Genomic DNA, 288,358 nt, shown 5'->3' on the forward strand with positions numbered 1-288,358 from the left:
GCCCAGGTTCTGGTCCCCGAGCAGGTGCCCTTCTACCCCAACCGGGAAGGATCCCCTTCTCCAAGACCCCTGGCAGACCCTGCAGTCTCCACGCCCTGCCCCCACGCCCATCTGCCTGAGCCCCAAGCCTCTTCCTGAGACTTAGAGGCCAGCCCCCAGCTCCCATCTTCCCCCGGACTTCCCTTCTGAAGCACAGGTGAGTGCCCTAGCTTGCCCCCGACCCCATCCCTGGGCACCAGCCACTCCGGGGAAGACCTGCCCAACTTGGGCCCAGGTTCTGGTCCCCGAGCAGGTGCCCTTCTACCCCAACCGGGAAGGATCCCCTTCTCCAAGACCCCTGGCAGACCCTGCAGTCTCCACGCCCTGCCCCCACGCCCATCTGCCTGAGCCCCAAGCCTCTTCCTGAGACTTAGAGGCCGGCCCCCAGCTCCCATCTTCCCCCGGACTTCCCTTCTGAAGCACAGGTGAGTGCCCTAGCTTGCCCCCGACCCCATCCCTGGGCACCAGCCACTCCGGGGAAGACCTGCCCAACTTGGCCCCAGGTTCTGGTCCCCGGGCAGGTGCCCTTCTACCCCAACCGGGAAGGATCCCCTTCTCCAAGACCCTTGGCAGACCCTGCAGTCTCCACGCCCTGCCCCCACGCCCATCTGCCTGAGCCCCAAGCCTCTTCCTGAGACTTAGAGGCCGGCCCCCAGCTCCCATCTTGCCCAGGACTTCCCTTCTGAAGCACAGGTGAGTGCCCTAGCTTGCCCCCGACCCCATCCCTGGGCACCAGCCACTCTAGGGAAGACCTGCCCAACTTGGGCCCAGGTTCTGGTCCCCGGGCAGGTGCCCTTCTAGCCCCACTGGGAAGGATCCCCTTCTCCAAGACCCCTGGCAGACCCTGCAGTCTCCACGCCCTGCCCCCACGCCCATCTGCCTGAGCCCCAAGCCTCTTCCTGAGACTTAGAGGCCAGGCCCCCCAGCTCCCATCTTGCCCAGGACTTCCCTTCTGAAGCACAGGTGAGTGCCCTAGCTTGCCCCGGACCCCATCCCTGGGCACCAGCCACTCCGGGGAAGACCTGCCCAACTTGGCCCCAGGTTCTGGTCCCCGGGCAGGTGCCCTTCTAGCCCCACCGGGAAGGATCTCCTTCTCCAAGACCCCTGGCAGACCCTGCAGTCTCCATGCCCTGCCCCCACGCCCATCCGCCTGAGCCCCAAGCCTCTTCTTGAGACTTAGAGGCTGGCCCCCAGCTCCCATCTTGCCATGGATTTCCCATCTGGAGGAGAGAGAGAGAGAGAGAGAGAGAGAGAGAGAGAGAGAGAGAGAGAGAGAGAGAGAGAGCACCCATCCTCCCCCGGACTTCCCTTCTGAACAAGAGCTTCCATCCTGCCCCGGACTTCCAATTTGGACAAGAGAGCTCCCATCTGGACAAGAGAGAGAGACCTCCTGAATCTGTCAGCTCTGAACCAAGTGTGCGGATAAGGCCAGGAACGAACCACAAGGAGATGGGCAGACGTCAAGGCAGAAACACATACAACAAAATGAATAGTAATACACCATCACCAGGCCCTAGCCCTCCTCCAACACCTAGACCTGAACATCAGAAATTGGAAGAAGCAGAAGAAAATAGCCTTATGAATGTCATCATGAAGAAGCTAGAGGCTCGTGTAGAGGAAAAGACAAAAAAATGTGAAGAACGCTGTAAACAACTAGAGGAAAGGGCAAACAAATTAGAAGAAATCAATAAAGTCCTGGAAGAAAACAATAAAATACTGAAAGAAAATCAAGAAAAATCAATGAAACAAATGAAGGAAACAGTCCAAGACCTGAAAAGGGAAATAGAAAAAATGAAGAAGACACAAACAGAGGGAATGCTGGAAATAGAAAATCTGAGAAAACGATTGGGAACTTCAGATGCAAGTATAATCAACAGAATGCAAGAGATGGAAGAGAGGATCTCTAGCGTTGAAGATACAATAGAAGAAATAGATTCATCAGTCAAAGAAAACACTAAAGTCAACAAAGTCATGAACCAAAATGTCCAAGAAATTTGGGACACCATGAAAAGACCAAACCTACGAATAATAGGGGTAGAAGAAGGAGAAGAATACCAACTCAAGGGCACAGAAAATATATTCAACAAGATCATAGAAGAAAACTTTCCCAACTTAAAGAAGGAAATGCCTATGAAGATACAGGAAGCCTATAGAACACCAAACAGACTAGACCCCCAAAAAAGTCCCCTCGCCACATAATAATTAAACAATTAAACGTACAGAATAAAGAAAGAATATTAAGAGCAGCAAAGGAAAAAGGCCAAGTGACATATAAAGGCAAACCTATCAGAATAACACCCGATTTCTCAATGGAGACTTTGAAAGCCAGAAGGTCCTGGACAGATGTAATGCAGACATTAAGAGACCATGGATGTCAGCCTAGACTAATATACCCAGCAAAACTTTCAATCGTCATAGATGGAGTGAACAAGACATTCCATGACAAAGCCAGATTTAAACAATATTTATCCACAAACCCAGCCCTACAGAAAGCACTAGAAGGAAAATTCCAACCTAAGGAAGTCAGATACAACCTCGAAAACACAGGCAATAGATAAAGCCACAGCAGTAGACCCCAACGAAGAAAAGTACACACACATCACCACCAAAAAATAACAGGAATGAACAATCACTGGACATTAATATCCCTCAATATCAATGGACTTAATTCACCTATAAAAAGACATAGGCTTACAGAATGGATATGAAAGCAGGACCCATCTTTCTGCTGCATACAAGAAACACATCTCAAATTCAAAGATAGACACTACCTAAAAATAAAAGGCTGGGAAAAGACTTTCCAATCAAACGGTCTTAAGAAACAAGCGGGTGTAGCCATCCTGATATCCAGCAAAATAGACTTCAAACTAAAATCAATCAAAAGAGATCAAGAAGGGCATTACATACTCATCACAGGAAAGATCCACCAAGATGAAGTCTCAATTCTGAACATTTATGCCCCAAACACAAGGGCACCCACATATGTAAAAGAAACATTATTAAAGCTTAAATCACATATAAAACCCCACACATTAATAGTGGGAGACCTCAACACCCCACTTTCACCACTGGACAGATCCCCCAAATCGAAACTTAACAGAGAAATAAAGGACTTAATTGATGTCATGACTCAAATGGACTTAATCGACATCTACAGAACATTCCATCCTAACAAAAAAGAATATACCTTCTTCTCAGCACCCCATGGAACCTTCTCTAAAATCGACCACATACTTGGTCACAAAGCAAATCTAAACAGATACAAAACAATTAGAATAACCTCCTGTGTTCTATCAGACCACCATGGTCTAAAGTTGGATTTCAACAACAACAAAAACTACAGAAAACCTACAATCTCATGGAAACTGAACAATACCCACCTGAATCACCAATGGGTTAAGGAAGAAATAAAGAAAGAAATTAAAGACTTCCTAGAGATCAACGAAAATGAAGACACCACATATCCAAACCTATGGGACACTATGAAAGCAGTACTAAGAGGGAAATTCATAGCACTAAACGCCCACATAAATAAGCTGGAGAAATCTCACACTAGTGACTTAACAGCACACCTGAAAGTTCTAGAACAGGAAGAAGCAAAGTCTCCCAGGAAAAATAGATGCCAGGAAATTATCAAAGTGAGAGCTGAAATCAATAAAATAGAAACAAAGAGAACAATACAAAAAATTAATGAAACAAAGAGTTGGTTCTTTGAGAAAATCAACAAGATAGACAAGCCCTTATCCAAACTAACCAAAAGACAGAGAGAGAGCATCCAAATCAACAAAATCAGAAATGAAAAGGGGGACATAACAACAGACATTGAGGAAATCCAGAGAATCATCAGGTCATACTTCAAAAACCTCTATTCCACAAAACTGGAAAACCTAAAAGAAATGGATAATTTTCTGGATAGGTACCACATACCTAAATTAAATCAAGACCAGATAAACTATTTAAATAGTCCAATAACCCCTAACAAAATAGAAACAGTCATTAAAAGTCTCCCAACCAAAAAAAGCCCAGGACCAGATGGTTTCAGTGCAGAATTCTACCAGATCTTCAAAGAAGAGTTAATACCAATACTCTCTAAATTGTTCCATACAATAGAAACAGAAGGAACATTACCAAACTCCTTCTATGAGGCTACAATTACCCTGATTCCCAAACCAAACAAGGATACAACAAAGAAAGAGAACTACAGACTGATCTCCCTCATGAACATTGATGCAAAAATACTCAATAAAATACTGGCAAACAGACTCCAAGACCACATCAAAACAATTATCCACCATGATCAAGTAGGATTCATTCCAGGGATGCAAGGATGGTTCAACATACGAAAGTCTGTCAATGTGATACACCATATAAACAAACTCAAAGAAAAAAAACCACATGATCATCTCACTAGATGCTGAAAAGGCATTTGACAAAATCCAACACCCCTTCATGATAAAGGTCTTGGAGCGATCAGGAATACAGGGAACATACCTAAACATAATAAAGGCAATTTACAGCAAGCCAACAGCCAACATCAAATTAAATGGAGAGAAACTCAAAGCAATTCCACTAAAATCAGGAACGAGGCAAGGCTGTCCGCTCTCCCCATACTTATTCAATATAGTACTTGAAGTTCTAGCCAGAGCAATAAGACAACATAAGGAGATTAAGGGGATACAAATTGGAAAGGAAGAAGTCAAGCTTTCCCTATTTGCAGATGACATGATAGTATACTTGAGCAACCCCAAAGATTCCACCAAGGAACTGATACAGCTTATAAACACCTTCAGCAACATAGCAGGATACAAGATCAACTCCAAAAAATCAGTAGCCCTCCTATATACAATGGACAAAAAAGCGGAGAAGGAAATCAGAGATACATCACCCTTTACTATAGCCACAAATGACATAAAATACCTTGGGGTAATACTAACCAAGCAAGTGAAGGACCTATATGACAAGAACTTTAAGTCCCTGAAAAAAGAAATTGAAGAAGATGTCAGAAAATGGAAAGATCTCCCATGCTCATGGATAGGCAGAACTAACATAGTAAAAATGGCAATCTTACCAAAAGCAATCTACAGATTCAATGCAATCCCCATCAAAATACCAACACAATTCTTCACAGACCTGGAAAGAATAATACTCAACTTCATATGGAAAAACAAAAAACCCAGGATAGCCAAAAGAATCCTGTACAATAAAACAACCTCTGGAGGCATCACGATCCCTGACTTCAAGCTGTACTATAGAGCTACAGTAATAAAAACAGCTTGGTACTGGCATAAAAACCGACATGTGGACCAATGGAATCGAATTGAAGACCCTGATATTAATCCGCACACCTATGAACAAATAATTTTTGACAAAGAAGCCAAAAGTGCACAATGGAAAAAAGAAAGCATCTTCAACAAATGGTGCTGGCAAAACTGGATATCAACATGTAGAAGGCTGCAAATAGATCCATATCTATCACCGTGCACAAAACTTAAGTCGAAGTGGATCAAGGACCTCAACATAAATCCAGCTACTCTGAACCTGCTAGAAGAGAAAGTAGGAAGTAGTCTTGAACACATTGGCATAGGAGACCACTTTCTAAATAGAACACCAGTAGCACAGACACTGAGAGAAACAATCAATCAATGGGACCTCTTGAAACTGAGAAGCTTTTGTAGGGCAAAGGATACGGTCAACAAAGCAAAGCGACAGCCTACAGAATGGGAAAAGATCTTCACCAATCCCACATCTGACAGAGGACTGATATCCAGAATATATAAGGAACTCAAGAAATTAGACATCAAAATGCCCAACAGTCCAATTAAGAAATGGGCTATAGAACTAAACAGAGAATTCTCAACAGAGGAAACTCAAATGGCTGAAAGACATTTAAGGAATTGCTCAACATCCCTAATCATCAGGGAAATGCAAATCAAAACAACTCTGAGATACCACCTTACGCCTGTCAGAATGGCTAAGATCAAAAACACTGAAGACACCTTATGCTGGAGAGGATGTGGAGCTAGGGGAACTCTCCTCCACTGCTGGTGGGAATGCAAGCTTGTACAACCACTTTGGAAATCAATATGGCGATTTCTTAGAAAATTGGGAATCCATCTCCCCCAAGATCCAGCTATACCACTCTTGGGCATATACCCAAGGAATGCTCAACCACACCACAAGAGCACTTGTTCAGCTATGTTCATATCAGCGTTGTTTGTAATAGCCAGAACATGGAAACAACCTAGATGCCCTTCAACTGAAGAATGGATAAACAAAATGTGGTACATATACACAATGGAATACTACTCAGCAGAGAAAAACAATGACATCATGAGGTTTGCAGACAAATGGATGGATCTAGAAAAAATCATCCTGAGTGAGGTATCCCAGACTCAGAAAGACAAACATGGTATGTACTCACTCATAACAGGATACTAGATGTGGAACAAGGATGACTGGACTGCTACTCACATCACCAGGCAGGCTACCTGGAAAACAGGACCCCAAGAAAGACACAGGGATCGCCCAACGACAGAGAAATGGAATGAGATCTACATGAACAGCCTGGACAGGAGTGGGGGTAGTGAAGGGCGAGGGTCGAGGGAAAGAGAGCTTGGGTGAGTGGGAGATCCCAGCTGGATCAAAAACAGAGAGGGAGAACAAGGAATAGGAGACCATGGTAAATGAAGACCACATGAGAATAGGAAGAAACAAAGTGCTAGAGAGGCCCACAGAAATCCACAAAGATACCCCCACAACAGACTGCTGGCAATGGTCGAGAGACAATCCGAACTGACCTACTCTGGTGATGGGATGGCCAAACACCCTAATTGTCGTGCTAGAAACCTCATCCAACTACTGATGGATCTGGAGGCAGAGATCCATGACTAGGCCCCAGGTGGATCTCTGGGAGTCCAATTAGCGAGAATGAGGAGGGTTTATATGAGAGAGAATTGTTGAGACCAAGGTCGGATAAAGCACAGAGACAAATAGCCAAACAAACGGAAACACATGAAATATGAACCAATGGCTGAGGGGTCACCAACTGGATCAGGCCCTCTGAGTGGGTGAGACAGTTGATTGGCCTGATCTGTTTGGGAGGCATCCAGGCAGTGGGACCGGGTCCTGTGCTCATTGCATGAGTTGGCTGTTTGAAACCTGGGGCCTATGCAGGGTCCCTTGGCTCAGCATGGGAGGAGGGGACTGGACCTACCTGGACTGAGTCCACCAGGTTGATCTCAGTCTGTGGGGAAGGCTTTGCCCTGGAGGAGATTGGAATGGGGGGCGGGCTGGGGGGAAGGTGAGGGGGGCGGGAGGGGGGAGAACAAGGGAATCTGTGGCTGATATGTAGAACTGAATTGTATTGCAAAATAAAAATTAAAAAAAAAAAAAAAAAGAATCTCAAAACTGATTGCCTAGTGTGTGCAAGGTTATTGGTTCATCCCCAGCACCACACAATTAAGTAAGTAGATAGATAGAAGTATAAATGATAGATGATAGATTAAAAACTAAATGGCTTCATGATCATTAATATCGAATAACTGATAATTTTTTAATGTGTCTGTGATTTGTCACTAATTGTTAATCTTTTTGATGAAGACAAAGGTAAATGAATGTATATACAAGATCTTGTATTAATCATTTGCCAGAAATTGCTTTAACTGAAAACACGGGACTAATATAAAGTATCGGATGCACCATGGCACCTTCATACAAGCATGTCACTTTTTTCTTGCTCGTTCTACTCCCCTGCAGGCCTCTGCAGCACCCCAGCTCTTCTCCCTTCTCCAGGTGATGCCTTTCCACTCTGTCCCAGTGAGCCCCTCCCTTGTGCTTCTATATTATACACGCTGAAACTTTTCGTTATGTCTGCCTGGCTCTGAGCTTTTATGATTCTGTAGCTATAAACTTGTTACCATTATTATCAGTCTAGCATTACACTGTGTGGATGCTTTACACCAGCCATTCACTTACCTATTATCTCTTTCACACATGTACACACATACACACATACACACACACACACACACACACACACAAACACATAATGTACAAACAAATACAGTGTATGTTATCCTGCTAACATCTTTTCTTCTCTCTCATACATATATATATATATACATATATATATATATATCATATATTTCTATGTATTAGAATAAATTCTGAGAAGTTGAATTACTGGGTCAAAGACTATTTTTTCAGTTAACATAGTACTGATATTGTTTCTTTTTGACTTAAATTAGTTAATACTTCCCGTGTCAATTAAAAGTGAAACTTTAAAATACTTTTTTTTTTTTTATATATCTTTGAGAGGTAATAGATTGTTGAAATTTGTTTTCTAATCTATTGGGTTATCTCCTCAGTACATCAATTGGGTTTGTTTCCTTTTCTTACTGGAATTGGTAAGACATGAAGCTTCCAGTGCTCTCAGAAGCAGGTATTGCTCTTATTACTTTCATATCAATGGGTTTCCTCATCACACGGCATTGCAATCAAAGATAGACATTGCATCAAGCTGTTGCTACATCTGCTTTGAATGTGAGTTCCAAAACTGCATGTAACTGTTTCTGGCTAGGAATTCTTTTTGAAAGCCACATGATACCGAGATTGAAGGGCATTGCACCAAAGGCTTCTTTAGTTTTTATTGCTGAACAAATATTTTCATAATTGTTTTGCAACATGCATTTCTGTCAGGATCAGTTTCAGATTTGGTCTCAGTCCCTCCTTTTTATATATTGTTATGGGGAATTTTTAAATTTTATTTCCTGTGATCCCTCAGCCTGTCCAAATGCACATTGAAGAGTCTTTTATAGGAGTTTCAGACGTCATTTGTGCCTACTCTGCCTCCTTCTCCACATGGGATGCCTCCTTGTTGATCTATTTCTTCAAGCCACACTCCACAGAAGCAAGGCAGTGTCATCAGAAGGGGCCGGAACCCTTTGGTGAAGAAACAGTGCAATGTGATAAATATTGGGAAGAAGAACCCCGTGCGTAATTATGAACACGGGGCCCTTTCACAAAGATAAATGGTGAAGTGAACAGTGACCCCCTCAGCTGTCAGCAGAGCAGCTGAGGGGGTCACTGGGGATGTGGTTGACAGGGTTCTCTGTCAACTCACTGTGTTTACAAAAACAGATGTGGTCCCTCACTCTTCCTTAACACACGCTTTGTCTTCCACACCAGCCTCTGGACTGACCAGCTGACTCTCATTCTGAAATTCATTTTGCTTCTCCGGGACTATTCCTTGGCTTATTAGAGTGCCTCATGGTTGCTGAATGTCCCTTTCTACACGTACAAGCAATATTTAAGGGTCTGGGAACCGCTTTGATTGGCCTAGTGTTTTGTTTTGTTGTTTTTCTACTGTCTTTTGCACTGAAATGAATAGCACATAATTTAACTATTACTGACATAAAAAAATTAGTTTAAGACTGAATAGTATAATCAGACTTCTTTTATAGTCTGGAATACAGGCTTTTTTTTTTTTTTTTTAATTTTCAATTGCCCTTCATTTTCCGGTATTCTGAGCTCTCTGACTCAGCCACAGTGGGATTACAAGTGCATTTGAGTTAAACCCCAGGGGAAAGCGCAATAGAACTCTCCTTACAGCCCTTGTTTTCGCCGTGGTTTTGAGATCAAGGACACTGCCCATATTATTGGAATAGTCTTAGCCCTTCATTGCTCTGCTGTGCCAGCCTCAGCCATGCCAGCTTCCACTGATCTGCCTCTGTTCTGTTTATACCACGTCATGCTCAGGCAACACACCGAAGGCAAATGGAAATACGAAACAAAGAGTGTTCTCGACAGTAGAGTATCACAAACTTGGAATTCTCTGGTCTCTCAACCACTGCCACCTCTTCATATGGAGCACTGATACCTTGCAGTTTTGGATAAATTCTTCAGTCTCCTATTCCTAGGGTCCTCTTTGTGTCTTACTCAGTTATTTGTGCTCAGTCACATGCTGTCCATTGGCTTTGTAGCTCACTAGTTAATTTCATTACTTAGCCATTCACTAGTTTATTATTCTTACTATGTGTTGAGCATCATTTCAAGCAAGGAATAAAACAGATAAGTAACTGGCTTCTCTTGTGTGTAGAAGTGGAGGTGGAGGCATCAGCAAGAAAAAAAAAAAGTAAATAATAGAAATTAGGAAAACAATGACTTGTGGACGAATTTCTAAATGGTCTTATAAAATATAAAACATGGAGCCAAATATAGGGGTGAAAGCCTTAGAGATCAGGGAAATAGGAATAGCCACCAGCCAACCTTACCTCACCAGCTCTGCAGCTTCCAAATGTGAGCTACTTCCTGTCTTACCCTCACCTTTATTGCCTTGCTGTTCTGCCCTCTCATTGGCTATCTTAACCCAGCTACCTCACTTCCTTGTCACTGCCTGTCTGTACAGACCTCCAGGTCTCTATGGTTGGTACTGGGATTAAAGGCATGTGTCACCACACTTAGCTCTGTTCCCTAGTGTGGCCTTGAACACACAGAGACCCTGCCTGCTAAGTGATCTGATTAAGGGCGTGTGCTACCACTGCCTGACTTCTATGTTTACTTAAAATGGCTTGCTATTTCCTCTGATCTCCAGGAAAAACTTTATTTATTAACATACAAATACAAATAGGATATCACCACATTTCCACACAAATAAAATATCACCACAATGATGAAAGGAAAGGAAAGAAAGTATGAAGGCAGAGTGATTATGGTCATCATGGCAAGCTTCCCAGAAGAGGGGGCATGTGACTGGAGTCCTTCAGGAAGCAGGGAGCTGCTGTATAAAGTGAAGAATTCTAGGTGGAGGTGGTAATGGGTGTGACATTCTGAAAACCATGGTTTTAAAAGCAGACTGTGACCCAGCCTCATCAGGACGGTGTAGTACTGTGCTCCGAGGTGAGCACAACAGAGAGGTGAGTGCGCTAAACAGGAACTACACAGAAAATCTAGCCTTTTAGGTTTGGCTTTTTATGGGTAGACACAGCCTTGAAGCAAGAAGAGATCCCATTTGTGCTGCGGTGTTCACCCATCCTCTGACAATGTCCTGTTAAATGACCAAATATCAAGAGGTCTTGGGACTATGGCAACTCATTGGGTAGTCTCATCAACTGACTTTTTAAAAACTATTAATTAATTTATTTTACATCCCAACTGTATTTTTGCTTCCCTCCCCTCTTCTCATTCCCTCCCTCCAGCTCCCCTCTCCTCACCTCACAATCTACTCATCCTCTGTTTCTGTTCAGAAAAGGGCAGACCTCCCATGAGTATCAACAAAGCATGGCATATCAAGTTGCAGCAAGACTAAGCATCTCCCCTGTATTTAAGCTGGGCAAGGCAATCCAGTTCAAGCATCAAGGACGGCCCCTGCTCCCATTTTTAGGAGCCCCACATGTAAACCAAGCTATACAACTGTTGCATGAATGTAGAGGCTCTAGGTCGGTTGCATGCAGGCTCCTTGGTTGTTGGTTCAGACTTTGTGAGTTCCTATGAGCTCAAGTTAGTTGTTTCTGTGGGTTTTCCTGGGATGTCCTTGACATCTCTGTCTCCTATAATCCATGCTCCCTCTCTTCAGCAGGATTCTCCAGGCTTGGGCTAATGTTTGACTGTGGGTCACTGCATCTGTTTCCATCAGTTACTAGATGAAGACTCTCTAATAACAACAGGGGTAGTCACCCATCTGATCATAGGAGATGGCCAGTTCAGACTAAGTATCCACTATTGTTAGGAGTCTTAGCTGGGGTCATCCTTATAGATTCATGGGGGTTTCCCTTGTATCAGGTTTCTACCTGACCCTGGAATGCCCCCTCCTTTCCATTCATCTCTTTCAGTACTCTTCCCCTCCATCAATCTCTTTACCAGACTCCTCTAGTTCCCATGTCCACCTGTCCCTAGTTCACCCAGGAAATCTCTTCTATTTTCCCTTCCCAGGGAGATCCACATGTTCCCCACTTGGGTTCTCCTTATTACCTAGCCTCTTTGGGTCTGTGGATTGTCACATGGTTATTCTTTACTTTACAGTTAGTATCCTTTTATGAGTGACTACATACCATGTTTGTTTTTTCTGGGTCTAAGTTACCTCATTCCAAATGATTTTTTTTTTTTTAGTTCCATCAGTATGCCTTCAGATTTCCGGATGTCATTCTTTTTAACAGCTAAGTAATACTCCATTGTGTAAATGTACTACATTTTCTTTATCCATTCTTTGGTTGACTTTTAAAGCGAAATCTTAATTTCCCAAGCTTTATATATTGGAATTGCAAAAGGTGACAAAATAAAACAAAGAAAGGTAAAAAACTTGATGTTCTCTAAATAAATGTTTTTATCCACACATCAGAAGCAGATGAAGCAAATAAAAGCACAGACCCACACAGTTAGAATGAAAATGACTTCCGATTTATGTCTGTCAGCAATATAGATATTTACAAATAACCCATATGAAAATGTAGAAAAGCACATTCCATCTCCACACGCCACCCACATTAGCTGCACAAAGCCCAGTGACAGTATTTGCCAGTCTGCAGTTACTTGTACATAGATATCTTGTGCATTAAAAATAAGTATACATAATTTAAAATAAATTACATTACACAATTTACAAAGAAATATTAACAAAAGATTCACAGACAGTTGCCTCCTTACTCTAGCAAAATAAATATTCAGGTAGTTAAATTAACAAAAGTATACCCACTTAGAGCAATATAATTTAAAGAAAGATTGATTACAAATTTAATAAAATTATACTTTACAGTAATGGCTACTGGCATCGTCAAAAATTCTGTGACAAAAAGGGACAGGAAAATGTACTAAAAGAGAGTCTAAATGTTTGCTTAAAAAAAACAAAAACAAAAACCAAATTATCCAGGGGGGAGCTTATTGAAGCCCCAAATTAGGTAATAAATAAATTATTACTTAAACAAAGAAAAGAAACCCAAACAACTACAAAACAGAACAATAAAACTTATAATCAGTTATGTTCTAAGTAAAGTAGGTTTTGGCCCACTGACAAGGTGGCTTGCTTCAGATGTTTCCAGGTTTCTGGTCTGGCTTGACAGAACAGAATAAAAATGCAAATTTAACTCTATTTGTTCAACATTTTTTTATTTAATATTGCAGACATAAGCACTTTCCACTGTCTTTGTTACACAAGAATGATTTTTATCATTGCAAATAGCTTATTGATAAAAAAAAACCCAAAAAGAAATATAAAAACGAAGAAAAAGCCACTTGTAGGGTCCACACCTCAGTGTTAGGAGCCCGAATCCCTGACCTGCGCCAGGACATCTGAAGGCAGGAAGGCTGGCGGGGTGGGTGGGTACTATCACAAGGGGAGCAGGGAGATTCTGTTCTCACACCCAGACTGGACCCCAAGTGCTCAAGCATGCTCTGCAAGAGCTCTTAGAGACTTGTTCAGGGGCTGCTGGCTGCCTCCTCCCTCAGTCTTAAAGGGGAAACTTGACAAAACACATTTGAACTGAACTCGGGAACGTTACAAATAACGAGATTTCAGGACATCTGGCAAGCGTGATTTCTGCAAATCTATTCAGACTTTGACTCTCCATAGAAAGAGGCTCTCTTTTCTGTTCATTACGGATACATTCAGACTTTTTCACTGTTGTGTGAAGTAGAAAGTGAACAAAGATTTAGATGAAAATAGGAGGAATAAGAGGATACTGTCTAGTAACAATGTAAGTACAGAAATTGACATCTTCACCCTGAAGACTTTCTTTTTATTCTTCTCTTGGCATGCCACCTACATGGCTCTTCTTTACTCTTTATTCATTGTTTAGATAAGTGCAGTCTACTGAAATAAAAATGTTTACAATCTCATTGACATTTGTGTTTTAATAGGAAGAGCTAATAAATATGCTTCACTTTTCCTTATCAAATTTTGGGCATATTTAGTGAAGCGTGGTTTGGAGAAAAGTAGACAAGGTTATAACAACCAGTAGGAGGGTAGAATTAGAGGGACTAGGCAGAGAAAAGCATCACACAGAACCAGGGATACAGTAAGTCAGAGGAGGTAAACTTATGCGTGGGAAGTGATGCTCTCTTCCTACAGAAGCAATGACTTTATCTTGAAATATTCAGGGACTTAACAGTTCTGATTAAGCCACTGTGACCATTGCTACCCCCTGTGGAAAAAGACTAAGCACACTTAGAATCTATAGTAATGTGTTCCAATGCAAGTGCCTCTCATGAAGCATGGTTTTCTTCTGCATGTCTTAGCAACCTATGTATACAAATGTCACTACTAATATTAAGTGCTCAGCTGAGTGTCTTACATGTGATAACTCAATAGATATTTCTTCTTATAAATAATTTGTGCTTTATTATATAAATAAAGACATGCTTTAATGTACTCCTTTTCAATTAGCTTAAGCTACACTCAAAAACAGCTTTGAAATAGAGCTTATTTATAGTCAGTATATTGGATGGGCACTGACGAATAGGCAAATCAGTCCCTTTCATGGAATATCAGCCATGCCACACTTCCTGGGGCAGTCCAGCAAAATTCTATAGATGTCTGCATTTGTCCTTTCTTTTTAAAATCCAGGAGAAAATCTCCTCTTTTCCCTCCCTCCCTCCCTCCCTTCCTTCCTTCCTTCCTTCCTTCCTTCCTTCCTTCCTCTCTTCTTCCCTCCCTCCTTCCTTCCCTCCCTCCTTCCCTCCCTCTTTACCTCCCTCTATGTCTCCCTCTCCTTTTATTCCTGCCCACAGACTGTTTTGGAAAGGCAAAGGGGGTCAACAGACAAGTTTTTATTGTGTACCTCCTGAATTATTGGATGAACCAAGAGAATAAAGTTCTGGTGAAATTCCAGTATTTATTTCCCTATAAACTCAATAAAGCCATCTATACATGATTATAATAACCTACTCTTTGTCCAAACTATTCAAATGGATACATTTTATTTTCCACATTTCTAACAAGAATCCATGTAGTATTGATTTATCTTGATACTGAATACCCAATATGTCTCTAACATTAATGTAGTGTTTTAAATATAATTATTTATTCATAAACATCTTCCATCTTCACAATATTTTATAACTTTTGATGTCTTAACTTATTTTATTATTATGTCCCAGGTAGGAGAACACTGATTTGTCTTTATAATTAATTGTATTTTATAAAATACCTTAAGTGTTGCTTGTGTAAGAAAAAAAATTTATTCCCCATCTCAAGATTGCTAGGTGTTGTCCACATTTCATCAGATTGTTAAAATTTTTCACCTAATCACAATGGATTATGTTTCAAATATTTTGGACAGACAGAGCTTATTTTATCCAAAGAGATAAACTTGAGGATTATTTGGAAGACCTCTGATTTTGTGTGTGTGTGTGTGTGTGTGTGTGTGTGTGTGTGTGTGTGTGTGAGAGAGAGAGAGAGAGAGAGAGAGAGAGAGAGAGAGAGCAATCACAGTTTTAGAATAACAATATTATTTTTCTTCCTCTTCATGTTTTACCTCAACTAAATCCTTGGCTTAAAGTGAAACTCACCCTCCCATCTGCTCTCTTTGAAATGACATTTATTATCTAAAGCCTTACATTTGGAATAAATAAGAAACATTATCACATTTTTTCATATTGAATTATATATAAAGATTTTCATTTGGGAGATGACAACATCCTCTTACTCAGAATTCTTTTGTAATATTTGCAGAAAAGGCTGTTCTAATGGACAGCAGAGGGAGCTCGTACTCAGTCTATGAAGGCAAATACCTCACCACCCAAACCACAGTTCCAGCAATACAGACACGTTTAAGATTAAAAACAAAACAAAACAAAACAAATCAACACAACACAAAACAAAACAAAACCCAAAAGGTGTTTACTGTGTTTTAAAGACTGGAAAGCATAATGGTCCCTACCAGAGGCTAGTTGTAGTAGTTACTGCCAGAAATATGTGACTGTTTTTTTTTCATGTTATAGTTTAACTTCCTTTATAGAAGAAAGGAGATATATCCCATAGTGGCATTTCCTGGGCTATACCAGTGAACAAAGAGCCATGTCTGAAGCAATCATAAATAATGACTATAAATTGTGACCTGTGAGATTAAATCTGGTAGACAGAGAGTAAACAACCTAAAACTAGCAACTATATAATGTAGAGCTGCTCTAAAAAAGCTCCTAGGGCAGAGGCAGGTGGATCTCTGTGAGTTCGAGGCCAGCCTGGGCTACAGAGTGAGTTCCAGGAAAAGGCACAAAGCTACACAGAGAAACTCTGTCTTGAAAAACCAAACCAAACCAAACCAAACCAAAACAAAACAAAAAACTCCTAGAGTGTAAGGTGGGTCCACAAACTAAAACATGTAAATATAGCCTGCTGGTTTTTGTGGAAAGGAAGCTGTACTGGAAAACAGTGATGTCACTGTTTTTCCCGCTGAGTGTCTTCTCTGGCAACATTGCACAGTCACAGTGTTGTGAGCTCAACTACAGACCTGACTGAGAACATGTCCTGTTTGATCTTCTGCTTAAAAAGCTTGGATCCCTTTCTCTAGATATTTAAGCAAGCTCTGGATGAGATCCTTCACTCTTCTCTTTTTAAATTTTAGGTTTTAACATCATGCTACTTCAGCTTTCAGCCATGAGAAGGGCAAAAGGCCATGACTAGGAAATACGGCCTACCTGGCAGAATGCCAACCTCACACCGAAAAAGCAAATTAGGAAGAAAGAAAAGCTCACACATAACTTTGATTTGTTTTTTTTAGAAAAAATCATTGATACATCATTTTCTCCATCTGCTCAAAATTATGACGACAACCAGTCCTTTTTTCTTTTCTTTTCTTCTTCTTTTTTTTTTTAAAACAAAGGTAACAAATATATAAATCTCATCAGAAACAGCCTTCCAAGAGCAACTGCAACCCAACCAGGGGGTTCCACCTTTGAGAGGTTGATGGTTAGGGATTTCAACACTTGAACTCTTGCCATGTTGTCAATATCATAGTGGCTGTAGTGAGAAGGGAGAGTGTAGACAGCAGATTCGATCCTGTTACCATCAAGACTGAACTAACTCTCTTCAGAGAACAAAAGCTTGCAAATGTCTCCACAGCACTCTTGGCACAGATGTCTTCATCCCATATGAAAAGAGGCAGTTTCTATGGCAACACTGGTTAAGTGCCTATCATGCTGCACTAATATAGTGCAAAATGTGCCTTCCATATAGCAAAAAAGATGTAGGCAACCAGTGTGAAATTAGGGAAAGTAGAAATGTATTGACACAAGCATATTTGTTTTCTAGACAATAACTGCTATAAAATACCGAACTTGAGGATTCTGTCTTCTAAGGTCCTAAGTACATGTCCCGCATTCATACATTGGAGAGAGACAAGAATAGTCTTATAAAAAGAGTTTGTCTCTGAAATGCAGGCCAATAAAAGCTACCATCAACCATGAAGATGCTAAATTTTTCAATGGGTTCTTCATCTAGCATAGGGCTTATGTCTTCTTCACTGTTAAAAGTTGATTATTAACAAGTATATAAGATGACATCATATTGTAAGTCATTTGATTGAGTATACATGTTGTTATACTTAAGTGTAGAATTGAAAAGCCTTCATTATGAACTCTTCATGCTAGAAAGTTCTGTGGGTTAGTGCTGCAAGCAGTCTTGCATCTGGCTTCCAAATTGGCCAATTTCCTCACTGCTTTTTAGAAATCAAAAGTGTTTTTTTTTTTCAATTGGTGGATTTCTGAAAAGATGATACAAAACTCTCAAGACACAACATGCATTCCACTTCATCTCCTAGAATTCTCAAGGTTGACTCTCTATATGTCAGTGGCACTGTCTTGAATATTCCCAGTGGGAGTAGGGTTTTCTCCATTTTTTCTTAATGATAGTGTTCATAACAGTTAAAGTGGATTATAATTTGTAATTTGAATACTGGCACTGTGGCCCCTGGATGTCTACTCAAAGGCAAAAGGCCAAGCTTGGTTGTTTCCAGGAATATTCAATGTTACATATCGGCATCTCCATCATATGCTAAGGTTAAAGGTTTGAGGCGGTTGTTTTGTCGTCTTTGGGGTTTCTTTGGCTTTTTGCTGTAGGAAATTCAGGAAACATTGAAGAAAAAAAGTCAGCCTTTCATGTTAAGTATTATTGTTTTAAATTAAAAAGCAGAACAAAATGGTAAATCTAAGTTGCCTATTTTCCACACTGCCTTTTAGAATATGACTTTGTGGTCTTTTTGAGTTTCACAGTTCCAAGAGGCTGTGTTAGGGTATTTAACTATTTTGTAAAAGCCAAATTAATCAGTTTCTTAGTTGATAACAATAGAAGTGATGATATAGTATATTTTGAGTTTGTTCAGGAACTTTTATAAATAATGTACATTTGTTCAGGAACTTTTATAAATAATGTACATTTACAAATACAGTTAATTAAGATTAAGAATTATCATAATGTTTTCCTCTAGGGAAAAATTCAATATAAAAATATATATTACATACCATTCATGAAAAGCAACATTTTATGTCATTTATTCATGAGAAATATTGTTAAAAAAATGACCTAGAACAGTCCTGACTCATTTCCGCAATCTGAATGACTCAGTCATGGAAGGCAGATTTCAGGCTCTCTAATCTTAAAGTTTATGTTTGAAATTCAGAACTTTGTGTGAACATGGAGTGAGTACATCATATGCATTCCACACACACTAGTCTGTTCCTGTGTCTGGCAACTGAAAGGGTTTTCTTTGAAATAACAATCTTATATATCCTTCTAGATTCTGAAATATTTAAAAAACTCACCAAGCTAGATAAATCATGGAGACAATGAAGACTAACAGCACAATTGCCCCTGCTGCGACACCATAAACCCAGGTCTTTAGTCTCCCATCTAAGAAGAACAGATATTAGTTATTAGTTTACATTAATCTAGAACATATATGACAGGTTTGAGCTGTGACCCATGATCAGTCATATATGACTAGCTCTGTTCAAGACTCAATTTGAATTATTTCCTAGTACCATTACCACTAATGTAGAGCAGTTACTAAGAGTCAGGCAGCAAGACACTCAAGGGGAATTAGCAATGAAAACAGTTGAAAAGCAAACAAATTGTGTTTACGCTCAGATGCTGAGTTCAAGTTTAAACTCTTTATATGAAATCTTATCTCAAATTAATTATGTGCATTGTTCTATTCACATATGCTTTGACTTTTCCACCTATTTCAGGAATGGTATATTAAAAAGATAAAAAATAATGCAGCTTTTGAGAAATTCATAAACCCTGGAGTGGATGTCAATGGATATTTGACAATTTACTGTGATTTCAACAGTTTTGTACCAGATGAAACTAACATACTTACTTATTTGTTTAGCAAATAAATCTTTTATCTAGTCTATACTTATACTGTGCTTTGACAATTAATAGAATTTGCAGAGATAATCACATAAAATAACATAGGAAAGGATTTTTAAATTTCCCTTTGCAAACTTTTCTGATATGTGCAATCACAGGTGACAGACATTATTCTAGTTCAGTTTTGGGGCTTCTTCATCCTTGAAGTGTTAGGCTCTGAGTAAAGTTCAAACATGCGTTGCTAGGGATGATATTGCCTAACTTAATCTGATGCTAACATTAGCATACATTGTCTGTTCTCTACATCTAAACATGTAGGCAATATGTACATACAAATATGCAAACAATACTCATATAACAATATGATATGAGTATGAAAATTAGATGTTGACAAAAATGACCCTATGGAGACTTAACAAATATTTGAAAAGTATCAAATGTTGATTAGTACTAGGTATGTTGTTCATTAGAGGTCCAGTTGTTGGAAATAAATTCAGCTAATACTCTAAATATCACTTCCTTTTAAACTTGGAGATTTAAAAAGTGTTTTTTCCTTGTTTCTATTCTCTCTCTCTTTCTTTCTTTTCTTTCTTTCTTTCTTTCTTGAGTTTAAAATCAAAAGGTCTCTTCTACTACTAGGCTTCTTTGCTGTGAATATTACTTAACAAATATTCAAAAACAAAGAATGTCTTTAGTCAGAATATGCACGTCTTTACTATTTTAATATGTTCATTTTGGGGGAAATTATTAAACAAAGTGGAAGGAATACTTTTATTTAAATTGAGAAAAGTTGTTCTCATTTGTGGAGATCTGCTTAAGGTCAAAATTGCTAAATGATAATTTGTTCTCCTGACTTGGAGAGGAGAGTTTCTAACATTTTTACAGACAAAACAGCTTTTCAAAATTCAATTGTATTTTCAGCTAATAATCCAATAAAAGCAGTGATTATATGAATAAAGGTAATCACCCAGATATTTAAAACACCTTAAAAATTCAATGTTGGTTCTTTCATAAGGGAAATACTTTTACTTAATGGATCGTAAACAGAGGAATGCTAGATATGCAAATTTCTTCTTTCATTTCTCATGTTTCTAATGGAATTATGTAGTTAATTATGTCTAGCTTGGCACGGATCTTCTCCATGGTGAGAAAGAAAGAGGCAGAATCCATGTTGCGTGTGGAGCACTAGTGGGGCACTTAATGTACCTGGAGACAGGTGTGTACTATCTATTCCAGTTAGAGAGAGAAAGTGTGCTAAGTAGAGAGTAGCACTTCTTCAAGCCTGCAGGCTTATTCCTGTGTTGGATTCAAGTCCTTTCCTGGATATACTAAGAGTGTCTATTGTAACATGACAATGGTCTGGTCAGCATCCAAGTTTGGATTATTCCATCAAGAAAGGAAGGCTCTATTACTACCTCTGTGTATTTGCACTACTATGGATTCTGAGGCATCTGTGAACATCAACTTTGGGGATATTACTTATTGTTCTACCATCCAAGTGCCCTTGGCATGGAACTGCAATTGTCATGCTCTTCGTGAATGTTTACACCACAGACTCTGTATATTAAGCTGAAAACTCCAAATGTCTTTATAGTCTTATTTGTCCTTGTTGGAAGTGAAAACACATTTTTCCTAATTATTTTCATTATTACATAGCTTTATTCAATGTTTACTTATTATACTTACAACTTTAGGTCTAGATTTTAGATAAGTGATATCAATATTAATTTTTTTCTGAAGAAAGTAATTTTATTTCTGTGTATTTGGGGCATGGGTATTTCTTTCAACAAGGAAAGTAAAATGACATAAAGACAGCTGCAATGTTAAAATGAGTAAATGGGTTAAGAAATAATCATTAATTTGAAAATGCTTCGCTATTAAAAAAAATCTTGTGGCATTGTTATTGATGGAATGTCTAAGTAAAGAATTTTGTGTTCAGCGTCTGGTTGCTTCACCTGGCCCAAAGGGCTGTAGAAACCAGGTCCTGCCCCGTCCTGCTGGGTTAGTGGAGGGTTGGGTTGGGTGAACGGCCCGACTGGTTTTCACGTCTCCTCTTTTGTCCTCCACAGTGGGAATCACCACCACTGGGATAAGTGTACATTGCTCAAGGGTGCTGTTGGAGGACATGACTTCAGTGTACCCTTCTTCACAACGACATGCCTTCATCTGCAGGAGAACAGGGAGGTTTATATTCCATCCAAGATGAGATGCAATCTTGGAAACTATAACTAAGCTTATTCAGAAAAGGAGCACTAGGAAACTTTTTTTTTTTTTTTTTTGGTTTTTTGAGACAGGGTTTCTCTGTGTAGCTTTGCGCCTTTCCTGGAACTCGAACTCACAGAGATCCGCCTGGCTCTGCCTCCTGAGTGCTGGGATTAAAGGCGTGCGCCACCACCGCCCGGCTAGGAAACATTTTTAAGAGAATTTACAACATGCAATTTTGATCTTAGCTACATTAACTCCGCCTCCCCATGCTACCGTGCAAAGTCATTCTAGAGGTAAATAAATGAAGTACATCGAGAGTTGTCCACATAGTTAAAAAGAAATGCTTAGAAGTGGATCATTCCTGCCTCCAATCATGGCTTTTTTAGGACTGCACCAGAGACAGCAGGGTGATAAATGATGGAGGTTGCTTGTCCATCTTAATGAATGTGCACATACCTCACTACAGTATGAGTGGGGTTGGCTACAGGGTGGGTTACAAGACCTGTCAGCATCAGGCTGGCTCACCACCAAGCAGCCACCTGCAGAACAGAAAATCATATTTTAACAAATGGTTCCTCTTGGTGTGATAAACATATATATTGTTATAGCCTTGTCTTGGAAGTTTGAACCACTTTGGAAGTTCCAAGAAGTTCTGGACTTTCAAAATGGCTGGCTAACCTCCATCACTTTCATTAGTAACTTGGGACCTTTGTACCCAGATGACAGCATTATGGCTTGTGCTTCTTAAGTATCCAAGACACACTGCCAAGGGCCTGATTTTGTAGCTGCTATTTTTGAAACACTAGTTTCATATAACCTCTTTCCGATAATGGCCAGAAAAAAAAAATAGGTCATATAACCTATTTCCTCAAGCCAAGCCCAGCAATTGAAAAACAAAACCAAAAGAGATTTCATTTTATTTTATAGTTAAATACTTTTCTTGGCTACTCAAAATGGTAGCTTTCACATCCCTCAAAGCAACTTTTCAATTTTTTTGACCATAACACAAAAGTGTTTATTATAATGCATATTTATTTTTAAGGAAAATCACTATTCTTGTTGTTAATTCCAGATATTTATGGTTGCTGGGAAGAAGACCAATGTAACTAGCAAGTCTTTTGCTTGAGCTATTTTCCAACTTGCCATTGAAATGAATTCTTCTAATTTATTTCTCTCGTGCAATACATACTGTGCATTGCCTGGTGTTGCACTTTAAAGATGGAAGCAGTTGCCCTAAAGAAACAATATTGGTGATATAGGTGTGACTCACAGTTTCAAACTATACATACTCAGCTTAACAAAACTTTAGCCAAACAAATGATTTTCCTTATTGAGCTCCTAGTCTTTGGGATTCAATCCAGGTTCCCATCATCAATTCTTTTTTTTTCTTTTAATCTTATAAATGCCTTTTAAAAAAGGTTTTTATTCATTCATTCTTTCATATTTAAAAATACAACAGCATAAATAAAATAAGATAAAACAAAAACTATCACATCACAAAACAGTTAGTCATTGCAAGGTAATTGCAGTTTAGTGAGCATACTATCTATTACTAAACATGTGAAGAGAAAAGAAAGCAGTCCCATGGCTTTCTTACAGAGGCGATCTATCAATTAAAGCAATTGATCCACATAGGTAATGTACTTTACATTTGTTTTCATAGAGAAAACCATCTAAACGGTGGGAGAAGAATGCATCTAGAGTCTATCGTAAGTCATTTCACATTGACTTCTGGGCAACAGACAAAAAGAATTGTATATACACTTGATTGTACTGAAAATAAATTTAAAATGTGATTTATACTGATGACTTTAAATTTCAGCTTAACGTTGATTTGGGGAATAGTCTCAGTTGCAGTAGGAAAACAATAGTGTTAGAAGTAAAAGCAGACAAATACTATTTGCCTCTATATTTGCAAAAAACCTTCCATCAAGTAGAACCTTTTAGAAAACTATTAATTTCCTTCAGAATCACTTCAAGAATGACACAATCCTTCCCCGGATCTGAGCTAAGTGAATGACACCGGAAGCACCTGGTTTGGAATGGCTGTACTTCCTTGTCTGTGCTTTTTATCACCCATTCCTCTTAGAAGGGAATTTAGGTTGATTGCTTTCCTTCACCAAATACTACTGGAGAGACTGCAAAGAGCTTCCTGGCAGGAGGGTTTTCTAGTATCTATTACATGTCCACTGGGAGGTGCTATTATCAAAAGTTTCTTGGTATAGCTTTTATTCATGAAAAATCCTGTCTTCATAAGAACATAATTTGACATTCTGTTCTGGCTTTCATAGGGAAGAAATAAGTAATTAGGTTTCAATAAACCTGGGTCACTTGAAATTCAATATAAAAATTGATGTTTTCCAAGAAGCACATTGATCCTGGCTGGGTCCTATGATCTCACTGTATATATGAAAGTTAAATCACAAATGATTTACTCAGGGGCACCCCGATGCATACCATTTGGTTTTGTTTGCAGAAGAGGTGAAACAAGAGGCCCAAGTCACAGGTACCTGGGCAGCTGACAGTCAACAGCCATCCTGCCTCTGATATGGAGATTCCTAACAACTAAATTATTTTAAAATGATAATTAAGGAAAAACATTTTAAATTTGTGTTTATATGTCTGAAGTTGAGGTTCTGTCTCTGACCTTGATTTTTTTCCCTATGAAATTTGCAGGCTATTCAATACATATTCAGCCTGAATTTTTCCCTTTAATAGGTGTTTGGAATGAGCTCTTGACTTCACTGAGCTCATACAAAGAACTTGTAAATTAAAGGATTCTACTGGAGCTATCCTTGAAAAATCTTCTTTTGATTTTCTTCTTTGTAAGTATAATAGTTGTTTGTGATGGGGACATAGCAAATGTCCCTCTCAGATGCCCTGGGTTTGAATTTACTGATAAATCTTTCTTATTAATCAACAAAATGTCTTAATAGTTTTGATAATTCAGGTAGATTGTGTTTTTATATATGCATACTACCTTGATCTGTATCATTTTCAAAGCATACAAGCAGAAATGGTGAAAAGCTTAATTCTGATTTTCTTTGTATATAGTAATTTGTTAATGTACAAAATTTCTAGGGAAAATTAGGAAATCACTTATATTCATTTATTAATGTTGAGCAGTATTTCAAATAAATATATTCTAATGTTCAAAGGTAATAGGTAAGAGAGAACTTGACATATTTTAAAATAAAATAATTTGTCACTGGTCACCACACATGTGTACAACACAAATTTCTTGATTCCAACAATGTGTTAACAATTGAACATCCTCCAGAATTCAACTACATATGTGTTACAGGAATAAATTCAGAAAAACAAGATGTTGGTGGTTTACCTGTTACATTTACACCATCTGACCTTTGACACCAGACTGTTCGAGAGGAGCCCTTCCAAGCACTCGCCATCCACTTATACTCGTAGCACTGTCCATCTGCAGGCACAGAGTAAGCACTGATGTTTCATTACTCAGGATCATCATGAGAGAGTATTACCAATGAATGCATGAACAAGTGAAAGGGACATGAAGTCTATTGCTGAGGATGACAATGTCAATGATCTGTCTAGAAGTTGCAAAAAAAATTTGATAAAACTGCAGTTGTTAACATAGGTCCCTACTAATGTCCCCACTAATCTGCCCTGCTATTGTGACAGATGCTGGACATGTAATTTAATTTATGGTTTACTGTGGTGATATATTATGTACCCTAATAAAATTTGTCTGAAGATAGGAGAACAGAACAAGCCACTAGATTAAACACAGATGTCAGGCAGTGGTGGCACACACCTTTAATCCTACTACTCATGAGGCAGAGATCCATCAGGATCTCTGCGAGTTCAAAGCCACCCTGGACTACACGAGATTGACTCAGTCTAGGAGAGAAAACAGAGCTAGGCAGTGGTGGCACACACCTCTAATCCTAGTACTGGGAATCACACGTGTCTTTTATCCCAGGAAGTGATGCCTGGTCAGAAAAAGGTATATAAGACATGAGGAGACAGGAACTAAAGGCTTTTCAGCAGAAGCATCCCTTTCAGCTAGAAGCTTTTTCAGGCTAAGGAGTCCTAGAGGTAAGATGAGGAGTCCTAGAGGTAAGATGGGGCTTTTTCCTTTGTATCTCTGATCTTTCAGCATCTACCCCAATATCTGGCACCAGGATTTTATTAAAAGACTGTTTAGAATTCATGTTACAGTTTACTTCCAAAGTTTTAAACTTTTTTTATACACTGGAATATGGAACATATAGATAAATTCAGGAAGTAACTAACTGTAAAATATATTCAATTATTTATCATTGATAATAATTGAATTCTAACAAAGATTACCATTTAGCCATACTTGCTTTAGTTTTCATTTGCTTGATCATCAATAAAATGAGTTAAGAACTTGTTACTGTATAACATCATTTTGTGATCCTATCCAGTCAATATCATTCTGAGGCAAATATACTACTTTTTACATTGTTTTTAGTTTTTACTATATACATATGCATATCTTATTTAATATTAATGAATAAGATTAATACTTTATTCAAATTAACATTTTATTCAGTATTACGGTTTCACAGTCCATTGTGTTTTATATATAATTCAGGACTTTATTTGTCATTGTTACCAATAAACTATCTGAATGTGATTTTTAATGTAGATCTAGTCAATTAATTTTAACTGACACATAGAATTGCATTGTATCAGGTATTACAATTTATTCAGTGTTTTCTTTGGTCATGTTATTTTAAATTATTGCCATTAAAAATGCCTTGTTGGTCATCCCAGAGGCAAGTATATTGGTGCTTTTTTCACCTATAACTATCTAGAAGAGAAATACCTGGTATAACTGTAGACAGCTGAGTCTTTGCTAAATACTGTCCATCTTTGTGCACTACAAGGCAAACATTTGAACATCCAACTGTAGTAGTGGTTCTATTGCTCTGTCTCTCTTTACACACAGGAAGACTTAGAATAATACATTTATTTTTAACCAGTCTTGGGTGTATTAAAGTCTGTCTTATCATAGTAAAATAAATTCTTGATAACTAAAGTTATCAAACAGTTTAAAGAATGTTTTGGATGTCCTCTAATCAAAGTGACTTCTTTCTGTTTTATTTCTTATTGACACCCATGTCTTTACTCACTAAAATGAAGGAGTTATTAATTTTAAGTAGTGAGCATCAAGGTATGCACCAGGAAGCCCAGCTGTCTTGATGTTCCAGCAGAGAGTGCACCTCTGTTCCATGTTCAACTATATATCTGGTTGTAAGGCTGGGTTTGCTCTATGATTCTCCATCCTTTCCTACTAGAGTGATTGCTTTATTGTTGGCAAGTAATTCTACCAGTGCTTAGATAGTGTGAGTCATAAGAAAAGGCCGTTGAAATCTCCTGGCCTCTTCTCATAATTTTTGTTTTCAAAAACTTTCTTGGCTCTTTTTGTTCTTAATACCTGCAAATGAACCACTTTTCAGTTGCCTTAAAAACCTGTTGAAATCATATGGAATTTGTAGGTAAATGAATGTTAAATTTCTGGGTGTCACTGCAGACAGTCATTTCTGAAATGGTTCACTGCATCAATGTTTCAGTCTTTTAGTCACTTCCGTTGGGATTTTATGGTTTTTCAACACATATCTTGCTCCACTTTTGTTAGATGTAGGTAAAGCTTAAGTATAGTTTTTTTTTTCTAGTAAAGATTTTATTATTGAATTTTCCTGGAAAATAAAGACTAATTATTTTAATGTTAGTTTAAAAAAATTATGTTTCTAAACTTTCTTCTTACTTCCAAATACTTATATATTTGAGTGAATTAATATGCACATTTTCTCCCAAGTTTGGCTTACAGATTTTTGTTGTACATGGGCACCCAGTCACATTTCATGCTGTATTAAATGTGAATATAAATTAAATACGTTTGAATTTGTAGTAGTTAAAGAATCAATGGCACAGCTTTTCTGTTATTGTTAATAAATTAATAATACCCTGTTATCTTCATTTACATTTTTATGTTTATTAGTAAACTTCTTCATAGAATTTTTTTCCAAACATTTTTCTATTTGTAGTAATGCAAATATGCTCTTTTTTTTCTTTACCTCTTTGCTATGAAGTGGCCATTTTCTTCCTTTGTCATAGTGCGGGGTGTTTACCCACCAACCCCACAGTTCCCCAGAGTTTTCTTGAGTTCGAGGGGCAGGAAATATTAGATAGAAGGATTTAGATTGTGGAGATAAACAGAAAATAAAGGAGAGCCTCAAGAAGGCCTGGAACCTGTTCCAAGGAGCCCTGACTGTCTTTGCCCCAGGGAATTTATAGAGACACCAAGGGGTGGAGCAAAAGACCTCCCCCCAGCACAGCCAAGTGCAGACCATCTCAGACACCTGCACTCAGGCCCGTGGTCCTAATCATCCTCTCTATGTGGACCTGCTAGGTAAAGGCATGAGGAACCTGAAAATGGGCTCCCACATCATAGAAGATACACAGTTATTTCTGTTGACTGTCTATTTTCTCTGTTTAATTCAATTTGTATTTATCTATATAGGATGCATACTACTTCTTTTTTCCTGATTTTTAAAATTTAATTAAAATATAATTGTTGCATTTTTACTATTCATCTTTTCTATTGAAAACCTCCCATTTCCCCATTCTCCCACTCGCCAAATTCATGGTCTCTTTTTTTTCCTTGAGTTTTTATCCTCACATATCTACTTCCTCTTAAAAAATAAAATTTCTTGATTTAAATATGCAGCTTATTTTTGCTCTTCCCCACATATGTGACCATGCAAGGTCTTTAAGTCTCCTCCAAGCACGTCTTTCTCTCCTAATAGCTTACAGGTGGCAATCTTTGTGGCTTCCAGGTTTTGCTCGTGTGTGTAGGAGAGGATTTCTTCTTCAGTTGTATTATTGATTTCTAGTTTTACTTCACTGTCATTTAAGAATAACAGTTCTTTCCTGTGACCTGGGAGTTATTTAATTAGTTGTAAACCACAAGCTTCTGTACTTCTTTGCTGTCCTAGGAATCAGGGATATTTTATGTAGTTGGTAAATTTGGTAAGGTTATATTGACATATATATGACAAGGTAGGTAATTTTACCTAATTCTTAGGTTAAGTAATCTACTTCATTAGTTTTCATTCTATATGGTCTCAGCATCTTAGGTTTCATCCTCTAGTTTTCTGACATAAGGTGATTTCTTTTTCTGTCTAACTTGTTATTTGTTTTATGTCACATTTCTCTCTCTCTCTCTCTCTCTCTCTCTCTCTCTCTCTCTCTTTATTTTATAATTTAATTTAATTCTACATATCAGCCACGGATTCCCTTGTTCTCTCCTCTCCTGCCACCACCACTCCCTCCCCCCTCCTCGCCTTTCCCCCAGCCCACCCTCCATTCCCATCTCCTTGAGGGCAAAGAGGATTGAGTTCAACCTGGTAGACTTAGTCCAGGCAGGTCCAGTCCCCTCCTCCCAGGCTGAGCCAAGTGTCCCTGTATAAGCCCCAGGTTTCAAACAGCCAACTCATGCAATGAGTACAGGACCCGGTTCCACTGCCTGGGTGCCTCCCAAACAGATCAAGCTAATCAACTGTCTCACTTATCCAGAGGGCTCCTCAGCTATTGGTTCATAGTTCATGTGTTTCCATTTGTTTGGCTATTTGTCCTTGTGCTTTATCCAACCTTGGTCTCAACAATTCTCGATCATACAAACCCTCCTCTTTCTTGCCAATTGGACTCCTGGAGCTCCACCTGGGGCCTGGCCGTGGATCTCTGCACCCAGTTCCCTCAGTCATTGGATGGGGTTTCTAGCACAACAATTAGGGTGTTTGGCCATCCTATCACCAGAGTAGATCAGTTTGGGCTGTCTCTCGACCATTGCCAGTAGTCTATTGTGGGGTATCTTTGTGGATTTCTGTGGGCCTCTCTAGCACTTTGCTTCTCATGTGGTCTTCATTTATCATGGTCTTTTATTCCTTGTTCTCCCTCTCTGTTCTTGATCCAGTTGGGATCTCCCGCTCCCCCAAGCTCTCTTTCCCTCGACCCTTGCCCTTCATTACCCCCACTCATGTCCATGTTGTTCATGTAGATCTCATCCATTTCTCTGTCATTGGGCGATCCCTGTGTCTTTCTTGGGGTCCTGTTTTCTAGGTTTATGTCACATTTCTTAACCATTTCAGGACAAAGCTAAGAATTTGTACCTTATATTCTTCACTAGATACCAAGTGTTTTGTTGTTATCAAGGTGCCACCATGGTCCAAACTGTGACATTATAATGCACTGAGGTTTTGGATGTGGAGTGTGCGGCAAATACTGAAGGACTGCTTCTATATGCATATACATGCATAGACACATGACCATGTATTCACATGAGGCTCTAGTCCAATTATTGTGAAATTAAAATTGCTAATTCTTACCAATTAATTGATTAATCATCTTCTTAAACTCTGCTAAAGAGTCTAATTTTACTGTGGTTTTGAAATGTTTAATTTTGTTATTTGTTTCCACTTGGTAGACAAATGGAAAATATTAGACTTGTGTTTGATCATAGGTGTTATAAATATACAATCAATGACCCTAATTATCTTAGGCTTCTACAATTGTTAAAGCTAGGAAATATTTTTACAACATTCTACATTTTAAAACCAGAAGCTCTCTCCCTCCCTCCCTCCTCCTCCCTCTCTCCTCGTCTCTCTCTCTCTCTCTCTCTCTCTCTCTCTCTCTCTCTCTATATATATATATATATATATATATATATATATATATAGTCTAGAGGCATATATCTGAAGGCTACAGGACAGGCTTGGTTGTTGGTCATCTACATTGTTTGGGATAGAATCCGTCTTTTGTTGTTGAGTACACTGGGCTAGCCTGCTCTCAAGCTACTGGAGATTCTTCTGTCTCTGTTTTCAGTCTTTGAGGATTCAAACTCAGGTCTTCATACTTGCATGGCCAGCACTTTACCTACTGAAGCACATCCTTGAGCCCTCAGAATATTACTTTTAATTTAATTCTGAAGTGTAAATATAAATCTAACAAATTCAGTCATTCAACAGAAAATTGAACACAACCAAATGAATAGAATCAGGAGCTGAAGCACTCACCATCACATGGCTTTGTTTCTAACATCTGCTCTGGGCACAGATGTTGATTCTCCAGTTCCTGTATAATCACTGCTCTGGATCGGACCTGTATTCCACCAAAGCCAAGATCCTCACCATTCACACAGGTCAGCTGACACAGGCTCCATGAAGACCAGTCATTCAAATAGCAGTCACCTGTAAGAAACAGGTTGGTAATTTATACCCATAGGGAACAGTGATGCAGATACTCATTTTGATTCCAACTGTGCTAGGCCATGTTTGTAAGTATGCTAGTTATACATGATATTTATGATATTTGGATAAGCAATAACTATCATTTATATGTAGTAAATGTGTTATTTGGAGTGACTGTGTGGTCTCTGTGTATCTTAATGCTATAAAACATAAGCTATGGCCTGAAGGAGTTTGCCCATCGTGATCATTTCCCAAGAATTAGATTGTATTTGGCTAAAATCTAACATGACATTTGTTGCTATTGTAAAGGGGGCTAGTAAAACCTAACAATACATAGAACTTGTCTCTAGGTATTCATAAATTTAAGTGAGCTTAAAGTTCAAGATGAGAAAGCCAGTGATTATATGTTATTTCTTTCTTCCTAGAGGAGTCAGGCTGAGGCAGGCTATTGAGAAGTTGACACAGTAGAAATGATACTGGCTACTTCTTCACGTCTACATTTCCAATCAACCACATCCCCTTAGAGGAAAACACATAGTACCTGCAAAATGTCAAAAATCCACAACAAGTGTCTATAGTCTGATTATACATCTATGCAATCAACATTTAATTAAGAACAGACGATTCCCAGAACCTCAGAAATTCTCCATCATGTTATTCCTGGAATCATATTATATACTATATATAACTTTTTGCATTTACCACTTTTCACTCACTCATGTTTGTAAGATCCATTACATGTTTAAATAGTTCTAATTTAAGACTCTTGTGACTATTGAAGTATAAGCTTGTGCTGAACATATATGTTACATGTGTGATTTTGTTGAGTATATGTATAGGAATAGAATTGCATGATCAATCCATGTATCCAGCATCTTTCACCATTTTGAGAACAGGGAAGGACAGAGGGAGAGAAGGAAGGAGTTAGAGATACAAATAGAGGCAGGATAGGGAGAGAGAGAAGAGGAGAGAGTGAGAGTGAGAACATGAGAGGAAAAGGGAGAGGGAGAGAGAGATGATAGCTAGCTAGCTAGCTAGATGATGGATGATAGATTGATAGATAGATAGATGATATATATATATATATATATATGATAGATAGATAATAGGTGATAGATGATGGATGATAGATAGATTATAGATCATAGATAATGATAAATAGATTGATTGATAGATGATAGATGATAGATAGATAGATAGATAGATAGATAGATAGATAGAGAATAGAAGTCAGTTGATCCAGGGGTGGTGGTGGTGGTAGATCTGGGAGCAGTTGGGGAGCAGAGGAGTAAATATTATTAAATTACATTGTATGGAATTCTCAAGGAATCAAGAAAATATTATTTAAAAATTATAGTACAGTTTGAAAATGCCAGGAAAAAAGCAACAATCAAAATTATTTAAGAAAATTGTAGAAATGCTTGTATCTCTGAGATGTCACATTTTGGGTTACCCAGTGTTTACCAGGAAAACCTGGTACAGGTAAAAATATATAAAAAAATACAAAAAAAATAATACTGCCAAATTTATAATGTATAAGTGACTACAAACTGAATGGAAATTTAATCTATCTCCCTTTTGTGTAAGTAGGCTTAATCTCTATATGTATCTTTATTTGATATCAGCATGCATTTGCAGAGAAATCCAATAATTATATTTTGCTGTAGTCTCTTCATTACATGCTGTAGATATCATTCTGTATAAATAAAACACTGATTGGCCAGTGGCCAGGCAGGAAGTATAGGCGGGACAAGGAGAGAGGAGAATTCTGGGAAGTAGAAGGCTGAGTGAGACAGACACTGCTAGCCATCGCCATGACAAGCAGCATGTGAAGATGCCGGTAAGCCACGAGCCATGTGGCAAGGTATAGATTTATAGAAATGGGTTAATTTAAGTTATAAGAACAGTTAGCAAGAAGCCTGCCACAGCCATACAGTTTGTAAGCAATATAAGTCTCTGTGTTTACTTGGTTGGGTCTGAGCGGCTGTGGGACTGGCAGTTGACAGAGATTTGTCCTGATTGTGGGCCAGGCAGGAAAACTCTAGCTACAATTACATAATCATCATCTTGAAATATCCATGTCAAGATTTAATAACAATATGAGAGTGAAGCCTTCCTGGTATTAAACACACTTTTATATTTTGACCAGATCCATTGAGGTAATAAATTTACACCATACCTTTCAAAGAGGAAAAATATTTTGCCTAATTCATAGTCTACTCTTTAAAGCTTACTGTGTCAAATTCGTCTACCTTTCAAGACATATAGTGGAGGGCTGGGGATGTGGCTCAGGGTATTAGAGATCTTATTCTCTGCAATAATGCAGTGGTTCTCTGACCCACAGGTATGGTATTATGCTGTTATTACAAGTTAGTACTGAATAAGATTGTTGACACCCTTCACTTGGACTATATACATAACCAACCTCTCCTTGACTCTGTGTGGTGATATTGTGTTCCCCAAAATATTGTACATCCTAATAAACTTATCTTGGGTCAGAGGACAGAACAGCCACTAGATAGACATAGAGGCCAGAAAATGGTGGCACACACACCTTTAATCCTATCACTTGGAACTCTGTGAGTTTAAAGCCACACTGGAAACAGCTAGGCATGGTGACTTAAGCCTTTAATCCCAGGAAGTGATAGCAGAAAGCAGAAAGGTATATAAGGTGTGAAAACCAGGAACTAGAGCTGGTTAAGCTTTTAGGCTTTTGAGCAGCACAGTTCAGCTGAGATTCATTTGGATGAGGACTCAGAAGCTTCCAGTCTGAGGAAACAGGATCAGCTGAGGAATTGGTGAGGTGAGGTAGCTGTGGCTTATTCTGCTTCTCTGATCTTCCAGCATTCACCCCAATACCTAGCTTCAGGTTTGATTTTATTAATAAGAACTTTTAAGATTCGTGCTACCACTCTGTTTCTAGGAAGATATCTAAAAATATGAATTGTGTTCTGTTGTTACCTGGGCAAGGCTGGGTGCAGGTTTCCTCCAGAACTACCTGTTTATTACCATCTACGATGAGCTCAATGTCAGTGCAGAATTCTTCATCAACAACTTTGCTGAAATCATCAGCTGAGCCATCACTCACTACACAAGAAATATTCCGTGTCCTGGTTCCTTCTCCACACTGGGCCTCCTGGAATGGAGGGAGAAACAGCTAATTAGAAAAAGAAAAATAATTAATTAGAGAGCTCATGGCTCACAGTCATCTCTGCATCACTGATTTTGATTTATGTGTAGCTAGAGAAGCATTGGAAACCCTAGGGAAGGAGCCTTATAGGGCACAAGCTATAAAGCATACAACCAACAATTTATTTGCTTCCTAGACAAAGACAGGCAAATAAATTTTCATTAAAATGAATAAGTCTCCAAATGATTTTAAAAGTACAGGACAGGGGGTGCTTGCTATCAAAACTGATGAAAGGATTGGGAAGCAGCAAAGTCACTAAAATGTTTATGAGGAAACCAACCATCTCTAACTCAAAAATATTTCTAGAACCAAGTCTTAGCAGATGAAGAATGCCCACATCAACATAGCTTCCTGAGGTCTGATACCTGAACTTGGCATGGAGACCACTGGCCATACTGCCAACGATAGCATGGCTTCACTGGGCAAGGCTTGGACTGTTCCATCAGCGAAGGGCAAGGTCTCCCATCACCTTGAAAGGGCTGGGTCACTGTTCGTCTTCGAATCATTTTTCCTTTAGAGATATAAAATGATACAACTTCAGTGTGATGTCATAGTTGTACAAATAGATGGATTTATTATTGAAAGTATCATAGATGTCTCCCTTGAGGAGTCCCTGGAGCAAGAGAGTCTCACATTTTCACAAGGAAGACAGCTTTCCATAGCTCACTTGATATCATTTAGAGCAAGAGAGTTGTTTGGTTTGGTGTGCTTTGACCGCTAGCCTACTGTTAATTGTAACACAAACCAACCTGTGAGTCCACATGTTTGAGAACATTCTGACCAAGGAGACCAGTCTGCAAGCTGACAGTTCAAAGGGCATTCCACCATGCAGGATGTGTTCATTTGCCAGTTCTTCTCTAGGCCAAGCTGGAAGAGGAGAGACAGGTATGTTTGTACTGGCAGGGAGACAGGGCCACGAGAATTGTCAGTGGAAAAAGAAATGAGAAGGGAGAAGAGAAGTGGAAGAGAAAAGGGTAGAAATGAGTGTAGAGAGCAGTGGAGATGTGGAGACTAGAGGGGAGAAGAGGAGGCTGGAGGGAGGCGGGGGGATGAGAAGAAAGGAGCAAGGCTAGCTGTATGATGTAGCAGAAAGCTAGTGGAAAGACACAACTATCCAAACTACTAAGAACATAAAATGGTTCAACCCAACAAAGTAGGAGCCAAGGGCAGAAAGTGAATTCAGGGCTATACTGACTGTATTCAGCTATGTACTGTGTTAACATTTTCCATAAATAATGAAAAAATACATTGATCTACAAATTAGTTGAATGTCCCTATATGAAGAATAAAGAAGTAGAGATGGAACTGTCTTGTAATATTTCAAAATTCAAAATGTCATCAATGTATAGACCTATAATTTTATCTTCCTGATATTATTTGTTTTTATGTAAACATGTTAAACTGAATAGCCAAATGGTTTTAAAGACTAACTACCACTTAAAACCGAAGATAGAGTGTACTGGAAAAAAAAAAAAAAAAAAAAAAAAGCTTGGGAGCTGGGATGTAGCTCAGTGATAGAGTGCATGGTTACTATCTTGAGGCTCTGAATTTAGTCTCTCACACTGAAAATAAATGAGTCGAATTTTTTTTGTTTGCTAGTGATGGAGTTTTTCTATGTAGACTAGAATGTCCTAAAATGCTCTTTGTAGCCAATGCTGGCCTTGAACTTTTGATCCTCCTGCCTAAGCTTGAATTACAGATGTTGTACCACCAGGCCTGGATAGAAATGTAAGTGAAGTAAGCCATTTTTCTCAAAAGAAATGTGGGTCCTCAGAAATGTGTTGACTATAAATGTTTTATATAAATTTCTTACAAAGAATTTCTGTAGTATAACTCAAGTTTTTTGTTTTGTTGTTGCTTTATGTATGTGTGTGTGCTTGGTGTCTCATAATGTACCATTTTATTTACATTTTGGTCCTGTCATTGTGACTCCCATATTATAGTTTAAAAGTATAAGAAAAAGTTTCGAATTCTTATGCCATATATTCCAATCTTTGAAGTGAAGTCCAGGGTACAATTTAGAATTAAAGTATAATTAATATTATAGCAGGAAAATACATTTTTTATTGGTAATTCTCAGAATTGTCAAACCTTTTTTGTTTTACATGAAAAAGAAATTTAAAATTTAATATTGTACATATGTAAGTATGTGGTTGTGAGAGTGAATATTGACTATGAAATTAGACAAGAGACTATGAGAAGAGAACAGGAAATGTTAAGGAAGGAGACGGAGGGCAAAGATAGACGGGTATCTGGGATTTAAAGCTATTCCAGGCCACTAAGTTAAAGCCTCATAAAGATTTTTAAGAAACACAGGAGGGTAGAGAGATACATCTTGGGGTGATATAGTGAATGTAATATGAAACATTTATGATCTGCCATAGCTTCAGGGGAAGCATTTAACACAGAATAAATTTGTACTGACTTACTTCATTAGAATATTTTGGCTATCCACTTATTAGACTTTTAAACTCTGTTTCTCCTGACATTTATTCATTTATTTCATCTTTTCACTCTATCTGTTCCTCCATCCATCCATCCATCCATCCATATCTATCTATAAATCTATCTATCTATCTATCTATGCATATTGTCTGCCCAAATTAATTCATTTATTCATGTAAATATGTTTCTAAGTAAATCTTAATAATCCATTTAGATTTTAAAAATAGAAAAGGAGACACAATGACTAGGTATCAAATGAGTTAAAAACAAAACAAAACTAAAAAACACCGAAGGGGAGAATACACTACACAAATGCAAGTGAATTTAACCCTAATTTTCCTCTTTGTTGGGCAGTAATGACACATTTCTTTGCTGCTATTAAGGAAACAGCAAGAGCTACCTACTGCTGCTGAACTGAATGCAGGGTTTGCACAGGGGTTGGCAGGTAGGTGGTCTGACCATTGTTTACACAGACAGCCCAGTTGTTTGTGGAGCCAGCTGGAGTCACAGAGATGTATAAAATGCTATGTGTGCTGTTTAATTCCCACAGAGAGTAGCTTAGTTTTCCCTAAAGACAGCATTTGCCAGGATGTTTGGATTTGAACCTGCAGTTGTCCCTGCAGAATTCACATAATATGAAGTACTTTAAAATAGTCTTGAATGCTTTGGGCTCCTCTTTCACAGAGTTCTCATTTCATGATCTTGTAAAGAGGGAACTTGGCCAGGCATTTACAAAAGAGACTACACTCACCATCAGCTTGTGCTGAATCACAGGCCACTCTCTGGGAAGTTTGTGATTGTTGCAATAATCTTCACTCACAAAAGTGCTATTTAATGTTGGTTATATTGTTTAAATAGTATTAGTTTAAAAACTTGAGTTTAACTTACTTTCACATAACATATGAATATGTCGGTTCATGTCACAAGATTTTAGTGGCTGGCATTTATTAACTAAACAACTTGCTGTTTTTAGAGCATCTGAAAATATATAGACAGAGATGCCAGGAAGTTAAAGTTATGTGCACCTGACAGTGGCATTAAGTGCATGCAAGTAGTTCCATTTATGGCTTTTCCTCAAGAGTTAAGACAGTTTTGTTTCAGAGCTATTTGAAGCCCTTGCTTATTTGGTCTGAAAATGACCCCTGTGGATCTCAGAAGCACAGGGAGCCAAATGACAGAAATACCATATCCTTTTAGGTTTGGAAATCAGACAAAAATCCCTAAGAGGTGCAGCTCTATGAAAAGGTCAATGAAATGTTTCTCCACTGCTCAGAAGGTCACAGCTAAGAATGATGGTATTGCTTTCATTCAATGATTAACTATAAACTACAGTTTTTCTGCGCCTTGAAGATAATGGTGACAGACTTCATTTCTTTGCTTGAACATTCAGCTTTCTTATCCAGACATGAGACCTAAGTACTTAGATCCTCGCAGCTGGGTATCGGATCTTAATATCAAAATCTGCTATGAAACTGCATGTGATCAATGTTTAGCAACAGAAAGAATAAATGATGGATCTTGGCAGGTGTCCAAGCTCTGCACCTAATTCACATCAAATTACAAAAGATGATGAGTGGTCTGATTAAGATTTATTGCCTTTATTCACCTTGATTGCTTATTGTTTCCTAAGCATTTCTTCTAGAATGGGCTAATTAGCATACCTTTGGGCTCCAAGCAGAACAAAATACAGGAAATTATCTGTGGAAATCAGTAGTGTGGATGCTGTCTCTTTTCAGGAGGGCACTAGTCAGCCTGTGAAAACATCTGTTGGCCATGCACTGTGTGGAGCACACGTCACTTGGCTTCATGTGCATTTAAATTATTAGGGAAGAATTTCCTACAAACATTTAACACAGCACTCACTCACCTCTTCACAATATTTCAGGTCAACGGACTTGCCATCACTTCGAACACAGTCCAACATCCTTGTTTTTATGCCATTTCCACAAACTGCCTTTTCGCTCAGCTGACATGTACTCCAGTCTGAACAGAGCAAGACCCATCAGAACAGAAGGCGATGCACAAACAGATTTCAGCTGAAACTCTGATGACCTGAATCCCATACCTAATTCACAACTGCTTCTTAAGCCCCACAATCAATCATGCCACATGCAGAGCATATGGGTCCCAGCCTTGAACGTATTAGGAGTCAAATGGAATTGCTGCGGTTGCACTGAGCGGTGGGGATTATTCTTTAAGGCAGATGTCTACTTGACAATCTTGACAGCTAGCTATTTAGTGATATTGTAAAAATGGCTTTGCTCTGTAGATCAATACCATTTCTAAACTTTTTTCTTAAGAAGGGTAGAATTTAAAAATTTAGCGTTATGTTTCTTTTAACAAAGTAGGCATAATTTTAATGGATGGTACTCTGTAGTTATAGTAACACCATGTACTTCATTTGTTTCCATAAGTAGGATTTTTTTAAAAAATGCAAACTCATTTATTTCATAAATAACTTCAGCATATTTATTAAATTTCCCTTATTTTGTATTTTTTGCAAAAATCATTCTTTCATCTTTCTCTAGGCTAGGACAACATACCCTAGAGAACTTTAATTTCCTTTGTGTCATCAAAACAAACTGTAGAGAAAACTAAGAAACAGAAGCCAATGTGACTATTACATTTCTGTTTTCAATTTCTTGAGCTTATTTCAATGTGGAAATTACTTGGGAAAAATTCAAGTTGGCTTTGATGTTGTACCAAACCAAAGGAACCAATGAAATGTTTTTGATATGTATGCTTTGACAGTATTAAATGAAATTAATGAAACAAATGCAATTTATCACAAGTCTACTTATTTGAATACTCATCTTTAAGATTACAGGATTTTATGTCATGCTAATGTTGTTCATAAATGTTCCTGCACCCCAGGAATTATTGACGTAGATGTTATAACAATCAAACAGCTGCCAAAAAAGAAAATATATTTGTACCGTTCTAAAGTGGGAGGTTTTAAATAGGATTATCTGGAATATTTACCACATACTTCAAACATTTAGTCTTTGTGATACTTTTATTTTCTATATTTTGATGTTTAATAAAAAATAAAACAGATAACTACTTCATGTCATTATTGCTCAGAGTGTAAGCTATGTCTCCAAATGGCACACAGCACAGCTGGCCTAGGCAGATGAGAGTGTCTAGAGCTGATTTATATGTGACAAAATCCCAGAGTCTATGAAGACATGATAAAGTGCTCACCTGTGACGTTGTAGTCATAGTGGTAGCAGTTTTTGTTCAGATTACAGGGCTCTTTCTCCAGGGCATTGGGGCAGATTCTTCCTTCATCAGCAGGCTGTCTGATGGGCTCAGCCGACCTTTGCCGGGAACCACCTGGATTGCAAGGCTTACAAAGAACAATAGCATTTTTCAGAAAGGTAAACTCCACTGTCCGACAGCTAGCACGGTACTGGAGCTGGCATTAGAGCACGCAATTCATTGGCTAATTGGAACAAGTCAGTTAACCTCATCATCTTTCAGAGTTCCCATATGTGGAATGCAGACATTGACGAAGAATCCGATGTCCCATCCTAAGTCATTACCTCACACCTATATAAACACATTCACATGGCCATAATCAGTAACAAAGAATGTTAATCCCATAAGCTGTAATGATTTAATGTATATGTATAAAAGTATATACGTGTATATGCATGTTTCCCCTTGTGTGTGTGAATGTATTAATTGACTTAAACAGTTTAAATGGTGACTTGAAACAATTATCTAGGTATCAATGACTTTTATTTTCCTAATGCACACGCTCATATAAACAATTTAGCATCTATAGAGTGGCTGCCTATTTTCTTACTGGTGCATCTTTCTGAAAACACTTGGCTTCTAAGAACAGAAAGGGACAAACAATTTTGGATTTCTTAGGCCTAAAGTAGTTATTGCCTTGTCTTTTGCTCTCCCTGTATTTTAATCATATCATGGAAGCAATACTTTCTGTATTTAGAGAATGCAAATTACATAAAACTGTACTCAAAGTGTGAGTACACTGAACAATTTCTGTCTTCTAAATCTATATATTCTTTAAACCTAACAGTTTTTTTGCACACAGTAAATGCTTTGTGTTTGTTTATGGATGTCTTGGGCGATGAAACAAGATAACTTATAAAGTCCAAAAGGTACACCTATTCAACTAGTTGAATTTTAATCTCATTCTAAAATTTCTATTGGCAAATGCTCAAGAAAACAAAATATGTTTCACAAACTTTTCCTTGTTACACATGGTAGAACCCAATATTTTTTTTAAGACAGTTACTTACGGATATTTAAAACAGAACCCAGATGGGCTGAGTTCCTGTTCACCGGTACCTGTTACTGGAATCCCTGTTAAGGGATTTAAGGAGTGAGCTGCCCAAGTTCAACAGTCTCTGTTTTGTAGAACCTGAAGATTCTTTTAATGGAATCTCTGATGATGAGAATTCCATTATTGTAAGCAGAAATAGATACTGTAGAATGGAGTTCAACTGGAGAATTAAAACAGAAATTCATTTGCAGACTCTCAAGAAGGGTGGAGTCTTTACCCTTCTTTCCGTATCTGTTCAAGTGATAGATTGGGCCTGTTCTTCTGAACAGTCCATTGGTTTCCAGTTCTCACGTTAACAGTGTTAACAGAGACACCAAAAGGCAAATCTCCTTGGAAAACACAGACTATAAACTTGCCTGAAGGTGTCCTTTACTGTAATTCAAGCAATTTGACATTAGATGTATCTTTCCAATATTTTTTTCACATTGCTTTTAGAAGCTGTGCAGGGCAAAGCTAATTGTGCTGGGTAGTTTTATATCAACTTGACACAGGCTAGTGTCATTTGAAAGAAGGGAACTCCAATTAAGAAAATGTTTCCACAAGATTGGACTGTAGGCAAGCTGGTAGAGTTTTTTTGTTTGTTTGTTTTTGTTTTTTTGTTTTGTTTTTTAATTAATGATCAATGTGGTCCGGACAGCCCATTGTCAATGGTGTCATCCTATCTCTGGGCTTTCACTCCTGGGTTCAATAAGAAAGCAGGATGAGCTAGTTAGAAGGAGCAAGCCAGAAAGAAGCACCCCGCCATGGCTTCTGCATTAGCTTCTGCCTCCAGGTTCCTGTCCGTCATGAGTTCTTGCCCTCACTGCTTTTGATGATAAACTGACATGTGGAATTGTGAGTAAAATAAATCCTTTTTTTCCCCAAGCAGCTTTTGGTCATGATGATGTTTCATCACAGCAACAGTAACTCTAACTAAGACACTAAATTTCCTGCATATTGTTTCAAGAAATTCCCTTCCTCTGGATGGATGGTAGGGCCCCCACTACTACTGAAATCCAGAGTTCTGTCTGAGTTTGAAGTCATTTGGCTTTCTAGGAAAGTGAAGAAGCTCAGACTATGTGTGACAGTCAAGCTGTTCTTGGTGTCAATTTGAATACATGTGGAATTAACTAAAACCCAATTCCCTGTGAGGGATTTTTTCTTGATTAAATCATTTGCAGTGGGAAGATCCATCTTTAATCCAGATCTTGGAAGTGGGAAGATATACCTTTAACACTTATTTTTTGAGGAGGAAAGATATACTTTTAATATGGGCCACACCTTCTGTAGGCAGCCTATATAAAGGACCTGGAAGAAGGATGCTCTCTGCCTGATTGCCCTTACTCTCACTAGCAAGTCCACTCATTCACTGGCACTAGAGTCTACTACTTTGGGATTCTGGCATATACTGAAGACCAGCTGAGACAATCAGCCTCTTGGATTGAGCAGTTACTGAATTCTTGGACCTTTAGTTGATGACAGCCATTGTTGGACTAGCTGGACCACAGCCTGTAAGCCACTCTGATAAATCTCCCCCTGCTAAAATATAAGCTCTATAACTTCTGTTCCTCTAGAGAACCCTCTCTAATATGCAGTGAACTTTCTTTATAAGGGAAATAACATTCCCCGCCCCCACTGTGAGACAGGCACTAAGTAAGAAGTGTTTTGAAGAAGAGATGTTCAGGGAGGGTGCAGTTTTGGCACGTGATCCTTTTCTTCTTATGAAAATAGTGGATCCCACAGCTGAAATTCAGATTGTCACAGATTCTATTACAAAGTTGCTCTTATAAAAGAGAGGCTGTTGAACTCACCAGGCTGCTTTTATACTCATCAACAGGATTCTAATAGCAGGCTCACTGAAGAGACACTGTGATCATTTTGTTTCTGTTTTGAATGTCTACAATCATCTTGGAAGAACATTTGAGGTCTCACCATGAGTAACCTTCTTTCCCCTCAGTTTCTTACTCAGGATCTTTTACTTTCTAATGTCAATACTCCTGCTGAAGCATTATCCTGTGTGAAAGAGTCTTCCTACTGTTGAAATTAAACAAATTTGAAGCAAGGGATACCAAACTAACACCGTTAGAGGAACTCCACTAGAGTTTCGTTTTTTCCTCACTTTCACTAAAGGGAACCATGGTGACCAGAGCAGTTGCTAAGATTCTGTGTACTCTGCAAGGCCAGCTGAAGGCATCATGTGCTGGTTTAGGAGTGTAGTTGAAAAGGAGCAAAGGGCTTGTAAGAGGTCATGCTGTTGGAGAAACATTGCTGAATTTACATGGCTCACCCACACAAGGAAGTAGCCAAGAAAGCACACCTTGCTTTTTAAACATGGCTCACAGAGATTTTTTTTTTCAATGAAATTATTATTTTTTAAACCTTCAAAAATTAAGCAAGCTCCATTTTACCCAAATGGCTAATAATCTCACCAAAGCACACTGGGTCCATGGCCCCCACTCAGATATCACACAGTCCTCAGGGCATGGTAGTTTACACTCTCTAGAGCCCAGGGGCATATCTTCTGGGTCGCATAGGTAATCCTCCACATGTTCAGAAGGGCCATCTGCTGTATTCTGCATGCATCTAAAAGAAAGCATGCACATCAACAAAGGAACCAGGACAATTAGAATGACAGCCAACACACAGGATGTGTAGGTCTCATTAAGACATCATCTGATAAATAACATTCTCCCAAAGCAGAAAGTTAAAAGTAATCATGCCCCCCTAAATATAGCTAGTACTTCTTTAAGAAAAAAATGCTCACATGCACACTTATAATATTTTAATAAGATAGCTTCAGTGAATTGGTAAGTGCTATCATGTTTCTTTTCAAGGGAAGTAATTTTTACATCCATATGTGAGACAGGAACTAATGAAAAATGATCCAAAGAGATTCTCAGAGATGATGCAGTTGACTCATAGGTGATGGAGGCTTAGATACACTGCAATATTCACACAAAGTGCTTCATTAAGTGATTTCAAAGATAAGGCATTTATCAGTTTGTTTTGTCATTTTAAAAAGTAATTTTAGCTGCCAGCAAGATGACTCGGTGGGTAAAGGCATTTGCAACCAAACCTGATGACCTGATTTCAGTCCCTAGAACTCACATGGCAGAAAAGAAAGAACTGATCCCAGCAAATTATCCTCCACATGGGCCCTGTGACGTGTGTGTGTGTGTGTGTGTGTGTGTGTGTGTGTGTGTGTGTACAAATAAATAAAATGAAATAGTTTTAAAAGCCATTTAAAAGGCAATTTTAGTTTCCCATCTGCTAACTTGAAAAGAAAGCCAGAAACCAAAAGAAAATTATAATTAGAACAGCACAACTTCTCTAAGTATGGTTATTTGGATCTTCTATCTTGATTTTTTTCTTAATTGTTAGTTTTCCTTTTATTGGAACAAATTTAAACCTTAGTTCATACTGTTCTATTATGAACAGTCAAGAATTACTCTTTACTGATCTCTTGAGAAGCTAATTAATTTGGCTTCCCTTTACCTTAGTTAATAATCTCTCTGTGAACTTCAACAGTGGGAGAGAAAAACTTGATCCTTAATCTATAATGTAGAAAAGGTCAACCAAATTAATAGGTTCGGGACGGGAGGTACCTATGGGAAGATGAGAAGGAAGATGGGCTCTTAAACCTCCTGGGCCGTGTTTTAGCAGTTGGCTGAGTCATGCCACAGTTATATGCCTGACATCCCATCTTTGCTCAGAGATTTCCAGCAGGAAGGACATTGTGTCTTTAAAAATATCCTCTAAAGGATCACTATTTACAGTGATAACAATTTTAAGAAGAGTAATTCTATTAAATGAGACTCATTGAAAGCTTGGAAGACTATCAATACTTGTATTTTGATTGGCCATGCAATCTGAAAAAAAAAAACTACATAAATACTGATATCTGTGATTTTTTAAAAAATCATTCACAAAAAAATGAATCAGCAGATATTTGGTGATTTAATTGTTGAAAAATTAAATTACAGATTTATTTAAAGGAGGTTTTAGTTATGTAGGAAAAAGTCCTATCTTCAGTAACATTCTAAAAATGTTCTTTTACCAGTGACCTGGCAAAGACAGGTCAAGCATTACCACGCTCAAAAGGTGGAATTGATGCTAAGATCGCATTCTTAGCAGATACTGATGCAGCACACAGGATTAACTTGTAAAATTGCCTATTGATCCAAGTTAAGAGCAGGTGTTCAATACCCTAGTAGGTGGCTATATATATATATATATATATATATATATATATATATATATATACACACACAACTTTATTGGTAAAGGCTTTTATGTTTCTTAATTTTGTATTGTATAAATAACTCAAAAACAAGAATAAAAAATTAACTACAAATCTACCACTCAGAGGTAACTTCTCTTAACAGATTTGATTTATTTTAAAACGAATTATTATTTTTAAACATATTTCCAGTTCATAAAAGAGGAACACATTCTAACTACCAAGATGTACATTTGTTTTATTTGGCATTAATATTTCTTTCAACCTAGAATTCAGAATAAATACTTGGATCAACTTAATCCCAAAGAAATACACTTTTAATTTGTTTCCTTCTTAGCCTTGGCCTTTCTAAAGAGCCATGACAGTTCTTTGAGAAGAGTGAAGTATATTGTAAGTGGAGACTGCAGGACCGCTTTGGAGGTGGCCGACTCCTAACAGGTAGGGGAATACAGGGTGCATTGTCTGCATGGCTGGAACACAGCAGCTGCACTAACAGCAACTCTAACTTCCTCTTTTTATTTGTGTTGTCACTATGTGCATAAAACTGTAGAAGCAAAGATGTCATTGACAGCATGCCCTTTTCTTTGCCTGGCCTCCTTGAGATCGTGGCTTGATTCCTAGCTCTAGGGGAAGGGAAGAAAAGAAAGAAGAGAGGAAGGAAAAAAAGGAAGGAAGGAGGGGGAGGAAGGAGGGAGGAAGATGTGGAAGGAAGGAAGCAGAGGAGGAAGGAAGGAAGGAAGAACCACATCTACTATCCACTTCCTTAGAGGTCCTTCCTTCCTCACTGAGAAAGATTGAAAATAGCTAAACACAAGCCTGCTCTTCTATAGACCCATCTATCCTGAAATGTCAGCTCACATTTGTATGTAGGCAGGACATCCTGACCCTAATTAGCAGAGGATAGAGTTTGAGTCCTGTACCACTCAATCAGGAACAAGCAGGCACATTATTACATGATCAGAGATCACGATCAATAGTGACCTCTCTCTCTATTGCATCAACCTCAATACATAAGTTGATCTGAAAAGTTACTTTGTTTCAAATGTGTTTGGGAACTTTAACAGTGACTACAAAGCAAAAAGAAGCATGTACGCAACAGTTGAAGAAAAAGTGCAATACACTTTCTTTCATTACAATTTTTCACTAACAGAACAAGCAACTGACTCAAATTCCTCACATAAGGAAATGATTTTTAAATTTGGAGGGAAAAATTTTAATTTGAAAGCAGAAGTGTAGAGGACAGGAACTCTGTTTTTACCTTTTCATTTCTTATCTACTTATCACCTTCCTTCCTGTCTTCATTTTTAGTCTGCCTTCATTATGGCCAATAGAAATTGTAAATGAAGCACTCGCATGGGTTTTGGAGACAAACATAATTTTTTTAAATAAGAAACAAGGTTATACATATTTTATATGCAAATGTTTTATGATATCAACATTAAATAAAAACTTTCTACTGAAATAGATTGTGAAACTTGTGATAAATTAAAGTTATAGATGAGAGTGAACTGATGTCAAGCTCTGGATTTATTATTATTATTATCATATTTTATGATGAAAAAATATTCTACATCTGTGCTGAAATGTGTGATGAATAGAATAGTCTACGACTGTGTTGTCCAACAGAACAGCCACATGTGGCAATCGAGAATTTGAAATTATGAGTAGTGTCAATGAAGTAATGCATTCAAAACTTTATTTAATTAGTTTAAGGTGAAATTGAAATAGCCACACATGACTATTTGAATAAGTGAGAGGCAACAGCTAGCCACAGGTTCAGAGATGTCTTCTTGAAGGAGATGAGAGTGTTCAAATGCCAGGCAGGTTGACAGAAAGGAGCAGGAAGTCAAGGTAGGGTATTTGAAAATATGTGTTTACAAATATAGTTGGCTTTTGTGGTAGGGAAGATGTCTTTGTAAGTAAAGTGTTTGCAACATAAGTACGAGGACCTGGGTTCAATTTCCAGCACTCATATGACAAAATTATTAAACCCGACAGCACACATCTGCGATCCTAGTACTGAGGAGCCAAAGACAAGAGTATCCCTGGGGCTTGTTGGACAGCACATGTTCAGTGAGAGGCCCTAGCTCAAAAAGTAAGGCAGGCAGTGAATGAGATAAACATCCAATGTAGATCTCTGGCCTCCATACATACATGAACGTATAAAAAAAAAGACATATGCTTAAAAGAAACATTTTGGCTCTTAAGAAGCCACTGAAGTTTAACATCCACACTCATAAAGCTTGCTTTCAACGTGTATTTCCAATGGTCAGCCCTGCTAACATACATACAAGTAACATACAGACCTAGCAGGTTGTGTTTATATATTTAGGGATCTATGTTTCTATTTTTATCTGTATATACACATATACATAAATGTACGTAACAGCATTAATGAAAATATAGGCCATGAATTTTGAGATTATATTATAATCTCAAGAATAAAAATGAATGTAATTTTGAAAAAGTATTATAAAGTGAAGCTTTTAAAGTTAGGAACTGTGATTATAATATTATATCTTCTTTTCTCCTTCCAGAAGGCCCCCATACCCCTCCTTGCATTTTTGAAAATTCATGGCCTATTTTTTCATTAATTGCTGCTACATACATTTATGTATATGTGTAAGTACAGATAAATATAGAGATATAGATTCCTAAATATATATATATAACCTACTAGGTCTGTATATTATGCATATGTATATTATCAAGGCAGACCACTGGAAATACACGTGAAAGCAAGCTTTATGGGTGTCAGGAACACAAACTGCTGCTTGAAACAGAGGGTCTTCATTTCCAGGTACCCAGATTCCCTAAAATCAAAACTAATGATCATTCTCAGGACAGTGGAGAAGAGGGAAGCCCCATGTTGCTGCCTGTGGAATCGGGAGGTGATTGCCATGTTGCCTCTCTGTCATTCTGCTTAGTCTTACCTCACTTTTCGGGTCTGCACACCCTCTCCACAGTTCTCTTGCATGTCCACAAAGGTCACCTTGCAGACACTCCATGGCTCTGTGACCCATATGTACTGGTTGCAGTCACTGTGGCACGGGACGACCTCATACACCTGAAACACACATCTGGTGATCTCAGGCAGTGCAGTGAGAGTGGGGGGGTGGGTGGGTGGATGGAAGACGCCTAAATAATCACGGTCATTATTTCATCCATTTTCATTCCTCCCCATGATTGTTCGAACTCTCAAGTAGTAAGAAAGATCTAGTCTAGTCAAGAGGGGGAGCTTGGGCTGAGCTGCATTCTCTGTCTGCTTTTACCCAGTGAGTGTAGATCTAACCCACTAGGCCAGATTCAAAACATATTTTCATAAACTGACACTTAGCATATTATATTATAGTCTTCTGGACTATCTGCTTTGTTAAAGGTTTTGTGTGTCTAGTCCTTAGCCTCAGGCACTCTTATGCTAGACGCTCAGTGGAGATTTGCCAAATGAATGAATGAATGAATGAATATTGCAAACATTTGTTCTTCAAATAAATATAATCTAGCCATCTTTACATATAAGTGTGTATAGTTGTAAGAATTAACATTTTTTCATATAAGAAACTGAAATGATAAATAAATGGAAATAAATCCATTCTTAAAAGTAATCCTCAATCACTTAAAGTATAGAAACAAGGTCCTAAATAATTTTTATATGACATATAGCTACAGATACAACTGTCAGCAGCAAGGACCTCACAGAGCACAGCCAACTATTTGTGGTTATTGTCCACAAAGCTTTCAGTCTCAAATACAGTATGTTATGTTTGTTCAGGAATTCTAGAACAATAAAGCAATTGTGCTGTTTTCCAATGAGGAAAATAAGTAGAAGAAATAAATGGACCAACCAAGAATACAACCATTAAAGAAAAATATTTTAAAACATTTTCATAATATATAAAATTCAATTTTGTTTCCTATTTTACACACACTCTCTCTCACACACTATGGTATATGAATGATTTATGTAATCACTTCCAGGAAACAGATTTAAACAGTCCTTTGGAGCTATTTTGCACATTTGGAGGATTGAAAACCAAAATAAAGCAGAACTACCCCAGATAAGAAGTAAAACATATGCACTGTTGGAATAAGACTCTAGCTAATGGCACAGCCAGCACAGTCCCATTTGGTGTGTTAAAACAGGACCATTATCACATGGCTAAACATCCCCCACCACTCTGAGGTAATGGAAGAGTTGAAATGAAGGGGACCTGCTGCTATTCCTAATCCTCTGATAAATGGATCATTATTCCTCTTTGTTGGGGTAAATGCAAATTATTTCATAGACATCTCCAAATAACCATTTACAGCCCACCATGCCTCTCTTCTTTAAGCATAAATAAGAGGTTCTGTTGCATCATCAACATGGGATAGGTGAAACCTACTCACTCCACCCCATCTTCTCAGGCCCTCTAAATAAGGAAATTCTGGTAACTAAATAAAATAAATAGGGATAGGCAGAGGCAAATCTAGTGGAGAAAGTAATGATTTTTTAAGAACTCTGAAGAATCAGAAGATAAGGGTGCTTACCTGTGCCTGGGGTAGTGTTTGGCAGGAATGAAAAAAAGGACAAGAAAAAAGAAAGGTTAAAATGTCAGTTTTGATAAGAACTCACAATCTACATTTCAGTTATAAAGACTTTTATATAAAACATTATTTTTGTAAAAGACTAGGATGTCTTTCTTAGACTTTAGGAGATATAAACCAACCATTTAAGAGGACTTAAATTTAAGATGTATAGACAAGGACTGCACAACCAAGGAAAAGATTGTGGATGACCAAGCTTCAAAAACTGAGTGGATCTCCCAGCCCCTGTCATGGTAAACTGAACTATGACTTCAAATAAGTGATGAGTCAATTGATAAATGTACTGTTATGTATATATGGACCCACCTACAGATCCATCTATTCCTCATTTCACTTTAATCCATCCATTCATTTTTATTGAAATAAGAACCTTAGGACTTAACTTCAGCTAGGAAACAACTTCAGAGACCACTTTCAAGTCAAGGGACTGCTATATTTTTACTGAGGAATTAATTATACTAAAATCTTCATGCCTTATATTTTTAAACATTACCACACATTTTGTATATTTTATTTTCTTGACTATTTTACTAATACTTAAATCCCTGTTTATTTTGGAAAGTAACAATGGAAGTGTCTTAGTCTAGCAATTTGTACAGTACAGACAACTTAGGACATGGTCATGAAACTTTGGAAACAGAAGGGTTCAGGCAAACATGGCATATTTGCATTGCATACTGACTCATTGGACACATACACTCATGAGGTATTGCGTATATGTGCACTTCCTCTTTGTTAGACCACAATTTATTAATATTTAAATTTGTCATTAGAAATTCAAGATTTCCTAAGTTGTAGACAAGCATTCTTCTGGATCATATATATGTCACCTCTGCTATTCTGTTTTACATTCACACAATTATAGCGCTGCAGATGAATTTCAGCTTAGGAAATGAACACTTGCAGTGTAGGAATATAAAATATTCCGTGACAAGGCAGCTCAACTGCCAGTAGATGGCAATAGTAGAGTGTATCATTCTCTCTCCATTGCCTAAATTCATCAACTTTGGAAAACTTCAGACTAATTGAGAATACTTTTCATGAATTTAATTCTTCAATGTTTCCATTTTTATTTACTTAAAATACTTATTAACTTATTTATTATTTAATTAATATATAATTATAATTAAAATTATAATAATATAACTTAATACTTATTTACTTAAAATACTTATTTACTCTTTATGTGGTATAGTTCTATTGTTATCAACAGTCTTAGGTTAATCAGAAGGAAACAGAAGATAACAATGCAGTTAGAGATTAAAATGAGATAGGCTATGTCCCCATGAAACAGCTTTACATATTTAAATACTTGGTTCATTTGATCATGGCTCAAATTCAAGACACAACATCTGCACACACTCTATAAAATCCATTCTGTGCTAATTTACATGCCGATAAACTGTGATAACAATTGTCTGTTCTGTTACACTTAAATTAATCACAACTCTGTCATTAGCCGCTTTACTCTTTATCTGCAATAGAATACAAATAACAATCACTTGCAGCAGCTAATGAAGTGTGCCTGCAAGCCCTAACACAGCTCCAATGGTAGAAAAGGCTGAGACTAAATTGCTAGCATATATATATGTAAGCTTTGACGTTCTTCATATTTATTTTCTTGAATTTATTTTTACGCAGAGTAGACTGAAAGAAATAAATAATATTTCCCCTAATTTTAGAGATCACTCAAGTCCTTTCTTCGCTTTTATGTTTAGTACTTGGTAACTGAGAACTCTCTCTGGGAGTCTAGGGAAACAGTAAGAATTATGTGACCTCATCACAGCAGTGAGGCACAATTGTATGTCAGATTAAATACCTTGCCGTTATTCACAAGATAGGTGTCTTTTCACCTCTCTGGAATTCTGTTCCTATCTAGCTCCTTGCAGGATTCTGAATCCCCAGAGAGTTCAGAGATTATATATAATTTGATATTTTAGATTTTAGTAAGTTACATGTAATTTACTCGGACCTTAGAAGAATAGAAATCGATCATATTTCTTATTCAGGAGCAATTATTTAATTTTGTACATTTTGGAGAGATAATTGATCCTTGGGAATCTCAGAAATATCTTAATACACTTGGTGTTAGGGAAATACCTGGTTGACATGGTCCAGTTTGGGGCAAGGCCTTCCTCCATTATAAGGCTTTTCTCGAAGCCACTTGGACCTGACCTTCACGCCGCTGCCACAGGACTTACTGCAGCGAGACCAGTTGGACCACTCACTGAGCTTGCAGTCTGAGGGGCAGGGGATGATGCATGCTTCTTCTATGTAACCTGAGCAGAGGAAAATGGAACAAGAAGTTGCCACGTGTCATTCTCCGCCTCACACCCACCATTCCAGCTCATTAGAAGGTCCACTTTGGACTTGACAGCAGCATGCAAATGAAGAGTTGTCTGTGTTCTTGGGGACTCAAATTAAAATCTGCAGGGAAATGACACATCTATATCACGACTGTGTTAAAGTAACAGCTGAGTAGCTGCCATATGATCTGCTTAGGATTCATGCCCACCGTGTTTCAATATTTCTGACTTTGTGACAGCTCTCGTTTAATTGACAGTAACCTGTCGGCTAACCATCTCACTCTCAATGCTGCCAGAACGCTATTAAAAATCTCCTAACACAGATTTCTGTGACACCTTATGTGTTAATGCCACACACTGGCAGGGCTCTGAGTCCTCACAGCATTCTTCCTCAAGAAAAGCCAGTCTGTCTCAATAACCATCCGAAAGAATCCATTTAAGTTAGTGCCTTGTGTTTCCCCTTCCTTGAAAATCAATTCTGAGGAGGGAAATTGAAGGATGTTATGCAAACAACGCCTCATATCTCCACAGCACTGTTACTATTAAAGTCACACCTCATCTTGGGTCCATTTGACTCTCTTGGAATTTTAACTGTATTAGGCAGAAACAAGAAAACAAACACAGAGAGATGATTGACAAGGCTAAGAGCTCAGGGAAAGGAATGGTGTAGACTCATTCCATCAACTGACTAGCTAAAAGAATAGTGTATAGATTGGATTCAGGAAGCAGGCTGCTTTCTTTGATTAGTTCTTTACTTCCAACTTGACATTTCATGATATCAAATATCATGAAATATCAAATAGATGGAAAAGCAAAATTCCTCTGATCAAAAATCAAATGCCTGTTCTTCCTCTTTCTGTATATTGACTTTAGAAAGAAGTCAAAAATCAGTCTGCTCCATCGTTTTACATCAATGGCACAGACTTGATCATGCAAGTGACTACCATATTCACAGTCTACTAGGGGACAGGTAGATTGAAAACATTTTGAGCTAAAAAATCATATAACATAAAAAAATCAGCTTATGGTTTGAAGTTTTGTATATTTGCTGACTTGTATAGTTAACATCTAAATTTTAGGGTTTTAGATCATCTTTAGGCTCCTTTTCTGAAATTCTGCCCTTACTTTTACCACTCAATATCCACTTCTCATCTTCCTCTTCCTATGCCAACAATCATTTCCTATGGGGCTTTACAAAATTGCATTTTAATTCACATTTCATAAAAATTAGACCAAATGAAACAATATCCGTTTTTGTTTTTATTTAGTTAAATGGTTTCCCCATATCGAGGCTGGATAAGGCAACCCAACAGGAGGAAAAGAGTTCCAAGAGCAGATAAAAGGAGGTTCTCTAACAAACAAACAAACAAATAAATAAAAGATTTAAATGTTGATAAAATACACCTTTTTTTGTCTCTCTGTTTCCTTGTGCTTAGGTTTTATGTCTAGGAAATTGTTTCCTAATTCAAATTCACAAAGGTTTATATTCTTCTTTTCTCTGAGAGTTCTATAAATTTTAATTTTTCTTTGGTTTACATTTTCCGTATGAGTAAAGGGCTCATCCTTTTGCAAGTAGTCACTGACATCACCTATAGCCATGGAATGACTTGGCATCAGTCATCAGCTTTCCGAGTCGTCCCGACCCCATTGCTTGAAAGCTTTTGCTCTCCACATCGAAGGAAGGGTTGACTTCTGGACCTGAGGTTTCATTCATTCGTATCTGTCTCTAGTCTTAGTTTCACTCTGATTGGACAAGTCTAACTTCGGAGAGAGCTTTGAAGTCAGGAAGTGTGAATATTTCAATTTTATTCTTTCTCAATATAGATTTGGCTATTTTTGAATCATATGAATTTTAGAACAGCTCTTCAATTTCTGCAATTAAAGATATTTGGGGCTTCCAATGGGAATCACTTAAAGTCTACTTAACTTGAGCATCTTGCCATGGTAACAATCCAGGTAGTTGAGAAGCTGGGATTTCTTTCCATTTATTTGGGTCTTTTTCTTCTCTCTCTCTCTCTCTCTCTCTCTCTCTCTCTCTCTCTCTCTCTCTCTCTCCCTCCCTCCCTCTCCCTCTCTCTCCCTCCTTCCCTCCATCACTTCCTTCCTTCCTTCCCTTCTTCTTCTTCTTCTTCTTCTTCTTCTTCTTCTTCTTCTTCTTCTTCTTCTTCTTCTTCTTCTTTTCTTCTTCTTCTTTTCTTCTTCTTCTTTTCTTCTTCTTTTCTTCTTCTTCTTCTTCTTCTTCTTCTTCTTCTTCTTCTTCTTCTTCTTCTTCTTCTTCTTCTTCTTTTCTTCTTCTTCTTTTCTTCTTCTTTTCTTCTTCTTCTTCTTCTTCTTCTTCTTCTTCTTCTTCTTCTTCTTCTTCTTCTTCTTCTTCTTCTTCTTCTCTTCTTCTTCTTCTTCTCTCTCTCTCTTCCTTTTTTGTTTGTTTTGCTTCCTTCCTTCCTTCCTTCCTTCCTTCCTTCCTTCCTTTCTTTCTTTCTTTTTTTAGACAGTTTTTTTTCTGTGTAATTGTCCTGGAACCCTCTGTAGACCAGGCTGGCTTTGAACTCAGAAATCAGCCTATCTCTGCTTTCTGAGTGCTGTCGTTAAAGACATGTGTTACCACTGCTTGGCTCTTTAATTTCTTTTAATGATGCTGCTTGATGTTTTTGTGGTACTCAGGTCTTAAATTAATTTTATTAATTTATTTTATATTTTACTTTTATAATTTATATTTTAAAAGTAAGCAATAAATATTCATATCTTCAAATACAGAGAAATCAGAACATCTTTAAATTAAAATGACAGGTTTAATATATAACCTTGTTTCCAAATTGTATTGGAAATTTTTTCTTAAATAATTATTGAAGCATATGTAATTTTAAGAAGTAATATGAAGAATTCCTTTGTATTCTTTCTCCAGTTGCTTTAATACAATTAGAATGTACTTTCGACTGAGGTATTGACACTGATACATTCCACCGAGCCCTCTCAGGTATCATCAGTTTTACTTGCACTTATTTGCATGTATAGGACTGACACAAGGGACACTGCAGTAAGACGCTGGTGAAACCCATGAAATCTGGAGGAGGTACAGATTTATGGCACATCTTTCTGTATATTAGCTCCTATATTCTGTTAGAGATATTCATGTGTTTAAGACTTTTTATCAAATACCCTCTACACAACAATATTTTTGTATTTGTGCAAGTTCATCAAAGACATTCATGAAACTAAGACTCTAGAGTCTTCTTTTGATTGTCTTCCTTAATTATAGTGTCTTATTGCTAAATAAAAAATTAATATTTTATTTATTAATTTATTGTTAGTAACAAATACATAATATTTTATTTAGCAAAAATATTGCTAATAGTGTTTGCTATCGACTTCTTACAGTATAGAATAGTTTTATTTTTAAAACTGCATGTAATTTGACTCATATAGTGTGTGGTTTAGACGTTAAGTGTCCTCAGAATGTCCTTAAGTGTTGAGTATTGGTCCCAGCTAGTGGAGTCAACCATTCAGAAGTGATTGTAACAGGTGGGCTCTAACTTCATCAGTGAAACAGTCTAGTAATTGATTCACAATTTTATAATGTTACTGGGAAGTGATGAAAAGTAGGATGAGATCTAGGTGTGGTGTTGAAAGGTGTATTCGGTGTATCGGCCTCTCTTCCACCCCCTGTGGGTGCAAACTTTCCACCACATTCTGCATATCCTCAGACAGAAACTACAAAGCTAGTTAAAGAGGCACAGTCAACTCTAAAATGGAGCCAAAATAAACCCCTCCTCCTTCATTTTTAGGCATACTTTTCCCTAGCAGCAAAAAGCTATCTAACCCATAATGTATGTTGATCTGTGGTCTTTTTTACTCTATATTACACTGTGAGATTCTCCCATATTCTGTATGCTGTTGGAGACTGTGTTTTATTGTGTGAATGGGTTATGTCTTATTTATTCATTGTGTTGGTTGGTGAGCCTTGAGGTAGTTTTAAATATGAAGTTAATATTAATACATCTGCTATGAATATTTCAGAACATGTATTTTGGTAAGTTAAGTATACACTTTGATGTATGTGTTCCTAGGAGAGAAACATGAATTGGGGGCATGCACCTTGTATCACTTCACTGTTAGCCAAGGGTGAGACAATTTTAAAAATGCAATCACAAATCTGATATAAAGAGTAAAGTACAGTGACAATTGCAAAGACGAGTTGCCAGATATTCTTCTGGAGAGCAAAGGTTATAATCTGGTTAGGTTATAACAGCCATAGAATGTTACAGACAGACAGAAGGTGACAGTGCTGTTTGGAACATACTTTTGATTCTGAAGCAGGCAGATGATGTGTTCATAAAGATCTAGAAGAAAGTCTAACAAAGAACAAAAGGGAACTTCAAAGTACTGTTTGCTAAACATTTTCAAAGTGTAGTTATTCCTTTAATAAATTGCAGCGATTGACTTTCTGTTGCTTTTAATTGTTGTTTGAGGTGGGGAAATGAGCCACCTTCAGTGTTTTGGGTGGAAACCTTTTAAAGCTTAGATCCTTTGTTCTAGAAAGATTTAACATGTTTGACTTCAGACTAATTCATCACATATCAGTGTGGAAGAAAGCATAACAGTTTTATATCTGATTTTTCAATAGTTTATTCCAGAGAACATTTCAAAAAAACACCTATCCCCTAAACTTTTAAAAGGTACAAATTAGGAAATAAGATAAAGATGAAACAGCAGAAGACTGTATTTTCAGTCTCTTGGTTTTATTTCCCAACATGTAGCCACATTCAATAATGCCTGTCATGTCTATCTAGCACTATTAAAACCTTTAATGCCACCAGTGAACTGCCAGACAAGCATTCCCTTGCCTGCTCGGCTAAGATCATTTTTGAGGGCAATTAACATCAAACAATCACAGGAGATGGAACATTTCAAGCATTTTAAGACCAAATAAATTGCTGGCAACTTATAGCAATTTATAGTTTCTGAGGAATGCTAAAACACAATAAAGGACTTCATGTTTAGGATGTTAAAACTTTCAGCAATTCAAAACCAACCCTGATACTCAAGAAAATCAAGCTGAGAATTCTGATCATATGTTCTTTGAAGGCTTTTTATGGTCTGACTACTGTTTCAGTTAGAAAAAAGACAAAATCCTATCAAGCTTCAAGGGGCAACCGCAGGACATACTGCCTCTGAGACATGTGAAATCACCTCATTCATTTGAATTATGAACATGCAGATAAAGAAGCTGTCAACAATCTTCACAATTAGTAAATTATGCTCCCGAAAGGTGCACTGTAGATGATTAAATAATTCATTCTGAAAGCACATGGTATATATTGGTTAGTGTGATTTACAGCTTTGTGAATACGTAACTCCAGTGCAGTCTCTGAAACATCAGGATTAGTCTAAAAAGAAACCTCAAAAATATCTTCTATCTAATATATATAAATTATCTGTATATAACTATAATCAGGAACAGGGTAATTTAAGTAGACTTTTATCAGAGACTGGAAAAATTGAAAACATTATTTTATAAGTTACATATTCAAAACTGGTAATTTGAAAACTTACAGAAAACCAAACTATAACATATGTATCTAAACTCCAATATTTAAATGTTCTCCTCCAGCTCATATGTTTGATGAAAAATTGTGAATCAACATTGGACAATTAATTATCATGGTGAAGTGCCCAGGTAGATATGACAAAACACCATTTTGATTTTATTTGTTTGCTTCAGATACACACGAAGGCACAGCTCTTCATATTTACTATGTACTTATGCACATTCTCAGCATCATTAGAACAGCTGAAGGGTTTATTATGTTACTTCTGTACCATGTCTACTCAATGGCTAAGTACGTCCAGATTCCTTTAGGTGTATCCATGCACTAACAGAGTAGAGTTCTCTATATAAACTCACATAGACAGTTCTACATATTTCACAATTGTGATGCAACAAAATAAGTACCAAAGAATTCTCTGGTACTTATTTACACTGCAAAGCTACCATGGGGTCAGGAAGATGGCTCAGCACGAGGGAGTACTTGCCTCTAGGCCTGAAACTCCAAGTTCTGTCCATGGAGCCCACATGATGTAGAAAGAGAATCCACTCCTACAAGCCACCCTCTGACTTCTGTGAATGTTCTGGCACATGCTGCCCCCACAATCAATCAATCAATCAATCAATCAATCAATCAATCAATTAATCAAAAAGCTACTTGGATGTCACTTATATTATCACTTCATATAGTTTATATAAGGTCCCCTTGTTCCCTTTCACTGACATTAGAAGCTATGAGAGTTCAAAGATTAACAGAAAGAGGATTAAAATACAGTGGCAGAAACCACCAGTAGAAAGTTTTTCTACTCTTGTTTATTATTGAACATAGTAATTGTTCTCAGCTGTTAAATTTATTCTAAGCAGTACAACATATGCTGTTAAAACCAGAAACCAAATCCAAACAAACACTGACAATATTAAAGACTACACTGCATAGTAGCCCCTGGGGAGCTCTGTGGAACTGTTAAGCAGGGAGATAAGTTGAGGTGTGAAGATGTGGCTGATAGTTTTATGTCAACTTGACACAAGCTAGAGTCATCAAAGAGAAGAGCACCTCAGTTGAGAAAATGTCTCCATATGATTGGGCAGTCCTGACTTCCTCTTCCTTCCTTTCTTTTCCTTCCTTCCTTCCTTCCTTCCTTCCTTCCTTCCTTCCTTTTCTCTCTTTCTCTTTCTTTCTTTCTTTCTGTCTTTCTTTCTTTCTTTCTTTCTTTCTTTCTTTCTTTCTTTCTTTCTTTCTTTCTTTCTTTCTTTCTTTCTTTCTTTCTTTCTTTCTTTTTCTTTTGTTTGTTTCGAGACAGGGTTTCTCTGTGTAACCACTCTGGCTGTACTGGAACTTGCTTCGTTGACCAGGCTGTCAAACTCACCTGCCTCTGCCTCCTGAGTGCTGGGATTAAAGGCCTGCACCACCACCACCTGGCCCTGACTTCCTTTCATGATGAACTATGTTGTAGAGGTGTAAGCTGAATAAACCCTTTCCTACCCAAGTTGCTTTGGTCATGGTGTTTTGTCACAGCAATAGAAACCTTAACTAAGACAGAGGAACAAGCATACTCAACTAAACTGCAGAGACAGTTCTTTCCTGTCACATGTGCCGTGAACTGTAGCTGTGGGGCATTTCTCAAGTCTATCCCTCTCCACCTCTGCACCTGCACCACTGCTTTCCTTGTGTGCTAGATGTCTCCAGCGATTCCCTATTTCTCTGGCTCTTCAACTTTGAATCCAGTTATCTCAGGAAAAGTCAGATGCATACACGTGGCCTTCTTTTCACATTTGAAAAGGGGAAAAAAAGATCCAGTTTTTGGATAACTGCAAAAAGCAACACTACCTTTATGTGTGCTCTCAAATGAGAAATTAAAAATTCTGAAATGGATTAGACATTAAATGAATTCTAGCAACTGAAAAGGCTTTTTGGAAATACTAGAATTCCATTCCAGTTTGCTTATAAAACTCTCTTCATTGTCTCTTCTGCTTGATATAATGAAATACACTCTTCCCGGGGTACAAGTATCCACCAGGACAGGAAACAGTTTCTTAATTAATTTTGTTTCTAATCAACTTCTAATATTAAACCTATGCCCCCCCCCGAATCCCATCACAAAAAAAATTTATTTCAGTTACATCGTGCTGAGTGGTCACATGTGCTATCTGAAAAATCCATTCTACTCACACTCACAAGGATTTTTTATCAGACTTGTTTGTTTTGAGTTTCAGATACAACTTAAAGCACAAACTCAAAGACTAGAATCTATGCAAATTGGGTATCAAAGTCACATTTTGTTCATCTGAGATGCTTTTCCTTTCTAAGTTTTGCTGAGGAAGTCTTTCTGTTCCCACATATTTTAATAGTAAATAACCTCACACTTGGTGAGCCTTCTCTGGAGATTCTGACCAAGGAGATGCTGTCTGGTGTTCTCATTCCTTTGCTCTAACCATTGAAATGTACATCTGGTTTGAAATCATTTCAGTATTAGAACTGTGGGAGGTTGGTGAGATGAGGATTTGTAGGCTGGTAGATAATAATGACAAATGCTGCCACACAAGGGTATAATATAACTATAAGATGAAAACATTTATTAACGTATTAAAACTCTATTTATCCAAATTTTGAGATTTGTGCATTATAAAACACCTTATATTAAAATTAAATTTGTTTCAATTATAAGTTTTAAGGATTTCTTTTTCTTTTAATTAACAGTGTTGTACCGCAAACTATGATTATATTCTGTACGACAGCTTTGGTTGCTAGGGACAGCTTTTACAAAATATCGAACTTGAATGGGTATGCTGTGAATCCTATAAGTGCTTGCAAAATCAACTGTTAAAGTCACTCAATGCTTAGCAACACTTTTTACACTGTTATCATTGGTTAGCATAATAGGCAAAGAGAGAAAGCCAGAATGATTGAATATAAATTGCCCTTTCTCAAAATTAATGTTAAGAGGAAATAAATGTCACACTAGTTGGCATTAGAGAAACTATTCATAACCTCAGCTTTGAGGTGACAGAAAGCAAATCTAAAATAAAAAAATGAAAGTATGCTATGTGATCTATAAAACATGCAGGCTCTCTGAGTGCCAGTGTGGCATCACATGCCAATGGACGAGTAGAGAGCTGCCGGGTCATGACTATTGAATTCTCTAAGTAACATGTGGCTAATACCTTTAAGGCAATTTGTGTTCTGTTTACAAACAGAGCAGCGTATAACTTGGAGTGCTCTCTTCTCCGCCAGAGCTGAAAACACTTTCCCCTTCCAGTGCTTTGACAGATATATTGTGAGTTTTGACGGATATACAGACTTAGGTTATTTTTATGATTTTTAAGAGTTCACTTCTTTATATATAAAAAATGCCATAGTAAAATGCTAAAGGTGTATTGGGCCATAAAACTTGGTTATCTTCCAGAATGGGTCAAAGAGCTTGTCTTTAACAAGACTGGCTATCATAAACATCAAAACTTTCCATGGGTGATTATCAATGTATGGACATATGGAGGTGTGGATTGTGCTGCCTGTAACAGAGCATCCAACTAAAGTTCTGGAGGGCAGTTTCTCTCTGACAGCTCTTAATTCCTCCCTGTCTTCAGGACTCTGAGACAGGCTTGATTCAGGTTGGTGCTCCTCAAGCTGACTGTGTAGCAGAGGCCACCTATGATCCTGGTGAGATAGAGATTCTGACGCTACCTTTTGCAGGGAAGGATATTTCTTTATTTATAACTGTTTCTCAGTGGTCCCTGAACCACATCTTGTACAGTTAAAAGTTAGATCAACATTCAAATAACAGGGCATCTAACACCTCTTTTCTCCCTCCCTCCTTCCTTCCCTCTTCCTTCCTTCCTTCCTTCCTTCCTTCCTTCCTTCCTTCCTTCCTTCCTTCCTTCCTTCCTTCTTTCTTTCTTTCTTTCTTTCTTTCTTTCTTTCTTTCTTTCTTTCTTTCTTTCTTTCTTTCTTTCTTTCTTTCTTTCCTTCTTTCTTTCTTTCATTCTTAACAAATAAAGTATTCCTGGAACACAACTGTGCCCATTGCCATATTTCCTTCACAGCCCGTTTCATTCTACAACTGTACAAGTTGTAACAATGACTATGAATCACAAACCTAAAATATCTGTTATCTTACCCTTTAGGAAGATATTTAGTTGCAAGTAATCTAACATAATGCCCTATTTGAGTTCCCCCCTGGTCTGTCTGTGTTGCAACTCTGATATTTTCAATGGTTGTATTTTATGTTCAGGCCACAGGAGAGTTCCACACACTAAGTGCCGAGATTCATGAAAAAAATTCCATTGAACTTTTCCCTTTACTTGGTATTAACAGATTATTTGTCATTACATGTATAATTAATTTCAACCTTAGACTACTTACTGATATTGCATTATGGCCTAAACTGCCTATTCAAAATAACAAGTAAAATTTTTTGATGGTAAATTGTCTAGAAGGAATGATGTGACTTGAAGACTTAAAGACTGGGGTATCTGGCATTTTTTTGTACTTTATCATTCCACATATAAAACATATATTTCAAAGAAAACAGTTGGAATAATTATTCCTTATTTTCACAGGAAATGTGAATGAAAATGAAGAGAGTCCAGTACCTCAAACTCCCAATTAAATTTGTAAACAATGCTTAGAAAATTCAAGACATCATGATTCATCAATTAGAACCAAGAATTAAGTTATTATACCACCAGACCATTTTGAACAGGAAACTTTAACAATGAAAGAACTTTTTATTATAGGGGTATTATTGATCTAATTGAGCAGGATGGCTGTGTGGCTGTTATTTTTTTCTCCCATTTAATGGGCAGATTGGAACCTGGATAATTGATCAGAATCATATAGGCATTTTGTAGCACGTGTAGCTCTTACTTGTTCTAAAGATCACACCTATTTTCAACAATCCATTTGGTTATCTCCCAGAAATGTGCTTCAGAGGGAGGGTCTCGAGAAAACAGAAAGTGCTATAGTGGTTCTGATAAACTGTAAGCACACCAGGGACCAACTCTTTTCATGTTGAAACATTCTCTCTAGAATTTCATTCATTCATACATTCTGCAAATATTTATTGTGCATCAACTCTTACAGAGCTAAGAATATATCCGTGAGTACAATTCTTTCAACTGTCCTAGCAAATCTGTATTCATGCATGGCAGATGAAAACATAATGAGTATAACAGGTAAAGTATATGGCATGTTTATAAGGTATGCATGCCTGATAAGTACCAAATGGTGAACAAAATTGGGATTTTAGGGTGCTAGGTCAGTTTAGAAGTTGCATAATAAAGTTTTATCACTTATACTTCAATGAAAATGCAATGTACACATTGCATAAGCCGAGGTACCTTTGAGATTCTTTAAAATATGAAGACTAACTGTTTTAAATTTCATAATGAAAATAATAGAAATTTATGTAACCCTACACTATACATTGAAGTCTGATCTTATTAAAAGACAAAGGTTTATATGGACTGAACAGAAACCATTATATAAGATCTAATTGTAGGGATATAATTGTAGCATTTCTCAGACCAGAGTCTATCATTATAAAAAAGCTTAATCTGTGGTAATAAAACCATACCCCAATTTTAAGAAATTAAAAAGGGTGGTCACATGGGAAATAGTCTAAAATAACATACAATTAAACTGGGGAAAGTTGAATTGCATAACCCTGTAATTACTGATAACATAAGTCACAGATGATGGACAGCAGTGATTAAACAGAATTGCCCCAAGGCAAGCGAGAATTGAGTAAAAGACTAATATTATTGCACTTCATACACATAGGGGTCAACTTTATGCTTAAATTGAAGTAGGAAGATTGTTTTTCTCCAAGGTATATAAACTTTCCATCTGTCATCCATCTAGGATGTTGACTTGACTGTGAGGAGGTATGGAGTAATGCAGAGCATGACTAGAACAGGGTGAGCAACTTTGGCTTTTCACACACTATTGGAACTGACAGAACATGCCACAGACAAGTAACTGTAAAATAGAGATCTGTCAATAGAAATGAAATTTCCTTAGAATCAGTGTTAGTAAATGTTCAGATACTTCATTGATGCCCCATTATAAATAAAAACATACTAAAGAAGATGAAGATGTTGAGAGGGACACCATCACCATTAAAGATGACAGGGATGCTGCAGAACTCAGATGGAACGGTTTTCTTGGTGAAGGGTTTTTCTTAGCTTCTTTCACATTCCTCGTGGTATTCTTTTGCTGTCTCTACCTTCCTTGGAGTGGAGAGCTGCACTCTCCATGCCTCGACTTGATCACACTAAGGTAAGAAGTTTGCCTTTGGCTAATTTCAATGACATTTCTGTTTTTAATCTTTTGATTATGCGGCTTAGTTACATTTATTAGCTAGCAAATTGTGATAGTCATATAATTTGCTAAAAATTGTTTTCTAAGCACTGGAAATGTATGTAGCTCTGGTGAAATGCCTATCTAGTATGCCCAACATCTTGTTTTTGATCTCCCAGCACCTTGAATAAAAATAAAGTTTTTCCCTTCCAACCCCAAAATATGATTATTAAAGTTCTCATGCATCTAATTAGTAGACCAGAATAGAAGCAGAGCTGTGTCAAAGCCATGCCGGAAGCTCAAGGTAGTGTTCAAAACAAATTATTATCTCAGTAATCAGTTCACTGAAGAAATTGAATTTGAGCAAATACTTACACCCTGCACCTCAAAAGAAATTCAATTGAAATGATTTTCAGTTTCACATTGAATCACTATTTAAAATTTTATATATTATCATCTCAAAATAGAAAATGTACCTATACTTTTGGAATCTAATTGATAACACTTTTGCTATTTGATGCAAAGAGTAAATTTGTGTTACTTAAATAGGTATTTTCAGAGTTTAAAAACCCTATTTGCTTACAGCTATTGCTCAAATGCAAAGAGATCTTCAGTTTAGCAGTGCACACTTACTAACCTGAAAATACTTTATATCTACAGCTTCAGCTTTGAGGACTCTTCAGGGTTTAAAAAACAGGAATTATGAGACAAAGTGAAAATAAAGGGCAAGATTTTTAGAAGCTCCTTTGTTGGGAAAAGCTTAAAGGGACTCCAAGAAATATGTCAGCATGAAACTTTGAAGGTTTGTAAATGTGAAAAGGTCCTATTAGCTTGCATTGTTTTCTAGACCTTATAATAAAACTGGACCAGCCTTGTTTCAATCACAGAAGTTATTGCAGCAAAGTTGGAGGGTAACTGCTGCGTATTTGCTCCTAGCAATTTATTTCATCTTTTCCAGTCATTTCTGTAAGAAGGTAGGACACCACTGCCTAACTTTTGCCAATACATTCTGTCTCTGACTCAGGCTAATACACTGTAAAATGACTTCATTCCATTAAAAAGCAGATTTATTATTATTAAAGAATAGTGGTGATACGTTGCTACTGCTACATTCATATCAAAACTTAAGGATTCTTTGTATTCACTGGCTCCAAGTAGCCACTATTCATAAATTTTTGGCATCTTAATTATTATCTGTGCAGTTTACAGATAATATTACAAAATAGAAGTGGGCATAGTTTTCTAAAAGTATTCTACACGCCCCCCTAGTCTCAACTCAGTGGATGATGAACAGATCTCTGAGAGTTTTGCCCTTACTCTCTGTTACTTGAATGACATTCTGGGTATATTGCATAGTTTGCCAACTTGGTTGTCAAAACTCATTTGATGGCGCACGCCTTTAATCCCAGCACTCGGGAGGCAGAGCCAGGCGGATCTTTGTGAGTTCGAGGCCAGCCTGGTCTACAGAGCGAGATCCAGGAAAAGGCGCAAAGCTACACAGAGAAACCCTGTCTCGAAAAACCAAAACCAAACCAAAACAAAACAAAAAACCAAAAAACACAAAACAACAAAACAAAACAAACAAACAAAAAACTCGTTTAAAACTTCAATCTCTTTGTGTTCGGATCTTTTCTCCTTTCTGTTCACATGCCAGTTAGGGATTGCTGGGTCTGTTGAACGAACAGAGAATACATCCCAAGGGAATTTTCTATGACTATTCTTGCCTTCCCGTTTATGAATATGAGCTCCATAATGCTGCTTCTAACCGATCTGGGACTCATCTACCAACTCTGAGTCAGTAGACTGTGCGGCTTTATGTCTTGTTAAACACTCAAGGCGGACCGTGGGGTGCCCAGCCTTCCCTTCAGAGCACACTGCTGCAAACGTTTCCTTTCCTCTCTACGATACCCCGAGTACCAAAGAGCAACCTGAGCACTGCAGTGATGTTGGGTTACCATGGCTGTTGCATCGCGATGTTTCCACGAGTCTGCCATTTTGATCGTAGCATGCCATCGCTTGGTAACGGTATCCTTGTCCACACTCCTTGTTGTCTCCTGGTACCTTCATCCCCAACAGCACTTCGGCCTTCCCTTCCGGTAAAATACAGTCTGACCAGTTTCCCACAGGCTGCGCATTGTATTTGTCACAAGGACAATACTGAGTCTCAATCAGAGGGTACAAATGGGAGTTTTTACATTTCTCCTTCTTTTTGCTTTTTCCTGTAGATGGAAAATAGCATTATTAATTTCTAGCATCCTTAGATTTTTTTCACATTCTTATACTTCCGTTCTCTGCTTTTGATTCTATTCAATAGTAGCCTATAAATAAATGATATTTTTTCAATTCTAAGTGCTTTCTAAATAAATTTTCGCTGATATTCAGTGCTTTGGGCTTTGCACAGTGGAACTTTCTTACTTTTTCATTTAAAAATAGTCCACTTTGCATAAAGGATTGTAGTTGATTTTTACACTCTTTGAAATGACTGAAATTCTCGTGTTTGTACTGACTCAGGAGTTTGTGGCAATTGCACAAACCTCTTCTTTTAAATATATGCAAAAATACAAGAGGCAGAGGGAGAGCTCACCGGGCTGCACTCTCTTTGCTGATTGCAGATAGGTAGCAGAGTTACAAGGGGTTATAATCTGGAAATGGAGATTTAAGGCTTATTTCTTCGCCTATTATTTTGTATCTTTCAAAATTTCTGATTAGTACTCATTTTAACATACTTGATGACTAATACAGGCTCAAAGAGAAGATTTGATTGGGTATCAGAATAAAACGTTTTAAATGTTTGAATCAAAAGAAACTCCTCTTTCTTAAAAATTCTTATATATGTTATATGTGTACTTAAAATTATATGTTTAATTATGCTAGTCATATCATATGAAATATCCATGATATGTAATTCTGTCACATATAATATAGTAAGTATATTATCAGATTTAAGAACATTTATTTCTAATTTTCACACAGTGATATATATATATATATATATCGTATATGTATATGGTTTATATATGATATATAAATATATATCATATATGTATATGGTTTATATATGCAGCTTCCCAGAGTCTTCAGTCTTCATTTTACTTTGGTTCATCTTATAATTTGACAACTCTTAACAGTCAACATTTTTGGTTTCCTTTTTTGCCCCTGACTATGTTCAAATACTTCCAGCTTCAGTGTAGTGCCATGCCTTCTAAACTTAGCTACGTCATTGCTTTTTTCACCTTTTAAAGTAATTGTGACTGTATTTAATGCAACTTTCAGATATAGAATTAATGCTTCATTTCTCACTGTAGGAGATAAGCTACAGGCTGAGGCTGTGGTCCTGAGAACAGGCTGAGATGGTAAAGGGGTGGTCGCTACTCCTTGCACCAGGCACTTCAAACTTTCTGGACAATGCACTAAAGGTGCATGTTTAAACAACAACAATGTTTCATTGTTTGTTGCATAGGAAATTAGGCTGCCTTTTCTTTCTTCTAAAATGATATGCTTCTATCATTGTTACTTTGCATTAAAAACACACCTCAGTGTACTGAAATATTCAGTGTAACTACAGCAGCAATAAGGATTTTCAAGCATACTGCCAGAATGCTCTTAGTTTGAGTTTTATTGTATTTTTTTTGTCATGCTAAGAGTTGCCTTTAGCATCCCAATTATTCTTACCAACAATAGCACGCTTTCTGGTCCTAACTGCACCGCAGTCTCCATTGCATGAAGAAAACTTGGACCAGCTGGTAAATTGACAGTCATCTTGGCAGGGGATCTGGCAAGCCTGAGTCAGGGCTGGCACAGGGCCTGCATACTGGAGGCACTCCTGGATGCTAGCCTGCCCTCCATCTTGCTTTCGACAAGTAATGGCTAAAAGAAAAGCATGTGTCTAATTACTCTATAATTTAAAAATTAAAAGCATTTTCACAGAGTGAGGAATCCTCATCTAATTCCCAGTTTACAGTAGAAATGTAGTTAGAGTATTTGCAAGAATCACTGTAGATGTAAAAGTGTGTGTGTGTGTGTGTGTGTGTGTGTGTGTGTGTGTGTGTGTGTGTTTATACTGTGAGTGCACATTTGGAAATCAGAGTTTGACACTTAGTGCCTTCTTCTATCTCTTTCTACTTTGTTTTGAGACAGGGTCTCTCACAGAACCTAGAGGTCAACCATTGTTGAGACTGGCTGGCCTATAAACTCTGAGCATCCTCTGGCATTTTTCTCCTAGTGCTGGATTTTAGTCATGCTCTACTGCATCCTGCTTTTATTGGGTGCTGGGAATCACACTAAGATCCTCACGCTTGTACAATATGCACTTTACTCACTGAGGCATCCCCCAAACCTTGTATATTTAAAGAACACATAGCCTTCATTGGCTATTGTGGCACAGGAAAACATACCATAAAACACACACACACACACACACACACACACACACACACACACACACACACAGTGACAGATTCTATGAATGATTTAAAATCATTTTACATGTGGGTTAGACTTAGAAATGAATTTTAGCAGATAAATCATGGATGGATTCTAGTTTGTGTTGAACATGGAATATTTGCTACAGTGCTAGAAACAAATCAGATATCTCCAATGTTGTTTTAGGACATCAAGCAATCTAAAATTCTTATACACAAAGGTCGCAGTAAATGTCCATTTGTTAGTAAATTGTGGTAGGACAGCATGCTTGTGCATCTTGCCTTACAGTCACCTTAGCATAGAAAGCACCATTTTCTTCCATATTGAGAGTGTACTGGGGTATCTTTTGAATGGCTAATAAGAGGCAGTATCAAAGCCCTCCATCACTTCTGATCTCAAGTTCTTCACATAGCAGAAATATTAACTCTGAATTTAAAAGTAAATTAGGAAACTTTTAACAAGCTTAATGTAGCATATCACTAGTAGAATTCTCATGATTATATATGGACTTTAATTACGATCAAACAATTTTAATTCTTATGATTCCTTCCAAGATATTGTTCCAGTGATTTATTTAAAGCAAGAAACAGTTTTATTAGATACAAAATATAGATAGATAACATTGCTTTTTATGTAACAGATCTTAAAGGAAAAGGTCACATGATATTTACAGTCTCCCTTCTCTCTCTCTATTTACTGTATAGATTGTAAAACTCATTCATTCATTTATCAAGGAAGCCAAAGAAACTTTTAAACTTTGGTCCTGAATTGAAATCTTCATTAAATTTCCCGAGATGGCCTCATTCACACTGATTTATATGACATTTTCGGGTATGTGGTGGAGGCTGAAAATGCCCCTGCTCTCTAGCTTTCTCAAAATCCCATCATCATTAAATGAAAGGAAGAGGATAACATGTTGACCTGAGTTATAGCTGGGACACAGGTGTCCCCTGATTAGGTCATATCCTCTGCACCCGTGAGCTGAGACCTAACTGAACAGTACAGGTTGTGTAATGGGTGTGCAAAGGGAAGGAGCCGACAACTGGAGACAAAATGAGCACAATGTGGAACAAATCCATGCAAGATCATTTTGCACTGCAAGAACAGTTCCAGGACTTCTGTGTTTTGAATGGAGTCTCCTTCATACACCCTGGTTTTGTAGAGCCGATTTGTATAAAAATAACTGAGGTTCTTGAATTGGGAAGTCATAATGCTTGCAACGGCGGGCATTGTGAAAACCAGGTGACGACAAATGGTCTCTCTCACCACTTTGGGGGAGGCTAGCATGCTCCTGTGTTTATCACAGAAATCTAAAGTAGTGGTTGTGTCAGGCTGCAAAGTGGTTAGCTTTGCAAATATAGCTTTCTTACTCAACTCAAATGTTTCTATTTCATTGGCTAAGGACCACATCCTGAGTTTTCAATTCTCTTGCAGCCCTGATGATATTAATTTGCTGGCTGGATATAAAGCTACTGCTCTAGGAGGTAATGTAGTATAGCCTGTAGCAGGAGCACCTGGAATGCTAGTCAACACTTCCATCCTTGGGTTCATCTAAGAGGCAGCTACTGAGGTCAAGAAATAAGCACTTTTCAAAGCTGCTGGGTATTCAAGGCACAAGAGTTCTGACTAAGACTTGTGGGTAAGATAGAAGCTTCTCTGGTAACTCAGTCACCTTTGCAGTATGTCAGGTTTTGGAAAACATTGGTATGTGGGTCTGGGGCTCTAAACGAGTTGTTGTTCTCTTGAGAAAGTATTATGGGGACTTGTATAGGGATGGATCAAAATGAGCATTCATTTATTTTGAAGGTAAGCTATTTGTAACACAGTAGAGGTGGATGTTTCTGATGGTATTTCACACTTCTCTTTATTACACCACTTGCAAATAGGACCAACCACTTATACACAATAAACTCAGGAAGTTCCTGTAGTTTATTGACAAAGTTGCACCAAAGATACTCAAAAGAAAGACTTGAGAAATGAAAAATATTTGACATTTTACTAGTTACGATATACAGAACCTCCAACAGTGATTAATTTGGAATAGAAGATGTATGACTGTATTAGAATTCTTAGCTCTGAAGATGGATGTAGTATTTTTAACTAAAATTGAGGATTATAAAAGTAAAGTTGGGGTCTTTGAAATGAAATGAAATTTGCTTACTTATCTAACATGCCTCTCTGAAATGGAGACTCAAATATAAAGTTAATAAAGTTGCCTTGGGCTCTCCATGAGGGTCTCAGTCTCTCTCTCTCTCTTTCTCTCTCTCAAATCTCATTTCAGAATTATTCCATGTATCATCACATTGTGATGTGAGAAAAAAAATCAAAATAACTCCACTACCAACATAATTATATAAATAAATGAACAGTGTTGGTATACTACTCACAAAAATCAAATGGTCTTTCCCCATACTCAGGCATAGCATAAAATCTTGTTAGTGCTTCAGTTAGTTGAAATGGAAAACAAATGTGTTAAATTCCCATATCTGGTCTCAGAAATCCGCTCAGCACTCCACTTCCCTTATCTGAGATTTTTCAACAGTGTACTTTTGGAATGAGTCACACGATGTTATCCAAACAAGAGCAAGAGCACCGTTTGTACAATATATTGAAAATTTATCAAACATCTTAGCCTGTTTGTATTCTAACTTAGAGGAAACACAGCAATTCAAACATAGAAATGCAATCTAAAATGACTTCCTGCTACTGGGTGAGGAAAATATAAATGTTTGGAGAGAGAACCATCTGGTCTCTCAACTTTGTAAACCTTAAAAATCAGTTGTGATTTTTAATTGTAGCGTAAATGGATCAGATCCACTTGGTTTCCTGGCATTTCAGAAAGCTACACATAACCAAGCAGTTGTGATTGTATTTGCATCTGTCTTCATATATAATGATTATGCAAATTCTCCTTTGTGTTGAGGTCTTATTAGCAAAATGGGTCAAAATAATGCTATCCTATGAAGAGTGGTTCACAAAAGCTTCTTGGAGATTAGCTACTAGCAAAATAGTTATTTTAAAGGGAAATAACACAGATAACAGTATGTTGACTATACACATTCATTTCATTTATGAAATATAAAGATATAGATATCACAGCAAGTTGTATGTGTTATAGAATTAAACGACTCTGGCTAAAAGCATCAGAGACAGAAGTTTGAATAACTATGGACTAAAGATGAATCACCTTAGGCAAGCATAGCCCATCAAGATTCAGGAAATAGTATAAAAGTAAGTAAGAAGTTCAATTTCTTCAGAAAATAAATGCTATAAAGAAAAAAAAAACGATGTGGGATTAGATCAAAGTAATTCATTAAGATACACTAATCAAAGAAAATTTGTAGACCTTAGAGGGGACTAATTTGAAAAAACAGTGTGTAAATGTTTTTATGAGTGTTTATGATGTGTGTGTACATGTACATGTCTTTCTCTGTGTGTTCCTGTGAGAATGCTTACGTATGTGAATATAGGCGTGCACATGTCACGGTGCATGTGTAGAGTAGAGAAAACACCCTCAGATTGATCCTTACATTCCATCTTGCTCGAAGCCAAGCCAGGTTTATGTTCTACACAGATGTGTGTACTTGGCCCATAAACTTCCAGAGATTCTCCCCTTTCTGCCTCCCCTCTCGATGCTGCTGCCTTGGAATTACAGAGTGTCCTATTGTGTTCAGCTTTACATGGGTTGTGAGTATAAACATTCTGGCCCTGTGCTTGTGTGGCAAGTGACTTATGTACTAAGCCATCTCCCCTGCCTGTGTGTGCAGACATTTTTGAGACAATAGGGGAAAATTCGATATGGCCTAAAGATTAGCCATCATTAAATTATTATTAATTATGTTTGAAATGATAGTATCATTTTCATGTTAGAAAAGAATGAAGTGTCTATAGGAAATAAATATCTTATCTAGGTGTTGCTTGAAAATACTCCAGGAAAATTATTTTGCAGTGTGCAGGGAGTGACAGATGACCAAGATTGCAAGATATCAAAAACAACATTTAATGGTAAGTAAATAATAACCACACTGTGAATACTCATTCTAGTCTTCCCATTTTTGTGTATTTTTTAAAACATCTCCCAAATTTAAGTATCAAAGCCCAATAAATCGAATAATCAATTTCAGAATATTTTTTGTGTAAATCTATTTGTAAATTATGTTTTAGATTTATTTTATTTTTAAAGTATATGATGTGTGTGTGTCTATGTAGGAGTATGTAAATATCAGAGCAGCTGCCCACAGAGGCCATAAGAGGGTGCTGGATCTCTTGCAGCTAGAGTTGGCCTGATACAGATGTTGGGAACTTAATCAAGGTCTTCTACAAAAGTGGTAGATGATGCTAGGAAGGCATGGTAGGACACAATTTTAATCACAGTACTCAGAAGACAGAGGCAGGCATATTTTTGTGAATTCAAGGTCAGTTTGGTCTACACAGTGAGTTCCTGGCTAGCCAGGGCTCCGCAGGAAGATTCCATCTCCAAAACATAAACAAAACAACAAAACAACAAACAAACAATCCTGCAGCAGCCCATGCTCTTAACTGATGAGCCATCAGCCCTAGGAACTGTGTTTTAAATAGAAAAAATATTAAAGATTCAAGGAATAAGAGGAAACAGCGATAGCACCCTTGAGTTAACAGCAGATGGAGATGCGTATAAGTTAACATGAGTATCAGTTTGAAGATACTGACAGAACTTGGAGTCAGTAAGTCTAACAACATAACACCTTGATTTTCTTGAAGAGGTAGAAACTCCCCTGTTATTCAGGTTGCACTAAAGTGGGGAATTCAAGTAGACTGTGCATTACTCTGCAGTGTGTGAGTAAGCCCTTGCTGTCATTTTGCTTAACTAATCAAAGTGAAATAAGCTGCTAAATCTAAAATGTGCACACAGTTCATTACAGGAAGCAGAATCTGTATCTTGATGTAATGAAAGCTGTTGAATTATGTGTAACAAAGAGGTCAAGGGGCTCTGAACCCTTACTTATTAAATCGAGTGGTACAAACATGTGGTATCCTACCACAGTAGTGTCTGGGTGACATTCCAGACATACTATTCTAGCTGGTAAGTTGATTAGATGAGTTATTTTCCCATAGTTTTATGAATAAATGGCAAGAGTGAGAATGAAATCATATAAAAATGAAACAGAAAAGGCTTAGCATGAATAGGAGCTTGTTACCAAGAGACCTAATTGTGCTTAGATTCAGCATATAAATAATGCAAGAGCACCCCAGTTGTTTCCTAGGTAGATATAATGATCCTGGTCTTTCTTTGTAGCAAAGAGATTTTCACTGACATAGTTGCTAACTTACACTTCCTAATTATAATTTGTGAACACAACCCTGTCAGAATGGAAAAAAAGCCATATTTCTTTTTAAATTACTCTTAGTTTCCAATGATCCCAGTGCCATTGATGCACACAATATGTGTGAAAATATTCACACCTCTTACTAGGAAAAAAATGTCAGCTCCCAGAAGAGTAGCTCAGATCACGGTCAGCTAGACTGGAGTGGAGATGTTGGAAGGTTTAGCTAACTGCACGGCCACATGTGGAACATCCAAGAGCAATCATAGCCACAGGATGGTGCCACGTGTATTTTATGGGCTGCTATTTGAAAAATGGCAAATGCTGGCAAACAGTTGATAACAAAGGTCTTGGAGGAATATAAGACTGAATCAAAATGTTCAAATCAACTAAGATGCTGAGATATACAGAAAATCAGGAGATAGCACTTTTAAATGGAAAAATAATAAAAGCTTTGAATAATAGTTATAAAAGGGAAAAGTACAAAACTTAGGAACCAATTAATAAGTACAATCAGTCCAAAGAAGGTTTTAAAACTATAACACATAAGTTTCCTTAAAGTAACATTCTCTCTTTTTTATTTAGTTATTTTCTACTTGTATTTTCTTGTTTTTAATTGAATTCTGTCTGTAAATGAACAGAATAGTATGTATTGCTAAAATAAACTGACTCAGATATTTGGTATTATCTAAACTTTAATAATGTCTCAAATACAATTTTTTAAAGAATAAAATGGACAAGAGTTGTAGGCAAAAGATAAGGCTCAACACATTGAAATCCAAGATTTAGACACATTTGTTCATAAAAGCAATATATTGTGCAGTTAACTATTACTATCTCACATTCCACAAATTATTTAGATTTAATTTTGATTACATAAGATATCCCTGACAGGAGATAACATAGGGAACAACATGGATATTGAACTAAAACAATCTTGAAATTATTTATTTATTTATTTATTTATTTATTTATTTATTTATTTATTTATTTTTTTGGTTTTTCGAGACAGGGTTTCTCTGTGTAGCTTTGCGCCTTTCCTGGAACTCACTTGGTAGTCCAGTCTGGCCTCGAACTCACAGAGATCCGCCTGGCTCTGCCTCCCGAGTGCTGGGATTAAAGGCGTGCGCCACCACCGCCCGGCTTTGAAATTATTTATATGAAAGCTTTACATTTAATTTTTATAACTTTTGTACCATGCTCTTCCACTAATGTATAACAAATAATAAAGCCCAGAATTACATACTCATATTTAAATAGCAGAAGCTGCTATTTTTCTTTAGAATAATTGTTGAGAAAAAATAAGGAAATCATCTGAAATATGCCATTGCTAGTATTATTTTTTATGTTCATTGACCTTTGAATTTTTGCTGGCTCCCTCTTCTCCAGAGGGTACCCTACTTCTGCTGACTTTGTACTCTAATCTGTGGTTTCACTGACTCAGACATCGTGTCGCCATCCATGACCCTACAGGAGGTCATATTTTAGATGTTTGCAAAGAGCTGCTGCTGTCCAGGCCATTGTGAAATCCTTTCAGCCCAGGTAGGGGTAGGAGGGCTCAGCATTCAGCTTCCTTTTCATGTTTAGACTCTGAATCCCCAGCCTGGCGTGTGTCAGCTCTGGCTCCAGGTATATCAGTACTCCACTGAGATGGTCCAACCATACATAATAGTAATCTTGAATGTCCCTCAGACTTTCTGGTTTTCTACAATCCATTGGTCTTCAAAGACTAATCTCTCTGATGGTTTTGAAGCCTGACCTGGGCCTTCAGTTATTTCTAGTATTCAATAATATTGTTTTCTAGCCACTGACTATTTCTTATAGGCCCTTGCCAATCAGCATTTCTGTGGTCTTCTAATTTTGAATACCACCAAATCTCACTTTAGCCTGGGCCACCACCTCTGCTCTGGTGGCTGGTGAAATAAGACGTGAAGAGCTAGAAGCGGAAGCCTTTGGTGCCTGCATAGACATTGGTTACATGCTGGCTAAGGGCTAGTGCCTGGTTGATTTGAGGGATCCGAGGAACTGGGAATTAATTGGTGTAGAAATCTGAGGAATTGTTATGCTCATGCAGTTAGGAGAAAAAGGCATGAGATCTAAAGTCAGGTGTGGGCTGCCCAAAATTATCATTGGTATGAGCCATGTATTTTATTCCTAATGCAAACCCAGTGCTAACTTTATACATGAATATGGCTAGGATTCAACAATCTATTCATCTGGTAAAGCAGTGACTTAGTCTTCTAAATACCATCTGAAGAGCAGAAAGGTGACCAGAGAGAACAGACAGTAGAGGCTGCTGTTCTATGACATGTTTACATACAAATAACTTGAGTGACATGAAGCAAGCTTTTAAAATCACCAAATCCTGTTAATTTTTAAACACCTCTTTTATTTCTCTATTTTTTGTTCTTAAGCCATTAGACAATTCGCTGCTTCTGTTTTTTGTTTGTTTGTTTTTGTTTTTAATTGAAACAATAATCTGTTATTTTCCTCTTGGTATTTCAGTCCCTGAGGGATATCTGTCTGTCTCAAGTGCATTCAGAGAAGCCCCGGAGAAACCAGCCAATACACTGCCCTTAAGTGTATAGATTTCACATCATGCTCTTTTCCTCCAGTCACCTTGTATTTAAATGTAATTTCCTCTTTCACTAGGTGTATGGCAGTAGTTACCTCTAATTTTTTCCTCCAAATTTTTTATTGTTGTTGTGCTTATACAGTACTAACAATATATACATTATTAATTTGCCTCGAAACTCAAATCATGTATGCTTTAGAATACTTCATACCATATGAAATTATCTATATATTTTCATTCTCTCAACTGGCAAATAGCATGAGGCAACATGAATTGTGTAGCATTTAAGAAATATTTGTTTACGCTACCATTAATCATATTGAATACTATTCAGGAAATTTGCATTAGCTTTAGGGACTGGTGTTAACCTGTTTATATAGTTTTTTGAGAAAGTTCAATATAACAGATTTATAGACCTGTCCATCATGACAGAAAGTTTAAGACGTTGATGATATGGCCTGAGTTGTATTTCCCTAAATTTCATAGATTGAGGTTCTAATCCCAGAATAATGGAGTCATGAGATGGAAACTTGGGAAGGTAATTAGGATTATATATGTTCACAAGGGAGTGGTTTCTTATGATGATACTGATGCTCTCAGAGAGAGCTTCCCTCCACGTTTGTGTATGCCTCTCTGTCTCTTTGCCTGGCCTGTCTGTCTCCCTGTCTCTGTCTCTCTAGCTTTTTCTCTCTGTATTCCACAAGTTATAGGGAAAATGTTCTCTGAAAGCCAAAAAAAGCCACCACCAGAAATTGAGTTCCTTAGCACTTTGAAATTGTGGTATACTGTTACAGCAACTACAGCACACTAGTGATTATGTATTTATTTTACAAAAGACTATTAGATGGGACAGAATCTAGTGTTATAATTTGCTAGTGATGTGGAAGCTCAAGTCTGAGTAAAACTGAACCATAACAGGACCTTGCAAGTGATGTGCTGAGATGTGCACATTTACTACACAAAACAAACACTTTGATTCCTCTCTATGCAATACATCATGAATAAGCCAGAAATTAACATCTAGCTGTGATATGATTCATCATTAGAGAAAAGAATTGAAAAACCCTACAACAGTTTCTGCCTCTTGTCTTCCACACTCTGTATTTTCAGGTTTTATCTTTATTTTTTTCTTTAAGAACTTTACCGCTGGAGTTCAGAAAGTCAATGCTGTATTCTGATATTTCCCAAAGAATGCCGCTATTTCATTCTTAAAGGAGGTATTTTATTACTATAATAGATTTTGGAGCCTGTGTATCTCATAACTTTAAATGGTTTTTTTTCACTGATGGTCTTAATTTGGAAACTGGAGCTAAGGACAAGGTAGGGCTATCTACTGCTATTGATTATACTAATAGAAGTTGTAACTATATCAATGATTACTTGCTTCTCAATTTAGATTGGGGCTAGTCATTTTTTTTTTCTGTAAAGCTGAGATAGTAAATAGTCTTTGCTTTCTGAGATATATTGTCTCTTGTAGCCACTGAACTTTGCCACGTATCTTGAAAGCAGCCATAGGCAGTGCATAAAGAAATGGGTATGGCTGTGTTCCAATACAATGTTAACTACAAACGAACAGGCTGTGGGCTGGATTGGGTTGACAGACCATAGTTTAAACAAATCATTTTATAAAGGCCATACATTAATTATATCTATTGTTAGAGTTCTAGCATGGTTTTTAATAGTAGTGACTATATTTTAATTCATATAATGGACTTCTGATGTAAAGAGGGAAATGTTAATCTAAAGTCAGTAAGTTACAGAAATATTAATTTTAATCTAAATTCTTTAGACTAAAAGAAATAACTAAAGAACCTTTGGATGTGAGTAAGCCGGAGAAAAAAGAAATATAGTAATGGAAAATATTATTACTACGTTTATATATAAATATATACAATATCTTGGAGATTTGAGGTTTCCTAAAGTACAACAAATCACTTATAGAATGTTGGTCAAATAATCATCTACCATTCTATGCCACCTTTACAGTTACATATCTGTTTCAACTTCAGAGTAGGTACTTTCTACTTGGTGATTATACTATGCAAATTATATGAAGTAGAACTTCCCAAATTAGCTCTGCATTCAGAATAATTATTTACAGCAACAGAACTATTATGAAGCTGAAAATATTGAAGTTAAAAAGCACAAGGTTGAACTTTAACTTGTATTTCTATTATCCATTATATTCTTTTGTGAAATCCTGCAAACATCTTCACTGTTTTAAATCCAATATCTATTTATTTCTGTCCATTTTCATACTGTGGCTCTCATCTAAGCCTCTGATACTTCAGCCTCTTATTGTTCCAACAGTATCTTAGCCAGAAGCTGGATCCAAGTCTCTTATCGTTCTAATTTATTCTGCACATGCTGACAGATAAAACGCTGCTTTCATCAGGCCTTGCTCTTTTCACTTATTGAACATGGTCTCAAACACTGATCCTGACATTTATAGGTCTCCACAAAATCTCCCCAGGATCCAGCTCACATCTCTGCGGCCTCAACCTACCCACTTTTCTATGAGCTTATTAATTGCTTTTCTTACCTCAAAAGCTTAGCTTATAGAATTGATTGCCTTGTACGTTCCACTCTTCTTTCTGCTTATTCTAGGAAGATGGGACAAGTCAAGTAGAAGCCCTTCCTTTAAGTCTTTCTTGCTCCTTCAACATTAAATGATCTTATTTGCAATCAATTGCTTTTAGTGTTTAAGTCCTATTTGTTGGGTCAGAGTAAATGCTCTCACTTCCCTAACAAATGCAAGCTCCTTGGTGTCAATATCCCCATCTTTTCACAACACCCATGGCTCTTTCTGCATAGCCTCTTCAATGCAGTCACAAATGAGTGTGTAGCTAGACTAGAAAGTCTGAAATACTAGACAACACAGAAGTGCCCATTCTATAGGCTTTGCTGATTGAATTAATGCAACATGATTACTTTAACCACTAAAGGAAAACACTTTCTTTAATTTTATTTTGCCTGTGACCATATGATGTTGATGATAAAGACAGCGAGACACTGACAAATGAATCATTCACAGTTCTGGAATCAACCATGAATATCAATGTAAGAAAACATTTCTCTCTTTCCAAGAACAAAAGATACTTCTCTCCATCTCATACCCCATAGGAACATAGCAAGAAAAATAAATCTCCACAGGCTGGAATAATAAAGACAAGTAATCCCTTTTCATGAAAGTTGTTATCCTAAAGTTAATTATACACAAACCAATTACTATAATGCCACTTTGTCCCCCCAGATTTTCTGAAATTCGTAAGATTACTAGGACAGAGTGAGCATTGTGGGGACTGTGCCAGGAGTAGACTGTGCCAGCATTCCTTGAAGACTAGGGGAGGAAGAGCCACCAAACAGGAAGCCAACAAATGAACATTCAAAAACCAAAAGAAAGTGGCACTGAGGAGGCCAAAGACAACTTCCTTTTTCACAGAAGAAGTGGGTAAGTGTATTAGATATTAAGAAGTACTCACTAGGACCAGAAAATAACAGTCTATGAGATTTGGAAATGATAAAGTCAACGATAATCATAAAAAATCAGTTTCTGCACAGATAGTGTGTCTAAACAGCAAGATGTCCTCGTTCAGACTGTTGCTTCTATGCTCTGTGACATTCTGTGCACAGTCATCAGGGCCATGGACTGACAGGAAGGGGAAGGAATTATCTTTCAATGAAGACAATGTGTGCACAGTTCGGCAAGGCTTTTTAGCCTCAAGGGAGGAAGTGAGTCACTCAAGTTTGTTCAGCTTTTAATAGTAGAGTTTTGAATTATGAAGCCATTTCCCATGTATACCACTTTCATCCCTGTCTTAGTTAGGGCTACTATTGCTGTGATGGAACACCATGACTAAAAGCAACTCAGGAAGGAAAGGGTTTATTTGGATTATGATTTCATATCACCCTTCCTCATTGAAGGAAGTCAGGACAGGACCTGAAGCAGGCCAGGAATGTGTAGGCAGGAGCTGATGCAGAAGGTATGGAGGAATGGTTTGCTCCTCAAGGCTTGCTCAGCCCACTTTCTTTCTTTCTTTCTTTTTTTTTTTATAACAAAAAATACTTTACTAAAACATAAGATTTACAGAAGTTTCCAGACAAGCCATACAAAATGGTCACAAACTTTTGTTTCTTCTTGGGGGGGGGGAGGGCAGAGAATCTACACTCCACAGCAAAGTCACAATGTTATTAGTGAGGGCTGTGATGTTTATTTAATGTTCCCATTTGGTTCAGACAATCAAGCTTGTCCATCTACAGCATCTAAAGTTAGACTTGGCTAGAGAGAATATTCTAAAAAACTGGTTGGCTGCATTTAACCACTGCAATTAGATCCCATAAGAGGGGAAGGGGGAAAGGAGACCATAAAATTAAAATAAAACTACTTTCCACCTAAAAAATAAAATAAAAACACCCATACCCCTGGCAGCTAACCCTGACAACTACCTTCATCCACAGCGCTTTGTGCTTAAACCATGATGGGGAAACGAACCCAAGCAGAGTCACTGTTTTCAACATTTCACAACAACCTAGATGATACTTGTAGCCTCTGCTCATGCTTTACAACAGTGAATCAGGACAAGACAGAGATTTGCTAATGTGCATGTAATCACCAAAGATGAGGATGCCTGGGCTTTTATTCTGTAATGTTTCTAAGACTGTGTCCATTAAATGCAAACAAAAAAGGAAGAGTCTTGGTAGAACAGGAGAAGTGATGTACACTCGATGATCTGATCGACTTAAATATTATTCATGGCATATAGCCTAGTCCATGCTCTCGCTGTTTCTATGGCTTGGGCTTCATTGGTCTTCCACTGCTCAGCTACATCATTTGCTAACGGATCATCTGGATTAGGAGCACTTAACAAAGCCTGGATTGATAGCAGAACTGTGCGGATCTGCAGTGCTGGGGACCATTTATCTTTCAAAATATCTAAACATATTCTTCCCAACTTGTCTACATTAGGATGATAAATTTTGGTCATGAAACGTACTTTAGGTGCTGCCATTGGATATTCTTCTGGAAGGAATAGTTCAAGTTTAAAAGTCCCTTTTAGTTCCTCAAAGGGGGAATCCCGGGGGCCAGCAATGACCACATGGAAATAACGGGCGTTGCTCTCATCTGGTTCTGCTTTAATGCCAGGAACTGGTTCAGCCAGCAAACGCTGGGTTTCCTTGATGATCCTGCCGGGCAGCCCGGCCATCTTGTCAGATCCTGAGTTCGACCTCTGCTCTTGTCTCCGGCTCCGCTCGCCTCACACACGAGTGGAAGTCCCGGGCTCCTCAGCCCACTTTCTTACAGAACCCAGGACCACCAGCCCATGATGGCACCACATGCAATGGGCTGCATCCTCCCATATCAATAACTAATTAAGAAAATGTACTACAGGCCCGCCTACAGGCCTGCCTACAGGCAATCTATGGAGACATTTTCTCAGCTAAGGATCCCTCCTGTCAGATGACTCTAGCTCTGTGAAGTTGACACAAAACCTGCCAGGACAATCGTATCCAACATTTTCTCTAGTGGTATTCTATAAAATATACCTTTCATATTCTGACCACCAGTCTCTGCGTACTAATTGTGTGTGGTTATATATTAAAATGGAAAGAATCCTACCAGACTTTTTCTTTTCCACATAGAAGAGTGACTAGATGAGGAAAGCTCACCTTGCGTTTGTACTAGAATTGGAACTGAAGTTTGTATATCCATCTGGATTTCCAAACTCACCTGTGCCCCTGATCATTAGCAACTCTGTGTAGAACCAGAAATGTACATAAGTTCACACTTGGTTTAAAGGAGGAGTTATCATTGAGTGATCAGGCTTTGCCTTACTCAACTTTTTGAAGAAAAATTTATAATGGGAAGGGTGACTCTCAGTTCAATACAGCTCTAGTTAGAGTCATTTTTATCTAAGGTTTATGATGGAGATGAGAATGAAAGATAAAGTCAGAATTGTATGACTGTGAGTAACTCAAGACCCAGAAACCAAGGAAGGCCACCACTTGGATAGTGCCAGGCTGTCTCAAGGAATTGATAAGCCCCCTGCAGTATGTACGTGCGCGCGCGTGTACACACACACACACACACACACACACACACACACACACACACACACACCACTCACTCACAACGGCCAAAGAAAGATCTACCCCTTCAGAGAACTCCTGTCTATCCTCAGGTAAATAAATGCATCTGGACCCTAACCTGCATGCTTGCTAGAACCCTGTTCCCACACTCTGGAAGAACTACTGACAGTTTGTATAAGTAAAAATAACGAAATATCTAAACACCAAATTTTCTATTTCATGCATGGGGATGAACAATGTTCTCCAAACCTTGAGATTTATTTCCTAGAAAATCCAGCACATAGTTAATGCAAATGTGAAAACTTTCCACCACACACTTCTGCAGGATTCTGTGTCTTGTAGCAGTGCAGAATGTCTCACTTCACACTGCAAGCTTTGAGTAAATAAATATGCCATTTAAAAGCCAGTGCCATGTATGATCAGGTTCATGGACAACCTCTGTGATATTAGGAATGCAACCATGGAGAATTCTAGGAAAGCTATGCAGTTACCTTACACTGTATGCATGGACAAATATGATGCATAACAAGGATTATGAATCACAGTGATTATTAAGATGTCAAGTAAAGTGCTATAAATTAGTATTATTTAGAAACACATAAAATGCTTAGTTATAACATTATTTATGTCATAACCAAAACCTGCACCTGATTTTCTTCTACCTATCAACTAGGGAAGAGCTCAACAGTTATGTGTTCATTCTAAAGAACAAAATTTCAAAAGCTAAGTTTTCCGGTGTTTTGTAGAACAGGGCAAAGCTGTTCCTATCTGCTCTGCTCTGTATACCAAGTCTGATATTAAAGCAAAATGCAACAAGGCAGTGATGGGAGGGATATAAGAAAGAATACTGGAGAAATGCAGAGCAAATCGACTCTGGTGTGCAGCCTCCCACCTCTTGCCTGCCGTCCAGGCCCACAGCCTTCCTGAGCTCCAGGTACATCCTGTTGGATGCTCCAAGGAACTAACTGGCACCTGCGCCATTTGTGTGTCTTCCACCTACAGGAGAAGAATAAAATCTCAGTGAGAAGAAGCAGATGTGGTGGACAAATCACAGAGATAATGTAGTGTTAACAAAAAGCAGGCTGTTTAGCCACTGAAGTTTTTCCTAAGTTTAATTTAGCTACAAACAAACCCCTTCTAAAGACACTGTTAAATACAATATTCTTCCTATGGCACAAGAGACAAGACTATATGATGGGCAAGTTCTCAAGTTCTGTAGAAACAGGCTTCACCGAGTGACAGAGAGCATTTGGACTTCTTATTTACACTTCCAAGAGATGTCCCAGTTGGCCCCAAAAGGGTTGCATTCCACTAAGTAAACTCCAGTCAGGCCAAGTGTCTTCTCTACAATGAGCTTTGGATGATCACTGCATGGGTAACAGCAACTGAAATTATAATATCCCATAACAAAAACAAATTTCAAAAATCAATATGTGGGGCAAATAGTCAATAATGTTCACAGTGTAAACACACAGTAATGACATCTGTCACCTGTGAATTAATGATACATGTATTAATATGGCAATTTACCACTGATCTCCACTTAAGTTATCGTGTTATGATCACACATTTCATTAATGATTGTCATATTACATAGAGTTTCATTTGTTGTCAGGGCTGCAATGATACACTTCAGCAAGCTTCAGTGAGAATATTGGCAAGGAGGCCATATTTCTGCAATAAAAATTTCAGGTTATGTGTAGCTTCAATGACTTCAACTTTCTTGGAGTTGCTAATAGGTGAATAGAACAGACAGACATCTCACTAGCATTACAAAAGAATAATGTCACTTCCTAAGCCTCAATGCTCACACTTAGTAGAAACAGGTGCTCTTTGGAGACAAGGTTATTCTCCTGTGACAAGAAGTCCCTTCCTCAGGAACATGTGTCTTATAATTGTTAACTTTTTTTCTGCATTTCTTATAGTTTATATCAACATAAGACCTTCTCCCCACCTCCTGGAGCTACCTACACAGTTGGGAAATTGACACATATATTTGCCTTGGGAGAGGTAGATTCAGAAGTGAAGTTCTTTGAAAATTCTGAACAGCCTACTGAGCTGGTGGAAGGAATATCAGCTTGAAAGATGTGATCAGGAATTACCCAGTGCACCATCTACTTTCTTTCCCCCCTTTACCTGTAGCTGTAACACGTGGGAGGGGCCTCACAAGCCTTCTCTTCATATAAAGGGTCTGAGCAGTCCCGGCCTCCATTGGCTGGTAGCTGAATGATGACCCGATGTCGAGACTGCTTCCTGGTTCCAGAGTCCCCTGAAATGAAGCAACGTTCCAACTTGCACTTAGAATCTCTCAATAGCAGTTAGTGTTGAAGAAATTTCCCTGCCTCCAGCGACATGTGCTGTGACATGTCCGAATGAGAGGCTTTATTTCATCTAATCATTTACTAATTGTCTCACAGAACACTTATATTTAAAACCAAATCAGTTTATATTTTAAAATATAAAGAATAAAGAGAAACCATTCCACAGTCAACCAGTCCTTCTACTGTACAGTTACAAAGTCACTGTTCTTTCATATTTTTCTGTTCCCTTGAGAAATATGACAGATCTAATTAAATCCTTCCCCTTACTGTAAGTTTATTTTCATGTCATCTCTTGTAGCTGTGTTTGCCATGTGGGGCACATACACTTGTTGTGAACCTTCCTCAGGAGGATATAGTCAATGTTATACTGCTATTTCTTTGTTACTCTCTTAATTTGAAACTCATAACTTATAAATTATTCCAGCTATTTATTATTCATGCTAAGCAGCCTAAGAGCTTCAATTCAGGCCACACTCTGAGTATCATGCTCCATGTAGAGAAACAAAAGACGTTTCCTAGAGAAAGACTTTTTTTTAGGTACATGTCAAAAATAGCAGCAATTACTGTAAGTAAATAACTCCAAATGATTTCTAAAAACTGGTGGTGGGGGAACTTTACCTTCAAGAAAGATAACAGTCTGACAGTAGAATGTATTAATGATTAAAGAATGTTCAAATTTGCTTTTTAGATTATAAATATACACATTTACCAGCTCTGATATTTCAACTTTCAATACATGTATCTTTTAAGGGTGAATAGCTGCATGGTACAGTTTCACTTAGAAAAGAATTCTGTAGAGAAATATGTCAGCAGATAATATAATTTCTGATGCATTTACATTATTTTACAAGATTATTAAATATTCCATGCACAGACTACAGGACAGCGGGATCTCTATAAAGTTTACAACCTTTAACAACCAGAGTTTAATCAGAAGGGGAAAAAAGTTATTGTGGTTATAAGATAAAATGATTTGAAAGTGAAAAATTTCCCACAACAGAATCCTTTTTCATGAACTCAAGGTGTCCCTTAACATAGTGATGGGAGAACAATGACAGCCATGCTTAGAGAGGACTCTTGTGCTAGACAGAAGAGCTGATCAGGTACCAGCGATTTCTGAATAACTCTGTTGGATAACCTCTTTAAAAACAGGAACAATAACAGCAGACAGCTAAGCCCAAACCCAGGACTTCTGAGTCACCGTTTCTGATAGCAGGGTTTAAGAGTCTATTTTAAAAGACTTTCAGGAATATGTGATGAACAGTCATGGAAAGGGAGAGCACAGAATTGACTGAATGGGTGACTATGTGCACCTTGTTCCAATTTAAGATTCTGGATTATTGTGAATTGTTGAGGATTATTCCCATTGTGTGTGAATCATGTTTATAACTACAATAATTATGTTAATGAATAATTGGAATACTATAGTTAATGGAGCAGGGAATTTGGGACTAAAATTGCTGGCAACTAGGAATTGAAGTATTTGGGAACACTACTGTGGACTTTTTTTGTAACAATATAAATTTGAATACTGATTGGATTTTATATATTTAATATGATTTATCTAGAGAAGATCTAAGAAATGTCAGTAGAAATGCAGTGTTACCAATGCTTTTCTATTTATTATAGTGTTCAAATGACTTCTAGCTTCAAGCCCAGGTGATAGATGCCTCTAACAACTCAGAGCAAGGAGCATTTTCATTTCTCTTGATGCTCTTCAGAATCCATTATCCTTCTGTTTTTCATTTTGGTCACTGGACTCTCAGAGTTAATTTTCTTCCATTGCAGGAGCATACATTAACTTTGATTTTCTCATTCGTATTTTTCTTAGTTTGACTTCATACCCTCCCCGTTTACTACTTAGTTCCACCATTCTATCTTTTTGAATATTTACTTTATTTTAGTATATGCTTAGGATTAATTTTTAATATTTTTAAAAAGAGTATGTAAACTAAATAAACATCTGATCATTTGGTTAGTATCTGAAGAGGGATTTTTTTGTTTTCTTTCTTCCTTCCATCCCTCCCTCCCTTAGTCTCTCTATTTCTTTGTCTTCTTCATTAGGAAAAGATCACCAGCATATGGGCTTTGTTTCCCAAGTGGTCAAAATATTTAGAGAAAGTCACTTGCTAACCTTTCTCGATTTGCATAAGGAAGTTTGACACAGAAACAAGGCCAAGGGCTGGGGATTGGAGCGGACAATGAGCTCAGCATCAATGAAACCTTATAAACTGAAGATCCTAAGCATTAACTGTCTAGATGTCACCTGGTACATAGTCAAGATTTTCCAATTCATGTGCTCCAATGTCTGCCTTTCTTTTTCCTTTGTTTCTACTTTTGAAACACACATGTTATCTGAAATACAAGTCTGTAATATTCTTCTGATATAATTTTATTAAAATTATACACATGTATACTAGAAATCAAAGACTATGGGTATTTTTTCTACTTTAATTGACTGTACAGTGGTAATCCATTTATTCTTATACTAAATTCAAAATCTTTCACATTATGTAGCCATAGGACAAAAGCAGTGTCCTTAATACATTGGAGTACTTCAGCGCTATAGTACTCAGAGAGGAAATTTAATGGTGTTGTACAGGGAGTATCAGGACATCCTTGATTCTTCTGACCATAGTTAAGAATTTGCTTGTGCATTCACTTTAGGACTCAATCAGGGTATGGACCCACAGAATCCGTGGGGGTAAAAGAGGAATATTATTCACAAACAATTTCTGGTAGTAAGCTTGGGATTTGATAGCACTTTGTGTGTATTTATGCCGTTTATTAAATGTATTTGGAAATACATATAAGGTTTCCACTGACCTCTGTGAACATCCACAAAATTGCCCACACATAGGAAGTGCTTTATAAATACTTATTGAATGAGAAAACTTTTATTTTTCACCCATTCATATGGTTTATTAGCATGTTCTGTTTGTTTCTGTCCATTCCCTGAAATAAGTACTAGGTCCAAAGCCTGTATATTGGGGATTAAGAACAAACAAGCCGCCGGGTGGTGGTGGCACACGCCTTTAATCCCAGCACTCGGGAGGCAGAGCCAGGCGGATCTCTGTGAGTTCGAGGCCAGCCTGGGCTACCAAGTGAGTTCCAGGAGAGGTGCAAAGCTATACAGAGAAACCCTGTCTTGAAAAACCAAAAAAAAAAAAAAAAAAAAAAAAAAGAATAAACAAGCCTATATATTGAGAATTAAGAACAAACAATTTATTTCATTGAGAAATAATGAGCACGAAATTATAAAGGCTCCTGTGTGCCGTATTTTTACTCAGAAATCCCTATGTAAGATAGAATAAGAAAAGGGAATTATGCATGCAAAATAACTGATTTTGTAAGGTAACAAATTAAGTAAGTACATAATCTATAAATCTGTTTCAGCAGTTTTTCAGTTATCTCAAGACATTCAAAGTATATTTTATCAAAGAAATTACTTGTGGAAGGAATTAAGAGTAAAATTAAATGTTACACTAGTCAAAAGGAGAGTGGCCAGTTGGAGTAGCAATATGTGAATTGGTAAAGTAAATATTGATTCAAGAAGCAAAATATGAAGGTAATCTTTAGATCTTTGGGGTAATTCTAGTATACGATTGATTCAGGGGCTGAGCAGTGAATTCTGTTCCTGCAGCATTCTGTCTGGCTCTCAAGGCAATCAGTGTGAAAAAAAGGGGAGCAAACAGAACTTGAACATTTAAATTCATTATTTGATCACAAGAACTTACTTTTTATAAATTAGAGTAACAAATTCTATCCAAAAATTATTTATAATTTAAAGTGGCATTTTTCAAAATTCATGAATAATTGTTTGAAATTCAACTAGTACACAACCGTTTGAGGACCAAACTACCCACAAGTTAATATTGATCTTTATTGACATTGGTTCTTTTTCAAGGTGTATCATGGGAGAGAAATGAATAATATTTCAAATGCCCCATTTTTATTATTCCTTGAAACCTAACTAATTATTTTCATTTTCTGCAATACTACACTGTAATTTTACCTCCTTAAACTGATTTTTAGAAGAAGGATAGTTCCAAGTTCTAATAAATACAAAAGTTATAACATTTAGGATTTACCTGAAATTTTAAATTAAAAAGAAATACTCCATTCCTGAATTATTTTTCTCATTGCCTCTTATTGAACACAAAACTTTGTTTAGAATTTTTAGTCATATGCTGAAGTCAATGCAATTTTTTTTTTTTTTTTTTGGTTTTTCAAGACAGGGTTTCTCTGTGTAGCTCTGTGCCTGTCCTAGAACTCACTCTGTAGCCCAGGCTGGCCTTGAACTCACAGAGATCTGCCTGCCTCTGCCACCAGAGTGCTGGGATTAAAGGCGTGCGCCGCCGCCGCCGCCGCCGCCGCCGCCGCCACCACCACCACCCAGCGTCAGCGCAATTTTAACAGCACGTGAATTAGACCATTTCTTAAGTAAATAATGGAAAAATTAGCCTCGTGCCACTGTTTCATTTTCTTGACCATAGCAAAAGTCTACCCTTCTGCAATGCCACAGCTCCCCCCCCCCCCCCCCCCCCGGCTCAGTTACAGAAGTCAGCAGGGGAGCAGAAAAAGCTTCTTGGAGAGCACAAAGCATCCTCCACTATTATTCCTCTATAATCCCACTCCTTTTATGTCTTTAACACACAATTACAGTTGTTACTTTTAAATCTAAGAGCCTAACTTTCTGGTTTTTGAAAATATTTTCTAGGAGATTTAGCATATAGCTTTCACTTAAAGAGGGGGTAGAGCTGGTTTGCTGTGCAGGTGAGAGAACATTTGCCACCCAAGTAGATTCCTGTCTACATCTTCCATCACCAGAGAGCCTCTTGCTTCCATGTCAGCAGGTTTCTGAGCTGGTGTCATCTAGTGGCAACCTGAGTTTTAAGTTAGAACAATTACCTATATTTGACCAAGTGATCAATCCAACTAAACCCATTATACCTCACATTATACCAGCTCAGCACCCCAAGTGTTCCTTCATTATTACTCAGATACACAGCAATGTCCACAGACATAACCTATTACATTTTCTCATTCCTCTCCACCCTCTGACGTATCTATTTACACATTCATTTGGAATACCCAATCTCTCATCTTCAATTTCTTAATTGAAATTTTCTATACTTCCCTTAACAGATGCTACTTAGCTCCATTTAGCAATTTTGTATTCTTTCTCCTTCCTTCTACCTTTAAAAATCACCAACTCTCCTAAACTTCTGACTTAACATCACTATCTATCTACCTACCTTTTAGTCTCAAGAAGCTTCACTAATTAGTCACCTTGACCACACTGTAATCCTCTTTCCACTTCCGTTACCACTTTCATTTCTTCGACAACAACAAGTTTATTCCATCCTAGACACTGCATTCACAATTATTATACCTCCACTCATCTCATGGTCTTCTCTTTTATCTTGTATCAGTTACTGAGTCTTCTGTTGAGACCTTCGTGTTATAACCATCAGACTTGCATGTTTTCATTTCTAAATAGTTTATACACTGACCATTTTTCCTAACTTGACAGTTCATCTAATTTTTTTTATCTTATTAAAATTCTTCAGAATCAACAGGGGTTGATGTGCACTTTTCCTAGCACTCTGTTGTGACCATTATTATTATAAGTACCTATGACTGTACTTGGTGTCCCATCTCCCTCTCTTTCTCTTGCATTGTCTTGGAGCAGTCTTGACCCTGCTAAAAACCACTAATTTTCTTTTCCTTTTTGCACATTCAGGTTGCTGAATATGAATTAAGTTATACTAGCAGTGTATTGAGGAATCTCTTTATAAGTGCATGGCTAAATGAGAATTTGATATTGCCTAGACATTCTATCATAGATTACTAGCTTATTTACTTTGTCATTTTCCAAAGTTAAGTTACTTCTCTTCTTTACCCCTGTTTTTATTTTGTGGATCTTCATGCTTAAGGACAATGCTTTATTTACACAAATTAAGATATTAGAAAAAAATTTCCTTATACATTTCATGCCTCTAGGATATTAGCTTGTTGACTGTTGATACCTTATATTTGGAATCAAGCCTGACACATTGAAGTAACTTGAAAAACATAGAGTGAAAGATGAATGAGTGCTTTTAATGAAGAACTGAAAATAATAAACGTACTAGGAAATTGCTAATTAATAATATTCAGTTTAAATTTTCTAAGAAAGTTTTATTTTATTGTGATCTCAATGCTTTCTCAGAAAGATTGTTTCCAATATAGCCAACTAAAGTATTTGCCATATAGTGAGCACATACAAGCATGCTGTGCCTGTCCTATAAGACCTTGTCATTATTATAGACTAAACCAAAACCTGAGCCTAAACAAAACACAAGATTTCACATGCAATGTGATGTGATATAATGTAATATAATAGATAAACTTTATCACTGAAGTGATGAACAGCACCAAAAACTTCAGAGATCACAGCCTATAGAAAAGTATGCTATTTGGTAACAACCAAGCCAATAATAACCATATTTTATGTGGCTTTTAAGAAAATAAAGAAATAAGATTATAAAATCTATTTAAAAAATCAGAAAATGTCATTGCTTTTTAGAAAATGCATGTCATTAACATTTTTCTCTTTTTGCAGTTAAATTAATGTTTATTAAACCATTAACAATCTTACAAAACCTAATATGAACTGGGGTTATATCTTGGTAGACTTGCTATGGGCTTAGCCTTCTAGAGCACACTAACAAAAAATGGCATGGTGCTACATATCTGTAATCTCAGCCCTTGGTGAGGCCAGGAACATCAAAAGTCCATGATCATCCTCATCTACTTAGTAAGTTCAAGGCCAACCTGGGCTGAAAGACTCTGTCTCAAAAACAAGCAGACTAATGGCAGCCACTCTTTCCCCACCAAGGCTACTAAGAATTCTAAAAGACATTGAAATAAAAAAAAAAAATCTCTTCTTGCTCTGCTAGCAGTTTAGTTTCATACACTATTTTAATAGTGTGCTATAAAACATAAAAGAAAATACTCCAGATGTGGTGGTATGCATCTCTAATCCTGGAAACTGACACATCGAGGAAGGAAGATTGCAAAAACTGCTTGACAGACTTAGGTCCTATCTCATAAACAAAATCTCCCAAAACTTGTGCTTTAACTATACACAGGATAATCTGTAAAAACAATCAATTAAAACATTCAGAAAATCAAGTGGTTTAGAATAACATTTCGCAAGTTAAGATAGTCATGAAACTAGAAATTAGCTCTGAATTGCAAATCTCCAGTGAGAGTCAAGAACATAAACATAAGGAAAGCATAAAGACAATGCACAGGTTGAGAGAGCTAACAAGAAAACTGGAGACTATGCTGTCTGTCACACTGAGAGAAAATTTGCTGTTACTGTGTAAGTCACACAGAAGGTGTGAACATTTCTCTCAGTGGGAATGCTAAAAGACCATGCCCTGAAGGGTAAGGAAAGATTTATCAGGGGATGGACCATGATAAAAAAGAGTCTTTGCAAGTCACAAAAGCAAAACCAAACCTTGCAGGGGACAAATACTCATCTTGGAAATGCCTCATGGCACATTAAATGTTGGCAGGGAGTCAACTCGACAGTTTTTCTCTTTGCTTTATTCCCATCCTTGGGCTACATAATTGAACCTGTAGCAAACTTGGTCTCAGGCTATTTCTTGCCTATAAGTAGGTTAGAAGCCATGTGTACTGAGATCACTTGGAAACTCTCTTAGAAATTCACAAGACTAGTATACATTCTTTCAGGATTAATGAAAGATAAGATGTATTAATAAAATCTAGAATCATTTCAATTTGAGGTATATAATAAAAATTCAAGGTGTACTCTGGCATAAAATTTACTGCCTCCCAGGAACTCTAACTCAATATTATTTCCAGGGAGAAACCCAAATGTTCCTACATTCATGAAAAGCCAGGAGAACAAGGCCCTGTGTAAGAATCACAAATATTGCTCATCCAGAAGAAGTCAAATGTCCTGAGGAATGAAGTCCTGGGTGAAGAGCCTTTAGAATCTACACCCCATACCTTCTCTGCATGAAGAGGGACATGGCGTCCAGTCACTGTATGGGGTCACGATACAATCCTTCCTACAAGGGAGCAAGCAAGGCCTCACTGTTTCAGGCCGAAGGCTTTCAGGACACCTAGAACAAACAAAGAAATTATTCCGACTTTAACAATCCACAAAGCCAAGTATTGTAATTTCCTCCCAGTTTTCCTTGCTATCTGAGTCACAGCCACCAGCCTCTATTACTTAGCTTTCATGGCAGCTTTTAACAAGCACCATTTAGTTAAAAATTCTCTCCAACCGTATTTGCACAAGACTATACACGTAAATATGTATACTTAATGACACTCATGTGTTCTAGAAGAAATATAACCACTATATCCTTGCCTTTAGGATAATCTCTCCACTAGTAAATACATATTACTAATATGCATAATAAAAAATTTGTAGAAATTCAAATTACCAATGTTAGGGCAAAATTTCTGTATCTGTAGCTAAATATTTCATAATATGACAAAAATATTATGAGAGATGTTTCTTAATAATAATTATTAATATTACTGTCATATGTATGCATGCATGTGCGTGAATAGAATGTGTGAGGGTATGGACATGAGACCGTGCTTGGTTGTCGGTTCTGGGATTGAACATAGACCATCAAGCTTACTTGCTCTCTTTCTCTCTTTCTCTTTTCCTGCCTCCTTTCCTCCCTCCCTCCCTCCCTTCCTCTCTCTTTCCCTCTCTCCCTCTCTTCTTCCCTCCCTCCCCCCTTTATGGTGATATTGTATTTGTACTGAAATGTGATTTTATTTGTATGTTAATAAATAAAGTTGCCTGGGGGTCAGAGCTAATAGCAAGCCATAGCAGAGCTGGGCGTTGGTGGTGCACGCCTTTAATCCCAGAACTTGGTAGGCAGAGCTAGGTAGATCTCTGTGTGTTCAAGGATACAGCCAACAGACAGTGACGAGGCAGTCATGTGGTTGGTTTTACAACCAATGAGAACTCAGAACAGAAAGTCTATATAAAGACAAACAGACAGGAAGTAGGTCTCTTTCGGAGAGGTCTCTTGGCTGAAGAGGCTAGCTGCAGCAGGTGGGTAAGGTTCTTAGCTCTGATCTCTTGGCTTTCTTCTTTGCATTGGTTCTGTGTTTCTTATTTAATAAGACAGTTGGTTACATCTACACTCCCTCCCTCCCTTCCTTCTTTCCTTCCTTCATCCTTTTCTTCCTTCCTTCCTTCCTCCCTTCCTTCTTTCATTTTTCTTTCTTTCTCTGTTTATTTTTTGAGACAGGGTCCCACTGTATAGCCTTAGCTGGCCTGGGACTCACTATGAAGACTAGGCTGGCTCCAAACTCACAGATATCTGCCTGACTCTGCTTCCTGAGTGCTGGGGTTAAAGGTGTGTGCCTTCATTCCCAGTTCCATATTAGTCACCTTTAAGGAAGTAAACAGTGAGCAATAATAGTTAACACTATTTGTTTCCAATAATTTCTTTATAGCATTTGCTGAGACTTCATTTTTGACATATCCTGTAATTATTTGCCTACATGCATTTTCTCCCACACAAATATAATACTCTTTTCTATTATAAATAGAATACATATTCTCTTACTTTAAATACTCAGGTTTATTTGGAAGTTGATTTTTAAAAATATTTAATATTTAACATGTCAAATAACAATAATCTCCTTGCTTAGTTGAGGATAAACTTGGATTTTCCTAATTATTATGAGTCTTTAAAATGTTGGGCAGAAAATATTTAAGTATGAATTGCAGAAATTGATGTGTTTTTTGATTTAGATTTTTTATAAGACTGGAGTTATAATTTAACTTGAAAATATGACAAAATACAACATATAATCTAAAGAATTCTTTTGGGATTATGGAGCTACTGGTCAGTAATTATTATTGAAAGCAATTCTTTCATTGAGGCATTTTATAACTTTAGCAGTGGGAGGCCATTACTCAATTGCATGCTCTTCAAATATGTAACTCCAAATAAATCAATTGAATTTACAATGTTATCATTGACCCTCTACATATTCTTTTAGTTTGGAAATAGCCACAGCAAGATACTGGGCTAACTGTGGAGAGCAAAATTACTAACAACAAAGTCATTAAGTGAACACACAAAGATAAATTATACAGCCTAGATTCATCCAATAAAATGAATTCTGACTTCCTTTGGTGAGGCAATTGTTTTAGCCAACATGCTTCCTTTCCCTGGAACTGTGTGTATTTAGCATTTGTGGTTTAAATCAAACAATTGATTCCTCCCTCCTCCCAATCTTATTCAAGGTCAAATTAAACAGATGTGATAGGAGTTGAAGTTTGTTACTTGGGAGGATAGATAAGATCAATAACATTGATTTTGCCATCTCTCAGTAATCTATTTTATTAAGAAGAGTTTAAAACAAGGCTTCTATTTGCATTTTTGTTTCAAATGACTTGTATTGGAAAGCATTCATTGAATTTAACCTAGCATTTAGGGAGAAGGGCAATAACACTTTCTTTTGAACTCACTGTACATGGTTTCATTTCCCACAATTTTAAGGGCAAAGGAAACCCACATGATTCAACAAATCTATGGGCATATCCAGATCATTGAAAAACAGCTGTAGAGGCATAGTAAATTTTTGCTGGATTACTGTGGTGATCTGATATGAGGCATCAGGACACCCTTCTTAGTGAATGATCTCATGACACTGGATCCGTTAGGCTCTTTCACACAGAGATCCTTTCACATGTAACCCTTCACTCTGGAACAGTATTTTAGTTTGTAGTCGCTCTAAGTTGAAACCTTTGAAAGGCCATTGTCTGTCAAACAGACAGAGGAAGCCTTTTGCAAATCAATATAATATTGTTCATCCTGTCTGGTCTACTGAGCACTTCTATCGCTGTTCTTGTCCCAGCAAGAATCAGGCTCTGCCTGACTTGGGACTTTCACCCCTGCTGATGCTAGCACCATTGAATTTTAATATATTGCAAATTAATTTCCTGAGTCAGATTAATAACAACCTTAGTGTAATTCCCATTAACATATTGGTTTGAGGTTACCATATGAAGTGTGCAGAATGGTCTCTCACTTTATGAGAATCTCTTTGGCACATATTTTCTAATATATTTTCAAATTTAAATCTATATATACACTATGGAGCTAAATATCTTTAATACCTGCAATGATAGCTAGATAAAAGTGCATAATGGGACTCTTACATATTTCCATATGTGAGATAAATTATTCTCGTGCCCATGGAAAATTTAATAGAACAAAACCAAAAATCATGCACCTGAAAAAGGAACAGATAGGGAGAAGGGGACATAATAGGGATGGGAGGAAGAGAGATAGGAGGAAGAGAGAGTAACCCGAGTGCTTTTTATACATCCACAAAATTTTCAGAGCTAAAGTCACTGATAGAAAAAAGCAAAAGAAATACCTTGCATTTTTAAAACAGCCATTTCTAATGTTCATTGAGTGACTACATCAGAGTATTTTTCATTATATAATGCTTTCAGTTAGCTTTGTCAAAGCCACCTGGCTGATGATTTGGGAAACACAAGGCCACAATTACACTTATGTAAAACATGTTGCTTGTGCTGTCCACATTCCATATGGCTAAGGACATTTGAATGACTAAAGAAGTTATTCTGTTTCAAAAAATAAATAGGATGTTCCCACTCAAAAGAATATTTTTTTTTTAAAATTCATTAACTTTTCTCTAATTGGTTTTTCCTCATGACATTACTTGATTTTGCTTATAATAGTCACAAGATACTCTTAACACCTCACGTCTCTGTATTTTTGTCCTTCCCACTAGCAAACTGTTTCCCTTGTTGTTACCTAACCCATCAGAAACTGATGTGGTTTTCACTTTATCTTAGCAGTCATCTTATCCCAAGGCTCTCTACTGGAAGTAGGTGGTTACTCATTTTACCACTGAAAAATACAAGTTTGGCCTTATTACTAGTGATATAGTATTTTCTGGGGGAAAAGGAAGGCAGATCATAGATGGCTTCTATTCAATTAAATAGATCGTCAGCTTCCAAGCCCAGGGATATACAGGAGGTCATGGATGACCTCCACTGCTAGGACTTTGTACACCATCATTATTGATCAGCCAAGCCTAGAGCAAGACTCCTTTCTTTACCTCAATAGCTTAATAAAAGCACACTGTTCTACAGTAGAATTGAAAATGGGGACCAGGTAGAAAGGTTTCTACAAAATTTATGGGTCCCTTGTACAAGACTCAGAAATAGTTACAGCTTTATCAGCAACTGACACCGAAAACAAACAAATCTTCTCTTGGGGACAGGAATGACAAGCATCAAAAGACTCCATTTAACGAAGCAAGCAAAGCCCAAGCCAATCTTCTGCATGGCTGACCACAGGATTTACTGCTGACATTCTAAAGGCCTTACTTCTTGGGTCCCACTTGGCCCACGTTGACTCGAACACAGATGACTTTTCGTGTCTGCATGCCCACCGAACATGAGGCCTCCCCATTCCATGTTGTAGTCGTATTGAAGGATGACACTGACGTGTCCTCTATACACTGACCCCAGGGACCTGTTTGCCAGTGATACACAGTGCAAGGATGTTCATTACAGCTGCGCACCTCTTGCAAGGCACTGCTGTTTGGGCAGCGGATTCCACCTACAGAAATGGACAACAATAACAGATCAGAGAGAGAGCCAAAGAATTTCATTGTTCTCTCTTCCTAGGAATTTTCAGGGCTGATAACGATGATGCTGACCACTTACTGAGCACATAGTATTCTACCAGCATACTACAAAAGAGGTAAATTATTCTTTTTCATGATCTAGCTTAAAATATGAAGCATACAGTATACATACTAGATATTGAAGACAATTTAGGACCTTAAGGAGAAGCCATTGTTCTTCAGAGAAACCCAACATCAAATGCAAGGAAGCCCACAGAATTGTTAACCACAAGCCAGAGAAAACTTCACACTGTAGATGAAAATATCTGAATGTATTTTGAGTTGCCATCTTTTAAAAAGGAAATCTTAACCCAGGGTTTTAAATAATGCTTACTTTAATGTATTAGATTTTAGGGTGATTACACGCAAATATGTTAACATTGGAGGAAAATTTAGGATCTTCTAGAGTATTATTGGGAAATCAATGGATTTGTTCAAATCTCTGGTGCCATTGGCTGTGCAATGCACCGTCATTTTATGTGTTCAAAAGAACAAGAAATGGTTTCAAATTAAACTTTAAACAATATTTTCTGCTGAACTCTAATTTTTGTATGCTTATTGAAACGGCTTTCTATGACTTAATTCCATGTTCGCTTTTTTTCTGTATTACGCTTTTGCAAAAATTACAAGAAAACATAGTTTTTAACTTCTCTATTCAGAGTCCAGATCTTTTCAGTCAGTTTGAACTCATTCACATTAAAGTTTGTGTTTTTTTTATGGTATCATCATCTGTGACATAAAGATGTTGGTGATATCAGATATTTCATTTTTTTATTAAAAATTATTACATCTATACAATTGTTTGTGTGCATTTATGTATATATTGGGGGGGCATGCACATGCCATGGTGTGTGTGTATAGATCAAATGCAAAGTTGTGGGAGTCAGTTCTCTCTTTTCACAATGTGGGTCCCAGACTGAACTCAGGTCATCAGGCTTGGGGGCAAGTTCCTTTGCCCACTGAGCCATCTTACTAGCCTAATATGAAATTTCTTATAAAGATTTGTCCCAAGACCTAGAGAGATGGCTCAGCCATTAAGAGCATATACTGATCTTGCAGAGGATACCAGTTTGGTTCTCTGTCCCCATTGTCAGGCAGGTCACAACTGCCTATAACTCCAGGTCCAAGGGATCTGATGCCTCAAGACTGCACTCACATGCAAATATCCTGCCTCAGCCTATACATACAACAACAAAAACACTGTCCCATGTAATTGACAGAATTTTCTCCAGGATAACAATATCTGTCTTTAGATTTTGATGCTGTTACATTCTTTTCCTTCCAGTCCTGGGGGAAGGAATCTAGGACTTTTCACATGTTAGGCAAGTCTTCTATCACAGAGAAACTTCCCCAATCCTGTTGGATTTTTAATTGCACCAGAAGATGTATTAAAAGTCTTAATCAAACAACCAGTATTTATTTTTTCCTCAAATGGTCTTTAGCTGATTTTGATTGTTTCCTTTTTGCATATCTGGGACCGCTGTTTCCAGCCAGAACAACAATGCTCGCTATCACTACAAGTTTTGGCAACTCTGCTATGACTTCTGCTTAACTGCTGCATTGCAGAAATGCATTCAAGGTACAAAGCGATAATGCTGGGGATGTTAAATGGTAAGACAGCCATATGTCTAATTAGTAGACTGTGATGTGAAGGCTAATACTCTGGTATCATTTTTTTTTTTTTTGTGCCAGCCCTATTGTGTGAACTTCATAGGTGGGGTCCTAATTTGTGTTCACAACTTCAAATGAATAAATGTATAAATCCAAGCATCTGAAACGATGTGACCAGTGTGTTAATAAGGAATGTAGGAAGATCATGTTTTTGTTTTAACCAACTGTGAAAATAAAGAGATGTATTGTTAAAGGCAGGGATTAGAGAAATTCATCCCTTACTTCATTGATGATTTGATTCCAGTGGCAACACCAGAGATGATCTCCACAGATTACAGATATTTTCAGACTTCCCCCTGATCAGCAGCTAATCAATTGGCAGCTTGTTAATAACAATTTAGAATAATTTCTGCACTGTTGAATGTGACTCCAACATCAGAATGACCTGTCCTGAACATTTTATTGGTGTCTCTGCTTAATGAAGGTAAGGACACCTGTCACATTTCATATCTGTCTGCTGTCATACAACTGGATGACCCTTGCAACCCTTGCATGGACTTTTAGGATTTGAATACACTGAATTCTAAAACGTGCTAATTGTATTGGGGAGAAATAAGTGAGTACACCTAGAGTTCCTTCCTCCGAGTGCTAGACATATTCCACATTAACAAATACATACCAATTATATATGTAATTATAAATATGATTTTATATACACTTATTTAACAGTTCCTTTACATTTAATACTACAATTGCTGATAAAATGGTGCATTTCTATCATACACCATTTTTACTGTAAGAATAAGTATCCTGTTAAAACTGATTTTAAACCTCTGAATTGCTTTTGACACTTGAATTGACTGCTTGGCTTAGGGGAAAAATGATAAGGGTAAGAAAAGAACTTCTACAACATCAGCATAACATGTCAAGGAACTGTAAGATAGCTGTTAAGTTTATAGACATAAAGGCTATTTATTTTCTCGCCCTAATCCACATTAAAGCCACATCAGCAGTTTGGATCTGATGTAGGATCCTTGCACCGATAAGCCCTAGTGTGGTCTTAATTATTACAACATTGCAATTTTGGTGTAATCTGTCACTGCAGCATCACTGTGTTGTTTGGGGAATAATTTTATGTTAGAAAAATTGATAAATACAATGTTGAAAGTATCTATTATTTATGAGAAAACCTAATTTTGGACCTTTGGGAGTATTTCCATAGTCATGGAGAAATTATAAAATGTGAACTATGACACTTATACTTACTATGACACTTACTATGTCCTCTTACATGTAAAAATATAGGCTTTACACTAAAACTGTTACTTGGATGTTTTTATAGTTTCAGCAACAGGAAAGATTTTACTGGAACTGAAAAGACTTCTGTTACATAAATAAACCTTTAGAGAGGAGGTGAGGATGAGCTAGGAGAAGTTGAGGCTGGGAGAAACTATAATCAGGATATATTATGTGAGAAAAAATCTATTTTTAATAAAATAAAGAAAGAAATATTTATGTGCATATAAAATGTTCCAGCTACTAGGTGAAACTGCTGTATTAAAACAAGAGGCACTGGGTTAGGGATAGATAACTGCACTTGCTGCAAACACGAAGACCTGAATTCAAAGCCCCAGAATTCATTTAAAATACTGGGTGTAGTTGCATGATCAGGTAACTTTAGCACCATGTGGCCAGAAACAGACTGGAGAATGGCTAGAGCTTTTTTTTTAGTAATCTCCAACCTTAGTACGAGACTATCTCAAGTGTATAAAATAGGAACAATGCAGAACACCTGACATCCTTTTCAGGCCTCCATGTACATGCACAGCTCATATTCCCTCTCATATGTATGCCTTTACCACACAATATAGTCTGTAAATATAAAGAAATATCAAAATATATGAAAAAGAACATAACTTTTCCTGTACACATCAGTCTTGCAGAAGCTTTGTTAGAACACGTATGGTGAGAGTTAGGGAATTGCTGTTTCTGGCATTGATGTATTTACAACTGGTATGACAGGTTTGAAAACAGACCTATTCATGACCCCGCTAAGACTCCTAGTAATAGTGGATACGTAGCCAGAACTGGCCATCTCTTGTGACCAGATTGGTGCCTAGTCCAATAGTCATCAGAGAGGTTTCATCCAGTAGCTGATGGAAACAGACGCAGACCAACAGCCGATCATTAGGCAGAATTCAGGGAATCCTGCAGAAGAGGGGGAGAAAGGACTGTAGGAGCCAGAGCTGGGCAAAGGACACCATAAGAAACTCACAGAATCAACTAACCTGGGCTCATAGGGGCTCACAGAGACTGAACTGACAACCAGGGAGCCTGCATGGGACTGACCTAGGCACTCTGCATATAAGTGACAGTTGTGTAGCTTGGTCCTCTTATGGGGACTCTAATAGTGTGAACAGGGGCTGTCTTTTACTCGTTCACTGGCTTTTGGGACCCTATTCCTCATATTGGGTCACCTTGCCCAGTCTTATTACATGGAGGAGTGCTTAGTCTTACTGCAACATGATACGCCATGTTTTGTTGATGCTCATGGTATCATCCTTTTCTAAACAGAAATGGAAGAGGAGTGGATTAGGGGGTGGGGACAGAGGGGTCTTGGGGGAGGAACTTTATATGTATAAAGAGCCCTATTCAATATGGTAACTGGATACCTGTATATTCAGTGTGATGTACAGCATCCCAGCATTTATATGGGGAACTTCAAGGGACGTCAGAGGGATTAGAAATTGTTCAGTACACTCAAGGATATTGTGATGTGGTAAGGAAAATAAGTAGGAAGGGTAGAGTGGCTGAGCAAACATACTCAAGAGGAAAATTCTATGTGGAACATCAGAATTATGTTGAGAGGTATGTAATTTTTTTTTAAATTTAATAATGATTACGAGAAGTATGATTCATTGTGTTTTGGAGACTTAATGTCTGGAAGAAGGAGGCACTGGAATGAACTACGAGGAGCTAGAGTTTTAAATAGTAAGTTTCTGAGATGAGAAAGAAGAGATCATTTTATCTAAGCAAAATTAAAAATAAGTGCAGAACAGTTCATCTAGGTACAGCCTTGGGGATTAGCATGTTGACATGTCAGTCAGAGTGTAGAGTTCACATGAGAAAGTGAATGGCTGCAAAGATAAGCAGTGAATGGAGTGTACGTTAGGAAGTGGTGACACCATGTTTCTACCATTACCGACTGTTGCAGCTCAGATCCTCTCATGGCAGACTCTGCTTGGTGAGACGCCCTTGCCCAGGGCCTGACAAGTGCTTGGGAGAGCTGAACCAGAAACAGCTGAACCAGAGCATTAGCAGAAACAGGAAGGAGCATTCTTATCATGTAGCCCTCTCAAATCCTCTGAAGCTGGAGGATGGGGAAGTGCTACCATCCCCTTAGACACCAAGTGACATTCATATCTACACACACCCTGGATCTGTGTGTCTTTGAATCCTCTAAGAAACACAGCTGCTTCATGACTCTAATAATCAAAATCACTAAACTGTAAAACACAAGTATATTGAAATAGAACTATTACTTCTTCCAAATTTTTCTCTGTAAAATATAATTCCAAAGGCTTCTAATTATTTGAGAAAATTGGCATAATTCATAATTCTATATCAATCTGCATCTATTCTCTGCTCACAGCAGATACAACAGCACACTGACATATGACTAGTGAAGTTATATCAGGTCATTCTGAACTTTGCAGAAACAAATGTATTCTCATTTTTCACTCTATGAGGGTACTTGCACGTCATTTTTTACCTTTAAAAATTAAATTTGTTGAAGATCTGCACAGGGATTCAAAATGAAAAACACTGAAAATCTAACATTAATGTTTATGTTTTATTCAAATTCAACACACCACTACTTATGTTATGTCAGATTCAACTATTAAAGGGTTTCTTTCTTTTGGAACTTCCACATAAATTTAGAGTAGGTTTGAGGACATGCTGTGGGATGATCTGTATGTCAAATGTGTTGCTGATTGGTCAATAAATAAATCCCTGATTGGCCAGTGGCCAGGCAGGAAGTATAGGCGGGACTAACAGAGAGGAGAATTGAGAGAACAGGAAGCTGGGTGAGAGAGACACTGCCAGCCACCGCCATGACAAGCCGCATGTGAAGATCCCGGTAAGCCACAAGCCACATGGCAAGATATAGATTTATAGAAATGGATTAATTTAAGCTGTAAGAACAGTTAGCAAGAAGCCTGCCACGGCCATACAGTTTGTAACCAATATAAGTCTCTGTGTTTACTTGGTCGGGTCTGAGCGGCTGTGGGACTGGTGGGTGAGAGAGATTTGCTCTGACCGTGGGCCAGGCAGGAAAACTCTAGCTACAAGGACAAATCCTAGTTTACATAATATCATAAAGATGCTTATCTAAAAAAAATCACACAATGCTAAATTAGTAAATTCTCGATTTTATATAAATGGAAAACAAGAAGTAAAAATCTGACCCCAAGAAGGGCTCATGTTCCTTTCCATGCATATATTATATATGTGTGTTTGTGGGTATGTGTTCATGTGTGTGCAGGTACACACATGTGTGAAATTTAGGGATCAACACCAGGTGTTGTTCCTCAGGAACTGTCCACCTTGTGTGTGTGACAATCTCTCTTACTGAGACTGGGGCTTACTGATTAGGTGATTCTGGCTGGCCGCAAACATCCTTCTGTCCCTGCTGCCCTAGCTCTGGGATTGCTAGCACACCCCAAAACCTAGATCCTTTGTACATGAGTACTAGGTGTGGTCCTTGTCTTTGCATAGCAAACTCTTCCCCATGGAAGTCTCTTCAGCAACCTCTTGCCTCCACCTGGTTTAACTTAAAAGTTATAGTCAACTTTCTCCCATGTTCATGCCTTGATTATCTCTAGGTGCTTCCAGTCGTGGTTTGGTTTCCTAATGATATTTCAGCATGAATTATTTTGTAGATATTTTTGTGTATTGCTAACACTATGCCGTATAGTGTTATCTAAGATTGTATGGGAAGAAAAGATATCTAAACTATTTTCATTCTTTTATTTTCTTTTAAATTCTTTTGAGTTACCTTTGTAATTGTATCACAGAGTTAACAGTTATTTTCATGGACCATTTGTAAGAAGTTGATAAGTGTGGCTCATCAAACTGAAAAATTTGGAATATATTTCCTGTAAGTAAGGCATCCTCCCATACATAAACACATCCAGTACTCAGCCCCATCTAAACTTCTAACTATCCCCAAATAATCCTCATAAAACAAGGATTTAATTCAGAATCAAGTATCACATTTAGGTGTCTTGTTAATTGTTGGTCTCCTTTAATTGGAAATATTTCTTCTGTATTTCCTTAATTTTTATAAGCAATTCTGAATACTTGGTGTGCATTATTTTACAATTATATAGCAACTTTCTGACACTTTTTCGGAGTAATGCACTTTTTTCATGCACTTTTTCTATGCATGCATTTCTGGCAAGGTATGTTAGAAGTAATGCCAACGTTGTTATTGTAAAACATTCAGGAGAAGAGATTTTGAATTCTCTGTTGCTCTCAGTTACTTGGGTTGCTAGATTAAGCAAGATTTATTTCTTTTAAATACATTTCTATTTTTATTTATATGCGTGCACCTGTGTGTATGCACATCACAGAGTGTGTTGGTGCCTGGGAAGCCATGGATAGTTTCAGGTTCTCTAGAGCTGGAATTACAGGTGGTTGTGAACTACTCAATGTGGATGCTAGGAGCTGAACTGTGAATTTCTGGAGGAGCAGCAAGTGCTCTAAACTGCTGAAGCATCTCTCTAGTTCCCCACCCTAAGGCATGATATCCTGCAGACAGAATATCCAGTGATGGGACTGTCTCTCCTTAACTGGAGACAGGAAGTAGGTGGCCTCACAAGCAGAAGCAGTCATGTCTGGATGGTGATGGTGATGGGGATTCACAAAATAAAGGCTTTTCCAAGATCTTGCCATAGCAGACCTGGAATCAGTATAAACCAAATCACAGTCCAGTCAAGGACTGAATTGTATGTACCTCTTGCCCTGCCCCAATTCATCCCCTATTTAAATCCTTATTCACATTAATAACCAGAAAAAAATGACTAAACGTTAGGCCCATTGCCTCCATGGTATAGTTACATTTATTAACATTTTACTATATGTTTCCACTTTTCTGAACGTAATCTATTCAAGCCAGAGGTACGGTTTGGCAAGTCAAGAAACATAATTTTCCCTCTGAAAGTTCTATTTTGTTGTGTTGCTTAGATTTCTTGGGGTAAGGCAACCCTTTGATCCAGAGTTTACTAACAGCTATGGTTATGGTAAAATAGAATCAGAAACCAAGATCTGGAACTGAGAATATAGCTCAAAGGTAGAGCGCAAAGGCCTGGTTCAATCGCCAGCACATGTAACTAACTTCCCGCTACATTAAAGAGACTCCTACACCTATGCACTTGCTCTACACATTGATTTTTTTTTTTACAAAATTATATAATCTCATCTCTAAACACTACATATCACGTTTATCTTTTATTTTCCTATAAAATTATCACAGTGATTTCCATAAAAAAATCTGTGACACATTCCAAGCTCGAATTTTTGTAGAATAATAAAATACCTACTTTTGTAGAATATAATATCATTGATAGGAACACAAAATTTAAGACTTCTTATAGATATAGTTCTCTCAGAAAATAAAAACCATTTTTTAACAGTCTCATTTCCCACAAGATGAAAGGTTATTTTCATATCCAGCAAATAACAGGTATTAAGGAAATTTATTTTGCAGATGAGTTCTCCATTAAGTGTCTCACACATTATACTATGTTTTGTAAATGTTATTTCCAGAGACAGAGAGTAAGACATCCACTTACAGATATTCAATCTGCTTTGTACTTAAAATGATGTTTAGATACATGCCCTTTGGTATACTACACAAATATCTGTAGTCTCTCAAGATGACTGGCTTATGATGCAGCTATTAGACTTAATTAAAAATTATTGAAATCCTACCCTTTCAAATTAAATGGATTATATGTATCAAATACTAACCATGAATTTCTGCCTTTAAAACATTCAAGACCTTTCAGTGTGAAGTGTCTCATCTATAGACATAATGATCTGCTGCAGTTTTGCAAACACAGCAAAAATCCTTGCTGTGTGACTTGGGGTGAAAAGTCACTCATTACTAGTCACACAGCAAATGTCTGCCAAGTATAATGGGTTTACAGGAAGCAGGGTGACCACAGATCTAATTTTAATGAAGCTCAAGACATAATCTGAGCTGATAGAGTTTGAAGTCTGAAGGTAGTCTATTCAAGCTGGAGGTGTTTTTGAGAACACAGAAAAATAATGTTTTTTTTTCTTCTCTAAAATCTGTATTTTTTCTAAAAGTTTTCATTTTCTTAGCAACCATAGTGGGAAATATTTGAGGGCTCCACAGAATTAATAAAATTTCTGAAAGGGTAACATTTATATAATATGTTGCACTTGTGTATTAAAGCCAAGGTAATTATATAATCTGCATAGTTATTATGTAAAATAATTGCAAGTATTGTTAAATAAGATTATGAGATACTATGACCAAAACGCCTGAACACATAAAAAGCCAAAATGACATAAAACCAATCAAAATCAATTAATTTCAGGGATTAATAGGTGTGCATGTTTACTATAAAGAGAAATTGTGATCTATCAGTCCTAAATGTGAATAAGGAGAAGGGTCATTTACTGTGGGATGCTGTAGCTGCACATCTACATTCCTGAAAGAGATTGTGCCTCAGTGTGAAAGAATTTGACTCCCATGTTTTCCAACTCCTCTGTTATCTTCCAGAAATAACAATAGTTTGACACTGTCTCACCCAGTCACACAGAGGACAAATTAGCATTTGGAGAACAGCTCAGAGGCAATTACTGCCTTGTATTACTTGGCAATAAAGCTTGCAGGTGAGGTGTGATCTGTAACAATTATGCCTTATTTACCCCATAAGGTGAATCCATGTTTGAGTCCAGTGAATCTCAGAGCCTGAGCTCAAAAATAAGAAAGGTAGAGAACACACATAGTGTCCAGCCAAGCAATAGTCATGCTAAAATTTAAAATATAACTTTGATATTATACATATATGAAGAGGCATTAGACTGTCAATGCCTAAAACGAGCTACCAAAATAGAAAAAAAAAAAAAAAGAAATGTTTGGTTTTTTAAAACTTGTTTCTCAATTTCCCCCACTTTGTACACTTTGGAGTAGAAGGAATAGGAATTATTAGGTGAATGGAAAGAAGTCAAATTCCTTAAAACATCCTCTTTCTTTATTAAAGAACAATTTTAAAGGTTAATTATTAGGAATAGAATCAAACCATACAGATATATATTAAATGTCATTCACTGCTGGATTTCTGTCAGCTCATTTTCATAGAATGTCATCTTATACAGGATACTCAAAGTGAATAGCCATCAGTTTTCAGAAGAAACAGTCAAAAAGTTGGAGAGCTTACCTTCTTCACCTGCATAGGCCAGAATGGAGCGAGCTCGGATCTGTTTCCCTTCTGTGGTTTTCCCAGAGCAGGTGTGTGAACAGGAGGACCATGTGGACCATGCACTGAGCACACAGTCCTTTGGGCATGGCGCATCGCAGGCCACAGGAATGGGAAAGATTGCATCTCGGCACAGCTGTCTGTCCACTTCTTCTCCTGGGAAACACATTACCACCAACTTTACCATCATTAGGTCCATGGAAAATGAGTGATTGAAATAAGACAGGTGTCCCGATGAATTAGATTATTTCCCATTAACACTTAATTAAAAATGAAGTGGAAAGAAGACATGGTTGTTATAGTGAAATGTTAAAAGAATATCAGGAAAATGCAAACATAGAAATAGACACCTAAATAAATGAGGTTTCTTTAATTATTGGAGGCATAGGCATAGAAACCAACATATTACTGAAAGAATTTTTATCCTACACTATCTTCCCATAAGATTTTTACATTTATGATATTAATGTGCAATGAAGAGCATCATGAAATTATGTTGCCCTCCTTCTTATTCAACTGGGAACTATGATTTCCAAACAGTGGTAGGATAGCTATAGTGTGTGTCAATGTTTTCATGAATCAACTCACAGATATATCTATAAATGCTATTGTATCTGCCATAGAAGGTGTTTTTTATTATAGCCAGTCACCTTTCTCCTTCTTAAAAAAAATCCCCCTTCCATTGGAAGTAGACAGGAAGCGTAAAAGATAGAATAGAATCACAGTGCCAGTACTTAAGATGGCCACATAGGAAGGCGGAGGACTGGAGACAAGACAGAGCATGTGCAGAAGTAAGCAGGAGTCACCAAAATGCTTCAAAGTCATTAACAGTGTCTATGGGTCTTTAGGTAAAGAGCTGTTTGTTTTATAGCAAACAAAACTTCATATAACACTCTCCCTTTGTCTCAAAACTTTAAATGCTATTAAATAGCTAACATGTGTGGTTTGAAGAGCAAATGTTCCCCATGGGCTCATGAACTGAATGATTAGCCCCCAGCATGTGGTGCTACTTTGGGAGGATCTGGGGACTTTAGAAAATGGTACCTGGCTTGAGGAATTGTGTGACCTGGGGATAGGCATGTCTTTGGGGCTGTATGCTGTCTGCAGTTCTTCTCTGCTTCCTGTCCACCGTAAAGTGGACAGCCCCTTTTTCCTTCTGGTGTTCTGCCTCATCATCAGCACCAAAGCAATGGAACCAAGGAGCAGGGATTTAAATCCCTCAAACCATAGCCCAAAGAAATGAATCTTGGTTTCAAGTCGTTTCCTCGGGTTTTTTGTTAGTAATGAGAAAAGTAACTAAGACAATGTTCAGGTTACTATTTGACGAGCGAATGAAATGAGATAAAAGTCCAGAAAAAATGAAAGTATTATTGTGAATAAAGAACAAGGAGAAGCAATAAGACTGTGAGAAAATGGGATAAAAAGAAGTCTGATAGAAGTCTGGATTCTGTGACTTGGTTACTCTGAGTTGCACAGAGTAGAATGAAACAATACATCATGTAAGCAAGTGAAAATCTTTCTGCTATTTGCTGTACAACATATCCACAATCCTGGATGAATTTAAAGACTCCTGAGTGTTGTATTAGACATTCAGGGGAGGAAGGCTACTGACTTGCCATTCTTGACAATCACTACACTAACAAATCCAAGCAAATTTTCTCTGGTTGAAGGCTAGGAACACTGTTGTACTCTACACTGCTTTACTTACATATTTGAAAAGTGAGACAGAAAATCAGAAGTAAATTGGAAATGTGCTAACATGTTAATAACTACTACTTTGAAGGGCCTTTTACTGTTAGAAAAAAATCAGAAGTCAATTGAAATGCATTTATATCCGCTAGTATGTAAGATCTGAAATCTTAGCCTTCTTCACTAGTAGGAGAGGTTCTTTAGAATTATAGCTGAGGCAACAGGGTCTCTTTGTGACTCTGGTTTCTCAAATACAGCTTTCACTAGCTGCGAAGTTTGGTATATAACCCAATAAGACAATATGATTAAAAGACAAATACACAGATGTTAAGTAGAGTAGAAAATCATTATCGTGTAATAAGGCAGGTAATATCTTATAATTTATATAATAATAATAATAATAATAATAATAATAATAATGACTTTTTTCCTATTAAACTGGGCTTTTTCTTAAGGCAAGGGGGTATCTTTCATTGTCCTAGCTGTCTGCCATCTTTTCTCTCTCACTTTCTTTCCAGTATCCTGTGGAATGATGAGAAAGTTTGAAACTGCAGCTGATAGTTAATAAGTGTGACAATTCATATGTTCTCCAATAGTTTCCAGTTATCTCACTCAGAAAGATATAATTCTGTAGCAATTGGGAGTTCGTGCCAAGAATACTGTTGTAATAGACTTCCTGACTTAAGAGATGGGTTTCTGTTTGCTAGAGTGTAAACCAAAGGGATATATAAAATGGCCTTCCTCATGTTTCAAGTTGCTCCCACCTTATATTAGCCAGTTCACTCACCATGCTTTGCTTAGGGAGGGTTTTTGTTTTATTTTCCCCCCTAGGCATATTATTCAATCCAAACAGCATAACTTGATTTTTGGTGGCACCATGCAGATTAATCAGGTGCAATTTCTGAGACTCCCCTAATGATTCTGGAGTGTATGCTGCCCTCTCCTCTACCTCACCAGACATGATTTTGCCTCTCAGTTCTCTTATCTCTCAGCCATTACTGTCTGGCATTCACAGTGAAGCTTTTATTTAAATAGTCTGAAGATTTCAAACATGTATCTAATGTGTTTTCATGAAATTCATCATCTATTCTAGTCTTCACAGTTCCTCCCCTATGTCACCCACCACCTTTTCCTCCAAACTTCATGTGCTGCATTATTCACACTGAGTGAATCTATTTAGTGATATCAGAATGTAGGGCCAACTGCTGAAGTATGGGTGGTAGCCTCTCAGGAGCCACATCATTGAAGAAAACTGACTCTCCTTCTACCAGCAACCATCAATGGCTGACCGAAAGCTCTTCAGCTAGGGTTGGGACTTCATGACCAGCTCCCCAATATATGTGGGGATTTGTGCTCCTTGGATCCTGTGTAGGCCACAGGCATACAGTCACAGCCTTTGTGGGCACATTGAAGCCTTATGCTCTAGACACAAAAGCTAGTTTTCCCTTTCCACAAACAAATCTCACTGTTGAAGCAGGGACTTAGCAATTTCTCTTTACTTTTGTGATGGTTTTATGAGAAATAACCCCCATAGTCTCAGGTATTGGAGTATTGTCCCCCATTTGATGATACTGTTTGGGAGGTTTAGGAGGCATGGCCTTTCTGGAGGAAGTATGTCACTTGGGACAGGCTTTTAGATGTTAAAGGCTCAGTCATTCTTGGTTCACTCTCTCTACTTCACACTTATAGTTAATGAGTGAGCCCTCAGGAATCCGCTCCTGCCACCACAGAGTTTGCTACACCTTTACTCCACTGTCATGGTCTCTAACACCCTGGATCCACAAGCATAAATAACCTTTTTCTTCTATAAGTTGCCTGGTGTTTTTACAGCAACAGAAAAGTAACTAATTCAACTTTGCATGAAAAATTTTCTTCTTTGTCCAGATGACTACCAAAATTCAGTCTTCATTGACCATATACACGCACAGTAACTGCATATTTTTATCATGATTTTAATCACTTCAAGAACCTGTTATTAAGATTAAATAAAGTCATGACATTTATCACTTTTTAATATTTATTTTGTGTGTGTGCATGTTTGGGTGAGTGCAAAAGTGCCATGTTGTGAGTGTGGAGGCACAAATAAACAAACAAACAAACAACTTATTGGAGCTGGCTTTTTTTCTTCCAGTATGTGGAGCCTGAATGCAAGTGTTCAAGCTCGGCCCAGATTGTCTTTATACATTAAGTCATCTTGAGCACCTAGTAGTCATCTTTCTTGTTTAGGTCCTCATACTTAGAACCTATAGCTGACACATAGTAGAAAATTATTATTTTGTGCATAAAATGAATAAATTAATGGACATTGTATTAGGAAAACAAACATTTGGATGTGGACTAAGTACTTAATATGGATTAAAAAACTACATTTCTTCAGTTGTCTTGCATTCTGGCCGTCAAGAACCTTACCAAACTGTACTCAGTGGAAAACATTGCATAAATCATCTGTTGGCTGGAAATGCAGCCTCTCTTTCTGTTAACCAGAATGTGCACTTACAACAGATCCTTGGGTGATTTACACACACATAAAAGCTAAGAAATATTGCTCTAGGATTTATCTATGTTTGTTGTCTTCTGGTTTGAGCAGAATCAGACTTCCTCTTTAAAGGGCAACCCCATAAATTGAATTTTATACGTTGTAACTCTTGCTTTTCTGGGGGATACACTGTATACTTCTTTTTATAGAGAGAATACACACAAGTGAAAACTGTGTTGTAACAAATCATTACTGGATATCCATTTGTCTAATGACTGTTGTATACACGCATCTTAGCTAATTCTCTGACTAACATTCAGACATAGGCATCAATGTTTTTAAAAACACTTTTAAATTGAATTTTTAGTGACAACTATTGGACCTAGGGCCTTGTACAAGCTAAGTACATGCTCTGACACTGAGCTATACTCTCAGATCAACTATTCCTTTTTTTTTTTTTTTTTTTTTTTTTTTTTTTTTTTTTTTTTACTTTAAAGGAAATTGAGAGTTATCAAGCTTTGGCTATTTGTCTCAAACAGCAGAAGTGTCACCAAAGTGACAGAGATGATAACCAATTCGCCAGTCTTTTTAACCGTATGTTGGTAAGAAGAGTTGCAACACTAAAGCAGTTGATGGATGAACTTTGTCTACAAAGAAGTCAAGAAATTGGTACTCTTGAGTTACTTCTCCAAAAAGTGATGTATGGCTACACTCTGCCTCAGTAGAGAGGTAGTGCTAACCTTTCTATATATTAATACACTGGGCTCATGGCCACTGAACACACAATAATGAATCTGTGAGAGTTGAGAATCATTCAAATCTTTGACTTTGTTTTGATGAGAGCTTTAATCGACATGGCTAATTGAAACCTTTAGGGGCTGTGTTCTTTCAAAGCTAAATTCCCAACATACAGGGCTAAGTCATGTGTAAACTACTAGTTAAAAGAAATAAATGTAAGAGGAAAACAAGACAAGTAAATAGTAAAATGCATCTATGTTTTTAACCAGCAGTTTCATATCTGAAGCACCTTGTGAGACTGTGAACTGTCATTTTTACCTTATTGTAAGAAGTGGATCGCAAATAAGGCTACACAAGAACAGTCAAAAATAATTTTCTCCTTCATAGTCTTAGAAGTTGTTTCTTAATTATGTTTGCTTTAATTGGATAAGTACTGTTTTTCATGACACAGTTTCAGTGATTATATAGATATTATTTGTGTATAGCAAAAAATCACTCAGAATACATAATTCTGATTAAGATCTGCAAATTTTTCTGCTGAGAACTTTGGAAATGCACCTTTTTTGTCTTCGGGGCCCTCCAACTGTGGCAAATTCAGACATTCCCTGCGGGACTTTTTGAGGCACTGTTTGTCTGAATGAGCATCCCTACAAATACAGGTGGACATGCTGATGATGACTCCTGTGGCAGATGAAGTACCGGAGCTGGCACTGATATGAGCAGCACATTCGTTTCTTCTCTTTGGTTGGTTTGGAGACAGTATCTTAGTGAGATGCTTATGACGACATTAAAAGCATTTTATATTCTCCTTTGGGTAGTCAATATACTCACCTTATGACACAAATTTAACATATAAATAATTTCAAAGAGTTGTTTTACACTTACATGACTCATTTTTTTATACACCTGCAAAGCTCTAGATTTTTTTAAACTTTGCAAGCTTGTATATTTTATGGAAATATAGAACACAACACTGAATTTTTAATTTAAATCTTCAACCTATACTTCATTTTGAAGCCTAATTTAAATGTGTCATGTTTCTGTGAGATCCTATATAAGAAATTGACCCAGAAAATTGAATTTGTGTGCTTATTAATTTTTGTCAATTAAGACTGAGATATAAATGTTCAAGTTGGTATCTATCCATTTAGTTTGTTTTTTTTAAATCACAAGTATAATGTTAAGAGTATGTTTTCATTATTGAACAAGGATGAAAATAAGAGACATGCTAAAGTGGACAGGAAGTCCGTAAGGCCTCAACCCTTCACAAAGAACTGTAGGCAACTATGGAACGCTGAGTGGGAGAAATAGCCTTTCCCAGGGAAGAGCACACCAACTGATTGTCCAATACCAAATTTTCAGCCCTGGAAACATACATAAAAGTAACATTGTGCAAATGAGCAGATTATATTTAGGAACATATACATATATGTAAATATGTATACATAAGTGTATACATATACAAATGTAACAACAGCTTAAAAAGCAAAGGCAATGAATTTGAAAGAAAGAAAGCAGGGGCGTATGGAAGAGTATGGAGGGATGAAAGAGAAGGGAGAAATGACGCAAATATATTATAGTCTCAAAAATAACAAGAGAAAAAGTATGTTTTCATAATTCTCTTTTTCATTTTCATAAACTGAAACATTTATTTTGACACCTTTAGATAAATCTGCAAATCCTTTGTATCCAGCCTGTTTTGATGAGATTTTCAAACTATTTCATGAAATTCCCAACTATCCTTTCCATTCTACTGTACTTCCTATCACTAGTAAAAGACTTGAACATGTGCTTGAAATAATCATACTAAAAATTCATGAAGTTTCCAATGGATATAAAACAAAATAGGAATTCAGATTCAGCACATATTTTCTTCCTTTATTAAACCATATACTGGAGACTTATTACACTAATTTTCACAGATCTTAAATGAAATATAAAAGATAAACTGTTGTTTGTTAAGGCTTTGAAAGTATTAAGATCAAGATTGCAAAAGTAAAGCACTAAGCCCACAATTAACTGTGTTTTAAGTATGTGCTAGCATGTATGTGCTGGCATTGTTCCTTAAACACTTGATGAATTTTTCTTTTTAATTCTTTAAAAATATTTTTATGTGTATGGATGTTTTACTTCCATGCATGCTTAGTGTCCACAGAGGCCACTGGAGGGTGGCTGATCCATGTCACTGGAGTTACACGCAATTGTAAGCCAGCGTTTGGGTGCTGGGGTTTGAACATGAGTGCTTTGGAAGAGCAATGCATGCTCTTAACCACTAAGGCGTCTCTACAGTTCCAACATGTAGCTTCTGTGGTATATATTTTGGTTTACAGTAGTAGTCTATATAAAGCATTTCTATTCAATATTAAAATTTATCAATATAAAGGAGCTGAAATGAAAAACAGAAAAGAGATCTTAGACAGAGTGAAAGTAGATGCAAATGTTAGTTGAAAAAGCAAATTCTGCTGGGCAGTGGTGGCACACGCCTTTAATCTTAGCACTCGGGAGGCAGAGCCAGGTGGATCTCTGTGCTCTGTGAGTTCGAGGCCAGCCTGGTCTACAGAGCGAGCTCCAGGACAGGAACCAAAACTCCATGGAGAAATCCTGTCTCAAAAAACCAAAAAAAAAAAAAAAAAAGAAAGAAACAAGAAAAAGCAAATTCTGTTATGAGTCCTTAGCATTATAATTTGTGAATTAAATTTATCTTAGGAGACCAAGACAACAACTATAGCAACCCCATGAAACATCATTGTGTTTTTTTTTGTACTGTTCAAAAATCATTGTAAAAGTCATATTGACATTGTGAGAATGTGTATTTGCATTTTTATTTGCTAACCAACAGAAGCTTAAAAATTAAGATAATGGAGTCTCACATTTGCATTATCTTTTTAAGAAAATGTTTTTTTCTTTTTTTTAATAATTTGATTTAATATTACATATCAGCCACGGATTCCCCTGTCCTCCCCTCCTCCCGTCCCCCCTCCCCCCAGCCCATCCCCCCATTCCCATCTCCTCCAGGGCAAGGACTCCCTTGGGGATTCAGCTCAACCTGGTAGATTCAGTCCAGGCAGGTCCAGTCCCCTCTCCCAGGCTGAGCAAAGTGTCCCTGCATAAGCCCCAGGTTCCAAACAGCCAGCTCATGCACTAAGGACAGGTCCCGGTCCCACTGCCTGGATGCCTCCCAAACAGTTCAAGCTAATCAACTGTCTCACTTATCCAGAGGGCCTGGTCCAGTTGGGAGCTCCTCAGCTATTGGTTCATAGTAGCCTTAAACTAAACTCTCTGCAACTCATTGCAAAGTTTGGAGGTTCAGAATCAGCTGACTGAGGAACGTTTTAACCTGTACGCTTGCTCACCTGTACCCCAATTAGACTGAGAACTTCTATTTAGAGGTCTTCAGCTCTGGCTACGCCCTTGGTTCAGACCTTGGCACTTTGGAGTTTCCCAGTAAAGGCTTGTGAAAGGAGAAGAAGTGAGTCCGAAATCCTCCGTTACACGTTGCTTTTATAACAAACAAACAAACAAACAAACAAACCCTTCCCACTGGTGTCTGCCCCTTTCCAAAATGTGAGCTCACTAGGACCTGGCAAATTAGGCCTTAACGTTTCTTTCCTCAGACTAAACTGAGGCTTTCGTCTAGATTCTAAGCCCCTTAGGATCTCTTGTGTCAGCCGTGAGAGGACAGAGGTAGAGCTGCATTGCTGCCACCCTCAGCAGTCAGAGGAGTTTACCTAGGCTTTAGGGACCTTGACTTAGGCTAAAATGGGATTTGTGACTTCAGTATTGCAAAGAAGTTCAGGATAAGCCATTTTAAGGGACAGTGTTGGAGATTTGTCAATTACATTTTAGGGGAGGTTTGAGCCTGAGGATTAGGGGGAGGAGTGGAGCTCAGGAGAAAGGAAGCCTCACACAGAACCAATCTGTGAGCTTATTTCAGCTCAAGTCTCCCCTCATTGTTTTCATGGTAGTCACGTACAGAATTTTGGTGGGCTTTGAACTTTATCTAATTACTGGGTCGCTGCTGAGAGGTGTGTGAGAAGTCCATAGTTGATAAGGTAGAAGTGTGTCTCCTCTATATACAGGAAAATAGGAGCCTTTCACTTTCTTTGTTGTAAATAGGTTTTTTCCCCCGTCATGTCTGGGAAAGGGAATCAGGCCATGTTTATTAAGACCCTAAAGACCATTAAGCCTGGTTTATTAGTACCGTGTCACAGATATCTCTGCATGAAAGGAATTCTATTCTATTTCTATGGAGCACCCTTCACAGCAAATGTTAATTGTGCTGGAATTCTTGCTTTTGGTTTGGAGAGGACCTTGAATCACGCTCTGGGATGAGGGATCTTTCCACCCTCACTTTCTGTTTGAACATTTATTTTAAAACATAACTATAAATTCTTTCTTTCCTCCATTGAAATCTATGTAATTTTCAAAGCTATTTACCAGTATTGAAACCTAGAGATTATCTTTCTCACAGAGCTGAGAACTTTCTCTCCTAAGTGTTTGCATGTTAAGACAGTGCCTTGATCTCCCTTCTCTGTGAGACTTGGAGGTGCCTGGCTTCCTGGTGTTCGGGTGTGCAAACAGAGATGGCCTACAGAGAAGAGCACAGAAACTCAGGAAGAGCTAGCTCATTCTGAGAGGCAGATTCGGTTATGAAAGCTCCCCGCAGGGCTCTCCAGTACCTTCCCATTAGCCCACCCTCGCACTTAAAGCATTCTTTGTCTTTTCTTTCCGCCAGTCTGACTTCTGCTTCTCCCCACTCTAACTGTGTAAAACACACTGTGTACTGTCGGAGCAATTTTTACTTGACAAATTCTTCATGAAATTCCCGACATGAAAAATATCTCTAGCTTCCTTTTTATCCAATTATATACTTACTTGTTGACATTTAAAGAACTTCAACCAACCTAATTTCTTCAAATATTACTTTAAGTGATTTTCTTCCATCTTTGTTTTCTGTTCTAAAGCTTCTCTGTCTCTATCTTTCTCAATTTTGTTATTATTTCAAATCCAAGCCAAATTTCCTTCCTTCAAGACCATAGGAAATGGAGTCACGCGTCTCTGAATCCAGGGCTCCCGTTCTTCTGCAGGCATTAACTTCCCAGTCTAGTCTCCAATCTGGTAACCATTGAGACCTTCATCTTTTTTTTTTTTGAGTTAGATTCCATCCTAATCAAATGTAATAAATACCATGACTCATGAATAAGCGATGAAGGCTGAGGCCCAAATAGAATTTAAACAGAATTTTCTTTTTGAATTTTGTAACTCAAGTAAGCGAGATATAGCAATCATGGCTGACCTTCGTAAGAACGCCTGTGTCAGGGAGGAAAAAGGCATGTTTCTGATCTGCAAGTGTTTTTTTCTTTTTCTGTTAACTGAAGTTAATACTTAATTTGTTGTCCTTTCCTACTGTGATTGCATCTTTATTTGTTTGTTTTTTGTCTTTTTTTTTTTTCAGGACAAGGTTTCTTGTAGCTCTGGCTATCCTGGAACTCCCTTTGTAGACCAGGCTGGGCTGGAACTCACATTCTCCTGCTCTGCCTCCCACCAAGTGCTGGGACTAAAGGCATGCACCACCACCCCCAGCTAGGATTGTGTCTTAATGAATGTCACAGACCCTCTGACTTTGTTTATATTTAGTGACTAAAATGCATCCTGACTCAGGTTTATAGAAAATATTCTCATGCCTATAGAAAATGCAAATAATAACTGTATTTTTGCCAAAATTTGAGATTAGTTTTATTTTTGTTTCAATGTTCATATTTATTTCACATTTTCATTTTTAAAAGTTTTTTGTCTTTTCTTTTCCTTTTTTTTTAGTTTTTGAGATTAGAATATAAGCATGCCATTTCTCTCTTCCTCTTTTCTCTCCAAGTCTTCCCATAACTTGTCCTTGTTCACTTTCAAATTCATGACTTCTTTTACTTGAATTGTTTATACACATATATATTATATACATACTCTTAATACACAAATAAAACCTGCTCAGTCCATGTCATGTTACCTGTATGTATATGTTTTCACAGATGAACAATACGTGTTGGATAGCCAATTGATATGTTCTTCCCCGGGAAAGACTGTTTCTCCCTCTCTCAGTATTCCCTAGGTGGCCTGTAGTTCCTTGTCTAGTGCTGAGGCCTGATGAGCTTTCCTGTTTCCAAGTAAGCATTTCTGTTGTTGTTTCATTTGTTCAGATCATGTTTAGGCAGTCGTGTTGGTAAGACTTCATGGATGTAGTTTCTGACATTTCTAGGAGACAAAAATCTCACAGCAGACTCCCTGTTTCTTGGAGTCTTACCCTGTTTCCATCCTTTTCTCACAATGATCCCTGAACTTTAGCTGTGGAAGTTGTGTTATAGATGTATTAGTTATAACTAGGCTCTAAAAATTGCATTTTGATTAATTGTGGTTTTCATCTGTTGCAAAGAAAAGTTTCCTTGCTGAGGAGCGAGAAATACACATATTTATAGGTAAAGGATAAATTGTTAGGATGAATGTAGGGATTTTGCTGGACTAGCAGAGTGGAGGTGTAAGTTCCCCGCCAAATTCTATTATTTAACTAGCCCTGTTTTCTGTACCATGCACCACTTACTTCCTGTTGAATATGCCTTAAGTCCAATTAGAGAGTTGTTGGTTGGTGCCAAGGTATGCTTGCCAGAACTGCACGCTTAGATGGTTATTGAGCCATATGTCTTGTTGTTGTGATCCACAGGTATTATAGCTGGAGAGGATTATTGGTTCCTTCTTTCCTTTAGAAACTTGCACACTACCTTCTTGGTATCATGAAAGCTGGTCCTCAGGACGGAGGCATTCGTGTCTGATCCAGCTCAGATCCTCTAAGCCCTGTGTCTGAAGTGCATGGTGCCTTCAGCTGTAGGGTATTCTTAGCACTTCTGGGATGTAACCAAAGGCAATAGCAATAGCTTATAATATTCTGGAAGTCTCTTGGACAACCTTGTTCAACAACTTAAAAGAGGATTTCTCATGTCTGGTGTTGTTTTTTGTGTTTTACATAGTCTGTGGGCCTGGGGGAGGGGCACAGATGAGAAATTCTTATTTAAACTTTGTAAGTTTATTTATACATAATAGTCACATGTATTAGAGATTTTTTAATGTAGATAGTTAATAGTATGATTCTTTATGACTTTTTCCAGACATCTTTACTGTCATATTTTTCTCCTCTGGATATCAGTGTGGAGAAAGCTCAAAAACCTAAAGATAAATTTTATATATGGCCCAGGTACACTCACAGGAGTGGATATCCTACTCCACAGGTACTTGTTCATCCATGTTCATTGCTGCTTTATTCACAATGGCTAGGAAATGTGTCTCTTAACTCATGAATGATAATGAAAATGTAGTATATATACACTATGGGATACTACTCAGCTTTAAAGAAAAATGAAATCATGAAATTTGCAGATAAATTAAAGGAACTAGAAAAGATCATATTGAATGAGCTAACTCAGAGTCAGAAAGACAAATATCACATGATGTTTTCATCTGAAGTTTCTAGTTCGAAATCTTCAAATGTAAATATATAATGTGGAGTAATTGCAGAAAGTAAAGAGGGACCACTGTGTGTGTGTGTGTGTGTGTGTGTGTGTGTGTGTATGTGTGTGCAATAGAGAAGGAAATAGCAGATACAAGTGATTTGAGGAGGGAAATGAAGAAAATGGGGAATGAGCACTAATTATTCAGAGAGGGTAGATAATTCATATCTTCATGTCTGAATAGGTTTTTTATTTTTATTTTTTTTACAACTTCATTCCTCTTAATTGTTTCTGAACTTGAAATTGCCTACAGTGTTAATCTCCATATCTTACAGATGTCTGTTTTTTAGTAACTAAAACTAAAAAATTATCCTGGTTCAAATTCTGTTTTTTTCAACATACCAAATATGTGTCCTTGAGTAAGTATTTACATATTCTAAGACTTAGTTTTCCAATCCTCAAATGGAAGCTAATAATTATATTTACAGTATTGTCATATGTATTAAATAAGTTTTTTTTAAAAACTAAGAACCGAGAGCAATGTCTGCCACACAGGTGGAAAATCTTGTTTGATGCAATAGTACTGTGCCTATGATGAAATAGTACTCTGCCTATGCTGTAATAGTACTGTGCCTGTGATGAAATAGTACTCTGCCTATGCTGTAATAGTACTGTGCCTGTGATGAAATAGTACTGTGCTTATGATAAAATAGTACTCTGCCTATGATGAAATAGTACTCTACCTATGCTGTAATAGTACTGTGCCTATGATGAAATAGTACTCTGCCTATGCTGTAATAGTACTGTGCCTGTGATGAAATAGTACTCTACCTATGCTGTAATAGTACTGTGCCTGTGATGAAATAGTACTCTGCCTATGCTGTAATAGTACTCTGCCTATTTTACCACTTGTCAGAAGAGGGGATGATGTCCCTGCCATACCACTTTGGGGATGAATATGGTCCATTCTTAGCTCCTTTGTGTTCTAATTAACTTGGACTAATATTCTAATCATATTTTCTTAATTCTACTTATAAGTAGAATTGTATAAAAGTACTCTAGCAGAAGCAGGCAGATCTCTGTGAGTTAGAGGCCAGCCTGGACTACCAAGTGAGTTCCAGGAAAGGCGCAAAGACACAGAAACCCTGTCTTGAAAAAACAAACAAACAAACAAAAGTACTCTAGTGGTAGATACCATTGTACTCATCACATAAGCTTGATAATACAGTGATTTTCCAATGTTAGTTTTGCAAAAATAATAAAATAAGTAAATGAAGAAATATTAATTTGTTACACAATTATTAAATAGTATAGTCTTTTTTTTTAAATGATTTGGAACTGTGGTATTTGACTCTTGGTTTGTTTGTTTATTTATTTATTTATTTATTTATTTATTTATTTATTTATTTCAGTGCTGAGGACATAACCACTAAGCTTCTGAACTCATGTACTATCAGTCCTTCATTGGCTGAAATTCATAATGTAGGTTAGGATAATTAGCTCACAGTAATCAACAGAAACATGAACACATTAGCTACCTATGCTATTCTATAGTCAACTATCTATTGACCAAATAATTAACGTGGGATTTTAACAACTGTATGTGAAATAGCTGTGCAGAACTACAGTCACTTATCATACTCCCTGGGGCATCTTCTAGATAGGAAAGTCAGTTCATCTTTGACTTGCTCCAATACTGCTAGACTGAATGAACGACAAGAATTATAGCCCTGAATAAGAGAAGTAATATATTACGAGCATCTTTAAGAGAAATCAATACAATCACCAAAGCAGTCACATTTATTATAGTCTATTGGTTTAATAAAGCTATAATTAAAAGCTTGTGCTCAAAAGTAGCTGCATCATAGAATGCCATTTCCTGTGATCCTTATGATGGCACACAAATCCCCAGTAATCACCCACTACCTCTCCTTACAACACACTAAGACATCTTGTAGGTGCTGGACCAGTTAGTGCCTTAAAGAACAACACAGGTTCCTTTGTGGATGAGGGATTGTGGACTGGCTATTTTTTCCCTTTTATTGTAAATAGATTATTTTCTCATATACTATGTCCTGATTAGAATTTCCCCTCCCTCTACTTCTACCAGTTCCTCCCTCCTTCCCCTCCAATCCATATCTGGATTGGCTCTTTTTTAAGGTCCTAGTTACTATACTTTTGTTTCTGGAGATTGTTATACTTTTCATGTTCCCTGAAAATTATAACCAAACTACATCACACTCAGTAATGATTCCTTGTAGTTCTGATCATGCATTCATGTCTGCTTTATTTTAAAATACCCACCATCTGCCCCAATTGACATAACCTGTCTAGTGAGTCTATTTTCCTACCTATACACTTCTAGAGAACAAGGCTTAATGGGTCCTACAGCTTGAAAAAGAAAAGATGAATCTACAATGCGTTTATAATTCTATATGACTAAGTTTTCAAGACCAATTTTGAATTGCAAATATTCTTGCTTAAATAATCATTACCTCCTTGTTTTCTGATTTTCTTCTTGATATATCTTTTATGGACACAAAAAGAAAAAGTAAATATAATTATTATAAATGCACTACACTTTTTTATTTGTTTGTTTTTAAGACAGGGTCTCTTTATGTAACTCTGACTGGTCTGGAACTTGCTTTGTAGACTAGGCTGGCCTCAAACTAGAATTAAAGATGTGTGTTACCTTTTCAGATCAGGCACTACAGAAATTGCTTTTACAAACATAAAATACATGAACACATTTCTGGTATAAATTAAATTAAAAAATAAAACTTGCCGGGCGGTGGTGGCGCACGCCTTTAATCCCAGCACTCGGGAGGCAGAGGCAGGCGGATCTCTGTGAGTTCGAGGCCAGCCTGGGCTACCAAGTGAGTCCCAGGAAAGGCGCAAAGCTACACAGAGAAACCCTGTCTCGAAAAACAAAAAACAAACAAACAAACAAACAAAAACCTCTTTTTGACTTTGTGATCTTGTCAAAATTTATAAGAAGACCAAGTGACTTAGAACTAGATATATCACATAAGCAATATAGATTAACACAATATACCATTGTGCTCACTGATAAAAGATCTTGAATTAATGGATTATGACTAGACATGCCAGAGTTCATAAGGGAAAATGTGAATGTATGTACAAAATGTATATTCTAAACATGCTTTGGCTCCAAACCTGAAAGCAAATAAACATATATGTTAGAGGGGGATTTTACTCTTATAGAAGAGAGCAAATACTTTCTAAGTTTGAGACAGTATAGTTTAAAGATACTATAGAAGTTTATGATATAATTATGAGGATCCTAGTTTCTTATGTGTCCTGGCTTACACAGATAAAGGAGATTTTTTACTTTGAGAAGTAGACTGGTTGTTCATGGCATTTGACCTGAGGGGTCAGGTCAGAGTTGTTCTCTATTCAATATTATGGACAAGCTGGGTGCAAATCATTATTAAGTGATGATTATCACTTAAAAATTAATCACCACAAGAAAAATTACATCATTCTTTTTAAGTTCAATTTTCTTAATTAACTAATTACTCTTATAATGTCAAAGGAAACAAATAAACATGTATTTAAACTTAAGAAACTTTGCGCTAGTCTCAATCTGCATAAAGTTGAAATTCTAAGCACCACACCAGTGAAATCTATTCCTGTGCTGCTTGTCTATTCTACAACTACTGGTTAGACAATGGCGATAATTTGTGGGTGAAAAATTACACTTTTGAAGTCTTACTATGTCTAAGCAGTGGACTACTGTAACAAGTCAGGAGAAAATCATTTTGGGCCATAACTTTAGAGTATTTGAAACAAAGCATCTAAGAGCGTCTTGATTTCTGTATTAAACATTTCATATTGAAAGACACAGGAAGGATTTCCCACTCCTCTTACTGGTCTTTCCTATGTTCTCTTCATTCATAATATGTTAATCTCTAGGCACAGCCATTTAGTAGGCACTTGTGAAAAGTTGGTAAAAATAAATAAACCTATTTTACTTAAATCTTTATACTAGATCCCTTTCCAAAATATGTTTTCTTTTATGTCATAACCTACTTTTAAAATAAATCAATTCAATGTGGCATAACACAATTTGGAAGTCATCAATACTATGACTTTGGGAAATGAGATCACCACACAGAGACAACTTTTTACAAATGGATATTTAATTTCTTTAGGAGTTTATTCTTTTGTGGAATGTAATTATTCCTGACATTTCAGTAATGCTTTCATGAGCAACTTGACCTTTGATACAGTTCTTTTTGAAAACTTTGTAGCTTGATAAATTGACAGAAATACTGCATTCATGATAAAAGTTAAAAGCCAAACAAAAGCCTGACTTATAAAGCATTGCTTAGTCACATGAAATCTCCTCCTTCAATTTAATCTTTCGTTTTATTTTTAGCACCTGGAATGCATGTGCTGCCTTGCTTCAGCCTTTTCAGAACCATAGGCTCAGAGCAAAGGCAATCCCAAGGCAGATAAGCTTTAGCAAGGCCCTGGGCCATTTGTGCAAAAGAAGATAAATGTTAATAGTCATGACTAAATATGCGAGTAAAGGAAAGAGAAATAGAGTTCACATATGAATAGTCTTGCTTAGAAATAGGTGAGATGCTGAAGAATTCCTTATCACATTCACTTTCAAACTAATAGTGCTTCCATCCCTAATTGTGTGGTATTGCCAAAGAGTATCAATGAGAATAACGTCAAATCAATTTGAACGTATTCAGCTGTAAAACTATATCTTCTAACATTTTGTGCCATAACACTGCTCTCCAAAACCATTAAAAAGTCAAAACCACTATGACCTAGAGAAATTTTAGGAACTGTTTGGCTTATGTGCACCTGAGATTGATGGATTAGAGAATAGAGACAGCTTATGTGATCAAATGCACAGAGAAGATGTAGGCAGAATGAGCTCCTGTGATAATGTTAATACTTTTGAAGTCTTTGTCCTGAGGGTAGGAATAATAAGATAATGCACTTGGGTTTGGATGGACCTACAAATCTGAGAGGAAAATGGATGAGAGAAAATGCACAGAATTAAAATTGTAGGGTTTGGAGAATTAAGAATTTTAGGCAAGGTAAGTTATTAGGACGTCAAAGGAAAGAATAATAAATGCCCCAATATGAGAACACTGGTATGTATGTAGACTTATAATTTAAGTATAAATTCTAGAGTCCAAAGTATAAACACAGTGTTCATTTGTAATTACCATGCTCTCATTTCCCATCTAGAGGAGATAAACATAAAACCGTAATATGGCACTGATAATTGCTGACATATTTTGTTTACTGCTATGTGCTTGGTGTTAAGTGTTTTGTGGCTTTTAACAGATGTAATTTTTCCAATAACTTTATGAGGCAGATATAGTTATTAGAGCCACATTATTTATATAGATTGAAACTGAGCATGGGTTTGACTAATACGCCTATACTGCCAGAATGCTGCCTTTCTTAGCACAGGAAACTTGTTAGACTTACTTTACTATTGTGTGATTCTCAGGTGGAATATTTTAGTATAAAGACAGGCAGAATGAAAAGATGCAAGAGATTATTTAGTTTAAGGATTAAAAGTGAAGCCTACAATAGCAAAAGAAAAATTGTCTAAGTCACACCCCAGTTGATGGCAGGGCATTCATTTTGTGACCATATGGACCCAGGGTTTAGGGCTGAAGCATTTGTTATTTTATCATGTCTGAGATTATATTATTATTATTATTATTATTATTATTATTATTATTATTAAGAGTATAGATATTCCTTCTGAGAATTGTGCTAATTGTAAGGCATACTAAGGAAGCAAATTCTTCTTCTAAGAACCAAGTACCTGTGGCTACATGCAATATTTACAGTATTCCTAAGAAGTAGGACACTGAATCTAGCTTTAAAAGTGGGCAAACTATGCAAATAATATATAAAAGTGGCAAATTTCATTAAACATCCATGGATTTTAAATATAGGATGTTAATTTACTGAAAGATAAATTTAAAACAAGTAAAGAAATTAATCAATCAAAAGTTAAATCAAAGTCAGTAATCATTGGAATGAGGTATAGGAACTAAGGTTACATTCGTGAGGCAATCATAGAAAGCAGCATTAATGCCATGAATCTAGAAGGTAAGTTTTCTAACATAGCTCACTTCGATAATTTTAATTGAAATATCTATTCTGCAAAGGACTAGATGCTTTGGTGGGAGTGTCTCTCAAATTTGAAACAAATGTCTCTCATAAAAGGTACTCTGTTCAATTTCTTCAGAGGTGTCAAAAATAGGGTAATTTTTGAGGGAGCAGTCCAAACAAAACCAACTCCTAAACCTTGTTTGTTCCACAATGTTGACCATCCTTCTTTATATGTAAACATATTTCTGCTGTGTAATGTACCATCTGCAATCCTTAACATTTAGTAGCACGGTGCACTTAGAAAATGATTATCCTAAGGATTACTATCAGGGTGCACTGTACTGTACTGTACAAATGAGGAAACATGTCAGGGACCTCGGAAATGCAGGTGTATCTCAGAATCCTTTGTCAAACAGTCTCATCCATTTCACTGGCTATTAAATAGATTTAGTTGGTTTATTCTTGCTTAGGAAAGTATTCAATTTATGAAGCTTTAGAGGTCAACAAAATTAAATTATGCACTGAGAAGAAGTATAATTGTGTATTCTGAATATCAGAGCTTTGAAATTATTTGATAAAATGAGATAATAATGAAAATATTGTGACTTATTCCATCAATTATTCTATTTATTCTTTCCAGTGCTTTGTAAGTTAAGGTTTACTAATTCCAAGCATCCATTTCCAACATTGGGCATGAAAAGCTAATGTCTTTTTCCATTTTAAACAGAAAGTAGTAATAGATTTAATGTACTTTGAAAATCTCAGTTACAATTTATGTTTCAAAAAATTAGCATTTCATTGCAAAGGCATATTTATTTTTAGCTCAGAAGAGTTGAATGGTGTTTTTAAAAGATAGAATGGTTCTTAGACTTGAATTAAGCATAAAAGCCTTTTCAAAAAATAGAAACACTTAAGCGCAAAGTCGTATTTTATACATGCATTTAAAATAAATAATTAAATACACTAGCACATTTATATAACATAAAGGTTACATAGGTTCAGAAGAATAATCCTTTCATTAGTATCTGTTCAGTGAACAGTTATAGAAAATTTTACATGCTTAAATGTGAGTTAAGGATTCAAAATAATTAGGAAATGAAGCATGGTAAATGCTTGTCCTTTGTGCCATTATAACAAGTACTCTGGCTTGGTTTATACAGGGGCTCGTTACACAGTTTCTTCTTCTGCTGGTAGGTACTGGGCATGATAAGCGTCAGGACTTATCAGACAGAGAACCTAAGAGCACTTCACTAAGACTGTCTTTCTCTAAAGTACTTCTGAAGTAAATAGAAATGGGAAAACATAATCTAAAGAGGTTAAGCCATCCAGGAGCAATGGTCTTAGCAGTGATTAAGGCAAAAGATCAGCAATTGTTGTTTACTTGGCATTCCCAAACGCCTCTAAAGGTGTTGAAATGGTTACGTTTTTGGAATTTTTCTGTTAATTAAATGTTTACTTATAGAGAATGTGTTTTGTTACTAATTAAAAAACTCATGTTACTTCAACATGGCTATTATTAGTATTTGGCTCATTTATATTCTGATAATTCTGTTGCTGATTTGATCATTTTTTAAGTATTACCTTGTACTCAGCAGTCAAACAATAATTTTGGACATAGTTTCTATCACTTAATTCTTTATTGCAATTGTCCAGGGAACCTCATGCAATGTGAAGTATTTCCCCAGTGCTAAATGGCTCTCTCTGATCTGAGTCTTAGTCATCTGTATCTTTTTGTTCTGAACACACTGGCTTTCTTATAGATTAGCATCATAACCAAAAGAAACATGTAGAGGAAAGGGTTTATTTGGCTTACAGGTTATATCCATCCTTTAAGGAAGCCAAGGAAGGACCTTGAGGCAAGACCCTGTAGGCAAGAACTGAAGCAGAGATCATGGAAGAATGACAGTGACTTGATCTTGGTGGCTTCTTGCTCAGCCTGCCTTCTAATCCAACCTAGGATCACCAGTCCAGGGATAGCACTGCCCACAGTGGGTTGGGCCCTTTCACATCAACCGTTAATCAAGAAAATGGCCCACATTCATGACCACAGGCCAAGCTGTTGGAAGCAATTACTCAACAGAGGTTCCCTGTGACAAGGTAATTCAGTTTGTCAGAAGTTGACAAAAACTAACCAACACAGTCGACATGCTGAGACTTGCCCATTGGTGCAGCAGTGCCACAGCTGTTATTGGGGCAGCCAATCACTTTCTGATAAGACTTAAGGCTTGTTCTGCAGGACGAACTACATGCTTGGTAATTGAGAAAACTGGCCAGAGTGTTACAGAGCTCCCAGGCCCCAGAAGTGTAACTTATTTTGCTAGATGTATATAATATTAACTTGGCCTCAAAATTTGTACACAGATTAGTGTAGTTCTCAAACATCATTTGATAATGACTCATAACTGGTCAAAATGCAGAGAATAAATTCTTTGGTGTACTTAGCCACAAATGAGATATCTATCACACACACACACACACACACACACACACACACACACACTACACTACACTATACTCTATAGTTCAGGGATTATTATGGAAGAGGGGGTAGAAAGATTATAAGACAGTGGTCAGGGAGTGTTAGAGGAAAACAGTGTTTACTGGAGATGACAGAGTAATAGAAAGGTAGGGATGGATCTGGGGGGTTAGCATGATCAAAACACATTCTATGAAATTCTCAAAGAATCAATAAAAAGTTAATATAAAATATTTAGATATTTTAAAAGTCCTTATTTTTCAATTTATATATACAGTGTGATTTTAGTCTCTGGTAAAGACATTCATAATCAGAGTAAAAGGATGGAAGTTAGTTTCCCAAGTACATGGAACCCAAATACATGCAAGTGTAAGTATCTTAATAACTCACAATAGTGGTTACCTGCACTGAGACCACACAGGACTAACAGAAGACAGAAATGCTTCCATTTCATCATTATCAGAAAATGACCAAAAATTATTAATGGAATAGAGAGTTTACTTTGGCTCATGAGTCTTGTATTGGGTGGTTAATATTCATAGTGGCAGGGCAGGCATTACACCAAGTGACTGAAGCAGGAAGCTGAGAAGTCATATTTACTATATGTTGAAAGCAGAGAGAGAAAACTGGGTGAAGTTATAAACTCTTATGAACTCAAAATCTGCCAGAGACATACTTCCTCCTGTATGTCTTCACAATCTAAAAGCCCCAAATCTTCCACAAACAGTGCCACCCAACCATGGACCAAGTGCAGCAACTCATTTGTTTAATTTTGGGTACTTTGAATTCATACAATTAAAGTTAATCACAGTCTTAGCATAAATTTATTGTAAAATTTACCTTTCTTTTCATTATGCACTTAGAAGTAGGGTCCCTAAGTCATCAGTCATGAGTATTTTCATTTTGTTAGACAATGGCAAACTTACTTTATTCCAGTGGTTTTGGAGAGCTTCTTTGCTCCACACCCTAACCAACTCTTGTGTTGCTAATGATTCAATTTTATCCATCCTAGTAAGTATATAGTAGAATTTTGAGTTTAATTCGTATATTGCAGTTATTAATAAAATATATTTTAATGAACTTATTTAAAAATATTTCTCTTGGTATCCTATTTTGTCTATTATTTTTTAAGAATCATCTATCTTGTTGTTGTTGTTTAGTTTTGCTCTGAGACGGGTTTCTCACTGGCTGGGAATTTTCCAAATGGGTTGAGTTGTCTAGCAAGCAAACCTCGGGGATCCTCTTGTTTCCATCTCCTCAACAGCACAGTTCCCAGGCTCTTTACCGCCTTCTTAACTCTTCAGCGCCTCCATACATTTTTATAAACACTTTCCAGGATTTTCAATTGTTCTGAGCAGTACAATTGGTCCTGATTGTTACTCTTTCTTCTGTTACTAGAAGTCTTATTGTGTATGAAATTCCTAAGATACTTCACCTCTGAACTCTGAGTTTATTTTTCTATGAAACAGAAATTAAATTATTACCATTAGAATTTCCCAAGCAATAAGGGGTAGAACAAAAGCCCTTCAAATTTATGAACAAACTGAAACTTTCAGATGAATTGGACATCTAATTATATTCAAATCTCAGGAATCAAAGGGCTTCACATTCATTTGCCATTTCATGCTCTTTTGTGCATTTGGGTCTCATTTTAGGGCCTCCTCTTGCTTTTTAACTTATTACATTTTTTTTTTGCCTCCGGAAAAGCCAAACCAGTATTGACTATAATGTCAAATATTCCTGCCCACTATACTGGGATGGGATTTCTAACTCTAAACTTGAGTAACATTTACTGTGTGCTCTCTGAGAGGCTGTAGGCATGGGAATCAATTATGTTTGTTAATTTCATGAATCTAATTCTTTGTATAATGGAATTAAATAGTCTGAAGATCTGTTTTAGGGTTAAATATAATTGATGTAATAGCTGGACATAGCACAGAAAACCTGCAAATAACAGTAACTCGTTTTTGATAATGTGACTCATTTAAGACTAATTATGTACATTTTATTTTCAGGTAACTTTATTCCATATAGCTTGTTGGTTTTTACTCACTGTTATTTTTGTCCTTTAATTTTTGTTAACTAAATCATATTCATATATGAATATATAATACTTTAGAAGTAGACTGAATATTATCCAGAAAAATGGACAATTTTATTTTAAATCTTTAAATCTGATATGATCTTCCCAGAACCCAAATCAGCCCAGTTTTCATTCACAAATGTAGTCCCTGTGAGGTCTGTAAAATCAGTGACTATAAGCATATTGATGAAGCTCCCCAACAGAAGACTTCTGTACATAATACAATCAAATGTCATTTTGGCATAAGAGAAAAAGTAAGTCTGATGACATGCAAAGGTCTCAGTAGGTGGAGGATCAATTTTAGTCATGGAAACAGCAGGAATCAATATGCAGACCACCAGTCGACAAATACACTGAAAGATTTTATAGGGAATAAGAATGCTGACTGTGCTATCTGGAAAATGGTGACTGACAGATATTGCTCTTCAAATGTCATCATTTAATATCCCTGTAATTCTATTAGAGAATTTTCAAAATATAACCAATTGACCTGGGACAAGGAACACAAAAAGTTACTATACATTCAGACATTTGTAACTTCAACTTATCTATGCACACACATACAAATAACATACAAAGACTGTTGGAAAAGAGTCTTCAGTCTGAGTTGTTCTTTCTGTCTTACTACAAGTGATCCTACAAGTCACCGCAATTCTCTTAGACCCTCTAAGACTTCAACACAGCCATTACACTCATGCAGCCTCATTCTGAAAGGATTGTATGCAGACACTAAAGTTTTAAAAGATCGTAATTGGCCAGCATGATTTCTAAGACAGAAACTTCTAGAAACACTGAGTCCAAAAGTTTAGAATATGTGCTTAAAGGACTTTTGTTTTGTTTTGTTTAATAGCATAATGCTCCCATTATGATTTTTCCTTCAAATGGCAGATTTGAGTTGATTTGTTTCAAAATATTTAAGGCTGATAGATATATGAGGGAATTTAATGCATTCATTAATTTATAGGTTATTTGGTTTCCCAAAAATGAAGTTTAATGAAACTTAACATATACGTTACATCTTCACAGACCTGGAAAGAATAATACTCAACTTCATATGGAAAAACAAAAAACCCAGGATAGCCAAAAGAATCCTGTACAATAAAACAACCTCTGGAGGCATCACGATCCCTGACTTCAAGCTCTACTATAGAGCTACAGTAATAAAAACAGCTTGGTACTGGCATAAAAACCGATGTGGACCAATGGAATCGAATTGAAGACCTTGACATTAATCCGCACACCTATGAACATATAATTTTTGACAAAGAAGCCAAAAGTGTACAATGGAAAAAAGAAAGCATCTTCAACAAATGGTGCTGGCATAACTGGATATCAACGTGTAAAAGGCTGCAAATAGATCCATATCTATCACCGTGCACAAAACTTAAGTCCAAGTGGATCAAAGACCTCAACATAAATCCAGCTACTCTGAACCTGCTAGAAGAGAAAGTAGGAAGTAGTCTTGAATGCATTGGCATAGGAGATCACTTCCTAAATATAACACCAGTATCTCAGACACTGAGAGAAACAATCAATCAATGGGACCTCTTGAAACTGAGAAGCTTTTGTAGAGCAAAGGATACAGTCAACAAGGCAAAGCGACAGCCTACAGAATGGCATTAATTAAAAAGAGACAAGTGATAAATCTACTTTTTTAAAAGTAGAGATAAAGGAATTAGAAATTTAAAAGTAGAGATAAAACAAATATTTGTTTATATGAAATCCTGGGCATTTGTTCCAAGCACTTCAAAAACCTTAATTCTCAGATTTTTAGTAGTCAACACAAAGGAAGATTAATTGCAGAATTCATGATAATTACTTTCCAAAAAGGTAAAACTGTTCTTGAGTATAGAACGCTAACAAATTTATTTCCACAAATTCTATTATGGGTATATTCTATAATGTAATACATAAGTGTTATCATAATTTTCAATGGACTTTCTGTGGTAGTGGCTTCAGTGGCTTCAGTGTAGGCACAATTAAGAAACATACCATTTATTTTAAAGATGGTTGCTTATGGCAATTTAGAATATGTTTTCCTATGGAAAATATTATGTCTGACCTTCATATTCTAAAATGCAAATCCTTTCGGATATAAGGTTGCACAGTATTTCTAATATTAAATTTTTAGTATTTCTAAAAACTTAAGGATCCAAATACAGACAAATGTGGCTAAAGTTAGGAAAGTAGAATTTGCCTGACAGAATCTTGATAACAGGGCCTCCCATGATACAGAGAAAACTCAATGGAAGGAAAGAGCCATTCACTAGAATGAGCTCATTCACAATACCTAAATGCTCTTTTAACTCTCTGACAGAATTCTTAGAAGCCCATAAATCATAGTCTGCTTCCTATTCTTTCCTTAGAAAAGTGCATGTTTCCCCACAGGCTACTGGGCACGCACCCAGCTGAAGCAGGTCACTTTTGTCTAATAAGTAACTAGCAGAGATCAATATATCTTAAAATATTCATGAGTAAATATCCATTGCATTGATTTATTCAACGTTTTATATAATCTTTGCTTATAGATAAGATTTATAAAAAACATACAGTTTTTAAATATTTTGTTCATGTATCTGTAAGCCTTTTTTTAATTCATTGTTTCTTAATTTTGCTTTCTCATCTATTAAGTAGTCTGACATAAATCTATTGCTGATAGTTCAAAATGAACTTATTTTTTTTATTAACTTTTGTTACAACACAAATTATAAATAAAATATAAAATAATGATGGGTTCATGACTTAAGCTTTGAAAATAAGAATGAGATCATATCAGTGTGCTCCAAATAAGAGAGTAAGAATGTTTTCAAAATCCTATCATCTCACTGCTTTCATTTTTCTTTCTGAAGCTACTTATTGTTTCCTTTGTTTGTTTGCTTTTTAATTTGCTTCCAACATAGTATAAATCACTTAAAATAAAGGTTTTATTTTTCTTAAGAGCTGAATAACATTCTATTGTATATATAAACTAGATTTTCATTATCCATTCACCAGTTGATGGACATGTAGGCTGTTTCCATTTCCAGTAACTATGAATGAGCTGTAATGAACATGGAAGAGCAGGTATCTCTACAGTAGGGTATAAAGTCCTTTGGCCATATTCTCAAGAATGGTATAGCTGAACCATGTGTGAGATCTATTTTTAGAGTCCTGAAGGACCTTGACATTGATATCCCCAATGGCTGTACCAGTTTGCCTCCCTACCAGAAATGGATGAGTGGTCCCTTTTCCCAAATTCACACCAGCATTTGTCATCATTTGTTTATCTATTTATTTAATCTTAGTTATTTTGAGTTGGGTAAGATGAAATCTAAGGTAGTTCTAGTTTGCATTTTTCTAATTGTTAACAATGTTGCATATTTTTAAGTGTTTTTCAGTCATTCATACTTCATCTTTCAAAACTTCTCTGTTTAGTTCCATGCAGTGTTTTTAAAATTGGGTTGTTTGATTTCTTGATCCTTAAAATTTTGAATTTTTGTGTATTCTAGACATTAACCCTCTGTTTATTATATTGTATAGCTGGTGTGGTGGTTTGAGTAAGAATGACCTTCATAGGTTCATATATTTGAATGCTTAGGAAGTGGCCTTAGGAGGTGTGGCCTTGTTGGAGTGGCTGTGCCCCACTGGAGTAGGTGTGGGCTTGTTGGAAGAATTTTGTCACTAGAGGTGGACTTTGTGCTTTCAAATGCTCAAGCCAGGCCCAGTGCGTCTCTCTTTCTGCTGCCTGCTCATCTGGATGTAGAACTCTCAGCTACCTCTCCAGCACCATGTCTGCCTGCATGTTGCCATACTTCCTGCCATAATGATAATGGACTAAACCTCTGAACTGTAAGCTAGCCCCAATTAAATGATTTCCTTTATAAGAGTTGCTATGATCATGATGTCTCTTCATAGCCATAGAACATTGACTAAGACAACTGGTAAAAGTTTTTCCCATGGTATAAATGCCACTTCAAACACTTTAGTTTCATGAGGTCCCATTTATTATATACTGATCTCAATGTCCGTGTTATTTGCATTCTGTTCAGAAAGCATTGTGAAAAAGGAAAATACACAATTTAAAGGTAAATGGATGGAGCTGAAAACAACCATCCTGAGTGAAGTAACCAAGATCAAGAAAGATAAATACTACATATTTTCCCATTTTTGAATGTTAGCTTAGCTTTGAATTACAGATATCTTTCATTTGGAATACCCACAGAGGTCTGGAAATTGCTAAAGGGCCATTTGGAGAGGCTTTCTAGGGAGGGGAGATAAAATACAGTCTTGTAAAGGGTTAATGGGGAATAATGGAACAGGAAAGGATAAATTGGGGTAGAGTTGGAGGCAGAGTAAAGGAGGGAATATGGAGAGGGATATACAATACAAAAAACGTTTTGGAAAAAGTCATATGGAAACTAACTACTTTAGACACTCCCTAAAATATGTACATTCACATACATAAAAATAGTTGAAATGAAGTCACATTATAATGGGTAACAATAACCATACCAGACACCAGAGGCTAAAACAAAACAAAACAAAACAGTGTCAGGAATGGGTTACTTCTTGTGGTGTTGCTGGCCAGTGATGTCTTATAGATTCTCAAACATTACAAGATATTTATCACTTATACTTTTGGTTACCTCCAGAATGTTATAGTAAGACCCTATTGATGAAGACACCACACACTCGAGTCATAGAATATGGAGAGATCAAGCTGGTTCATATCTGGATATTTCATATCTATTGACTACATTTCACAGTGCTAAAAGGTTCTCTGAATGCTAATGAGGGAGGAGAGTCATCAACAACCTTACTCACCTATGAACCCTGAAAGCTACAATGATGACCATTCTGGCAAAATGTGCCCATTGTGTAACAGCGGTACAAATGTTCTGAGAATAGCCAATTGCTTTCTGATTGCATTTAAAGTCTGCTTCAAGACACAGCTTACACCTGGCCCCATTATCAGGCCAGGACATATGGCCAGAAAGGGTATAAGCCCTGGGGGAGAACCTAGTGCTATTAGTCTGCTTAATAAATGTAGTACTAAGACAACTCCTAACCACTCATCATTATACTCGTAGACTAATGTATCATGCAACCTTTATAGAGGCAGTGTCTGTTTGCAGTAAATGATGACTAATATGGAGCTCCACAGTTGAATAAAATGTACAGAATTAGAGACTGCAAGTGATCAGGTCCTAATTGTTGTGGGAGATTTGATCACACTGTGTGAAAATGTGCCACTGTTTTAATAAAGAGCTGAATAACCAATAGCTAGGCATAAAAGAAATAAAAGAATAGGTGGGACTTCTGGGCAGAGATAGGAACTCTGGGAAGAGGAAAAGTCGTATTAGTCAGTGAGATATGGAAGGGAGTTGGATGTACAAAATGGAGGAGAGGCCAGGTGGTGGTGGCACACGCCTTTAGTGATAGCACTCGGGAGGCAGAGCCAGTTGGATCTCTGTGAGTTCGAGGCCAGCCTGGTCTACAGAGTGAGATCCAGGACAGGTACCAAAACTAAACAGAGAAACCTTGTCTCAAAAAACAAAAAACAAACAAACAAACAAAGAAACAGAAAAATCAAAATGGAGGACAGGTAAAGAGCCATGTGGCAGAATGTAGATTAGTAGAAACAGGTTAATATAAGAGCTAGTGGGATAAACCTAAACTAAGATCAAGCTTTCATAATTAATAATAAGTCTCGATGTCATTATTTTGGGGCTGGTAGTCCAAAGAAAGTCTGACAACAAAGTCCAACTACATTTGGCATCCAACATGCAGCACTTGCATGAACCCACTGCTAGCAGTGCAGAGTCATGGCTCCTTTAAGAGGCCCTGCTATGCAGCAGAGTACTTGGATGGTGCTCTACTAGATAGAATGGGAAATTAGTTAGAAACATCTGCTGCGGCACAAAACCAGCAACTTCCCAGAGCTGAGGCTGGTTAATGCAGTTCCTGGCCATGGCTTGCAGACATGAGGCTTGGCTCTCACTCACCCGAGGGGGAACAGAGCCAGACACCAGCTCTAAGCAGAGCCTTGCGGCAGCTGGCCTGGCTGTTTAAGGTTTGGCTCAGGTGGTCAGAGAAATGCTGCAGATGTGAAAAAAAAAAAGCCAGGTCCAGGCTGAGAAAACCTCTGAACAGGTATAGTATGCTTGAAAATGTGTTTGGGTGCTGAAGAAAGAAAAGAAAATGGATATAGATAACCATGGAAATATATAAATAGTTTAAATATATAAATGTATGAATATTGAATTTTTAAGTGCTAATGAACAAAAAATGGCACCTGCTGAGAGATACTGGATTGCGAAAAAATCTACTGAATTAAATCAGCCTATATATTTTAAGGATGTCTTAACTTCAGCATGGAAATCAGGAAATGTGTTACATCGGGGGAGAGGTTATGCTTTTGTTTTCACAGGAAACAAAAAAGGTATGGATTTCTTCAAAGTTAAGAAAGATCAGATTTTATCAGGGGACACCTTCTGAAAATCTTGGCTACAGACATGAAGAAAGAAACCAAACATGAAGAAAGACACCAAAAACAGCACAGGACAGGTGATGCATATGCTAATCCCTCTACATGGGAACAGCTCTGAGACAGGATGAGACATGATAAATCTTGTTGGTTACAGAGTCCTCATGACTTAGTATTACGTGCAATCCTTTCATATGACATGGATGGCGATTTATATTACAGTTTGGTTATGCAGTCCAAACTGACTTATAAAGTCGACAGATGTCTTTTACCTGCTCAAACTTAGAACAGAGAATCATCTTTAGCTGATTTATGTATACTGCACATTCCATACTTGAACATGGAGGTAGGAACTGATACAGAGGCTATGGAGGAGTGCTGCTTATTGAATTGCTCTTCAGGGCTTGCTTAGCCTGCTTTCTTATAGCACCCAGGACCACAAGGTCACAGGTGGCCCCACCCACAGTGAGCATGGCTTTCCCACATAAATTACCAATAAAGAAAACACTCTACAATCTTGCCTAGAGGCTACAGGATAATCTTGGGGACAGCGTATTCTCTCAAATAAGATTCTTTCTCAAATGACTATAGTTCATGCCAAGTTGACAATATAAAACTAGACAGCAAAGGTAGAAATCAATGAAATATTTTCTAAATTTCTTTGTGGTTTGAACAATAAAGAAATAAGAATGTAACTGATTGGCAAATTCAGCTCAACTATCTCAATGACAGAAGTACAGAGACCAGTTAGAGAAAATGGTGTTTCACTCATATTAATAAAAATTTTAACACAAAACAGATTTTCTTCATTCTGTATTAATTTTGTATTTTCATGGATGGAAAATCACAAAGTTCAATACATTCTGAAAATTATTCAATTGTACATTTTTAACTAAAAAACTAGCTTTTTGTTTCTTAATCACTAAAAATAAAGTTTAAGGCAAAATATGAATAGTTTAAATTTGTCTTTTAGAAAAATAATTACTAAATGAAAACATATATCATATAGTACAAGTGACTGCAAAAAATAAAATCTCAACCATATTTTGGCAGCTTAATAAAATTTTCATAATACTATTAAGAAAAAACAGAAAACTGTGGAAAGAGATTATGTGATGAAGACAGTATTTTTCTCTAAATTAATTTAGATTTCTGAATCTCTGCTAAAAGAAATACAAAAAGGTGAATTTTGAATTTGAGACAACAAACTAGTTACTGATTTTTTTAATGTCATGAATAGAGGAAGAAGAATGTCTTTATTAATATTAAAACAAATGATCAAACTATGGTCTGGTTCTAGTTAAGAATAGATAAAAAGATGGAATTAATATAATAGACAGACAAGAAGGCCAGAATATTCTGGGACACTTTAAGTGCACAGTAATTATCATAACTAAAATGTTTTTTTAAACCATTCAATAACTTAAAAGTATTTATTGGATGCTTATAACAGTCACAGAAATAAAACCGAAGAGAATACAAAACACTCCTCTTTTCAGAAACTGCTTTGATGGAGTTCATAAGATGGATAGAAGATAACTGGTATAGACAGTAAGACACAATTACTAAGAACAGATATTTTCATTGATAAAGAAAAGGTGAGACTAGTAGAACTTTTTTAAAATGTATGATAGTGTCAAGACAAAGACTACCAGAAAGTTAGCAGTAGAATGCAGAACTCCAGAGAGGCAGCAGTGAACCAGGACAGAAACTGAAGGAGCAAGGGAGCCTGCTGAGTAGACCTAGAATTTCAGTGAAGAGCTCTGATCCTATTCTTTGGCTGCAGGGCTTTCTTACATGGAGGAAAATCATGACAGGTCGCTGGGTGAGCAAGGCTGGTGGACAGAATATGGTGGCACAGAAAACAATTCCGGGTGCTGTTTCTTCAGTGACTGGACCACAAGAGTGACAGTTTATTGATAGGGTTTTGCACTACATTAGTGGCCATGAGAGTAATGCCTAAGAAACAGATGTAGGAGAGATTTTTATAAAGGTGCCACCAAGGCCTTGACAGCAGGTAGTATCTGGAACCAAGGAAAGAGGAGTCAAAGTAGCATTGGAGATTTTAAGCCTGAGAGGACTATGAGAAAGCTAGTGCCATTAGCAGAAACTAACACAAAGACAAGACATTTGACACAGCTTTCAGTTCTGAGTTTGGTTTTGAGAAGCCCAGTGCAATTGCAAACCATTGACACATTCCTGCATAAACATGCAGCATGACAGAAATGCTTTATCCCTCTGTACATTCAAGATTATGAAATATCAGGCTGGAGAGATGGCTCAGCAGTTAAGGGCACTGGCTGCTCTCCCAGAGGTCCTCAGTTCAATTCCCAGTGACCACATGGTGGCTCACAACCATCTGTAATGAGATCTGGCGCTCTCTTCTGGCCTGCAGGCATACATGCAGGCAGAACACTGTATACATAATAAATAAATAAATACATCTTTAAAAAAAAGATTATGAAATATCTTCCCTCAGGACTTCCTCATGTGGCAAGGTATTAAGACACTGCTGAGATATGAAAACTGAAATAACATTTTGTGTGTTAAAAATAAAGAAAAAATGACTCAGTTGGGGTTATTGTTAGTAATACTATATTTTGTCATGATTTGTAATCAGAAGAAAAAAATTTTACTATAGAATTAATTTTTTCTGGTTTATTCAAGACAGGTATCTTAGTTAAAGTTTCAGTTGATGTGAAGAGACACCATGACCACAGCAACTCTTATAGAGGAAAAAATTTTAATTTGAGTGGCTTAAAGTTTCAGAATTTAAGTCCATTGTCATGGTGGGAAACATGGTGGCATGCAGGCAGGCATGATGCTTACAAAGGAGCTGAGAGTTCTACATCTTGATCAGCAGGCAACAGGAAGTGAACTATGACATTGGGTATAGCTTGAGCATAGGAGACCTCAAAGCTCACCCCCACAATGACATACTTCCTACAACAAACCCAGACCTGCTAATAATGTACCTCCTTTTGAGCTCATGGGGCCAATTACATTGAAACTACCACATTCCACTCCCTGACCATCATAAACTTGTAGCAATATCAAAATGTAAAATTCATTTAGTCTAACTTCTAAAGTCCCCATAGTCTATCACAGTCTCAAAAATGTTTTAAAGTTCAATGTTCAATGTCTCTTCTGAGATTCATTCAATTTAATTGCAATCCCCTATAAAATTAAAATCTTAAAATAGATCACTTAATTCCAACATATAATGGTACAGGATGTACATTACTGTTCCAAAATGTAGGGAAGGGAGCATAGTGAGGAAATAATGGACTAAAGCAAGACCAAAAACCCAGCTGGGCAAACTTCTAACTCTGTATCTCTATGTCTCACATCAAAGTGCTCTTCAGATCTCCAACTTATTTCAGCTTTGTTGACTGCAACATATATGTTTCTCTTGGGCTGGTTCCACTCCCTGATAGCAGCTTTCCTTAGCAGATATCCCATGGCTCTGACATTTCCAACATTGTGGGGTCTCCAAGACAGTCCGGGCTTCATCTTCACAGCTTCATACAAGGGCCTGTCTAGGTCTCCATTCGGGGACACTTCCGACACATGCCTGGCCCCAGCAGCTTTCCTTAGTTGAGGAGGGAGATTCCATAGCCCCTTTCTTCTATTGTTGACTCTAAAGCCAGAGCCACATGGCAGAAGCTTACAAGTTCTGCTGCTTGTTGGGGCTGAAACATGGCCCCTTCACTCAAGTACATCTTCATCAGCTTTCTGTTTTTGATGGTTACCTTCACTGCCTAAGCTTGTCTGTCCTGAAACTCATTCTGTAGACCAGACTGGCCTCAAGCTCAGAAGTCTGCCTGCCTCTGGTTTTCAAGTGCTGGGATTAAAGGCATGTATCACCACTAGATACATGGCTAGAACTAAAATATTTTTACCTACACAAAGTTTTTTCTATTGTTCCTTCCTCTTTTTCATATTTCTTTTTGATTTTCTTTTGGGAATACTTTACTGGTCTCTTAATATGTTCTGCATATTGTTTTTCCTGAGAGTCTACATTTTGGGTCTGATATTCTTTTAGTAAACATTGTAGAATAGTGGTTTGTTCTTACATACATTGAGTTTCATCCTCAGTACCAAAACCAACCAAACTAACAAAGCAAACAATACCTCCACATTTGGGCTTTATTGTTTAGTTTAGATTATTAGGAATGTTATAGATTGTCATATATGAGATTTCTCATTTTTAAAAGATTTATTTATGTATATGAATCCTCTATTGACTTTATGGGCACCAGATACCACTATAGATGATTATGAGCCATGATGTAATTGCTGGGAATTGAACTCAGGACCTCTGGAAGAACATCCAGTGCTCTTAACCACTGAGCCATCTCTCCAGCCTAAGATTTCTCATTTTAAAGAGCATAATAATTTATACTTTCTTCTTCCCTATGCATGTTCTCCTCATACTGTATAGATAGGTAAACACAGACATTGACTTTCAATTTTTAAATATTTGCTGGGGTTCAGCAAATTATTCTCAAATTTTCTGGGGTACAGGTTGGGTGTCAGTGCTCAGAATATGGTCCTCAATGGCAAACTGTCATTTTATTGAAATCTAGGGGTCATCTTGTATGTACTATACTATAAATAATCCATAGTTTTGCCGAACCAATCACCAGAATGGAATCTAGACTCTAAATATTGACCATGTTTTCTTCTTCTGGTACAGCTGGGCTCTGTTTTTTCTTAACTGTTCATGCTGGAGTGTGGTTAAGATGTACTGTTCTTAGAAAAAGCCTGGACTGTACACACAAAGAATAACACTTTTATGTATTTCAGGGAAACAAGTAGAAACTAATCCTATCAGAGGAATAATCATCTGATCTGTATGGGTTAATAAATAAATATTAAAATATGCAAGATAAACAGATATTCAAAGTATGCAAAGGGACGATTTGGGTTTGAAAATATTTGTAGTCTTACAGATGTCTAACCAGCCCACAAACAGCTCTCCAAGGGCTGAGCTCTCCAGGATACTTGGAATAGATCTTAGAACTCCTCTTGCATGTGTAGGAAGTCAAAGCAATAATGGGAATCACTCTACTTCAAAAGAATTATTGCCATTTTCTTCTGTGATAAAGGGCAAAAATGGAAAGAAATCAACACATTCTCAAGACTATGGTTAATACATACCTCGAATCAATAGGAAATACAATTTGGTAAAGAAGGAGTTCTAAACAAGAATGTTCTTTGTTCTTTTTCTTGACTTTGACAGAGTGATTACAGGATTATTTTAAAAAGAAACAGCAGGGAGACTGCGCTGCCTTTCTTCATTTTAGCAAGAGATAAACACTTCTGTTTCCTGAGAACTGACAGGCACATTCTTTATACAGATTATCATGTTTTCACATTTAATATTAACCTTTCTATTGACCAAGGCTACATTTTAATCCATCATCAGATCCACTTTAAAATGTTTCTTATCTAATTAGAGCATGAGGATATTACTCTGGAAAAGAAGGTAAAGCTTCCTTTATGACTCAGATATGACTTTGCTTTGTCATTTTCCCCTAATTGAAATCAATAGATCATATAGATCAGATTTTCAGTTCACTCGTATGGCCCTAGTTTTTTTTTTTATTTAAACCCATACTGTAGGAAATACTAAAAACACATATATCAAAATATTGGAAAACCTAAATATAACATTTTCAGCTCAAATTGAAAACATAAACATATAATTCTTTTAAAGTAAAATAGGTGAGCAGTCAGCAAATTGTCATTGTCAATAATGAGTAACTCTAGAAATTGTATAAGCAATGGACTAGTTGTATATGACAGAACTGATGTAATTATAGTATTGTTTTAATTTTTTAGGAACACAAAAGATAGTTTGAAATTATAGGTTTCTTGATATTGTATTTGTGCTTAGAATATGAAACTTGTCCAATAGATTCATGAGTTTAAACACTTAGTCCCTGCTGCTGGAACCATTTTGGGAGACAGCTGTGGTGGTATTGTGTTCGCCAAAATATTGTGTACCCTAATAAACTTATCTGGGGTCAGAGAACAGAAAAGCCACTAGATACTTAGGATAGGCAGTGGTAGCACATGCCTTTAATCTCAAAACCTACCATAGAAGACCTGGAGGTCTGTATAGATGGGCAGTGACGAGGAGGTCATGTAGTTGGGTTTACAACCAATGAGAAGGCAGAACACAAAGTCTATATAAAGACAGATACACAGGATGTAGGTCTCTTGCTGAAGAGGACAGCAGCAGCAGTGAAAGGTAAGGTTTTTAGCTCTTAGCTCTGACCTCTTGGGCTTTCATCTCTGCATTAGCTCTGTGTTTCTTATGGTTACATCTACAGAAGTGGATCACTAGAGATCTTTTTAGCCTGTCATCCCTGCTTGTCCAGTTTATGCTTCCTTGACTAAGGACACCATGTGGCCAGAAGTTTCTTGATCATGTAGCTTTGGCTTTCCCATCAAGATGGACTAGATCCATTCTTACACAGTGAGCCAAATAAACCCTTTCTTCTTAAGTTCATTTTGTGAGCTATTTTGTTACAGTGATGAGAAAAGTAAACAGCATATATAGTTGCATTACATACTCTCACATGGTGGCTACAGATGCTCACACACAGAGCTCAGAAATGAATTCCTCAACATGATGAAAAGTATTTTTACCTAATGTTATTTTACATCATTGAGATGCTACAAAATAAACTATAAATTGACAATTTAACTTCTGTCTTTATTTACTTTCCAAATGGTCATTTGATACATTTCTTCTTTAGATTATGACAGTTTGTAAAGAATATTTCTTAGGAAACACTGACTCTGAAACATATGGCTATTGATCTCTGCTTTGTCAATCAAATGTGTGATGTTGGAGCAAGAGAGCACCAACATGACCAATTAAAATCAATTTTACTACAATGAAAAACTTTTATTTCTAGAGTGTGAGTCTTTTGTTTTGTTTTGTTTTGTTTTCTAAAGGAAGATCAATACCATTTGTTTCAACTTCCATTTCAACCTTCTGTGGTTGGAGTTCTGTTGCTGAATAATGATCACACCACTCTCCAAACACTTCCAATTTGAACAGAATGCTCTGCACATTCTGTCCTTTTTCATGAACTCTTGTCATCCACAGAAACTCATCTCACACTTCTGCATGGGAATTATGATAGGTCTGAATTCTTGTAGGTTACTAAATGCTTTTCCACAGCTCTGATTTTAGCCTAAACTATTTTATCCTTCTTAAGAGTTTGTATTCCTTTGGTTAACACAAGTCATCTCTCTCTCTCTCTCTCTCTCTCTCTCTCTCTCTCTCTCTCTCTCTCTCTCTCTCTCTCTCTCTCTGTGCTTGCGTACATGTGTGTGGCACAGTTTACATCTCCAATATCCTCCTAACGATCCATGAGGCATGATGGAGTGGTGCTATTAAGACTTGTTTTTAAGTTAGGAATCATGTCTTGGTGGGAACTTTTCAGGTCACTGAACACATGCCTTGAACGGGATAGTTGGTCTTTGGTTCTTTCCTCTTCCTCTCCCTTTTGTTGCCTGGCCATGAAGTGAAAGTGATATTTTTACCTTGTTATCCAGCATCTTAATCAGAGGCAATGTGCCCTCTGTTCATAGAATAGAACTTCCAAGATTGTGAGTCAATCTAAGCTCTTCTGAAATAAGTTGATTGTTTCACATATCTTGTTATAGTAACACAAAGCTGACTAACAGATTTCACATGTGAACCTACATTCAGTGTTATAATCACTGGGTTCCAGAAAAACTGACTCTCAAATATATATATGGATAAAATTTTGCTGGAGAAATTCTTCAAAATTCAGGGATTTTTTCATGGCATCCTGTTTATTTTTTATCCTCATGAGAAGATAATATCTCTTTGCTCCAGTGTACTGACACTTGAGAGTAATGGAATTTGAAGGCATGTCCAGATATTAAAAGGGTGTGCAATTTTATGCCAAGCTTTATCTGACATGTGACAGGCAAAGCTGGAATTTGCAATGAGGGCAATAACAAAAATTTATGTAAAGAAAAATTGAGAGTCATTTCTTGAAAAGAGGTGGTGTCTAGGGGTAAAAGAAAGAAATTAGTTATGGGCCAGAGACCTATTGACAGCCTATTATGTGGAGATAGTACTGAGAAGAGGCATGCAAAGGTAATAAGGTGCTATGCAGCATCGACTGATAGTACTACTATGGAGCACTAGACCGACTGCCTTCCAAACGTTACAAAGTGTACAGTGGTGACATAAAAGAAGGGGTGCAGAGGACAAATAGCAGGAGGAAATGACAAAGAACATTTTGCAATTACAAAATTGCTTTGAACTTCACAAAGAAGCCATCAGGAAGCCAGCAAGTGACTGTACAACAGCCAAATTGTGTAATCTAACAAGGGAGGATTCATAGTAAGCATTCTAATGGAGGTATAAAGAACACTGGGTCATATAACAGCAGTATCTCCAGTAATGTCCCTGGTTCTTCCCAATTACAGTATTTGTTTCAGATCAGCATCCTGGATGGAACTATCAGGACTTTCACTCAATGCAAACTATCTTTTCTCACCTTAACTAATGATATGGCTTCCCCATTCCTTCTTTTCTGCTCATTAAAGTTCAATGTCAATAAAACAATTATTCAAGAAGATATCAATGGTCACTTGTTTGTTCAGACTCTGGAAATTCCTACTTTATGATGAATGCCCTGGAATGTTTCCTGCGTCTGGAATCTCTCTAAACCCATCCTACAATTTGTCTTCCAATAAATCATTTCACTGCAAGCACACTGAGTACTTGGCTGTTTCTCTGATATTCAGAGCATTTATCTCAAGGTGTTGAAATGGAGGTACTTTCTGCTCTGTGCCCTGTGCTACCTCCCTCCCATGTGGAATTTTTCTTCCTATCTACTTTACGTCCCTCCACATCACCACTCTATTAACAGGATTAAGTTGTCTTGAGATATTCTAGACTGTTAATACTGGAGACGAAATCAAGTTTGGAAGAAAGATGATGGACTTAACTTTGGTAGACAGTGGGTTTAAAATGCCAGAAGGAGTTGGATGGGGCTTCCAGGTAGCTGAGAATTGTAGAGAAGTGTTAATATTTAAGGAAGTAGAAGAGAAAGAGTTCAGATTGTAGGAAACAGAGCAAGTAGCCTGCTGTCAATTAAACACGACTACTAATTCTAGTGAGTACCTCACATCAAAATGTGTGATGTTTCACAATTCTCTTAGTTTGGATAGCTTTAAGACTAATTTTGACCATATGATTTGGGGCAAGGGTGTTAAATTGAACTTTGAAGATTTCTCAAGCCTTGATTGTAAGTGGCTTTTTAGCTGAGCCAGTGAAATGACAGGGAGAAAGTATGACGGAGGAATCCTTATAATAATCCAAGGAGCAAAGGAGAGGGCGGAGAATGCAAGGACTGTGAGATACATCTCTCAGTTTATTCAATAAACTCTTCCTTAATCTGACCATAACTTACTCTTTCTATCTATTCTGGTTTAAGATGACCCACCTGCAAGAAAACTGGCTATTCAGTCTCAGTTGTCACCTCGCCACTGCATATGACAACATGTGGTCTGTCTTCTCTTGAGTTGGGTGTTGAGAATGATAGCTGACAGTCAAGTGGGGAATTTGTATGACTAGGTGATAAATACTCAAATATTTACCTATGTTTCATGGGAAAGGGTTTGCCTAACTTGCTCTACTTAAAATATTCTCCATGTATTCCTCTTGTTAGCTGTAACGCTGCAATTCAAAAACCATTGGCTCAGTCTCATTACTTTTTTTCAAAAAGGGAAGTAACTTTTCTTTAAGAAACTTTTTAAATTCATTTTACATACCAACTACAGATTCCCCTCTCATCTCTCCTCCTGCTCCAGCCCAAATCCTTCCCCCTCACCCTGCATCCCCTCCACCAAAAAGGTAGGGGCTCCCATGGGGAGTCAGCAAAATCTGGTATATTCAGTTGAGGTGGGACCAAGCCCCTTTCTCCTGCATCAAGGCTGAGCAAGGCGTCCTACCATAGAGAATGGGCTCCAGAAAGTGTAAAGTCAGTTTTATCAAAAGCATATCAAATATATTATAACACACAGAGATCAGTATAACTGAAACTGGATTTTAAAAATATCCATTATAAAATTGTAGTTACTACACAGCAGCACTGAAGAATATCCTGTTATCTTAAATTTTCTAAAGGGATACAATGACTTTTATCTTTACAACAAATTAAATAAAGACTCTCAACCCAATTATATAAAATAAACTCCAACCAATAGTGTTAGCTGATCCTAATTGTAAGTAAGAGACCTCAGATTTAAACACAATATCCAATCTAATTATATTCCAAAGACATTAGCAGGCATAGCATTCTACTGGAAGAGAACTTCTTGAGAGATTTATTACTTAATTTATAGAGAGAATATTTGGTTATAGGATGGGTTCTTGCACTTACAAGATCAGTTTTTCCATATAATGGCCACATAATTTGTGTTAGGAAATAGTTTCAGTGCCGGTAAATGATCACACAGGTGAAATGATATTATCAGCCAGCTCTGTAGAAAAGTGCACTAGATTAAACTCAGAGTTCTCATGCAAATTACATAAGTAAATCCTCATTAAGTTCCATTATACATTTAAACAAATTTTAAATTAATTACTGGTCTCTCATTCTTGTGTAACATGATATTCTTGCCTGTCATTGGTGACAATTTTGATAAAATATGAAGCAAAAAGCTTTTGTGTGATAGAACAAGAAAAAAATATTTATGAATATGATTTTTAATCTAAGACTTTAAAGATATTCTGATATTTAAAAATAATAATCAATCCAAATGTCTGCTCTGAATCTTCAGGTATATAGCCTTCTAAAGTTCTTTTAACCTCTAGAGATAAAATAGAATTATTTAAATTCCACAGAAGAACCCCGTAACTCAGACATTCTTGAGAGCAAAAGGGCTGCTATTAGTAATGAGCTAAAGAAACCAGTCATCTCTTTCATACCAAAGGGCACTTATAATTAGCTGTGGCCTGCCTCAAGTTTTTTCTCTATCTTCCTTTGAATTTTTATTGATGCATTTGATTCTAGACACATCTCATATCTTCTTTTTGTACTTCCAAGTTTCTTGTATCTCTCTACATGCTGACAGAGGTAATGTATAAATTCTCCTATTTTATTTTGAAGGACATATCCAACTTGTTTTGGTGCTGCTGTTATGCAGGGAATGTACAGTACCACACATTTGTCAACCAAACTGAACAACCAAAGTGTTCTCCTAAAATGGAATCCAACATATCTTCATGGTCAGCCCTTTCTGGCTAGAAGATACTCTCTTCCTACTCTCTGTTTTTTTTTTTTTTTTTTTTTTTTTAGTTTAGATAATATTTCTACTCTTTTGCATATCATGGAATCTTCTTCCTTAATAATGGACTGTGCCCATGGTCAACATGGATCTCATGGAATCTCTTTTGTTAGTTCTTTTTACCCATCTCAGTTTCTCCTGATAAAGCCTCATTCTTCATCTTTGGCTTATGGCCTTTATTTACTAGGCTCTTGGAATGACTAACCTTGTGTGATCCACCTTCTTTCTTCCAGTTAGCAGCTGTGGTCCAGTGACTGATGTAAAAATGTGAAAACTATATCTTTTCCTCCTAGTATCACAATCTTTAAAGTTTAATTTATACTGCTAAGATTTCATCAAATGAGACTCAATGTGCAGGTCAGGTTCCACTGCACAGAAGGGATTCTGTGGAAGTCTTGTACCTCTTACCCTTAGAGTCTCATATTCACAAGGGTAAACCTTGTTCTACAGTTGGGACTTGAATTTCTAAAGGACTCCACCATTATTCAGATTATAAGGGTACCCTCTGTGCTTAAATGTTTGTACCATGTGCAATCCAGAGATTGTACATATAATTATGCCTTTGGAGATTCTGGAAATTGGGATGTGTTATATAGATGGTGACTACATGACTAACTTCCTGAATTCCCACCTCTGGTGAGCTTTACTGAGGCAGTGAATCAGTTGCATTGTCACCTGTCATTGATGGAGAAACTAAAAAAATTCTGTGATTCTACTTGGAGAGGACTCCTGGAAGCGTATGCATGAATTCCTCTGGACTTTGAGCCGTGTGCACTTTGCTGTTGATCATAGTAATTGTGCACAATTGTGGGAACAATTGTATGCTGGGTCTTGTGATTCTTGTTGACTCACTGAACCTGGAAATGGGTTGGAGAATCCTAAACCTATACTGTTTGGTGATAGTTAATCATTTTTAACTTAAAAGGAATGAGTTGCCTTAAGGAGGTAAATAGAACATTTATATGTGTGAGAGTGGATTTTCAGAGAGGAACTAGTAGAGAAGAATCACCATGGGTTTGGAGAATACCATCTTATAGGCTGAGGTCTAGATGGATTGAAAAGGGAAACATAAAAAGTAAATTAGTAAAGTGCTCTCTTTCCATTTCCTGGCCACCATGATGTGAGATGCTCTTCTCTACTATATCCTCTCTACCATGAAGACCTGATACCTCTGAAATGGTGAACCAAAATGAATACTTCTCTTGAATTATTTTCCCTGGGTGTTTTTGCAATTTGCCTCATGCTAATCCCAACATAATGTTACTCTAAACCAGATTAGTCACCATTTTCATTCTTAATTACCTTCATTCATAAACTGTATACATATTTTCCTTCTTTTTTTCCATCCTGTCGCTAGACACCTGATAAGAAGTAATTTAAGGGGAAGAATTTATTTTGGTTCACAGTTTGAGGGTGTTGATTATCTCATGGTGAGGAAGGAAAGGTATAGTGGTAGGAGAATGCAGATGAGACTCCTCATCACCTTACATCTTTGAAGGAGAGGAAGTTGAGATAGGATAGGAGGTAGGGCCTGACAAGAAACCTCAAGGCTGGTCCCCAGTGATCCTCTTCCTCCAGCTTTGCTCCTACACAGTTCACAATCTCCCCAAAGAGGTCCATCAGCTGGAGATGAAGTGCTCAAGCCCATGAACCTCTGGTGACATTTCATATCCAAACCATGAAGTAGGCTTTCTTCTGCATTTTGAAAATTAAGCCAAAGTACTATGGCACCGAGTCTTTGGGTGGAATAGCTATTCCATTCAAGAATGATAAAGCGAACATTGCCAAGTCCTAGCAAGTGATTCCTCCATGTGCCCACAACTACACCTGTAATGGCTGTGGAATGAGGAATCATACTGACTAAATTACAATATTTTTTAGAGGGCTGAGATGTGCCTCAGCAACAGAGCCCCTGCCCAGACTCACAAATATACTTTTTATCTTCATGAAATTATGAAATCAGGTATGAGAGTGAATTGTACATGTTAGTATCATTAATCAAATAACATTTACAAACAAGAGTAAAGTAAGAAAGACAGAACAAAGCTATCAACATTTGAAACTCCTGCTGAGTTTTAACTGTTTATAAAAGATTAAGCAAGGACACTGAGTGTAGGGCATTCATATAGAATAATGTCAAAGTTCTGAAACAGCCTTGTATGAGAACATTGATGCCATGATTTATTTCATTTTTCATGAGGAATATAAAGAAAGAATATTTTGTTTATAGGTTCAGTTTATAATATTTCAGCTTCCCCAAACTCCTAATTATTTTATTTGTTATTTTGAGACAGTTTTCATATCTCAGGCTAGTTTGGAACTTGCTAAATAGTTCAAGCCTGCTTGACCTCTTCATGCTCCTCCTTTCAGCCTTTCAAGAACTGCAGCACAGATATAAACAGACCACCACACCCCTACGCAGTTTTGTGGTTTTGTTCTGCCTCTAACTAACCAATTTGGAAACAAAACCACTCTTAGCTCACAAAGTTTATACCTTTAAGGAAAATATAAACATACAAAGGAAACTAAGGAGGAAACTGGATATTCTCAAAGGTGTAACACCCCATAGGATTGTGCCTTTCCCTACCCCAGAAGTAGGACCTAATTGTGCTAGAGATCTGGCATTGTCTTTATTCAGGATCTTCAGTTTTGACTACACAGTAGATGTTTATCTCTTCTCAGATTGTCTTGTACTCTCTTCCCTGTGCAATTCTGTTACATGCCCTCATTTGCAAGAGAATCTGCATAAAACTCTCTTGGCCTTTCTCACCACCTTTACCAACGATGTTCCACACAAGACAATGGGAGAAATGAACAACAGCAGAAGGCCTAATGGTCTCTGGAAGCCTACACAAGAACATTTCAGAACAAAGTAAATAGAGACTTCAGAGGTTTTTGTGTCATTACTAAAGTTGTGAAATTTGTGAGGAATGTGGGACCAGAAAATTCTTTTTAATATTTTCCAGATTCATTGTCTCTAATTCTTCATGTCCCTAGCCGAACTTTAACTTAATTATAAAACAAAATCTATAGCTGCAGCTCCAGCCTGAGGGTAGAGTCTGCACAACTAATCAATGTTAATTCCCTGGGCCCAATTTAATTACAAAGCAACATTTGGTACAGCTGCTAAACACTTACCAGGTGACCACAGGATGATACGGGAGCAGAATTTACAGGTCTCTAGTCTTGCTCACACACTTTCAGCACAGCTATGAATCAGTCATGTACAAATTTGAGCAAACTCTTGGGTTTATACTAAAGATTTGCTTGACTTTGCACACCTCTGTAGCTGAGCCCAAGTCACACCTTTAACAAATTAGTATTGGCTATGGTGTGTACAAGGTCAATGTACTGATGGAAGAGATGTCCTAGTAAAGGAAAACAGTGGCAAGTGGACAATATATGCATACCTCTTAGCTGATTTAATTAATTTTTTTCAGTGATGTAAACACAAGGAAACTGACTCACATATACTATGAAATATCAACTTATGTTTTGGTCAGAACGAACAGTATTTTGTAATACAATTGGACTTACCTAACACATCTCTGCTTTTTAAAAATATTCCATGAAAAGGAAAATATATGATTACTTGTGTTACTAAAACTTTCACTTGACAAAATTAAAGTTAACCACTGATATAATTTAAAGAGGTGGCTCTTCCCCTATATAAACTATTTTCAATTTGCATGATATTTATTAAGATATTTGCATCAAACAATATAGGTCTGATCATTTTGTGGTTGGCTAACAGGGGGGCAGAAATTTAATGGTTAATTCACTTCTGTTGGAGCTTTTTGCTTCATTAAAATACTAATTTTTTAATACTTGTGATTTGAATGCCTTCCTAGGATTTTAGAAGACCAGGAAAAGTAATTTGAACTGAGAGATGAAATTAAGAATGAGCATCAAAAAGAGAGTTGAATATCACTGGTTGATTTTCAGTACCTGAGACTATAAAGTACGCTCAATTCAAACCAGGGTTTTAAGCGTGAGTTCTCAGTCATGTTTAAAGTAAGGCAAAGATGATCTTTCTTTTATTTTGCTTTCCTGTGTGCCAGGCTTAGGACGCCAGTCTTCATCTCCTTTCCTTTCTTCTTTAGAGCATGCATCACACCTCATTGTGCTTCATAAAACAAAGCAGAGGACATAAACTCATCATGAAAGATCTGGAGTAATAATCTCCTTCTCCATGGTTCAGTTTCAAGCACCAGCTCAGATTCTACTTGGTGTTGCCCTGTGTGGCTACTGCACACACTGGACAGAATGATAGATTATGTTTAAAAGGTGAAAAGGCTAGTCTCTCAGTGATAGCAATGTCTGTTTCCCACCTCAGAGAGAATTCTTCTTACTACTGAGCAGTGACTGAGCCACAGGAGGCAACAATTTTGCTTGCTGGAAGAAAATAGGATGGAAGGAATTATGACGGCTGCCAGATGTTGCAGTGCCTCTCAGGGGGCACGAGGATGCTTCTGCATATGCTGCAGACAGCATCAACTGTCAGACCATGGGACTCTGGGGTTCAGTGCTCACACTTCGCTGAGATGCAGAGTCACAGGATTTGAGAGTGAGCAGGACCCTCACAGATGATCTGTCCAGAGGGCTTACACTGTGACTTTGAGAGGGAACCCTATGATTCCAAAGTGTGGCTTAAGAACTATTGAGTGAATGTACCCAAACAGGAGCATCATTCTTAGAAAGATTGTAAATGTCTTATGTCAGATATCACATCAGGACATAATATTTTACTAAACAAAAACTAATTATAAAACCCAAAGTCCTACTCTGGTTGACGAAAGGAACTTTGTGGACAGCATCTGGCTGAGCTACATCCATGGAAGGAGATGCTGATTTAGACACACTGCGCTGTGATAGGCTTTGTGACATGTGGGATCAGAAACTAAACTAGATCATTAAGCAGATCAGGTGGGAATAAAGGAGTTCTAGAGTCATGCCAACTATCCTTTTGTTTATTTACATTTAATAAGCAAGCAAATGAAACAATATTATTTAGAAAATTTTGCCTTTTCTTGTTATTTTTGTTTGTTCTTCAAAATATTCTTCTTCTGCTGTTAATTTATCTTCTCCAACCTCATCTATTCTACTCTCAAAGTTAAATGTACTGTGTCCATTGATAGTGGAATGGGTAGAAAAGATGTGGTAGATACAAACTGGAATATTTCATCTATAAAATAATGGAATTATATTGTTTAAATGTAAATGTATACAACTGAGGATAATTGTGTTATGTGAATTATGTCAGTTTTAGAAAGACAAATATCACAAGTTTTGTCTCATTTGTGGATTGTAAACTTTTATATAGATCAATAAAATCTTGTATGTCTATATGACCTGAGAACAGGAAACAATGTAAGTGAGCAAAGGACACTAACAGGAGGAGGAAGGAGGAAGGAGAGAGAGAAAGATTACTAATAGATGGTAAAATGCACAGAAAAATGTACTTATGAAACCTGTATAACAAATATACAACAATCAAAATATTATTAATAAAATTGCAACATAAAGTTAATACTCTGGGTAGTTAATGGAATATCTGTACTCAGCAACAATGAGAGAGAGAGAGAGAGAGAGAGAGAGAGAGAGAGAGGGAAATTGATTTGATTTTAACATAATGTACAATCACATCCTCCAGGCTGAGTAGCTTTTCAATAACCTGTGACAAAGCATATGTCTTACCATCACTGTTGATGCATACAACCTCTTGAACTTGAGTGCCTGGCCCACAGTCTTTTCCATTATCTGGTTCACAGTCTCCAAGTCTCACTGCTTTCCAGTCATAGCAGGCTGGCTCTTCACAGGGAATGGCTTCCAGTAAGTGAGGGCAGTTTCCAGTTGCCCCTGAACCTCCAGTAGGCTCATTCGTAATGCGCCGCTTCCTTAGTTTGAATCCTGAGTCATTGGGGGAAGGAAATAAATTTATCGTTAATGCCAGAGTTCTGATATTTCAGAAAGATGATTTAAATCCTGGAATGAATGCTAGATGAGGGTAGAAGGTGAGAGTCCTGAGTGAGTTGAATAACCAGTGTAAACATTACAAAATTGAAGCATAATGTGAGACCACCAGTCATTTATTGATAGAAGGAAGAAAAGAAGGAAGAGGTGGAGGGAAGGAGAGGGAGGGAGGGAGGAAGAAGGGAAGGAAAGAAGGAGCAAGAAGAATCAAAATAGTTTTTGGCTCAATTATTTCCCTCTGCCCCTTTATACTTTTGCATTCTTTCTCTCCCAGCCTTTAAAGCTCCCTTCTACTGGCTAAGGTCCCTTACTAATTTTCCAATATTATAGTATTCTGAACTAAATACAAATATTTAAAGGTTCCAAGCTAACATCACAAATGAGAGAAAACATGCCACATTTGTCTTTCTGGATCTGTTACCTCACTTAGAATGAAGGATTAAATGTGAGGGTGTGGAAGAGCAGGATAGAGGAGAAATAGATTAACTAACACAAGATCTTTTGGAAGGTCATAGGGAAACCCAGTGTGGAGAATTCTAAGATATATGCATATACATATATAAAAGAGTTTAATGAAGTGATCCCATAACAGAGGGATACTCCAGCTACACGTCACATGCCAGCACAAAATGCCCAGACACAGGAATGGGTTTTCCCTTAGGTTGTTGGTCACTTTGTCCCATAGATTCTCAAACATTACAGGCTATTGCCAGTGCTCTTGGCTATCATCCAGACCTTGGTGGTAAGACCCTATGTAAGTGAGTTGTAGAAAAGGAGAATCTAATCTTGTATCAATCTGGAAGCTTTAGACCTACTCAAACTTTCATAGTGCTTGAAGGTGCTGTGCACAGACCCCAAAGAGAAATAGTAATCATCTGTCTTATCCAGCTTTGAACCCTGAAAGCTAAACTAATGACTGGCCAAACAAGACGTGTCCACTGGTTCAATAGTGGCATACATATTATGCGAGTATTCAACTACTTTCTGATTGGATTCCAGGCCCACTTCACAAAAAGAAACCCATATTTGGCAAGTTACCAGGGCTATGAATCTGTAGCTATGTAGGACATAGGCCCTAGAGCAGAACCTGAAAATATTGTTCTGCTAAATGGACATAGGATTAAAACAACTCCTAATGATTTATCATTACACCCAGAGAATAACGAATCTCTAATTTTCAAAAGTACCAAAAATCAGAGAGTTACACCCTCTTCTCCACAGCTCATGGATCATTGTGAGGGGCTAGAATGACTACAAGGAAACAAGTTTTTTTCAAACATAACGTGACAACTGTTCATATGAACTTAGGGCAGTTTTGACAGAGTATCCAAGACCTACAAAATATCAAGCCAGACAAGGAACACAAAACATCATATAAAATATAGATACCAATTCGCCTCAATTAGTGGGTGTTTGAAACAGGTAATGTCACCATTACATACCTTTTCTCCCTTGTTGGTCATTACAGTTCTCGTAAGTACAAGGTCCCCAGGCAGACCAGGGTGAAACCTCACATTCCACTGGACAAGGAAGGTGGCACAGCTGTGTGGTGTTAGGAACAGGGCCACTGCATAATTTTGAGTCCACCGGTTTTGAAGCTGTTTGGAGAACAACACAGATATCTCTTAAGACTTAGACAAAAACAGATGCTATGGTCAACAACAATTTTTATGTGTGTGCAGAGGAGAGAATTTGAAGATGTGTCACTAAGACATTATCCCAGGATTTCTTTGCTGTATGCTGAGAATAAAAAAGGAGGACTAAGGGGGTAGATGAAAGAAATAGTATCATATTGTCAAATAAAACTGGACTGGGAGACCTATAATTTGCTTGGTTTGTTACTGATAGGTCTTGAAGTTAGTAAAACAAATGCAGCTCTCCTAATTATCAAATAAACATTCAGATGAATCCTAAATTTCTACAGTCAAATGTTAAAGAGAGTGGTGCTTTAGAGGTCTGAGTATGGTAGGAAGGGATACAGAGCTTTACTAAACATGAAAAAAAAATCCATTGATTGGCTTCTGGTAGAAAAAACTCCTGTCCATTTTGGCCTACTGTTTGGAGAGGCGCCATATGGATGTAGGGAAAAAGAAGATCCAGTGGTGTTAGCCTGGACTTCCAGGTTCAAGCTGATCCAATGATTCCCAGAAATTTTGTCCATTCTTTTATCTGAATATCTGTAAATCTAAGAGCTGCTAAGGAGCCTAACTTACAGTTATTTAGGCTTACTCATTAGTTGATCAAAAAATAAGTAAATGTTGTTTGCCTTTTTGTTGTCCCCCCCCATGTTTGATGACTACTGATTACCTTTCTTTGTACATACATATATTGTAAAATTAATATAAAGCTATATCCATAGATATATGGATATATGATTGGTTATATTGATTAGTTAAGGTGAATGAGCCAGGAAGATATATAAAGTTCCATGGACAGGATAAGAAAACTATCTCTGTGTTTATTTTATCGATTCCTCTATTATCTATTGCTTACCATTAATAGCTGTAATTACTTGTGCTTCAAAAATGTTTTGGCTACATTTTCCTTTAGAAAAGACAGTTTAACTCTGATAATTTGACTAGTCCAGACTTGTAGAATAATTGACTTAAACAAATGGTGCTGGATATTTTTCATTCTTGTGAAGGAATACTATTAGTTTCCAACTGTGTAAGATTACATCTAGATAATCACAGAAAACTAAAATAATCTAAGCTAAATGTCTCACTTTTAAATAAAAGTACTGAAAATATACATGCGTTGTTAAAACTCTAAGACATTCTTAAGTACTTGAGTATCCTTGAGGTGTCTGTACACATAAACACATCTAATACAAATGGTTCCTAGAGAATATGATGCTGACACCTCTCACGGTTACACTTGATGTTTAGAAAAATACTGCAGGCTTTATTTTTGCTTTTTCCTCCAATAATGCTTATCCTTTCATTCTTTTTTTTTTATTGGCACCTCATGCAGCCTTGAGACAGGGGGAAGGGCTTGTACTAGCCTCTACTGGATGTGCCTCCCTATGGGAAGCCTTGCCTTCTTCTGGGGGGGGAGTGGGGGGTAGATTAGGAGGGGAACCTGGGGGTGGGAGGAGGGAAGAGGGAGATCTTTGATTTGTGTGTAAAATGAATGAAAGAATTTTCTTAATATCCTTCCATTCTTAAACACACCACAGTGGAAATAATTGACAGGGCACCTAGGCTTTGGTTAGTGTGAAGTCCAGCAATGATTCTCAAGTCTAGGAATGTTGTAAGTGCATCATAACGCCAGCCAAAGCCAAGGATGAGGGATTTCATTGCTTTCTAAAATGGAAAGTACTCCACATATCATTGACAGAAAATATGGAAAGAAATGCATCATTTCTTTGAATATAAAAATTCTAGACATAATGTTGCGTATTTTCCAAAAAATTAAATCTTATTGAAGACCCTAATAGACAGAAAAGTGTATAATATGAAGTTGAAAATTAAAACAAATGAAAACTTTCAGTTGTAAAATCTTTCACACCGAAAAACTTTAGATATTTTTGCTTCACAAAGACCTGAACAGCTTCTATTGTCTTGATATTATAATATAATTGTATCATTTCCGCCTTCCTTTTCTTCTCTCTAAGCTGTTCCACAAGCCTCTCCTTTCTCTCTCTTTTTTTAAAAAAATTCATGGCTTCCATTTCATCATATAACATACATATATATATATGTCTAAATATATAAACACAACCTGCTCAGTCTATATAATGTTACATATATATGTTGTCAGGGACGATCAATTAGTATTGGATAACCAATTGGTATAATCTTCCCTGGGGAAGACTCTTTCTTCAGATTTCAGTATTCCTTAATGACCTGTAGTTCTTTGTCTAGAATTGAGGTCTTCTGAGCTTTCTCCATCCATGTTTGTGTGTCTATTGGTATCATCCTTGTTCAGCTCGTATTTAGGCAATCATGTTGGTGAAGTTTTATGTGTATAACTTCTGACATTCTTAGGAGATACAATCTTTCAAACTCTGTTTCCCTGGCTCTTAAAATCTTTCCACCCCAGCTTACTAGGTTGAAACACTGTGTATCTATCCACTTTTTTATTTTTTCAGAAATTTAATTTTAGTTTTGATGTATTCCAAATGGATTAAAAACTTGTTAAAAAAATCCTAGGCCTTTAGAAAAGGAAGTGACAAATAAGGGCTTAATACAGTACTGTAAGTGTGAAATACCCTTGAGTCTTGCTCAGCTGCTAAGTTAGCAAAGTTTGCCTTGAGATAACATATCTTCTCACTGACTTCTATTTAATAGATATAATTTTACACATAAAGACCCTTTCATTAATCAAAGAGATAGAAAGAAAGAACATGTGTGTGTATATGTAGAGTCCTTTTGTTGTCTATTTTCTAATTAACATATTATGTATTGATTAATGTAAATCCCCAATACTACTTAAGTTTCTCAAAATTATATGAATTTCATAATTACAGTTGTCCAATGAGTCATATGGGTCTTATTAGATGACATGGTGATTTGTGCTAGCTTCATATTGTCAAATACTGAGTTATGAATTCAAGACTGGCCAGTTTTCACTAATGTGTAATTTTACTACTTAGGTTTTGCCTGTAACATGATACAGACAAAATGTCTCCAATACATTTTAAGTGTTACTGCTAATTTCTTAAAACATTTTGTTTTAGTGTATGATTTAAACATAATTAAATGAACATTCCATGCTTCATGAGGCTACAGTGTCTGAATTTCTTGGGGATACCAAAACAAACAAACAAAACTCAACACACAGTAAGACTAATATACATTTGTAGATCTGAAATATTTTTGGGTTTTGTGCATTCAGAGCACTTTTAATGGAAACATGTTACTGCAAGAAACAAACATAAGACTTCTATTTCCATTAAATGGTCAACATATAATTTTCAAATTAAATATTTTATTTTTCAGATAATTATATCCTGTATCTATTATACCCATTTTACGATGGTAAGATGTGAGAAAACTATTACATAATACCATTGTCTGAATACTGACATTGGATGTGGCAGGTGAGTGTGAGTTTGAAGAGTATGCCTGTACCACACACCTAAGCTGGGCTCCATATTCAGTGCTCCAGCCTCCTCTGGCAACCTCTTTTTTCATTGTTCCCATTTCAAGCTCTTGCCATGACCCCACAGCCCACCCACAACCTACAAACCCTTGCTGTATCACATTCAACCTCTCTACCCCAGGTTCTCCATATATTGTGCCAGCATCTAGATAGGTGACTCTACCTAATTATCCCTTCTACTCACATTCCCCAGTGCTCAAGATACATTGAGCATCTCATATCCAGTGCCTGAGCCTAGTCTGGACAGCTTTGCTTGCACTTAATCTCCAGGCTTTAGCTAGGACCCATATTCCCACAGCCTACAGGAGCCTTGTGTACTACATGCAATCTTTCCACCAAATCAGGTCCTGCACATCTTGTGACAGGAACTAAGCGTGTAAGCTTGCCTGATTCCCTCCCTCCAAGGATACTCCCTGACATCCAGATCTACTGCCCAACCCCAGGCTTGGAGCATGACACACATCCTGTGTGCCAGCTCGGCCCCTTGAAGCTGCCCGACTTCTCTCTGCCTAAGCCATATCTCACCTTCAGCCTAACCTGACCCACACATCCCGCGCTCTGCTCCAACCCATCAGACACAGAACAAATAAAAAAGTCCACACGCACAGATTCCATCACAAAACTACAGTGTACAAGATCAAGAGAGTGTTTCCTTCCACAAATCCCTTAGTCTTAAAGAAATGTCTGCCAATGATAATTACCTATGTGAACCTCAGGACACAAAATTTAAAAGAACAATAAGAAGACCAAAGAATTCAAGTTTAAAGACGACAAACAGCTCAGTGAGCTAAATGTTCAGGTGATGTCCCCTTCCCCCAACACGAACCAAAGGCTGAAGGAAATCATGAAGACAATCTAAGATTTGAAGATGGAATTCAATAAATATGTAGAAACACTGAAGTGAACTCAAGCTGAAAGGAAGATGGAATTGAAAAACTCAATAACTGAACTAGAAAACTCAAGGGAAAGCCCCACAAGTAAAATGAATCATAGAGAAGATAAAATATTATGATCTAAGATAAAGTACAGGAACTAGACCAAACAAACAAAGAATATGAAAGCAATTCAAACACAGAAATCTGCTTTTAGTTCAGTTGGATAGCCGTTGGTTACCGCTGACGTGTATGTGCTATGTATGGCTCCTTTACTCAAGGCCCACTAAACAGGAGAAAAATAATATCTGGTGCTGCAAACCTAACTAGCTTCCTAGAGCTAGAGGGGTCATGGATCTTAGAAAAGAATCTGCTACTAACAATTTTCTAGGCTAATATAATTCTTTACTACATCTTAAATCATATCCTTGTATCCAAAGATAAGTGTAGCTATTTCTCATCAAAGAAGCCTCTCTTACAGAAAATGAATACTATCATAGATAGTGGGGAGCCCACTCCTGATAGATGTATCTATATCATAGTTGCTGCATCTATGGCACAGAGAATATCAGAGAAGACGCGACAGAAAGATTTTAAGTAGCAAAATATCAAGATGTCTGCTATTAAACAGTCTTTTCTAGAAACAACTATATTCACAAGGCCAGATCAACGGTAATATCAATGCACAGGTTAACATGGAAGGGGAAACTTTTGTGAGATCCCACCCCTAGACAAAGAACTACAGGCAACTAACTAGAGGGAGCGTTAGCCTCGCCCAAAGGTGAATCCTTTTTCTTGGTGGTCCTGTACAGAATAGTCAGCCCTGAAACTATATACACACCACTAACAAAAAATGGACTCAGCAGAATACATACATACACGCATTCATATGCATGTATATACATAAATACATATATACATACTGTACATGTATATATATTTGTGCATACATGTACCTATGTGTGTAACAATAGTTAAAGAAAAAGGTGTCAATGAGAATGGGGGGACAGACAGGGTTTGAGGGAGGTTAGCTTGGAGGAACTGGAAGGAGGAAAGGGACAAGGAAACAGGTGTAATTTTTTTCAGTTAAAAACATATTAAAACAAAAACTACCTAAACTCACGAAAGTATGCAGGAAGCAATGTGGCAGAAAGATCAAGCCTTCTCCTTATAGGAATAAATTAAGAAAAACCCTAGATCAATGGCATAGACCAGATCATCAACAAAATTATAGAAGATTTACCTAAATTAGAGACCATACACCTATACAGACATAAAAAGCACACGCAACAGCAAATGGGCAACATTAGAAAAGAAATTATCCACAGAATATCAGAGCTAAAACTCAAAGTATACAGAATAAGAGTATTGAAAGCCTATTCCTTGTTCTCCCTCTCTGTTCTTGATCCAGCTGGGATCTCCCGCTCCCCCAAGCTCTCTTTCCCTCGACCCTTGCCCTTCATTACCCCCACTCACGTCCAGTTTGCTCATGTAGATCTCTTCCATTTCTCTGTCATTGGGTGATCCCCGTATCTTTCTTGGGGTCCTGTTTTCCAGATAGCCTCCCTGGTGATGTGAGTAGGAGTCCAGTCATCCTTGTTCCACATCTAATATCCTCCTATGAGTGAGTACATACCATTGTTTGTCTTTCTGAGTCTGGGTTACCTCACTCAGAATGATTTTTTCTAGACCATGGTAAAAGAAGACCGCATGAGAATAGGAAGAAGCAAAGTGCTAGAGAGACCTACAGAAATCCACAAAGATACCCCCACAACAGACTGCTGGCAACGGTCAAGAGACAGCCCGAACTGACCTACTCTGGTGATGGGATGGCCAAACACCCTAATTGTCGTGCTAGAAACTCCATCCAACGACTGAGGGATCTAGATGCAGAGATCCATGGCTAGGCCCTGGGTGGAGCTCTGGGTGTCCAATTAGCGAGAAAGAGGAGAGTTTATATGAGCGAGAATTGTTGAGACCAAGGTTGGATAAAGCACAGGGACAAATAGCCAAAGGAATGGAAACACATGAACTATGAACCAATGGCTGAGGGGTCCCCAACTGGATCAGGCCATCTGAATGGGTGAGACAGTTGATTGGCTTGATCTTTTTGGGAGGCATCCAGGCAGTGGGACCGGGTCCTGTGCTCATTGCATGAGTTGGCTGTTTGAAACCTGGGGCCTATGCAGGGTCGCTTGGCTCGGCCTGGGAGGAGGGGACTGGACCTGCCTGGACTGAGTCTACCATGTTGATCTCAGTCCGCGGGGGAGGCTTTGCCCTGGAGGAGGAGGGAATGGGGGCTGGGCTTGGGGGGAAGGTGAGGGGGGCGGGAGGGGGGGAGAACAAGGGAATCTGTGGCTGATATGTAGAACTGAATTGTGTTGCAAAAATAAGAAAAAAAAATGAGCATTGAAAGCCAAAAAAGAAACAAAAATCACATGTCCATATTAAGGAAATTACATTAAATTAACAGTGGATTTCTCAATGCAAACATTTAGAGCCAGAAGGGCCTGGAGCAACACATTCTACATCCTAAAAGAGCACAACTGCTAATCCAGCAAAATTATCTGACATAGCTGATGGAATAAGAAACATTTTCCATGAATCAAACAGCCTTAAAACATTTATATCCAGCATACTCTAACAACTAAATAACCTAAACAGAAGATGGGCAGCAATACTCTGGGCTGAAGAGAGGAATAAGCATGGTAAACAGATTGCAGAAAGACAATAAATAAAGCAATAAAGCTATAATCACTGAAACACAAAGTACTCCTGAGAACAACAACAACAACAACAACAACAACAAAAATATACCTGTAATCAACAGCCGTGTTTCAATACCTCTAAAATTAATTGTATCAGTTCTCCAATGAAAAGACACACCCTGGCTGAGTGGGTCAAGAAACAAATTCCATTTATCTATTAGCCTTGTTTTTCATTCAAGCCATCAATGGCGGACCAAAAACTGCTTCTTTTTGAGAGTGCTCAGGCTGCTAGGATAACCTTCTGGATTGTGTTGAGATCATAAGTCAGGTGTTTGTAAATGTTTCTCATTTACTTTCCATTACAATACTTAATATTAGCAATTCATTTGCGTGTCACTCTCTTAGGAATTATGGTATGCTTGAATTTGCCTTTTGCTTGGTTTACTGTAAAGCAAAAGAGATCACAGATCCATTTCAAAAACTTACATAAGGTTCTTCTAAAATATTCCAGTGCAGGATTTATATGGCCTGATTTAAAAAAGAATATTCTTTTCCTGTTCTCATCAGCTGCAGAGTCTAGCTTTAATGTCACAATTATGGAAGAGAAGAGATTGAGGGTGATGAAAGACCAGCATATCAACACTAACATTGTTTTATTTTAAGATGTATTTATTTTATTTTTATTATGTAACATTGTTTCATTTTATTTTATTGTTTAGGATTTTTTGAGACAAGATCTCACACTACATCACAAGCTAGCCTAGAAATCACTATGTAGTCCAGGGTGGACTTGAACCCCTGGGAATTGTCATGTTTTAACCTTTGGTGTTCTTCAATGATGAGTTATCAGCAGTGTTTTGAAAGGTAGATAAGGACTTCCAAGCAGTGGACTCTTAGATAGAAGAGCAAGACCACATTTCAGCTGCTCTTGTTATCAGATGAACTGAAGAGCATCAGTGTAGGACTTGTTAGTACTCTTGACTTCAGCCTTCACTGCTGAGCTGGAATGTTCGAAACTGGTTCTTTCCTACTTCTCACAGACTTTGTTCAGTCTTACTGGAGTTGGCTTTTACCTTGGTCCTTCCAATTCCTTCAACACTGTAGCATTATCCTCTGAGAAAATAAAAACGTTTCTAAGTGTCCAGCCTCTGGGTGACCTTTTCCTTTACTTCAGGGACTTGTGTGGTGTTTTTTCCTATTTCCATTAGTCATGTTAGAAAATATAGAAGTAAGTCCAGATACAAAGCCACAGAAAGTAACTGTGCTCGTGCCCTGACTCATAAAACAGACCTGCGCAATCTGTTTAAGTACTTGTAGAAACAAAAGTAGACATTTTCTCTCATTAACCCTGTTTCATAAAAGATGAGAACGCTTATAAACATGGGATTGTTGAAATACACATCTCTAGAGCAATGGCAATCTTTGTTAGTATTGAAACCTCACACATTCTGTCGGCAGCCTGACTGGGGCCTCCCAATCCTACTAAACAGATGCACCATCTGCTGCTGCCCTGCAAATACAATTTTTCCTGCTTTTCCCTCTTTTAAACAGGACACACTGTAGAATAGCACATATAAAAACTCCTACTGAAATCTTCCAACACTTCCTATTGACTCAAATTTCCACTTATAATGATGGCCCTAACTAAGAGAAAGGTGTTAATAGATACTGTAAATTAAAATAATCAGCTCACAACATGCATATTACTCACAATATGACAGAGCATTAGCATTTAGAATTTTGAAGAAATACAATCTTCTTAAATGTTAGTGTTGAAAAAAATTGAATATCTAATCAAATAAAATTTGCAACCAGTTCTACATATTGGCTGATCTACCTCAACTGCAGTTACTCAAATGATGGTGTATTTCAGTCTGCTAGGGCTACTAGAACACATTTCCACAGACGACGTGATTTAAGAAGCAACCTGACATCTTACTATATTTAACTGATGCTCTGTTGGAGGGTAGAGTATCAGCTGTGGAGGCCAGAGATACAGGTATATTTGTGAGGAGTCTTTTCAATAATACAACATGGGACCAGTGGCTTAGACCCAAGGCTGCTAGTGGCACAGAACAAAGACAGAAAACAGAGACCGGGGGATTTCCTGAGCAATTGTGATGAAGAAAGAGGAGACCAGAATGGTTCTAAAGATTTATGCCCTAACATGTCAAATGTAGATTGACCGACACTGTGGCTTGTGTCTGTCTGTTCCTGACCCCTTGGACTGGAGTGAGTCTACGTCTCACACCTCCTTTCAGTATGTCAGTGGACTCTGCTCTATTCCACACTTAATACAGCCATTCCCCTCACTTCCTGTCTGGCTTTGCTTTATCTTCATTTCATCCACCCCTCCAGCAGCTGCCATCTGAACTAGTAGGTTGGATTCAAATATTAACTTCACATTTAAACAACAGAAATTTCCCTTCCTCTACATTCCTCCTTTGTTCAGCTGTCGCAGGAGGGGCGATAATACTTAACTCCACTCGTGATTGGTCAAATCCGTGCAGAGTCTCCTTCAAAGAATTGCAGCAAAGCACTGCAATCATTTCAACTCTAGTATGAATTTCTTAAAAGTAAACACCAAGTGCCACCGAGACACGGTCATCATGTATTCGTAACTTTTTGAAATGTGAGAAAATCACGAGGCATAGTCATGATTCTCATGATCCATGCTGACGTTTGGAACAGTAGTTTTTTCAATTTTCAGTGCATGAGGCAATTGTTAAGTGGTAGAAGTAAGGAAAGAAGTGGACTCCTAGGAATCATATTCCAAAAACAGATTCATTCCTTTTAACTGAAAACTCAGGGATAATCTAGGAATGGGGACTTTGGAAGTGCACTTCAGATGATCCCCATGCAGTAACACTCAGACAATTCTTTCAAAGCAGTTTGAGAATTGCAGCTAAATTGAACCACAGGATGCCATAAAGCTCTGTATGAATACATCTTACCTATCACAAAATACCACACATACTGCAGAGCAGCCGTGCGCACACCAGTGAAGAATTGTTTATCATTGCCATTGGCTACAAGAAACCAAAGAAAATTTCCTAAGGGGTTTTTATTTCTTTCTACTGGTCAAAGATTCATAGATATTTTTTTCTGATTCCTAAGCCCGGTTTTTACTTACCACAGCATATAAACTAAGTTCTTTGCTCTCTGGATATATAGTATATTCACTCTAATACAACTGCTTAGAGGAATGATGCTGGAGATCCTAAACCACCTGTCATGGCACATCTCAAAGCCTGCCAGAAAATCTTTGTGGAAAATAACACCTACCACCATCTTTGTGGGCTGGTAAAGTCTCATTTCAGGCAGAAGGATACAAATGGGCTACTGGGAAAAGGGAGGGAGGGGAAAGAAGGTTTCCTAAGGCAGTTGTTCCTGTTTGCCCCTAAAGACTAGCTCTAGTTGTGTTGGTTTTTAGGTGTCTCCAGTCCTAACTTGCTGTATAAAGGCTAATAATTCTTTGGGGCCCGTGAGTCACAATACTCCAGGAAGAAATTGCATTGTTCTTTGAATAATGGAGTGGCATTTATTGTACTATAGTGATTCTTACTTAGTCTTGCTGTACATTGGAATCAGCTGGAGATGTTTTAGAATTACTGATGCTCAAATCCCTCTCTTAGACATACTGTGTAGGATAATGGTTTGTAATAAAGCCTGAATACCAGGATTCTTAAGGGCTATTCAAGTGATTTAAATAAAAGAGTAGATTACTAACCACTGATCTGTTTGGATCCCTTTGTCACACCGATTGCATATATTCTGAACCCAGCTTATTCTAGAGCTGTTCTATTATTTTCTTTCCTTTCTCCAGTCATTACTATTTTTTAAATGTCCTTGTAGATTTTATATACGTCTTATCCAGTTTCTGTTGAGAGTATATGTTATAACTAATCAAAAGTTCCTCACAATTTATTGTGAAGATTTTCACCCTTTTAAACATCTCTGTGTCTTTCATGTTAATGTTTCAGTTGATGGCAAGCCGAACTGCAGTCATTTAAAATTGTGCCTGTTAATTTATCAATGTTTTTCTTTTTCATTTTTATTGTAATGGCAACACACACACACACACACACACACACACACACACACACACACACACACACCTGCTGTGGGATGTTCTGTATGGCAAATGTGTTGCTCTGATTGGTCAATAAATAAATCACTGATTGGCCAGTGGCTAGGCAGGAAGTATAGGCGAGACAAGGAGGAGAATAAAGCTGAAAGTGGAAGGCTGAGTCAGAGAGACACTGCCAGCCGCCATGATGATAAACAGCATGTGAAGATGCCGGTAAGCCACGAGCCATGTAGCAAGGTATAGATTTATAGAAATGGATTAATTTAAGCTGTAAGAACAGTTAGCAAGAAGCCTGCCATGGCCATACAGTTTGTAACCAATATAAGTCTTTGTGTTTACTTGGTCGGGTCTGAGCGGCTGTGGGACTGGCGGGTGAGAGAGATTTGTCCTGACTGTGGGCCAGGCAGGAAAACTAGCTACACACACATTGTCTTTAGTATTGGGGATTGAGCCTACAACCCTCAGTGTCTTTAGCCTTTGCTTAACTTTTAAATTTTGAGACTGGGTCTCTCTAAATTGCCCTGGCTTGGATCATTCTCACTCTATAACCCAGGAAGGCTTTCAACTTGCAGTTCTCCCACATTACCAGGCCTGCTTTATTGTAATGATATTTAAGTATCATTCTTATTTCTTCAATATTTTTTCTCTAAAACTTTACTTGTAATTTAACAACTTTATTTCTGGTCTTTATCTCTTATTGTTGTTATCATCATCATCATCATCATCATCTGTTTTAAGTGCAATGTTTCCATGTACTTAAAAATCACATTTCCTCTGACAATAAAAATGAGAGTATCCATATCAACTTCTATGAGAAGGGTGCTCATCCTTAGCTTTCAGACCTTCCCATTTATCCCCCAGAGCAATTCTGGGAGTTTTCTAACATCACACAAATAAATGGAATGGCTGTGCTTTTTAGTGTCTCATGTCACTCAAAGTCAAAATGACAGCTCCATGTTTAAATATCCATCTCACTTGGCATTTTAAGAACTACTGGCTGTGGAGAAAAGGATGTCAGTATAACTTACAAGGTCTATAGGCAGAATAGACTGTGGTGATTTGAGCCTCTGATTTTGCCTTACTGGGGCATCGGGTAGTATAAAATGTGAAAAGAACATCTGAGAAAGTATTGAGAGGAATATCCACAGCTAGAGGTCTGGTATCAAAAGCATTTAGCTAATTCTTATTTTGATATCATTTCTGAGTCCATTCTTGGAATCCTCATAGGACCCTCTTGGGCATGGTTTTCCTCAGCTTGTTTCTCTGGGCAGGGAATTGTTCTACAATGGTCTCAGCTGCACTGCAGATGGGAAGCCACGTTAATTTGTCAGGAGCTAGGTTTGACCACCTGGCGTCAAACAAATTCGAGGAGCTAGTAACATGAAAAGTGAAGTGAGTTTCCCTTCAAGACAATATGATTTAGTTCCAGTGGTTGAAGCTCTCTGGAGCAGTGGAGATGGGGGAGGTTATAGATCCATAAGAAATTAGCGTAATCTGAGGAAGGATAGAGAACTTTCACCCTGCATTCTTACCTAGTTCTGTGGCCTCAGCTCTCACAGTGGGCATGCCTTTCACCCAGCAGAGTTACTTCTGAATAACATCTAGTGTTCTTGCTGAAGGATAATCTGCTCTAAACCATTGGCTTTAGCTATTTCAGATCATATTAAATGACAACGTGGCGTCTGTCTGACACGATTCCCACTGCACTACATGCATTCTTTCATTTAAAATTTCACCAATTTGTTCACAGAGAAATGTAATAAATCATCCAAAGTCACCTGACTCACACATTCTATTTTCACTCTGTGTACTCCTAAGTGCTTCATAACAACTGCTTTTAGCTGTCATTTCTTTCAAGAAGTCAGCTTGCCATAATCCGTAATAAAGAATATTTTCACTTATAGAGAATTCTGAATTTTTTCAGCAGATGTTCCATTGTTTCAACATTTCTATTTTCCATGACAAGATTTCAGCCCTCATTTGTTACCTCCATTCATGTGTATGAATTGCACTTGATGTTTTTCTTTTTTTTGTTGTTGTTGCTAGTCTGCCACAATTAAAGCCCAATATACCCCCATCATTGTTGCTTTTGTGTGCCTCCTTCTTGAGACATACTGAGTTTCATAGATCTGTAAGCTGATTTTTTCAACAAATTTTATAAAATTGTGAGTGCTATCTATTCCGTACGTTCTCTGTCAGACCCGTCTCCCTCTATAATATCATTACCCCACATATTACACATCTTTATACCAGTCACTGACTGTCTCTTTGCTTATCACCCTTAGTATTCTTTCTTTCTTTTCTTTAGATCTGATCGTTCTATTTCATTGTCTTCAGGAACGATAATCCTTTCATCCTTTCATCTATTCAAACAGTAATTTCTATTTTCTTTCACACCACTTAGATTTAGACTTGTTTTTCAATCTCCAATTGATAAGCCCACTCTATGAGTTTGTTTATTGCAGAGTTGAAGCATCATTTATTTCTAAATTTCTAAATGGCTGCTTAGCTCCTCATACCCCTGTGTGTCCATTCTCTCAGTCTTTTTCTTTTCTTTTTTTTTTTAAATAATTAATTTAATTTTACATATCAGTTGTGGATTCCCCTGTCCTCCCTCCTCCTGCCCCACCCCCCCACCCCCCCGCTCTCCCCCCAATCCACCCCCCATTCCCACCTCCTCCAGGGCAAGGACTGCACTGGGGATTCAGCTCAGCCTGGTAGATTCAGTCCAGGCAGGTCCAGTCCCCTCCTCCCTTCTCCTAGGCTGAGCAAAGTGTCCCAGCATAGGCCCTAGGCTCCAAACAACTCCAGAGAGGCTACCTAGTAAAGAGAACCCTAAGAAAGACACAGGGATCACCCAACAACAGAGAAATGGATGAGATCTACATGAGCAAACTGGACATGAGGGGGGTTAATAAAGGCAAGGGTGGGGGAAAGAGAGCTTAGGGGAGCGGGAGATCCCAGCTGGATCAAGAACAGAGAGGGAGAAGAAGGAAAGAGAGACCATGATAAATGAAGACCCCATGGGAATAGGAAGAAGCAAAGTGCTAGAGAGGTCCCCAGAAACCCACAAAGATACCTCCACAATAGACTACTGGCGATGGTTGAGAGAAAGCCCGAACTGACCTACTCTGGTGATAGGATGGTCAAACACCCTGTCGTGCTAGAACTCTCATCCAATGACTGATGGAAGCAGATGCAGAGATCCACAGCCAGGCCCCAGGTGGAGCTTTGGGAGTCCAATCGGCAAGAGAGAGGAGGGATAGTATGTGCGAGAGATGTTGAGACCATGATTGGAAAAAGCACAGGGACAAATAGCCAAACTGGTGGAAACACATGAACTATGAACCAATAGCTGAGGAGTCTTTTTCAATTAAGACTTCAAGCCAATGTTCTTTTACAGTCCTTGTCTCCTGATTCTAGTATCTGGCCCATTTAAGTGTTTGTTTCCAGTATTATGTTTTTTTGATGGAGGGTATCTTGTCATATTTCTATTCATAGATAGCAACATTTACTCTACTTTATGAACAATACATGATAAAAAGTCTGGGAGACATAACTATCTTTTATAATGTATTCTTTATTTGGCACCTAAAGATCCTGGTGATTCTGTCAAGGATGAGGTTATTGGCATTAGGCCTAGTCTTTTTCAATTTTGAACTTAACTGAGACAATATGGCCCTTACTTTTAACCTGAGCTACTCAACAAGTATTGTTTACCTTTTCTAAGCTCAAACTCTGATATTGTCAGTGCTGGACTGTATCTTACTTCTCAGCTTTGCAGCCAAACGTCATCACTGTGCCTCAAAGATTACTTCATGAACATACACAGCCACACTCTGGCCAAGGACCTATGGAGTGTAATAATATAGAGACAACCGGACTCTGCTTCTTAGCCTACAAGGCAGATCCCCCCTTTCCGTGTCCTGTCCTGAGATCTCTAGCCACTTTAGCACCATGGAATGTAAATATTTAACTTCTTTGCCTAACTGATCCTGACACAACACTTATCTTCCCTTCTCTGTGAGAGAAAAGAACTTCCAGGGAAACACAGATGAAATTGTAAAGCTCTGGTCATAATGTGCACAATCTTGGCTGCTTATTTTTTTTTAATGTATGAAATAGCTAATTTACATATTTTGTCAAATTTCAGAGTTGTTTTTCTTGGGATATTACCAGTTATATTACTTCGGAATGAAACAGAAGCCAAAAATGTTTGTTTTGCTGATGACTTTGAATATTTCCTTGCTAGGTGTTATGTTATAATAATAATATGCATGGTTTAGGTCTTCTGTCTCTAGCTTCTACTGAAAGACATTGTGGTAGGGTCCAGATTAGCTGATAATCATATTTATTGATACTCTGACTTCATTACTGAGTGCATTTTTCTTTCTTCAATAAATATTAACTGAATACTTAGTAGCTGTATTTTAATCCCCTGCACAATGCACATGGTTATATGATATTTTCTTGTTTATTTGTTTATAATATAGTTCCTTCAATTAAAATCATTTGGTGACAGAGAGAATTTTGTTTGTGTTGTTAAAAATCTCTGTTTTCAACTTTCAGAGTAATGCCCATAATGCACAGAGCACTCGGTAAACAGCAGATGAAGACGTGAGAGGATGCTCACATGAATTAAAATGTGGGTACTATCAGAAGGGTCACTTTAATAGATCATTGGCTTTGAGACTAAATTAGATTTTTTTTTTTAAAACACAAACATTCTAAAAGTAGTATCTGGAGAGGAAGCATGTTTTTTTTCATCTTCAAACTGGTTTGCTCTTAGTGATGCTCCATCCACAGCACTGCAGTTAGAGGTGTAGGTTCAGACTTACTTGACTGATAATCATGGATATAACTTAGTCACCTCTATACCTCAATATTCCATAACAATAGTGGTACTTACTTCATAGACTTAGGGTCTATCAGCAAATAATTGTAAACCACTTAGAAGACTTTTTACATTCTGTAAGCATTTACCATCCTTCTTATCTCCCTTCTCCCTGTCACTATTACTTCAAAGAAAATTGAAGGTCCTTAAATCTATTCTGTTTGTTATCAGCCACAGCAAAACTATAAAACAAGTACCAGGCGTACCCAAAATCAACAATAATGTCATTTCTTGGAAGAGTCATGTTAGCATTCTCATATGGTCTTCAAAGTAAGATGATCACCAAACAAATATTTATGTAACTTCGTTAACTTTGAGTCTGACTCCTGAACCAATGCTTGTAGATCACAAGTTCTAGTTCTATACTTACAACAGTGAGTAGAAAAGGAACTATTACAATAACTGTGAAGTTCACTGTGCCTGTGAGACAACAGGAACTATTTTCATAGGAAAAGTACAAGTTTCTGTTTTGGGGATCATAAAGAAAATTTGCTAGTTGTCCTTTATGAAGAGAGCACTGTAAGCATGTTGGATTACCACCTCATACACATCTGACTAGGTAAACTTTTTATCTGTCTCTGGAATGATGCACCTATAGAAGAGAGATAGAATTTTATGCAAGCTCATTTTTTTTTTTTTTGAGACAGGGTTTCTCTGTGTAGCTTGCACCTTTCCTGGAACTTGCTTTGTAGACCAGGCTGGCCTTGAACTCATAGAGATCCACCTGCCTATGCCTCCCAAGTGCTGGGATTAAAGGTGTGCACCGCTGCCGTCACCACCACCTGGCTGCAAGCTCCTTCCTTTGTAAGTCTTACAACTTTCATTGGAGAATACTAGTCCTCTAATTTCATTCATGGGCTGTTTTCCTTACTGGAGACCTATGCATCTATGCCATATTATGTTAAGCCCACTTATTTTTTCTCACTGCACTATGCTTTCATATTAATGTGGTAGCAATGCTATAGAAATTGGTTCAAAAAGAATCTTTCTAGTCATTGCAATATCTATTGTATCAATGTCCAAAATAACCAGAAATGTGTTTTGTCATTTCATACAAAATTTGTTATAAAACAAAATAGCATAAAAGACTGCTTCTTTTCTTACTATTTATTTGTGTGCATATGCGTGCGCGTGCACACACACACCCTAGTGGATTTTTACGCAGCATATGGTACAGTGCCTTTCCAGGCCAGAAGAGGGCATCAGTCAGATCCCATGGACCTGTAGTTAAAGGTTGTTGTGAGTCGCCTGTTGTAGGTACTGGGGACTAAATCCAGGTGCCTAGGAAGAGCAATAAGCTGTCTTAATCACTGATCCAAATCTCCAACCCTGAAAACTGCTTCTTATAACAAAAATAAAGGGAAAATGGGCAAAATTAAAGGTACTAGTTTTTCATTTTCTAGCTTTATATTTTTCTCTGTTTATTTCTGAGATTATATCTTCCTTCCATTTCTTCCCATTTCCTCCCTCCAAAACTTCCCATATCAAGTTCATAGTCTCTTTTTTTCATTAATGGCTTCTGCATGCATAGAGTATTCGTATACACACATAACCCTAAATGTAACCTGTTGAGTCTGTGTAATGTTACTTGTATGAAGTTTTCAGGGCTGAATATTTCTCACTGAACAACAAATTGGTGTGCTCTTCCCTGAGAGGACCACCTCTCATGCTCCCAGCCTTTACTCAGGAAACCACAACCAATCAAAAAGCAGAGTGGTGGAGCCAAGTCCCAATGAACGCATCTACAAAACACTCTCCTGCACCTAAGACTAAGTGAATGTTACAGAATAGTGAGCAGAAAGATTGTAAGAGCCAAAGGATCAGGGAGTTTGTTATAAGACTGTGTCCCCTAGTAATGTCAGAAGGTACACCCATAAAGTCTACCAACATGACTGTCCAAACATGAGCTGATCAAGGATGGCACCAACGAACATATCAAATTGGGTGGGGAAAAAGTCCAATCCTACACAAAGAACTAAAGGAAGTGATTTAAAGAATTTTTAAGTGCCAATTCAATTAAAGAGTTCATAATACCACTATGGAATCTTGACTCTTGTTGTGGTTATTTGAACCAGCATGTCGGAACTTATAAAACTGCTGGTTTAATTTTAAGAGCTATCAGTTACAGTAATTTCATGTGATTAAAGGAAAAAGTTACCTTACTGTATTTTACTACATCGCCTGGTGTGAACTACTTTCCATGCTAGAATTGCAGAATCGAGCCCCCATTTACTAGTTATGAATTGTGGTTCTTGTTTCCCTATGAGCAATATGCTACAGATAGCACAATAATAGTGTTCTATAAAAACATGTAGATTCTCCATAAGTAGATACTCTTCATGGGAAAATAACTCATGTTTATGGCTTATGAGTGAGTTGAATTCATCAGGCAGCATTTATGCACAGACAAAAAGAAATCTTCACTTGATGGCGTGCTTTGCAATGCCTATTGTGCTCCACTGTGTTATGTGGAAATAGACACAATATAGGGATATGAAATGATTTTAAGGATTGATGCATTAGTAGTGTGAGGCAAAGGAGAAATGTCAGGAGACAGGATATCTAACTAATAGTGAGCATAATAAAGAAAAAAATTCAAATGTGTGCCACATGATTTTGTAAATTTCTTGAACTATGCCACAGTTCTAGCTCTAAGCCTATAATAGTGCCTTTTGAGAAAGTAATAAACATCTGCTTTAGACTGTACATTTACAAGGGAGCAGATTCACAGGACAGGGAAATATTTTTGAGTAGTGGTTGTACTTATGAAAAAGCTGGCTTTGAGTCTGGGTTTTGTCTTTACTTATTTCAGAGTGTTGGGGAAAATTATTTTCTAGTTAACAACCTAGTCATACAATTATGGAAAACACTGTCTACCACAGTAAATTAGTGAAATTTGTTTTCTTTCTTATAGTTTTTTAAAAGTCCAGTAAGAAACCATGATCTTTCATATTGAAAATGAGCTTTTATTTTCAAAGTACATTTGGTATATGTGAAGGAGTTAGAAATTAATGGATTCAAGTCATTGTATTGTAACAGACATGGCAGAAACATGTAAAACAATGTTTCCAAAGCTTTTCCAAATATTTCCCCTTTCTCTTCACTATTACTATTATGTTAACAAGAGTTAAGGTTTACAGGCGTAATGTTCCCTAGACATATAGATTTTAGATTCCCCAGGGATCCTGTGTGATGGAAGGTGCAGTCAATGGTGAAAAATATTCTTTTCAGAACAAACAATCCAATTCCAAACACTTCTTTTGTAAACTTTTGGCAATGCTGTGTTCCTTAGACTTCTCAAACGGTGACTCACAAAGGAAGGAAAACTGCAATTATTCTGTCTTCAACAACTACAAAAGTAAAATTAGGCATAATTTTTTTTGCTCTAGAATAATAATGTGAAAGCTTTGGAAAAAGTATATGCTTTCCCCGAGAAGGGGTAATTTCATATATAATGTAAGCATATGTCAACATATTTACAACATATTATAAAGAGGCTCTCTGCATAATTCATCTTCCACTGGCTTTCTAAAGGACAACATACAATTACTGTTTTATTGCATGCAAAAGATTTCAACCAAAACTCTTATTTTTAAAATTCCTCCCCTTTTCTCGTTTAACCAGTAAAGCAAACATATACAAAAATAACATTTATTTTCCATGTAATAAAAACAAGTTCTGATGGAAGACCTCACATGTAACACTAAGTCTTTTCAGAGGAAATAGAAACAAAGAAAGAAAGGGGTAGATGGTGAGTCAAATAGAATGATTCAAGATGATGCACTGTAAATTAGACATCCAGCAAACCCACATCCTCCAACTGAAGAGAGCTCTTTACCTTTCTTAAATCTATTTTCAAATGACAGAATATCAAATGCACACAGACATTTATGGAGAAGGATGTGTTATAATAAAGAACTATAATGGAGAGAAAGCAGTATGCCCTCTCTTGGAACCTTAACATCTTAAGAAGTTGAAATTAATATTCATGAAGTAATTGTAAAAGACTATAATCATATATAGTGAAATAATAATTTTTGCAGAACCATAAGAAGGTTATGGGCTTTGAGTAAAGGAAAATGATTGAAGATCATATAGTTACTTAAAATGGAAAGAGACAGTTGAAAAGTCAGGACAATGGCTGAAGGCATTTCAATAGATGAAGGGACAGTAGATATCATCTGTCTCTGTTGTTGGAACCTTAGCTTCAAGAGAGCTTATGTTCTTTCTTGTGGGTATAAACAAAATGAACTCTTACACTAAGGCTATGCAGCTTTGTTGAATCCAGAAAATATAAAATAAGAAGTACACCAAATGCATATCACTATGTAAGTATGTTTATACTTAAAATTAATGCATTGTCTTCAAAATTTAATTTTTAATTAATGAACTAACAATGTCATACATGTATACAATGTACTATGTTGATACATATGTTTTAAAGATGACTTCATGTAATACTAGCATTATACTAGGTTTCAGGCTAATAATAAAATAATATGGATCCTTGCATTTTGAATAGAATTGTGTGTGTGTGTGTGTGTGTGTGTGTGTGTGTGTGTGTGTGTGTGTGTATGTGCAATAAATGGTGAAACCCTTCCAAGACGAATCTGTTGTCATGGCTTCCTTTCCCCATTGCTATTCTTCCCAGTTTATTTCCCTTTTTATTGCCCATTGCTTTTAGAAGGAATAAATATTAATGAGTTCCACAGTGTAGTTTGTACTCCTCAGTTAACACTGCAGAGAGTACCTACTCCCTCTTGACTAATCATTAGCAAGGCGGTGAACAGCTAGTGCCAGCCACAAACCATTTCTTTTACATCCTTACGTAGCAGGAGTGTGCCTCTGAAAAAAATGCTATTCATTCTCCACTGCACATCCCTGAGTGCTAGTTTCAGAATTCCTTCTGGAGCTATCAGTCATCTACAACAGATTCCACGAAATAAGTGCTTAAGGGTTACAAAAAGAATACAAAGCACAGGCACTTGATCCAGGCATAATAGCAGAAATTTTATACTCTATCTTTCTCTTTTTAATGAAAGGTCCTGTACTAACTGTTATGAATTTTTTTCATCTCAGTTAATAGAGCTAATGCACAATGAAACTGTGTTGTTTTCCCCAAATTTCCTAGAAAGATATAACAGGTTTTTACAGAAGTACACCCAAGTGACCTAACACAGAACTCTGTGAGTGTAGATAAGACAACTTTACCTCTGAAGACAAGTAGTGACTTCTTTTCATTCCCCTTTTCTCTGGGGAATTATTGTAAGAAGCATGGAATCAAGGCTTTTCTGGACATATATACTTGACCTCCTGTTTCTCATCTTAAAGTGGTGCTTCTCTTTGTCCACATACAAAAGCCAATAGCAGTGTTAGAATTAAGGAAAGATTAGTTGAGAAACCTATAAGAAGTTTCAGGTTTAGGGCCCTTCACATGCCAGGCTTATCCAACTCCGTTAGTAAATCCTGAGTGGCTTGTATTTGGAGGAGTTCACTCATTGTCTTCTTTAATTAGAAAACCATAAAAAAATGTTTCGGCTTTGGGACTCAGACCCCCACAATCTCAGGCTCTCCCAATGCTCAGCAACTAGGCTTCAAGAGGCGATTCACTATTATGGTTGCCATCATCCAAGACACAAAAAATTGTGGCCTTTTCTGACCTTTAGAACTACAACCTCACTGGGTAACATCAGGGATTTGTATTTTCTTAAAGTATTCAGGTGGTTCTTGAACTACACATTGAGGGTATAAGCTTTGGAGACCAATTATTTACTTGATATATAAGTCCTGGTAGTGGTTAAAATTATTATCAACTTGACAAGATTCAGAATCACCTTGGAGAGGACTCCTTGGATATGTTTGTGAGTTATTATGTGGATAATTTAGATTCTCTGTGGGGATTATTTAGACTAGGTTGACCTGTGAAGACACACCTTAACTCTGGGTGTTACCATTCATGGGCGAGGGTTCTGTACCGAACAAAAGATGGAAGGTAAATTGCACATCAGCTTTCACTGCACTATACTTCCTGACTGGATACGAGGTGTTAAGCAAGCTCAGGCTTCAATTGCCATGCCTCCCTAACCACGTTGGACCGTCCCTCCAACTGCAAGGTAGAATAAATCCTTTCCCTCTTTAGTTGTTTTTGTAAGAGTAATTTTATCACAACAATAAAAAAATTAACTAATATGGACATCTTTCTGAAGGATAAACTGCAGTGTAGCATACTCAGAGCTGAAGTGGATAGCCTTAAACTGGCATGTCCACAGCAATTTCCTGTGTCTGCCTCAGGTCAGTTCTGAACTTCAAGTAGAAAAAAGCTGCAAATGCAATACTACAGGATTTAAGATTTCTGATGACAAGGATCAAGGCTGTTTATAAAATATTCTCTCTTCAACATATCAACCTTTGATGTAACTGAACAGTTGTACTCTAATCCACTGAGCAGATGAAATGCCAAATAGATTGCATGCATGTGTAGGAGAATAAAGCTTGAGAGAATTGACACAGAATGAGTTCACTGTCAAGCTCTTGATTCCACCTGCTTCTTCTCTGAATAAGCATATACTCTTCCACAAGCAAATAATTATCATAGGACCTTAGTTAATATGATCAATATTGTAAATTTTATTACTATTATTTTTATAGTGAGCATTTGGGTTTTAAATTTAGATAATTATAAACACTGCAATAAACTTGAAATGTTGGACATATTTTATTTTTCTAGCTTCTTAACATATCATAAAATTATCACTTTATCTTAGTGAATTATCTTTTTATCTTAGTACTGTCCATATATTTTGTTAGCATATCATGTGAAGCTTTGTTCAAGAAACAAATCTATAAGTAATTATTTTTTAACTCTTCGGGAAAATAACTTTTGGATCACTGGCATTTATATTTTATATCAGTAAATTGGAGGAAGAAAAAGGAAATGAGAGAGAGAAACAGGTAAGAGATGTTCATGATACTTTAGTCTTTCATTACTTCAATTTTAAAAATATTAATCACTTGGATGCACCATTGAACTATATTAGTTTGGCAACAACTAGTAGTAACTAAATTCTCTTGAGTCTTATGTTTGTAAATACAATCTTGTCTTGAGATTCTGTAGAAAATTCTGGGAAGTTATGATTATTAAAGATCATTTTTTAAAATCAAATATCATTTAATTGATCCAGTTATTCACTCTTCTACTCATAATATTTTATTACTAAGAAAAATTTTCAGCTGTGCTTTCTAAACAAATATGGCATCACTAACTACTTAGTTAAATATAATATGCAATCTATTAGTCTATGTATTTTGTAGTAGTAGAAGTATATGTTATCAATAATCCAGACTCCCAACCAACCAATACTTTTCAAATTATTCAAACAGTAGAAAGACGAGAATCACTTTCAATCTCCTTCTATGAAGCCCATATTATTTTAATGCCAAAGCCATGTAAATGCACAAGGACAACAAAGGAAATCACAGGCCAATATCCCTGATGAGCATAGATGCAAATGTTCTCAATAAAATACTTATAAACTGAATCCCAGCAGACATATAAAGATAAAAACATATCATATAAAGTTGGCTTTACCTAGTAGATACTGGGATGGTTTGACATTCATAAGTTGATATTGTTATGAAGAATAAAATGGATTTAAAGATAAAAATCACATAAACATTTAAATGAATACAGAAAAGGACTTTGACAAAAATCCAACATGCTTTCATGACAAAAGCCCTAGGAGAGAGGAAACATACCTCATCATAATAAAGGATACATATGACAAAAACAAAAGAAACATCACCCTAAAATGAAGAAAAACTTGAAAGAATACTATTAAAAGCAGGAGGGGGACAAGGATGTTCACTACCCAACTCCTTTTCAATAAAGTACTTGAAGCTCTAAAAAGGTAATACAACAGAAGGAAATTAAGGGACACAAATAGGAGAAGAAAAAGTCGTATTATATCTATTTGCAGACACGGTATTATTCATACTATGCAAAATTCAATCCTCAAAAATGCCAACAGAAATGTTCTAGAAATGATCAACTCTTTTAGCAGTGGCAGGATACAAAATCAACTTATATACCAATAACAAAAAAAGAGATCTCAGGAACACTTCCATTTACAATAGCTGAAGAAAAAACAAAAACATAGCTAGAAGTTAAGTGTAACCAAGAAGGTGAAAGATCTATACCATAAAAACTTTTAATCTCTGCAAAAAGAGACGAGGAAGACACAAAGATGGAAAGACCTCCCATGCTCATGCATTGGCAGAATTACTATTGTGAAAATGATCATCCTACCAAAAGCAATTTACAGACTCAATATAATGTTAACAACACCTATAATATTCTTCATAGAAATTTGCAGCTTTTGTTGGTGCAATGCATTGTGGAAGTCCTTTGTTTTCACTTTAGGTATCCCCTTTAGTGATTTTTACCTTTTTTTGTTGTTGTTGTTTAGGTAGTACCATTGGTTATATTATTTCCCCGGCTTTTATGCATTTGGACTCCCAAAGTAACCATACATTTGAAAGTAAAACTAGTTTGAGTACAGGCCTATCGATGCATTTCTTTGGAGAGGCTCATTTTCCCAACTCTAGGTGATCTGCTATGCTGTCAGCTCCCTGAAAGGGAAGCTGGAATTCCCGAAGCACTCAGAGCTATAACCTCATTAGATGATACAGCAATTTACTATTTCTGTGTCCTGCCCCTTATCTGTTTCACTGCTCCTAAGTTACAATAATGTATAACCCTCAACATGTACCATTCTCCACCCCAGGGCAACCACAGAAAGCATCAGCATAACTTTGCTGGTCTGTTCTGGGAATTTCTTAGTCAAGGGTTTGCTTCTGCCCTTAAAAGCATTTAAAATAACAGTGTATCTTGAGCACCTAAGTAATTTTGAAAAGATGATTTTGAGGTAATGTAGTCTGTCATCCTGAAGGAAATGGAATGAGAGAGCTACTTTTGAGTATGTATATTCAGAAAAATAAAATTAAATGACATGGAGAAGAATACAAGGAAAAGTAGAATCAAAACCCAGCCTTTCTTGAGTTCTGTCTCAGGCCCCTTTGAAAGTAGCCTTAAGAACGAAAGTACAAAATATAGTTAAGCTATCTACTTAACTCAAAAAGAGAGAATAAATGTGTTTTAAAATGTTCAAACACTTTTAAAATAAAAAATAATTTTAAGTGACCAAACTGGTCAAATTACATTAATATTGTCTCATCCTTTGATCTAACATCTCTATTCAAATTCAGAGGTGCTAGTAATGTCTCCTTCAGAGGTGAAGGGCAGTGAGTGTGAATATGGTCTTTGCCTGCAATAGAGAGTTTTAAAGAGGGGAATCCATTCAAACATTTGAGCAGCAATTTTTTAGACAAGTTTCAAACAAATTGTACCATCTCACAGTGGGGGCTGTAAACACCCTGAGCACATAACCTAAGCCAAATGCAAGGAATCATTGTTTGCATGTTTAGCTGACTTCTGAACTACTCCAATACAGCTTTCTTTGATTGTATTTTTGTTAGATTACTTTCTGAAATCTCACGAGTAGGACCTTCCTCTCATAAAAGTCTCAGAAGTCACCTCTGGGTAAAACACTAACCACCTTAATCTAATTCCCAGCAGGTGAGTTCTCATTAGCATTTATCCCATTGGCTGAAACTTCTCAGCATGGAGATCAGGAGGAACATGCAGAGGGTGTCAATCCTGCTCTTCCTCTTCTCTCCAGAGGACTCACTGGCAAGAAAGTGCTGATTCCTTCAGGGTTTTCTTATGTATTAATTGTCCTATACTACATTGCATTTCATCTACAGTGTAGGCTATATTTCTAAAATGTAGCCTCTATGCCTTTTATTTCTGTTTCAATTTATCATATTAGGCTTAGTAAAGCACAGAATGGAATATTTAGACCTGTGAAAAATTATGGAAGGGGCTTAATTTCTCTCGGTAAAAAGTGTTTACATACCTGTTTGTGTGGTTATTATATATAAGGTATAATAATAACTGCTAAAAAATCTTAGAAGTCAGTAATTATTATTTCTGTAATCTACACCAATAATGATATTATATTAACTCTCAAGCAACATGAGACCGTTATCATGTCATGGGATAGCTTGATACACATCTAGGATTCTAAGAGTGAAAGCACTCTTTTCTGAGATGGTTAAGCATCTCATTAGTGAAGCTGTGAAGTCTCTTCCAGACTCATGATACTCTGATGTACATTCCTGATGGCAAGTGATATAAAATAGTCCCACCCACCTGTTATTTCAAAAGTGATGGACAGGAAAAGGGTACCATTAAACTTCGATGTTCTGTGATAGTTACTTTCCACAACAAGAGGGAATTAGTACCATAAGCAAAACTCTTCTTTACTTTTTCAAGGTAAAGCATTGGCCCTATGTGCTTGTTATTAAAAATATAGATAGAGAGCTACATGCATAATGAATTTACATTATACTTAGTAGGAATGTGACTATTCTCATTTCTTGGTAGAGCATGGGGAAATATGAGTTTATAAGCCTTTCTACACTGTCCAGTTCAACTGTTTGTCCTTCCAACTATCTTTTATAAGCACCAATCCTTCCTGCTGTTGTACCTCATCACACAGGTTCACAGTCTGGGCTGTCTTTCTTAGTAACCCGAGTCTCTCTACTCCTATTCAGATTTTATTAATATACTTCCTACAGAACACTCGTTCAAGTTTTCTGTGATGTAAATCACCTTGAGTATGATCTACTGTTTCACACTGTTTTAGTTTCAATAATTTAGACCATGTTTAACCTGCACCCAATGAAAGGATTCCTAGGTCATTGTACTTAAAATCAACTTTAGTTTCCCTTTGAAGTCTGGAAGTAATCAATTTGTTCCTACTCAGCCGATCATGAGCATCCAATGAGGAATATTTTTAGCTGCTGTCTAAGATATACATGGGTCACTTCCCCACAAGCTCCATCCTGTTATACTCTGATAAGGGCTGATTTGTCTAGTATGAGCTGGACACCATATACAGCTGCCTGAAATCCTGATCACGTGGATGAACAAAAATGTTAGGTTTTCCACTACTAATTCTTCTCAGTATGGAGCTTGCCAGGCCTTGCTTCTAAAGAGATACACTTGTCCTCTGGCTGGATATTATAAGAGAAACATTGTCTGGATTTCAAGGGTTACCTACTGCTAGCAGCAGTAAATGGATTAAAGGTAGACACCCTCTAATATCATTAGGATATAGTTTTTTGTATTGCCTATAGATGCTACACAATATTGTGATGATAATTTGACTGTCACAATTAGAGTATTAGTGTATTATACTAAACATGTGTGTACATAAGTCACTTAGGTTTTAATTTTCTGAAAACTAGGCTGATAAGAGTATTTTTGTGACCAGTGTAGTTTAATTTAGTTAACATTAGTACATATAACAATGAGTAAAGTGATAAAGGTGACCCTGTACTCATGATAATACAGATATTAACATTCTAATTTATGAGATCTACTTGTCAAAATAACAAAATAAGTTTATATGAACTTCATATCACCTGCTTTCTTTGTGTGTGTGTGTGTGTGTGTGTGTGTGTAAGTTTATTTTGAGTCAAATTAGTTTTAACTGATGTTAAAAATACCTTGCTACTTGTGAAAAAGACTCATCTATAGAACAGTGAGACTCTGTAAAAGAAAATGTGGAATTTGTTCTTTGAAATACCTACACTATAGATAGTATATGGGGTGATTTGTTCATGGTAACACAGTCCAGATTTCTTGAGATGACTGTTTTCTAATGGGGCTTGGTTGTAGAAGCTGGTTTGAGAAGTCTTTTTCTCTCCTTTACTATAAAGGATTTTGGCGTTTTCATATTTACTGAAGGGAAATAGGCTGTGAACAGTCTTCACAGCTGACAGTCTAATTGTCCTCCATTCGCTCATATTTGTAACTCCCATATGTCACCCTGGGATGCTGGGATGCTGGACGGGTTTCTATTGGGAAGTGTTAACAGCTCCAAGGGAAAACTCACATGTATGTTTTGAGGAAGGAAAGCAGTAACGTTTAAAGAGAATCAGCTGTTTTTGCCCAAAACACACACACACACACACACACACACACACACACGCACGCACGCACGCACGCACGCACACACGCGCACACACACACACACACAACAAAACAAATAAAACAATTTCTACCCTCTAAGAGGCTTATTAATATTCTCAGTCTATAAAGGAATACACATTCCTAAGTTACTCATGCCATACATACCAGTCATAAATATTCATTTTGGTGAAGTCATTACTTTTGTATCTACTGACCTTTCTTTGGCATTTGCTTTATTCTAACAGATACATCTTAATAATGATATTCTTTTTGTGTTCCTGTCTTTCTGCTTTACTTTTGGTTCTTTGCAGTGGTTTAGAAGAGGTGTGAAGGACTCTGAAAAAATGATTTAAAACACAACCAGTTGCAGTTCAGAATTCTCAAGATCTTTGGAAGTAATAACCTACAAGACATAATTGACATTCAGAAACTAAAATCTGATCTACCTCGAGCAATGAAATTATACTACTCTGAAAAGCTGACTGTAATAAATCTACCTAAAAGTTTTAAGAATACAGCTGTTAAAGTGGCCAAGAAAATATTAATGTACTAACATTTGTGTTTTATGCTAGTTCCTTACAACCTCAAGGTACATTAGCAGGGAAGTCCAGCCTAGGGCTGCATTCCTAAATGAGTTTACATGCTGGGTAAAATTGGTGAATGCAGAACAACTAAATTTTGGAAGCTGTAAATGCAGAACTTCAGCACTTATCTTTGGTCACTGACATTGCCTCATTTGCTCAGGCAGTGGAGCCAATCTTGGTTTTAAAAGCTTCCATTTCTCTTCCTGCCCTCGCCCCACCCCTTTTCCTGACCATTCTTGCCCAGAATTCTTCCCTGAATATTCTGCTTTTTTCTTTTCTTTTATCAACTAGTTTTTTTTTTTTCATTTCCCAACCTACATGCTTCCTAGGACATTCTCTACTATTCCCTGTTGTCAAATGCAGCACGCTCAGTGTGTGTGTGTGTGTGTGTGTGTGTGTGTGTGTGTGTGTGTGTGTGTGTGTTGTTCTGACTTTCCTTTAGTGTTGTGCCTTACTACACACTATTCCCCCAGCCTGACAGAAACTGCAGTCCCTGCCCTCACCCTCTTTTCTCCAAGTAGCTTGTCAGTCATCATTCTGCTCAAGTGCTATTCCCACGAGTTATTCTAAATCGTGGTTGTACAGGTCATTGTTGATGTTATAACTACTGTTTTGTCTACCATCATGAGGAATGTAAGAATTTTATGACATGAAATATATGTTGATTATATTATCCCATTTATACACCTCATTGGATCTTTGGTGATTCCCAGTTTGCTGGTATCCAATAAACACATGTTGAATGGATTAGTCTTGGGGGTTTTGCTGGTACTCAGATAAACAGCTGCTTATAGAACTGTTTTAAAGTACTCAGTATAAACTTGATCCAATAACAATGGTGATCCTCTTGTAGCTCGGACCATTTTGAATTCACTTGCTCTTTTGCATACTTATCCATCCAGTCCCCAAACTGAGATTAAAATATAATATTTTACAATGGGTGAGCCCTATACTTATCTATGAGTATAGTGACAAAATCTTGGAATGTAGTTAGGAATTATGTTGGTTTAGTAAATAGCACCTGGCGGCTCTCCTCCAAGATCCATGACTTCACTAGTTTCAAGTATTTGGCAGATTTCCAGTACCTGCCATGGCCACTCCTGCATCTAAGGCTCAGGGACCATAGAGAAGAGGATGTGGGAAGGTTGTATGAGAAACAGGAAGTTTGCTGTGAATTTTTTTTCTCCTAGAAATATCAGAGAAACCACACCTGTAAAGTCTCGTCCACACGGCTGCCTAAAGAAAACCTGAACATGGATGGAACCCTTAGACATGCTAGCATACAGGTGGGATGTCTCATGGAGATTGCATCACAAAGAACTATAGGCAACTAAAGAATGTTGAGACCAGGAGAAATAGTCTTCGCCGAGGAGGAATCCCCAAACTGGTTATCCAGTACAAAGTGGCCAGCTCTGAAATCATATACATCTAAGTAACATTATACAGACTGAGCAGATTTATATATTTAAAAAATATATAACAACCTACTCAATCTGTATAATCTAATATATAATAAACTATAAATATTAAATTATAAATAATATATGTAACAAAATAGCAACAATAGGAAACCAAATATACACAGAAAATGTCAGTATCATGATTAGTTTATTTTTAATTACAGTTTAACTAAATGAGATTTTTTTTAAAGTTGATCATGAGCTTCCTATTCATTTTTCCTCATTTCATATATTTGCACTATATGCATATATTTACAAGATAAAATTTTTGTTTTATAACTAATTACTCCTTCTAAATTTTGATGCTAGAGGCTTTTACTATTTTTTTTAAGAGACCTATAAAACAAAAAAAAACTGACAAAGGCAGAGTTGTATTAAGTTTCTTACCAACCATCATGTCGGTTACTCTTTAGCTGGCTTGGACTCTAAACATAGTATGAATAGTAGGGGGCTCTTCCTGTCCTCCATGGCTGGTTTATGTTCCTCATGGGCAACCACCTGCTCACTCTTCATGAAAGAGCCATCTGAGGGGAGTATCACATACCTTCTTTGTCCTTCTGTGTATTTAAGTGGGAGAGCAGGTTGTCGTTAGTTTGTATGCAGTATACCTCCCGGGTCTGGATGCCACCTCCGCAGAGGGCTGTCTGATTGGCACGCCTCTTGTCCTGCTGACTGAGCAAAGGGTCCACGTGGCACTCGGTCCACTCTGTAGTTCTCCAGCCATACCTAGATGAAGAGAATCAGAGGGTGGTAGAAATGTGTACTCAGGAAAACGTTTCTCCACTCTTTTCAGATTTCCTTGTAAAACTCAAACTTAAAACCATTTCTTCTGGATCCAGTACAGACTCCCAGTCTGATGCAGATTCAGTTTCATTAGCTTCCTTGTCCTCAATTGGGACCGCTTTAGAGGGGTTAAATGCAGAGTGTGCCCATTTTAATTGCAAGTACTAGAAGTTACTTATCAATATTTTATGAAATAAGAACATAATGCTGAAAACATGAAATTTTATGTGCAATTAAACTGAACTCAAGCTTGCCCTTTCTTAATGCTTATAAACAAAGGCAGGCTGAATCTGAGAATACCAAACATTTTAAGTGATGATGAGCCCAAACACTTGTTTTGCTCTTAATAAAACGCATGAAAATTGCTTATTCATATTGGAGCAAAATTATAATTGCATGCCAGATTTAAAAATATAACAGAGCAATTCAGAGCTTTCTCATTACTGTCAAGAATCAGAAGTCTTTCATGTGTATGCTCTGTAGAGCCCAGCATCCTTGATGAATGCCAATGAATGATGGGAAGAGCTGACGATGCTCTTAGTAAAGCGCAGAGAAGATGATCCCTGATTATGATTTGAAAGCAATGTTGGGGTTGTCAGCCTGACTTTCCCTAGAAGGAGATAGACAGGGAAGCATTTCCTCATGTCACCAACAATAGAAAGTGATAGCATTTCTCCACCTCTAGGAAAGTAGATACCTTAAAAGCCCAGAGGAAATGGCTCAAGTAGTACTTTGTCAGTCTAACTATGATGCTTCCCCATGGATCAGATTAATAGCTAACACAGATATAAATGGATGTGCTCATCTCAATTAGACAAAAAAGGTTAAAGGTGCCTTTAGATATCTGTTCTGGGTGCGTGGCTCTGTCAATGGTGAGTAATTTGCCAGTGAAATTGAGATTCCTTTCTATTTTTATTTTTATAAGTGGGGATTTGGGGATTCACAGTTGTGGGATTGGCCATCAAGGAACAGCACTCAACCTTGTTTGTGAAGGAAGAGCATTTCTAGATACAAGGGTAATTGATATTTGGTTGTTGGAATTGGGTAGAGGAAAGTAAAACTGAAGAACTAATTTTCTATTGTAGTTAGAACGACACATTAAAAAAATCTAGAATGGCATTCCAGTTTAGGTCATACTAAGGAGTCCTGTGATAGAAACAGACTTTCAATAATATAAATAATTAATATAGTAAAAGAAAAGTGCTACCCTAGGAAGTGGAGAAGATAAAGAATACCAATGATATCTGCATGTGTTTATTAGTGGTACTTGAAGATTTGAGAGGATAAAAAATGAGGCACCACAGTTAGACAAAAGCAGAAGAAACTGATGGGAGAGACAACATCCAGAAATCTGGGCAGTATACCTGACCCCCTGTAATGTAGAAGAACCAACACAGTCAGTGGGACCCAGAGAGCATAAGGAGGGAAATGGAGTTTCCAGTCCCTTCTTACCTGTGAATATTGTGGATGATTGCAAAACACTGTAGAAGACCTCATCATATAAACCATTGCTATTTTTGTTATCATGTCTATATATACTAATAGCACTAATTTGCCTCTTCACTGGTTTATGAATTTCAAACTATATCCATGTCCTTTGAATGTGTGGGTAGTCCAGAGAAGCTTGCAGTGGAGTGCGCATACTAAGATTCTCTGTGTTGCCTTATATATATATTCTGTATTCAGAAAAATCCGAAATATTTTTAAGACAACTCATTGTAATATCTTGGAAACAGTATTTTTAAGGAAAAGTACTGTTAGATTGGTAAATATTTCAGAACTAGTCTTACTTCATCTGAGGTCAATGAACATTTATTAAGTATTTAATGTGTGTTAGACCCTATAATGTATGCTGGTGGTGAAACAAACAAAAAAACTAAATGAACAAAACATCTCCAACTCCCAACACCTAAAATCCCCTTAATTTTGGTGTAGTTCTTTACTCTATTTAATTAAAATTATTATATATGTATATATATATGTATATATATGAATTAGTAGGTCACAGGAATCTGTGATTTCAATGTTTGGAGGTCAACAGATAGTGGACCAAAGACAAAATCAACATCTCTTGCTTTTGTCAATAAAGTTTTATTGCAACTTGGACACACTCATTTACATACCACCTATACCTCTACTGATGGTGCTGACTCACTGCAACAAAAACATATGTAACCTGTCCAATCTAATGTTCTCATTGTGTGCCATCTACTAAAAGAATTTACCAACTAATGTTATAGAATACGCTAAAAGAATTGCTGTTAAAAGTCTAGCCTTTACAGAAATTTGGAAGTGAAGTTGTTAAATACATTTTCATTTTGTAGAAGCACATTTTTAATGGATAAAGTTTGTAATGAGATATTCTAGTTTTCTGCTTGAAACACTCAATAAAATTCATCATTTCTATACTGTTGAGACTGAAATAGTGTTTTGAGTCAGAATAATGATATAACAAGTTTCAAATATTTGTGACGTCAGAGAGCTGAAGGGGCCATGACATCTGAGCACACCACACTCTTTGTTTTACTCACATAGCACAGAGATCAGCTCCATCTCCCTGAGACAAACAGGGTTCTTTCTCCTCAAGTTCTGGACATTCCTTTTCACTTGCAATTGGAAACTGCCTGATGGTCCTTGTCCTTACACGAGTGCCTGTGGGGGATGTGACATCATGGCATGTTTTTGAACATGGGCTCCATTCCAACCACTCGGACACCTGGCACTCTTTGGTGATCACACAGGACTGGAAGGTCATGGGCAGTTTCTCTTGCTGGCAAAAGCTGTAACAAAGCATTCATGTTTTTAACCACAGACTCACAGGCAGCTAGAAACTTTGTCGTCTACACTCCAGAATAAAATCAGCTTAGACAGTTTAATTTCTAAGTGGACATGCAATTGACAGTTTCATTGAAAATACACTAACATTTACAAAGTGTAGTGGACAAATAAGACGAACATTAATATTTGCCTCTTTTTTTTTGGTGAGGGAATTGTTAAGCTACTCAAAAGAAATAGAAAATAAAGGGGAGTCAGAGAAATCAACCAAAGCTGAGTTTATCACATTGATGCTTATTCATCCTAGGTTTATTTTAATTTAGAAAAGGAGAAAACTGAAACTGTTAACATATGTTAATATCTATTCTATTTTACTGATTTAAATAAGCATAACTGCTTAGCTTCAATATTTTTGGAATAGAAAGCATAAATTAATATGTGCCTTAGCATAATTTTATGGCAGTCATGACTTACAGTTATAATATATGCTTATCTAAATATATCAACCTTTCTAACTTATACATTTTTAAATTTCATTTTTATGTGTCTGTGTATAAGTCTGTGAGTGTATAGTGTGTGTGCAGAGTCCAGTAGAGGGTGGTTGATTTTCAGGAGCTGGAGACAGTGGTAATTCCCTTGATGTGAATGCTGAGAACTGAATATGGGTCCTCTGGAGAAGCAGCAAGTGTTTTTAACCACTGAGACATGTCTCCTGCCTTTCTAATTAATATGAAATACTTGTGAACATCCTGATTAAACACCCAATAAATACTTTTTAAAATATTTATCTATTTCGTACATGTTATAGAGACATACTCTAAAGATATCTTTAATATTTATTTTACCAATAAAGTATTTGTGTTTAAATTCTTGTCTTTTAAATTTTTCTTGAATCTGAGGCATATTGCGTTCAAAATTGTAATATCAACAAATAAAGCAAAATATGGTATTATGGATGTCAACAGCTAAGGGTCCAAGTAGCTTGAGTTTTCCTGGAAATGTACTCTTCCGTGGACTCTAGCCCAGACTCCCAATACTGTGCAGTCATAGAAGCAGCCTGTTGTGATCATAATTATCCGGCCTGATGGGAGAAGTCACTGATCTTTCCACCTCATTCAGGTTCCGTGTTCATTTGTTCTAATTACCCGCAGAGGGAGGCAGGTACGTTTTACTCTAACAACTTACATCCTGTTGTCTTAATCCTATCACGATGCATGTTTTTGAAAACTGTAGTCCCACAATATAATTAAAGCTGAAAACATCAAAGTCATTTTGTTGAACTTGAAAAGCCTGAGCAGAAAATCATCTGAGAATGGATAAAAGGAAGCCTGTGAGTTAGTTTTGTTTCCCTATACCAGAACAAAGCCCACTTGTGCTCAAACGTTACATAAGTGCTAGCATTAATGGTGTCCTTAGGTATAACACCACTGAGTTTTCTTTGCAATGAAGAGCTTTTCATCCTCACATTGGGAGTTACTTCTGAGAATCAGGGAAAAATAAATAACCAAATGTTTCCTATAACCCTATTTTTCCAAAATGTACTTAATTCACTTCCTCCTAGATTTATTGCCTTTCTTTCTTCATTGGCATGTATTGTCCTCCAGGTAATACTCAAAAAGTTCATAGTCTATGTGCAGGTGAAAGATCAGTAATCTATTTTAATCTTTTCTAGATAATTTGACCATTGGTGTACTGCCTATTAGGACAGTTACCTTGGTTACCTGATGAACTGACATGTCAGCTATATTACTATGTCACATTCCTTCATGATAAAATGAGCCCTTTTAGGTAAATTCATCTGATTTTTGGAAATATGAATACCCTGTAGGCAGACACAGCCCTGGCCCTCAGAGCAGACAAACTTATTTGGAAAGTTTGGCACCTAAGATTATGAGATTCTTTCAAGAGATACTGGCTCCAGTATTCCATGAAGCTGTTGATTCATCTCCCGCACCTACCTGATACGAGAGTAAGAGAATATACATCCACATATATTATACATCCGTATAATATTATACATCCATATAATAATATATTCCTATATCTTGGCTTTGGATGCCATCCCACCAGATGAGGAATGTGACAATTATGATAGGTTCTGTTTCCTGTTTCATACTTTCTCAGTAGATCTAAAACACTTGCTGTTGATGGTACTATTGTTAGTATTATTGGTTTGAAAACTTTGGAAAGCCTAAGTTTAAAACTGAACTCATACACTTAACTTGATGATTTCATTATCCTTCTATGGGCCTCACTGTTAATTTCATTTTATATTGAAGCATCCTGACAGAGGTTAGGGAGCTTGCTGAAGAGTTTGCCAGTTCTAAATTGTGGTATGTAAGTTGAGCTTAGATTTTTCTAAAACCAGAGCTTATTTTTTAGCCATCCCTTTCTCAGCCACTTCTCATAGCTTTAACTAGCTTTAAACCATAAGGTTTTTGCAGTTATTGCTTTAGCTGAGGAATATGCCGAAGTTAAACTGTGAAAAAACTGGCACCAGGGCTTCAAAAACCTACATTTTGTGCCAATTATATGCTTCACAAGTATTGTTTGCCATACAGGGCTTAGTAGTAATTATTAAAATCCCAAACAAATACATTTTTTCCAAAGCCATGGTCACACTGACGATCCTAGTTAAACTCAATCAATCTCAAAAAAATGGAACAAAATGAAACACACATAGACACATAGACACAGACACAGACACACACACACACACACACACACACACACACACACGACACACACACACATAAACAAACAAAAAAGAAAAAAAAGAGCCATGAATGTTTGAAAAGGAGGTGTAGAGGGAAGGGTGGAGGAGGTGTGGCTAGTAAGTGGGAGGGAGAGTAGAGAATATGGGTTACAGTAATGATAATATCTGAATGCACTTTATATATGCATGAATTTGTCAAAGAACCAATTCAATTAAAGATCTATCACAAGTTAAAAACAGTTTTCTAATAGATGTTAATTTTCAGTGTTATGTCTCAAATGAAGAAAGTTATACAAACACAAACACGAGGATGACATCAAATTGTAATTTCATGCTTCTGTGTGGGGTACATACAACATACATTTATGTGTGTGTATTTCTGTGTGATTTCAAGTTTCCAAAAATACAGATGAAGAAACTGTGACACTGGAATTTAGAAACAAAAAGACAAGATTATAGTAATTAAATTAGAATCATAAGTGTATGATGGGAAGCATAGAGGGTTATTTCAAGTAGTGCAATACTATAGTGAATGTTAACTCTATGTTAGAAGTTTTCAGACTGAGTTAAATTTAATTGATGATGATTAATTGAAATAAAGTTAATCTGTGATGAAATAACATTGGACAATAGAAAACAGATTGTTTTCTTGGCCTAGAGGAATAGAGAGTTGGTAATAAGTAGTAAAAATAAGAAAAACACATTATAAGCTTTGCTTACATAGCCAGACATTATGCAGAGAAAGAGAGAGAGAGAGAGAGAGAGAGAGAGAGAGAGAGAGAGAGAGAGAGACTCTAAATTGGAGGTCTCCTTCGAGTCCCTCCCTACCCTTGGAGATCTGGTAACCCTGTAGAAGAAGAGGAGGAAAGATTGTAGGAATCAGAGGGAATGGAGGACACCAGAACATGGCCCCTGAATCAACTAAGCTGGGTTAACATGGGGCATGCAAGGTCTGCACTGTGGGACTCTGAACTGGGAGTGGGTATGTCTCTGACTCTTTTGCCTGCCCTTGAGACTCTTTTCCTCCTACTGAGTTGCCTTGTCCAGCCTCAGTATGAGGGCTTTTGCCTTGTTTTATTGTATCCTGTTTTATTATGTTTGGCTGTTGTCTCTTGGAAGCCTGCTCTTTTATGAAGAGGAAATGTAGAGGGAGTGGATCTGGGGATGTGGGGGAGGTGGGAGGGAAGCTGGGAGGAGGAGAGGGAGAGGAAACTGTGGTTGAAATGTATTGTATAAGAGACTGTTGTATTTTAAAAACAATGGGAAGGAGTCACACCAGACAACAGGGCCCAGTGGGATTTTTATTGAGGAGAGGGGAAAGGAGGGGTAAAGACCAGTCCCTGGGGACAAGAGTGAAGGAAGAGAAAGAGAAAGAGACAGGAGGTGGGCAAGGCATTCTTTTATAAGAAGACCCAGCGAATGCACAAAATGGGGGGCTCTTAGTGGTTGCAGGTGTGGATGTATCCTGTCAGGACCCTAAGGGCAGGTCAGTACAAATGCCTAAGTGCTAACAGAGAAGAATCTATTTAAGAAAAAAGCTTTGCTTACATACAGGCACTCATGACTGTCCGCTGGACTTTAACCAGGAGGGAAGGATAATATAGGGAAAAATAGGAGATGGAGAGATAAATAATACTAAGGATCCTTGAAAAGCCATAGAGAAACATTGTTTTATTCTTATTTAAAACATATTATATATGTATATATATGTACACACATACATAATACATACATACATATATATAGTCAATGAAGTTACACCACATAAAGTGATGGGACTCCACCCAAGAACCACATAGCATTTAATGAATTCCCTAGTACCAGACATGGGAAACCTCCTGTTGTTGTTGTTTTCACTCTTTTGGGGGACCTGCCACCTAGTTCCCAAACTTTTCTCAACTTAAATTGTCCTATCTGCCTTTTGCCTCTGGACTTTTCCCATTCACTCACTTCTGTAAATCTTATTCTTACTCCATGGCTTGCTGTGTAGCTGGGTGGCTGGTCCCTGGAGTCCTCCTCCTTCTCTGGCTACTCTTTTTTCCTCCCAGATTTCTCCTTCTATATATTCTCTCTGCCTGCCAGCCCTGGCTATCCTTTCTCTTGCCTTGTCATTGGCCATTCAGCTCTTTATTAGATCATCAGGTGTTTTACACAGGCACAGTAACACAGCTTCACAGAGTTAAACAAATGTAACATAAACAAAAGTAACACACCTTAAAATAATATTCTACAACAACATCCCATGAGATTTGATCGGAGAAATACAAAAATCTTTCAAAATAATAGAGGATATTGCTATTGGTCTTAATTTACCTACAAAACACAAAAGTAAGACTGTATTGTTGAAGATGCCACATACTTTGGACATTGTAAATGGAATGATTGATATGAAAGTGACTTAGAATGCCTCCTTGAGGACTGGTTCTCACAGCATTGGAGGTACTATGCAATTGACAAGAGAAAGAAGCAATTGTCAGTCCTATCCAGCATAAATCCTATGAAATTCATCAACAACTAGACTTGCAAGATATCCAAAACAGTGAAACAGTGGCACTTGTATTTTTGGGGGAACCAAGAGTTTTCTAATTAGACCTAAGACCTGCTTAAGAGGAGGGAATTCATGCTGGATAATATCAACAGAGCCAGTTACTCATGGCTACAGAATCCATAGACCACAAAAAAGAATCTGCTGCTGCCACATTCCTAAAACATGTAACTTCAGCTTCCTAAATGCCTCTCCTTATACTCAAGACAAGTTAAACTCTCACCCCTCATTAAAGAAGCTTCTTTTTTTAAAATATGGAGACTGTTACAGAGATCCCACAACTGTTCAAAATGTATAGAATAAGTGAATATAGGCTGTCTAGCCCCAAACAATGTATCTGCGATGCTATTCCTACACTCATGGCTTGCAGAAAATCACAGAAGAGTGGGTAGAATGATTGTAAAAGTCAGAAAATCAAAGCAGCTGCTGTGAGACTTGAAGGGAAAAATTCATCTATGAAATCGTCACACTATAATTGTTTGAACAAGACGAGCATAATGAAAACACCAGTTGACATGTCAAGATTGCCAAGAGAAATCCACATGGTCCCACTCCTAGATGAAGAGCTACAGGTGATCAGTGGCTGCTTAGAGAGTACTAGTTTCCTTCAGGGACTATATTCCACATTGGTTATTCCATCCAATGTGGGTAGCTATATATATATATATATGTTTATTCATACAAGCAACACAACACTAAATGGGCTCAGTATGTCATGTATGCATGTGTAAAGCATATATATGTGTGTGTATACACACACACACACACACACACACACACACACACACACACATATATATATATGAAGAGATTTTGAATTTGAGAGGAAAAGGCAGGGTTCTGGGAAGAGTTGGATGGGTAGAAAGGAATGGGAATGATGTCGATGTAGAGCTCATGTATGAGTTTCTCAATATCGTTTTTTATTTTTGAAAAAAAATAAATGCCCTCCTATGGGTGAGGATTCCATTAAAAGATATGGAACAAAAGGAGTTATTTGAGTTTTATGTAACACCAAGCAGCAAGGTGGAAGAATTAAACACCATATAAGATTGAAGACAGTGACTATCACAATGATTAGTATTCATAATAAATGCATTTAATACTTACTGTCTGCCAGATAATTTTCTAACCTTTATGTGTGGGAACTGTATAAAACAGTAAATAATTTTTGCTCAGAAAAACATTATGAGGAAATAGTTATTAGTTCAACGTGGTTACATCTGAGTAAGCTGGGCATAAGGGGATTGGAAGGCTTTTGTTTTCTTTTCTGTTTCCCTCGACACTCCTGAGTACTTTCTTAGCAAGCAGTCAAGCCAAGAGATGTGAAAAATGGGGTTGTCTATCACTATATGTCTACAGCAAATCCTGTACTATGCTGAGGTTTCCTATAACATGTCTATAGTCCTCCAAACTACTCTGTAAGGGAGGGTTCCCTACTACTGTTTGGTTGTCTGTCTATGATCTAGCTCTCTATTTATCAATCTACCTGTCTTCTATTTTTAAGAGTTATTTGTAAGAATTTATAAATGGATTGTTGTTTTAAAAGAATGCTTCAACAAGAGCTGGGAAGAGAGCTTAATGTGTAATTTGCTTGCCTTGAAAGCATGAGGATCTGAATTTTATGCACATAACCCATGTTTTTTTTAAATGTCAGACATGATGGCACATACTTGTAATTCCCCATACATGGGGAGGCCATGATCGGAATATCTGAGGTACTAGCTGGCCACCCAACCTAACCTATTTGGCAAGTTTCAGGACACTGAAAGATACTTTAGGAAAAGGTAGATGGCACCTGAGGAATGAAGAATGACACATGAGGTTTTTCCTCAAAGCTCCACATGCACATATGTGCATGTATGCATACACACATGTGCACCTGCACACATATGCATTTACATTCATATGCACAGTGGAAATACAACTGATGTCTGTTTCCAGTAAGTACAGTGTGTTAGATGTAAGAGAAGTTACTGTTCTCATCAAGTTCCTGGGCAGAGTAGAAAGAGATATGGCCTATGTTTCTAGGAAGTACAGTGCTTTTATTCTGAGCTGCCGGATATATACACATGTGCACCTGCAGAATTTTAGTCATTAAGACTTTCTTTAATACCAATATCTCTTACAAAACCTGCATTGGTTTCCTCAGTAGATTCACTTGGGTGCAATTTATTTTAAAAATGAGGTAATAGAGTATTTCGGTCTCCTTAATACCATACAGCTAGAAAGTAACAGGGTACCGATGCAGATAGGTCTTTCTGATGATGGAATTTATGAGAGTGTCAGGTATGGCAGCACATACGTTAACTATTATGAACTATGAAAGAAGGGAAATTAGAAACTCTTCGATATGGTGGACAGGAATAGCCAAAAGGAGAGAAGTAGTCATTGAAACCTTAGAAGCTTTTAGCTTTGAGTCTGGCCAACGCATCAATTATAAAAGCACAACTTAGAAGAACCAGTTTTCTAGCAACTCATAACCTCAGCATTCATGTCTTTACTAGGTATAGATTAACCAAGGATGCATCCAGTAAGAAGTCTTATCCAAGGACCAGGGTGTTGCTGAAAGTCTTGAATGACATATACATATATATAAGTATAAATCACAAACTCACAGCCAAAGTCGCAGTGGAGGGCTCACACAGCTGGGCTCATTTTAGATCTGTTCCTTTAACACATTGCCTTACAGGTGATCAAGGTGGTTCCATAAACACTAATGTTTAGTTGTATTATTTCATGATTATTAGTGAGGCTAAATTGAGTCACAAGATCATCCATGCTTACTAGATTATTCATCTTTTACCCTCAGTCATTGCTTCCTTCATCCTGGCCAGAAAAAGCTGACATCATGAGGCTCAAAGGATAAATACATTTTGGTTCCTTATGTGTTTACAAGAGCGTGCCCTTGTGGGAAGTGAGGATATGGATAAGTGATGCTTTTTTTACAAGGATGCTACAGTCACTGTGACGGCTTCTTTTCCTTTATGTGATGTTCTTAGGAGACCCAGACAGTGAGTACTGAGTAGAACAAAACCCTGGCTTTGAAAGAGAAGCAGATGTTACTCACTATACCTTTTATTGGAGAGTGGAACCAGATAAATAGTGAAAAATGACATTCAAACTAGTATTTGTGTTAAAAGACTTCCTCCATAGATAAAGAACAGAGACTTTCCTCAATCTGAAAAATGCTATAATCAGTTTATTTAATCTCTTTTAGTTCATGCTATACTCTATTAGAAATAGAAGCTATTTAAATCTTTGCAACAAAACGACTTTGAGCCGGGCGCCCATGGTGCACAACTTTAATCCCAGCACTTGGGAGGCAGAGCCAGGTGTATCTCTGTGAGTTTGAGGCCAGCCTGGTCTACAGAGTGAGATCAAGGACTGGCACCAAAACCACACAGATAAACCCTGTCTTGAAAAACAAAACAAAACAAAACAAAACAAAACCCAACTTCGTAGCCCATCTAGTGATGATGGTGCTCAAGAGAACTACCTTCTTCTGAAGGTTGCACATTAAGCTTTCTGAAGTGACATTGCCATTCTTTATCTTAAACAGAAACCTCCAGCACTCATTTTCTTAAGATCAGGTTCCAACATTCCCAGACGGTAACAAAAGCTCTCAAAAATCTGTCACGATTTCCATTGCTTTCCCAGGCCATCAGCTGATAAACTGAACTCATATCTGGGTTCTACAGAAGTCTGAGGTTCTGTTCATTCTCCTCACTGTCTGTAGAAGGAAAGCAGCCTGGACTGGGTCTCCATCTCCTACCTGCCACCTCCTTTGCCTCTAAGCAAATTCTGAGGCTCTTGATGATGAAGGTGATTCTTAGAAAGTCTCCAAGCATATCATGAATTTTCCCTCCTCCAAACAGTTCCTGAATCAATTATCTTCTTCATAGGAAGTAGACAGAACTAACAGACTGCAAACTTGGTATCACAAGCTACTGTCAAACAAACAAATGAACAAACAAACAAACAAAGAACATATGCCCTTAGTCTGAGAGGATAGCTAAGCAAATATATGACTTTTGGAATAAGCATGAGGACGAGGACCTGAGTTCAAATCTTCAAGATTCATGATAAAACAGGTGTAGCAGCACATGTTTATAATTCTAGTGATTGTGCAGCAAGATGAGAGATGAAGACAAGAGAATCCAGGAGCTCATGGGTCAGACAGTCTGGCATGTGCAGAAGAATAACAATGAAGAGACCTGGTCTCAAATAAGAAACATAGAAGGTGAGGACTGAGGTTGTCCTCTGACCACCAAACATATCATGTGTGTCATAGGTATACCCACACTCACACACATTAACATGAATGTGCATACACACACACACATACACACAAATATACATTTTGCACAAACATATAAAAAGGCTCTTTACAAGTAAGCAGACTATATTTAGTCATAACAGTTATCTGTGAATGCTATTTGAAGCCTCTGCTCTGAAATTACTTGTTTCTCTCTCTCTCTCTGCCTTCCTCCCTCCTGTTTATGTCTATAGATCTGAAAACAGCAAAAGTACTTTATATTGTATTCACTACTATTGAAAAAATAGGAAGGATAAAGGAGGCTATGGTCTAATGTTAGATGACATCACAAGGCTAGAACTCTAGCATTGGCAGGTTATATATCTGTAAGTGGAAGCTGATGCTGTGGCCTAGTAAAACATAGGGTTTGCTTCTCTATTTGGGCTGTGGACCAACACCATTGCCTCTAAATGTGATCTTGTTACACATGTGAATTCTAAGATTCCTTCTAAACAACTGAATTAGAATCTGAACTTTAACAAAATCCTCATGAGATCTACTTGGGTAGTGAAGTTTTAGAATCAACAGAGATGATTCACCTATACCCCCAAATGTAAGTCAGCCAGCATTTGTAGCTGGCAAATGAATCCGTATCAAGGCAACCCTACTGCTTACAAACAGCAGAATATTAGTAGATCTCACAAAGAATAAGAATTTCTTAGCAGATGGGTAATTAACCAAGATCATTTAAGAATCTGGATCAGAAAGCTTAGCAAAGTTTTCCTTGCAACTTTCAGCACTGAGAATGGCACTGGCATTTCTCTGGTTTGAGGTTTTCTGTGCCTACAGGAAGGTCTGCTGTTTCTGGCACCAGCTGTTCCATGAAATGTGTGTGCTGCCTCTTTCCACTGCCCTTAGCTCAGGAGCCAAGCCCAGCACTAGCATGTGTAGCTGTTGGACTCTAAATCACTTTCAGACACCTGGCTGCAAGTGCCTTTGGGAAACACCAGCTTTAGTTTTCAGACTTCACAGTGCAGAAATTCCATTAGAGCGCTGGTAGCCAAAATGTGTGCCATATAGGAAAGCAAGAGATTTTTACAGGTTTTCTGTACCAATTGAAAGCAGGCTCGAAGGCTATTTTGTGGGAATTAGAAGCCCCCCTCACCCACCCATTGCACTTAGTGGACTCAGCTGAAGAAGAATGTCTAGTATGTCGACAGTGGCATGAACTACACAATTGACAGGGTAGACATAGTAGGACCATGTTATTTTTTCAGTAGGAAATAAAACAAAAATAAAATCGCAAACTCTGACCCTTCCATTCAGGTAGCCTGAGAAGTTCTGAACTGTAGAAGTTTGATCACATTCAAGCCAACCCATATGTGGCACCCTTTCTAAACCAAATAATTCTTTACTCTATGAGAATTATTATACTGTTAGGAGTCTATTTTAGTTGTTTGAATCATTTTGACATTTAGGGCTATGTTGTCTATAAACAATATAGCGGTATGACAATTTTAACCCCCTGTAGACTTAGTCTGTAACAAGCACTTAAAATATTCTTATTCCTCTGGGCAGTGGTGGTGCATACCTTTAATCCCAGCACTTGAGAGGCAGAGGCAGGTGGATCTCTGTGAGTCTGAGGCCAACCTGGTCCACAGAGCAAGTTCCAGGACAGTCAAGGCTGTTGCACAGAGAAACCCTGTTTCGAAAAACCAAAAAAAAAAAAAAAAATGTATCTCATTAAAGAACAAGTTTCCTTCTGAACAGATATAAGTAAATCCAATGGCATTTCTTCGTTCACTAGGGTTTTTATTATTATTATTATTATTATTATTATTAAGAAATTTTCTATTCATTTTACATAACAACCACAGATTCCCCTGTTCTCCCTCCTCCCACCCCCCAGCCTTCCCCTCCCAACCCACCCCTCACTCCCACCTCCTCCAAGGCAAGATCTCCCATGAGGAGTCAGCAGAGCCTGGTACATTCAGTTGAGGCAGGTGAGGAGCCCCTATGGTGCTACACTAGGCCCTCTGGATAGGTGAGACAGTTGTTTAGCTTAAACTGTTTAGGGGGCCCCCAGGCAGTGGGATCGGAACCGTCCCTAGTGCATGAGCTGGCTTTTTGGAGCCTAGTGCCTATGGTGAGGCACTTTGCGAAGCCTTGGTGCAGGGAGGAGGGGCTTGGACCTGCCACTAGGGGGTTTTCTATAGAGGAGAAATTATATGTAACTACGGCATAATACCACCAAACCTTCCCAGTGTGTGCAATGTGACCAAATACAATTTTGTCTGAGTATTTTAAAAAATCATTTAATATGTGTTATACAAAATGCCTAGCCTTGAATACTTTGTTGTATCAGAATGGTCATTGATGCTATCTCATGAAATGTCTTGTCCTAAGAATGAAAGTACTTCCTTTATTTTTGGTTAGCCAAGTATAAAGGTAGGGAAGGAAAAGACACCGACATGCATTTGTAGGTGGATACAACTTTTCTTTGTATCAGGATTGGCAATTGGCTGTGATATCTGCATTCCCATCTCTTAAGCTTATAGCTGTAGATTTCAAAATTAAACTCAGAGATTTTATGCTGAAATACAATGCTAATAAGGCATGCATGTTTTTCAGACTAGGCTTTTTCAATACTAATGAGTTGAAGGTTTCTCAGATCCTCTTAATCCCCAAATTGCAATGTGTCAGAAAGTGATGAATGCTGTGTTCAGAGTCAAGAGACCTAAGACAGTCCCAACCTGCTGATCCTGTGTCACACAACCCTGATTAGCTAATGAAGACTCCCCCTCATGGTCTTTTAATACTGTAAAATTACATTTTATAAAAGGTCAACAAAGTTCCTTTCTTCAATAAATGTGTATGCCTTAAGTTTTTTTTCTTTAACTTAGCCAACCAACCTAAATCCTGATTAGTTTATATTTAGATGAAACTTTGCTTAGAGAGTTCTTTCACTTATAAGTATATTCAAGTTGAAATTTTATCTTCATTGTAAAATTATGTTTCCTATGCCTCATAATTTCTGTATCAATTTAAATGAACTTTCACAAATTCTCTGAATTTTATTATAAAACAGCCCTTTCTTTCACAGAACTCAAACAAAACAGACATAACAATGCCTATGAAAGCAAATGCATGCATATTAAAACCACTTTTTTTTCTAAGAAAGACAGAGGTATTTGCCTTGCTTTGATATTTGAAAATCTTTTGTTAAGTTGCTTGGGAATATTGCCAGCTGATGTCACCTTCCAGCTGGAGTGATCATATGCTCCCTATTAAAGCTGAGGGCCACATTGCTGGTCAGCAGCTGAATTTGACGATAGCAGCATGGTGCTTGTTTGGTAATGGGATGAAATGCTATAGCAGTGAGGCCTCCCTGAAAGAGCAAATCCTGGATTTTCCTTCCTTTCACACACAGCGATCGATGCTTGCACGCAGCTGCTTCCTTATCTTCATGCTGGTCCAGCCACCATAGTGAAAATTCATGGCTGACTCCCAAATCGACTCCACGTGAAAAACCGTAATCTCTTTTCAGAAATAGGGTAAGAACTCCTCTTAAGACTGTGAAAAATGATAGAAAATAATATGACTAATTTTGGCAATTCTTATCAAAGGTATCATTTAGCAGGAATTTTGCCTTTAATCCAGGCACTTGGGAGCCAGAGGCAGGATGATCTCAGTGAGTTTGAGGCCAGCCTGATCTAAAGAATTCTGTTTTTCAGTGCTTGAACTAAGCAAGAAGAGTAGGACACTATTACTATGGGTAAAGTCTTAGGTATTAATTATTTAAAAGTAGGATTAGCAAATATTTATTCAAAAGTTTGCTTTTTGTCACATAATTTTTATGACAAATGACAAAGACAAAGTATCATATCTCTGAGTTAAGAACTAGAAGTCAGAGGCAAGAAAGTTTTAGGACAAGGGTAATGACTACAAATTCTTCTCTACACTGCCTAGTGCATGGTCTATTTTTAATTGCTTAGACAATTTGGAGGTATATGTGTCCACTCCATTTAAATTATTATAGAAACCTAATCATAAAATGCAATTCATAACTCATAAAATTTTAAGAAAGTAGATGTAATTATTGAAAAATAATGCCATACTTTCTTGATTTTAATCACTAACTGATAATACTTACCCATTCTCTTCTTTATAAATTTTTCACACTCATAGAAAAACACCCTCAGACATGACCTCACCTAAAATAATTGTGGACGTGATTCCTATTTATTTTTGTGCCTCTCTGTGTTTATATGTGCCCCTGTGTTCCTGGAGGTCAATATTGGGTGTCTTCCTCTATAGTGCTCTACTTTACCACTTGCGACAGAGTTCATTACTGAACTTGGAGCTCACGGATAGACTGTGTTATCTTACTAGTGACTCTCCAGGATCCTTCTGTCTCCACCTGCTTCACTTCCCAACACTGTGATTACAGTCTCGTCCTGCAATACCTGACTTTTTACGTGAGTGCTGTGGATCTGAATTGAGTATCTCATGCTTGTGTAGCAAGGACTTTACCCAGTGAGCCATCACCATAGCCCCATGTACTGGTTGGCTTTTGTAAACTTGACACAAATGTAGACATATCTCTGAAGAGGGAATCTCAGTTGAGGAATTGCCTCCATCAGATTGATCTGTAAGGAAAGTCTGTGGACATTTTATTGATTATTGGTGTGGATGGTGCTACTTCTGGGCAAATACTTCTGGGTTTTATAAGAAAGCAGACTGAGCAAGTCATGGGAAGCAAGCCAGTAAGCAATTTTCCTCCATAGTCTGCTTCAGTTCCTGCCTTAGGTTCCTGTTGTGGCTTTCTATGACAATGGATTATAACTTGTAAGCCAAATAAACCCTTTTCTTCCCAAACTGATTTTGGCCTTTTTTTTTTAAATCAAAGCAGTGGAAAAGCTAAAGAACATGCCCCATAATTCCCATCTGTACCTTCTATAAACACACTGATGCCCAGTTTCCAGCATCATTCCCTAAAACTGCCCTGCTATCTTTATTCCATTCCTCATGAATCTCCATTGTCAAATCTCTATGCAGTTGAGTAACAAAGCATTGCAAAGTCTGATAGGGCGCACTGGTTCAAATCACCCAGTAATCTCCATTTTCACTCTGAAGTCAAGAACTAACTGTTCTATGCCTGCTGACAGGTTTAGGAACACTACCTCGCATTGCTCAGTCAGAAGGGCAGTTCTAGCACATCTATATACATCCCATTAATCATCTATTTGGAAGCCAACAGTGGCTGCCTTCTCAGAATGCCCCAAGTCAGAATCCTTCCACCTACCTTCGTAATTCACTCTCTCTGTCATCTTACAAGTACAGAATGTTGCCGTATGAACATCTGTCTAGAGATAAAATCTGCTTGTTTCTGCACAGACCCTGTCCCCTCTTTTTCTCCAGCTACATAGATCTGTCAAACTTGGTGAAGCCCTTGAAGCTTTCATTAAAGTCTAGTTTTAATAAGAGAACATATAAGATATTGAATTTAAACTAGCAAATGACAATTGCAGGATGTGTGGAGCTATTGTACTAGTCCACATAGGAAGGCTCAGCAAACTGACAGTTACCACTTAAGCTTTACACAGAGTGTAGAGTCTGCATTAGAAATTTTAGTTCAGAATATCAGCAGTTAGTTTTCTTATTGTTTATCCCCTTGGAATTTTATTTTAATGAGTAATATTAGCACTGTGTGGCTTTTGAAAGTAATGCCTTAATGAATTTAATATTAAAGTGGAGTATTTCTTTTTGTCATTAAATACTTCAATGGGGAGGTTAACTTTTCCAGTGGCTCAAAAATTTATTATAAGTCTTAACATATGGGAGAGGTCAGCATTTTGATTACCATCTTGTGTAATTATTTAGTAATACAAAAGATCATTTAAAAATTTGTTACCTCTCCTAACGCAGAAAAGAATATTTGGTCATTTATTGACTTCCATTCCTCTAAATGTCTGTGTGTGCAGTAGTACTTATTCTACTGGTGACTTTTATACTCTCTCAAAGATTTCAATGTGGTCTTATTTATTCATTAGCTTCAATATAGGGAAATAAATGTACAGCAGTTGCTAAACTACATAATGCAGACAAATGAGAAGACATCTTCATGAATGTTGTAGGTGAAGGTAGTAAAAAGTATTTTATTTGTAATAAAAGTGGAGACAAGGCTTGGAATTGGAATATATAAAGAGTTCTTGAGAAACAGATAGTACTTTAAAACATTTTACCCAACCCTCAATAACCTTTTAATAACTTCTTGAAATAAGCAAATTGGACAGAAAACACAATATGCATAGTTCTTTCTACACCAAGAAAAATGGGAAACCTCAATCATTTGAAAGAAGATAATTCTGTTTGCCGTTCTATAATACATTCTCAAAGGATTCAAGAAGCTCAGGATAGAAACTCAGAAATAGGATTTAAAAGTCAACATCTTTAGATAAGTTGTAATAAAGAGGACAAATGAAAAGCCATTTCATCTGTGAGGAAATCTCCGCTACAACATTTGTTCCACTTGATGAAAGTTGCCCAGTGTTGGTAATAAGTTTAGTCCATGACTTCTTTCCACTATGCTCCAATATGTGCACTTTGTAATCGCAAATGTATTATTTTTATAATGGAAGGGATCTCCTTTTCCAGGTACAGTTGTAGAGAAAAATACGCTTAAGAGATTCTGATAACAGGAGGCCAGACTCACTGTTTAAATGTCTGTCTAACATGGTATAAGACAGGTAAGTTTTCAAGTTTTAAACCATGGTGTAATCTGGTCTTGAGTAATCACAAATGTGAGCATCATGTTTCACTCTTCAATACACATCTGTCAAAGCTGGGAAGATATTTTTAACTAAATGTTTTTCTTTATTAATTTTTTTCAATTGTTATAGCAAATCTAACTAAACTGACATTTAAAGTACAAGGAAAAAATTAAAGCACATTTTACTTCAGAAAAAAAGTTAATGTATGCAGATGATATTTTGAAATATATAGATCTACTTTTTGGGGAGGGCAAATCAATCACAATATTGTATTTTTATTATGCTACATAGTCTATTATAACGGTCTAACAAAGCTATTCTTAAGAGTGTATTAATTTTAATATTAATGTGTATTAAAGCAAGAGGCCTTTTTATGTTACTTGTGAAAATAATTACTGTACATTAAATATTTATGCAATAATAAATATTAATGATCAAATTCATTAATATTAATAATATCTATCATCATTGATTTAACGTCGTACTCAGCAGTAAACCCATATTATTTGCCTACAACGTTACTATGCATTTGTACTCATATATTTGTCTTATAAATGTATTAATAATATTTAATATAATTTATCAGGCTTTATACTTTAAGAAGTAAAATAATATACACAGACAGGTGTTGAAGATGATAGGTTAATACAGTACATATTACTATGACTGACCATAAAGTTCCACAAAGAAGTACACATGTATATGTATTTCTTGTCCAAGTTTATGTAATTATTACTATGGACTCTGTAGCCATGGAAGTGCCTACATCTTTGTGTTCGCTAAGAAGCCTGAGTCCTTCAGGAAATGCCCTCAGGATCATGCCATTATCTCTTGAATTGCTAAAGGGAAATGAACCAGGTTCTGGCTATTGAACACCTCTCCAAATGATCCCATGTTGCCTTCCTTTACCACAGCGTGGTCTCCATGCAAGACCTATGACTATAAAGGACTCTGGTTGTATAAGATGTGCACTGCAGGCTTCCAGAGAATCCTCTCCAGGCACAGCTACCATCAAAATATTAGTTATCAGGCAGCTCTGACTCACCCAGATTCCCAGATCTCAGGAGGCAGATTAGTCCCAAGGAAAGGTCCTTGACTGGGTGGATGTGGAGGGAACATCATCTTTCCTCACAAAAAGTACTTCATGAGTCATTTCTTAGTGTTTCCATTTGTCTTCATATTCTTGCAATAAAAATGAGGATCACTAGTCGGGCGGTGCTGGTGCATGACTTTAATCTCAGCACTCGGGAGGCAGAGCCAGGTGGATCTCTGTGAGTTTGAGACCAGCTTGGTCTACAGAGCGAGATCCAGGACAAGCACCAAAACTACACAGGGAAACCCTGTCTCGAAAAAAACAAAACCAAAAAAAAAAAAAAAAAATGAGAATCACTATCTACCAAATGAAGGAATAATGTCTCTACTTATGACTTATATATGTATTTCCTAGAGTGAAGTGCAAATCTACATTTAAAAAATCCTAAGCAGATGCTGTTATTTATTTGAGTGTATACATGTAAGTCATCATTGGTAACAGTATCAGAAATTGCTATAATTGGGTCATATGTTCAACTTTTCCAGTGGGATGGGAAATGAACAGAGAGCCATGTGCATGATAGGCTATGGCTACACCACCAGGCTGCATTCTCAACCCTAGCACCACGTATTTTAACAATACCACCAAAGCACTCTCCTATGGGGAAGTCTTAACTTATATTTCCTTTGTCAGTGTTTGAGTCCCATTTCATCATATTGTAACCCACAACTTGCATTATAAATTGCTATGCACATATACACATGTGTATCTATTTAAGCTAGAACAGACACACATTGCTTAAAGTAGAACAGTGACAAGTGAGTTGTTTTGCTTATATTTTGCTGATTACTAGTAGAAAGGAGCGTCCTCTTACAAGCCAGTTGGTCTGTTGTATTTTCTCCTTGTGATCACATAGCATGGAGTAGGGATTTTCACTGTCCTTCCTTACAGGCACCTCTACACGATTCCATAGTTTAAGCTGTAGGGATTCTGATCATTTCATTATCTATCCCCCCTGGATATCTGCAGAGATGACTGTGTGACAAAGAACTCATAATTAGAGAGTAGCAATATACCGAGTCTAGAGTGAAGTCAGTGCTCGAAATGAGAGTCAGGTCTGATACAGACGCAAGAAGCCCCACATCAATGGTTCTGGATGTCCTACAATCCAGGGCAATCCTCTTCAATGACAAACAGGAATACCTTGCTTTTCTAGGGCCTAAGAGGGATATATGATGTTTGTTGAAACTCTTTGGGTCTTAGAGGAAATATTCATGTATTTGGCTGGGTTTTGTTTGTGTTTGTTTGTTTTGAGACAGAATCTTGTGATGTAATCCAGAAGGTAGTTCTCTGTGTTGTTTAGGCTGACTCAAACTCATGATCCTTCTGCCACAGCCTCTTAGTGCCTGGATTATGTGAAAAGTAACACCATTCTTTTGACTTCTTTAGCTGTTTGATTATGATCCATTTACTAAGGAAAATATTTAAATTGACATCATTGAATGAGTCTCAATGTGAAGCAATGCATTTTCAGTTCATCCTACCTTTAGTACCAGTAGCTCCAAACATGGCTATCCTATGTCCTTGGAACAAACTCAAATAAGACCTAGGTAACATTTTGCATAGTTGTGCCTTTTCTTGATTTTGGAAGCACAGCACATTCCCCTGTGATTGACACCAGTCAATCTTTGTATTCTATAGTCACCTCAGTTCCTGGACGGGTGGCCAGGCTGGCAAGTAGGAGGATATTGTATGTACTTCCTTTCAACACAGTGGATTCAATCATCTTGATTTCCACCATCTGGGCAGTAGTGGGCAGTCCTGATCTATGAACACTATCACATGCTGGGTGCAAACAATGATAGACTGGACATTGAATCCAGACCCTGGAAGAGGCAGCAGTTTAATATCAATGGAACAGACAATTATTTCCTGATTTTCTACCATTTTTTTTCTTCCAAAAACATCTCTAGAAATTTTCTCACTGCCTATTTACAGACATGGCATCCTATTGCTTCTGAATAGGGAACTTATTTTACAGCAAAAGGATGAAGGTAGGGATAATGTAGCAGAACCAGCTAGTCCTAGAGGACATCCCATCCCATGGAGGAATTAACCTTATGGAAAGAGAAAAGACTCAAGGAAAGTTTCAGTTAATTTGCTACCTGGGCAATCCTCAGTGATATTGGGACTGAGCAACAAATAAATGGTTCTACCTATCTCTAAGCACAAAAATATATTTCTGGGAATAGAAAGATAGGATAGAGACTTACACTTCATGATCCACTTGAAAAATCTAGTTGCCTTTTCCCATGACTTGCTAAATTTTGCCATAGAAATTTTAATTTCCCAATGATGTATGCTTTCACCCAGAGATGGTATTTCCAGTGATTTGGAAGCTAGGGAAACCAACAGGTTAATTTTGGTTCTTTATGCTAATTAATCAACTGTGGAGAAAAGGGGGTGGGGTATGTGGTATTTATATTTTCAAGCAAAGGCTCTTCTGGTTCAGAATAAAACTGTATCCTTGGTCTACTTTTACTAGAATTGTGAAAGCAGATCTACAATATCAAACCAATAGAACATTAGCACATGTCCACTATATTGGGAATACTGAGGAGATCAGATGCTAGCTGAAGGCTGTCGGGAAATTGAATATGTACTAAACACACAATTATATTTCAATTATGGCCATGAAATCAGTTAGAGAAACCGAGATGCTGCTAACTTCTTTCTCAGTCTAGGAAATCTTTATGAATTTAATTCTTTGTATCAATCACATTAATTTTTCATTTGTTTATCCCTATATGAGACCTATTATTATATACAATATAATTTAATTAATTGTGGATTATAATTTAATTAGAGGAGAAACAAATGCCATCAAGAGATACAAAACAGTCAAAATGAGACTTTGTGGGGAAGGCTGAATATAATTGCCTTTGGAAAGTCAAGTGAAATTTCAACAGCATATTGCTGATACTGATAATGAAACATCAGAGAAGAACAATAGTGTAATTATTAAATATGCAAATGAGAAGGCTGAACAAGGTAAATATCATAGTTTGTTATTCTACCCCACTCTACTCCGACCTTCTTGCAGCAAGTCTTTCTGCCTCTCTTACAGGCTCACGTGGTTGTTTTTTCTTCATTCTTTGCTCGTTACTCTTTGTGGGCCTGCCACCCAGCTCCACAGTAAATCACATGGAGGCTTATTCTTACTTATAAATGCCCGGCCTTAGCTTAGCTTGTTTCTAGTCAGCTTTTCTTAACTTTAACTTATCCCATCTTTGTTTTGTCTCTGGGCTTTTATTTTTCTCTATTTCTGTATACCTTTCTTTACTTCTTACTCCATGTCCTGCTGTTTAGCTAGGTGGCAGGCCCCTGAAGTACCCCTCTCCTTCTCTCACTCCTCGATCTTTTTCTCTCAGATTTCTCACCCTATTTATTCTCTTAGCTTGCCAGCCCCTCCTATCCTTTCTCCTGCCTTGCTATTGCCTGTTCAGCTCTTTATTAGACCATCAGGCATTTTAGATAGGCAAAGTAACACAACTTCACAGAGTTAAACAAATGCAACATAAAGGAATGCTACACATCTTTGCATCATTAAACAAATGTTCCACCGCATAAACAAATGTAATACATCTTAAAATAATATTCCACAACCATATAAATTCTTCCTACGCATAGCTTAGAGGGTCTAAGGCAGTTGAAATTACATGTGGTCTGGAGGAGATGGGAACATTCTTGAATGTAGCTCAGGCATGTAGTCATCCTAAGGTTGAGTCAAGAGTTGTTTTTGTCTGTCTGTTTTTTTGTTTGTTTGTTTCAGTTAGAGAGCATCTCTAGCTCTCCAGACATTAAGTGGTGAGTGAGGAGGTCTGAGCCCCATGTGGGAACTGTCCCCTGGTAGAACAGTGGTTTATCCAGTTATTTTTCTTCTGTTTCTGTGGCATCCAACCTTGTTTCTTAGGACTTCGCAGGAATTCTGCACTCTGCCTACTGTCAGTAACACATCTCTTTCTGCTTTATATCAGCTGTTGCAGACTGTAGTGCTCCAGCTAACTCTGGCTCATTTACGAGTTTTCTAAATAATTTACTTGTAGCTATAATTCCTGTTTTCGCCAAATATTGTAATATACATTTTGATATATAATGCGTTCATTTTCTATTTATGAATGGACTTCCATTTTTGGTCCTTTCTTTAGCTCAAGCATGTTTTCCATTTGTTTGTTTGTTTGTTCCTTCTGTGGACACATGTGCCTACCATAGCACTCATGTGGAGGTCAGAGAACAACTTTGAAGGGCTTGATTCTCTCCTTTCACCATGTGGAAATCTTTGAATCTAACTTGGATCATTAGACTTAGCAACAGGCTTCCTTACCTGCTGAGCCATTTGCCAGCCTAAGAATATGTACTTTTGACAATCTATACTTGCAATGTTCTAATATAAAGCAATTATAGCAAAGTAGCCAGTCTGTAATAAGTGGAAGAAGGCTGGTTTAATCTTGCTTTGTCTATTTTCACATAGTGTAGCTGCTATACTTCATAATTTTGGACTCTGTGATTTCCTCTATTATATTAGTTTAGTTGAGAAAATTAATGCATAAATTGGATAATATTTATATTTTCTTCTATTTTCTTTACTATGTATTTTTAAAAAATGTCTAACTGATATTTATTCTGTGGTAGTATACACAGTAAGATTGTAAAGTTATAAGAAACTTGGGATATAGTTCAGTGGTTAATAGCACCTGTTCTTTTTTTAAAAATATTTTTATTTTATAATTAATTTAATTTTACATATCAGTCATGGATTCCCCCATCCTCCCTCCTCCAAACCACCAGCCTTCCCTGCCCCAATCCACCCCCCATTCCCACCTCCTCCAAGGCAAGGTCTCCTGTAGACTCAGCTGAAGCAAGTCCAGTCCCCTTCTCCCAACACCAAGGCTGAGCAAAGTGTCCCAGCATAGGCCCTAGGTTCCAAAAATGCACCAACGACAGGTCCTGGTCCCACTGCCTGGTGGCCTCCCAAGTAGTTAAAGCCAATCAACTGTCTCACTTATCCAGAGGGCCTGGTCCAGTTCCATGGGGGCTCCTCAGCCATTGGTTCACAGTTCATGTGTTTGCACTAGTTTGGCTATTTGTCCCCGTGCTTTTTTCAGTCATGGTCTCAATATCTCTTGTCCATATAATCCCTCCTCTCTCACACCGATTGGACTCCTGGAGCTCTACCTGGGGCTTGGCCATGGATCTCTGCATCTGCTTCCATCAGTCACTGGATGAGAGTTCTATCATGACAGTTAGGGTGTTTGGCCATCCAATCACCAGAGTAGGTCAGCTCGGGCATTCTCTCGACCACTGCCAGTAGTCTATTGTAGAGGTATCTTTGTGGATTTCTAGGGAGTTCTCTAGCACTTTGCTTCTTCCTATTCCCATGGGGTCTTCATTTATCATGGTATCTCTTTCCTTGTTCTCCCACTCTGTTCCTGATCCAGCTGGGACCTCCTGCTCCCTAAGTTCTCTTTCTCCCAACCTTTGCCCTCCATTACCCATCCCCCTCATGTCCAGTTTGCTCATGTAGATGTCATCATTTTCTCTGACATTGAGCAATCCCTGTGTCTTTCTTAGGGTCCTCTTTACTACGCAGCCTCCCTGGAGTTGTAAGTTGCATTCTGGTTATCCTTTGCTTTACATCTAGTATCCACTTATGAGTGAGTACATACCATGTTTGTCTTTCTGAGTCTGGGTTACCTCACTCAGGATGATATTTTCTAGTTCCATCCATTTACCTGCAAACCTCATGATGTCATTGTTTTTCTCTGCTGAGTAGTACTCCATTGAGATACCATCTTACACCTGTTAGAATGGCTAAGATCAAAAACACTGAAGACAGCTTATGTTGGAGAGGATGTGGAGCAAGAGAAACACTCCTACACTGTTGGTGGGAATGCAAACTTGTACAACCACTTTGGAAATCGTAGTGGGTAGCCATTCCAGCTTTGGTCTGGAAGTTCCAACCCCCATTGAGGCTTTGGTAACTATCACGCCCACAAGACGGGGCCAAGGGAGGGCCTGAAGACCTGAGATCTGGACATGCCGCGCTCTCTTGCTGCTGGGAGCCCGGACACTAGAGGTGGATGGAGGAGAGTTCTCCAGAGAACATCGCTGGACTACTGCTACGTCTTTCCCAGAACCCTCAACCTACCTATCCCTTCATTTGTAAGTTACGCCATTAAATAAATCTCCTTTTAACTACGTGGAGTGGCCTTAATAATTTCACCTATAGGAAATCAATATGGCGCTTTCTTAGAAAATTGGGAATCAACCTCACTCAAGACCCAGTTATACCACTCTTGGGCATATACCCAAGGAATGCTCAATCATACCACAAGGACACATGCTCAACTATGTTCGTAGCAGCATTATTTGTAATAGCAGAACCTGGAAACAACCTAGATGCCCTTCAACTTAAGAATGGATAAATAAAATGTGATATATGTGCACAATGGAGTAATAGCACCTGTTCTTAAACAGGAATTAGATTCAGTCTCTAGCACACACGAAGGCTAAGAACTATCTGTAACTCAGGACACAGTGGACACAGTGCCCTCTTCTGGCCTCCACAGGCACTGACTGCATGTGGTGTATAAGCATATAGGCAGACAAAACACCAATTCACATGAAATAAAAATAAATAAATCTTTAAAAAATATTGTCACTATAGTCTTATATGTGCTAACACCATGTTACTATTTATTGAACGAATACTAAATTTTGTACTGCCTTGTGATATGTTTTGACATAAACCTTAATTTTAAATAGATATTTTCTGATTTATTAGTCTTATATGTATCTTTGCATAGTATACACAGCTTTTCTGTAATAGTAGTTTCTGTACTTTTTTTTTAAAGAAGTTGTCACTTCTTTGTTAAGTTGTCATGATTCTTTTCTTTTCATTTTATGGGAAATGTATAAATACTAATTGCATCTGGTATGTAATTCAGATCAGTGTTCTGATTTTATCTCTGTCCTCACACTAAGTTCTATATATAACAAAATCAGAGAAAGAGGATGCACGTTTGAGCATCATAACAGACAGGTGTTTGTTCTGTGTGCATTGACAGCTTTGATTCAAGAATACCTAGTAAGACAGACCTTATTTATTTGTTTACCAGTGCTAAACCTGAATCTGGTCTTTAAAATTCAGGCAACTGCTTTATCATTGAGCATTATCTATCTCTACATGTTCTGTTACTTTTTATTTTGAGACAGTCTCACTGAGTTATTCCGGATGGCTTTGAACTAAATCTGTATCATAGGCAGGCATTGAACACGGGACCCTGCTACCTCAGCCTTCTGAGTATCTGGGGTTACAGGCCTGGTTCACCGTGCCTTTTTATCCAGTCCACAAATAAGTTAGATTTATAGAGCATAGTTCAAGTAGATCTTGTATTTTCCTCTTCATCATTCTCAAATATGCAATAGAGTCCAAGGAATCAAGTACAACAGCATCTATTATGTTCCATACTTTCTCTCACTCTCTTAAATTCCACAAAGTAGCTCCTCTCTCTGTCTCTGTCTCTGTCTCTGTCTCTGTCTCTTTCTCTCTCTCTCTCTCTCTCTCTCTCTCACACACACACACACACACACACACACACACACACACACACACATTTGTTTTTTGAGACAGGGTTTCTATGTGTAACAGCCCTGGCTATCTTGGAACTTGCTCTGTAGACCAGGTGGGGCTCGAACTCACAGAGATCTGCCTAGCTCTGCCTCCTGAGTGCTGGCATTAAAGGCATATGCCACCATGTCCTGCTCACTTTTATATTTCTTTGACTGGGCTTCCTTAATTCCTACTGCCTTTTCTTTCTAGATTCATATAGATGTGCAAAACTCTTCTCAATGTCTTATTTACTGTTTCTCAAAAGAACCTTAGGAGGATATTTTATTCCTATAATTGATTATTTTGAAATAATACACTCTGTAATATTTTACAATTTTGTACTATAAGACAATGGCCAAGGAAAAAGTATTAAATAGTTAAAACAGCAGAAAGCTATGAAGTCACTGATTTTATTTGGTGGTTTATTTGTTAGTTATTTTATTTAAATAAATTTATTTAAAATTCATCATAGTGACATCATATCTGTGCTTTAAAAGCAACTGTGAACTATTTATAAAGATACTCTCAATGACTCACTAGACAGGTGTTTGAAGGAGAAACAAGTAGAATGAACATACAAACATGTGCACCTACAAACACTTTATATTTAATTGAAAATAGATTTTTAAACATAATATATTTTGATTATTATTTCCCCTCCCGCAAATGCTCCCAGATTCCTCCCGTTTCCCCACCTACCTAAATCCACATCCTTTCTTTATTTTACTCATAAGAATACAGCAGACATCTAAAAACATTAATGATAATAAAATTATTTCAAATAAAAATAATAAAACCAGAATAGATGAAACAAGTAAACAGAAGAAAAAGAGCCAAAGAAAACTCCCAAGAAACACATATAGACACTGACACACATATATTCACACACAACAAATTCCTATTAAAAACACAAAACTGGAAATCATAATATATACACAAAGGGCCTGTAAGGAAAAGAAAAGGAAAAGGTCCTGACAAAGCATTATGAGACAAAGGACTTCCAAAAATGTCATTGAGTTTCCTTTGTGTTGGCGATCTCCTACTGGTCATAGGGCCTAGACTTAAGAGTGGTTTGTATACCCAGTGAGACTCTGTTGGGGAACAATAAGGTTTCATTTGTGAGAGGTTATCAGTTGGAGATAGCTTCTAGATACGGATGTGGGCTTGTGTCTACTTTCCATCTCAGCTCTGGAATGCCATCTGGCCCAGACCTGTGCAGGCCCTGTGCATGCTGCCACAGTCACTGTGAGTTCATATGTGCACCAGTCCTGCTCTGCTTAGAATGCTTCATCTCCTTGTTATCCTCAATCTCGTCTGGCTCTCATACCCTGTCTTCCTTCTCTTCCAGGGGGTTCCCTGAGCCTTGATGGGAGGGAACTGATGGAGAGTGAGTGAGTATTTCAAGGTTCTCATTCTTTGCACATTCTCCAGTCGTGGGTCTCTATATTAGTTGCCATCTTTCAGGAGGGAGCATCTCTGATGATGGCTGAGTGAGACACTGATCTATGGATACAGCAGAATATCATTGGGAGTCATTTTATTGCTCTGTTTTTTAATAGAACAATGGCATTTGGATTTCCCTTATGTCCATGGCCTATCTAGTCTCAGGTTCTTGGTACCTGAGTAGTTTGGAGGATGGGTTCTATCTCAAGGTATAGGTTTCAAATCCAGTCAGATATCGGGATGTTAGCACTAGATGATCTGTACCACTATTGCATTACTGGGTCTTGCAGGATGGTCACCATTGTAGATTGAAGGGTTTGTAGCTGGGTAGGTGTTTACCTTTCTCCTTTGGTAGTGTGCAGAGTACCTTCAAGTACAATGAACACTAGTCAGTAGGGATGGAGGTTCTAGGCAGGCACCAGCTCAACTTCTCCATGTTCATTGATTGTTTAGGTGTTGTCTTCAGCAACAGGGCCTTACCATTAGTGTGACATGCACACTTCAAACACAAGTGATTCTGTTTTTCAGATACATGAACTAACTTTTGTTTCCATTGATATAGCCATCATGTCAAGTGATTTGAAAATTTCATGTGTCTTGATTTTTTTCCTCAGTATTGCCTTCATGTGTGTAAATATGTATGTGTTGTTAAATAATTAATTCATGTTAAGGCTTAATCTTGTTAACAACCCCCCCATAACCTTATTGGAAGCACATTAATTATAGTTGTAACAAAAGAATGCTAACAGACACCTGGAACATATAATAGATTTTGAACATTTTTATTGCTAGCAAATGGCACTTACACTGCTCACTAGTGTTCTATTTATACATATTACCAACAGTCAAGGTCCAATTCCTTTATTGTTACATTATATTTACCCTCATTAGATGCTAGTGTCTATCTAATTAGGAAGTGAACTAGGATAAAGGAAGATTAACCGTGGTGTTTTTGATTAAGTACTTAACTTGCTATTCTTTAAGTAATAGACCAGGAAAAAGGACCTAGAGTTAAATGAAAATTGCCATATTAAGGGTCTCTTTACTTAGCAATCAGAGGAAAGTACATACACTGTAACCTATTTGAAGACCAGTAGATCTCATTGTCAGATCTGGGCACCAGTGGAAATTAATGGAGCACAAATGCTAAACTGTTAATGTTTTGCACTTCGTTAAACAGGATTCAATGTTCACAGATTCTGTAACACAATCAGTGTTACAAGGCCTCTTGTCCTTGATTATTTTATAATAGACTAATCTCAGCTTACATACAGAATAAATTTGAATATCCTAAGCATACTACTTGAAATTAAAGAACTCAAATTAGTAAATTAGTATTTCTAAATATCTTGATTTTTTTTATCAACTTTCAAAACTCTTAATAATTAAAATAATTGCTTCAGTAAGTTTAAATGCATCCTCTGCAAAACAAAATTTCTTATGGCTTGTTGTCAATGTTGTAAGTTTATGCAAGTAAAAATATGATGCAAATGAAGTTACTGACACAATTATTTAAGAGGGTGAAAAAATTGTTTTGTTAACAATGTTGGACACTGACAACTTGTGGGAATCTAGTAAACACTTTTGGAATTAAAAGGAATTTGATAGAGTGGATGAATAAAAGTCAAATATATTAAAACATCAGCTGTTTTATTCTAGTGATAAACACCGAGGTCTAGGAAATCTTTTAATAATTATTTTTATAGCAGCAAGGAAAATGTATAAAGTAAGTGTAATGAGAAAAGTCAAGCATTTTCATTAAAATTACACTATTTCCAAATACAATACACATGACTTGGAAAGGGAAATTATTGACTATGATGAGAATAATGAATCTTATAAGGTATTAATTTTACTAATTATGAATAAAAACACATATTTTCTTAGATGTAAAACCCTTATTATTCATTGGGAAAAAATGTGATCCAGGCATGATAGCAAATGTCTGTAATCTCAGGATGAGGAGTCTGAGGCAGGAAGATGAAGAGATCAGGACGAGCCTGACTACATAGTGAATTCAATATGAGCTTGGGCTACATAGGAAGAGCTTTCGAAAGAGCATGGAATGGAAACACTTATTGTCTGCACTAAACAGCATGGTAATGTCATTGTGGAAAACGTATATAGTACTGGACATAAACAGACAAATAACTAAGCCTGAGAAGGTGATATTCCAGGTAAACATAGAAGAGTTAATCCACTTCAAGTTCTGCAGTGCAGGCAGATAGACAAAGCAAAGAGTCAAGAAAGTGAAGCTATTCCTCACACATACACAAAGTGAAATCTAGATGTAAGCTGAATATTAAACAACTTCATGTAAATCTTTCAAGAAATCTAGGAGATTAAATAGATGTTTATTAATAGGAGTGCATGCTACTTTAGCGGCAAAGCAGAAGCTGTGGCAGAAAGGAAACATCGCTGACATTTAAGACTTAAAACTTGTATGAGTTATTTAATTAATGATAGAACTGACATCCTTAATGTTTACTGTAGAGATTTAGTTATTATGAAATAATGTGAATTACTATAAACGTAATGCCACAAATAGAAAGCAAAGATTACATGTATCTTGCTTTTTGTCTACATACACATACGTAGAAAAAAGAATAAAACAAGCCATACTTAAATGAAAAGAGTGAGTAACCCAGAAGTTGGCTTGGCAGGAAAAGCATTTGTCCTAGAAGGTTGGGGAATGGAGTTTGGATCCCAATACTCAGGTAAATGCTGGACAAGTGTGGTAATCACAACACTTGGGACAGACATGGGGGATTCCAAGAGCAAGTTGATTAGTTAGATCACGCAAATCAGTGAGTTCTGAATTCATTAAGACACTTGGCCTCAAGAAAGGTGGAGAGTGGTTGAGGAAGACACCAGGCATCAATTCTGGTCTCCACATGCTCCTGCACAAATGTGCACACACATCCACACACAAATGCATACCCACCCATAGGAATACACACACCTCCAGAAACATTCACACATTAATAATAAATCAATTAATGATAAAATGGTAAGATTTGCTACACACAAAAAATACAAATTCAAGTAAAGATGTAATATTATTAGACATACATGAGACTGTCAGCAAAAGTGTCTGCTTAGAGAAATAAGATAAAAATAATAGTTTTTACATTGATAATGGAAATATCTGGTTCTATAAACTTTGGAAAAACACCAGATGTCTTTTAAATTTTATTTTTACATAGCAATTTCGAATCTCTGAATATACTCTATATTTAAAAAGAATTCCTATTGCTGCATACACTACAGAGTTGAGTCATAGAACTTGGAGGAATCAAGCTGGTACAGAGCCAGAAGCCCATTGCTTACTGGCTTGCACAATGCTGGAAGGTGCTATCCACACCTCCAGAGGAAGAAGGCAATGATCAGAGTCACCCAGCTTTGATGTTGTGAGCTGCAATAATGATGGCATGGCAAGACATGTCCACCTCCATTGGTGCAAGGCCTTACCCCTAGATGAAGAACTAGAGGCAATTAATGGCTATGACATGAGGGAGAATCCATATTCTCCAGGGACGAGCTTACTGATAGGTTATTCAGCCCCAAGTGGTCAATCCTAAGCACATGCATATGAACAACACTAAAATGGCTCAGCAAGTTTATGTGTGTGTGTGTATTAATTTCAATGGTCAAAGAAGAAGTTATGAGTTTATGAGCTTGAGAGGGAGTGGGGGGCAGGAAGATTTAGAGGGGGAGAATGGAGTAAAAATGATGTAAATATAGGACTCATATATTCAATTCTCAAAAAAGAAAAATGTTTTAAAACAATAAGAAAAACTCTAATTCTGTAAGTAATTAATATTTTTATTTTAGCTTTATACTTTCTTCCTACCAATATTCTGAATTGCAGTTCTAATAAATGTTCAACAGTAATTTTTTCTTTTGTTGAAGTAAGCTGGTTTATAGGATTTGTAATTTTTACAAGTCATAGAGTTCCGTATGGAGGATTCTCCAGATGCAAACAGTGGCATTTCAAGGAGTAATATGAACAAAATCTCTTTATATCTAGGTTTGTTTAAAATGCAGTGTTTAAAGTGAAGTGCTAAATTAATTTTGGATGAAGTAATACAGAAATGTTAAGTAAATAAATGCAAATCTGTGATATAGCACTAAGTTCAACATGATATTTTAAGGTCAAAATACCAGTGATCTTGGCAATCACAGATAGGCATTGAATTTCTTGAATATCACAAATCCACAAACATGATCTTTACATATTCTTGGCATGATAGGATGACTTTTGCACAAAATAATTTTATTATCTTTTGCTCCATAGAATAGAGCTAAAGATAAACCTCTTAAATTATATATTGAATATTTCTTAAAGTTAAAAAAGCTTTTCTGGCTAGTGTGAGTAGACTCAGAAATTCTGTGACATGGGCAAAATAAAAATATATAGTTACATAACATGAATCTATTTTTGCTGCCAATCTTATTCTAGCATATTAAAGATAGTTCTAAGTAAGATGTTTAATTTGTGAAATCATACATGCAGTATATACACACTGATTCTTGGCCATGAATATTACTCTGATCATTTGAAAGAATTTAGAAGGCCTAAGTAGTTAAGATTTATTATGTTCTCTTCTTTCCTATTTTTGTTCAGCACAATATTTGATCTTTAGTATCCAATTATTTTGAAAGCTATCTTTTATTATTATTTGTTTTTCATAGCCATTCTCTATTTCACATGCATAAATTCTTGTATTCTCATAATAATCCTGTCATATGGGTACCATGGGGATACTGTTCCATTTTGGAGTTAAGAATTGAGTGGTAGAGTTTTTCCTTGAATCTAGGCTATCTGATTTGTCTATTATGCAAGTGGCACAAGACCATTCCTCTAGTGTCCAATACATCTTATTTTCCAAACACTTTTGAGAAAGGACACTACACCTCTCTCAGACTAAGCAAAAAAAGTTTACCTTAAAAAGCACCACCAGGGAGTCCTTGCCCTAATTTCTCTTTTTAACATCCCTAAATATCTAAAACTATTTACTCAGTATTACTTACTATTTGTAATGTGAGGAGCCATGTATTACTTTCATGACTAGATTATATAAGTATTTTGTTATTTTAAATAACCAACATAATGAAAGCCTTGTAAAAATTTGACTTTATAGAAACAGTTTCCAAAATGACACAGAATGCATAGTGCATGAAAGGGTAAATATTTCCCTACAAAAGGAGAGTCAAAGAAAATGGAATTCATGATTTTATATCTCTTCTTTCAACTCATAGCAATATATACATATTTAAATGTAAAATACTGCTAGATTTAGAATATATAAACTATATGAAAGAATATCATCAAAATCAGTGTCATTCAAAGACTTTTTCAAAGAAAAGATTAGGTAATAATAGATGCTTATTTGTTTATTGAATACACAACTATACATGATGAACAATCTTTAAAAAGAGAAGATATGAGATTCCTTAATGTAACAGTCAATTCTTTTCTATCCCTTTTTCAAGTGATACTGATATATATATATATATATATATATATATATATATATATATATATATATAATATGTATGAAATATATATGTATATGTATGTGAGATACCTATATGGATATGTAGATTTGTAACTACAAACAAATTTAAGATAGATAGTAAATTTGGGTGCAAAATACTGGAAGTGAATGTTTCATATCCCTTTTTGTGCAAGAAAATCAATGTTACATTTGGTTTTAGGATTAAATTAAATGATACAAAATTTCCACTTTATATTACATCCATATTTAAATTGAAAAAATGTAAATATTTATTTTGATTTGAATATAATTATCTTCATAGAATGCATTTTTTTTTGGGTTTTTCAAGATAGGGTTTCTCTTTGTAGTTTTGGTGCCTGTCCTGGATCTTGCTCTGTAGACCAGGTTGGCCTTGAACTCACAGAGATCCTCCTGGCTCTGCCTCCTGAGTGCTGGGATTAAAGGAATGCACCACTGCTGCCCAACTAGAGTGCATTTCTTGTTGAAAGAACTTTTTGAGCTGGGTATGTTGTTATTCACACTGAATGCTAGTGCTCAGGAGGCTGAGGCAGGAAGGTTACTAGTTCAAGGACCCCCCAAACTGCATAACAAGATCCTGTCTCAAAACAGAAACAAATTTTGCTTTGTTTTATATTCCTATTCTATTTTCTTTTAAAATTTATTTATTTTATTTTTTGAGAATTTCATGCACATATACAATGAAATATGAACACACCTAATCCTTATTTCTTCTCTCCAACTTTCTGCATTTATCTACCAACATGACCCCATCCAAATTTATGTTATTTTTAGAACTTACTAATTGTATTCAGTGCTGCTTATATCTATATGGTTGTGGGACCCTCCACTTAAGCCTAGTGGCCATATCTGCAGAAATACTATTTTGTTACTCCACTTCTCAGTAACTATCCATTGCCTGTAGCTCCTAAGTAATGAGTAAGCCTTGGAGGCCATGCACTCCATCGATGCAGGCTGGCTCGATTCAGTTTTTGTGCCTCAAGACTCCCTTGCCTCTTGCCTTGTGCCCATTCCCTCTGAATTGCATAACGCACTTTTCATTGTTCAGTCTTTTTCCCCTTATTCACTATGTTGAAGAACGGAGCTATGCTACATGCTGATGACAGACATTTTCTTCTCACCCCACTAAGGATTAGAGAAAGTAAATAAATGTGGAAGACAGGAGTTAGTACAAAACAGTAATTTTTCAAAACCAAGAGGGGAAAATCTGGGATATCAAGGATCTGGCTAGCACATCTAACTATAGAATCAAACATTCTAGACTAGCATACCTGGCCATAGAAATGTGTTGAAGAAATCTTAGTGGTTATCATCATGAGGTCATCCACAGGCAATAGCCAACACTCAAGTATTAGGATACTTAATACTCAGGCCTCAAATACATGTAGTCACTCAGAGTGTCAAGCTTTGCTCTATTGAGGATATGCAGTTCTTGATAAAACGCACAATTTGAAGTCTGCATATGATTTGAGACATGAAAAATAGAGTGCCAGAAAAGGCCAGAAAACTGCTCTTTCTGTTTCAGCTATTGGCAAGGACATCTTGCTCATTCTAGAATTTTCTCACTTATTTACCACAACTCCAGAGGTTGGAGGTTGCTGGTGGGCAGCAATCAGAAGACAAAACCAAACTGTTACGTGGAAATTGTTATTGTTGTATTTCGTCCTGAGCTCCTTCTGCATTGTCTATTTCCATTGTTGATACCTTGTACCAATCAGGCTTTCCATGCCATTCCTGTCCATGGATACGATTTCCCCCAGGATTACTGGGGGGAAAATCCAGATGTATTTGACTTATTTTCGGTGCAGTTAGCCTTCCTGCCAAGGCTATTGGCTGGTTTTTTTTTTTTTCTCACCAGATCCCTCAGTGCAGGTAAAACTAGTATCTTCTCTGCCTCCGTAAAAAAATGCTCACACCAGTTCCAAGTACGTTTTAAACTGTGGCCTGACTTGGAATGTGATCTTACATGACTAGAGTAAATACAGCATTTCCCAGGAACTAATCAAATTATACCAACCTTTCCACGACTGTATCTAATTTAGAAGCAGTCTTTCTTTTAGATTCTTAGATTTATTAGATTTATCTGTTCGTTAAGCACTTTTTTTTTTTTACCAACTATGACCTCTACCATGTGTAACTCACTGTAGATACAAAATATCTTCACCAACTTGAATTCAAAACCATTCAACTATGTTACATATTATTTTCTATTATGTTAATCAAATTAAAAATTCAAGTGCAAGAGCAAGGCATTACACAGAGTTGAAACTTTAGGGGTGTGTTTTGGTTCATTTACTTCCTACACAGTTTTACTATATAATACCATGAAGACTTAGAGCATGGCAGAGAAGTCAATGTTTAATAAAAACTGAAATACATTGTGAGCTTTAAATTGTACCAGCACAATGTCCAAATGCATTCCAGTGTCATACAACCGAAAACAGTTTCTAACAAACTCATATCTACTATTTGGGTTAAGATATATGTATCTATTTCAGTGTCTGTCTTTGTTCACATCTACCTACCAGTGGGAAACTGTGCGTATTTATACCTCTATGGTTGTGGTCTGGCTTTCATGTCTGCTCATGTCTTTTTCAAACTTTTAAGTCGTTTGTAAAGCTAAAGAGAATAATTAGTGTAACCTCAGCTTCTCGTAGTCCTGATGGATTTTCTTCATCACAAACTCATTTTGTTTATTCCAGAACACTATGCTGCACGTGCTTGTGTGGGCATTCAAAGACTTCACAGTACAGAGGCTGCTTGTACTAAGCAGTGTACAGTTATTTTGTTTATCTGAAATCATTCCTAACCCAGTAAATACTACTCAAAACTGTTACCATGATCACATCCTTTTAAAATCTAGTGTCTGTGCACACATATCTGTAATCAAAGTAAAATCTCTCACATAATAAAATTATATAAAATTAGAAAAATAAATAACAGTGAATAACATAAGTATGACTAGAAACCTAAAGTCATGTAATAAATGGATGAATAACAATTTTAAAAGCCAATTAAATAAAAAACACACATGAAACTGAAATGCAACTTTTTAGTAAACTTTGCAAGCTAGTGTATTCTTAATTAGATTATACAAATAGAGCTTTACAATGACTTATTTAATTCTTCATCCTATGAGAATTATTTTTTTCCCTTTTGAAACGTTTCCTCCCATTTAAAAAGCTTATTGATTTATTTGTCAGAGGAAAGTCATTACTACTGATGTGGAGCTAGCCAAATTCCAGCAAACAAGTGAAAACAATGGGTGAGCTCACTTTTTCTGCCAAGGAGCTCCAAGGTCACTACCCCAATCAGAGTCCATTCTGCTGGAGGGAGTGCTGGTTCCCATAGGAAACTTGCTCTCACAATATCTTAAGAAAGAGAATCAAACAGAACAACCAACTGTGAGGTATAAATAAACCCACCAAGAAAAGTGAGGAGAGTGGAAGGAACCATACTTAGTTTGTGTGTTGGGAGATTATGCAGGGATATTTCTAACTTGAGTTAAGGTTAGTTCAAACTTCAAATCTCTTCCTGTAACTTGAGTATCAAGTACTTAAAATACTCCAACATAGCTTTCTTTCGTTCAATAGTCCCGTCACAGAGCCGTCACTTACACAAGAGCAGTCCATGCTGTATTTCATACTTAAAATTTGTAAAAGATAGATCTTATATATTCTTGACACACAAAATATTAGTAAAACCTAAGTAACAATAAAAAGGGTTGGAAAAAACCTTGTGAGGCAAGATATATAATTTTATAGCCTTGATGGTTTCACAAATACATTCTTATCACTAAACTCAGCCTGTTGCACATAGTCATATGTTGCTTAGGGATATGAACTTCTCCTGAAAGAGGTATCAATAGTTTTTTAGTTCATCTGCAGACATTAGAGAATGTATTTACAAAAACCTAGACAGCAAAGCCTACTTCATACCCATTATTTATTATTGTATGTACTATGCCTTTATTTTACTGGCAGTACAGAGTGCTTGCCCTGACATTGTAACAACACACGAGCAAAGCAATGCTCTTATGTTACATTGGCCACAGCATCACTAGGTGGTAAGGATTTTTAAGCTCCATTATAATTTTAGTGTAATCATCAAAACACTGTTATATAGCAGATGATTATATATTCCATATGTATGGCTTTTATATGTCAATCACACTTCTCTAACGTGACTTAAAAATACTTAGAGGAAGTGACCCAGAGAAAGTTGAGGGGGGTAAATACATTTTGGCTGTGATATAGTCTTACCTTAGAATTGAGAGGTGACCCTGATGTTCACTTTGATGGTTGGAATGTGCCAGAAGTTGACAGGTAGACATTCATAATAGGAGGCCTTAGTTCTTTATTAACAACAAGTAAGTGACATTGGTGACAAACTACCCTAATGGCTTCACGATGTGAAAACAGAGTGGGTGAGATGAAAAAGTGGGTAAAACACTTCCATGGAAGCCTGGAAACAAATTGGATCCTATGAATTCACAGTGGAAGGAGAGAACTGACGCCCAAAGCCCTCTGACCTTCACATGCACGCTATGGTATGTATGTATGTTCCTAACATGCAAACATCATATACATAAAATAAATAAGTAAATAATTTAAAGATGTAAAAACAGAAATAGAAAGAAACCCAAATAAATATGCTAATTTGTGAAGTTGTAAGCTAAATAAACAATTGCCAAGAAAGCACCAGTGTGTCCTTACAATGTTAATAATGGTACACTTTCTAGTTTTAATGGGAAAATCCAATTTTAACAATGTGATAGCAATTGCTCGGTGTTTATCAGGCACTATAATATTGAGACATATTCAAAATAATGTCTCATAAAATAAACATAGGCCTATATTCTCTTAATTGAATCCAGGGTGCCTTTTGGCAACATTCTTTTACATGTTTCATGAACTCAAAGAATTACTGTTTACCATAGTTCTCAGTTGACACGTTATAATTTACTAAAAGGTTCACGCTTTAAAAATGGAAAGACTCCTTTAAATTTCAGGGCTTCAGTGTTTGCTGGGACCTGAATACATGGTAGGCATTATTTTAGTTGAGTGGAAACTGTGCTGGTTAATATTGTATCTTTCTTCTAAGCAACAGTTTACCTAACACTATATGGATTATAGCCGTTTATACATATAAGTAGACATGTTCATGTATGTCCTTATATATGAAGTATGGGTCAGCTACTCATTTGTTTGCTAGTTATTTTTTTAAGGAATGAAATCACGTTGAAGAAAAAAACAGAAGAAAGTAGACGCGAATTTGTGTGAAAAGAGGAATATTGGGTTATCCATAAATTCAATCCCAAATTTTAAGAGAAATGGATTATGTTTAATAAATGGGGTTAATTGGGCATGTGAATACAGAAAGGTGTATGCCCCATTTTATAATTTTGACCACAGTAGATGTCTTGGATCCCAGTATGAATTCAGTGGAGAATATATGCTTCTTAGCATTTGTTCTCACTATTTGAGTACTCTAGTATTTTGTAATGAGTGTAAACGCCCTTGGTAGAAGGAACATGAATGAACATGTTTTCTTCTAACTGATAGTAGACAAGTCTATGCTTTATTTCTTTCCTGCTATTATGTCTAGGAACAGACAAATGGCAAGACAATGGAAACTAACACTATGGCTTTTCACCAACCTTATAAAAAGGTGCAAAAAGTTAATCTGATCAGATCCAATCTGATCTACCATGGGGTAGAAGTTATTGGATTAATTTTTAATGGATACAGTTCATGTTTTGAAACATGCCTATATTTGTTGAGACTGAGAATGAGCTTCCTTAGTAACTGCACACACACACACACACACACACACACACACAGATGTGTGTGTGTGTGTGTGTATGTGTGTGTGTGTTTGTGTACTCAATAAATTAAAACTCACTAATGTAGTTTACCTTACAACTACAGTAAGGTGTTGGGGAGAAAAATGTTGGTTAAATTCATGCTGTGCAACCAGTCAGGCCTGAGTTTTTTCCTCAGAACTCATGTGATAAACAGTGGGCATGTGATCCATATTTGTAGTGTGCGTTGTTGGGAAGGAAGAGGCAGATGGATCCTTGGGGCTTGTGGCCAGCCAGTTTAGCTTAATTAGCAAGCTCCAAACCAATGAGATGCTCTGTCTCATAAACCAAGGTGAAAATACCTGAGGAAGGACATCTTAGGTTGACCTTCTGGCTTTCACATGCATGCACATATGTGCAAGCTTAACCTCACATACAAGTGCATGTACATACATACACATACCCTCAGTAAAATATCCTTGTAAAATATAACATAGATCCATAGTAATTAGTAAGCTAATTATTTTCTATTTCTTTACCTTAAAGTTTAATTATTCTGCTTTTTATTCACATAACATGCTTTTAAAGGTCTCTGTTTATAATATATTGATAAATAATACACACACACACACACACACACACACACACACACACACACACACACTGAGACAGGCTTAACCCTCATTACTAATAACTGTGGAGATGCTTGAGCCAGCGGATATAAAGTCCAAACATTTAAGCTTGATTTCACAAGCTCTATAGGTTTCAGCAGATACTTACTCTTCCTCCCCCTACAATCTAGCCTGACCTGTGAACAATGTGTGGACGTGACACCCCTGCACAGTGAATTGATATTGGCCTCCAGATTTCAGTGCTGTTGCTTCTCTGTTCCCGAATTCTTCCTCCATCACCCCCCTCAATTCTGTGCAACCTACTCAGCATTAATAACGACATCCCACAGTAGCCCTCTGGAAGGCCATTCTGGATCCTATCAACTTCCTTCCAGGAAGGGCTCACTACCCTGGTTGTTCTTTGCCTGCATGACCTCTCCTTTGGTACCTCAATATTATGTTTGTTCTTTAGGGGCAGTTTCATTATAATGAAAAGAAAAGTACCTGAGAATTGCCTTTGCTTTCTTTTTAAGTAATGTGTGCCAATGTTCCATTTTTGTGGTTCTGACATTTTACTTTCATGTAGCTGTCACTTAGGGCAGCAGAAAACAAGTTTCAAACTCATATTTACTCATTTAAAAAATTTAATAAAACTATTATTTACAAAAGAGAAATATCCTAGTAATGATGAAGCACATTAGAGCTGGGTGCTGGGAAAATTGTGCTTTAAAATGATAAATGGATTAAGAAGAAGGGTTTTGTCAGAACCTGAGGCACACCTAGAGCTGAGGAGAGGACTGCTTTGTTAGAGAAATTCACCACTGCTGATTCCAACCACTCTCTTTCCCCACCTTTGGGAATCCTATTACCCCTTCCTTTGGTTGGATACCAGAAAGAAGAGGACTAGGAAGCTTCATGAATATTCTGCTCACAGACCCTCCTGGGACACAGAAGCAGGGTGGAGAATGCCTGAGAGCTGCCCTTTCATACCTCTGGCATAATACTCCCTGACGTGCGACATTCTGAGGGGACTGAGGCTTTCTTGCTAGCTATCAACTCCCTAAGAAGAAGAAATAGTCACCCTGACTTTTTCTTAGCATAATCAAGAGGAAGCAGAGGCAAGCTCACAAGATATGAGGAGGAATAGCTGACAGGCATGTCAACACTGGATACTACAGAAAAAAAAATTGTAAGTCTGAAAGCCTGTTATGCATGCACAAGCAGTAGTAATTTCATAAATGGGTTCTGAATAACCTAAAAGGAGTCAATGCTGCCTTAAATAGCAGGTAATTTTCTCCCTTCTTTTGGGTAAGGGTAGAATTAAGTTTGCGATTTCATCGGTTCTCAAAGACTCAGTGTGGGAAAGGTTCTCAGTAGCCATGTAGTACATCAAGTGAGTGAAACCCTCACAGACACACACAGGGCTGCTGTTCTGGGACTCCAGATTCCCTGCTTAGAAATTCTCCCTGATTCAGGATGAACTGATGTGTAGAACATGCTGAAAATGAATAAGCTTCCTTCTAAGGAAAATATACAAGATTTTGTATCCACAATTTTGGACACTTTTTTTTAAGGCTTGTTGGGATCACAAAATTTGAAAGGCTTTTTCAAACTGTTTTGCCCCCATACAATTTTATAGAAATGCTACTTCATTCCAGAAAATTTACATTGGTTGTTTAAAACTGCATTGAATACCATTGAATTGAGGCCACAGATTTCTCTATTCTTATATAGCATTTCTTTCCAGAAATTTCTTGCTATTATTGTGTGTGTTTGTGTATGTACACGCACAGGAGAAGATATGGGTAGGGGCCAAGGGAGGACGACAGGATGGGAATGTCACAGCCTTCGTATGGAAGTCAGAGGACAACTGAGATAAGTCGGTTCTTCTCCTTCCATCCTCATGTGGGTTTGGGGGATCAAACTCAGGTGGCCAAGCTTTCCTGGAAACTCCTTTGCATTCTGATCTTTGATTCTATCTCAGCAGCTTTGCACTCACTTTTTTTCGATCATCTATTACTTTAACTTCTCTAGTTGTTTCGGCCAGTTTTCAGACCACTGTCAAGCCTACAACTTTACATTCATGTACCAATCAATTAATTAATTTATTTCTTTTCCTTTTTCTTTTCTGTTTTGAGACAAGGTTTCAATACGTAGCCCTGGCTGTCTTGAAAACTCTCCATGTAAACCAGGCTGGCCTTGAGCTCATAGAGGTCAGCCTGTCTGCTTCCTGAGTGCAGGGATTAAAAAGGCATCCAGCCTAGCCTTTAACGGCTGAGCCATCTCTTCAGCGCCGGGCGGTGGTGGCGCACGCCTTTAATCCCAGCACTCGGGAGGCAGAGCCAGGTGGATCTCTGTGAGTTCGAGGCCAGCCTGGGCTACCAAGTGAGTTCCAGGAAAGGAACAAAGCTACACAGAGAAACCCTATCTCAAAAAAAATAAAAATAAAATAAAAAAAAATTAAAAAAAAGGCATCCAGCACCACGCGGAGCTTATATTCAAGTTTTATGTTGTTGCTCTAGAAAGTAACACTAAAAACAAATACTGAATCAGTTAACAACTGGTATTTTAAGGTAAAATGAGAATAAGACACAAAGGCATTGATTTTGCTCAACAGCAATATAACTTTCTGATTAACAATTAAAGGTAAGAGAGGTGGTGTTGCAGTTTCTGACTTTGAAAACAATAACCAGAAAGCCACATAAGAATCGTTACCCCGCCGGGCAGTGGTGGCGCACGCCTTTAATCCCAGCACTCGGGAGGCAGAGCCAGGCGGATCTCTGTGAGTTCGAGGCCAGCCTGGACTACCAAGTGAGTTTCAGGAAAGGCACAAAGCTACACAGAGAAACCCTGTCTCAAAAAAAACCAAAAAAAGAAAAAAAAAAAAAAAAGAATCGTTACCCCCCGGCCATTGGACACGCTGTGGCTTATTCTCTAGCCACATAAGGATGAAACAATAACAGAAATCAGAGCTCTATAGTCCGTTATGTCAGTATTTCTATATGTTTGTTACTATGTCATTCTGGTCTTTATTTATTTACCTTTTATTTGTACATAAGTGTTTTCTTTATGCAATTTTCCCAGTGCTGGCTGAATCTACTTCTTTTGATTTAACCACCAAAAATCCTTTTTCAAACCCAAATTCATTCTTAGTCCCTCGGGAATCTCTTGGGCTGAATTTTCCACCATTCTTGGCAATGTTTCCAATGGGCTTGTAATTACAAGTAATTGCCTTTGTTAGAAAATGTGACAAAACAAAGTGCATTTAAATGGAAGGTATTTTCTAAAGTCGTCAAGTACTTCCACTAAATGTGTCTTGTTTTACTTACAGCACACTTCCTAGCCACTCCTGAAACTTGTGATTTAATATGCAGATAGGAGTCTTTACTTCAGCAGGCAACATTCCAGAGTGAAGCGGCTTTTAGAGAAGTCTCAGATTAGGACTGTGCTCACTACATGCTGTAGGTGGCTGCTTGGCACTGAGCCTTTTCTTCCCAATATTTTAATGTCCTAGCTCCTGTTGGAACACTGACTTTTCTTCTGATGTTGGGCCATGTTGTTTTTCAATATTTTCTAGAGAAATACTTGACATACTATCTCATCAGTTCCTAGTCTGAATAAGAGTCTATTCAAACCTGGCTAAAAGTCACTGTTGCACAAGAAGAAACTTGTGTTCTCGTAAGTGAAGTGATTTTCATGGCCTCACCCACTGATTGTCACAACACCAATCTTTATCATTAAATCTGGTATGCCCACCTAGTTGTTTCAAAAGGGAATATGCTTAAAAATGTGATAATTTCCAGATGCCTAGGTCCTATAATATTCCAGCAAAATGATATATTTTCTCCCGAGGATATGGGCCAAATTTTATAAGTAAGTGAATTGATAATTAATTTCTTCTTAGAACTATCATGTGCAACATTTGACAACTTGCAGACTGAAGGTGAGTTTTCTTGTTTAGGCTTACCTCTAACAATTTTTAAACACAACCCAAGGGTGTTCGAGTAATCCTTTGTTTCTGTTCCAGACCCTGCTATATATAGCAAGGACATGCCATTCCCTTTGACGCAGGAGAAACTTGATGCTATAAAGGATTTACTAATGAACTTGCTTAGGAAATACTGAATGATAAAAAGTAGAGTTTGACTAAGGTGCACTACTTCCAATATGACTAGAAGATAAGTAGTGTGCTATACAGGCTTGTTGGACACTCAGAAAGAAATTTGTACTACAGTTGAAGTTTAAGGTTGCTGAGAAAGTTTCTGCTAATGTTCATGCACCAAGATGGACCTCCAATTAGGCTCCATTCCTGTACCAAAAGGAGATAATCCTGATTTACAAGCAGCCATTAGGTCCATCCCCATATCAAAGAACATGCCTCTAACGGGCAGCTCAAGTGGGCAAAAAAAATGGTCACAATCACCATTAAATCCTAGTTTGCCATTAAGTCCCCTGTGCTCTTATCAGATAAAGTGTAATTCTGACAGGTGGGCAGGATGACCTTGGGTAAGACTTATTTAAAAAGAAGAACTCTGATGTACTTAAGAAATATTTCTGACATTATGTTTGCTGTGTAAATTTTCCATTCACCTACATGGACAGAATTGCAGCTTCTTGCTTCTGTTTAAATGTTCAAAGTGTAACTTGGGAATTGCACCCGAAAGATTTAAGGATGACAGTATATATAGAATGCATAAGCCAAAGGTATATGTATTTAAGTCAGTAAAGTCTATTTGAGGCCATCTACACTTTGGGCATTAGCCAGAGCCAGAACATGCTATATTAAAAAGCTTTTACCTTTATTAATCTCGAAGTTAGAAGAGTGATTTCTCACTGGGAAAGTATATTATTTCTATAACATTTTCACCCCACAGAGAATTCAGGCTTCTCTGGAGGTTTTAAGTGTTCATGAAGTGGCAAGACACAATGGCTTCCCAAGTGTCCTGTCTCTGTTAACATCTGACTACCTCACTGCCCAAAACTTCTGGATCAATAGAGACTTGAGAATGATTTTCTTATTGTTGTAAAAAATGAGCTGTAGTTTGCATCTACCATCTTTATTGATTGTGATCTCATTGAAAGTAGGGCATATGTGTTTTCTTTAACTTGGGCAATTCAGCAGTAATTCTTTGAAACACTTTATTCACCTATAGAGAAGTTAACAAAGAATTTTAGCTCTATTTAGCTAAGTTCTTTTAGGTTCTGGAATATTGCTAATCTTATTAAATGATTATTTAGCTTCTTATATCATAAAGATGCAGTGAGATAGAAGATATTTTAAATTCAGTGACTAAATCCCTGATTTGTGGCTCCATGCCAGTTCACACCTTACTGTCCTGGCTTCCTTGATGAAGTGGTGTGAAGTTTGGAAAAAAAAAAAGCTATTCAAAAGACCAGATTTACATGACATTTTGACTAGAATTAATTTTATTAACAGCGCACTAATTCACATTGAAGAGAAATACCAGTCATTTGCTTGTTTTAGGACATATTAAATTTATGTGTGTAGCCTACTAATATTTATGTAGTTATCACCGTACTGGGATAGTCATGTGTGGTGTTTCTACAAGGGTGCAAGTGACTGATTAAAAAAAAATTCCCACATTTTTAAGTATATTTGCTTAATTCCACAACTGATGTGAATATTAGGCTTTATGCGTGGAAGCTAATAGCCTAATTACACTTTTAATCCAGTAGTCACCATTAAATTAAACCTCTACAGCATGCTAACCCAGTGACAGCGGGAGTCAGCTCAAAGTTGCTCGTTAGAGGCTCATTCAATTACTTAGTGGGAGCCAAGCAACCAAGATAAGTGTTCTATTACAGGGAAAAAGCCTGGGGAATCATCAGAATAAAGACTGTCAGAAAAGAACCAAATAGGAAGTGGATTGAAAATGCATACAGTATAGAAGTACAAATACACATACATACATGAAGAGAACCTGGGGAAGGGAGGTGGGGAAAACAGACACGCTCCACAAAGTCAACAGAATTGGGAAGAGGCTACGGAGGAGCAATGGGTAATTTACTGTGCTGCTGGAATGCAATGCAATTGTATGAATTCACAAAGAGGAACAGTGGCAAATAGTTTCAAGACAGCAACCAGGACTGCACAGAGATCAATGGTAGAGTGCTTGCCTAGCATAAACACAGCCTGAGGGTCAGTATCCAGTACCATAAAATGTTGAAATGAAACAAAAGACAACCAGACAATGGTAATATGAGAGAAAGTTTTTGTCTGAGAAGAATCGATCATTTTTATTTACTCATTCATTTAAGCTCTGACCTTCCAAAAAAGTTCTCACCTGTATCTGAAAATCCATAGTAATGAAATTAATAAATGAGAATAGGTGAAGTAAAGGTAGGGAGGGTGAGGAATAAAAAAAATAAAGACAGTAGGTTATTCGAGAAAACAGCGGGCATGCCACACAATCCTATTTAGGATTCCAACCTCCAAAGTAAACAGGAAATTGTAATCTTTCACAAGATATCCAGGGGCAACAAGAAACAGACTCCAGCTGTTCCACCAAGGCATATGGGTTGAGACATCAGTGAAATTTATCTTATGTTTTTAATCAGGAGAACAGACTGCATGATAAAGGAGATAGCAAACCCAATGCCAATTCTACAATAAATACGATATAAAATTCTGAGTGATGATGCTATAATTTCTTTGGTTGAGTCCAAATCATAACTTCATAAATATTTCAGGCAAGGCAATTATGCAAATGATCCAGATAGCCCCTCCCAGATGGTCTGGCTCATCCAAGAGCAAAATTTAGCCAGTCCAGAGAAATCGTAGCCTTCCTGTCATTCTCAACGAACACCATTTTCACAACAAATGAATCATACATGAGGTAGCTTTTCATAATGTAGTCATTACAGACGAGACGATAATCTGCCAAATAATTTCCATCTAGGAATTGCTGCCAATTCATTGCGTTTTCAAAGCCAGGCCACTCCTGGTTAAATACCTTCTGCTTTACCTGATTTCCCCCTGCTTCTGCTTTTCTTCTCTGGAGAGAGTTACTTTGTTTTATGAAACGAGCAAGAATGTTATTCTTAGGTATGGTTCCCCGGATGCTTGTTAAGAGCAGATTTTGTTTATAGGGTAATTCTGAAAATGCTATAAACTTGGAGAGATTACAAGTGTGCCTTATTCTATTAACTCACTCAGATAAATATCAGTATTCAAAATCCCAATACTCCAAGATCCGAGTGATTTTACTTTCTTTTGTTGGAAGGGAAAAGAGTACCAACGGCTTAAAGAAGCAGTCTCCACGTTTCTTTGTGGTGCTGGGAACTGAACTTTGGGCCTCACATATGCTAGGCAAATGCTCCACCATTGCCCTGTATGCCCTGCCCAAGAAGCTGTATTTTGTCACAGAGAATCGTTCCTGGGCTAAGAAACCTTCAAGTAGTGTGGGGCCTGCTCATGTACAAAATAAAAATTACAGCATGAAATCCACAAAAGCTCAACAGCCTTGAATACGGACTGTCTGTCACATGTTTACTACAGGAGCCAGTACAGTCCATCTCAAGTCCCTGCTCTATCTGCAGACAGGAGACCGGTGACGTTACTAGTAATAAACGTTTACCTGAGATCCACAGCTTTCCCAGTCTTGTTCGTGCACATCACATCCCTGGTCTGATACCCAATCTGGATGTCCCAGTATCTGTTCTCCTGTCTGTTTTGTCTGTTTCTGTTCCTCTTCTTCTTGATGAGCTCACGGGCCTCCGGGTCCTTCACGGCTTTGCCTCGATCCCTCTCCCGCTCTTTGTTCTTGCCACGACGCCTGGCTTGCCTGGTTTGCCGTGAGTGTGGCACGGAGCATGCGCTCCAGGGCCCGACCTGCAAGCTATACATGCTTTCCTCCGCCTCGCAGGGGTTGGACTGGCACACCTGGAACTCGGTGAGGTTGGGACAGCCGGAGCCTCCAAACTGTGGCGGTGCGACCACGTGCCTGGTTCGGTGCTGCAGGCCGCTGCCGCAGGTTCTGGAGCACTCGGACCAGGCCGAGAACTCAGACACGATGCAGTCTTGCTGGCAAGGGATGAGGCAGGCCTGTTCCAGAAGAGGCTTGGGCTCAAAGTACTCGCAGATGATGTCCTCTGCGGGGATGTCCTTGTCCTTTTGGATGCAGGTTATCTCTCTCACCTGGATGCCCTCCTCTCCCTTCACACATTCTCGAGCTTTCTCCAAGCTTTTGGAAATCACGGGCTGACACTGATTCCAGGGCCCCAGCCTCCAGTCATACAACTCTTTGTGCCAGTCACAGACTTTGAAACAGTTTTGCTGGTTACTGGGTCTGCCAGCCTGCTTGCAGTTCGTATGCAGTGTTGTCCAGCCTTCCACGTGAGCACACCACACAGCCCGGGTCTGGATGCCGCCTGGTCCACAGTCATCTCCCATACACCGTCCCCAGGGACCTACAAATCAGCACGAGTTAGTTAGCAGGGCTACGGGAACAGAGTGACAGGCTATTCCCATTTCAGAAAGACGTCTCTAGACTTAGTACATTAACTTTCCCCGACATCTTATAAAGTAGGTCTCTGTACGAGACGACTGGAAAGTAATGATCGTCCCTGAGTACTTCTACAAGAGCGAACTGTGTCAAGGTGTCTATATAAGGTAACAGCTGGGGCAATTTCACTTCGGGTCCTTCTGGGATTACTAAAAGTTTGCTTTGATTCATTTCCTTTATTTCAGGTAGATAGAGATCGTTGCTCATAAAGGGCATCAGAAACTAGTCACAGTGAAAACCCATCATTCCTGCCTCACGTTCTGAACTCTGTTTTAGGAACTGGTAAAGAAAATAGCCTCTCATGAAAGCCTTTTCCTGCAGGCTTTCTTTGCCTGGGCAATTAACTATTTTGCAGAAAATGCTCTCCCTCACCTGCTTTTTTATTGTTGCAGGCTGTGACTGCAGAGGTCTAATGGCTGTGTACGGTGTTGCTGATAGAATTTAAAGTGCAACTTTATGGGAACTAAAGCTAAGAAATCAAAAATCTTTTTTCAAAGGTACTTGCTGCCTTTTAATTAAAAAAAAAAAAACCTCAATGTACTATAAAGATGAATGAAGAAATTTAATTTCACCTAAAACAAACAAACAAACAAACAAATAATTCCCAATTGTCCGACCCTTTGTTGAGCAATGGCTTGAGTTCTTTTGGTTCATTCATTTGTTAAATATGAATAATTCAGTATTTTATGGGACACTTGAGTTAAGTGTTTCAGTATGTTCCTTGGGCTTATTACTCTGGAACACTTATTAAGGAGACACAGGTCTTACATTTCTTATGCATTTATTTTTCTAAGTCAAGTCATACTATTTTCAAGGTGTTTACAAATTCTGATGTGTTAAATTGAGAATACATTTTAGAGTTTCGAATAAACTTAAAGATCACATAATTATATGGTTTTCAAAATGTTGTTATGAAGATGAGGACTTATTTTATGACCCTTGTTTGTCATCAGCATGTCCTGAAGATGTAAGTTTCATGAGATGGCTATAGGATTTCCTAAGATAGACAGACAGACAGTCAGACACACACACACACACACACACATACACACACATACACACACACAGAGAGAGACAGAGAGAGGGAGAGAGAGAGAGAGAGAGAGAGAGAGAGAGAGAGAGAGAGAGAGAGAGAGCGCGAGCTGCTGCCCTCTTCCCGCTGTCCTGTTTCTATAAGAAGAAGTCTGGCTTCACATTTATTTTTATTCATGTGTACATTATGCATAAGGTTTTGTCTGCAAGATGCTGAAGAAAAAAAAAGTGAAAACTATTAAACTAGGCCAAAGGACTTATTCTGTGGCTCAGAAAAACAGGACAGGAAAGAGGGCTGATCTGCCAAATTCAATCTTGAATGAATAACAGAACTAATTGCAGTTCAGATCTAGTTCTTCTGACACTGGGGCTCAAGTGTTGAGAGCTTTAGGTTTAGGTACTTTCCTCTGAACAAAACAACCATCAATCCACACAAGAAGAAATACAAAGAATGCACTTATAGTATCTAATTTTATTTAACAAAAAAGATGTTTAATAGTGTTGTTTTGCTTACAAGTGATATAATTAAGTTGTAAACAGAAGAGCAAGATTTATCTGAACTATTGTGGTGACTAGTCTTTTCATTTAAAATAGTACTAGATATTTAGTATATCCAAAATATCATTTCATGAAAATCATATATAAAATTGTAATAGGACTTAGATTTTGAGAAATATCATCCTAGGATGTTAATGTTAATACTTTATAAATTAAAAAGACACTGAATTTGTTGAAAGTGTCAACATATAGTACCTAAGGATATTTTAATCCTATTTTTACTCTGTTTCTGTATATTTTCCCACTATACTTTTGATGTTTTCTTTCAGATTTGCAAAATATTCCATATGAGAATCATAAAACTTAAATGCATTTCAATAAGGAAACTTTGTAGCATACATAAGACTTTAGAATTAATTACACATAGCTTTAGTTTCAGTTTCCTCTACACATTATGTTTGAACAAAACTGTTATCCTGTTTCCCACCATAAACCTCACTAAAGGCACATTTGTATTAGACTCAAGGATAAACCATGTGCTGCTCAGTTGGTATGTTAAAGCATAGATACTAACTCAGAATCAACGCAAAAGCAACCCAAGAAAATTCCTTGATGTACTATTATTTTCCATCCTTAACACTATTTATGAGATTAGATCAATTCATCAATGTTTAGTATTTTATTCCTAGAATAAAACCAAACGAAGAATTTTATAGAAACTGTTCATAGTGCTGACCCTACTCTAAAGACTGGTTAGGTGAATAGATTTTTATTCATGTCCCCTCATGAAAAGGCACCAATGACAGACCACAGGAATGGTGCCCCCCAAGTCTCATTTGGTGAACCAATGAGTTCATTGGGGTTACGAATAGGAGTACAAGTGGATGACTCACAGACATCTGTATCACTTCCAAGCCCACCTAGTTACATCCCTAGAGTTCTCTGCCCACTTTGTACCCTGCTCCATAGGAGAGAGTTTCCTTTTGCTAGCAGTTGTTTACAGCTTACATAAGATTGGGTGGGAGCTGTGATCCTTGAGTAAAATAACATCAGTAAGTTTCCTCCAAGGCCCATGACCTATATAGTCTTAGGTTCTTTAGCAGTGTCAGGTATTTGTTCCCGTGGAATGAGCCTTAGATACAATTAGGAAGTAGTTGGTTATTTTAATAAAATTAGAATACTATTATTCTGCTAAAGGAATATAGCAACAAAATGACTCCTAATGACATACTCCTCTATACCCACAGACCACCACATCACTCAGCCCTCATCAGAGAAGTTTCTGTTTGCATAGACAACTCACAACAAGACAATGTAAAGAAAGTGAGGGAGTCTGAGCACTCAGTCCTAAATGGGATGTCTTCATCAAAGCTCTCCCCCCAAGGCTCAAAGGTCTATGTGGAAGAGGAAGCAGAAAAATTGTAATAGCCAGAAGAGATGGATGACTCCAAGGCAACAGTGTCTTCCAAGCACAACAGGACTGATGCACATCTGAGCTCACAGAGTCTGTGGCTGCACACATAAAGCCTGTACAGGTTCAAGCCAGATGAGGTCCAAGCACAGAGGAAGTAAATAGGGGCTCCCACCTATAAGAAGCTCTCTGCAATTGACACCCTAATGGCAAAGGCAAAATCAGTTTTCTTTAATGGAGTCTCACTGGGAATATACATCACACTTCAGGTTAGATGCCATGCTCAGGAGTATCTGACCAACACAAAATGACCTATTTTACACTTTTTGTCTTATTTTGCTTTGTTTGGTTATTTTTGTCTTCTAGGTTTTTGCATGTTTGAGTTTAGTTTTTGTGTTTCTGTAGGGAGTTCTTGTGTGTGTGCATGCTTCTTTGTTGTTTTGTTTTTGTCTTTTTCTGTCTGTTTGTTGGGGTAGGGAGAACATAAAGTTGGATAGGTAGGTGGGGAGGATGCAGGAAGAATTGGGGGATCGGAAAACATGATCAAAATCTATTATATGATTTTTTTCAATTAAAGAAAAGCTTTAAAAAAGATGGGCAAGGGTCCTGTGAGTATTAGAACTTTCTGAGCTTTTAGATTATGTTTCATTACTTTCATGAGTTGTATGCTTCTCCCTCTATCACCCTGGAGTGAATGTTTCAGCTCCTAAGATATCTATACAACAGCCAATTGACAACAGTTTCTTAATAACTGACTTTTAGAAATTTCTACTTGATGCTTTGATGCACAGAAACATGACATCAGTTATTGTAAATCTAGCTTACTAGAAAAGTAAAGTTTTACTTTGATATTTTTCTGTTAAACTTTAAAATTTTTGATTTTAAAAGGTTTCCCATTGCACATATTCATTGTATGTGGTCCTATGGCACATAAGGACACTCACATAAGTATATACTGTGTATTTATCTTTTTGGATGCAATGACTATCATACATATATGTGGACCATCTTTGCCATATGTTTGATGATATTTATATGTATATAAATTTTGCACTGTGACTTATTTAGTGGAACAACTTGTTGCATTTCATAGTGTGTGTCTTTTAATTTCCTGGTTTATTCTTGTGTAAATATCTTCAATTATTTTGTTCATAAAGAGAGGAGTTAGTCGGCAGATACTAATACTGAAGGCATTACATGGTTGATGTCAATGGCAGCAGATAAAGAGATGGAGCACAAGAGAACTTCTACATGATTTTGTACTAATAAGAAGCTCTCAGGATACTTCAATCACTAGACAAAGGGACATGTTACAAATGTAAGTACAGTTCACTTCCAGTTCTAATAATACGAGCACACAGATTCTTACTGACTCCTCACAGACAACATGTTCAGCTTCACATATACTCACTCCGAGAACTAAATAATGCGTATCCCACAAAAATGCAGCAGAGATTTATAGATACTAAAGAAAAGCATGTGGGAAGGTAACTGCAAAAGCAGAGGCGACAATACAATCATTATTGAAAGAACTCATGCACCTTGCAGGCTTCAACTGCTATCTTATCTTTTCATTGCACCTTGGGTATTGCATGTGTGTCCAATTAAGTACTCTCATGAAAGATCAGATTTTCAGCCCAGTATACCCGATGAATGGCTGTCTACTTATGCCCTCCGAGCAGTCTTGAAATAATCGCACACTGGCTAGAATGAAGACCATATCTAAAATTGCTCTTGACAACCAAGCATAGTTAACCCAATTAGCTACTCTGTTTCTAAGAGCACACATGGTTCAAAATACAGCTTGAAACCACAGTATGCAAATTCTATTAAGGGAAACAAAAAGTCTGCTGCCAAGCATGATCTGAGAAAGTGACATGTGGCGTCAAATATCTCTGTACAAATGTTAAGATTCAGCCCCACAGCTTACATTACCATGAGTGAGAAGAGGTGGGTGGGGTTTGTGCACAAGTTCTAACAAGATCAGGAAGAACTTTCCTTGGTTTGAAATCTGTTTCATTTATTCTTGTTCATGATAATATAGAGGAAGTTGGAATCTAATTGGGCAAAGGAATAATAAACAGCTTTCTCCTTTAGGGCTTGGATACTATCACTTTATGAATAGAAATGTATTCCTGTGTACAGATTTGTAAGACTGTGTTTATTCACTATTGCACAAAATCTGTCTAGGATGTAGGTCAATAAATATGTGTAAAAACACTGAGCTTGACAGATTTTATGCAAATCTGGAGGGAAACATTGGATGTCTTATTCTACCAAAAATAAATTAAAACAACTGTTTGTATGCCCAAAACATTTATGTCATTAATACTTACAAAATAAATATTTTCAAATAGAATGCGTGTAAAATTAAATAACACTGAGACAAAAGCATTAAGTGGTGTTTCTTGGCTTAGTTTCCATGCAGCCAGTATTTAAAATACAACTATATATGAACTTTGAAAACATATGGCTAAACCAATAAAATATCTTTACTAAAGAGAATTTTCTAAAGCATCTAGTTCCTTCATGTAATTCATAATTCTTTCTTTACTTCAGTTTACAAAAGATACACTTTTAAATTTAAAATTAGTGATTTTCTTACCATGTTCAAAACTCACTTCTCCTAAGACTCTTGATTTTATATGTCAAGGGCATGAGAACAATAAAAGGTTGAGTCTATAAAGGCCACATTATTGACAGGTGGCCAGCAACTGTTCCAAAGAGCCTTATAAAAGATAAACACTATTAAAGGAACATGAGAAAATTATGCAAACTACTTTCCATCCTTGTTTGCTATAAACTCTTAAATGAGCCAGGTTCTTGTTTGGCTAAATACATCTGCATCTTTCAAATGAGACAATATGTTTTCCCTCTGAAACTGGTTCTAGAATAGCATGTCCTGCTTACTACAAGGTCAAGGAACATTTACAGAGTTTTGTTATAGACTGATTCCCATGTCCTGTTTGCTATAAAACATTATTTCCAAACATTCCCAGATAACGAAATTATCCATTTGTTTATACGAAAGTAAAGTGTATAAAGATATTAGAAATTGCTCTTAAATGGCAGAAAATGTCTTTCTTAGTCTTAAAGTAACTTCATGTTTTGTTGTCATCCTATTGGACAATTAATTTTGCATCTAAATATCTGTTTAGGATTAGGATAACTTGTTTTATAATCAGCCTTTGCACCTTATAGCATTATATAAAAATAATTTCATTTTAATACGTAGGCACAGATTTGACTTCTCTCAGTCTTTTAATCCCCATGGTTCTTCGATTTTCCACAGTTATACGTAAAGTATGCTTATGTAATATTCTGTTCTGTCACTGTGTCATGTCTCAATTGATGTTCTCCCAATGGACGTCTATTTTCCAATGGTTTTAGTATTAAAAAGATACTAAAATGAGGTGTGTGGTAGGGTGGGCAGATAAATTGGCCCAAAGCTGTGCATTTTCCAGCTTTTCTGCATATTGAAAATGCCCCTGGTAATGTAGCAGTTAGCCATTTTAATGGCAATTTATGAGGACATTCCCCTCTCCTCTCAATAACTGTTGCTTCAATGTGGATTCCTGCTAGGGTAGTTCTATGTTTATTTTTGCCTACCTCCCACACTTGGTTTATTTTCATTCCAATCCTTTGTGTACTGTTATCTCCAGAGAGGCCTGAAAAACTTCTGAGAAGCTGTCAATATCATCTTCTGCAGCCTAGAAATGCAATCTTGCTTGTCCTGTGCTCATTTATCAAGCCAAGAGATTTTTCTGTGAAAAACAGTTATTTATGCTTAAATTGTCTGTCTTGAAATATTTTCATAGCCTTAGAAGCACAGATCCTCTGCATATACGTCATGGCTGTTAGCTTGGTGTTTTTATGGGTCTCCTAACAGTGAGAGCAGGTGTGTTCTTAATTCTTTCGCTTGCTCTTGGAACTCTTGTTCTCTTATTGGGTTGCCTTGTCTAGCCTCGACATGAGAGCTTTTGCCTTGTCTTATTGTATCTTATTTTGTCATGTTTAGTTGTTTCCTCTTGGAGGTCTGTTCTTTTCTGAAGAGAAGTGGAAGGGAGTGGATCCAGGGGAGAGGAGAGATGGAGGGGATAGGGAAGGGTGGAGGGAGGGGAAACTGTGGTCAAGATGTCTTGGATGAGAGAAGAATCTATTTTTAATAAACAAACAAAAAAACCCACAAGCTACTAGAGAGCATATTAGTTGATCTTGTCAGTGTCCATGCTCTGCCTCCCAGATCCCTTCCTACAGACTGATGAACACACAAGTATAAAATAAAACCACAATATTTACCAACCAAAAAAAGTACATTTTCTTTTTAAATAAAAAAGGGAGAGCTTGTGGCTCCTTTGACTTGAATTTTAATTTAATTAAGTTTAATTTAGTATAACTCTCAAATGACAAATCAGTTTGGTGGATAAGGAGAGATTACTGTGGAAGTCAAATGTGCTTTCATCTTCAATAAGTAATTAAACTTTCATAAAATTATAAGAGTATCAAATTAAGTGTTCAAAATTGGAACACACTTTAGATCTGATGAGAAAGGGAATGAAAACCAGTAACTAGGAGAGCTGTTTAACAATTACTAAATAAAATAACCTATTTTTAGGACCTATCATGTTTGATCCTTCTTGAGAAAATTACTCAGCCTTCTGGGTCCTGGTTTCCATTTTTATAAAATATAATATAAAATGAATCATGTCATTTACTCACACCATCTCGTGATAACTGAAATATCATTATTATATGGAAGCACGTTTTCTCACACAAAAAGATTCACATTTTTGTGTGACAATATTTTAAGTATCTCTTGCCTCCACTTATCTTTTTTTTATTATAGGAATTGACCATTATAACTGGTCAAAGCAACGATATTTTTTAGGCTAGTCTCCATTAAAGCAAACAAGAGGGTCAAAGCACTTGGCAATTGTGAAGATTTAAAATTTATGTTGCCAAACTGATTTTTTTCAATAAAATATATAGAATATAGAAGTCTGTCCCATCACTGCACCCAAATAAATGTTTATTGTAAGAGTTTTTGTATGGAAGGATGCATACAAATCCACCGAGGTTTAAGTGAATGTCTAACACATATAATATTTAGTAAGTTATCTTCTCTTTTCTGAATTATTCACCAAGTTGGCTGACATATTTTCTGACAGATTATGCATTTGTAGTACCATCATTTATTTGATGATCTATTTTGAAATAGGATATTTGTGAGATCACATAACAACTTTCATATTTTCATATTTATTTGAACAAATATATCTTAGCCTTACTAGAAACTTATTAAACATGTAAAAGTTTTCAATTATTTTAGTATTTTTATACTTATAAAATTTTACAAGCACTATACATAGATAATAATGATAATTTTTAATTTTTAGCCTTACATACTGAATTTCTAGATTACATTAATATATCTTATTTTATTGCTATACTTTACATATTATTGGTCATTATATAGTATATATATATATATATATATATATATATATATATATATATATATATATTTCATTCCTTCTCTCACTTGAACTTCACATCCAGTGCTAGATACGAGCAAAGATTATGTCATTCTGCATGACAGGTTTAATCTTGATAGACTTGAGAAATATATAAAGCTATAAGCTCCTCAAACATTTCTTTTGTTTAAATGGATGCAATTACATATCCTCAAGTGATATGAAATCTGCTCATCATCAACATATGCTTTTTCAGGGAATGAGTTTAAATTAGCAATGTCAAATCTGATAAATGCTGGAATCACTGGAAATAAGTTTTCTTAGCACTGATGTTAAAACATAGCATTAATGAGAATGTGGAATGAAAAAAAATTCTAGACATATAAAATTGAGCGTATTTAGTTATAATTATCTCTGAGAGAGCTGCCTTTCCATATTTAGTGGCCTGATGTTATGCTGAAAGGAGGAAAGTCAACAGGGCCTCAGAGAAAGCATTCCTGTTATAAGGTGTACATCATTCCAGGGATTGAGTACCTGTGAGTTTGGAATTTCCTCCAAGGATGAGTTTGTCAGTTCAAGAGGATTTCAAATTATGTGGAAACCTTGTGCAGTGGAAATTTCCTGCAATCTATGAGAGTGACCCTAGTGAGGACTCCTAGTAATGGAGGATACCAAGTCTGAACTAGACATCTCTTGTAGCCAGGCAAGGCTTCCAGTGATGTGACTGGTTTTCATTTGGTTGATTTGTTGGCCAAGGGGCTTCCATGAAGATCCCTAAATAACCCAGGTTGACACTGGACCAGAAGGTCTCTCTCTGAAAACTGAGAGTGGGACCCCATTGCCAAGGACCACACAGCTCATTGAGTATAGAGATGTCAAGCTGATGCCTGCATGGAGCCCTCACCTCTACATTCTAGTCCCCAACCAACCATAAAACCCTCAACCTTCATTCTGTCAGACCTGCAGGATGTGCTGGGGCAATGGAGGGCCAGAACCTGGGGAAGTGGCCAACAAATATTTGGTTTAGCTTGAGGCCCACACCATGAGTGGGACCCCATGCCATACACTGTCTGGATGGCCAGAAATTCAGGACTGGATAGTACAGAGACCTAGGGTAGAACCAAACACTACTGGCAAAAAATTCAATGAGATGATTCCTAATGTAATTCTGCTATATTCATAGATTGGTGCCTTGTCCAATTGTCATCAAAGAAGCTTCCTTCAGCATCAGACGGAACTGGCTGTAAAGACCCATAGCCAAGCACTATGTAAAGAGAGAGAGTGAAAATTGGAAGTCTCCATCAGGTCCCTTCCCTCAGAGTTGGGAGACCCCACAAAATACAGGAGGGAAATATTATAGGAGTCAGAGGGGATGGGGGACAACAGGAGAACGTGGTTCACTGAATCAACTAGGTAGGGCTCAAAGGAGCTCACAGAGACTCAAGCAGTAAGCATATGGCCTGCATGGTTCTACACCAAGCCCTCTGCATATACGTAATGGCTGTTAGCTTGGTGCTTTTGGGGACTCCTAACAGTGGGAGCAGGTGTATCTCTGAGTCTTTTGCCTTCTCTTGAGACTCTTGTCCTCCTTTTGGGTCTCCTTGTCCAGCCTAGATATGAGTGCTTTTGTATCTTCTTTTGTCCTGTTTGGTTGTTGTCTCTTGGAGACCTGCTTTTTTCTGAAGAGGAATGGAGGGGAAGTGGATCTAGGGGAAAGGAGAGTTGGGGGTTGTGGACCTGAGAACAGTGGAGTGAGGGGAAACTGTGGTCAGATGTATTGTGTGAGAGAAAAATCTATTTTAAATAAAAATTTTAAAAGAATTGTGAGCATTCACAGCACAAATTCTTGATAAAATACTGATTATCAATCAAATTTATAAAGCATGTGTTCTCTTATGTCTATTGAAAGTAGAACTTGAAACAAAGGGCTGCATGTTCATAGCTTATTTTAAAAGTGTTCCATTGGGGAGGAATAAGGCACAGAGTAAAACAGGAGAAGGGAATAAGGAAAAGTTGGTATAGTCATGTGCGATCAGTTTGTCCACTGTTGATGGCTGGTTTTGACTCTATAGACTTGCTGCAAGGCTTTATAAAAGGTATTGTAGAACTGTCAGTCCACAGGACAGAAGAACTAAACATTTCTTCTTTCACTCTTCTATTAGATACTTTTCTTGTTGCTGGGACAACTTAAGGAAGGAGGGGTTTGTTTTGGCTCACGGTATCGTCCATCATAGTTGGGAAAGCATGGCACCAGAAGCACAAGGCCTCTGGTCACACAGTCAGGAACTAGAAAGCCCTGCATTCTGGTGCTCAGTTTGCTTTTTCCTTTAAAGTCAACATAAAACTGCAGCCCATGGAACAGAACTGACCATACTAATTATGAGTTTTCTTACCTTACTTGATCCAGGGTAGAAACTTCCTTATAGACATGTATGTTTGTCCCCTAGACGATTATACAGTCTGTCAAGTTGGCCATCACAGTTCTATAGCTCACTGCTCAATTTGCCTGAAGTAGCACATGGGAAGTTATGACATAGCTGCTCCTTTCATTATCCAGATACCTTCATTATGTATTTTAAGTCCAACAAACCACAAACTCACTTTCAAGTTAGTGGCCAGTTCAGGTTTTGTAAATATGAGTTTTCCTTCTGGAGCTGTCTTCCAACACTGCAGAATTTGAGATGTAGGTATTCCCTTAGTGGTTAATGGTAAATTTGGGAATAATATCAACAATATTTCACTATTCTTTGTGTGTGTATTTATGTGTGTGTGATTGTGTGCATGTGTAATTTTTTGAGATGGAGTCTATCACTGAATCTGAAGTTAACTGATTTATGTAGGCTGGTTGGCCAATGATTCCCAGAGAATCTTTCTACCTCCACTGTTGTGCCTAATATACATCTGAGTGCTAGAGACCATAACTTGGGTCTTCATGCTCATATAGTAAGCATTTTACTGATGGAGCCAACTCCTCAGCCTTACCCTTGATTTCTAATCCATATACATATGCTCTAATAGTAAAGCATTATATTATATTTTCTCAGTACATTCTGGATAAATTTCTCCAATCATACATTTTTTTTTCTGAACCTAACTCTTTAATATGCTACATTACTATTGCAATTAAGATATCTGCTTTTAGGTAATGAGATGTGTAGAATTACGAGTGATTTTTTTCACTGACATTATTCATTGTCATATCTTTTTACTCTCACATATATTCTTTTGAAGGAAGTAATACTATACGCACATGGAGTACAAGGCTAGATAAGTATTCGGGTGTCCTCCAAGTTCTCTAGTCACATACTGGTAAAGTCATCGTAGTCACAAGAAGTAAAACAATATGCACAATATAAGTCAACTTGGATGACAACATATTGCTGTCCTGTAGTTGGAGTTTTCTCCAGTCTCGCTCAGACCCATAGCCACTCAGACCCAAATAAACACACAGATGCGTATATTATTTAAACTGTTTGGCCTAATGGCTCAGGCTTCTTGCTATCTAGTTCTTATATCTTAAATTAACCTATTTCTATTAATCTATAAGTTTCCACATGGCTTGTGGCTTACTAGTACCTTACATCTTACTTCTCATGGTGGAGGTGGCTGGCAGCATCTCCTGACTCAGCCTTCCACCTCCCAGAAATCTCCTCTCTCCTTATCCCACCTACACTATACATCCTGCCTGGCTACTGGCCAATCAGAGTTTTCTTTATCAATCAATCAGAGCAACACATTCACAGCATCCCCAGCACTGGCCCATTGTTGGAGGAAACCACAGCTACTGCATACAGATGTAATGAGAAGAATGTTATCACACTGTGTCCATATATATTAATTGTCACTGACAGATTATAATATCTATAGGGACTATGTTGCCATAAGCAAACACATAAGGAATAAAAGTGTCATTATTGGGATTGGGTAGTGAGAAGAATATATAATGAAAGGAACTTCAAGGTGACAGTGGAAGGGACCTGATGGTCCTTTAAGTGTCTTCCAGTAAGGACTTAAAAAGGAAATGTTACTCAGAGCTTGATAATAGTTGCTCTCAACAGGGTAAATTTTATGTGAACCCACGTATATGTATGATCTATAATCCATGGAAAATAAGGTAAAATGGAGGATACTGGGATTTAAGGGGAGGCCAATACGGGGAATTATTGGCTGATGATTACATAACTCATAACTGGGATAATGAAACCATTCTGAATACGGGAAATGGTAAAGGTAATGTAACAACATGATTCACAGAACTTAAGAATTATTCAAGTAAACATGATTAAATGGTAAATATAGTGTTGTATACATTTTATATACTTTGACTATACATGCATGTGACTGTGACTGCAATAAACACTAGGCCACACTTTATATTCATATTTTTAATCCTTTGAAATCTAGAAAACCTTTCTTGACATAGCAACACATATGCAAGTTTCTAGAGAATTACTGCCACGTTTGAAGCCTTAGGGAATTCTAACATTTGTTAAACCTAAAAGCAACTTATTTGAGACCTTCGAGCAAAAAAAAAAAGGGGTCTAATTATAGACTTAATAAACTTTCCTTTGTCTTATTAAACATAGGAAGAGAGAATGAGTAACTCAAATATGCCACCAATATCATCTCACTTTTAGTGCCTATTATATTAAGTAGGTAGTCATTAGAAATAATATATCCTAACTTCATCTTCTGATGATGTTCCACTGCCAATTGCATGTCTGAAGAACTGTAATACAGTTTTAACAAGTAATTTCAAATTGTAGCCATGACTTCCACAGATAAGAACATAAAAATTAAGTGGAGGTTAATGCCCTTGGACTTTTATGGTGTTTTCATTTCACACTTAGAAACATATTTATTACTCACTTCTTCAGGATATTTTAACCCACACTTGAATTAGCAAACGTCTGCACAGCTGTTACATTTCATATTTTATAAAATGCAGTCACTGGTATATATCAAATTTTGTTATGTATTTTCATATAACAAATCACTTCTATAGAGCAGGACCAATTTTATCCTAAAGTTTATATACTAATTAATAAAGATGAGGAGTAAAAAGGATATAAATGAATGACAATTTTTCAGTTCTGGATATTGGAGCATGCCTGCCTTTATTAGAAAGAACTGCTAAGAAGAAAAAATACAAATGCTTCACGAAGAATGACTTTTCATACTTAAAAGAAAATGGAGAGATATGACTTCATGAGAGAGTAAACTTTTGTGATTATCTTAATCAATAGCCATATACATTGCTGTGCATTTTTATAATATCCACATAATTTCTACCCCCTAATATTATGTTTTAAGGATAGAAAAGCAAATGATTAAAGTATCCAACACATTAAATTTTCAGCCTGTTATCTGGTAAATAAATGAGTATTTGTAGATGCAAATTTTATAATATCTGTATGTGCAATTAAATTGGCTGAGCCAAATTAATCTTTTTAAATACCATGTGACAAGGAATTTGAGTGTAGAATTTCAAGTAATAATTTATGTCATTAGTGACTTGGAAATATCTGTTAGAACTTAGATTGATATTTCTATGCTGTAGTAAAGTCAAGCAAATTTTATAAGATTAAGCACTAGTTTGATTTATAAGATGGAAGGAAAACTATTAAGTAGATGTTACGTTAAGTATCTGAATGTAAATACTTTAATTTGTCAAAGAAATGGGTTAAGGCATATTATAACTTTCATTAGAATATTCTCAACTCATTTATTATCAAAATAGATGAACATTTTAATATTGTTCTATGGAGACACGATATTGAGTGTTATACATGTATTTTGTTATTTGAGTCCACAATTAGTTCATCTTTATTTTAATGAAGATCTTGCCAGCTATTTTATATTTATTTTACCTTTACCCTATAGTTTTTCATCATTTTGGTAACTATAGCATGAAACATTGATCAGTTACAACTTTATTTAGGACCAAACGAATATCGTTTTTCATTTTATAGAATGTAGATTATTTTCTTACATAATATATTCATTATAATTTCTTCTCCCTCTACTCCTCACAGTTCACATCCACCTCCCCTCCTATCCAAATCCATTCCCTTTCTAACTCTCATTAGAAAAGAACAGGCTTCTAAGAGAAAATAATAAAATACAATAAAATAAAATATAATAAGATAAAACAAAAAGCTGTCACATTGAATTTGGACAAGACAAACCAGCAGAAGAAAAAGAGCCCAAGAGAAGGCACATGCATCAGAGACTCACTCATTTGCACACTCAGGAATCTAATAAAAACACTAAACTGGAAGCCATGATTATACACAGAGGACCCAATGCAGGTTAAGTGCAGGCCCTGTGCATGCTGCTTCAGTCTCTGTGAGTTCATGTGACCTTTGCTCTCAAACAGATACTTTTGAGTCCTAATTGTTTGACTACATGTTTTTCTACCAGGCAATTTTTCATAACTACTTCCTCTAAGAAGTAGTCTTCTAAAGACTCCAAGGGCAGTGAGAAACACTGAAACTCTCTCAGGTAGTTCGTGTGAATTTCTCAGGAGATCAGCCCTGAGCAAGGTCTATTCTCACAAAAAGAAAAGCACTCTCTCAACCAGGATGACATCAGGGTTGACTGAAGTTCAGTTGAACTTAATAATTTGTCAAAAAGAATAGGTAATTTAAAATCAATTCCCAAAATTTTAATAGATTTACCTTACTGTTTACTTCTCAAAACAAATTTGTATAACATAACACGACATAGGTTTTCTTTTCTCTATTACACTGCAGGAATAGTCTATTGGTTATCATTATGGCAAAGCAGTCACTATTTTGTAATATTAAAGGTAGGTTGTGTCCTTACCCCAAAATACTGTGGTTAACAATGAGGAAATGTAGAAACACCGTAAAAGACATCCTCGATAAGAACTCAACGTTAAGACTTACTTCCAAAACAAAGCAGAGTTTGTGAAAATTAATAACCTGAATTCTAGGATCGAGAACTATAGAAAGAACATGTAGGGTTTTGATAATGAAATATACTCTGTAAGTATTCCTTAAGAATTCCTTAAGAATTAGAAAAACATCAATGTTTTTCATGCAATGATTTCTGTTACAAAATAAGTTATATGTAAAATATTTTGGATAAGGTTATGTAACACATAGTCATAACTGGATTTGATGAATTTTGAGTATTTTAATTCAGATGAAACGATGGACCAATACTATTGGATAATCAGTTTACTCTTCAAAGAAATGTCACCCCAAAACAGTGTTGAAGTCTCATGTAATTCAGTAAATTGTCCCTTCATAGCCATGAAAATTGCATTTCATCTTTAGCTAGCACAATTTCTTTTTGCCTGAAATCAAAAAATCTTTTTTTTTTTTTGGAGCTGAGGACTAAATCCAGGGCCTTGCGCTTGCTAGGCAAGTGCTCTACCACTGAGCTAAATCCCCAACCCAAATTATAAGATCTTACTGAAAATTAGGTAGTCAGAAATCAATTTCCATTTTCTGATTATTGCTTTGATACATATTTGTTATGGATTTAGATATAAATTTCTTCTTGAATATTACATTTTCACAGGGGAAATTCTATAATTATCAAATATTAGAAAATAAAAATCATATTAATAGTCCACTATTTACTTCAAGAAACAATGTTGGTCTTTCAAAGGTACTTGCCTATGTAATGTTTCTTTACATGAAAATTGTCAAATTTAAAACAGGCAGAACTGAGTGAATAGTGCAAGATCAAGTTCAGACCATCAGGAGTCGAATACGGTTTTACAGCCACACTAACAGCAGGCAAGACACTGTTCATTGTCTCATTTTGCAGCTCAGTACTGTTCCATTCTTTCTTGGGAAACTCTAACACTGGTGAACAGACCACAGTGGGAATTTATATCTCAAACTGTACTTAATAAGGGAAAAGTTCTTTAGGAATCCATAACTAGTTCACTAAATCATAAAAATTAACATTTATTTGTGAGTTTCAAGGATTCATAGTGCTCCTATAGCAAATCTTTCTCAAACCGTCTTATAGTGCCATTGAAAGATGTTTCTTTCGGCCAGGCTGCAACAATTCCAGGGCTAGGGGAGCTCACTGCTGAGTGAAGTTACAGTTGCTGCTATGGATAACTTTACTTTAGTTAAATTGTTTTTTCTCTGTATGGCTGCAAAATCTTCCTTTTAGAGAATTCTACTCTAATCCATTCATCACAAGCATTAGAAATTTATAAATACTTAAGAACTCAAAACTTATCATCTCCCTGTCTTTTTCTTATTCTAAAGACTTTTAGTTAGATAGTGATTGTGTTGCTTTCCTAAGGCTCAATCAAGGTTGAAGCATAATTATATACTTACAACACTATATCCCTATACCTTTATTCTTGTTGAGAGAACAAGGCAGTTAGGATCATATACTTTCCAATCAAAATTAAAATACTACTAACTTCTCTAGCACATATTCAATCCATCTTAGCATAGGGTTTTTTTTCTTCTTTTTTTCATTTTTATTTGCTTGTGTCTGAAACAATCTCAGTTTGTATCTCAAGCTATGTTGAAATTCATTTTTTAAGCTAGGCTGGCCTTGATCATTCAGAAATCTTCCTCACTTGGCTTGAGCTCTGCCATTATAGGTACAAATCACCATGTTTTGGTTTACATTGTATTGTACAGCAAATGCATTTGATATGGACAGCCTTTGGATAATTATCTGGGCAGGCCAGCTTCATCAGGACAAAGGAATGAATTAAAACACTGTTCCTGAATACCTAGCTCTTCCGCACGTTCTACTTATAAAATGTCTTGAGGATCAGATTTGTATTCCCCCTCTGAGTACTTCCTTAACTAACTCGCATTTCTCTTTGATGTAGTTTTCTGAGTCGTCACGCCGTCAATTCTCATCGCCAACCGTCTCCTCTCAACAGGCCCCTTCTTTAATGAAGAATGTGTTACATTAAGATGATAATGGGAAATAAATGCTTTCTGTATATGTTTTTGCTTGGACCAGCATGTTTACACAGTTATGAGGGATTGAAAAAAAAACACACACAGCAAATGCTTTACACATCTCCCTGAATGAACTCTGTAGTATTTTGGCAAAAAGTGAAAATCATTTCATTCAAAATTATACTTGTAACAAATTAAACTCTCTTTGTAGGAAAAAGTTCCATGGTTAAAAAAAGTGTTGTAAGCATTCAAAATTGGATGCTCATTTTTTGCTAGAATATAAAGGTCAGAAGGTTCACAGGTCACAGTCTTCAGACAAACAGAGGTTGACCTGAAGAACAGAAATAATTTTCACTGGGATTGCTAAAATTGCATTCCTTAACTTTTTTAAATTATTATCTTTTATATGTATTCATCTTGACCCCAAACATTAGTTTAAATCACTTTTATGTCAGTTATTAATTGTTTTGAAATTAAATAATCAATATATGTGACCAGTTATAACAATATCAGGTTAAGTGAAAATTTATATTTTAATTAATTTAAAATGCAATTAATTAAGTAGAATACATAAATTAGTGTATGTGTCTAGAAATTCAAGCACTCAAATACTGCCAGTCAGAATTGTCTTAATTACTCATCAACTTTATGAGATGAGAAATATCTGAAATTGAAGAAGAGATGGTCATAGTGGTCATAATGTTATCACTATTGAATAATTTAAGTAGATTTTAACTTGGAAAAATGAAGGTTATTTTGAATCATCTTTTAAAAAGTGTAACAAGGAGTGCAACATACCATGGTGGCACAGTTCTATAATCTGGGTATTTGGGGGTGGGGATGAGGTAGGTGCAGGGGAATCTCAATTTCCACACCAACTTATCTACATAGGGAGACCTTCATCTCATCTTAAACAAAACAAAACACACATGTACCACAAAGTGTAAAGAATTAACTGTTAGTTTGCAATTCACAACGAATTCTGGAATAAACATTGTGTCACCTAATTAATAAAAATGCCATGTGCTAAATTTTACATAATGTCCTGAAGTTGTTATTTTATACTGGGATAACAAGTCATGGACTGTTGGAATATAATCTTAATGTTCTTTAAGTCATAGCTTCACCATACATTTCATGTTAATATTTAGTCCTTATAAACAGGAGAATGGGCTTTGTGGATATATATAGGGTGGAAAAAAACTAAAAAAAACAAGACCTTCGATCCATGTAGAAAACTCACAGGTTTGTGGAAACAATGGGGTTTTAGTTGAAATGTACAAATGTCAATCATGGACACGGAGGCTGGGTTGCTAGAACAGTGAGTGGAGAATACTAGGAATCTGGAATATGAACAAAATTATAAAAGAAAATACGCTTCTGAACTGACAGAGAAAAGGAAATCTGAATCAGTCAACTGTCAAAAATCTGGAAATGGGGCAGGTAAATTGCAGATTAGTGTTCAGCATCTCATGATGCTTTATCACAGGAACACGACTGTCCTTAATATCCAAACACAGTGTGCTCACCTAGTCTCAGGGTGTGATGTGCTTTCAGGAAGAGCTATAACATGATCTGCCCTAAATGCTTTAACACACATTTCCGTTGTATCCTCCACTGTTGATCATTTCATTTATTTCTGTAGTAAGATTTTAAGCTAGTCAAAGACAGGCACATTATCATATTCCTCATGCCATTCCCATTGAAATATAAGAGTGTCAATAAAAAGCATGCCAAAATGCATTTAATATGTAATTGGTATTGTTCAGTAATATATTTTTGGTGAGCTGTAAGAGATAGTACAAGATTCTGAATTAAAATAGTATTTTGACATTCCTTCTATTAGTAAGGAGCCAGATAACAGAGGACCAGGCCGTGGAGACCAAGGTCATGGAGCAGTCTGAAAGTGATGGTAATGAAAATCGAGTACTAGATAATGTAGTCACGCTGCCAGCATCAACAAGAGGCAGTCAATGAGTCCAATATGAAATATGCATTAATTGTAGGGTTAATTAGTGAGAAAAATGAATGCAGAGGTTAAGGAAACTTGTATCTAAAATTAATCAAAGATTCAAGGAGCTACTCAAAGACATTATTATGTAATTAAAATGTAAGGTGTGACTACCTCTTTTTAGAAAGGGCCACCTACTAATACTGAGAATAATAACTTAGCAAAGATTAACATTATTTTTCTAGTGGTTTATTTCTAGAATAAATAAGAAAGACTTGTGTCTATCACCTGTATTTTATTTTAGACCTGTTTGTCACTTGCTAAAATGCTTGTGACCAGATGACTGCAAGGAGTGATGGAATTCAGATTATTTTTCCCTTTTCACTCTGATGGTGCTAATGGTCTACTCATTATTTCAGGGGCCTTTTCTTCAGTGTCACAGTTCTGTCTGAGGGTGTTTTACATTTTCATAACTTGTCCCCTTCTGAAAACATCTTGGCTTTTCCATGTGACAAACACCACCCCTAAGGTGTGAAATTCATCGCCCTCAAAGGAAATCTTAATCACTTGGAGGGCTCTAGTCATTTTTCCAAAGGTTGATTTTTTTTTATCCTCTAATAATCAAAGTTTCAGAATTTTGTGCCATAAAATAACCTGTTCTTACTTAGGTTTGTTGCAGATACATGACATGAAAAACTTCAAACCATCTACATAAAAGAATTCATTTCCCTACCCTATCCATAGATAACTTAAATATAGGATAAGTTTTACTTTAAATGAAAAGAAAATGAGTGAGTGTAATATTTGTTGGTTGTATTTTAAGAATATAAACAGAACTCAAAATATTACTTGTGCCTAAAAAGGACTAGTGAAATACAGGGTTGGGTAGGGTTAGAAAGTTTTACACAGGTAGGTAGGTTAGATAAATGGGCTTGAATGATACTTGAATCATATAAGACTCTAAGCTGCTCATGAACTTTTATCCATCTCTAGTCTGCCGTACCCTGAGAAGTTGAAGGAATCTTGTCAGCAAGCAAAGCCATTCATGTCACTTTGCACATTAATATTTGAGAGGCACTGGTAATTTACATAAACCACTCTACTAACAGAGATTTTTTTTTATCAGAATGGATGAAATCCATAGATATAAAGGGTTAATATAGAAAGGGTTAGTATAAAATTTGTGAATTTATTTCTGCTTTCAACAAGCTGAGGGTTTCTATTGACTACTGATCAGGTGCTGTGGAAACACCAGATATTCCCTGGAGTTCATTGGGAAAGTGGGTTATTGCCTTCATGCTGCATGGCTCCTTCTAAATGGAAGATCAGCTTAAGCACAACATATGTAGCTCATTCTACACTTACAATTAAAGCCAGAAGTAACAGCATAGGCAAGCTAATATAAATTAAATGGAAATCAACTTCAAGCTTCATATCTTATTAAAATCAGCTTTGTAAGGATAAACTTTGCTGGGCTGGAAACATGATGCAGTGGTTAAGAGCACTGTCTGCATTTTTCAGAGGACTCAGATTCAGGTCCCAGAATCCACATGGTGGCTCACAGCTGTGTGTGACTCCAGTTAGTGGGAATCCAACACCCTCTTCTGGCTTCCATAGGCACCAGGCATGCACATGGTTCACATACACACATGTAGGCAAACACTCATGCATGTAAAATAATAAACATATGTTAAAGATAGTCATTGAAAATAAAATCAATAATAAGCTGCATATTATTTTGCAATATTAATATTTGTTATCAGATAAAAAAACTGTGATGCCTAAATAAGAACAGGAAAAAAGTTGTTAAAAATATAAATATTTTTAAAAAATATTAAAACAACCATATGCATATGTAAGTACATATAAATATATATGATATACATTGATATATTGATATTGTAGTTATTGTGTAAGTAAAATAATAATAATTAATTAAACTGAACCTCTTTAAATGACTCCAATGTATGCATCTGTGTCTGTGTGCGGGTGTAAGTACATGAATATAGGTGCCTGTGGAGGCCAGATTCTTCAGATCCCAGTAGTTTGACTTACAGGCAGTTCCAAGCCGCCCGATGATTGTATTGGAATTGAACTCTGGTTATTGAGCTATCACTCCAAGACCCATGACTGGAACTCCTGATTATCATTTTTATGAAAAAATTGAATTCCTAGTTTATAGTATATACTATAAAATTTCATATATATTAATAGGTAAAAGGAACTTGAAATGTGTAATTGAATATGTTTTCAAAGAAACTTTCCTATTTCTGACCCTTACATACTCACTTCTGCCAGATCAGCTTTCCTAGACAGAGCAACTAGAAAAGCTAGAAGGTTCAATAACAACCTTCTTCAAAGCACCAGAGACACATTAATGCAGCTGGGACTGGAAGAGCTGGAGTCCCAGGCACAAATGAGGACAGAATAGTGATGCTGACATCTGTCTTAAGTTGTGCTCTTGAGACCTTACCTGTTCTGAAACTGTGGCTCAGGGCTAGATGACAGTGCAGCTGTTCGCAGTGGTATAAAACTTGGGGAAAAATACATAATCTAGCATTAGCCAGAATGGAGCAACCAAGTTGAACAACCAAGGCTAGTCATGGTTTTCAAAAAGCAAGCTTTGTAGCGGGCAGTGGTGGCACACACCTTTAATCCCAGCACTCAGGAGGAAGAGCCAGGTGGATTTCTTTGAGTTTGAGGCCAACCTGTTCTATAGAGTGAGACCCAGGACAGGCACTAAAACTACGCAGAGAAACCGTCTTGAATAAACCAAAGCAAGCTATGAACAAGTGAAAATAATCATCTTTTATAAAAACTAAAATAAGGAATCATGATAAATTTATTTTTCAAATGAATGTAGCACTGGGGTGCTTCCACGGGGTCTGAAAACTGTCTTTGTTCCTTTTCTTGTCTTTTCATCCGTTCTATTTAGTACGTTGGTATTCTCTGGCTTCAACACTTAGTTTAAATTATTCTTATTCATGTTTTATTGATTTTAGTACCTGACATGGGCTTATAGGAAAGATTCAAGATCTTTAAAACATTAGACATACCCAAAAAACAAAAAAAGGAAACAAAAAAAACAAGAATTTAGGTGTTAAAATAGAATTTAAACAATAGAGTCCTCAAAGGTTATACATGTGTGTTGTCCCAATAGTGTCAATACTTAGAACAGAGTAAAGAGGGAAGCCTAACTGCCAGGTGAATTTGTGTTGGTGACAGTACTTGTGTTTTACTCTCTCTTTCTCTTTGGATCACTTGCCGAACCTCTGGAAAACAGTCAATTTCTTAGAATAGAGATAATAACAGAACAATTTTCATAGGGATGCTGTATGCTTTGAATGGATCAAACATTTAGTATTGTTTTCTTTTAAAGGAAAAGACCTAGAAATAAGAAATCTTAGTTGACTTTTAGTTTCTCAGCAACAAGCACAAAGCAGACACTGAACTGATGTGATATTGTGCATCTATCCATGGTAGCATCACTGCAATCTGCTTTGCACACAGAAACGTAAAATGGGAAGGAGACGTGATTCTAAAGCATGACATTCCTCTTCAGAAAAGAGTGGCAGAGTAGATTTCAAGCAAAATAATTATACCATAAAAAGATTTCTCCTCAGCTCTGAGCATGCTACCCCACTACCAATCACTGAGACCAGAAGCAATTCTTTCTCTTAGATGCCACCCATGGATCACCTTGGGAATCTCTTATCTCTGTCACATTTTCACTCTTTTTCTTATCTTCTCTTTCAGGGGTAGAATGGAATCAATAAGACGGTGTCACTTTCTAATGAGATGGATGCTAATCAAAGAAACAGGAAAGGGTGACTTAAGTATTAAATTGACTGGCCTGTTACTTCTAGCAGAATTTTCACAATGCAGGAGCCAAAGGCGCCAACTCACAGGTAGATCAGCTTCAAAGGCTTTGTGATGTCAATCAGAGTTTATGTAGCCGTTTCTTGATGACATGAGTGCGTTAAGATCTCCAACAGAATATGAAGAGAACACCCCCTTAGTTCTTTCTGCATAAATAAGGGCACAGGGCAAAGCTTATTTCCAAGGAGAAAATGAGAGTGCCAGAAGAGCCAGCCTGCCGATCTTGTTACTATGCCTGGCACCAAAGGATTTTTTTTTTAATTTCCACTGAAAATGTTCATGCCCATTAATGTTAATTACCAATCATTTTCAGAACCTGCCAGCTGCAGAACAGCTTTGCAGGCGTATAAATTCAATAAATATGGTATGAGTAGAACTAATAAGTGGTGGGGTTGAGACCTAAAGCCCTAGAGAAAAATAAGGCAAATGGGAACCGTGTTTGTATAGTGTCCTTAAATGAACCTCCATTGATAGGTCTATCACATTCACACACTTCTCACACTGAAATACTATTCTCATAGCTTCTTAACCTTTTTCTGTATTGTGACTTCCCTGTTACAAGCTTCCCTGATATTTTTACACAGGGAGTGTGCAGCATTTATCTCCTTGGGCAATCTCTAATTGCACATAAAACACATTTTATCAGAGACAGCGCTCCATGAAATGTGGCATCCGTGGATGAATGCACAGCCTGAGAGTCTGAAAGTCTTGCAGGCTGAAGACCAGATTTTGTGCCACCTAAAGCTTATACTATTCTCTCTGGAGAGAGAAAGAGAAAAGGAAACACAGAGGAAAAAGAACAGTAAATGAGAGGGCAGGAAAAGAAGCTACTACTAACCTACCAATGCATTTAAGATACATAAGTAATGAACGAGCAACTTGCTATACAGAAGGACAGAAAAAGAAAAACAAAGTATCAGCATTTGAAGGACAGCATGTGGACACACATGATCACGTGACCATGTGGCCACTGTCCTTCCCATGTTTTTAGAAGGTATCTGTGCCAGAGAAAGGTCTTACTATTCCCAAGGTGACCCTACTCTAATTTAGCAGGATCAGGTCAAACAGGTTATTTTCTGTATTGATTCCCAATTAGTTGTTTGGGCTTCAGAAGATCGTAAGGAATAAACGAGAAACAAAAGACCACAATATTTTTGCAATTTGTCCTGGGTAAAGCTTATAGATCTTCAATAAATATCAGGCATTAATTTACATTGGTGTTAAGCTACACGTGGTTTGGGTTTTGTTTTTCTGCCTATTGCAGAAACTGGAGCTGAAGACCACCTAACAGCTCATTGGATAGTCATGTATTATGAATTAATTCTCAGAAGGCACTGTGGATTTGGTTGTTGAGTGGTGAAGGAAATATGTATTCTCTTAAAAACTCTGCTAATCCAAAGAATTTGGATTTTTCAAAAAAAATGTGTGTTAAGGATATGACATAAAATATATTAAAGTACATAAAATGAGCATTTCTTTTTAAAAATATAAAGACTGACACTTCATTTTATAGTAACAAGCAAAAAATTTCACCAAAGAAATTATCACAGTATTTGAAATTTTATACCGGTTGCTGCATTTAAAGTTAATTTTTGGATTTAGTATAGTCACATAGAAATAAGCCACAGAACCAGAATGTAGAAGCATGTATAGCTTCATTGCTGAAATCACATGTTTTCTAAGTGCTGATGTATGAACTTGAGTGGGCCATTCATTAAACATTATATGAGGCATCCTAGACTTTACTGACATTGTTATATCTTTATGGATTCAATATTGTCTCAATCTACAACCCAAATGCTTGAATGTTATCTTTCTCATGGTTCTTACTTCTAATAGTCATTTTAATCACATATTGCTGTTTATAACAATATTCCTAGAATGGCAGTTACAGCAAATACTAAATTGTGTAAGCAGTAGGGGAAGGGTAGGGAAGCAAACATCTCTGCCCTGTGAGGTAGTAATGATGCCCAGTGTTACAGCCTTATTATAGTGAACAGTGACTTTATGGAGGATCCTCCTTGGGGGCCTAGAGCTTAACTGTCAGTCAATGTGAAAGATGAGACAAGCATTTTGTTATCAGTATTTCATCCATATGCAAATGCAGAAAATCGAGGGTTATGTAAAATCATTGATTTTTTTCATAATTCTCTGTGATTTATTTTTAAAGTTGAGCAGATTCAGCTTAAGGGGGGAAAGCCAAAAGGAATTGCTTATCTGCTTCATTGAAAGTAACTATTTGAAAAAATGCCCTGGACTGACATTAAACAAAATTATACTAATTTTCACAAGCCACCATGTACTAAATGAATGTTAATTGTTACAGGAATGAACCTCTAATGCTAAGGAGTCAGAAGGGGATTCAGAGATTACTGAGTCAAATGTTTCACCTATTTTCACGGAAACCAGAAGATGAAATAGTATTTCCAAGGCAAGGCTGGGTTCTGAAGGCAAATGAGACCAAGAACTGTGTATTGTTAAGTCCAGTTGAAGTGCTCTTTCTGCTAAGTGGGATTTGTTATGTTCTGCCCCCCAAATGCAGTCATTGATTTTTGGCATGAGTGTGCATCTGCATAATTAAAAGAGAATAGATGAATCAGCTAGCCAAACAATGAACATGTAAACAACATGAAAGTGGCTAGGGGGCCAGCCCTAGAGACACTCACAGTCTTACAGTGTCAGTAAATGTTAAGTCTTAAAATAGACAGATGAACTGAGAAGAAGGAGAAAATGTGGAGGAGAGCTCATCTAGAACAGCATAAAACTATTTCATTAAAATCCAATTGTTCATTTAAGCAAAAAAAAAAAAATTCCAAAGCTAGTTATTATGTACAGGGTCCAGGTATGAATGTCTTTCTTCTTCTTCTTCTTGTTTTTTTTTTTTTTTTTGTTGTTGTTGTTTTATTTTTTGGTTTTGGTTTTTGTTTTTAGAGACAAAGTTCTTCTGTGTAGTTTTGATGCCTATCCTGGATCTTGCTCTGTAGACCAGGCTGGACTCTAACTCACAGAGATCTGCCTGGCTCTGCCTCCTGAGTGCTGGGATTAAAGGCTGCACTACCACTGCCCGGCGAATGTCTTTCTTTGTCCCTAATAGTTTACCTAACCCACCAGAGACTATCAGTTTCATGGAAGTACAATGGAATAGGACTTTTAAATGACTGCGTCCTTGACAACTGCTATGGTATAGCTTTCAGTATTTTGCACAGTGTCAGGGTTTAACATTGTCTCCATTTCCTTAATATTTCAATTTTCCTAGCCCATAAACTATTATTATTTGGAATTAAAAGAATCTCCACTACAGAAATGCCTCACAAGGAATGTGAAAAGTGGGGGTGAATATGTGAATTCATTCATTTTAAACAAGTTATCCTAAAGATAACCAATTCACACAGATAACTAACCTCATTAGAGGGAAGGAAAAGACCCATACTACTGGTCTCTTTCAAAGGAAGTATTTCTTAGCATGATGGGACATAACACATAAAAAGGTTATTCTGAAGTCAATATTTTGCGATTTATTTAAAACTGACTTTTCTTTACCATAGCATGCCATTTGCTAGAGATACAGGGATGAAGATGCTCACCATGCCCTTGAGCAATAACTGGGGTAAGTGAAGGAACATGTGATTACAAAGTAAACCAAGTGTGGTATGAATGTCAATAAAATGATGAACAATGTTTGAGGAATTAGAAAATCCTAGGACCATCTTGGTTATAATTATTGAATATTTAAAGTCAAATATTTGGATTTTTAAACTTTTATATTTGGAGGTTTTATGATTTTAAATTGGTATTAATTATTAACAAGTTGGTTAATATTTAATATAAGTGATCCATGCATAACAAGACTCTAATGACTTTGTCTTAGACACATACACAATATTTATGATTATTTTGTAATTATAGTGCTATAGATACTAAGAACTAAAAGTGTTTTTTTTCAAATTGTAACCCTCCTTCTAAAGATCTAGTTCCTACTGACCTTTTCTTGATCTTTCAAGGCCTTGTTACCTCTTTGGAATCCTTAGAACCATTTTATCCCCCATGGGCACCTCTCCTGAATGCCTTATTACTAGGTACTGTTGTATGCTTTATGTGTGAATATGTTTGCAAACGTGTGACAAATGTGAGCAGTATAATTTGTACAGCATAACATTCAACAAACATTCAAACTTGAGGGAAAAATACTTGAAACAGAAGCAAAATGTGATTGGAGAGTCCTATTCTGTTACAATATAAGATGTGGGTAATGGGAGATGAAACCGAAAGCTTAAGTTTTCAGAAGGTTCTGAAGAGCCTGAAAGGCTGAGCTAAAGGCTCCAACTTCAGGTTCTGTTGTATAGACAGGACAAGGCCGTTAATGTAGTGCAATCTTCACTGAGCAGGCAGAGAGGAAAGTTTACAGATGTGTGATTATGAATACAAAGAGATCCAGTCAATACTCAACCCGTTTAGATCCTAAATTCCAACATTCTGTGTATATAAATGAATAGAATGCATGGGTAAATAATGAACAGTTAAACGAATGGATAAACAAAGAGAACTAAATGTAATGAATTACAGTAAGCTGATGTTTTATTTTGTCAGTTGTTGTATAAGCACATATGTAAATTGGCCTGCTAAAGACAAACTGACTTTAACCAAAATACACAACCATACATAGATAGCTGCTGTGGGATGGTCTGTATGTCAAATGTGTTGCTGATTGGTCAATAAATAAATCACTGATTGGCCAGTGGCCAGGCAGGAAGTATAGGCGGGACTAACAGAGAGGAGAATTGAGAGAACAGGAAGCTGGGTGGAGGAGACACTGCCAGCCGCCACCATGACAAGCCGCATGTGAAGATCCCGGTAAGCCACGAGCCATGTGGCAAGGTATAGATTAATGGAAATGGATTAACTTAAGCTGTAAGAACAGTTAGCAAGAAGCCTGCCACGGCCATACATTTTGTAACCAATATAAGTCTCTGTGCTTACTTGGTTGGGTCTGAGCAGCTGTGGGACTGGCGGGTGACAAAGATTTGTCCTGACTGTGGGCAAGGCAGGAAAACTCTAGCTACAGATAGCCAATGCAGACATTTGCAGAACTCTGATAATTCATCAAAATATTCAGGAGGAGGGACTCACATCAAAGCACTATAGACACCATCAGTTTACTCTGTGACAATTTATATTTCAAATCCTTGCTTTAAATCTATTCACAGAAATTCAGTCTCATCCTTTCGATTTCAGATTATCTTGGGCTAAAATAACTTGGTCTTAATTCTCAAACTCTCCCCAAATATTTCCAGCTCTTTCCTGCTGAGATGCTAGTCTAATACCTTTTGCTAAACACTCCCATCACCTACATAGACCTGCAAGCAGTACCGCACTGACCTTGGGTGGTGCGACTCCCTGGCTCTGTAAAGCAATGTATTTTCCAAAGGATTTAACAAGTTTGCTGATGCTTCAAGTTTGATGAGAAGTGTTATTGTGTACGGCTCTGGAGGCTATAGAGATAATGTCATGTTTGTGGAATACCTGAGGGCTACAAAAGAGTATTAACAGACCTTCAAGGGCAAACAGTGGGAATGGAGATAGCAAATGTTTTTTACTTGCTTTTCCGATCCTGTTAGCACTAGTGAAATCAATCCTCCAAGTGAGAAGGCAACCTAATGGTGGGCTGCTGCTTGTGCCCTTGGCTCTCAATGGCTTAGTTTTCTAAGGCATCACAAACTCGCAGGAAAAAACAGTTTACTTTCCAGTTTCAGGCATGATTCAGAAGTATAAATCATTTGGTAGAAATAATCAAACACTTCTACATTCAAATGATAAGAATGGTAAGATTTTTATAGCCATGAGGTCTTTGAAGTCTGTAAGGTATCCTCTTGCTGAGAACATCCTCTGGAGCCTGTCTGGGTTCATTCATTATTCACTGTCATTTGCAGCTTGCTGAGTTGCTGTGAAACCTATTTACAGGTTTATACCCCTCTTTTAAAAGGTAATTGAATAAAATGGTTCTTCTTGTTTTTGTTTTCTAAATTGTGATGCTAGTTTTATTTATAGGTAGATAACTGGAATGATGTAACATATGCAATGCATTAAAACGCAGACAGAGGGAGGTTGAATTAAACAAATATTTTGGGTGATCATAAACTCTTTCTAGGGCAATGAAACACTCTGTACACATTTCATACTGGAGATGAACCTGTGCAATCAAATTAGGATGATTAAATTTTTCAATAGCAGTTTCTGTTTTTTTTTTTTTTCATTTTGTGGTTGTCTAATTGCCAGAGTCCCAAAGGGAGCAGGGCATTTATTATCAACAGCTATATTGAATGTGTGATAATTTAGCATTTAGGATGTACTTTTTTTTCCCATATTGCATTCTGCTTTATTCTCAATTTTAAAAAATTAAATATTTCCAACTATTATTGACAATAACATCAAGAATGATTGGAGACTTCTTACTTATTAACCTTTATAAACTTATTCCTGTTCCAGTTCATAAAATATCCCAGGCCTTCTAGCACACGGCATTGAAGGCTGGTTCATTTCCTCATTAAATTTCTAATTACAGATGTGTGGTTTTTCTACTTTTTTTCCAGACATTCTAAGGGGAATTGTCTACCAAATTCAAGATATAAATTATTTTATTTTCTTCCTACATTTCTATTATTTTCCTTTGTTTGCTATTAAAGAATAACTTATAGAAGTACAACCTTTGAAATTACTGCACTGCTTTAAACTTGTCAGAGATGATAGGTAGCCATTAGATATACTATTCACTGCATTATTAAAAACCTCTCATTGGATTATGCTGTATCTTAAAGTAGACCAAGGTGGTATTCTTACAGTTCTGATCCACTCTACTGTCGTTCCATTTTGAACTTATTTGTATATTTGTGCTCACACTATATTATCTGACATGAACAACAGTATAAATGTCAAATATTCACTTTTAAGTAGTTGTCTTTACTTTTCTTACAATTTTTGCATAGAATTTCAATTTGATATGATAGTGTCACATTTACTTGTAGGAGGTTATATTGTGAATTGACTAAATAGTCATCAGGTGTACAGCACTTTCTGAGAAAGTATGGGGTTTGCTTGTGTGGAAGTAAAATCATCAGTCATATTTCTAAAGTGTACTCCTTTGTGCTTTTCACTCAGTGGAGAAAATTGACAGGTGGACAACCTTTCTTGACTAAGTGACAGTCAAATAATGTTGACTAGCTTCACTTGATGTAAAAGTATAATGTAGTGTTTTGTTACAAATAAGACCCGATGTTATTCAAATATTTGCACCATCTATAAACACTCTGCAAAAATTTATCCATAAAATAGATAAAAAACCCTCTAGCCAATGAGGCATCTTTTCCTTTTTTTAAAAAACAGAATTGAGTTTATTTAAAAAATACAAAAATGGAACTACTATATGATTTAGCAATCCCCCTACAATGCAAGAATTCAAAGGAAAAGAAATCCAACATGTTAAGAGATAAATAGCACTATTCAAAACAACAAATAGTTGAGTGCATCTGTGTGTCCATCAGTTTATGAACAGATAAAAGAAATATGACTGTGCAATACTATTTAGTTACAAAGCATAGAGATCATAATGTTAATTATAAAAGGCAGGATCCATAAGGCAGGCATCATATTATAGCTGGTGGTTTTCTCCAGTCCTGCCTAGCCCATGGTCAGGACAAATCTCTCTTACCCACCAGTCCTGCAGCCACTCAGACCCAACTAAGTAAACACACAGAGACTTATATTGTTTAAACTGTTTGGCCTAATGGCTCAGGCTTCTTGCTAGCTGTTCTTATATCTTAAATTAACCCATTTCTATTAGTCTATAAGTTTCCACATGGCTCGTGGCTTACTGGTACCTTACATCTCCTTGTCATGGTGTTGGCTGGCAGCGTCTCTCTGACTCAGCCTTCCTGTTCCCAGAATTCTCTTCTCTGCTTGTCCTACCTATACTTCCTGCCTGGCTACTAGCCAATCAGCATTTTATTTATACAGAGTGATTTCCACATCACTTCCTCTTTTCTTTTTTTTTTTTTTCAAAAAGGAAGGTTTTAACTTTCACATAGTAAAATTACATAAAACAAAACAATTATCAAGCAAGAATTACAGTTACAATATCTAGTTTATTTATAATATCTAGTCTCTTTGGCAAAATTAAAGAAGATATCCTATCTATCTTATATTTGTGAGTCTAAGGTTTCATATCTAACTTATCTCTTATCATAACTAAGGAAATTATAACTATATAGTGTTCAACTACATCAAAGACCTCAGAAGGATATAATATTACCTGAGAAACAGAAGATGGATGCAAGCAACTTTCAGGATTCTTGCGAGAGTAGACAGAGACAGCTGACAGCCTGGACAGTTATCCAAAGTTCTTTTGTAAAGTTAGGGCATCTATCTTCAGCCCACAGGCCTAGAGTCTCTCAGTCACTTGTCTCTGTGTCCTGTAGAATATTTGGCAGTTTCCTCTGCAAAGCAGGAACCTGAAGGACCATTTTGCCAAGCAAAGTTCAGTGGTCACCTTCCTATGGATCCTACATGTCCAGTCAATCAAGCAGTTCAGGCAAGGACAGTTTCTTGCCCAAATGGTTATTTTTGCCAAGGTGAAAATAAACTGCATATGGAGTTAACTTTCATTGTGGCAAAAGTTAGCCAATGGACAACAAAGTATCCTCGAATTGACTGCTGACAAACAGGACGAAATGGACAGACAGGACACGAAACAAAGGACTACCTATTCTTGCCAAGACAAGTGTGGTTGTAGCTTTAACAAAAGGCATCTTTTGAGGCCACAACAATATGGCACCATCCCTGAAGTGGCCTTTGCAATCTGGAAAAGGTACAGTGCCCTTTTCTTCAAAGGCAGCTGAACAGGCAGTGGACTGATAGCTTCTTATGTGCAGTAGAACAATAGCTGAAACAGTTATTCTTGAAAGAGTAACTAAGCTGACAGAGTCTAACCTCTCAATGGTAGACTGGCATTTAATAAAAGAGTTGCTCTGAAAAAAAAATCTCTGAGGGTTGGGGATTTAGCTCAGTGGTAGAGCACTTGCCTAGCAAGCACAAGGCCCTGGGTTCAGTCCTCAGCTCTGAAAAAAAAAATCTCTTCTTTTGCAGCAGTTAATTCCACAACTCACACACGATTGAGCCTGTATGATAATGAGTATTCAGAGACAAGTAATACCTGGGGGGTGCTCACCAACCTAAGACAGAGCGCTTGTGTGGCCTGGGCAGGTGTCTCAATGATGGGTAAGGTGACCTGCTGACATCCCACGCAACCTAAGTCAGAAGTTCATTTTTTAGTAAAAGGGGGGACCTGTAGGTCCCTGACCCCCGTTTTGGGTAACTGTTGCCTTGCTTGCTGACCTTGACCTTGATATCCTCCCTATGCTCATTACCTGCCAGGTTCCACTCTTCTGAATGCTTAAGGGAAGTTCCTTACCTGTGTATCCTCCATATTGGGCATTAACAGCTTAGATGCAAGATTGTAAAACATCGGTAACGAACTTCTGCCCTCTGGGGTTCTCCCATTGTGCTGTAAGTCTGTGTTTAAGACCTCCTCCCTCCTTTAATAAACAGCATTCGGCATAAAAAAAAAAAAGAGAGTTGAAGGCACCCACAAGCTGAGAAGAAAGGGATGCAGAGAAGAACGCAATGCCAAGACGAAGCCACACACACACACAAGCCACAAAGAATGGACAGCTGAATTCAAAAAATAAAAAAAAAAAAATCAACGATTTCCAGAATTTAAAATCCTGAATCATGACATGGAATTCAGGTTTTTTCTGGTACATGGACTACTCTCACCAAATGTGAGGTTGAACTGTTGGCCTTGTGTACATCCTACTTCACAAATGAGTCTGCCAGATATGCTAAGCCTATGGGCTGAAGATGATGACCCAACACTGTGGAGAAACCTCAGGTGACTGTCCAGGCAGCTGGCTGTTTCTGTCAACTCACATTTTTTTTTTTTTGGAAGCTGCTTGCATGTACTTCCTGTTTTTATTTTTGTTAGGTAATATTATTTCCTTCTTTGATCTTTGAGGGAGTTGAAGATTAGTTAGTTATAGCTGAAGATAGATAGTTATAGTTATAGTTTTCCTTGCTAAAATTTCAGAAAAGAAACTCACTAAAGAGGTGTAAGTGTATAAATTTGAAAGACATTATAAGTTAGGATAGAAAGTGAATCAGGTACATTTTGGACTTACCAAAATAGGATAAATAATAGAATTATTTTCTCTGAATATATCAAAAGCACTAGATATTTAGGTATTTATTGCTTGTATATATTGTATATAGTTATTGTACTTTTTGTATATAGTTTTTCTTATATTAGTTATAACTTTTTTCCTTTTTTCCTTTTATTAAAATAGAAAAGGGGAAATATGGTGATATTTTATTTGTGCTGAAATGTGTTTTTATTTGTATGTTAATAGATTAAAGTGCCTGGGAGTCAGAGCTAATAGCAAGCCATGGCAGAAATCTGGCCATGGCAGCACACGCCCTTAATCTCAATCATATGACAGGCAGATCTCTGTGTGTTCAAGGACACCACCAGCATGGAGACACAAACCTTTAATATCAATACCAACCATAGAAGACCTGGAGGTCTGTATAGACAGGCAGTGATGAGGAGGCCATGTGGTTGGGTTTACAACCAATGAGAAGGCAGAACAGAAAGTCAATAAAAAGACAGATACACAGGAAGTATGTCTCTGTGAGGGGAAGGATGGCAGCAGCAGTGAAGGGTAAGAAGGCAGTTTTAAGTCTCAGCTCTTAGCTACTGCTCCGACCTCTTGGGCTTTTAACTATGCATTTGGCTCTGTGTTTCTTATTTAATAAGGCCGATACATCTACATCATATCATTTCTCTCAAATGTAGAATCCAAAACAAAAGAGCTGATAAAGACAAACAGCAAAATTTTATTTTCCAAATGTTAGATAATATACAAGAAGGAAGCTGCAGCTATATGACACGAATATATTTTAGGTTTTATAAATTGCCTCTATTTATATCTGTGAAGCATTGCACTAGAACATCTTTTCCTTTTGATGTAGAGTCTGAAGTGGCTTTCAACAGTGACCAACATTCACAGAGAACACTATGGAAGAGAGGCCAGAAAGACAAAGAACCAGAGGATCAGGAAATCACCCATGAGATGATGTCTCCTAGAAATGACAGAGAAGCTTCACCCTAAATATCTCAAATATCTGGCTGCCTAAGCAAGACTTTAACAATGACAGCACCAGTAGACATGCTGCCATAGAAGAGGGCAGTATCACTGGGCCCCACCCCAGACAAAGAAATACAGGCAGTGGAGATGCTGAGATCAGGGGAAGCAATCTTCTCTGAGGGATGAATCCTCTGATTGGTTGTCTGGAACTAACTGGTCGTCCCTGAACTCATGTGCATATATATATATATATATATATATATATATATTTCTAACTATGAAATAGATAATGGTAAAGGGTTCTTTGTAGTACAAGACAGAATGATTTTTTTTTTTTCCGTTACAGGAAAGGGAAACTGGGATTTGGCTTTGAAGTTCAGAAGAGCTATTACACTTTCAAGTGTCTTTTTCATTTCAGTTTGACAGTGTTGTTGAGAGTATTTCTGTCCTCTTTGTGTAATATTTTGGCAAGCGAGGGATACCAGAATGCCAACAATTCAAACACTCCTATCCCATTGATACTGACATCTGCCAGGCTGCATCTATTCACTGGTTATAGAGTGGACAATGAAAAAACTAGAGATTTCCTAAAGGTCAGAGGAGAGATTTGCTGTGAGTTTGTCTTATCTTAGAACTTCTAAATAGCACTGATGAGTAGGCCTCACCCAACAGACCTCTGGGACTTTCTGGATGCTGGGACTGAACATCAATATTGTTTCACCATTTCTCAAGAATTACAAAGTACAGCCTGGTTTGGAATTCACTGCCTTGTAATTTAACGGATTAGAAACAGGCCTAGTCATTTTTCCATCCCTGTGAGAGCAAAATGGTGCTGTTCTAGAAAGGACAGTGACCCCACATGGAAAGTGGGGAGCCTTCCAGTGGTTTAATTTAGAAACTGAAATGAAGAATGACCTTTTAAGCACAGAGAAAAACATGCAAATGTCTGACTAGAAGGAGGTGGGTGTGCATGAGATGGAGTGCAGGGATAGTGAGCAGAAGTGACACTGGGCAGCTACGAACCTGGAGCAACAGGTGTCTACGAAGTAAGTTTCTGATGGGATGGCTTCTGGTGGGGGGATGGGAAAGGTGTAAGTTTTCTTTAAGGGTCCGGCCACAGGGAGTTTGACCATGCTCCAATGAGTATAGGGCAACACAAATTAGAGCTGGTAGTTTTTGGTTTGTTTGTTTGTTTTTTGGAAGGGAGGGCGCAAGGGTGGGAGGGTGTGCCTGTGAGAAATGGAATGCGAGTGTGATGGGGTGTGTGTTACAAAATTCCCAAATAATTAATAAAAATATTATGTTGGAAAACAAAAAAGAAAAGAAAAAATAGTTTTCAGTGGTTACACTTCAACTGGTCTGCAATGTCCTCATTTTGTATTAACACAATAAATATGCACAGAGCCTTTAAGATCTATAGAAAATGAGATGCATATAGAAGCTTCAGTTACAAAGGAAGATATAAGGACAGACTGCATTGGGATTTCTGTGAACAATGTATAAAAACAGATTCAAAAGAAACTTTTTTCTTTTTTCTGTTTCTTCTCTCAGTGGGGAACAACATTTTACAGACTTCCCTTCTGTATTGAATTAAAATATGGGTGATGACAGTGTGTGCTCTGGACTAGATGAGGCTGCTTCATAGAAGATTAAGCTCCAGTGCCTGCAAGGGAACTCCTTATTTGGCAAACTATCTGTCCAGCAATTATGATCAAATTGGATAGAGCTGCTGGAATGATAACTATTATGTAAGGTCAAAGCACTCACTGGATCACTGACTGCTTGAGATACCAGAGCATGCAATAAAATGCTTTTCTCTTAACTGACATTTTCTGTAATTGACTGAAGTAGAGGAGTGATTATCACTAGAAAAAGATTATCACTTTAAACAGCTGATAATATGGGGAATACAAATGACCTTTACGACCTTGTCATAGTCTATGGGGGAAAGGTTTCAAAAGATTCTTGGAAGAGTGGTAGGACAATCTCTCTCTCTCTCTCTCTCTCTCTCTCTCTCTCTCTCTCTCTCTTTCTCCTTGATCCCTCCATTAGTCTGTCCCTTAAAATATAAAACCATGGCTTTAAAAAAATAAATTTTATGTTATAAATCTGAAACATCTTCATAAGGGCCACAAGTTAGCATCTCAGGCCATTTTAAAAAGTCTTGCTTCTTCCGTCATGTTACTTTAGCAAATGGAAATGCCATCCCCAGTTGCAATTTTCCTCCAGGCAAGAAGGTTAACCCATGTTTTCAGAAATTGTAAGCAGTCAGACCTTTAGAAATCAATAGTAAATGGAGTGAATATAAGCTTTATATGATGAGCCCCATTCCAATTAAAGAAACCCTCATCCACTTGGAAGGACTAAGGAAACACTGTAAAAACTAGGCCAAAATGACAGAACATCCCTGCCAATCAAGACTCCAGGGGATTATATCTGCCCACATTCAATTCAAAGCTTCGATTGCTACTAGAACTATGCCAAGCTATAAATTTGGTTCTTTTTTAAGGAAAATGTTATGACTGGATTAGCTTCAGAGAATTCACATTAAATAGCAAATATAGTCCTAAATGCTCAATATGATCATAGAGTTCTAGAATGAAAAATGTCACATGACTAATTCAACTTCTGTTCCTGAAGACTTAAATATTTTCAATCCATCATTCCACAGCATAGATCATTTATCTGTTATAACAGGTGACCAAATGTCTTCTTACTTGTCTTTTTGATTGATTGTCTCTTGGTAATTAAAACTAACCAAGTGATGACCAGATGAACAAGGAATATTTTTGCATTGGTGGTAGAGGGAGATCTAACCATCTACTTTTGATGTGTTTGCTCTTTCTCAAATCAAAAAGGGAATGGCAGACTGATATTACAACGGGAACATATGTGTGCTGCAATGAAGGACAGAAGTAGGTGCTCACACTATTTCTAGAAACCGAGGTCTAATGTGGATAACAGTTTATCCCACTGGTACTTTATTTCCTGTTTTGCCATTGGTCCTCTGTTACAGGAGAGAGTTACCCTAGTATTGTGAAAGGTGTTAGATGGACACTAACTTGTTTTTTTTTTTTTTATTGGTTTTGCTCAATGCAAGTTGTGCGTTCAGCTCCTCTGAGTACATTTGAGTTTTTGCATAAAGGTTAATCTGTGCTACACTAACAACAACATATGTTTTCTTCTATTTTTCCTTGGGGAAACAGACTCTGTTTCATCATAAGAATATTGCTATAGGTAAATGCAGTTAGGAAGGGGTGAGGACAAGAAGGAAACTGGAGTATCAGAGGGATGGGAAGGATGAGAACCAAGAAGCTGATTTTTTCCAGAAACAAACTATATATGTATATAATATGTTACATATTTATTAAAATATAAATATATAACATTTTAAAAAGTAAATGTAAAGAAAAGAACCTCTATGCTTCCCTTAAATGCTCTAAAAAATCAACTGGGGAGATCATGTTTCAAGTGGTGGTAGACAATGATACTTTCTTCATCGATTTTTAGTTTTCTTTGAAATTCTGAATGAAATTTAATACAATACAAAATCTTTTTAAAAATAGTGGTCTGAAGAAAAAATAAAAAGAAACAGCAAAGTCAAAAAGTCATAGAACTTTTAATCAAGTTCTTACATGTTCATATTTTGGTCAGAAATACAGAAAGAAACATTATTTAGGCACCAGAGAAATGGGCATAATGTGCTAAGATCTTATTAAATGCCCCCATTGTTTTCTCTTGCAACATCACACACTTCTCATCAACAGCAATCATTACAGCTGCAATTTGGGATCTGGATGTTTCTAAAGAAGGAAGCTCATACAAGTACATGTATTTGACATGTTTCTTGAAAGTGGAAGATGCAGCATTAGCATAGCACTAAGGACACAATAATGAACAAAACCATGATTTCCTGGGTCCTCAAGAACCCAGCCAAATAAGGAGACACTCTTTAGTCAACAATTCATAGAAAGTTCACAGAAAATTGCAGCTGTAAAGATTGCTGTTAATGAGAAGTGTATGATGTTGTAAGAGAGAACAATGGGGCATTTAATAAGATTTCAGGGCATGCTTCCTGATGAAATATAGTCAGTTTAAATAAAGACAGAAAGAACTGCATTTGGAATAACAACAACAAAAAAAGGTCCCCTGGGTCCATAAGGGTGTGCTTCTTTGGAACTCATACAAATTGATATTATATGAGGCTTTTTAAACCATAACATATAAATGTTATACTTCTCTGCTTATAACACTTCACGTGTTATAACTAATTCAGAAGTCTTAGTGTATTTTGAATGAGTAATGTGTTGAACCAATCATTATATTGAATTATTTAGAGAAAGAATGGTAGATATTAAATTTCATATATGAGTGAAAGTTTGTCCTGAAAATATTAAAATAGAAAGCCTACTGTTTCTGATGGTAACACAGGCCATGGACATCAAGAAAGACCCCAGCTGCGGTAGATTCATAGACCCAGACATGAGCCTTGGCTACAGCATGGCCCAGATGTCACCATGCCCTCAGGTGGCAGCTTAGGCCCCTTGGATCAATATGGCCCCTGAAGCAGTATGGGTGCCATCTGAGGTTGTGTGAGATGGCACCCCCCTACTCTGGGCCTGAGAGAGCCTTCTTGCCCCATGACTGACATCCAGCCAGCCAGCAACCACCGGAGAGCTTGCCCCAGTGTTGAGGGAGGAGAGCTGCCCCTAACTCTCCTGTGGGTGGTACCCCAGTGGAGGCCTGGGTTTACCAACCCAGCTAACACCCTAGTACACATCCAGGGCTTTTAGTCAGCCTACCCAAACATCTATCCCATATATGACCTGCTGGAGCACGTGGAGTGACCAGTCCTGTAGAACTACAGCCGGAGGATCTCCATGACTCACCGCAACAGCAGGGTACATGAAAGGCGCCTTGATGAGGAGCCAGTATTGATGGTATAGCAGAAGCCAGTGACCTTGAACCAGACTAACGACTCATTGCAATGAACATTTACAAGTAAAGCTGTTTGAGCCAAAGGGTACAGCGTGTGACTCACCACAGCTGCCAATGCCTCTACAGTGAACAAATAAGTGATGGAGAAAAAGATGGAGGGTAAAGTGATTTTTTGTTAATTTCTATTTTTTTAAATGTCTTTTGTGAGGGGAGGCTTCAAGGTGGAGGACAAACATGGAAAAACTGGGAAGTCAGTAGAATTGGGGTGCATGATATGAAATTCCTAAAGAATCGATAAAAAATTAAAAATAAAATAAAATATAGGGTCACTACAGCTTGTATCTGACAGATGTGTTATGAAGTATAAAAATTAAAAGACATACCTTTCTGTTAAAAGAAAGAAAAAAAACTACTGTTTCTCCTAAAATTAAAGGCTTATCATTAGTATTAGGACCTATCATTTTCAGCGATGGTATATGTTAGGGTAACACTCAGAGAACCAGTAAGTCCAAGGTGAGCCTTTTCAAGCCACACATAACATCACTGAAACACAGAATCAGTAAACAAGAAGAGCAGCTAAGCATTCCAATTACAATTTAGACTACAAAGATTGTTCAGTCATAGTGTCAGCCAAGGGCAATGTCCTGATAGGTCTGATGTGCTTGCTAGTTCTCAATTCCAGCCTGGGATAGGGAGAGTGATGTCTAAAACAGAAGTCAAAGTCTATCTAAATGATGCAGAAGCTAGGGGTAGAGTGTATGATCTAGTCTCTGTCATTTCCCATGGCAAAATAGGACAGCTGCACTTTAGGCCAGTGGTTTTAAAACATTACTTTCTCATTTTAGCAAATGAATGTGAAGAACAAATAATTAAGAGCAGGCAAACAGGCTCAGGTTGTAAAGTCACTTTTAGCACAAACCTGATGACCTGAAACTCAATCCCTGGAACCTACTATAGAAGAGAGTGTTACCCAATGTTCACTAACATGCATACCTGTACTATGCCATGCCATGTCTCTCTCTCTCTCTCTCTCTCTCTCTCTCTCTCTCTCTCTCTCTCTCTCTCTCTCTCTCTTTCTTTCACACACACACACACACACACCAATAATAAACAGAGTAAAAGTTTAAGTATATGAAATTAATCCATAGTATTAGGCATGCTCAATGTATATAGCATATAAAAGCGAGCTGTGTGAGAAGCTGGCATCAAGGGTATTTCAGCGCTCCTGAATCAATCTACTCATGAGCTCAATCTACTGATGAGCTACACTCCAGCCCCTAGTGCTACTCTTTTTTGAAAGTGGGCTAGGCTACAGTTCAGTGAATCACCCCCTTGCCATCTTTTTCTAACCCCTCCACTGAGAAACCTCAGTATTTGCTGTGAGAACATAAAAAGCTCATTGCTATAAGACCATGTAAAAAAAAGAGCATGCTTTAATTGATAAGGAATCTTAGGGAAAGTCTTATAAATGCTGGAACTGCATTTTTCAGTATAGATGTCCAGACATAAGTATTAAACTCTGTGTATAAATGATCCTATGTGGTATCTAAACTTGTGGAAAATGTTACACTTTAAACAATAATTTAAGACCAGTAGCTGAAATACTACAGAAAAAGATATTTTTGATCAAGTCTATGGCTCTCCAGAGAGCTCATAAGCTTTTCTTTGAGTTGCAACCTTAGATACTAACATATCTTGTAAATAAAAGGAATCTGAACCTACAACAAGTTTTCTAGGAGAATATGCAGTTAAAATCTTTAATATATTACTTATGATTCTTCATGGTAGTGCTTATGCCTAAGTAAGACAGTGAATTTTGGAGCAGGAAAGATGGTTCAGTGATTAAGAGCACTTACTGTTCTTATAGGGGACTTGAGTTTGGTTCCCAGTACCCACACTGCAGCTCACAACTTGCTGTAAATTTAGTTTCAGGGGATCCAAAACCCTTTTCTATCCTCTGTAGGAACCAGACACGAACACAGTGCACGTGCAGATATGCATACACACACACACACACACACACACACACACACACACACACACACACACAATAAGGTAAATATATTTTCAAACAATAATCAGTGTTAAAGAAACCTTGTTTAGAATTATTTGTCTCTATCTTTATTTCCTGATGTTCTCATCAGGAAAACAAAGATAATAGTTGCAGAGGCACTGTTAGCTAGTAGAAATATATATGCACAAGCTCTGTCATGTATCAATTCATCATTTATAACACATGAGAGTTGATGGATTACAGGCATTATTAACATTAATGCAAACGTTATCTCTTACATATTTTATAATATGTGAGCTTGCCCTAAATATTTCATCTTATTTATTACATGAAAGATCAATAAATATTTTTGTATAGCTCCTTCCATAAAAGTAGGAGAAATGGTCGGGCGGTGGTGGCTCACGCCTTTAATCCCAGCACTCGGGAGGCAGAGCCAGGCGGATCTCTGTGAGTTTGAGGCCAGCCTGGACTACCAAGTGAGTCCCAGGAAAGGTGCAAAGCTACACAGAGAAACCCTGTCTCAAAAAACCAAGAAAAAAAAAAGTAGGAGAAATGGTTTAATTCCAACATTTTTCTCAACAGCCCCCACACTACATTTATAAAGATGTTCAGACAAGTTAGAGACATACAGTGAACAAAAGTATATGTGAAGACATAGAAGGGTTTGGGCCAGATTAACCATCAGTGATTATCCACTCTTTCCCAGGGGCTCATCTATTGTCTATCTTGCTTATTTATCTAACCTGATTCCAAATAACTGTTGATCTCATCTTTTTATTTATTTTTATAGTGTCAACCCTTGAGATGCCATTTCCAATAATTGCTGCATGTCTCCATGTATTACAAGCATTGAAAAGAAAAGCAGCCTCAATCTGCTGTTCTCAGGCCTCTAAAAGCCACAGTTCGGCCCTCTGGAACTAATTGATCTGCACTGGAGACAAGCAATACTTAGATATCATTTCCTTAAATTTCTCTCTTGTTACATGTCAGTCAACAAAATGTAAATTCTATTATTTCCATTATAGGGTTTCCCAGTTACATTGAATACTCATATAGTTCAGACACATGGTAAAATCCCAATAAAAGCACCAAAGAACAATGAAGTGTGTTCCCACCAATGCAATAAGAACCAGACAAGGTTTCATAAGTCAGAAACCATATATCATCACCCTGTTCATTAGGATTATCACATATAATTCACAGATCAGAAAACGCTTGATTTCTGGACCATTTCTTGGGTGAGCAAGGTAACTGTGAACATAGCTACACTAGTTGAATTTAAATATTAAGTATGCTTCCTATTTCATACCAAACATACTAACATGTTAAAGTCCATGTCTTATAAGTCTAAATTCACTTACAAGTCTTTTTAATAATTAGAATTCTAAATTTCTGGGGGACTATTTGACATAATTACTACATATTCTAATGGCACAACACATACTAGAATAGAAACTTAAAGTCACAAAGTTGAATATTTACTGGCAATGTGCCAGAACCCTTTAACTGTCTCATTCAATATAAAAAGGGATCTCTCATTCAAATATTATTACTCACATTTTACACATGAGGCACAAAGAGCTAGTGAGACCAGTAAAACTCTCATAATCATATAGGTAACATTCCAATGGAATGAGACATAAAGTCTGCTCTAATGGACTTTAGGGTTCATAGATTCTCATCATAGAGTTCCGTTTCCTATCCATCTCTCGCTGATCATAACACACCTTGATTAAAGTAGAGTACTGACAAAGAGCTGGTATGTCAGAAATACAGAAGTGAATTACTTAGAATTTATGAAATCTTAGAGATGTTTAGTGTAGAATGAGCAATTTATTGATTTATTCAATTAATTTTTTCATGAATGCCAAACAATAGGCAGTGTCTGTGGTAGATATTGAGGTTCAAAATACATTCTGTCCTCCATTGTCTGTCTCATGGTTCCAAAGAGAAGTTGAGTCATAGTAGTAAATAAATAGAAATAGATTCCGAAAGACAAGCTAAATAATTTGAACTTTGTCTTGAGTATAGTGGCAAACCAATGATATTTTAAAATTAGAGAGACATTATAACAAAAATCCACATTTTAGAGAGACCTTCCAGCATCAGAACAAAGATAAAGCAGGCACTGGCTTATGACACGGGAACTAGGAGCCTGTTGTATTTACCATATAAATAAGAATGACAGATTAAAATAAGTTCTAGTGCAGTTAGGGATCTGCTGAATGGAACAAGTATAAAGTCCAGTGAGCCCCTTAGGAAGATTTCATTTCTGCCATTTGGTGAATGTGGAGGTCAGTTATCAAGCAATGAAACAGAGAGTGTAAAGTGTTTTTCTAAATTACCATGAGTGCACTCACAGTATAGATATGTTGCCTTTGAACAGTTGGGACAACAAAAAAAAGGACCTAGAAGTGGTCTGTAGGTAACTGCAACTATGTGACCACAGGGACAGTAATTAAATCAGGAAAGGAGGATAGCATTGCAACAATGATATCTGGCTGCTTTAATTGCTTTTCTTCTCTGGGACCAAATGCCTGGCATCGTTGGTTTGAGGGAGGGAAAACGTCTACTTCAGCTCCGCGTTTCAGCGGATTCAGTCCATCATGGCAGGGAGGAGTGATAGAGCTGAGCAGTACATGTCATAGCAGGTCTGAAAACAGAGGCAAGGTAGATCCCCAAGCTCCACTGGCTTTCCCATTCTCCCTTTTATGTTCTTTCCATGGTCCTAATCAAAGAAATGACATCACTCATACTCAGGATGGGTTTTCCCTCTCATTTAACTCTCTTGAAACATCCTTCACAGATATATTCAGAGGTAAGCATCCTTCATCTCCTAGATATTCTTAATCCAATCAAGTTAATAATCAAAATGAACTACCAGAATGGTAAATATTATCAGTTTGAAACAAACAGACAATGATGTGACTCCATTAATTATGTTTAGGACAAATACCTGGAAGAAGCACGTAGATAAATGGCAAATCAATATAAAGCAGAAGTCATAAGACAAGGAAGGTCTATCCCAGTAGTGAAAATTTGGTAGTACGGAAGGAAAGGGAGGTAAAACCTTCTATGGATGTTAATTCAGAGTCCCTCTTATACAGTGAGGTTGGAGAGCTCATATCCTTACAGGCACTGGGCAATTGACACAAATCAGTGAAGACAGAGAGCACACATCCTGTCTATAGGGACATGAGCCCAGTGCCAACTGATTGTGGTTTGATAGGACACAGACCCATGGTTACAGTTTGGGCCAGAAGTTTTGGAAAGCTGAAATGAAGAATTTTGTGTGGAAAATCCAATTTTTAAATAAAGGCAGTGGATTTAGAACTTTTGAATTTGCCCAGGCCAGAGTGTTTGCCATTCTTGTGGATTTATCAATAGATTTGATGATTTTTTTCCAGCTATAAGTTTTATTATGTTTTTAACCTATGACCAAATAAATTTTATAATCCTTAGCATTAAAATATATATTAACTTAACATTTTCCTGTATTTCTGTACTGGCCTTTCGTTACTCTCATTCTTTTTAACATTTTATATTTGCCGCATGCTGCTGTGTTTTGAAACTAGAAATTTCTTAATGATAATGATGATTGACATAATTGTATTGCTGTATGATATTCTGTGTAATTTAATATTTAGTGTATGCTAAGTATTTCTTGAATGACTCTAAAGATAAGTAATGGGAAAATATGTAACTTGATAAACAATTGTTGGTAAAATCAAAACAAAGGATGTGAAGAATTTCCATTTATTATTTGCTTATTAGATTTGCCTAAAGGATAAGAATTTTTATTGATCCTTTATACCAGTGGTTCTCAACTTGTGGGTTGTGACCCTTGGAGGTCGAATGACCCTTTCACAGGAGTTGCCTAAAACTATTGGAAAACACAGATACTTATATTATGATTCATAACAGTAGCAAAATTATAGTTATGAAGTAACAATGAAAATAATTTTTATGATTGGGGGCCACCACAACATGAGAAACTACATTAAAGGGTTGCAGCACTAGGAAGGTTGAGAATCACTGTTTTACAGTCTCTAAAGTACTCTCATATGTCTACTCATTACATAGCCTAAAAATAAATCTTCAAGATGAGAGAGGCAGACATTGTTTTTAATCTCCTATCTAGTCAATGACCTATATATACCAATGCAAGGAACTGTGCAGTTGGGAAGACCTTATCGAAAGTCACCTAGTTTCCTACTTAGATGCCTTACTAGAAAAGGAAGTAACAAATTTCCTCCACTAACAAGAATATCAATTAAGTGCATTTAAACAAGTAATGCACATTGCTGTCTTGTAGTAAACTGCTCCAGCATTTGATACTTAATGTTTTACCTACATGTTATTCCACATTTTCTCCCTCAGCATACTGAAATTGTTGACTATGCTTATAATATAATGCAATTAATGTAAATTAATTAATAGTATTAATTAATAACAACATATAGACTGACTAAATTCTGTAAGATGGCTTGAATGTCTGCTTCCATGTAATATTGATTGTTTAAAAAATACAAATTTGTTGACTGTGATATACCAAAATATGATGCAATGATTAATTCCTCATAAAATATTTCAAAATCAGGAAGCATAAAAATAGAAAGTGCAATCTGTCTCAGATAATAGTGGCCTGGATTTTTTATATGGAAAGTAGGATTTTGGTAGATGCTTCTTGGCTCTAGATAACTGCAACAATTAATCTAAGAAGTGTTTTTTTGCTTTTATTTTTCCATTCCTTCAAATTGCATGGGTTGGCAAATCAACAACATTGTATTTCATTTCCATTTTCACATAATTTATTCACTGCTGCAAAGAGACAAGCCCCTGCAGGGATGTCCCACATCTATGTAAGGTTACCTCTTACTGTGTTTTCCATTTCACTACAGCTGACAGATGTGACAAAATTTTGAGTCGCCAGGCAACTCCCCCACCTGGGCCTGCAGAAGCAACTCCCACAGCTGCACAGAAGAAAGACTGCAAATTATCCCACACTCAGGTTAAATTATTTCAAGTTAATTTGCACTTGAAGTTCTTTCTCCAAAGACACCTTTATTCCTCTCTGCATCATGGAGCTGTTCAGGGTGGTTTCTATTTAGGTTCAAAACAACGCTTTCAACTGGAAATCTTCCAACTCAGAGAGGAAGTGCGAAGACGAGGGAATTTGCTGATTTCAGAAATAGTAATATAAAGTCAGAACAATGTTAATTATGGAAACTAACAGTTCTAATGAATTCAAATAATTACCTGAAATTGGAGAATCAGGTCAGGTTTTGTATCAGCTCTCAGCCCAAGTGTATTCTTTATGTTACATGAAGGAGATTTCAGATATAATCATATCTGTATATGGGTGCTTTGAAATGTTCCTGGAATTGTTGTTGATACTTTTGTGCATTTACAATTTCACGATATCAAAACATTGCCAAGGGGCAGATAACTAATTAAGAACCAGAAAATCTGAATATAGAACATTTGCAGCCAGAAAGTAAATGAACCCTTGTCATACTAATAAGGTAAGGTGAGTTTTGAGTTCAGGTCATTTGAGGCTGACTTTCAGGCATGGAATCACAGCTTCTATCTCAGTACTTCATTCTCTCTCTCTCTCTCTCTCTCTCTCTCTCTCTCTCTCTCTCTCTCTCTCTCTTTCTTACAGAAATTGGCTTTTGTTGATCATTTTTATTCTTTAAAAAATTGTGTCTCATAGTTATAGACAAGAGAAAGTTAAGCATATAAATACTTTTAAAAATATCAACTCATCCTAGGAGAGTCTGTTCATATACAATTGTTTTTTTTAACTTCTCTAATAGAAGCTACAAAAGAAACCTACTGCAGAATCCCGTCTAGCAATACAAAAGCAAAACAAAACAAAATAAAAATATTTATTATATTAAAATATCATTTAAAAAAGCTTTTTGTCTTTTGGAATACCTACATTTTTAATAGCATTGATGTCTGTCTTGAGTTTTCTGATTTTATACTACCAATTCTAGAGTTCTGCATTCTGAAAATATAAGTGAAACATAAATCATTAGTATACATAAATAATGTATATGAAATTATTAAAATTATTTGAGTGTTTCAATTACCTTAAAAGTAACTTTGGTTAATTATTTTTACAGTTACACTGACTTGCCATTTGGCTTTCATTGTCTATGGAGAGTCCATTGACTATACAAAACCTCCAAATAAAGACAAACTTCCCAGTCCTGTTCATCTATCTACATCTAACTTATCAAGGAATTCTATTCTCTAATTAGGCTGAGTGCCAAATTAAAAATTTACAATATGAGTCAGGCAGTGGTGGCTCATGCCTTTAATCCTTGCAATCAGGAGGCAGAGGCAGGCAGATCTCTGTAAGTTTGAGGCCAGCCTGGTCTACAAAAGAGTTCCAGAGCAGATAGGACTATTACAAAGAGAAACCCTGTCTCAAAAAAACAAAACAAAATTTGCATTAATTGGAGCCCTCCTAACTATAACATAAACTAATTCATTTGAAGTAACTCTTGCAATTATTTTTCTATCATTCTTACTAATAAATGGGTCAATTATTCCATCAACATTCATCTGTGCTCAAGAGCATAAATGACTATTTGCTTACATGATTTATCTATGCTCCCTTGGCCTGAAGTGATACATCATAAATAAATAGATCAATAAAGAACATCATGTAACTTTTACATTGTCTTCTGACTTACACTCAGTTGCAGAATATGACAGTTTAGCTGTTAGCATTATTTCTCCACAGAGTGACATCTTCAGTTTCCAGCCTACAAAGCTAAGGTGTTATGGTTACCACAGAACTGACTGCTAGATTCCATGTCAGTAGAATGTTTTCTAAAAGGACCTATAATTTGTACTGATGGAAGAGTCAGGGTGTGGCACCGAGGGAATACATATAGATGGTTGCTCTTTCACAATATATCTTGTCTTACCCTGAACAAATTCTATACCAAATCTCCCTTATCTAAAGACAGTATTAACAACAGTGTAAAAGAACATGCTTAAGGTTATATGGCCTAGTACCTATTCAAATAGTATAAACAAGTAATGTAAACTTAACTTGTTTATAATCACATATATGCATATGTTTATAAAATATTAATAAAATTACTACTTTCAGACAATCACAACAATTATAGTATGGTAAGGACATGACATTGTTTGTGTCAGTAGAGTCTTCTGTCAGGTTACACACACATTTCTTGATAGATCAACTCCTGGAAAGTGTCCAACTTACAAGACTGGAGGAAGAAAGCTAATTAAATAGAATGCTCTCTTTTGTCCAGTAACAGTACAAAAACTCAGTTAAAGAAACTTCAAATAATAGTCTTACCATTTGGTATTGGAGAGTTGGATCTGCTTTACTACTTTTGGAAAGAAGTGGACTGCTTTGAAATTCTGTTTTCTCCTAATAAAAATACCCCTTCACAGATATTAATTTCTAACAAAATGATTATTAGTTTCAGTGAACAATTAGGATATGTGGCCAATGAAAAGAATCAATTATGTAACAAAATAGCAAGAACTTCATTTGTAAAGTTCCAACGAACATTATGGTAAAACAGCACATGGCATGTTTTCATGTTATACTTGTTTATACACAGCCTTTTCTGAAAATAGGGGAGGACCACATCAGTTCCTTGATCATTTCTGAAAATTGTAATAATTTATTTTGATCTTAATACCAATCTTTCACAGAGAATGTGTGCTTTGGATTTCATTGCTGTTTGCTCTGGCTGCCTTATCTGTCTAACAAGCAATACTGTATTCATGATTGCTCCACAGCCCCAGGAAAAATAACAGACTTCATCTACAAGTAATTCCAGTTTCTACTTGGAAAAAAATGTCAATTTTAAAGAACTCTCTATATTTAAATTTATCTGCCTAGGATGTTTGCAAAGCCTTCTGTAAAGAAATATGGTATTTGATTTTATTAATTTTTTTACATGAAGATGAAAAATGTCTTCCTGCTTCATGGAATTGATTTTCCAAACTTTCTTTTCATAGTTCTGATTACTTTTAAAGGTGTATTTGCAGAACTTGATGTTGTACAATTTGCTTTAACATTTCTACATGTAATAAGACTTTGTAGGGTCTTTCTTAATTGTAGTTTTCTAGATCTGCATACAATTCAAGGTATAGAAAACACAATGTGTGCAGAGGAAGTTATTTGATGTGATACATTAGACCACATACCATAAACACACATTTTAACAGCTCATTCACATACCATTCAACTGAAGAAACATTTACATTTTCTGTACACAGTTCTTCAAAGATTTGCAGATCAATTTCCTCTTACTGTACACTCCATTTGTTTTATCTTTAGAACACTCTAAGCTATTTGTATCACTATAACTCATGCAAAAGATATTTAGTAGTACAAAAAAAAAGATTTCCAAGATTTCAAACTCTTGGTTCCTTTTTCCCTCAGCATCTACTTCTACTAGCAAGCTGACAGTTGTTATACAGTAACTAATTTTTTCTTAGTTTGGTATTTTTTCAAATAATAGTATACAAATAGATCATGCTAGTGAGAAATTGTTAAAGGGCACATCCCAGCATACTAGGTCTAGGTTGGGAATTGACATTCAGAATCTCTAAGAACCTCGTAGGTGATACAAAATTTGTCAGTTCGCAAGCCAATAGCATCCTTTTGATGCTAAGTAGAATATGGAAAGATCTCACTTCTCAGGCTGGGTCTTTTTTCAGTCTCTCTCAAAACTCAGAGACAACTGAGATAATTTTCTCCCTGTAAGGTAGCAGCTTCTTATTTCAAGTTACTTCCCATGGCCACTTTGTTGTTTCCAGGTCTCCCCTCTGTCCTCAGCCTAGGTGTACTTCTTGGGTGTTAAATCTGTCCCAGTGTCTTAGCTCTTCTAATTCCATAGAGCTTCCTTGCATGTACCCTCAGTTACTGTATGACTACATTTAACTTTGAATTGCAGCTTAACAAATCACTGTCAAGATCCATTTGAAAAGATACCCATTTATCAGTTCACATTTCAATAGTTAGAAGTTTATACTGTGTTGAAGAGTTCACTGCTTAAGGTATGACAAGGCTTTAATTAAGACATTGACTCAATTAAATGTGATAATATGAAGAACCTAGGGGGAGTCCTTTATGATGCTTAATCAGAATGTAGGCAGAATCAAAGTCCTTGATACTATATTACCATGATTCTTCCCTCCTTGAAAGAATTCTTCCTTTCTTCAGTAAGAAATTGTTTCTAGTCATCTCATCTCATTATCTACATCATCTAAATATTAATATCTCTAAAATCCTTTCTCTGGCTTATATTTTACACTTTATACTTTACACTTTCTTTTCTGCCCAAGAAAACTCTTTACCTTTAAAATGCTTATATGATTTTGTCAAGCATACCCACTTGCAAAATCTTCTTATCTGTGTTCATTTAACTGTAATTTCAATTATATCTGTGGAAATTCATATCCAGCAGTCTACATTTATTGTTTGATTGAATAGCCAGGAGCTGGGTATCTTGGGGAGTCATCTTCGTTTCTGCCTGAGCAAACTGAATATTCCTTGGATCTATTCCACTTGTAAATGATGATAAGTGGCCAGCTCAAAAGACTTTTTTAAGGGTGGAAGTACAAATGTAGATTATCTAGATGATAATCTGGCTCACACTAGGTATTCAGCATGCATTAGCTAACAAGAAGAATCATTGTTAATTTGGTTGCAAAATATCTGGTTGCTCTTGCTCCCTCAAACATCCTCCTGGCTCTGGTGCTAGGTTAACTTAGTGTGATTTACCTAACTTTCTTAGGGAAAACCTCATAATCATCTTGGTTTAGCTCTCTGGGAACTCTGAAGAAGAAACTCTACTGAATATTCTCTGTGTGAATATGCTGGAAGGGAAAGGATTTGTGAACTAGCCTGTGGATCATTGTATACCAAAGCTCTTACTTTGGCTTGATTGGGTGCAGATACAGGTACATATTTACCATATTTAGAACCGGCTTCAAATTAATTCACACACTCAAACCTCAGTGCATTATTTGCACAGAGGATCCACGTTTCAGGATCTAAATACTAAAGATATCTTATTTCTATGTTCCACACTCAGTAAGAAGCAGTGGGTGTTTAAGCCTTGGGTCAGTGCAGATTGAAGTTCATAATATTACATTGCCCATTTATTAAAGTGAGAAGTCACTATTCTTTGGAAATTAATATTTGACATTATTGCAGGATATTTATGTTTCTTAAATCTTCATAAAAAATCCCCTATTATGTGCCACTGTAGTGTGTGGCATAATGTCTTATATGAAGTATGCATATAAAACAATTCTATTCAGAAAGTACAAAATTCAAAATAGCAGTGTAGTATCTGACTGTACTTGACCTTCTCCTTCCCTTTGATTTCAGTACACCCATTATATGTTCTTAATGCACTGATCAAATATGCTCAATGGACACAGAACCTATTGAAATGCAATGAGTAAATCTCTGTGTGCCATATAGCTTATGATTTTTGAAAGATATGCAAAGCTAGAAGATCAGAGAAGCTTCAGTTAAAGGCACTTCTCTAGTGCAGTGAGAAAGAAAAAAATATTTCTCACACTGAAACTGGAATTAATTGGGGTATAATTGGCAACAGACACA

At 37.1% G+C, this 288,358-nt stretch overlaps 2 protein-coding genes across 2 annotated transcripts; both read right to left on the reverse strand.

The window, feature by feature from the left end:
* Nucleotides 1-17,020: 17,020 nt before the first annotated feature.
* On the reverse strand, nucleotides 17,021-236,715 carry Thsd7a (thrombospondin type 1 domain containing 7A). The gene is made up of 28 exons (XM_059256457.1): nucleotides 236,670-236,715; nucleotides 235,486-236,317; nucleotides 189,253-189,501; nucleotides 186,483-186,664; nucleotides 155,570-155,725; nucleotides 153,852-154,064; nucleotides 107,223-107,417; nucleotides 96,833-97,067; nucleotides 92,434-92,549; nucleotides 84,224-84,356; nucleotides 82,980-83,083; nucleotides 67,373-67,567; nucleotides 65,656-65,919; nucleotides 51,655-51,833; nucleotides 49,498-49,503; nucleotides 47,901-48,034; nucleotides 43,157-43,310; nucleotides 39,638-39,782; nucleotides 38,301-38,416; nucleotides 34,738-34,855; nucleotides 34,354-34,499; nucleotides 33,760-33,934; nucleotides 30,625-30,798; nucleotides 24,885-24,980; nucleotides 22,001-22,083; nucleotides 21,295-21,505; nucleotides 18,787-18,874; nucleotides 17,021-18,078 (listed from the first exon to the last, which is right to left on the reverse strand). The coding sequence occupies exons 1-28, from the start codon at nucleotides 236,713-236,715 to the stop codon at nucleotides 17,994-17,996; spliced, it is 4,830 nt and encodes a 1,609-aa protein (XP_059112440.1). The 3' UTR covers nucleotides 17,021-17,993.
* LOC131906677 (ubiquitin-conjugating enzyme E2 N-like) lies at nucleotides 80,620-81,277 on the reverse strand. The gene has a single exon (XM_059257385.1). It carries the CDS (start codon nucleotides 81,202-81,204, stop codon nucleotides 80,740-80,742), a length of 465 nt encoding a protein of 154 aa, XP_059113368.1. The 5' UTR covers nucleotides 81,205-81,277; the 3' UTR covers nucleotides 80,620-80,739.
* Nucleotides 236,716-288,358: the final 51,643 nt, after the last annotated feature.

This window comes from Peromyscus eremicus, chromosome 3 (genome assembly GCF_949786415.1).
Source record: "Peromyscus eremicus chromosome 3, PerEre_H2_v1, whole genome shotgun sequence".
NCBI lineage: Eukaryota > Metazoa > Chordata > Mammalia > Rodentia > Cricetidae > Peromyscus > Peromyscus eremicus.

Excerpts from the sequence above, each read along its gene's own strand:
- Thsd7a (XM_059256457.1), bottom strand. The coding sequence starts at position 236,715 with ATGAGAGGCTATTTTCTTTACCAGTTCCTAAAACAGAGTTCAGAAC. Across the intron at positions 39,783-43,156 it reads CATGGACCCAGTGTGCTTTG|CCTTGCAATCCAGGTGGTTC; the intron begins GTGAGATTATTA and ends GTTCTTTGTAAG. Across the intron at positions 34,856-38,300 it reads ACCTGAAATATTGTGAAGAG|CTTGGCCTAGAGAAGAACTG; the intron begins GTGAGTGAGTGC and ends CTCCTCTTCCAG.
- LOC131906677 (XM_059257385.1), bottom strand. The coding sequence starts at position 81,204 with ATGGCCGGGCTGCCCGGCAGGATCATCAAGGAAACCCAGCGTTTGCTG.